General features: G+C 37.4%; 1 protein-coding gene across 1 annotated transcript; it reads right to left on the minus strand.

Moving 5' to 3' along the window:
* Window positions 1-94,078: 94,078 nt before the first annotated feature.
* On the minus strand, window positions 94,079-222,961 carry hs3st4 (heparan sulfate (glucosamine) 3-O-sulfotransferase 4). The gene is made up of 2 exons (XM_088612340.1): window positions 221,343-222,961; window positions 94,079-99,821 (listed from the first exon to the last, which is right to left on the minus strand). Exons 1-2 carry the CDS (start codon window positions 221,975-221,977, stop codon window positions 99,188-99,190), a joined length of 1,269 nt encoding a protein of 422 aa, XP_088468466.1. The 5' UTR covers window positions 221,978-222,961; the 3' UTR covers window positions 94,079-99,187.
* Window positions 222,962-288,358: the final 65,397 nt, after the last annotated feature.

Below are 288,358 nucleotides of genomic sequence, written 5' to 3' on the forward strand. Positions count from 1 at the left end.
TGCAAAATCACTTACCTCAGGAGGAATCAACAGATTAATTGTATGCCACTTGTCATTCATGTCAATGTTGACCCAAAAGCTAAAAACCTTAATTTCAGATGAGTTTCCATAACTTGGAAACATTAATGAAAATGTTATTGTTACTTGATTCATCTGCTCTAGCTTTCAAACACTTGCATCACATACAGTATATATATAAAAATCTGTTTATTTTAGTCTTCTCTGGCCATTGATCTCCTGTCTTGTGCTTTTGACCTGCAAGCAAGACAGTCAAACAATGGACAGAGAAGAGTAAAATTTATACCAAATTTAATTCCTATTAATTTTTCACAGAATGCTAAAAAGTTGAATTTTGTTAAACTGCCAATATCATCTTCACAACCTGGATCTTGTCTGGATCTTAGACTCTCTTGGGCAAAAAAAACAGCTATCAAACATATTAGCAAACTCTGTTTTTTATTGGTCAGAAAGAAGAGATTAAAGAAAATATAATAAAAAGAATACTGAAATACATAAATTACAATGAAGGCCTACTTTTTTGTTTAAATAAGGAAGCTGCTGCAAGATATGAAAAAAACATGATAAGAAAATAGAAGCCTCTGAACTGTCAGATTTATACAGTAAATCTGTATTTCGACAGTAGTACACATGAATCAAGAAATAGGTTTATTCCATGCTGAAGGCTCCCGAAGAAGGCTCCACAACTGAAACGTTGTTTTCTTTTGTCTCTTTTCAGCATGGAATAAACCTATTACTTGTTCCTTTGCAGTCTACGCATGCTAACGTAGTTACCTACCCGAACTACTTGTACATATTAATCTATCCATAGGAATAATTTTAAGCAATTTTAAGCTTTTTAATCTGAGTAAGTTTCTTAGCATTTTTTTCAAATGGACACTTTTACAGGCATCATTAGGGTAACCCATTCCATATTTCATACAATAAGATTGTCACAGAAGCTGGAGGCTAGCCACGGAGAGACCGGCAGAACAGGAAGACCCTATGCATATCGGTAGGAACTCCAAGATCGAGGTATTGGTTGGAGTCAGGTAAAAAAGATTATTTTTAACTCAATGTTTGTTGACCTTGTACATTACATGATATCACAGTTTATTCTATTCTCAGAAGCCAGATTTCAAACAATATATTAAACTAAAGACCTGGAGTATAAAGAGCTGAATAGAGCGAATCAGTTGGTCAGAGTAACACAGAAAGCATGACCCCCCCTGTATTGTACATGTTGGTAAGTGCATGCCTTAATACCTCTCAGTCTGTCATGTTAAGAAACTTTATAGTGTGGCTTGCTGAATGGCTCTGTTAATAAATGCTGAGCCTAGGTGATGACACTTCCTAGGGTCTGAATTCTGCTACATGTTTCCAACAAAGAGCTCCCTGAGTGTGGATGGAACTAGCTAACCAGGACACCCTTGATAATATACTGTACCAGCTTCTCAAGCTTTGCAAGCTTGTCATCTGTCAATGGGTGCATGGATTAGAGGAACTTCTCTGAATCTTCTCATTCTGCCTGTGCAAAGAATACACACTGTTGCACAAAATAAAAATAATGTTCAAATGAAAAAGCTTCAGAGATGCTGAATCAGGTGTACCCTTTCTTAATTCAACACACCTGTACACAGAGCTAGCTGCCTTGTGGCTGTGCAGCGTCTGTTCAGAGCTCCCCCAGTGTTTTGACATTTTGGGTGCTCTGAAAAATGCAGGTGCAGTAATTATATTTCAATTACCCTGCTGTTATGCTTGTGGTACATTATTCATTACATGCATTCACCACATAATTTTGTGATTGGGAGGTGAATTCATAATGGAAGTACTTGAAATTAACATGTAACACACCTACTCTTGCTACCACATATTTATCTGCAATAATCCAGGCATTGCTGAAAAAGTGAACTCAATCAGAATACACCTTTTCATGGCCACCTGTGAATCTGTGTTTTTTGAGAAAATGATAAATCTAAAAAATACAAATAAGAAAACAGTAGGAATATTTCATTCCCTTGCTTTTGACTGAAATAATGAAAAATCATGCATTATGAAGATGAGAATGATCAAGGCCAGAAAACTGTCAGTAACAGAAAAATACTGCTTTATGAAAATACAGCCTCAAGAAGCCTGCTTTTTTTTTAAAAAAAAGGAAAAAAAAGGTCAGAAACTGGCAATGCAAAAATAATGCTTGTTTTCAGCTGTTAGAGTGCTGTGAAGTGAAAACGAAGTAATAAAAAATTGTATTTTAATAAATTGTGGTCATTTAGAAAAGGCTTCTTATCCAGAGTAACTAACAGAAAATTGTCAGCATTTCTCTGTGCACTGTCACTGATGGACACATGAAGGAGAGGAAGCACACGACTTCCTGCAAGTTATGTTTTGTTAAATCGTTATTGATTTTGATTTGTTTAAACATTGGATTCCCCAGTGGGTAATCTGAATCCATGGTCAAAATTCTTAACATGTACCGAAAATTGTTTTGGGGCTGCTTTCTGTACATATGTCTAAGAGAAGAAACAAAACAGTGAATACAGAAGAAGAAATCTCTCGGCTTGTCTAGCACGTTTGGTTGCCAGTAATGAATTGACCTGAGGATCTGATCCATACTTTTCTGAAGGATCCCTGTGTATCGGCTATAAAATTTGTTGCAAGCTGTGAGAATCAAGAAAGGGTACACAGAAGTAACAAAGTAGGAGAATGAAAGGCCAACTACTGATGTCTGGTTCCGTGAATTACCACATACTTCTAATTGTATTGCGGAATCTAAGACATATAACATCCTTATAGAACAATATGTAACTCTCAAAAAAAAACTACTGTTTGATTTTGTGCAACCCAGTCACATTTAACAGTAACTTGTTTAACTCATTTAACATCCACTTACTGTTCTCACCGTTGCACAATTATATTTCTCATCTGCTAAAAATGTTCCACCTTCTTAGTGATACTGTAAGTGTGGATTAGCAAGAGAAGCCAAGTTTATTGACTAAATCGACTGGAAAATCAAAGGATGATGTTGAAAAATATTCTTAAAGGGGGTTCTAACATGTCTGTTAGAAGATATAAGGCATAGAAGAAATAAAACGAATCAGTATAAAACCCAATCACTGATGTGAGTTAATTCAAACAAAGAGTACACAGGCTTGCTTACTCACACCCTCTCTATCGAAGACCAGCATGTGACCTGGCTCTTCTGTTTGCATCCAATAATTCAATAGTTTGAGGACCTGCCAGCACAGTATCTAGTGATTGATCTGGAAATGTTTAACATTCATCAATCTACCAGAACCGGATATTCCCATGTTATTGGTGCTTCTATAGGTAACACCCTCCTTTCCAGAACAGCAAACAGACAGAAATTATTTTTTGGTAATTCCAGTCAGAACGAGATTAAACTGTGGTCTCAGAGGTGTTCCTCTGTATAAGTGGATCTATTTCCAAAGGCTGACAGACACCATGAGAGAGGAGACTACATAACTAGGGCTTATTGATTTAGGAAGGCTGTGTGTGAATAGCTCAGTACAATTCCATTTCTTCTTCTCTCACAGCCTGTTTGGAAACTGTCAGATGTACAGTTTTATTTGTGAAAGTTATGATAAAGCACTGTGCTTTAGGAAGGACATACAGTATAGATATGCAGTTTATTAAAAAAAATCACCTGAATATACTGTTTAAATTATTTTAACACATTTCCTTACACAATTCAGTCCTTAAGATAACCATAATTCATAAATTTGTATTCTCATCCAGTTTATACCAAGAATGTGTTTCATGCTGTCACAGTTTTCTGTTTTATTTACATTTTATCACAGAAAAACTTTCTAAGGGAGGTTATGTGGGCATTTTACTTTTTAATATTTGACATATTTCAGTCCAAATGATAATAGATTTCATTTTACCCTATGGTCATAAAACACAATTTAAAACGAGATCTAATTTATTTCTTAATGGTTTGCTCACTGTTATTTTACTCAGCTGTTGTTAGGGTGTGCTCCTGAGTTTGATTGGAGGTAATAGTCAAGGCCATGGAATGTTGCCAAATGTATGACATGATCCCATTTTCATATTGTGAGACAGCATTACATTCAAAACTGTTTTGTTGCTTGTGGGTATAATTATATAAACTGCAGAAATTACACTGATTGGGAACTATCACAGTAATAACTGCAGTTACTACGATTACTACTATCACTGTCTTCTGCATCTGAATCTGTTACCAGTGACCACTTCTACTATTGTACTATTGTTCTTACTGCTAGTACTGCAACTGTTATAATGTTTTAGTACAACAGCTTGTGCTATCTAGACAACACAACACAGACACTTCATACAGTATGTTGCATCTACTACTTACTGCTATTGCTTCTGCTACTACAAGTATTAATGGTACTACTGCTCCTATAGTACATATCTAACAGTATACTATATATACTAAAATATATATGCTTGTAAAAGATCAAAAACGTTCATTTCAGGGTCAATCAAATCCACTATATTTGTTGTTTAAACATGTCCCTTTAAGGATGTACCAGGTTATTATTTCTCCACTTCCTCTTCATTAACTGCCAATAACACAGCAGACGGCCTCTGTCATATTTTACTGGTTTTAATAATCACTTTCCTCTGAAGTTTTCAATGTACCAGGCAGAAAACACACACATCATACCCTGTCCTATTTTTTTTAATCTGTATTTTGAAGCTGCATCTCGCAACCAATTAGTTCCTCATTAAAACATGGTTTAAAACGAAGAGAATGATTAATGATCAAACGAAAAAGATTAAAGTGCTAGATTTAAATGAATAGGGACTGCAGAAATGCTAAAAAGATATTTAAAAGAACTAGTGGATAGAAAGGCAGGAGATTTTGCAGGTACATATGTGGACAACAGACAAAGAGGAAAAAAAAGGCAGGAAGTCACAGTGACCTGCTTAAGGTGGTGTTAGGAACATATTCATCTTGCTTTAGATGGTGGCCTGCCTGCCTTTTCTTCTGGAGATAAAAGAGTGAAGAACATTTTCAGGAAGAAGATTCTAAAATATAATACTTGACAACAAAATATGTCATAATGTTGTAAAGGCAGTAAAGAACATTTCACATTTTTATTCTGATGGATTTAAGAAAGTTTTTCTCTCCTGTGTCATTTGCTTATTAAAGAAAAGGATGAATCTCCCTGCTGACTTTAGGGAAACCCTCCTTGTCATGGCACTCACTGAATTGGATTATTAATGATGACAACAGCTGGTTTTGTTAAAGCTCTTCTCTGCTGTATGTCACTAACAGGTTACAAAGATCAACTGAGAGAGGCTGAGATGTGGAGATTTTCATCTGCTTTCAGTAGAGGTGGGGTGGTATTACATGGCTGTAGCATAAATCACTCAACCTCATACACCTTCTGTGACTACCAAAGTGAGAAAAGAAGGCCCTTGTTAAGATGTGGTGATGAGATGAAAAAAGCCCTTTCTGTGGGACAGGCTGAGAAATCTGTGTTCTAGGTAGCAGTGATGGCAATAGGAGAGGCAAGAGCTGAGGGATGCACTGTACAGGCTGACAAAGATAGCCAAATAGCGATTCGTTGTGCAACTGGGCTGATCTGACTGTGAAGGCTCAGTGCAGCTAAAGTTAGACAGAGCAAGATGGGGCAGCTGCCTGGCCAAGCAGGCCTAGAGGACACTGCACAATGCCTCTAGTCTGGCATATTGTGGAACTGGAGTAGTGAAAACAGGGCAGATGGAGGGCTGGCTGATAGTGAAATTCCATCTCAGGATCAGGCAGACAGGCTGAATAGGGCAGAGAAGTATTCATAGGACACACTAGTTGTATTGAGAACATCTCCTTAACTATCTACTGTTAAGAACCTCACTGACAGAGCGCTGGACCATTGGCAGATCAGATTCTAAGTTTCCTGGAGCTAATGGACTAATTACCCATTAAGTGGGGGCAGGTGGCTGGAATGAGTTCTCATGGTACCGATGTTCGACAAGTGCAAACAGTCAGTTACTGTGGAAACCGAGGGCAGCAAACACTGGCTTGCCCCAGCCCTTTCTGTACTAGCTACCCAACCATGTTGTTGAAGCTGATACCCTAGCTTCTTCCAGCTCAGCTTAATTGGCAATCAGCCACTTAATCGGGTTAGATTGGCCAAATGCCCGCTTCTTTTTGTATACTTTTTATATATTTATGTCCTCCATTATTATCCATGTTTTTAGTTTTTGTTTAATTGAAATAATGGTAGTGAAAAGCAAGAGGCACTTTGACTGATGGAATAGAGGGAATTGGCTACAATTTACAGGTACCTGTCAGATTATAACACACTTCTTAAGGCAGATTATTCCAGTACCTAATATTTGTTCAGTGGAGTCTTAATAACTTAATAATACTTAACCGGTGTCTAAAACCAGCTGGCAGTGCAACTCTGTTTGTGATCAAGAAGATACTTGGATAATAATACTGTAGAAACCAAGAAATTCGAGCCTGAATTGTTCCTTTGTCCAGCCAAGCTTTATTGTATGGATACAAGGAACCACAATAAGGACCATAATATTTATAGTACCTATAGTAGCTCAAAGGGAATATGGCTCTACACAGCTTTATATAAAGGTATATACAGCTCTACTGTATATACCTTTCTCCACACCCTCCCCCTCCTGTCTTTGATGTAACTCTAGGAAATAGAAACCTTCCTTTCTCATCGGAGTTTAGTGTAAACATTCACCATTTGGGTAAACATTCACCATTTGGGGGTAAGTACAAGGGGGGGAAGCATCTGTGCTCAAGCAAGCATAATGGTCACAGTTCAGCATGTAAAAGCTGCTAGCAGGCTCTATCAATACCAAAAGTGATTGTCATTAAATCAAAATCAATCATAACATTACATACCGTATGAAATGTACAACTGAAATGTACAGTAATGTTAGGAGGCCACTTCTTAGATCCTAACAATTTTTTAAGATAATACATTTGCTAAGCATTAATGAATTCATAATGGCCCTCATCTTTCTAGAAATATAGGTAACCAACATCAGTTGCAACAATTAACACTCTGTAATGGATTGAAAGGGACTCTGAGTGATTCCATCTATCCAAAAAAACAGATGCTAAATGAGGAAATACAGAAAGTCATTCTTGACTGTGTTAAGATGTCAATTTCAATTCAATTCAATTTATTTTTATATAGCACCTTTCACAACAAGGTTGCCCCAAGGCACTTAACAAAACTGTGTGAAAATACATGACATTACAATACAGAAAGAGAAAAAGAAAAAGACAGAAAACAACAGAGGAGATGAAACAAAAGCTCCTCTGTAAGGAGAAAACAAACCTCTAGGGGTCCAAGGTCAACTGGTTGCCCAAACCCTCTGGGCATGCTAACATTATACAATTCTAAAAAAGTACTAAATGTGGAGTATTAGGTCTTCCATCATGTCCTTCTGTCTGCCAGTACTCCATGCAGATATCTGTAGACCAGCAAATCCTCATAAACGATAACTGTTTTTGCGATGTCCCTCTTGTATTCTGGACATGTGGGGAGGAGAATAGGACAGTTTGGTCAGAACAGATGTATTTACCTAGAAGGCCAACACAGTGGCATGTACAGCAGCACCAGCAGCCATAGTTGCAACGAGCTATGATGTAAGGTGTGAGTAGGCTAGGCTGAAGTAATAGGTTTTCAGTCTGGATTTAGATCCTGAGATTGACTCGGCATCCAGTACGTAGGCTGGCAGACTATTACATTAACTAGGGGCCCTGTAGCTAAAGGCTTTACCACCAACTGTTTTTTTTAATTAATATGTGGAATAACACCTGCATTCTGTGATCTAAGTGGGCGACTTGGATTGTATACATTAATCAGCCTTACCTATGAAAAATTTTGAAGTCTGCCCTGAATCTACAGTAACAGGAAGGCAATGGAGAGAGCCAAGTATAGGTGTTATGTGGTCATACTTTCTACACCTGGTAACAATTCTAGCTGCCGCGTTTTGAATTCGCTTTAAAGTGTTGAAGGTGCGATAAGTGCTCCCTGATAGTAGGGCATTACAGTAATCTATTCTGCTGTATACAAAAGCATGTATTAGTTTCCCTGTGTCTTGAGTAGAAAGAAAATACTTTAGTTTTGCAATGTTTCTTAACTGTAGGAAGCACGCCTTTGATACTGCATCGAATGAGATAAATGAGAGCCTTGTGTCTAAGATAACACCTAAATGATGTGCTAAATCTTTGAGGCAAAATTTTACACCCCCCAGAGTTGAGTGCTGAGGTTATAGCGGTCCTATCTGCACTGTTGCCTCCAAACAACAGAACCTCAGTTTTATCAGAGTTGAGTGACAAAAAGTTTTCCCACATCCAAGACTTTACTTCATTAATGCAATTAGCTAAAGTGACAATCGACAAGTTGTCATTAGGTGTAAATGAAATGTATATTTGAGTGTCATCAGCATATGAATGAAAGTTAATATTATGCTTTCGTATTATCCTACCTAGTGGCAACATGTAGAGAGAGAACGATACTGGTCCAAGGACTGATCCCTGTGGTACCCCAAATTTGACTGGTGACAGTGATGAAGCAGTACAAATCTTAGATGTTTGAACATTTTGAAAACGGTTAGATAAATAGGAGGTAAACCACTTAAGGACAGTTCCGCATAGGCCAACCTCAGACTCAAGCCTGTCTAGCAAACTACAATGGTCAACTGTGTCAAAGGCAGCACTAAGATCTAGGAGCACAAGCACTGTTGCATTCCCTGTGTCAGTTGCTAACAGCATATCATTTACAACTCTTGTTAATGCAGTTTCAGTGCTGTGGCCTGGGTGGAAACCAGACTGAAATTTCTCAAGTATATTATTTGAATCCAGATAAGACTGAAGTTGGGCCACAACTATTCTCTCAAGAATTTAAGATAAAAATGGAACATTTGAGATAGGTCTGTAGTTAAGTATTTGTGGATCCAAATTTGGTTTCTTAAGCAGTGGTCTAACAACTGCTACCTTAAATTGGTCAGATACAACGCCTGATGAGAGGGACTTGTTCATCATACTAATTATAGGTACAGCCAGTACTTCAAGGGAATCTTTAACTAGCTGGGTGGGAATGGGATCTAGCGGACAGGTGGTTGATTTTGTCTTAATTAATTTCTTTAGTTCAAGTTCATTAACTAATAGCAGATGTGTAGCACATTAACAGATGTGACTCAGAATAATCAGATCAGCTCTTGGCCAATAAATGTGTCTGCTATTCAAGAAGTTAACAATGCCAGCTTCCTTCAAAAATTAAAACCTAAAAAGTTTCATGATGGGATTTGAACTTCATGCTTTATTGTGGCAGTAGTATAGAGAAATTATTATTCCAATCTATTATAATAATAGATAGGAGAACTGTCAAAAATATGTAATATTATAAAGTATACTGGGATTCTTGACTGCTAAACATTTCAGAAATGCTGACAGAATGATGTCCTAAAATAGACATGAAGATAATACTATTAGAAAACTGAACAATCACAACAAAAATGCTTCTGGCAAAGTAGTATAATTCTCAAACTACCTTTGAAGGAGAAAATACTAAAAACAATCTTTGTACTGTAATGGTGAAAATGGTGCTGAAAATCTACATGATATACTTTCATTTTGCATAAAACTATTGTATAAGTGAAGAGGAGTCTAGCAAGCGAAAGATAACTTGTGCAGTGCAATGATGTGCTTAATCAGCTTGGTATATTACAACTTAAGTTTAGAAACCGTAATGAAGCAGACATGCACTGTACCACTGTGTTTTGTTGTTTTGAAGGTGTTTTGTTTTGATTTGTTCATGAGGTTAACTTCAAATATGCGCCTGTCTTTACTTTGCTGTCAGACAACCCCTTCCATATACCTCAAACAAAGCAGTGTATTTCAGCTGGCAGGTTACAATGAGTGTTTTTTTATTTTAAAATGTTGACAAACATGCAGCAGTCAATTTAATTCTGTTCGAGCTCACCTTTTGTTCTGCTTCTGCAGCATGAAGGGCCTCTTTCTACTAACTACACAGATACAACAGCTGCAGGTGTCAGGTTTAATAACTAAGGCAAATTGCAAACACTGTGAAATTATGAATATGTGCCTGGAGTATGTGCTGTGTGTGCGCTGTGGTTCTTCCTGAAACCACAGGCAAGAAACTGAACAATACTGGGACAACTGTGCAGTAAAAAAGCTTGTTATTTGTTCTGTTGATGTGGGTTTTAATGCCCATTATACATATTTAGAAGATAAATCTTAAAGACGTTTTACAAACAATTCACTCGAAAATAGTCAAACTTTAAAACCTCTTTTAAGTGAAAAACTAATTATATTGATTAAGCATGGAAAATAATTTGGAAGGTTAAAGCTACTCTTTGCACATAACATCCAAGTACATTACCATATAAGAACAATAAAACTGAATATTGATCAGTGTACTTTTAGTTAAGAGGTGTTGCAGGGTCACTTAATAAATTAAAGTGATAGTTTAGGCATTCATTTTTTATGGGGGAAGACAGTCAACATAGAACATTCAAGCACATACAGTACGTTGTCTCACCACTAGATGTGTAACAGACACTTACACTAAACCTTAAGAGTTTTGCACAAATCACATCAGTTGAAATTATTAAATGTTACATGTAATCTACAAAATTGCTTATATTCAGAATGGAAAAAATATTCTGTTAAAAATAATCTATACATTATTTACCAAACACTGGTCTTTTAAAACACACATATTGCTTGGGTAAGAAATAAAAGTGAGAAACAAATCAGTGAATTACATTTTGTTGCATCAAAGTGTTGATATTGTAAATATGATTCAACAGTATACAGTATATATAGTATATCTAACTATACTCCAAATTGTAGAACTTAAATTCATAGAAATTATGCTAAAAACAGACACACACAAAATTTACTTTTGTATCTATCCAACAAATAATAATTCTGTGGTTTTTCCACATGATGAGACCAAATTTTGGAAAGAGAAAGAAGAAAAGCAGAGAGATACTTTTTACTTTTAACTAGTAACATTGCTAGCACATAAAGCATGAATTTTCCTTCCTCAGTACAAGTCTTTTTGAAGTCTGAGTCTACGTTTCACATCAGGGGCTTTAGTGAAAGACCTTGAAGCTATTTTTGCAAAAAAATGAAGGGAGAAAAGAAATAAGCTACTTACTGTGGCATGAACTACAGAGGCTTTCGTGTCATATGTATTAAAAGTGAGCATAATGCATTTGTGGTTATTGTCACATCCACACTTCACACTTAATGTGCTGTGCTAATCAAGGACAGTAGGAGCGTAATTAAAATTCTGTCATGTCTTTAAAAAATGTAGAAGGAGCACATCAAAATGCTTAAAACTTATGAGTGCTTGAATAATTCAGTATTCATACTGGAAACAAGAAAACTAATGAAAAGAATATTACTGACCATTTTCAAAGCAAATGTTAATCATTGGTGTAATTAAAAGAGATGAAAGATCAGTAAGAACATGATTAACAGTAGATCAGTGATGGGCTAAAAGGACCAAGGGGACTGACTTTTATGTAAAAAATATGTGGGTGATTGGCCCATATTTTAATGACCTCTGCAAATCTGGGGTCTGGCTTACCAAATAAGAACAGTATGATTTCCATTTTTAAACCTGTTAATGAATAAAAGATTGTAACATTTTACACCACTGCAATTCTACAGGGCACCAAATAAGACAGACATTCACCGTAGATGTGACACTGAAGTGGCACTATTTAAGTATGGATTCACTGAGGCATATCATCAATCAAAAACAGTGACTTTCAAGTGTCTAGTGAACGTCAATCTTTTTCAGAAAGAGAACTGACAGGGACATAAAATTCTTACCAAAATGTTTTTGCTATTGATTCAAATCATAATACAAAGACTCATTTAAAAAAAGGGTAAAATGTATTTTGCTGCATAAGAGCAACATAGTGCTTCAGTTTTATTATGAAAGGTCACATTAATACATTTTCCATAGTACTGTCAGTTTTTTAACTGTGCTTTTACTTTTACACTTTGGCAATGCAGTTCTTCTATGGTTTTAAGACACTTCCACTTTGCTTTACTGGACTGGTCTGAGGGAATACCATGATTTATCATTCTGTTGCTATGGCTAAAGTGGTAAGGCACAGTGAAAGGTAAATCACAGGAAACCATGGTGAAAATATATAAAACCTATGGCAAAATTGAAAAAAAAATACCATGGAAAATTTACCAAGGAAAACACATGAGGTTTTACATATACTATTCGATGTAACTCCAAATTTTCAGCATTCTGCTGAACTTCAAATTTATGCAGTGTATTGAGTTTAAACAATTTCATTTCGAACTTTTAAAAACTTTGACTCTGAGCAGCATGCAGGGGCAAAAACCCAATTGTTAATACAATAATTTCATCCTTTTTTGCTTGGACAGCACCCAGACTGATCTCTCTAACATCCAGACCATCCTTCTTGTCCAATTGTCCAACCATCATGTATGATTATATTCTTTGCCCTCTCTCAAACTCAAAACTATGATTGGAATTCAGCACAGCTCCATGTCTTGTATTGCACCAAAACAAAGTTTCTGCAACAGAGGAGCATTTATATTTCATGGAGTGAGTATGAATTATGCACAGTAACCATTGAACAGGATTTTAATGATGCCTTATTCACATTCCTAGTGCTTGGAATGAGCACAGTGGCTCCTGCTTATATCAAGGGGACCTCGGGAGTGATTTAAATAAACCTTGCCCTATTCATTCCTGCTTTATGTGAGTCAATGGAAAGACATTTCAAGTCTGGATTGCAAGCACCAAGTTGCAGTATTGATTAGTTTGTGCATTTCCTTCACCCTCTGTCATGATGTGTGGTTTGATACAGCCGTAAAGAGGAATAACAGAAAGCTGAAGTGGCTGAAGAGGAAGCTGTCAAAGAAGTATCTTTTAATTAAGACTTTGGAAACATTTTCTTGACCTTCCCTCACACCAAGCAGTCACTGCCGGGTAATTATCAGGTACCCATGTGGATTAATCCCAGAGATTTGGATCAGGCCCATTTAAAATGTGGCGAAGTGAGCTGATTATCAGTAAGTGTCGGTTGAGAAGACATGACTCAATATTCCCAAAAAATAAAGACGTAAAGCTGTTAATGGCTGACATTTAGTTTCCACAAATGCATGAAAGAGGATATTTTTAGACATACTATATACTGCTTGGAACCCATACCCAGTTTATCGATAGTTATAACAGATGATATACAACATATTTAGTTGTTAAATAAACCACAGAACACTCCAAAACTATTACCTCAAGAGATAAACAGAACATTTATTTTTTACTTTTCAGAGTGAAGCATACTAAAAGGCCTCAAGGTTAAAGAAAGCTATTCTGTGTTCGGAAATTATCATTTCAGCTGTTATGTGTCTTATTTTGATTAATTGCATCTATTTTCACACAAAGTGAGCTACCAACACAGAAGCACATATACACAATATATATGAATTTAAATTAACCACATTTTACACTGTATTGTATCAAATAAATCCTGATGTGTACATAAGAAAGGTTATAAGTGAAAGAAGAAAATTCAGCCCTTTTTGCTGGCTACTAGTAGCTAAAGGGACCAAGGATCTAATCAGGTTGATTTTTTAAAATCCAGCTTCACCAACATAGCTGGCCACCTCTCTCCAGACATATACCACTGTATGTAATTCTTCCAATTCATATGCTGTAAGCATGGGAATGATAAGAAGTTGTCCAAAGGTTTTAATAGGGACTTATAAATTGTTTATATAAAGGAACCATTCCTAGAGCGCTAAACAAAAGAGGAAAAAAAAGTTGATAGAATAGAGTTGATGACTTGAATTATTGCTGTTTTTCTAAATTGCATTGTCTAACACAATTAGCAGAACAATGTAAGGCACAAAAATTACAAGAAGACGTAAGCAGCCAAGAAGTAAAAAACAAAAACACGATTGCTTCCAACAAATAAAAATAGAAGCTTTGCTATATTTTCTCAAGTGCTATAGAAGAACTCCCAAAAAGCATGATCAGACAGCCAAGAATAGCTCTATTTCAATCAGTGTAGCTCTTTAGCCCCTGCCCTTTTCTTCTTACCTATAGAAGGAATTTTCTTTAAAATATCAATCACATATTCATGATTCTAGCCACCTTTGTCTTTCTTTTCCTCCTGTGGAATTACAAAAGCTTTCAAATATCCCAAATGCTTTTGAATACTTAAGTAACCTTGGAGTATGAGACACGTCTCCTGACCAGCTGTCAAAACTGAGGGTGCTGAGTTTCCAAACAGTTCATAAATGCATGAAAAAAGAGAGTTCAATGTGAGGTATTCCCTTTTAGATATACACATAAAAGATAATTACAAGAATGTTTCTGATGTTCATTCCTTTTTTAGATTTTTTTTAAATTCTGCATCTACAATGAAATATGAATTCATTCGGCTTTTTACAGGGTCATAGAGAAGTACTTAAAAGTATGTATAATTTAAGGTATTTAAAAAACTGATTTAATCCTGTCTCTATAAAGAGCAAGCAGGATTACTCTTTCAGAAAATCTAAGGTGGAAACCAGCTGTAACTGAAACATGAGGGCAGCATTTTTATTTATTATAACTTCAATACTCCTCAGCGGTTTTTCTCCTGTTTGGATAGTCAATGACAGATGCTTATTAAAACCAAACTTTTGTGATCCAAAATTTTGGATTTTACTAAATATAAAAGTACACATTGTGAGTAAACATACATATGCCTTGCACTTTACTGAACTATTCTATTTTGTTGTATCATATAATGTACAATGTACTGTATGCTATAATAGTATGCTATAATAGGTCTATAATGTATAATGTTTCTTTTCCCCAAAACATTTGTATTACTATAAACCAGACAAAAATTAATTTGATTCCTGTGAAAAAACAGGCAAGGTTATGGGTGATGCAGGGGTGCATACACCAACAAGCCAGTGTGCTATATCAGATTTGGGTTAAAGCTCAAATTGAACAGGGATATTGCTTACTCCTATCACAAAAGAAGGCAGAAGGAGTTGAATCTATAAAAGTGCATGGAAGTGATTACACCTGCTGGCTTGAACTCATCAGTTCTTGCACTATAGTTCTTAAATAAAATTTAACATAAAAATGGTACACAAATCTGTCATCATTTAAGTACAATAAATAAGTATTAAATGCATTAGAACCAAATCAGGACCTAACAATCACACTTTTAAAGTACTTTTTGCAAATCAATTACAGTATATACAACCATATTCTAACTGCTTTATCCAATACAGTCACGGGGGAGCTGGGGCTTATTCCAGCAAGTGACAAGGACAAGAAAGGATACACCCTGTACAGAACCCCAGTCCATTCCAGGGCAGATAAATTATAAATTATGCCAAGGTTTAATCTGGTGATCATTATTATAGAGATATCAGTTTTTGTGTTGAAAGGTCAAGTAATTAAGCAACTGGGTAAACAATTAATATTAATTAAAGAAAATATTATAAAGAGAAAACTTTCTTTTCCAATATCAGTAAACTGAATTTGTTGCTCAGTTTGGCCTTAGTTTAACAATTATTGATAATTGACTGATTGTTTTTTGGGCTAGGATTGGATGGTATAGAACAACTATGCTTCCAGGGACACAGGAAGAAAATTGTCTTGCCCTTTATCTTTTGTTATGAACTTCATTTAAAGGATGTTTTCACAGGTAATGAATTTTCATGCTCTTCTATATAAACACTGATCTAAACTGAGTGCTTTGTGAAAATGGTGTCTATTCCTAAATGTTTCTTTGGGACAAAGCACTACTAAGACAAGATTTAGTTTTGCCCGTTTGAGACATGTTTCATAGTAAAATATAGCAGGCTTTTCTTTCTGAAGACTAAAAACTAATTTGCTTCATACTGTGCCTCTTTTTCTGCACTGCTGCTTGTGTCTGAAAGCTCCTGTAATTTTCATGTGCCACCCCCTTATACCAACCTTCATTCTGGCATTTCTTTTGTACATTTTCTGGCATGGAAGGTTTCTGCTGATGGTAAGGGGATTGTTACCTGACAAGCATAACTGTTAGTGAGGCATTACTACAAAATTTGTGTTCTTATTATTTGCTGTGAGACAAGAGAATCTAATAACCACAAAGAAAAAATCTATATAGCATTTAGTAATAAATTATAATACAGTTATGTCTAGAAAAATGTTAAGATATCATGTAGTAAATGTACAGTATTGATGTATCTCTGGCACTGTGATTTCAATCTTTTGTGTGTGATTGATAAAAATTCTAGTGTTTGTGATCAGCATTAGACTTGATAATGTTTTTTACAAATTAGGAAGGAAATTTGCTTTGTAAGGAACAAGAGAATATAACATACACAAAGAAGGGAAGGGCTTGAGAATGGGTACTGCATTTACTTTGTATTGTAAGTGTCTTGGAAACTTGTTTTTGTATTCAGTAGGAATGGGCAGGCACAAAAATTAGAAACTGAATTGCAGGTCTTTCATTTAACAGTATCCAAAGGGGAAAAATAGAATTTTAAGAACAGCAGTTGTTTTGTGAGAATGTAAAGTGATATGCAGTGGCTGTTCAAAGGACAGCTTTTTACTGTGCATTGTGAATACACGACTGTGCAAGTGACAGAATTTAACTAAAGACTCTTAAAGGGAAAAAGGGACAGGTACTATAAAATAGAGTCGCACCTTTATTGTCTATTTTGTGTTCAGAACACTATCAGAGTTTGGCTAGATTTCTTATGCTTGAGTGATCTCTAATTAGAATTGAATTTTAATGCAGACTTGTAATCACGCTCACTTTATTGCTGTCGCATTTGTGACAGCGTGCAGGGAGAGAGGTTTGTGACAGAATTATTAGGTGTTACCATAGCTTCTTTGGTTGTAGTGGAAGTGTGGACAGGAAGGCAGCCTGCAAGTGTCACCCTTTTTTATCTCACAATTTGACACTGTAACGCCTTACTTAATGGCAGGTGTGTAGAAAGTACTCAAATATGTTACTTGAGTAAAACTATTGTTACTTCCAAAAATAAGCAATTCAGTAAAAGTTTCCATTTGAGAAAACTGCTCAAGTAAAAGTGAAAAAGTATCATCTCGGTATTCAAGTATTAGAAAGTAAAAAGTAGCCATCCTTTTTCATGTTATCATGACATTTAGCTACTTATTTTCACTAACTTTTCCAACCTATAATAATTAACAAAACTTATGTTACCAAACCAACAAATGAGACAGTATGTTAAGACACTTTCAATACATAACTTATAGAAAAGTGTGAAAATAGTTTTATCTTGAAATAACTGAGCTTCCCAAAAAAAAATTCTCTGTTGCCTCTTTTCATAAATGGTCTCACAGCACTTGTCACATATTAGGTTTGTGTCTATGAGTCCATTCCAAAGTAATTGTTGACAATTTCTACAGTTTGAAAATAGGTTCGAGGGTTGTTGCATTTTTCCTAAAATGTTCCTTTTCAAGACATTTAATTTCGAAGAGAACTCACTACACCACTTATTACAATTATTTAGAATGGGCCCAATGTTTTCTGGGTATTTTAATGAGCTGTGTTATAAACAGTCTTACTGAGATCTCTGTGTGTTTGCTTATAAGTGTACAAGTGTACATTGGGGGGAAAAAAACTCAGCCCTGTGGTGATCCAGTGGAAGTGTAGTGGATATCAGACCGGTTAAGACCTGTATGTTAATGTAAAAAGTCTAGGACCCATTTTATCAAATTATGGTTTAAATCAAAGTTCTTTGACAATTTCTGTGTAAACTGAGAGTTTTTGTGAGATGGTGGTTGTTAGTCTGGCAGTTTTTTATTTCTTCCACTGAAAGGGGATGATTTGTAAAATAAGGAAATCTTTAAATGCAAGTAAAAAATGTCACATAACAAGGTTGTAGGAACTCTTCCACACTTGTTGTCTGAACCTGTTCTTTGCCTTACATGAATTATCCTAAACTATCTATGCACCTCTACTGATCAGCTGAGATAGCTGTAGTTTTAATTCAAGATGCGTATAATTCAAAATGTGTATAGATGCAATTAACCAGTTAACTCAAGAACAGATTGTTTCTTTAAATTTGTAGGCTGAGACCTCCACCACTCACACTCAATTAAAAGGGGTGTGTTATGGACCATAGATGTAAATTCCCCAACTTTAATGTAACCACACCATGCAAAAGGGCAAAGTTCTAGTAAAATCACTGCTATGTATTATATACTGTAAAGGTATATATTATTACTGTATTTTGTAGTTGTATGTGTTTTAGATTTATATGTAATGTTTGCATTTTTCTATGCTGATTTTATGTCCTCTAAATGCAAAGCGCCCTAACAAAGTTCACAAATAGTTAGTACGTTAGTACGTAGTTAGTTAAAATAACTAATTTTATTCTATACAGTACAGGATTTCCCTGTTAATCATACGTGCAATATTTAATTCAATTTTATGTGGTACTACAGTAAATAAAATAAATTATAATGTATGTAAAACTTAAAAGTATTTTAATGTTGCTTTCACCTTCCATTGCACTACACATACGGGATACACATCAGCTAATTTAAAACGTAAATGTTTAAATGAATGTAATGTTAAAAATGCTGTCCATAGCAAAAAATGCACATAATTGTTAATTTTCAAACATTTCAAATAAGGTTAAATTACATTTAAGTGCTCAACTGAACTGTTTATTACAGCATTCTGTTTATACTGGTAAATGTGAAATTGCGTTGTCATGTCCTGGTCACTATTAATATGGAAATACTTTGATTCTTATGGAGAAATTTATCGCAAATAAGGCTCAGAGAAATATTTACATCCTCCCTGTGCCATTAATCCTATGTCCACTGTTTCTTTTGGGACATAACCCCTGCTTAACCTCCATGTTTTAGAGCACACCTTAAGGATGCTACATGTGGCCCCCGTATTCTTTTCTTGGGGTACTTAGTACAGTATGTTTTCTGAATGTCTATTTTGAACAGTGGTTGAACTTCAGAATAGTACACAGAATAGTTCTCAGAAGCACATGACACTTTGTGCATGCGCTTGCAGCCCTGTTTTACCCAATCAGAATCCTAGCCCGTGTAAACGTCACTATCACAGAGAGAACGAGGAACGAAGAGGCTTTTGGGAAATGTAGTGGAGCAAACGTACAGTTTTTTTTTCCCTAAACCATCATACTTGAGTAAAAGTCAAAGTATCCTGAAAAATAAACACTTTACTTTAAAGTACAGATCTTAAAAAAAATGTACTTAAGTACTGTAGCAAAGTAATCTTACTTCGTTACTTCCCACCCCTGCTTACTGGGAATCTACAAATGCTCCAAATAGGCTTCTGTATATTCAGAATATATTCCGTAGCTTTTGTGTTAAGTGAAACAGCTCTCCTTCACCAGCCTTTGGCTAAGATCAAGTTCTGGTGACCTGTCCTGAAGATCCTGAAGAGTACTTGAGCTGGTATTGCTCTAGGTTGAGCCCAGGGGGTTAAGGCCAAGCAGTAGCTCAGCAGGGTGGGAACCAGTGCTTTCCTTTCCTCTCTTTCCTCTCTCTCCCCCCTTGGCCTCTAGGCTGGGAGTAGGTGCTCGTGGCCTGCCTGTGGCACTTGCTTTCTCCTCAAGTCTTAGAAGCACTATCGGCTTCCTCCTCTCTCTGCCTCTACTGCATCTTGGCTGGGCCCGTGTGTGTGACTAGCCTGCAGCTCTCATCTCCTTCCTTGAGACCAGCAAATGCTTTCTCCTGCGCCTGCACCCTGTTGGGTTAAGCCCACAAGGACAAAGGCCAGGGCTCCCTGGCTGCTCTTTTAGCAACTAACACCTCTACTATTCCCCCACTTTGTTACCTCTCTTTGTTTCAGGAGCAGAGGTGGTGGAGAAAAGGAACCTTATCAAGTTCCACTGGAGGAAGGCAGGAGAAGAAATTCTGAACCGCCCTCTTTTTTTCATGACCTTCCTGTGTGCACTACTGCAGCTCGCAGCGAGTGACATTTTCTGCATCCAGGAAAACTGGGCAGAAAAGCACATAGAGGTCTACATGGACTCCGATGCCTGCTAATACAAGGCAACAAAGAAATGCAGGGAAATGGGTAACAAACCTGGTTTCTCTGATTTCAGGCCTAAACTGGCACCTGAATTCGACATTTGGATAGGCAAGTGCCAGTACCAAGTCCTCTTGAGGAAGGAATCTGATGGTGTTGAAGGATTCTAGCACCCACCGACTAGTTTTACCATCAGAGCAAACAGCAAACTGGGGTACCTCTCCTACCCCAGAATGCTGGATTTCTGCAAGAAATGCAGGAAGTCCGGCCATGAAGAGAAGACCTGTGACATCGTAAGGTGTCCCAGCTGCGAAAAGGATGGACAAACAGCTAAAGACTGCCAGGCAGCCCAGAGGTGCGATGGATGTGGCGCTGAGGGACATGTGCTCTGTCAGTGCAAGGTAAGCAAACAGTCCTTCGCACAGGTGGTGAAAGGTAGCCAGCCGAAACCAGCAGCGACACAAGAGGAAAAGGGTGAGAACAAAGAGCCCACCCCTCCCCCGCAGAGAATGGACAACTCAGAGCCCACACTGCCAGCCTCAATGACACCAGAGAACAGTCAGATGGAGGAAGGACCCTGGATAACCCCGACGAAGAAGGCAAAGAGGAAGGGGGAGAAGAGAAGTAGGGCTGACCCTCCGTCAGAAGGACACAAGAAGAAACCTGTCAGGGAGAATCATTTCAAGGTACTCCTGGAAATGGAATCACCCTCTTCTAAGACCCAGGAACAACCAGAGGAGGCAGATGTGCTCCTTAAAAAGGGCCAGCAGCCATATCACCTGGATGGGAGACCTCCTGTGAAAAACTAAGGTTGCTGGTGGAAGAGGTGTTAGTGGGGCCAGCAGGGGGCGCTCACCCTAATGCCCCAGTATAGTGACGGGGACGCTATACTGTAAACAGGTGCCGTCCTTCTGATGAGATGTAAAACCAAGGTCCTGACTCTCTGTGGTCATTAAAAATCGTTTCTCGAAAAGAGTAGGGGTTTAACCCCGGCATCCTGGCCAAATTTCCCATTGGCCATTACCAATCATGGGATCCTAATAATCCCCATCTATGAAATGGCTTTATTACTCTGCTTTCCTTCCCACTGATAGCTGATGTGTGGTGAGTGTTCTGGCGCACTATGGCTGCCGTCACATCATCTAGGTGGATGCTGCAAATTGGTGGTGGTGGAGGGGAGTTCCCATTACCTGTAAAGCGCTTTGAGTGGAGTGTCCAGAAAAGCGCTATATAAGTGTAAGCAATTATTATTATAATGATTATAAAAACAGAGCACTGTCCTCCGGAGCCCAGGAAGAACCAATAGAGGCAAGGGAGGTGCCACAGATGGAAAGTGAAGAGAAGAGCTTTCCCGAGGCGGTGACAGAAAGCATCCTCACCACAGATGAGGATGACTGCGGGACCAGCCTTGAGACGGAGATGATGGCAGGGCTGGAGCTTGAGGAAGCCCATTGTACTCTCCTCAGGCTCCAAATGATAGGAATTACATTTAGACATGACAGTGCCTAACATGTACATTTGCTATCAGGGTAAGTAGTAAAAGAGAGGAGTTAAACTTTCATCCGATCCACTATGACAGTGTAGCGGCAATGCTTGTTAATAAGACAAAATTAAGCATTGGTGTGCTTTCCTAAATGAGGCCCCATCTCACCCTCCATCTCTGTGGTGCAGCCACAGATGTTTTCTTTTGATAAGGGACAGCTCCCAAACGGGGATGCATTTAGCTAAGCCTGGCTATCATGATCAATGGTCATCCATTGGCGCCTATCTGTCTAGGGAGTGCCAGATGGACATCTGGACTGCATTCCTAAGTGTCCAGAGTAAGTGACTCATATCTCACCTTGATCAACCAATCAGGGACTGGCAGGGCGTGGTAATACCACGTGGGTCTCCAATGCCCGCCAAACTCTCAACCAATCAGCACACATCTGTGTCTTGGTCAAAAAGGGAGCGCAAGCTCAGCTCGGGGCTCTCCTTGGCCATTTTCGCGCATCCTCAGAGACAATCACGTGACAACTGCTGTTGTCTGCAAAGGGACTTGGACTTTGTTCTAAGCGCGAGGCCAAGGATCCCATACGTACTCAGAATTCTACCAACGTGAATGCTCCGCTTGATCAACGGCAGCCTACAGTTGGACCCTCGTCGACAACCTGAATAACTTATTCAGAAGCAGCGCTGGACCGGGAACGAACCAACTTCTTCCCGGGCAAAAGAGTGACTTGTGAGGACTCGCGGTCACACTCTGTGCATAGAGACTTTCTACTAGCCAGCCGGACTGCTGGTAGATCCCCTAGGAGCAACGACTGCCCTGCGCGCCGCAGTCAGATTCCTCCGCCCGTCCTACTGCACCTCGACTGGTTGGCCGGTAGTCAGATAACGCCGGGACAACGCCCATTCGACAACCGCTGGAACAGAGGCTGCAACAGAGCCTGTCAGCTGGTTTGGTGTTCGTGCCGGGAAATTCCAAATCCATACACAGTGGATAAGTAAACCCCATGTTCTACATTGCGTCTCGAGAATTCAATTGTACCTCAACACAAGTTGTTATCAATTTAATTCATGAGTAATGTATTTACTTCCGAGTTTAGAGTAACAGTGGGTAATAACACTGATTAGCGATTTGGTAACCGAACGATATATATTGACATATATTCTCTGTTGTGTATCTCTTTGTGTTCGCATCTCTTCGAGATTATATACCTTGTATATTGATAACCCTCACAGTAAGGTCTGCCGCTCATATCCAGGCAGACAAGTATATGTTTGGTGCACAATTTATATTAATAAATGTATCTCGTGTATTGAACCCGTGTGTGTGCGTTGTTAGTTGTTCTGACGATTGATTTTCTAAAAGCCACAACGAACAACCTCGTGATTACTGCTACAATTAATAATTGTCTCAGTAAACCCATCAAACCTCTACAACAGTGAAGTTTACCTTTCTTACCACTAATGTCAGGGGGCTGAGATACCCAGTGAAAAGACAGGCAGTCTTTCACTACTTGGCCTCCATACCATTTTCAGTGTCTTTCTTACAGGACGTCCAACCAGAGGTGTGGGGTGTGTAGCGGCGAGGCTTATTAATAAGACAGAATTAAGTGTTGCTGTGCTTTCCCAAATGAGGCCCCATCTCTCTTCATCTCTGTGGTGCAGCCACAGAGAAGCTATTCATGCAGGCTGATTTAAAGATGTTTTCTTTTGATAAGGGACAGCTCCCAAATGGGGATGCACTTAGCTAAGCCTGGCTATCATGATCAATGGTCATCCATTGGTGCCTATCTGTCTAGGGAGTGCCAGATGGACATCTGGACTGCATTCCTAAGTGTCAGGAGTAAGTGACTCATATCTCACCTTGATCAACCAATCAAGGACTGGTAGGGCCGAGTAACCCACGTGGGTCTGTTGAAAGCAGACATCCTGCCGGCTTTGGTTTACCTGGCGGTGGTGTTCCCGCTGCCGGCCAGACTCAGACGAGCTCTGCAAGGGATGGTCTTCAAGTTCGTCTGAGGAGGCAGGTACGAGTACATCACGAGGAACTGGATGTGCCAGCCAGCCAAAGATGAGGGAAGAGATGTGCTGCATTTCCCCCTGAAACTCGACTATCTTCTTCTGCAGACTCTGTCGGACACTGCGAGAGTCCATCAGCCACAAGTACCAGTACTTTGTCAGGCTGTGGTTCTCCAGCCCGATGAGGCACCTCGTCCAGTCGACAAACACTGGGCCCAAAGCAGGGAGGCGACAAGAGTTCTACACCCACGCTGTCAAGTGGAGTAGGAGGTACAAGGCCATGAGACAGCCAGAGCTCTTCACCAACCACAGAGCCTTGTAAAAGGAGGTGAGGGGACAACTGGTTACTGAAAGGCTGCGGGTTCCAGGACGAGTCTGGGAAAGGACCCAGCTGAAGGAATCGGACAACAAACTGTAGGACCTCAACTGGATGGCAGTGCAACAGAGGCTCGCAACCAGAGAGGTTCTTTACAGACTCTCACTCACCAGGAACCCGCATTGCCCCCGGAACATGTGTTTCGTCGAGGAGACTCAGGAGCACTTGTTCTGGAACTACCCCTGTGCCAGAACGGTGTGGGGGCAGAATGGATAAAATTATGCACTCCTGGGAGGGGGAACAGTGTTCAGTTATCAGTGCATCCTGCTGGGGCTGGCACCAACTGGATTGGATTGGACACAGTTCCACAAGGACTGTGTAACACGAGGAACACTCTCATCCGGCACAACACAGAGTGGGGAGTTACAGAGTTGGAGGAAAGGATCCTTGCGGACCTCAGAAGGAGGATAAAGCGTGATGTCACAGGGACAGGGACTAATGGACAAAAGCAAGTGGGAGGGCTTGGAGGGACTCTTTAATTGTGCAAATCTGGCCCCATCATACACTAGCATTGATTGAAAATGGGCAATCACCTCTTTTGGAAAGTTTTCTTATTGCAATGATAGTGTGAAAATTCGTTAGAATGTGTGAGAATGTTTTCTATTGTGAAATGTTGTTTTGGAAATAAAGATTATTTTGATAGACAAAAAATGCCTGTTCTCTGCAAATTACATTGTCTTCCTATGAACAGAATTTAGAGTGGACTGCACACCTATGAGGCACTGAACAGTCTGTGCTCTAAGGTTGTCTTAAGTGGAGTCCAACTCTTAATCCGAGATCTGATTCAGGCTTGATTTGTTAAAAACTAGGCTCCACTCAACGTGTGACAGAGCTTCTCTTGTTCAGCATCTGTGTGACGCTCAGTGCCCAGATCCATCTGGGACTCCACAACTGTCAACATTTCTAAATCACACTTAAGACCTATCTTTTGTCTAAAGCGTTTAATGAGGAACTTAGCTTTACTTTTGATTTAAGTAGGTTACTGAGCTCTTTCTTTCTTTTGCATTACTTGTTGTATTAAGCATATTGATGTATGTAAGCATTTTTGGACAACAATTTGAATGTGAAAGTGTTGATAGAAAACATATGTTAATATCGCTGTCGTTTAGTCTTTGACATCCCAGGGATGAAAGTAAGAAAATAAATGTAAAAAAGTAAGGATTTGATCAATGACTTTATTAGGGAAACAATGCAAGATTTAAATGTTTCCTTTCAAAATGCTATGCATAGTGGAACTTTGAGTAATTAAATTAAAGATCATGTCATATTACATAATGTTTGACTGTGAATTATCTAAATGTAATTTATGATTTTCTGACATGAAGAATGTGTTCTCCTTCCTATGTATTCTTGCTTCACTTTCCATCCAGAAATGAAATGAAACATTTCATGAAAGCATTTTTGTATTAAATCCTTGCAGCTCTCCTGGTCTGGCTTTAAATAATACACATCCTTTGTAACATGCAAGGAGGGTGTACAGTAGCTGCTCATTAGAGATTTATGAAAGAATAACAATAACAGAGCAGGGAAGTTAAAACCCTTTTAATGTTGACAATGATTAGTAAAGAAAATAAGGTGTCACAGGTGTACTTGAGAGCACTTAGAAAGAGTCAAGTCAGAGTGCAACTCCTTTGAATGAAGAGCATTTTTTATCTCATTTTTATTTAATCTTTTCTCATTCAGAGCAGACAGACTTAGCTTTATTTCTTTAGATTGTTGAAAAATATCCAAAAGTACAGTGCAATATTTCAGTCAAGGGAAAAATAACATTCCCTGCATGTACTATCAGACCAATACATATAGAACCCTGTAAGCCATCAGCCTCCTGAAACACTTATGTTTCCTCTTCCTTGCCTCTGTACAATGGCTTCCTGTTTTGGCTTGCATCGGATTCAAAGCCACGGTGCTGGCCTACAGGGATTCCAAAATACTACACCGGCATGCTACCAGACCACTGTCAGAACCACTGTCCCCACTAGAGCACTGAGGGAGGAGAGGGAGTTCCACAGGCTGACTGGCCCTGCTACTGGTAGCAGATTTTGGGAGGCAGATTACCATGTAGATTCTAATCGGTTTTGTATTTTAGTATCCCATACCACATTTTAATAAGATGCAGTTCCCCCTTATAATATTTATAGATATCGCAAATGGCTGCAGGTTCTGCTAGCCAAACTAGTCACCACAGCCAGTAGTGACCACATGAGGAAGAGTTTCTTTAAAAGTACAAAGTACTTTGATTTACATGAAAATGGGATAATGAATGCACTCACAATGAAAAATGGGATAATTACATATCCAGGTCATATTAAATACCTAGCTTCCTCTTAAGAGCCTTTGCTAAACATTTAAATCACAGTCCTATCAATGGCTGAATGGCTAATCCACTCAAAAGCCATAAACGAATGGAGTTCTTGGTTTTATCTTCACATACACTGCTGTTAGCTTTAATATGGTTGTTGCACAGATTCCATATCATTCATCTTTTATGCCTGCCCGGAATTAAGCAATTGTGTGTATTTGTTAGCCAAAACGCCACTACTTAACATGATCTCTCTCACCAAAAGACGATCCCATGTCTGCCACAACCTTTTACACCTACAGTGTGCCTTGATCAACTCTTGCAAACACAGTCAGTCATGATTTGTTCTGAATTTCATATCCTTGTGAGGGCTTCAGTTCTTATCCAATTACAGTACTAAACTACAAACAACAGAAACATATCCCTGAGAAGGTCACAGATGGTACACAGCCCTTGGCCACAAACAAACCCCTTCCATCATCTGTGCATGTCACTGCCGTCACATGAACTGTCTTTCCCTTTCATCCGCTGTTTTATAGTCCATTTTTGAAAACCACTGTCACAAAACAAATCTTAAAACTTTAATGAGGTGAAGACCAAAATAAGTCACTGAGTTATTTACAGTTAGCAGGCAGAATCTGAAATGGATGGGTTATCATGGGACAGTTATTGCTTGGAATCTGAGGTATTCCTCTTTCAGGGGCAACTGTTTTTTTTTTCTAGTGGAGTCTTATTGGCAACAGAAATGTATCTAAAAATACAAATTTTGAAATAAATAGGCATTTCATTAGCTCTGCAGCTCAACATGATCCCTTTGTTGTACACATTGTAATTGAGCATCTTTCAAAGATCAGACAGTCTTTGTGCTCTAAATAGGCTTAATTAATGCTTCTCTCTGGCTAACTCTTCTGTTTTCAAGCTGATCAACAACTTCATCACAGAGAGGTATGCATTTAAATTATAATTAGGTGTAATAAAGAGATGTTTTCATTTGTCTGCAGTTCCCATAATTAGGATGATTTTAAATGAATTAAGACTAGTACACTTTTCCAGAAACATGCCTGTAATTACAGAACTGAGAAATAAGTGTTGTTCCAGGGTGGATCCAGCACTGTGATTATGCATTCATCTACCCTCTGCTTGTGTAATTATAAGACTATATATCTTCTATCTTGGTGCATAGTTTGAAACATTGTTTGTAAACCTTGCTAAACGTTTTTGCCTTATTTGTTTCCTTGTGTAAAGGCACCTTCATAAACCGAATCTATTTGGATAGTATCATACATGTATCTATTTAGATAGTATTATACTGTATATATTCAAATACATATAATGAGAGGCTGATAAACTATCATTTTATCTAGGTTTTCTTTGATAGCAAACAAATATGAGTCAAGAATTTGAACTGTTTTTTTTTCATGCAAAAGCTTGAAGAGCAAAGAAGAAATCCAGAATCAACAACCACAGTACACTGAAGCAAATGAAAGTCACCATTCCGATTAAATACATTTCTGATATTTTTCCTCCATGAACAAGAAGCTGCTTCGTATAAAAGTCAAATATGCATTTTTAAAGCACTGGAGTCCCAGAAGTAACTGACATTCAATTGTGATTGTGCACATGGAGTACAACTTACAGTGGCAAAAGGCCATTGTGATTCCTGTTGAAGGAACAAAGAATAAAGTGTCTGTGTGAAAAGGGAGTTAACATTTAACATTTTTGTCAGAAACATGAATAACAGGTTTGTAAATACTGTAAAGTGTCAGCGGATTCTCTATAAAATTAAAAAAAGAAGATGTTTTCAATCCCTTATTCATGCTGTACATACTGTATATGGTAAAAGACCAAGTTGACCCCAATTCAGGAATTAAACAGGATCATCGGAATGTTTTAACATTAATCCAGTGACTGTGGATGATGTCTTCCATCAAATCTCAAACCACAGATTTATTTTAGGACTGGCAGGCACTTCTAAAGGATGGCAAAGTGAATATAATGGAAATATCAATCATTATAACTTAAAGCTAATATAAATGAAGTGTAACTCTGAAAAGTTAACTTGAATTATTTATTTGTGTAATGTTTGGAATAATACAGATATACTATATAAAAAAATATTGAAATACTTTTTTCAATATCTCAACATCTGAGATTTACTTAGTAATAATAAAAATCATGTACAGAGATGATACAAAGCGCAGAACACGGATCTTGTTCTTTAATAGAGAAACACAGTGTTTTTGCTGTAATAGGCTTTTAAGGTAATAATGTAATGCATAGGAACGTTTTAAGAGTTTTATTGGAAAATTAAATTACTGTAAATGCAGAAGCCTAAACAAGCCTGTGTCAAATTATCTTGTTAACTTTATTTTTTAGTTATAAAAACATAAAACACCCTTCATGCCTTAGCATTACTGAATACTATACATGATAGATTGAAATTGAAATGATGGCTTAAAATATTAGGGTACTGTTTTTATATATCAACAATTGTTATTTTGTGCACTGCATAAGGTGCAGGGTGAATGGCTTTCAGTCAGCTCATACTCCAGCCTCTTTAGCCATGAGGACATTTCTGCATTCCAAAAATCATTGTGGTGGAGGCTCGCTCTTTATATCACATTGTTAACCTTACAGACAAGCTCCAAAAGACTGCTTTACATAAGCGATAACTAACATGATTACATTATGTTCAATATTTTCAAAGATACAGTATTTGTTAAACTGGGAACGATACAAGAACAAATTTGCCAGAATCAATAATTTAATACTGAAAACAAAAACCAATGCAATCAATACAAAAAACAGATGTTAAAAGCAGCCTACAATGTTAATAACAATAAATGGCAAATGTAGCATGTGCTGTCAGACATTGCATTTAAACCACTTTGTTTCTTCAAGCACCTCTAAGATCCAGTCCCCACGCAACCAACAAATTCAGAAAACCAAGAGGCCAGTCTCCAGGTTCGAATGGTCTTGAGAGTTCATGGATGTAAAGTCACTGTAACAGTCTTAAATTATTCTTAAACATACTCTTGAACAGAAAATAAATACACTTATTGATTATTATCTCCTCACTGTGGACAAAAAGAACTAGACATCCCCATCCAGTTAGCTGTAAACTTACATTCAAGTTTATCTGATTAAAGAAAATAATACATTTTTGCTTTCTGCCCAATTACATTCTCTACAGCAAATTCCTTTAGAATTAACCAAGAAGACACCTATGTACTTTATCTTCTTTTTTCAAACAACAGGAAAAATCATGTGTAGAAGTTTTTCTGACTTCAATAGCAGCCTACAGTGATGGCTTTTAGTAACATTTTGGGAGTTATGCAATCTTAAACAGCTGTCACATCCAAACACTCACAGTAGAACAGATAGAAAAGGATTTGTATACGTGGGCAGCAGTCTGCATTTCAAATTAGTACAGGTGCAGGCCACCCACCCATAATACCAAATGACTTTTGGTTTAGAGGAGTTTTGGAGCAAATGTGTCATTATGCTCAAGATGACTCAAAAGCATGTTGGGGCCAAGCGACGAAGCATGAGCTTCAGAAGAAGTGCTCCTTCGTTATGCTGCTTGAGCCATGTGATTTTCTGCTGATAGCCTCATTTTAGTGAGTACCATTTCACCACAATCCAGCAATTTTCCACATTAATTTTGTTTGCATTTGTAGATTTCATAGGAAAGAAATGAAGGTTGCAAAAATGGGTATGCTATTTGATGCACTATGTACGTTTGGTTACTAGTAGCTTAATATCCAAGAATCCCTATCAGGATATTTCTTGAATGGTCCCATGGAAACACCTTTAACAGTATGACTTTGTAGAGAGACCTTCTCTGCCTCTAGTCTCAACTACTCCAAAACTTTTAACTTTGCTCCATTAGTCATCTCGGACAAATCCCCTGACTTGACTTTTTATCCTGTTAAAGACACAGGGGTGTGACATCTCTCTTAGTACAAGGTCGGGACAAATTGTCAAGACAAAAAATAACAGTCTGTATTAAGAATTAAACTGTGGGCACTGGGCATATTTAATATCTTTCAGGTTAGCCATTGTGTAATTATACTTTTTTTGTGAAGGCCATCTATGTTCCTGTTAGAAACACATAAAGAAGAAATGAAAAGAGTTTTCAGATTATATTTTCGGAAATAATCATCTTCATGCTAAAGCTGGACTGAAATATCATACTAGATTATTTTCAATGTGTAGAATCAATGCAATAGAAATTTTGGTTTATACAGTATGAGAATATATTACTAAAAAAGCAAATGCTGTTTGCAATGTACCTTAAAGGATTAAAGAAGGAATTATATACTAAAAAAACTGTTATTGAGCAAATATTCATACAATAATCCTGTTCAGTTTTTACACACAATATTATTATTATTATTATTAATAATAATAATAATCTAAAAAGGTAGACTTTTTCTAAATAACCAGCAAACCTATACAGAATTTTGCATTCTCAAAAATCTTTCTTTAAATTTCAATATCTTTTTAATATCTAGCAGAAATTCAATTATATAACTGGCAACATAATTACATTTTATCAGCTGCATGCAAATATGAAGCTTCAGCAAGCAAAAACACTCTTCACTGGATCCTATCCCTGATTCCATGTGTGTGCACATCTGCAGGCAGACGAGGGGTGTAGAGATATCACAGTAATAAATGCAGTTTTAAATCCAATAGTGAGTTTTCCTACATAATTGAAGAAAGAAGGAGGGAGGGAAAGAAGGACTAGGAAATAAAGTTGAGAAATGGGGGAGGTGGAAGGAAAGGACGTGGTGGAGCGAGAGAGAGAGGAAGAAGGAGAGAGGGAAAAAAGAAAGGAGAAAGCATGACAAAGAAACTGAAAGAGATGTGGAGAAAGAAAGTAGACAGCAGATCAATATTGGTATTTGCCGGTATCCTGTATATTTGACCTCTTTAATTGTAAGGATTAGCTGACATCCACACATTGTTATTGCACGTTATTAAGAGCCATGAGGCATTGATCACATGTGTAAATAACTCCAGACTGTCACCCAGATCAGCAATAATGCACACCTCATCTCTGTGCTGCTGGATAGGTTATAATTTGCTCCAAATCTGAGAACAGGAGCAAATCCACATCAATCTCTCCCACTTCCATCTTTTCTGGTTCACATACCCACACGCTGTCTTGCTGTGTTCAGTCATTTTAAAAACTCATCTTAATTTACCTAAGTTAATCAAACTTCAATTGGCTGTGGAAAGTTAAGATATACAGAATGGCATATAAACAATGGAAAAAAATATGGAGATTCAGAAATAATAATTGTGGTAAATAGTCTAACAATGTCCTGTTTCCAATCTCACATTGTGAAGAAATTATGTAATCCAAAATAGGTCCTGTTGAACAGACCTTTCAGAGGGTCAGTGTACAGAAATGTAAAAAATGTGTTTCATGAATAAGATTAAGGCTATGTATTATAAATATTAGAATTAAACTATTTTTTTTCTCTTGAAAAATTGGAACACCAAGAAATTGAATCGGTTTAGAAGCTCGGCATAAACAAGTTGAGTGCCTCTTCCTGTTTTACCCTTTGATGCTTTTAAAACTACTCTCTGCTTTTGATGTAGATTTAACTCAGACTGGACCAAAAATAATACAAGGATCAAACAGATTATAACACGTTCCCAGCACAAGAAACTCACATCTCCTAATGCCTTCATCATCTTCAATACATGTTAGTCTTTCTGGTCTCTATGATAACAAAAATACTCAAGCCCAAAAAACTAACTTAATTTTACTTATATCTCAATTAAATACCAATCTACAGCCACACATACATAAGAAAAATCTACTGCTTACTGCCTAGGCTCCCACCTTTTTAAAAAAAAATCTTTGGATAAGCGTACTGTAAGAAAATTAGATAAGTCTTCCCAGGCACACAGCAGTCCTTCATTGATAGGTCAGCTTGAGCTTGTGTTGCAACCACAGTTGTGCATTGATCTATCTCCCCAGGGACTTACAACAGATATAGGCAGTGCAGAAAGACAATGTCACACACTCTATTGTTTTTTTTTATTTCTGTATAGTTTAAGAGTGGTGAGCCATGGCCATGAATACTATTAAGGCAGCACAATAAATAGCACTAAACCCACTAGTTTTCTCCTATGTGTGACAAACTTCTCAAATAACAGCATTGTTCAAGCTTATTAATTTATCTTCTCAAACTAAAAGAATACAGAAGAAGGCGTAAGAAAACAAATATTCTTCACAGAATCATGGACTCTGATTCCAACCTTGCTATAATATATTTTGAGTATTAATCCATCTTTCAAATAAAGAAATATTAATTTCTCTTATTTTGGGAATTACAGGTAAGGATGTTCGAATTCTGAGATTTCATGTTTCTTTTTTCATCAGAGTTGAACACCACTCTTCCAGGAACTTAATGTCCATTAGAGTCACAATATTTTTAATATAAAGCACCAGAAATAAAAGATTGAACAAAAATTGGAAAGTGAAGATATAGTTCTTTTACTCAGACAGCAGAATATTGTGAAATGCAGCCAGTAGAAAAATTTCACTTTCACTCTTTACCAGGGATTTTATTAATATACTTCACAAGCAAGATATTTTCATTATTGGGTGATTTAAGGGTTACTAAAGATAGTTAATATTTAAAAGTAATATAAAAAATATCAGGGAAAACTTTGTAAACCTAAGACAGCCTTTTGCAATTTTACATGGCATCTGATATCTTGCTTGACTAATTCTTGAAACAGAGAAAGCATAGCCGGCAAATTCAGCTTGGCTTGATCTGCATAATTTCACATTTTGCAGTTCACAGCCAGTAAAACTCCAATGTGTATGAGGCTTTACTTTATTCATTTGCACTGGGGGAAAGCAAAGGAAACCATGTTATAATGAATTTGTTAAATTAGAAATTAAATAATAAAATTAAATATATGAATGAAAGAAAAACTGGCTTGGTGAAACACACGGTCTTCTGCGTCTTCAACACCCTAGCTAACCTCCACTGACTACCCAAAACCATACAAGACAAACCCAATGGGGAAGGGAGAACAATTGAAGGTCAGCAGTGTAGAACATAACAAAAACACACAGACCATACACTGGGACGTAACAATGATCAACAGTGTCCTCCCACATTAGGTTTCATTCAATAGTCCATATTGAAGTATTTTATTATCCAGGAACATACTTTAAGCAACGTTTACAAAGACCAAACTTAACCATGGTTTGATATTTTTAAAGACAATCCATTCATCTCCATTTTAAAGAGCAACACTTCATTGTTCCTGATGTTTGAATAAAATGGGAGTTTTGCTAACATTGATTAGGAACCACAGACGACTTCATTAAAATCAATATGCAGAAAAACAAACCCTGACATTTTGAAAAGCCTAGTGTGCTTATTTACATTTGAAGGGATTGAATAAATTAAACATGACTATTACAAACAGTATCACCTCAGGCAAGATAACATCATGTCAGCAATTACATTCTTGTGTCAAAAACACAGAGAAAAGGACATAGATGTTATCAGTACTGTTAAAAACCAAAAGCTGCCAAATGTCTCAACTACGAAAGCAGATAAAGAAAACTTATCCTCTTGTTGGTGTGACTTGTTAAAAAATCAATTAGCTTCACCTGTCATGGATTCAGCAGCAATCTGTTTGAAACAGCAGGGGGCGATTCCCAGCGATACCCATTTTCTTGAGAGCATCGTCTCACTCTAATACACGGGATCTACAATGGAATGGAATATTAATCTTACTGTTAATTATAATACTATTTTACCAATTTTTAACGTATCAGAAATGTACTATTTCAAATTACAGCCTTTTCAGTTACGGGCATTTTAATGAACCTATAAATACACCATGATCTTCCTGGTAAAACCCACATGTAGAGCAACACTTAATATGCCACCAGGCACAACAGCTACTATTTATCCACCACTTCAAGTGATTCAATCAGTAAACAACAGATACATAGCAATGTGTCAACTACTTTTCAAAGCCTATGACATGCTTTTTTCCCCAAACACAGACCAACAGTCCTCATTTGAAACCATATAATTCAGAGTGAAAGTTTCAAGCCAGTAACCTTAAAAAACATTATGAGGTTAACTATATATGGTTCCTTGGCAATACTACAATAAAATTTCACAGCATCTGCCCTATTAGTTATAGTTTATAACGTTTCCAGTTCTGCATATCAGATTTTACTTACTTCAGCTTGGAAGAATAGCATGCTACTACTGCACAATAAACTATGTTACATTCATTCAACCTTGGAGTTTTGGATTAGCAAAGTGTAGATGCTCAAGATCTTAGATCAAAGATTTGAGTGTTTTGATCAATTTGGCTGCTCCTGATTAGATCAAAAACTTGACAATTGTAAAGAGAATTCCAACATGTGAATGATCTGTGTTGACTTGATAGATGACTGCTGGAGAGCAAAATTGTGCCACACTGTAAAAGAAACAGGGATGTGGAGTAAGCACAATGGGCATTCTTGTATGTGCATTTCTACTGCATACTGTATGCTTTTTGAAGTATTGATCTGTAATATTTGAAAGAAAACACCTAATCATTATTCTTTGCTGGTGTTTGATATAATGGGACCCTTTGTTCTAGAATGTGTCTGGTCATAAAAAAACATGATCCTAATCCACATTCAATGTCTGTGGTCAGTTTTTCAATGGATACAGAAACAAAGTATAAACTTTGTTGTGAGTTGAATAACTTGTTGAAAATCAATCAGCAGCTGTGCTGCTGGTCTATTTTCATTTTGTTTGTACTAATTTTCCCATAACCGTTTTACATTCTGCCAAGTTATGTTTTAATGTTTTGTTTGCTCCCTTTCACTATGCCTTTTAAAAGTTGACATAACTCTCTAATGTTTTATAGGAACAAGTAATAGGTTTATTCCATGCTGAAAAGAGAAGAAAGAAAACACAACCAACTCTCTCTCAGCTTTTGTTCTCCTGCTACATTACCTTTGTTTACTGCCCTGTCTTTCTCACACCTGAAGAAGGCTCCATGGCTGAAAAGTTGTGTTTTCTTTCTTCTCTTTTCAGCATGGAATAAACCTACTACTTGTTCCTATAAAACATTAGTGCTCTATGAGTTTTGTTGCTCAGTATCTCTGCACTAGCCTTGAAGATTTTTATTTTGATATAAAACCTTGCTGTGTAATGTGTTATGAAATCAACAGGTTTTGCAAAGAAAACAAAATCATTGTACATTGATCTCTCTTTTTAACTTTTCAAGCTTACAATATTTACGAAGTGTTCATAAACATAATGCAAGTCAATTACAATACATAGAATGATTATGTTATTTTTCTGACCATTAGAATCAGAAACGCACAGAAATAAAGAAAAGGCATTTTTTCAGAGGTCAGTGCCCATGAATTAAACTCTACAGATGTTACTCAAGATGACAACAAACTCTGAATTCATGGAAATATGATATAGTTTATTGTGATTGGGAATCACGATGTCACTGCAAACCAATTTAATGAGACTTGTGGAGTTTTTGGTGCACTGGCTAAATACAGTAAAGTATGTCTTGCCTAGCTCATCAGCCTTAGAAGACTGGAAGTGTGCTTGATTAACAGAACGGTTCGCTGGCTGCTCATCAGAGCTCACTCCTGATAGATTGGAAGAAGCTCACAGTGTTGATAAGGAGTTGCTATAAGAGCTTTTGCCATTTTTCACAGCAATTTCACCTCGTCTCTAGTACTGTGAAAAATCAAATGGTTCTTGATAACTATGGCAGGTGACTTGACCATCTGTGTTGCCTGAGTTGAATCCATGTTCCTTGCACTTGTAAAACAGTATTCTAGGCTAATCTGTACGCCGTTAAGGTCACAACTGCAGTTTATTTAATTCTAACTCAATGAACAGTGAAGCTTATTAGGAAAAACCTCCATATGTATAAGACACATACAGTATGGATGTCTACAGTTCTTCAAGGTCAGTGTAGTGGAATGTGACACTTCAAATATCACCTGTCAATTTAAAACTGGAGGGAATTTGCAGACTTTATTTTTAGGGTGCAGTAAATTGCACTTCTGCCTCACAATTCTAACGTGTGAGTATTTCTTCAGACTTAGTCTTAAGAGATTCAAATGATGGGAAATGGGAAGAAGAGCATCATTACAGTCTTCTAATTCTACCTACCAAACGTCTGGTATCAAGGGGACCCCCTCAAAGTAATTTCCATGTATTTTCCTACATATGTACTGTAGCTCTTTCCATTTTCCCAAATTGGAATTAATCTGAAACAATCAATCCTGTTCTTTCATGGGATTAGTATTTAAAAGATTAAAGGAGCACAATTTAAGTGAACAAGAACCAATTGAGCAAATCATACAATTAAGGACAAACCAGCAAGAATCGTTATTGTATTTCAAAGAATTTTGAGCTTGATTAAAACAATTAGCATTAGTATTAGTTCAGCACCTTGCAATCCAGGACTTTTGCTAGGTATAATAAATATTAATATTATTGTACCATTAGTGTTGATAAAATATATATATAGTATAAAAAGGATTATGGCAATACAAGCTTAGAGAATAAAGGTCATTGTAGTGTTTCTAGTGTGTATGGCTAATCATTTTAATTGCCTTAAACACCTTTTACTAAAATGATGGACAATTGTTTTATTCTTCTTAAAAATCAATTCCTGTTTACAGTACTCTTATATTGGAAATTATAATTGTAGATTTGGATTTTTAGAAATGAGGTTCAGAAATAAAGCAAGAATTTATGTCTTTTAGGATTGAAAATAACCATACACTGGCAATCTTAAACAAAATATAAGAGATCAGGACTTTTAAATGAAGAACCGCCTTTGAGATTATATGAATGAGCAAGCATTAAAGGTAGAATTTTTATTAAACTTTTACAAAGACTAGCAGTATTGCTTTCTTGTTTCAAAATTAAAAAAATATATTGTTACAAATGAGGGGTTACGAAAATGGTGAAAATCAGAAATTAACTGGGTGGTTTAGTCAATAAGTGAAATAATTATTTATAACCCCAAACTTGTAAGTACTTTTACCAAAATATAGCCTAGCAGTTGGTATAAATAGAGGCAAGTGAATTCTTTGTTCTCTGGCACAGCTTTTGTGAGGAGTAATAATCCAGGCATACTTGGTTAAACAAATATTTATTAATGATCACACGACAGAAACTACACTACACAACAAAAACATACAACACACAAATTACTGTGTACAGTATTTACAAACAAGGTGTTTCAGAAGCTTAACATTCTGGTCACCCAGAAAACCCCAGACTGCTACTCTTAATGCCTACATTTTTAACTAAATGCAATGCAACCTGCAGTTAAATCTCTCTGCACCCCAGGTGCCACAAAATAAATGGGAGCCTATCTTCCAATCCATAAAAATGCACCCTAACCAGAAAAGACGTATCTGAGGTATCCTTTACACATGAAACCCAAGTTCCTTACAAACACAGGATAGCACACTCTTCTCTAGCAAGGATCAAATACTCTAGTCAGGTTTGGATGATCATGAAGTAGGGGCAAACTTCAAGTCCCAGCTCTTCTGGATTGTTGTCTCTCCTCTCCTTCTTCCCTGCTTTCTGTTTATTCCGCTGTACTCTTAATGTGATCTTATATTGTGTGTTTCTGTACAGCTCATTGATAATCATTAACCCAAAACTTACCTAGGTATACTTAGGTAAACTTTACAATTGTTTTTTGCTAAGGGACCCCCCCAAACTTCAGCAAACACCCTCTCTACTAAACATTTTCTCTGCCAAGTGCAGCAGACTTCATCTAAAATCCAAGAGACATTTCTCAGTCACCTAAAGCTGTAACAATATATTGCTACATTTAACTCCTATGGAGAATTGAAACCTAATTTTTACTTTCCTCCTATTTAAACAATGATTCAAAGTTTTTATGTCATCAGACTGGATTGTGTCTGGTCATGAAAACATAATGTTAATCCACATTCAATGTATGTGGTCAATTTTTCATTGGATGCTGAAACATAGCCTCTACATCCGTGGTTCTCAAATTTGGTATGCGTGGAGTGCCCCCAGGTGGTACGTCAGATGACCCGGGAAATTTGTTGTGTGCACTGAAAAAGTTTTTCTATTTTCTATTTTAATCAAATTAGTTTATGTGTTAAATACACAGCCTACGTACTTAGCTAACAATATAGCACACGCTAATACTTGAGTGGACACAAGAGCTACTATGTAATTCTATACCATTGTATAGGAATGTGTGCAATTGTATTAAAAGACATTTATCTTTAGCAACTAGGGAGGTAGGAGAATGTGCGTGATTTTGGAACACTGCCAATCTTGTAAACACAGGAAAGCGCAATAGATACAAATATTTAAGGACTGTTCTAGGTTAATTTGAGAAAAATACACCGAGCATCTCTGTTTTGCTCCCATGTGCATGAAATAAAAACTTTTTAACTTCTGAGACAGACTCCTGATTGTCTTTAAATGGAGTTTTTAATGAAAGTTCGGGAGGAATGAAGGCAGCCGCGCTCATTCGACACAGCTGCTGCAATTCTCACTAATCCTGACGCAAGCAACCGGTCTCCATAAATATCAAACGTCACCCTCTCCTCTTCCTCGTTCGTTTTCTGCATCCCTCCTCCACCCCCTCTCCACCTTTGCAGCTACCCAATTGGTCGGATGGGGGTCCTATCCTCCCTGTCCAACGGCCGGGAGGTTGGCCCTCAGCCAAGCGGGTTACGCCAAATCTCCACATCACAATAAACAATTCTAATTTCTCCCAAGCTTTCGGCTGCTGTCATTCCTCGTGAAAGGGGAAATGTGGAAAAATTTATCCAACAGCACCACATTCGCCAACAGAACAATTAATCTAAAATGAATACTTATAAAGTATTATGTCACAGCTGAAAGGAATAGAAGTCAAGAATACTAATCTTTCTGTTCTGTAAACGGCTACCAACAAAAACTACAGAAGAGAATGACATCGACTGGAATAAATACGTCGGTGCTAGAGCGATGACAAGCCATCACAGTGGTGTAGTTGTACGAATTAGAGAGGGTGCTCCAGAAATGAATGGACACACTGCGGCATCCACCACAAGGACTTGGCAGTCAACAAGTCAAGAAGTGACTGTGTTAGACTCTGTTGTCAAAAACGTGAATTGTATCAAGGCTCAACCAATGAATTCACATCTGTTTGAGGCTTCCGGTTAGGATGTGGACAGGAATGGCAGCGTAATACAAATCACCTCCCAACAATTTTGTAATAAAGCCAAACTGCACTCCATTGTCACCAAGGTCTTAAGCTACAAAACGGAAGAAATAGTATTAGGTAAAGTTTGGCAAAAGAAAGAACTTTTCTATAATAACAATTTTACATGGATCCCCCCAGCAGTACCCACAAAATGTATGGAATACTCTGAGGTAAAGAAGGTGCCCAAAAAATAAAAGACTCCATTTCCAGCGAGCCTATGGGTGTTCTACTGTATGAAGACGGCACCTATCTATACCATTCAGCAGCAGAGGCCACAAAGGACATGGCAGCGCCTACACTGGCAGAAGAAATCAAGCAACTGTTTACCTGGCAGAAGGCTGGCAGAGGGGGTGGCCCTGGGAAAGACCAGTCCTTGAAACAGCAAAACCAACATAATAGAAGTTCACTATAATTAGAACCATTGAAAAAAAAGAGTTTCAGAAAGATGACTATTTGAAAAGGAGTAGCTCAGCATCTCATCAGTGTGGTCCAGTGCTGTACCAGAGTAAAAGTTCAGTTATCTATAAAAAAGTCCTGTTGAAAGTCTTGTGTGAAAGTCAAACTATAACCTGATAAAATAATGGCTGCATCCTAATAATGTTGCCTTTAGCAAGTACTGAGCCCTGGGACTTGTGACTGTAACTGTTTTCAGTTGGTTGCGTTCTCCTCTGAGCAAGGAGATTTCTTGCCTCTATCCTACTCATAAACACGGCCAGGTTTTTCTGTGGCATTCATCTATAAATTCAATGTATATTAAACATGCTTTCAAAAGACAAAATTAACATTTTGTAACATGCAACTTGTTTTTTTTTTATTTCTGTTTGAAATAGAGCATGAAGCCTTTGTTAGATATCAAACCAAGGAAGGTGATTGGGGTCATGATGAGGAGAAGAATGCTTCATGGCTGTGAAATAGGACAAACAGAAATGCAGAAAAAGCAGAGATTCATAGATTTTTTGATGAAACAAAAAAGATGTCAGAAGATATCCCACTCAGAATCTGTGAAAAAAGCCTGTTGACACGGATGACCATAAGAATGAGTGCTGAGCAAAATTCCTGCAAATCAAAAAGGATTTTAGGAATAAAGAATTCTGCATTACCATCTTGTGACCGAGGAGCCTGTCATGAGGTACAGATAGCACGGGAAATATATATTCATACACCTTCCGTTGAGCCGTTGCCAGATAAGTTCCAGAGGGTGCACACTCAGGGCTTGACTTATAACTGCTATTACTTAATTTCATATACATTCACATACTTAAACACAGGTATGAGGGAGTACTGTGGTGTGAATGGAGAACGCTCTTAAAATGGATGATACTCACTGTTTGTTTGGTGTCAGTACTTCCAGGGTGGGTCAGCCTATGAAGGCCAAACCTAACCCCAGTTCTCAAGGCTTATTTAAGGAGATGGGAAAAACCATGCACTGAATTGGAGAAATGGTTTGTTCCAGAGGGGGAGGAGCTTACAAGCTATTTAAGATGGCTCCTCAGCCTAAGGTTGTATGACTGAAAACAGAGAGAAAGCAATAAGGAGGATTTATTTTCATTTGAAGAATTAGTTTTGTTTTCTGGTGTGGGGGACTGGGAGCACTGTAAATAAACTGCACTTATTTTACTTGAGTGTTTTTGCAGCGGAGCCATTCTGTTATAAAATTGACCTACTTTGGCCTTCCTCAGGCCATGGTGTGATACATCTCATGCTCTTTTTCTAATTATGCAGGGCATATGCACATGCTTGCATATGTGCTTAACATTTTTTGTCACTTATGACAAAATATGACAAAATGAAATTTAATGTAATTGGTTCTAATATACTCCACAACTTGATTTCCCAAGTGTTAATCTGTGGATCTCACCAGTATGATCAGCAGGGGGTAAAGAAGACAGTGGCTTGTACAACCCATTTTATAAACTCTAATCCCACATAAGAGTTAGCATTGATAACTGGAGGGAGAAGCAAAAAACACAACATGATCACATGTGTCCATTTGGTCTTCTGAACTTTGCTGCTCTTAGTCATAAGTGAGTGTGGAGTATCTCACTTACAAATATTAATGACACACAATAATCCAACAGTTTTAACAGTGGTGTCTTTAGGGTAAGACTTAACTTTTTAAGTGAATTGGATTGCACTTTGATGCACTCTATATACGTTATACAAGCATTTATGTCAAAGTCAGCACCTTAAAGGAATGTATTTCTGTATAAAGGAAAACAGTATGTAGGTACTAACCACTTGAGAAGCACCTTAAGGTAACTAATTCAAGGGACACTTTTTACCTTCTTTAAAAAGTAAATATACACAATTCAGTAGTACACATTGAAATGTAGGCACCAGGAAATCCCTGTGCAAAATAAGATGCAAGCAGCATCTGAGCTACAGCTGTTGATTCTTTATGTATTGTGACTACATAACAATTTGTATGAAAATGTAAGTATAATGAGTGAATGGAGATGTTTTTTTCACCAAGGTGATTGATAATCTGGGTAATGTAGCACACCATACAACAACAACAACAATAATAATAATTGCTTACAGTTATATAGTGCTTTTCTGTACACTCCACTCAAAGCGCTTTACAGGTAAAGGGGACTCCCCTCCACCACCACCAGTGTGCAGCTCCCACCTGGATGATGCAATAGCAGCAATAGTGCACCAGTACACTCACCACACATCAGCTATCAGTGGAGAGGAGAACAGAGTGATGAAGCCAGCTCAGAGATGAGGATTATTAGGAGGCCATGACTGGTAAAAGACAAAGAGAAATTTGGCCAGAACACCAGGGTAACATCCCTACTCTTTTTAAGAAATGCCCTGGGATTTTTAATGAACACAGTGAGTAAGGACCTTGGCTTTAGATCTCATCCAAAGAATGGTGACTCTTTACAATACAGTGTCCCTGTCACTATAGAGGGGCACTAGGACCCACACAGACTGCAGGGTGAGTACCCCCTACTGGGCCCACTAACACCTCTTTCAGCAACAACCGTAGTTTTTCCCTGGTGGTCTCCCATCCAGATACTAAACAAGCTCATACCTGCTTAGGTTCATTGGGCTGGCAGTTGTGAGTTGCAGGGTGATATGGCCACTGGCATAGACAAAGATACAGAGAACAGACAAACAACAGTTTTCAGGTGAAATTATTTAGATGTGACAGAATCCATATTGTTTCTAGTGCATATAATATTATGTATAAATAATTTTTATATTTTCAAATATAAACACAATTTTTTTAGTTTCCATGTTGCTTTCACTAAGACTCATTATAAAGTTAATTATATGTGCTTGGTACAACTGAATTAGAGGTATTTGGTTTTTTGTTATAAGCCATCCCTAAACAGTACTCTTCTGTAAATGCATTTGCAGACAATGTGGCAGGTGGTCGTTGTTTTAGCACTGCCAGCAGAGTTGGCCTAATTTTAAAATGTGATGCACATGGCTCTGATTTAATTACTCATTTTATTATAAGGTTTTAGAAATGCAGCTTGATGTACCACCTGTGAATGACTTGATTTATTAGGGTAGCTGAGGAAATCTAGCATCCAAAGCTCCTAGTGATAACATGGTTAAATCGATCTTTTAATCAACTGTTTTTCCATGGCAAGGCTCAAACAGCAATCTGGCAGCACTGTAACACGTTAGCAGTCATGTAAAGGGAGCACTGGGAAAGCCAGAGGGGAAACGATGGCTCATGGCCTGAAGTTACTTACTAAAAAACAGCTTGACGAACCTGAGGAATGTGTATGCCAGGCAGCTGCTTTCATTTCTTCCTTGTTTTTGTTTCATGACTGAAGCCTGTCTGTGTTATGAACCTTTCTGTGTTTTCAAGATTAATAACATTAGATTATCTAGATTATTTCCCACTGCATTTTCAAAAATTCTGTCAAAGCAGCAGTAATTTTTCTCAAACTGTAGTTACTATTGGAAATTTACAGTACATAAATTAACATGCACATTTTTAAATGAGATTTTATTATTTGCTACTTCAGCCTCAACCTCAGAACACTGTTTGTTAACATATCTTCAAATAGGCTTGCCGGAAGAACATTATCCAGTGGAGTGTGATGTTGAATAGCATGCTCCTGCTTGCATTTTATAATCCCACATTTTACCATGCCAACAGTTGTGCCAGTTCAGGCACTGCAAGGAGACAGTTGAGTGTCCAGAGACGCTGGCCAATTTGGCAGATAACCTGCAAAGAGTAGCCCCATGCAGCTGTCCAGTGTGAATGGTCTGTCTGAGTAGTCACAGTGGCATTCTATCATTTGCTCCAGAGGTGGAATATATTTGCATTAAAACTTTTTAGAGCAGCATGCTGTCCCTGCAAATTGTGTTCCAGTGTCATTAGCTTTCTCATCTTTAAAGTGTATTGTCATTATTGGATTCCATTCTTTACCAGTGTGCGAGATGCTAATATTTAAAAAAGGGTGTTAAATCTTTAAAAGCATCTCTCCAGTGTGAAATATTCAAATTTTCAAAAAGAAATAAACCCAACACATGAAAACAGCTTTGCATTTGCATTTCAACTCCCATTGCAATTCCTCTACTCTGTTTGTTAACTCCTGTGATGGGAATGTTTCAAGAAAGCAGGTTCAAGTTCACAATTTGCCCTTTTTATGATCTTTTACACAAAATGACGTCAAAATGCATAAGTTTGTAAATTGTTAGAGGGTAACAGGAAATTAGGGTACAGGCTCTTACATTCTAACAACCTGACTGACAAAAGGTCTGACATCACCCCTATGAATCTCTCATTGTTTCCTTACTGACTCTCTTTTACAGGGTTATCTTCTTCCTTTACACGGTGCAAGGACATTGAAGGAATATTCTCCCATTAACTTTGAAACAATAGTGGTGTATTGAGAAGAAATGATTCTGCATTATTTATTATAATGTATTATTTTATTTACAGTAATGCACAGGAGACCCAGCTACCAGTAATTCTCGGATTCACTTGCAGCTGTCACTGTAAATTACAACATTAGCAACACAATAAGCAACAAGAAAACAAAACAATAAAGCGACTACATTAAATTACACATTAGGTAACTGTCCTTAAATATCTTTAATTTATCTTCATAATATGCAACTGTTCATAATACAACCCTTTGCACAAATACACAAAGCAAGAATGAAATGTGTTTATGGTTTGTTGGCCTCTTTTCTGTTTAACCAGTATCAATAAGGCCAGCAAGGGGACCTAAGCTGTTAAATGTGGAGAACTCAGAAATGGACGTCAAGTTGCAAAAACAACTTGCACTAAGATTAAAAGAAAACCAGAGTTTTTGCTATTTTTGAGGCATTTAAAGACAATGAAACCGTGCTCACAAAACACTGTGCAAGCCAATGACGTCTCCCAAGGACTCCTGAATGAACAGAATAAGATGTTCCTATTACACTGGAGGGACTGACAGTAGCTGCTCCAGATGTGAAAGTGTGAATATACTGGATCAGATGGCATTCCCCTAGAGCTACTATTTACAGTGGGCCAATTAAATACTAAATACAGTATGATATAAAGGAACTACCTTTTGATTGTTCTATTATGCAATGGCTTTATAGAACTCGTTTATATATATGATTGGTACCCTATTCAATAAATAACCCCACAGCATATTTTCAGATTGTGACTGTGAAGTCTACTTAGTTTGTACCTGGTAGAGAGGACAGTATATTGGAAACCTGTTACTTATGATTAGAAGAACAGGAGCTATTCCCCTCCTGTGCATCCATTAAAACCCTGTTATTTATTTGGATAAAAAGACAAATCATTTCTTCCTTCTGTACTAAGTGGTTGCTAATAAAAAAGTATTTGCAAAGATGACAGCAACCTGGCCTTTAGTAATTGGAGCTGCTTGAATACACAGATTGATATTGTATGTACAGCTCCTGGAGAGACACTGTACAGCAGGGTTTACAAGTCACCCTTAAATTACCCATTTCTAAACACTTGGAAAAAAAATATTTTGATCACTAAAGCATGTGATTCTTTTTTCAAGAAGGGAGCTAAGAGAGTATTTGAAACAACACAAACACAGGCTTTTTTAGAACCACAGTAGGCCATTCCTAACATAATTGAAACAATCAACTTAAGCTGATTAAAACTCAAGTGTTCCAAAGCTTTCTAAACAGCAGATTTAAGGTTTGCCCCCCCTTTTCCTTCTTATTGTACGGATTTTGTATTATTGTTGTATTTTTGAAAATGTATTTAAAAACTACTGAAACATGAGACCCCACAGACCCCATGCAAATCCCTGATTGATAATTAATTATATAAACTACTTTTAATTCAGTGAATCAGTTAAAAACGTAAAAGTTAAAAACAGGAGTACAACTTTCATATTCAGCTGAAAAACTGAACTAAAAGACGATTAAATGAGTCATATACTCTTTACTTAGCACCAGGGGACTGCTTTATTCAATGTGTCAATTTAATAAATTGTACCCCAAGGCATTAAGCCAGCCTAAGTATTTTTAAAATCACACAGGAGTGGTGTTTTCAAAAGTTAGTAAACAGCAATAAAATGTCTCAAGACATAAAATGGCAGACAAAGCAAACATCAGCAGCCATATCACCCTGCAACTCACAACTGGTAACCCACTGAAGCTAAGCAGGTGTGAGCCTGGTCAGTACCTAGATGGGAGACCTCCTGGGAAAAACTAAGGTTGCTGCTGGAAGAGGTGTTAGTGGGGCCAGCAGGGGGCGCTCACCCTGCGGTCCATGTGGGTCCTAATGCCCCAGTATAGTGATGGGGACACTACACTGTAAACAGGCGCCGTCCTTCGGATGAGACGTAAAACCGAGGTCCTGACTCTCTGTGGTCATTAAAAATCCCAGGGTGCTTCTCGAAAAGAGTAGGGGTGTAACCCCGGTGTCCTGGCCTTACCAGGACCTTACCAATCATGGCCTCCTAATAATCCCTCTCTACGAATTGGCTACATTGCTCTGCTCTCCTCCCCACTGACAGCTGATGTGTGGTGAGCGTTCTGGCGCACTATGGCTGCCGTCGCATCATCCAGGTGGATGCTGCACATTGGTGGTGGTGGAGGGGAGTCCCCATTGCCTGTAAAGCGCTATATAAGTGTAAGCAATTATTATTATTATTATTTGTTTTGTGAGTGATTGAATAAGACTGCAGCTATGTAGCTCAATTAATTAGTTTTCAGTTCTTTGTGGTGCATATTATGTTTTTCTACAATGACCACAGTCTGTTGAACTATTTGTGAATAGTTCCATTAAAGGATGTTGTCCAAAAAATAATTCTATCAACATTTTATAGCTCTTTTATAGAAAGTACTTAAACTTTTTCTTTTATTTCTTAGTTCACTTCACTCTGTCAAAAAGACAAAACCACCTTTGAGATGCTGTAAACCATAGCTCTAAAATCATTGATGAACCCTGGCACAGCTGTATGCCCATCAGATACTGAGGAAGCTCTGTGCCATCATTAAAGACCCAGCTCATATCCTTCATCAGTCCTTTGAACTGTTGCCTTCAGGAAAGCGTTTTTGCTGTCCACAGTACAAGACTATTAAAAGAAAATTAGTTTTGTTCCAGAGGCCATCAGGCTTACAAACATTGAATGTAAAGATTTATTAATATGATGTTTATTGGATCGAGCCCCCTCTATAAATGTTCATGTACTTTAATACCTTCTTAAATATTACACATCTACTTTCAATCATTTTATGTCTTTTTCATGTCTGTATTGTCACGGATGTCCAAAGGGACTAACTGTGGGGAGCAGGAGAGCGGAAAAAGACCCATATGCGTAGCGGCGAGACGGGAAAAAGGCCCGGGCTCATTAGTGCAAAGAGTTCAGGAATGCCGTATAGAAACCTATGCCCTGGTGCTAGGCGGGTCTCAGGACTTCCGAACGTCAATGCTGAGCGAGGACAGAGTGCAAGACCCGGAAATATATAGCCCAAGGGGAAGAGAGGGACAGGAAGGACAGCAGACCAGAAACTAGGGACAGGACAGAGAAGGAGCGCCCTCTGGCTGCTGAGGGCGTGACAGTACCCCCCCCTTCATGGGCGGCTCCCGACGCCCATACAAATAAATGAGCTGCCCAGCACTGGGGGGAGGAAAAACCTCATTTAACTGAAAGGAAACCTCCGGGAGTCCACGGCTGAGAGCTACCCCCTCCTCCGGGGTATAAACCTTTATTGGAGGAAGGGGGGGGTCGAGTAGAGCTCCAGAGACTAAAAACAAAAAAGTACACAAGCACAAACCCAACAGACAAAAACCTGGGAAAGACCAGGGAGACAAACCACAAAAAACATAGGAACCACCAAAAACAGGTAGGAACCAAAGTTCCAACACACAGGGAGCAGGGGGGACCAAAAAGGAGGGGAAACCAGGAAGAAAAAAAATCAAAACAAAAGGCAAAAAAACACAAAAACCCCGGGGAAAAATACCGCAGACTGGACAAATAGCACGTTCACATTCTAACACTGATATTGGAGTGGACAACCTGAGGAAAGCCAGACCGAAGTCCACTCACAGACACAGATGCCCGGAGTGATATCCAGTGAAAAGAATGGAGGAACGGCAAATGGGCACGTTCACATTCTAACGCTGATATCGGAGTGGACAACCTGAGGAAAGCCAGACCGAAGTCCGCTCACAGACACAGATGCCCGGAGTGATAGCCAGCGAAAGGCATGGAGGAACGGCAGAAAGCTTACCATTCTATCACTGATATCGGAGAGAGCAAGACCAGGAAGAGCCAGGCAAGAGAACCCGCTCCAGACACAGAAGCTCGGAGTGATATCCAGTAATAAGAATAGGCAAGCCAGCTCAACATTCAATCAGTGATATAGGAGTGATGTACCTGAGGAAAACCAGGTGCAGGACCCGCTCACAGGCACGGAAGATCGGAGTGATATCCAGTGATTAGAATAGAGGAACTGAAAAAAAAAACAGCCCAGAGAACAAGAAAAAAAAACTGCGGCAAGACAAAAAGTGCCGCTCGCGGGGTCAATAAGTGGCTCAGCATTCTGTCACGGACGTCCAAAGGGACTAACCGTGGGGAGCAGGAGAGCGGAAAAAGACCCATATGCATAGTGGCGAGACGGGAAAAAGGCCCGGGCTCATTAGTGCAAAGAGTTCAGGAATGCCGTATAGAAACCTATGCCCTCAGGGAGCGGCCGTGGGGCGCCCTGGTGCTAGGCGGGTCTCAGGACATCCAAACGTCAATGCTGAGCGAGGACAGAGTGCAAGACCCGGAAATATATAGCCCAAGGGAAAGAGAGGGACAGGAAGGACAGCAGACCGGAAACTAGGGACAGGACAGAGAAGGAGCGCCCTCTGGCTGCAGAGAGCGTGACATGTATATATAGTAATCTTATTTTGTTATGTGTTGTACAGATGCAGCCATTCAAAATGCACGGTAAAATCCCTTACTGCGCAAAAATATCTGCAGTTTAGCACGTTATACCACAGTATGTGATTGGCTGGCCAAAACGAACGACAGGTGGCACTCGTGGTGCATTGGCTGTTAGTGAAACGATTGCTTTGTTTAATCTCTTTATTGTGAGTTTTTTAATCCGGTTAATATTGAATATTAATATGGAATTTTACAACTAAAGGGAAATTTTAGTAGCTGAGCATAAAAAGAAGAGGAGCATTATGTGTCTGAAGGTCATAAACGATATTAATTTAGGAATAGACACCTATTATGTAAACTGTATATGGCTGGTATTGGTAGTTTAAATAAAAAATACAGACCAGCATTCCACTTTCTTCATAAACATTTTAATCCTCAAAGTCTTTCATTCGGTTACATACTGTGGTTATTTTGGAAAAGTTTTTACGTGCTCCTTCTGACTATATTAAGTTTATATACTTCATAAAAAGTTAATGTTTTAACCTTTTCTATGAATACTTGTGCTCATTATTGCAGTAAAAAAACACATACTTTTTAGAATCCGCTAAATAGGGAATATAATATGGAATCACTTATTTAAAGAAATTAATAATAATATTAATTTAAGGATCTAAATATATGTATTTATATAGCTGGTAGTATTACTGTAATCCACTTTCTTTGTAAACGCGTATTATTTTTAACTTGACTCATTCACACGTGATTACTTTAGAAACATTTTTTAGCTGTTCTTCTCAGCAGTGTTTCCGAGCAACCAGTTGGTACAATGGGATTGCCACTAGGGGTTCTGTCTAGACGATCTGAGTTCAATACCCAGTTTGGGCAAATGTTTTTTTTCTAACAAAGACTTAAAAAAAAATAAAATAGTAAATATTTTTTTTTTTTAAATATGTTATAACATAGTCAGTGTTAAGTGTGTAAGATGACCAGGGGAAAGGTAATACAGGACAGGTACTTCAGGAACAACCTGCTCAATATACTCGACTTAGACCTGAGCAAGATGGCCGCCAAGAGAAACCAGCTGACCCGCAGATGGAAAGGGCGTTTTCCGAAAAACAATAAGACACAGGTGTGTCTCGTCAGGAAACAAAATATATATGGCCAGAAAACAGTGAACTAGTGTGGAAGTAAGTAGGTGAATGCATTTTGGAGGAGATAGTGGAATCAGGTTAGTGTTTGTGCGGATTGAAGAATAAAAGATTAACGGTAGAAATAAAGGATTACGATTTCCGTTTTGGTGATTTGGATATGAAGCAGATTTGTGGTACTTTACGAATTTTGGAACTCGGATTGAATAAGGATTGAGAGAACGGATTGTGGACTGGCATGGAAGACAAACGGACAGGAGAAATGGAGAAAATCTCCACGGAAATTAAAGAAGAGCAGTGTGGTGTGAGTATTTTAGTCTCGGTTACATAAACCTTTCCCCCGGAGACACCAAAAGTGATCAAATAAAAACATGAATGATACAGAGGCTGCAACCTACAGATTTAAATTGTGATCTGTGAAAAATTTCACAGTTTTATTTCAACAATATCTAGTACCTGGTTACATTTTTAGAAACCTTAGTTTGTATAAAGTGGATCCCAGGTGCAAGTGACTTCATAATGTGAGAAGGCATTATGCATCAGTTTTTTATGCATCAGTTTAAGCCTTCTGAAGTCTCTCAAAAACATAAAAATGTAACATAACATTGTGTGGCCCTATGGGCAACTGATTCTTTTAATTTTAAGGAAAATCAAAAATAGGTGTGGGCTTAAAATAGACATTGCATGGTTTTAAAACCCATAAGAATGGGTATAGTTAAAAACACGAAATCCACAAAAAACGGGTGATTTTTCTTCCTTGTGATCAGCTTGGAATCTTTATGTAAACTGTAAGTTTTTTTTTAACTTTTTAATTGAACATTTTAAACACACATTTCGTACAGATACAGTACAATAACATTCTCCTGTCTTCCCATGGTGTGAAGTAAATTAGCAGGTGGTTGAGAAAATAGCACACCGCCCACTGAGCTCAGTCAGAGAAGAGGCGGTGCCGTTCTGCAGCTTGTTTATGGTACTGAGTGCGTCCGCCTTTAAAACTTAATAATGGAATGTAAATCATTTATTTTAACTTTAAATCTTTTAATTATCATTAAACATAGCTTTCTCACCAGTTTTATATTTGAAACCATCGTTAAACAAAAGCAGGGGCTTATTGTACTTTCTAATGACATTACATATGGAAAGCTTATACATTTTAATCATTTTTAATTTTTTTAAAATACATTTTAGAAAAGTTTCATCTACACAAATATCACAGATTATGTTGTCACAGTTCAATATTTTATATACTGTACACCTAAATAATTAGTAATAAACTATTACTAAACATAAACCAGTAATTTAAACATAAAATAGTAATTTAGTAAATAAGTAATTTAGTATTAGTATTACATAAACTATTAGTCATCAGTAATTAGTATTAAAATTCACACTGATAAATTGTTGCACCTCCACATCTTGCAAAAACATTGATTTACATTACTGTGTTCAAACATACGTTAAATATCAAAAAACCAGGGTTTACTTTTTTTCTGTCTCTCCCTACTCTCTATCTCACCCGCTGCGATTTGGACACAGAATGGTTAAAAATGGGAACAGATCAGGCAGGCAGAGGGAAGGGGGAGGTGTCTTCCCACCTCTACGACTAAAATGCCAAAGAGAAATGGCTTGAGCAACATACAGAGCCAAAAGCATTTGGTGCTGTCTTCTCCGCTTTAAAGGTCCACTGCTTGTGGAAGAACTTTCACCTCGAACATTCACCCACCAGCTAACACAGAAGCAAACTGAATGCAAAATTTACTTGCAAGAATAGCGATTACAAACATTAAAAAAACATACTTGCTTTATACTGTTATACTGTACAGTGTATTAGAACTAACACTCTATGGTCACTACACTGTAAGTAACACTGCCCACTAAACCTCTTTCCCACAATTTCACGGGGGCAAGTCACGTAGCCGATTCACAGCTGGATACAATTTTATCTTGTCTCATGAAAGAAAAAATTCATATATTTGTCAACATATCTGCTAAAACTATCCGTCTCGGTAATCTCACTGTGTTAATCTCACTGTACGCCCCAGTGCTCACTCAATGTTCACACTCCCAGTAAAATAAAAAACCCATTTTCTGCATTATCACCTTGCACCAGGAGGGAAGGAAAAGTACCCGTGGTCATTATTTTCCACTGTCCATCACTCTGCCCAACCCCCCTAGACAGACAAAATTGATTAAAACTCATTCAAAAGGGTGTGGTGTGTTAACACAAACTCTGCTTAACAGAGCCACTTGTAAGAGAAAGGTGACTTTCTGCTCAATTAAATAAAGCCACAGTACAGACAGATTTTAAATTCTTCAAGCAAAATTAGCTGTTTCTCAAAATCAGCTACTTTGCAAGCAGTACACGACTTCTCAAAAAGTACCTTTTGTCTCTCGTGCAAACTCAACAAAGGTTTATTTTTTATAATTCCAAAATTTGAATGATATGCCTCAGGGACTCATTATAGTATTGTAGCGAATACGGTTCGTGAAGAAAAATCTAAATACCGCACCCCCTCCTGATCGGGTCTCGCCTCCCACTGTTCCAAACCAGTATGGTTTCAAAGTATGTGTGATATATCTTTTCTTACTCCAGTTATTAATCCAATCTATTTTTACTCATCTGGCTATGCAAAAAAATATATATAGCCCAAAGGATTGCTTTAAAAGTCAAATTCCAATTGAAAAGTCTAACTCTTCAGTTTACAGCTCGTCTATGGTCATTCATTATTAATTTTGTATCGAATGGCAGGCATACAGATGGTACAAGTCAGTTGCAGCATGGTCACAGTACAGCCTACTGTACTCCCCTACGCATAACAGGCATGTTGGCTACATACAGTAGACTGAGGAAGGGTCTTCTGTAGCTCAGCTGGCAAAACCTCTGTTGAGTGATGCAGGAGACCTGGGTTTGAGCCCATGTGGTGAAGGATAAACTAGGGCAGGAGCAGTGAGAGCACAAGCCCAAAAACTTGAACTTGTTATATTATTAATAATTTATTCTGTATTGCATTTAAATTGGAAGAGGCAATACACAATGTGTAAATATAACCCTTTTCCCTCCTTTAACTTAAAGAACTGCGTGAAGAAAACCTAAATTGTGAAACCATCACTTATAATAATTCATCCAGATACACACACTTGCACCATAGCCAACAACAATCTAGAATATGGACTATTTTTATATATTTGGCTATGTAAGAAACAAAGAAATACTCAGATCGGGCTTTGAACCGCCTGGATGCAGTGCACTGCATGACAGCCCATTACCTATTGCTACTATAAGGACAATAATATATATTTGTTTAAAAACAAACATCAAATGTCTCTTTGTGATATTTTAGCTGCTTAGTTACAAGACTCCATGTTAATATTGCTATCAAGAGGTATTCAATCTGTACAACTTTTATGAAATTCAAGTATTTTAAACGTTAAATTAAAAAGAAAAAAATCTTACAGCATACACAAAGATTCTAAGCTTATCACGAGGAAGAAAAATCACCTGTTTGTCGTGCATAAAAAGTGATTTATAACTATCTAAACCAGATTTTTACAGCTTTTAAAGTCATGCCATGTTTAAGTTAGGCAGGAACATGTCATTGTATCTTATTTTGGATTTCGTTTTTTAAAAATAAAAAAAATAATTTGCCGATCGTGTTGATAAGGTGTTCCCCGATTACTGGCAATTGTAAAAAATAATCCTTCCCCACTCCCTCCTTGAAGAAATCCTTAAACACAAAACTGTCACGTATAATAATTCATCCTTTTGGTTCCCTGTTGAATGACACTGATGGACCAGGTTCAATTCCAGGCGGTGTACTATATAGTACAGTTTAAACTTTTTTTAAAAAAATTCCAAGTTAAATTGTTTGCTGATTACTGGCTGCTGACATTTGGATTAAGACAAAATATAGATTTTCTCAATTCAGCTGTAAACCTTAAAGACACATCATGTTCACAATAAGCTTTAATAGTGAACTATTTTTATGCATTCGGCTCTATGAAAAACAAACCGAAAGTAATACTCTGATCGCGCTTTGATCCGACTGGGTGCAGCTCGCTACATTACAGTGCTCATTACCACTACAAGGACAATAGAAGTTTAATTTTTTTAAATTAACGAATGTCAAAATGTTTCCAAAACATCCACTTGTGATACTTTAGCTGCTTAGTTACACGATTCCATAGTAAGAACACCATATATTAATATGTATTCTTAGAAAAGGATAAAACATTATAACTTTTTATGAAGTACAGAATATAAGCTTAATAATGTTAGAACAAGCAAATTAAAACCAAAACCCACAATAGGTTACCAAGTTAAAGACTTTGATGCATAAAATATTTATGCATAATTAAATTAATTATGATGAAGGTGGAAGGTTGTGTACTTTTGTTCAACTGAGCAATCTTGCTTTTATAAAATATACCGACTTTTTAATGTTTAACATGCTGTAATACACAGTTTAAAATGATTAAAAGTCTTAAAAGTATACAACTTAAATTCTTAATTGGAAAAAGATTGTCCCTTAGCAGTGACCGGGATTCAAAACTGGGTGATTTCTGGAGACAGCTCAAATGCTGTACATGAGAAGTTAAGCTTTATTAGCTCCACCTGGCGGTTTTACAAGGTGCTTCCGGATACTATTATCATATTTCAATCAACATGCAGTATGATGCGGTAAAATGCGCCACGTCCCCCATGTTTAAACGCAGTGTACCTCGCTCATTTTGAATGGCTGGATCTGTATGTTTGTCCTTCCCCCCCGGAATGATTAAAGTATTTTGAATTGAAATCAGTGTCACCCTAACACATGCCCCTTCGAGTGGGCTGTCATTGCATTATGTGAATGGAGCACCATCTAGGCTCCAAGATGTACAGGTCCTTTCAGGGAAGCTTGCACAGTCCACTGTTTAGTTATTCATCCTTCAGAGCTTTAAGGAGCACACTCACATTAATTCTTCTTCCACTCCTCTGATGAAATCTTAAATCTTCAGGCAATCTCTGGAAGACAAGAACTGCTGAATTCCCCTCAACTACTTCATGTCTCTCCATTACATGAAACAAAGTTTTCCCTTTTCTACACAAACACACCCTGGTGTGCATAACTCTTGATGCCTTCCACCTTCACATCAATTAATACTCATCTTCCATAATGAGACATTGGAGTCTTAAAAACTTTGGAATGTTTTACCCAAGTGAATGAATACAAAAACTATGGGTCTTTCTATCAATCTTCTTAAGATCAGTCCTCACAAGTACTTAATTCACAGTCTCATTCCTATTAGACTTCCTGTTTCACAGGAGGCAAAAGACTATAGCTAATTAATCTCTCTACTTTTTATTCTGAGAATTTAGTCTCTTTACTGCAGAAACCAAAACACAGACCTTCTAGCCTTGACCTGACTGTTAATATACACCAGATTATTAATCCAGGGGAGTGGCCAATTACCTACAGAGCTAATCATATATGCACCCTTCCACCTGTTGAATTTCACATTCACTTGAAGCCAATTAATCAATTAAGTCAGGTGTATCTAACTTTCACTCCAATAGTTGGATTTAAACAAAGCCCAACATTTTTCATCACAGATGTGAAACACTAATACTGACTGCTTTGATTAATTAAATGTATGTTAAAACTGAAAATAATATATAGCTCAGTGTTAAGTGAACAGTAATTACTAGTGTAGCGGTGAGGCTTATTAATAAGGCAGAATTAAGTGTTTCTGAGCTTTCCCAAATTAGGCCTAATTTCTCTGTTCATCTCTGTGGTGCAGCCACAGAGAAAGAATTCATGCAAGCTGATTTAAGATGTTTTCTTGTGATAAGAAACCAGCTCCCAAAGGGGGATGCACTTAGCTAAGCCTGGCTATCATGATCAATGGTCATCCATTGGCGCCTATCTGTCTAGGGAGTGCGAGTTGGACATCTGGATTGCATTCCTAAGTGTCAGGAGTAAGTGACTCATATCTCACCTTGATCAACCAATCAGGGACTGGTAGGGCCGAGTAACCCACGTGGGACTCTGATGCCCATGGAACTTTCAGCCAATCAATGAGCTGAAGTTCCTCCAGGTAAAAACAGGCAACACAGAGATTCAGAAGGGAAGATTCAACAAAATTCAGAAGGGATTCTGGAGAGGATTCTGTGGACTGTTCTAAAGGGAATTCAAAGGAGAATTCCAGGGCAGGACGGCCCAGGAGCAGAAGGCTCCCAAGGGCAGGACATCCTCGCAGCGCGCCTCCTGACCATCCTGAGACTCAGCCCGGACAACCACGGAACGGCCAGTGTGTCCGAGTGCCAGAACTTTCCTTTGTTCTAAGAGTCTAGAGTGGAGGTTGCCAGAGAGTAACCAGCAGCAGGCCTCGTGAACAGGTCGGAACTGTGGACAGCTGAATCACTATTCAGAACTAGCTCTTCATTAGGAACGAACCGGTCCTCTTCCTGACTTGCTGGGACCCACAGTCATCTTTTCTCCTGTGCACAAACTTTGCTAGTTAAAGCCAACACTAACTAGCCGGTCAGTGAGCATCAGCAGCGCACCGTTGCAAGCCGCACAGCACAGCCTGGCACCGAGCCAGAGAGCGCGGATTGGACAGCAACAGCCTGCAACTGTTTCTTTGTGCCCGCAGGAGATCTGAATCCCCAAAGATTGGATGAGTATTCAACTTCAATGCATTACAGCTCAAGAATTCAATTGTTATCCCAACCAGTTGATATCAATTTAATTCCTAAGAGTTATGTACTTGTTTCGAGTATCTAATGTAGAAGTTATAACCAAGTTCATTTATGAAACGGTCTTAATGAATGATATACTTAACGTATGTCCTCTTGATATATGTAACACTTCGTAACTGATTGAATATATATCTTTTGTATTCTGATAACCCTCTCGATAAGATCTGTTAGTTTAAGGCATATTCTATGTATTAATAAATGTATCCTCGTGTATTAGTACCTGTGTGTGTGCGTTGTTTGAGTTATGTCGCATGGTTGGATTCTAAAGCCATCAAAAGAATCAACTTTGTGATTTACTGCTACAATTAATAATTGTCTCAGTAAATGCCCAAACCCTACAGAACTGGTGCCTTCAGAGAGCCAGTTTTCTTACATATTTGGCGTCCCTGAACGGCTATGAATCACTACATATTTGGCGTCCCTGAACGGCTATGAATCACTACACTAGAAACAACTAAAAAGACACCCTTCCCAGAAAAAGCTATTTATGTCTGGCCTCTGACTGCAGACTTGTAGCCTTTCCTAATTATTTAAAGCATACTGCCCAATTGTTTTGAAAACCATGCCTGCTCTTATTGAAGCTCCAAACAACATTTGATACTGATATTTTGTCAGGCAAATTTACTTCCTTATCCATTTGAAGTGATCATGGGAAGGTGAGAAATTACATTTACAGCCTGCTTCTAGGCACTTCAGAGGAGGAGTCTTAATGTTTAAGAACATAGGTCAAGTTTTAAAAACATTACTTGAAACACAAAATAGTGCTTTCTGATGTAGGTCTGAAAATATTTTTGACATGTAATTTTATCGGCTTTAAGTGCTGCTACACACACTGGCCAGAATGTTACAAACTCCTACTGAATAACAAGTAAGTCCTTTGTGAGCAGTAGGAACAGCTTGAACAAACCACGGCATGTACTAAAATATAAACAGCTCAATCTAATATTGTTCTTCTACAGGAAAGTCTGCCAGTTGAAGCTGTGATAAGGGTAATGCTGTGCAGGACGAAATGTTCCATCAATTTGAAGTAGAGATGTTTTTTTTCTGGCCAAGGAATAGGGTGGAAATCTGTCTCATGCTCCTGAAACCAACCACACGGTAACTGCCGCTGCATGACTTGGAGTTCCTAATATCTTGGCCAGTGTCTGCATAAATGGGCATGCTAAGGGTGATGCAACTCATCACCTTATAGTGGATATTACCAGCCCCTAGAAAGAACTAAAAAAATAGCCAGGAGAATGAACCACACATAAGAGACTGTGAGTCCATCTTATTCAAGTACTCAGAACTCTGACAGATATTGACAAAGTCAAACCAGTGGATTACATTAAGCCGAACAAATAAAAACAAGAACTGCAAAGACAGGGGAGTTCAAAGGAAGTGCATTCAGCATTGAAAACTTAAGTACTGCTTTTTACACAAAGGCATAGGTGCCTGTAGCTACTCAGTCTTGCTGTTTAAGCAGCCTTTTGGATTCACAGAAGACATAACACCTAAATGATCAAATTAAAAACCAATGACCATCTCTCCTGTGCAATCTTATTGCACTTCTTATGCAAAAGCAAACTGAAGAACATCACCGTTCTCCTATATCCCTATACTTTAATTGTGCAAAATGCATCAAAGGCAGGTTGTAGGTGCTGACACGAACCTTTCAGTACAGTGTATAAGATTCTATTGATTTTGTCATTCACAACATTAGGAGAAAACTAGTATCATCTGATTATTTATGATCACTATTTAGGCACATATAAAGGTTATAAAAATGACTAGTCTTTCATGGCAGAGCTCTAAAACACAAGTATGAAAATGTCTGTGGGTTCTTAAATCGGTATTAAAAAAGCAATAAAAATTAGGTTGCATGCACATTTATCTTGGTTTGTCATTCTTTGCTATGTTGCCCTTTTTCATTCTGCAATGGCAAGAAACAGATTTCCATGTGTAACTTAGTCTTCTGGGTCATGCCAGACATACAATACAATGCTTCAGGGAAGCCACCTGAAGCCAAAGAACTTGAACAAAATTTGTACATCAGGCCATGACAAGGACAAATTGAGTTTCTAGCATCCTTTCCTGCCATTGCTTAATCATATTTGTTACTTAAGGAGAGAAAAACACCTCACACCATCTCAGATAATGAAATACAAAACCAGGTTATGTACGGTACACTAAACATTAGAGATGCATCCATCGAGAACACTCAATATTTAAACAACCTGTCTAATGAATTCAGATTTTTCTCCATACTTTTGGTTCTGGTTTCATGAATGTTTTATGATAACTGCATGCTTGGCTGGAGTTTCTGACACCTCCGAGTGACTGCTGAAAGTCTTGGTATGAGAATAAACTTCTAAACGCCATGGAACAGTGAGCATCTGCTATTCTACTCATTATTTCAAACCCATCTTCAGTCTGTGCAATTAATTAGTTCAGTGTTATGTCGCTTACTAGATCTGATCTGACTTCAACATGACATTAATCCCTCATTTCTAGTTTGGAGGTAATATTAGCAAGAATGCCGTGTATCTAATATATCAATTTTCTCTGGCAAGAACTGAAAAGACAATCATATTTCAAAATAATGTTCCCAAACGAACATTCAAAATATCCTTTGTATACACAGTTTGATATCCAAATTCAAATTCAAACACTTGCCCAGTGAACATATTACAACAATTATAATATTCTGCTGAGACTCACGGGGTTTCTTAGATAAGCAGATCAAACTGATGGGTTCACTTTCTTGGTGTATTCCTCCAGTCGAAGGACTCAGGATAACTCATCAAGAATCAAGACTAGACTCAAGACCATCTATTTTCAATAGGCTTTGAGTTCAATGGAGGGTTGCATTGAAATTGACCCAAATCTGGCAGTCCATATGTGCAAGGAGGGATCTAACTGTTAGTAATAATAATTGCTTACACTTATATAGCGCTTTTCTGGACAGTCCAGTCAAAGCCCTTTACAGGTAATGGGGACTCCCCTCCACCACCACCAATTTGCAGCATCCACCTGGATGATGCAACAGCAGCCATAGTGCGCCAGAATGCTCACCACACATCAGCTATCAGTGGGGAGAAGAGCAGAGTAATGAAACCAATTCAGAGATGGGGATTATTAGGAGGCCATTATTGGAAAGGGCCAATGGGAAGTTTGGGTTACACCCCTACATTTTTCGAGAAACGCCCTGGAATTTTTAATGACCACAGATCGGTTTTACGTCTCATCTGAAGGATGGCGCCTGTTTACAGTATAGTGTCCCCGTCACCATACTGGGGCATTAGGACCCACATGGACCGCAGGGTGAGCGCCCCCTGCTGGGCCCACTAACACCTCTTCCAGCAGCAATCTTAGTTTTTCCCCAGGAGGTCTCCCATCCAGGTACTGACCAGGCTCATACCTGCTTAGCTTCAGTGGGTTACCAGTTGTGAGTTGCAGGGTGATATGGCTGCTGGCTTCAGAGACACACAAGCCTTAGGCTTTAGTTTCTATTGACAGCCAATAGAAACTCCATAGCATTTAAATAAAGGAATGGTACAGAGAGAGCAGCATGGTGGCACAGAACAGTGGAACGGAACAGTTAAAATTGTTGCTCTGCAGAGCTTGGGCCCTGGGTTCAATCTGAGTGAAGTTTGTATGTTTTCAGGAAAGAAAGAGGATGGAAAGCTGCTTTCAATGGCACAAATGCAGCATTAACGATTCAGACCAGTTTGGTTTTCCTGCGCCTCTGGGGATGAAAGCAGCTGGAGAGCTACTCTCAAACTTACAAACCAGGACAAACACAACACTAACAAATGAGAGTGGTTCAGCTCTCCTGCTCAGTTGTACTGTACAGTAGGAGGACTGAGTGACATCATACCCCTGAAAAATAAAGGCGCTCTATCTTGGAAACAAAAGCAGCACAAATGCTACTTTCAATGGCACAAACCAACACAAACAGAGCACTAATGAAGGTGGTGGGTTTCATTATATGTGCTTTTTGTAGGCAGGGCAACTTCACGGAGCTTTCACTTCTCCCCATGACCCTGTACTTGATAAAGAGAGTTTAAAAAAACGGATGAATGTTACAGAGAAGAAACAATGTGCTTGGAGGGAAACCACAGTTTTTAACAAGACCCAAAGACAAGGTCTGAGATACTATAAAATAACAGACATCCACTTGAGAAATGCAGGGGAAAGACAGTGCAAACCCATTTAAATCAAGGTTGCAGGTTTTTCTGCATGATTTGAGCTTCCACCAGATATACAGTAACACCACTCTTCAGTTTAGCCACAAAACAACAGAATGCAGTTTGTCACATTCTATTAGGGCTGCTTAGAGAAAACTGTCAGTCTGTTCTACACAATACTGGTGCAATCACAAATAAACACTAAAAGTGCCATTTATCCAATTGAGACTGATAGGAGGGCTGAAGATTCTAATGTTACTTACTGCCAAATGCTATATGTGTTGTATAGGCAGGAGTGGATGGAAACATGTTTATTTAAATTGTCGAGATAAATTTGCATTCCCTGGCTGAAGGACGGGTAGGATTTAGTGGACTTTATTCCAGACGAAGGTAAATAAAAATAAGTAAGAAAGTACGAAAAAGGCAAATTGAAAATGGGGATTTGGAAAAGTGATTTTTTTTCTTTAGTATTTATTATCTCTCTTAGTAATGAAAAAATGTTGACCTTCAAAATGGAGCCATCATTTACATAAAACTCATCACTATTTGTGGATCATTCCCCCCAAAATGCAAGAGGGTTGTTTTTTCCATCAGTTTAATAATTTGCTCTTCATGTGGTAATTGCATGTTCATTTAAAAAAAATGCCTAAAACAGCTTCAGGCAAGATTGGTTTTCATCAGATCATTTTTTTACTGCTGAAATTCTGCAAGCTTTAATCTTTTCCTGTGGCAATAAAAAAAAAAGTATCTTTGAATGCATGGGTGTGTGCATGCATCAGTCCTGTGAAGGTACTGAAGTGATAGCATTTCTATGAAACATGATCATTTTAGTGACACATTAAATAACCTACAAAAACTATACAAAACAAGATTTAATATTTTGCATTTTCACAAGTTGGTTTTGGTATCTATACATTGAGATGTCAAATGCTGTTTTAACCTTATGGTTGGAGTACTTTTGCAGGAGTTTCATACCAAATGACATATGAAAAGATTATACATCTGTCTGTCTAGACAAGTCTGTCTGCTTGAGTCCTCTTATTTTTCTCTCATTCAGGAGATAATTCGTACAGTCTCAATCATATTTACATTAGCACTTTGAAGTGACAGCTAAAGCATTTTCAGCATATCTGCTTTTACCTGCATTTTTAAATACCTTTTAACTAAATAACATGTTTTGGATCGCTGTAATCAACATAATCTTAACTCTCATAATGTTGTATAAATAATAAAAATATATTTTACACATACATTCTGGAAACTGCGCTCATAGCACTTCACAGGCAGTGGAGACTACCCTCTACCATCACCAGTGTGCAGTATCCCCCTTGATGTGACAGCAGCCAAAGTGGACCAGTATACTCACCAGCTATCACTGGGGGGGAAAACAGAGTGATGAAGCCAATTTATAGATGGGGATTTTTAGGAGGTCATGATTGGTAAATGACAGGGGGAAATTTGCTCCTGTTATTTCAGTTTATGAACCCTTTGTTACATGACACAAAATATTCACAAAACAGCATGAGCACTGCTGAATAGTGTATTTCCAGTTTGCATTCAGTAAGTTCCTAGAAAGGAGAAAACAAAAAGCACATGATCTTGTGAAAATTTATATGGGAGTCTTGTCCTTTGTATTGTGAGAAGATGACAATGGGTTGTGTTGACTATAGAAAAAATCCTACAAGAAGGATTGTTCTAAAGCAAGGGTTCTTAACCTTTTTGAGAGTGCAACCCTTTTTTGGGGTTAAACATATTTTGAACCCCACCCCGCACCCCTCCACACACACACAGGTTTAAAAATTGTCACATTCTATAAATTGTAAGCCTACTCAATAATAATAATAATTTTTCATTATATAGCACCTTCATACAATTTTTAAAACTTAAAGTGCTTGTTACAAAAAGTAAGTTAAAAAAACTTTTAGAAACTTAAAATTAGCAACAATAACAAATTAAAAGAACCATGCACAAACAATACAAATAGCACTGACATTATATAAGAAAAATCAAGTAAAAGCACCTCTCTAATATTTTTAGGAATACTATTCCACAGTTTGGGTGTGTAGTAGCAAAAGGCTGCCTCTCCAGTCATCCTATGCTTCATTTTTGGAATAATCTTTAAAAGTCGTGCACTTGTTGCACTGGCCTTGATGGAATTTACAGTACGAACAGCTTCATCCATTACTTATTATTTACTTTTGTGACTAGCCTACTGTGTTTGCCAGTCATAGCTCGTGCACCGTCTGAGCAGATTCCCACACACTTGTTCCAGTGAATTTCATGCTCACGTACATATGTGTCCAGCAAACCAAAAAGTTGATGGCCAGTGGCACCCTCGGGTAGAGAACGACAAAACAAAAAATCCTCGTTAATTTCTCCCTCATCAACAAATCTGGCATAAACAAGCATTTATGCATTTCCGGAGACATCAGTGGTCTCGTCAAGTCGTAAAGAAAAATACACACTAGATTTGATCTTGGCGATCACCTGCTGTTCCACATCTCTTGCCATACGCCTAATGCAGTTAGACACGGTATAATTTGAGACTGGTATAAATGCTAGCTGCTCTGCAGTGCTTTTCCCACACATGACTGAAACCGTTTCCTTAGCGCAAGGTAAGAAAAAAGTCTCACCTAATGTGTCTTGCATCCCAGTTTTGGCAATCCAGTTAGCTTTGACGAAAGACACCTGATGTTCCTTCTGGTTCACAGTGGTGGCTTTTTGGAGAGTAGATTGTTGGCCTCTTTGCTCTTGTTGCTTTCGTTAAAAAAACTTGTAGTATTTTCTTTTTTTTCTGTTCAGAGTTTTCTGATGTGTCCCGTTTACTGCCCTAGTGTGTGCGTTAACATTTGGTTGATTCTGTCTCTGATGCCTACTGCGCCACCCCCCTAGGACTACGCTGCGACCCCCAGGTTAAGAACCCCAGTTATACAGGATTTTTCCTGCATTTTTTACACATATCCCTTGCAATGCACTGTTTGTAGAGTTGATTTAGTGTCCAAAAACTGCTGCATTCTTCCTGTAATGGATAAGGAAACTGACGAAAGAGAGCTGAACTGAGGTGTTATTAGTAGCAAATGTCAAAATGATTGTCATTCATTTCAAATGCAACTGATACAAATTTCCATACAGTCTGACATCTTGCATACAAACAGAAACTGTCCATATGTGTGGGGACCCTCTATAGTCAAAACCTGCTGTTTGAAAGGCCATTAAAAGCAGAAGGTGGCAGTGTTATTGGTTACTGGTTGCATGCTGTACAGCCATAGCTTATTACGATTCTCTGTAAAAAAAATGATAATACTCCCCCTGGATAGGACACCAGTTCATCACAGATACTCTTTCTCCATTTGAACTTGCTGAAACAATCGGGGTAAAGCATCTTGCTCAAGGACACAGCAGCTATGTGATTCATGAACCTCTGGACCTCCAGACACAAATCCAAAGCCCTAGTGATTCCATGAACATAAAAACAAAATAAAAAGAAAACCAAGAATCAACATGAGAATTAAAACCATCTTTATGGCAGAAAGACTCAGCTCAGCTCTCCAATATTTTGGCAACAAAGAGGATGCTCCCTTTGGCACATAAACAAAGACCTTAGCTGAGCAGAGGCCTTGTTAGCAGTGAATGTCCTTGGTCATTGGTCACATAGAGACTATTTCACTGTACTCATACAATTGTTATCCTTTCTAATAGATTTTGAGTAGTATTTCCAAGATGTCCATGGCTGCAGTATTTATGTTTGCTAACTCATTCATGTTATTAATTTATTTATATTATTTTTAATATTTAACACACTGTGATATATAAAATAAAAATGTAAATATAGTGTCTGTTCTAGTCAGAGAAATTTAAATAAATGTATTAGAAATACATTTTAATTTAATAATTAATTTAATCTAATAAAAATAATTTTTACTTTATTTTCCTTGAGCAGGAATGAAATGTGGGACACCCTTGGTGATAAACGGGTGCTTAACCACTTTACCAAAGCATCACATGGTATAGTTAAAATGGACACGTCAAAATGTTTCCAAAATTGATGCTGCTGTTTATAATAAACTGGAATATTAAATGTAGACATTCATGACATTCAGCTACCAAAATGTCTTTAGTTACATTATTCCATATGGTTTCATATTAATATTCCCTATCAAGTGGATTTTAGTGGATCAAGTGGAAGTAATATAACTTTTTTTATAATAATGACAGCAAGTATTATTTGAAAAACTTTAAAAACATTATAGCATGTTATGAAGTATATAAACTTAATATTGTTAGAACAAGCACGTCAAAACCTTTACAAAAATAACCACAGTAAATGATCAAGTTAAAGACTTTGATATGGAAAATGTTAATGAAAAAGATGGAATACTGTTGTATACTGTTACAACTTTAGGTGACTGAGAAGTGTCTTAGATTTTAGCTAAAGTTCATGACACTCATGACGCAGAATAAGCACTTCTAGCTTCAAAGCAAAGAGGATGTTTGTTGAGATGTGGGGGGTCAGAAACAATTGTGAAGTTTATCTTGCTATACCTACAGCAGGTAAGTTGTTGCTTAATGATTGTTGATCAGAAACACACAATATAAGATCACAACAAGAAACAAGGACAGGACTAGAAGATGAAAGAGAGGAGAGACAAGAGTCTGGAAGACTTGGAACTTGAAGTTCGCGCCAGGCAAGAGCCCCTACTTCATAATCATCCAATCAAAACCTGACTGGAGCTACTGTAAGTATTTGAATCTTGCTAGAGAGAGATTGCTATTCTGTGTTTTTAGGGAACTTGGGTTTCCTGAGTAAAAGATATCTCTTTTAGAAACATCTTTCCTGTTTAGGGTACATTTCTAGGATAGGGAGATAGGATCCCATTTATTTTGTGGTATTTAGTGTGCTGACTGAGAGCGATTAACTGCAGGTTATATTGCATTCCTTTAGAAAGCCAGTTTATCTGTTATTTGGCCTCCGTAGGCATTAAGAGTTTCATGCTTAGTAGTAGTCTTGGGTTTTTTCTGTGTAATTAGGGCTCTGAAATGCCTTGTCTGTAAATACTACACATAGAGTAACTTGTGTGTTGTATGTTTTTGTTGTGTGTAGTGTAGTTTGAATTGTGTCATTGTAATAAATATCTGTTTAACCAAGTGTGCCTGGATCATTACTCTTTTCACCAAAGCTGTGCCAGAGAACAAACATACAGAAAAGAATATTAAAGTATTGGCTACACCTAAAAAACAGCGACCAAAATTCCTACCACCACAAAGCCCTGCTGAGCCAAGAGCTGAGCCCAAAACAGAGCCCCCTGAGCCAGCTGGTCCTGAGGCTCACTGACCTGAGCCACACTGACACTAACCAGCATTAGGACAGCACTGCTAGAGCACCACAACTCAGACTCAACCACATCACAGCACAAATCAAACAGCAATATCTCACACACTGGGACACACACACAAACACAACATAAACTGGAATGCTACAGAACCTACCAAGACAATACACACTACCCGAATATTTGACCAAGATAAGAAACAACAAACAGAAACAGACCCTGACAAAGTAAAAGGCTCAGTGACCACAGCCTGGCCATATAAACTGGGCGACACAGGCAGACCTGGCTGCCCAGAGAGGACAGGCTGTGCTCCCACTGCCAGCGGGGAGAAATAGAGACAGAGGTGCACTTCCTACTGCACTGTGACAGATACTCTGGGATTAGAGAAACATTCTTCCCTAAACTCAGATATCTAGTCCCAGAGTTCCCACACCTGCCAGAATCACAACGGGTCCCAATCCTACTGGGAGAGGGAGGAGGGAACAGCCGAAAAGTTGTGTTTTCTTTCTTCTTTTTTTCAGCATGGAATAAACCTATTATTTGTTCCTTTGCAGCCTACACATGCTGACGCAGCTACCCACCTGTATTTAGAAAGAGGTGTGTTACAAAGACATTATCCCCAGATGAGGAATCAAGTGCCAAAGAGCAAAAGAGATTAAAAAACAGCAATAAAAGCAGAAACTTGTCCAAAAAAAACTGACAACTAAAAGCAAAATCAAATACAAATACATGTGAAAACCTAAACTTGTTTACAAATGAAAGAGGACCATTTGGCTCATCTGGCGCCTTTGGATTAGAAATAGTGTTTCCTCTGACAATAAACTTGAATACTAAACAAAACACTTTTCATTCCAGGATTTTGTTAAATAAATGGGGAAGAGATTTTCAAGTTGAGTAGAAGTGTATTCTATAGAGGACCTTGAGACCATAAAAGTAATTGATGAGTCTCTCGCACTTTACCAGCTACAGTAGGGACTACATAAAAGTCATGTTCTAAATTGTTGTCATGTCTATAAAAAACACAATTGGGCACACACTAATATTAACTTTCTGAATGAGCAATGAAGTTGCTGTTTGTTACTGTTTCCAGTTGACACAATACAGATGTCAAAGTCCAGCTTGGCCCATTTTAGTTTATGCATGAAACTCTGGCTCACAAAAATGAAGAGACTCAATCACCCTCATTCTGAAACACTGTGCATCCTCTGGGAACAAAGAACAATGAGGTTCAACACCTACTTCTTAAATAATAGAATAAAACTTCTGTAAGAGCTGAATCAGCATAAAAAATGTCTCAGATTTGACCTTTTTTTTCAAGTTTACATGAGGTCATTGTAGGTCTTGTATAATTAAACTGGGCAGAAACTGTATTTTATTAGGTATTAGTGTTTAATAAATTATAGATAATATATTTTTTAGTTCAGTATGCCTCCTGATGTATAAAGAATTGAAAGTTTAAAAGTGCCAAAACTTAGAAAAACTATGACAGTTTATGAAGAACAATCTAAAAGCTGTTCTTTGCAACTAAAACAATGTTTTAGTTTTCAGACATCACCCCACATAATGTTCTGCATACTTCTGATCAAGTCAACCAGGTCCTGGGACTGTTTAATTATCCTCATCAAACTGAGTTACTTTCAGATATAAAATGATACATAAAAAAGGATGTCTATATTCTATGCTAACTAACTTTGCTTAAAGTTCAAAGTCTTCATCTTATTTCTAGTCTTCTCTTAACCACACCACAAGGCCAGCCTGCAGCTCTCTGGGATTAAACAATACACCATCAAATGTTTTGATTCATTAGACACCAGTTTAGGTGTATAACATAGTCAGAATTACAATTTCTACACAGAACTAAAGTCTTTAAATAAATTAGACTGATACTCTTAAAATAATGGATAAGATACCTTTGTTATCATGCTTCTGTTAATGTTTTATCGAGCAGAGCAAATACTATATTCTAAACAACATGGTTAAGACTGTGGAAAGAGAAGTCTAAAACCTGCCTGTTTCTTATAATTAAAAGCTTTATCTAGCCATCTAAAGACTATGACATCAGTTATTTCTCCTGACCAACAGCAGCCCTCACAAAAAGTAAAGTTAATAAAGCTGCAGGACACATTTTTAGCCATTGTGAAAATAAAGATCTATAATTCAAACAATAAAAGCAAAATATCTATTACATATAAAAAATACTATAAAAACATGGTCAAAAGGACAAATTTTATTATAGCCATAAAGCAAATTTATTATTAGTGCCACAGTTATGTGACATAGACCTAGATTGCACATTACATTTTCTGAATGTTCTCTGAAATTATAGTTGCTAGAATTACAGCATTATTACAATATTCAGACATACTGTATGTGCCATTGTTCCAAAGACAAATGCCTTTTATTGTGAACCAATTTGTATTAATTTGAAATTTTTGAAAACAGATCAAATAACAAAAAAAAAATAACATTTCCTCGTTTAATATGCAAAAAATAACACTTCTGTTTCCAAAACTGAAGTACATCTGGACACTCTCAAACTATTTGTAAAAAGGTGCCTACTGTCATGCCTGACATCCCTCCTTAGAGGGCGCTCCACTACTCCCATTATTGTTTCTGTGATTGTTGATAAGTTCCCCTGGTGTACCTTCTTAGGTGTATTATTTAAAGACTAGCTCCTCCAGTCCTCGGGGCTCAACATTAGGATAAGGATGTTGTGAGGCCCGCCTACCACCAGGAAACCCTACGTCTGTCTCCTGAGGGCATAGGCTTCATTCCCGACACCTCCCGCTTCCTGAGCCCAGGGTCTGGAGGATCTCACCCCATCACCCTTGGACCTTCATGTTTTGTCTGTTCGTGTTTTCCCCCTTCCCGGGGATATTAACCTTGTCTCATCCCAGGATGGATTACTTGCTGCTGGACTCCCGGACTGGGCCATGACCTGCCTTTGGACCTGTTTGGATTTGGATGCCATTCTTTGTCTCCCCCATTCACTGTCTCACGGACTATTATTTTGTGCATTATTAAACCCTTGTGTGTTTCCTTTTACCACGCCTTCTGTTTTCTCCCGCTCTTACAGCATCACATAGGTTCTACTACAAGACCTGACACGAATCTCAGTCTGTGGCCATAACACCCACAGTGCCTGTTGGACAGAATGTGCATGAGGCTTAACTTGGTTTCCAGTTCAATAAGATAAAATCCTTGCTGTTGAGAGGAAGATAGAGTTATTTTGTTTTTAATAAAACCTTTAACAGAATCCCATTAAATGCTGAGGTCATCAGCCGAGCCACACTTCAAATCAAGAAACTCCTCCAATATGGTATTAAACTACATCTGCAATTTTGTAATATAATGGTGTTAAAATACCATGGGGGGCATCTGAGAATTTATCCGTTAGTACAAATCTGCGTTAATTGTCTTGGTGATCTGATAACAACCTACAGTATGTAGTATATCAGAATTATGTATTCTAATGGAAAGAGCCTGAGAGTTACAAATACACATTCTAGTCAGTTGTGGAGTGTGATTTATTTCTAAGCAAAAAATAAATAAATCTTTGACTAAGAGGTTAAATATGCATCATATATCTACCCCACCCAGAGCAGACATACAATTTCTCTTAATGTAGACACCAGGATGTGGGCACTTGTTTCCTTTGATTTCAATCTGCCAATTACATGATTCATGACATACTGTAAATATAAACACCTTAACAAAGACAGACACTTCTTCTAAAGCACAAACAACAGTAAATGGGGTTGTTACATATACAGAATAACTGCAGTGACAGCCTTACTTCTGACAGGTATCAGAGCAAGTCTTATCTCTGATCTCTTATCTCTGTAGCCTCAGTGCCTTTTTTTAAAGAAAGGATGAAAGAAACAGAATAACAGAGACAAAAACAGTGTAAGTAGATGTATGAAATAATCCTTAAAAAATCTTTACCGGTGGATGCCCATCCTAACTCTTTAGTCACGGGTGTAGTAATTTTATATTGCTGACAAATGTTAAATGTAAGTTTTCTGAAACCTGGCATTATAGTCCATTTGAACTAACTGGCATGAGATATATACCTTTAACCATTAAAATACATTTCTAATGGAGCAAGCATGAAATTCATACTTCACCTTCTTCTACAGAAATGCTACCCTCTGCTGGGCCTCAACCTTTAATCAAAACACAAATACTTTATTTGCACACATACCCTACCGAAGGATTCCTGGTAGAAAAGACAATATTATTATATTAGCTTTTTGCCATGGTTTAGCTTGAAATACTAGTATATCCCTCTACCCATTCATTATCAATAAACCTCTTATTAATGTTCTGGGTCATGACAAATAGTAGCTTATTTGGGAAGTCTTGGGTGCAAAGCAGGACTATACTTTGGATGGGACAGCAATTGATCACAAAATCCAAATGATTCAATTTTACTTCTTTTTAGCTGTGATTAACAAATTCATTTTATGCCCTCACTTCTGCAACCACTTTAAAATCACCAAGAGTCAATGACTTTTGTACCAGAACACCGGGGACAAGCACTGCAAGCTCTTTCCTCTTAAATGGTCGCTCATCGGAGCCATTTGCTATTTTACTTTCTGTAAGTTCCACAAGGCACACAGGAGAGGCAACCTCAACACAAGCAGCTGTCAGTTCTGCTTTTAGAAACCACCAGTCACTCAGCTAAGACAGCCCTACAGTTTATAGAATCAGAAATATTAGGTTATGTATCAATTTTAATATATCTAGGTATCTTGCCAAGAAGCTTTTAAAAAATAATACTGATCTTTAAAACTGTTAATATTGCTGGTTTTAAATAGTGAACCAGTGAAAGTCCTTCTTTGAACTCCGTTCAGTTAAATACACACATTTTATGTGTCCTGGATATATGGATATTAGAATATCCTTCCAAATTTATCAGTTAATGAGTTTGAGATATGATACTGTATATACAGTAGCTATTTTTTTCCTTCCACAGTTGCATTCACACTAATCACATCTGAGCATATCCGGTTTAGGCAGCTCTTGTTAACTGAAGCACAGTTAGTTGATTGACGTTTTGCAAGTTGCAAGAATTTTAAGTCACCGCAGCTTGTTTACTGCCTGTGCAGATCATAATATCCCTCTGTTGAGCGACGATATGCATCCACTGCAAACATATAATCATCTCACACTTATTACAGATGGCTTTCAGCATAAAATTCTGAAAACTTCACATGCCTATCTGTTCTATACTCCTTGGATTCTCGGGTGGAAAAGCAGAAGTGGAGTAACTACTGCAGAAAGTGCTTATTTAAAGGCAGGTACCTTTTAATCCAAACTAGCCAGACAGCAAGGACATAGAAAGAGAAAATTTTGTATGGATACCAGTACTAACAAGACTTTAGTTTGGATTATTCTTCATGTACATATTGTAGAAAATTCCAGGCATACTTTTGCATAGACTGCTGGGTTCAAGAATAAGATTTAACACTTTAATTTTATGTTACCTTTAATATGCAGGCTGCATCCATATCCTTATTTGCATGCAGACCTACTATTTGATGCATATTTAACCAGTTAGTAATGTACTTTATGTTTTATGGTTTAATGAGTGTGTTTGCTCTGAGAATTACATTGAACATTCCTACATTAACTGTATAAAGGTAATACATTTCTTTACTAAAATACAGCAATGCTATTATAATATATACTGTATGTATATATATTAGTCCTATAAGGTGTGAGAGTGATTTCTTAAATATTTGTTAAGTAAATGTACAATGATATGTTTAAAATGATACACAAAAAGCAGAAGGACCCTATGATTTATTGGACTGGTAGAAAAAAATCTCAACAGAACAATAGTGGATTCTACCCTTTTCTTTATAGTTACCACCAGCATTCCCCTGGGTAACTTATCTGCCCACCAAACCACAGAAACATTTTTTTAAATAAGGGATGTGCTTCAGTAATGTCCTAAAGAATGCAGACATCCTATTTCTTTGAGTATTACCTTAAGTCTTTTCTGAAGCAAAAATATTCTTACACCCAGAGCACTTCATCTATGAATAACATTATAAATCTCCTTCTTAAAGCCATTTCCAATATCTTTGTCACATTATCTTTAGAAAATGCCCATGATAAATTTGATGAGAAGCACCACTTGTTTTCATTCATTTGATTGTAGAAAATGGCTCATTTTGATATTATTGGGATAGAACTTAAATTGCTCTGTCGACCAAGAGTTATTGAATTGAACTATTGTATTTCTTTCATGAAACTGAACTGAGGATGGAAGATTGCAGTTTTCCTCTATTACTTTCACAAAAAGCACTTGCTGGCATTTTTGAGAAGCCTGGATAAATGTATATCACATATGAATCTTTTAAACACTCTCTTTTTCTTTATTATCAGAAGTACAAAACATTTAATTCTGTTATCCAGCTTGAAAATGAAGTGCCTAAATTTCCAGAAGAAGATAAATTGCATCTGTTTAAAGGACAAAAAACACTAAGCGAGCAGAAAAAAAACAAAATGTTTAAAACTTTTAAACAGTAGTGTATAAATCCTACTTTGTAAGAATGAGCAATACATAATTTAATACTATCCTTTGCAAAATATATAAATCACAGATTGTAACTATTGACATCACACAGATGCTGTGATGCCTCAGTCATACTCTAAGGATACATTTTCTAAGATTGGAAACTGTGAAGTAAATTTAAATGTGTCCGAGTACAGCCTGTTAGCCTTTGCATGATCAGTTTTTGTTTTAAGTTCCATCATCAAAAGGGGGACAGGAAGATTATTTAATATTTTAGGGTTCATAAATCATTTTAAAAACATTATCTGTATGACAAAGGAGGAAGCATATATCATATTCCTCACAATAGCAGACTTTATCAAACCTGAGAGATGGTGTCACAGAGCTTTTTTGGAGCAGAAAGTTTGTTGTATGCCACATCTAATAGAGCGGCATTTTATCATGCTTACTATACACATATAACATCATATTTCTTGTCTATTGATTTGGGTTTGTAATGTTTTTCAAATTAGAAGGCATTAAAGAGATGCATGCAAGATTTTTTAATAGGCATCATTTGTCAAACATTATTTCATAGGACTTTGTGCTGGTAATAATATGCAGATTACAGCAAAATTAAATGGCTTGTGAGTTTGAAAAAAGCAGGATATTCTTTGCAATAGCCTTAACTGAGGGTGTGAGAGACAGGTGGACTAAGCCCCACTGGGCATAGATAACAGTAATTAATCTAGTTGGTAGAGCTTCTTCTAAGAAGCTCATAGTGTTTGACAAAAGGCAGAGCATTTGGTTGAATTTTAATCCACTGTTTGTGAATAGAATTTATTTTAATACGAATGTACTCATGCATTTGTAACACCCTCTAAAATCAGCTCAGCCAAGATATACTTTCTTTTGTTCATATTCATGCATAATTACACTGCAAGTCACTGTGAACATAAGCTTCATGCAGTATCCTTCCAGGCAAAAGTCATTACCTTCTGGGATGCCCACCTTCTCCTTCGAGTATGCTTAACTGTCATCCAAAACTCATCTTCCAGTCCCATCCCAGTTTTCCTACAAGGCTGGGTTGATCTGGGTTGATGTATGCCTTACTCCAGTCCGGACAGTATAGCTTTGCACTTCATTGATTTGCCTACTACTACTACTACTATTACTACTACTGTATCTCAATAGATCAACTGAAGACCCTCATGCTGAGGAGAGGTTTTGCCAGTCTCTTAAGTTGCTAGAGTAGGTTTCACTTCCCCCTTTCCTTTCTATTGTCCCTACTTTTTGCCTGTTGTAGGAAATCAATGGTGGAGGCAGCACCATTCACTGGATCCAAAGTTCCATGGATCTTAGAGAATCAGAGAAAAAAGGCTTAAGCTTTAGTAAGACAGGGCTTAAGTAGGATCTCTCCCTACAGGTCTGAATGGAGCCTTCAGCCTCAGTTCAGTCGTCTTAATGATTACCCATGGAAGGGAATACTACAGTAGGTTATCATCACAACATTTTAACCTTGTAAATAAATATAGTGACCTTCTGGGTCACTCAAAAATTGTCGACAGAAGGGTGCTTGTTTATCAGAAATGAAGATTAGGTGCCACTTCAATAGAGCTTCATTGGAGAATGTTTGAGGCTAGGAAAACAGTGTTGGACGACTTTGATATACAGTACATAATCATTGGAAGGTCAGGGAGTCTCAGCCAGTGTTTCTTCCCTGAGACATAATGACTGCATTTTTCTTCAGGAAAATGTAAGCTGAACAGTGATTACTGGCTGAGCAAGAATTTCATTGCAACCTTAAATATTTTACATAATAATAAGGATGATCAATCTGTTGAACCTTGATGCCCAATGTGTCTTCACGTTTATCTTTGGGTCTCTTTAAAACAGCAAAATTAGTCCATTTAAGCTAATAATGAGTTGAATACAAAGTCTTTAGAAACTCCAGTACCAGAATTGGACCACTTTATTTTCAATAAAATACAATTGAAATCACTTTTCTTTCTGAAAGACAAAATTGAATTTAAGATTACATGCAAGGGGAAAATGAATTAGACTTGAACATTTTCACATTCTTTAATGATCAACTCCTATCATTTATTTGTTCCAAGACCAGAACTAAGATTTGAAGTGCCATCATTAAATTGTCTATACAATTTATAGGAGTTAAATACTAAACATGCCCCGTTTTGCTAGCCTTTTTTTACTGTTTAGTACAAACTATCTTTCAGTAATTTAGAAACACAGTGTTTCTTAGATTTGGTATTGTACTATAGATATATTACTGAACCGATACATTTAAATAACAACTATATATGTTTTACTTTATTGTACTTACAGCATGTTGGGTATGTTGGGTACAGTATGTATACAACAGTACCATTTACTACGTTTACAGTAGATATCTCATCATAGGGAATAACAGAAGTGAAATAATTAAATGTATTGAAAATGTTTTAAGAGTGCTAAGCCCTAGTAAAATTTGACTCAGCTATCTTGGCTGAGTGAGGAGTGAACCAAGGAGCAGCTGCACAGGTGGAGATGCAGCATAGGAGGAATCCAGAAAGACAAATGCAAAGGATAAAAACTTTTAATTTATTTAGGAAATGACATCAGGAATGATAACTTGTTAGGGTAACTGAGATGAAAGTGAATTTGCCTGATGTCATCCATCCTGAACTTTTGTTGTAAACTCCATGAACAAACACAGCAAAGAGAAGAGATAAGGCAATTGTTTCACGGCCTTGTAATAGAGTTATACTCAAAACTTAATGTACACAGTATGCTTGCTGTTCCACAGGATATGTGAAATGAAATCTCAACACCTTTTGACTCAACGGCTAGTACACACATCAGTGTTATGCTTGCAGGGATGTTTAAATAAGGATTATCAGACACTGGTTATAACATATCACATGTTAGAGGTCTGAGGGACTTTCCATTTTTCCATTGTGATAATGTCTTATCAAAATACATAAAATGAGTCTTTCAAAAGCAGGATCGTACTGGCTGAAATATTAATAAAATCTTCTATTAACAATTCAAACTGCAGAAGACTGGATGTAAGGCACAAATTTGTCCTGCAGAGCTTAAAGATTGTCACAGTTGACATATTTTTTAAACATTTCTTTTATTTTTATTTCATTTCTTTACATTTATGGGCGGGGCGGTGGCTCTGTGGCTAACAATCCGTGCTTGTGGCTGGAAGGTTGCTGGTTCGTATCCTGTAGCCGGCAGAGGAATCCTACTGCGTTGAGCACCTAAGCAAAGCCCTTAACCCCAACTGCTCAAGGGGCACGATTTAAATGGCTGACCCTGCACTTTGACCCCAAACTTTTCTCCCTGTCTGTGTCTCTCATGGAGAGAAAGTTGGGGTACGCAAAAAGACAAATTCCTAATACAAGAAACTGTATATGACCAATAAAGTGATCTTATCTTACGTTAGGAAATCTCCTTAATGTAAGTGCTATTATTAATTTATAGATTAATGGCAATCTGTCAATTTCAAAACATCTTACACCTTGGCAATTAGTGAAAAATAGAAATGAATTTCAGTTCTAGCATGTTTTAAAGGTTTGTTTTGCAGTGATAGTGCAGACAGCTTAAAACACTATTTCTAAATTGTTCAAAATCACTGTGTTGAATGGCTAACTTGGACTGAGGGTCTAGCTGAGTTCAGAGTTGAAGTATGATGTTTTCATCAGTATTGAAAGTTTGTCACATGAGAGGCTGTTAACTACATTGCAGCAGCAGTCTCATCAGATGCGTGGGCTTCTCATTAACATGTTGTCCTTTGATCGAAAACTTCATGTGGGCTTTGTATTAGCCTTTCACAGAGCAAAAAGATCCCATGGGATACAGAGAGAATACAGGCAATAAATTAGGCTGCATAACAAATTTCAATGATGGTAAGCACATCCCTAAGACTACCTAGAAAGGGAAGGGGGGGCAATTCAGTTGTTCTTGCTTTAGTGCATGGTAAAATAATTCATTGACAATTCTGAGCTGAGAAATATGACTTCTTGAAGCACATTCATTGCCCCAAAAGGTCATACATGACTGGAGAGGGAGAATCAATAAATGTCTAAGTGACCACTTCAGAGAGAAGTTGAGAAATGGGCAGTTCAGGAGTAAGCAGGCATGTTTGATGTGAATGAAATCAGTAAGTGAAAGGACAAGAGTCCAGGAGGCATCTGGAGTACAAGCAAGTTTAATATTTAAGTTGGAGGTATTGTAAGACTGACTACTGCAGTGCCCCTCTTGTCACAGAGTATTCCACCAGACAATCAAGATGTGGAGAGGAGGCCAGGCTGTGGTCAAGTGGCTCATTTTTTCAAAATCCTTTTCAAAGACTATTGGATTCAGACTTGATTGTGGGTGATTGTACTTCACGTGTTGATATTAAATCACATTAAATGATAAATTATAGAACAATGAAAGGGGAAACAACTCCATTGACAAGTTCTATACACAGAAATTTATAATGACTGCACATTACATGCAGCTATGATACATTATTTTGAGAACTCATACCACTCTATTTTTAGATCAAAATTATACCTGCACATACAATACATTTTATTTACTGTTGTTGTTCTAAATTAATACAGAAGCCCTTATATTATATTATAATATATTCATCCATTTAATTCCCTCAAAACGCATCAAAAATAGTCAGCTCAGTTCGGTAAGGGCATAGAATAAGCAGCACCTTCCATCAATTTCAATTGACACTTAATGTGAGGTGCTTACACTTTCTATTAACCCCTTAAATAACTGTAACAGACATATGAATAGATAGATGCACTCATTTAAGAGGAGTATATCTGTTAATATTCTTAGTATTTGTTGCAACAGCCTTATCGTAGGAGAAGTCAGAGTGCTTAAAAGCTTTTAAGTTAGAAGATCCTGTAGCTCTCCTAAATTTTGTGACCCCGGTTTTATTGTGTATTATGATGTTATCACAAGTAAGAGCAGGTCTTTTTTACATGTACAGTATATTGTCACAATCACATGAAGCATTAGTGCTGTCCTATATTCAAAGTACTGTATTTATTGTACCTTTTAATTTTGGAGAATGTACTACTGTATATCAAAGAGTTAAAAAAGTGTAAAGTGTTTTCACTTATCTGAAATTAATTTCATTCTTATGTATGTAATTCTTTTGAAGTGGAAAATGTCACTAGTCTATTCTCTGGAATACTTTTTATTTGATCACCTTTAAGTTTGTGTTGTATTCAGTGCATCAGTATATCTTATTTTGTTTGTCACGTCTGACCTTCTCTGTTACAATCACTCCACTTCTGACTGGGACACACAAGTGCAGATTTGGCTGCAAATGCAATAGTGAATTAGTTATTCACTACAGGTAGGTTGGCTTCAGTAAGGGTTGAATTGTCCTTTCAGTTTGCAGTGGAGGTGTTTCTTGCCTTCCCTGAAGCTGGCAGTTAAAATATGCAAGGCCAGAATCTCATGCAAGCGCAACAGGGCATGCTTGGGATGCCAATTAAGGCAGCATCAATCTGAGCAGCAGAGATATATCAGCTTTTCTGGTCTGTGCTCAAGGGGCCAAGTGAATTTGAAGCAAAGGCTAGAAAGCTAAGCCTGTCTGTAGGAAGGTGGTAGGCTAGAGGTTCACATCTCAGCTTAAACATCTACATACAAGGCTACTGGTCCCCAGTACAAACACAAAAACCCCTCAGGAGATTTTAATTAACATATCATCATTATGCTTTCAATACAAGCATTAGACTGTTACTGGGAAATAAGGATTTTTTATCACCCATAAAACAAATTTTTATTTAACCATTTCTCGGTGTGCAAGTGCAGCCCTCAACTAACTGGAATTTTATCGCGGTCACTCAGGGGCAACTCCGGGATCAGAGTCACACAGCAGTCATACAGCTCCAATGGTTTGACACCAGATGTCCACCAGATGGGTACCAGTCTGTTTTCAAGACTTCTCAGTACCAATGAGTTCTATTACATACCCTCCTTTAAACTACATTTTCCACTGCACAGCAACCTCAACAACTAAAAGACACCAATGTCTGTGATTCCAGTCATGACACCAGAGTGATGACTGTACTTCTGCCCCCTTATCAGGATTAGAACACAACTGTTCAGAGGAATGTGAGCTTCTATGGCCACAGACCCACTTTCACCAGGTCTCTTCAGTGCTGTCCAGGTTCCAAGAGAGCGACATCACCTTGTGTAACAGGATCTGTACCAATGAGCCCTTTTACAGGTACAATTACAAAAAGAAAACAGCTAAGACATCCCATACATCCCATCAGGTAAATATTATTTTACTGTTCTTAAAATCATATGTCATGTGCAAATTATATATGCTAATTAAAAAAACAGGACAAATATTTCTTGTGCTAACAACTATCTAGCGCTTAATTCCCATGAAAATTCTCATTGCCTGTTCTCTCTCAGATACCCTAAGATATTAATTATTATTTACATATTCAAGTCCAGAGTATCTCGTTAGTGATGACAATCTTGAACCAGGAATGTTTAAAGATGCAGGCATTAAAAGAGTAAAATGTGTTAAAATACATTTTTGAGTGTGATTTGCTTTGTACTGTATGTAAATGGAGAAAATCTTTTTTGTGAAAATCTTATCTTTAGCCAATTAAAAACAATGTATGTAATGTGTTTGGTAAATTAGAATCACACAGCACATTTGATAGGTTTACACAATGGAATTAAATAAAATAAGGCTTTTCTACAACCAGGCAGCATTCTTCCATTAATCCTAATGAGAAAACCTGTGTAGCTGATGGAAAAGATATTTTGCAAAGCACATCTCTATGAAAGCTTCAGGTAGGTGATCCACATAAAACAGATACTTAGACAGGCTTTGGTTTTTCGAATTCGTAATGTTGATACTGTTGGTAGCAGTGGCAATACACAGAAGACATGTAATTGGCAAATTGGCTATGTGACAATGCCATGGTAACTAGGATTTTTTTTAATGAATTCATTTAAAAGTAAAAAAAATGCTTTGAAAATTTCATAATTTACAAACTGATGCCTTCCTTGCAGCTGACAGTAAGCATAGCAATTCTGTATAGCAATCAATTCTGAGACTGTATCAATGTGGATTACAACTGTTTGCAATGAAAATGTCATATTAAAACTGTATTTTTACTAGCCAGAAATGTTGTGACAGGCTTTTGTGCAAATGCATTTTATTCGACCAGCACAAAGGCATAAATGATGTACACAATGGATGGCACAGAGGCACGGTAGTTTGAATTGCTGCCTAGCAGCACTGGAGCCCTGGGTTGAATTCCATTCCATTTGCATGGAGAATGCATGTTTTTCCCCATGTTCACATTTGTTACCTCTGGATGACTGTGTGCGTGTTTGACTGTGTGTGTGCCCTGCTGTGGACTGCTGTGCCATCCAGGGTTTACCCCGCCTTGCGCCCACTGCTTGCTGGAATGTGCACCAGTTCTCCCATGGCCCTGTATTGGGTAAAGTGGTTAGAAAAAGGATGGATGGAAGTAATTTAAATGTAACAAAGAGCTCTTTCCTTTTAGGTATGCCTCTACATGCACAGTACATTTCCAAATAAACTCAAGACTTTTCATGGGAAACATGCTAATATGTTTTCTGTTTTACACTGGACATACTGAACAACACATCCAAATGTCCACTTCTGTCTTTTCAGTTGCTCTCAAAACAGCTCCCTCTCCAATAATGTTCCATTTTATGCAAGTTTCTGCATGTAAGATATGATATAATCGTGATAAATCAGTTCAACTTTTTGTTAGTTTTCTACTTTGTCAGCTACAGAGTATTCTTCAAATATCAGAATCAGAATGCATTTATTTACATAGTCATATGGATTCCTTGATCCAGGAGTTTGTAGTGCAAATGTAAAGATGTGTATTTTATAGTTAATGATGCCTTTGTACAAAGGCATACTCTGAAAGCAAGAACTCAAGCACACCCACATGTAGAAACACAAAAAAACCTTTTCAATCTCAAAATTGATAATTTCATCTTTATAAAAGGGTTTCTATAGAAACAAAGTATTTCAAGGTATCCTTAAACAATTTGCACCCCTGATTCTGTGAAAAAATGAAATGAAAAAAAATCAATTTTCTATTATAGCCCTTAGATTTCAGAGCCTCTCAAATACATTATATGAATTAACGGTTGTACAAATAGAGGCTGTCTGTTGATAACTGTTATCAGGGCTAACCATTTCTTTAGAAGGTCATTCTGAGAGGCACAAAAATATATTCTTCTCAAGAACAACCCTTGAGTATTGAATTATCCATCTGTCCTGATCTTGAAACAAACCCTACATGTACCAGATGGCTCTTAATTCACAGACACTGTATTACTGTAAATTGCATAGAATGGAAAGTGTCAGAGTCATGTAAATCAACTGATTTCCATGGCAGAACAGATGTGTAAGAATTCTGCACAATTAATTGGCATCATGGTCGTAAAGTAACTAAGTGTGATACAGCAAGCACTGAAGCCCACACACAAGTTCAAGAATTTTCCATGCTAAACAGATTTTAACACAGCACATACATACTGTATGAACATGAAGAAAATCCACAGAAAACACATACGCTGCAAACTAGATATAAATTCTGCTTGATTTAAGAAACACTTTTTACCTTCTTTGAATGTTTTGAAGATTAATCACAAACTATGAAAGTGCACACTATAGTTCAAATGAATGTTTCAACAATGGTCTACCACGAGATGTAACCAAACTATTTTAGGTCTCTGCATGAGAAAAATGTAATGTGTGTGAATATTGAAGAAAGATGTGAAGACAGGGGTTTAAATTAAATCCTTTCTGTATGAGGTGTAGACTTCTAAATCACAAGCTGGAGTTTTTGGCAGGAAAGGGGGTTAACTGATAAGGATTCCAGATGCAAGCTAGGAACCCCCCTGGGTGTAATCTTAAACGGACCATTTGGCCAGGATCTCTTAACTAGCCAAATACCATGACCCCCCTCTTTACCATCAGACCGAGTGACGTCAGAAACGGAAAAGAAAATACTATATAACCTAAAGGTTTGTACTGGCGCATTGAACAATACTTTGGTTTTGTTGTTTCTTGCGGGAAACAAGACTTCGGCTTTATTGTTCCTTGTATGCAATAAACTCATCTGTTTAACTTCATCTCAGGATCCAGAACCTTATTCTTTCTGTTACAACAATATCTTCAGCCACAGTGCCCTACTCTCAAAATTAAACAACATAAGGGTTACAAAACAGTAAACCTCCATCTCTTTATTATGCTGTTAAATGAGGAATATTTAACATGCAGAGCTATTTAGACGCTCAGGAAAAAGGCATCCAGAGAGACTGGGTACACTGTCATCCCTACATTCACAAATATCATTGCACCCCTGAGCTGATCTCCAAAGAAACCTGTGCTCCTGGAGTGTTCTGGAACATTTGCTTGATAAATCTGCTCAACATTACATTTGGTTTGACAGAATGACTGGGGAAATGTCATTGGTTCTTCTTCACTTTGATTCCTGAATTATTAATATCTCACCCCTGCAATGGCTTCACTTTTACTGGGAATTCTGTATATCCTGGAAGGAGTGTGTTTTGCTTCTTAAATAATCTTTTGGAACATACAGTATTTGAACATGCTTAAAATTTGAAATTAAACTTTTAAAACATTTACAAAAATGTAAAAAAAAAGGCAACTCTGACTTTAAATACCCCAAAGAATTAAACAGGCATGTAACCTAAACTGACATATTAGGAAACAAAAATGCTGTCCAGCTGTAAAGTTAAGAAAGGGTATTGTGCTGACATCATGCGTAGACCATCTTCAGGGTATCAAATAGATTTCCTGTTGACTTGGCAGACAAAAATTAAAACGCATAGCTCACAAAGAAAAGACCAGGGATTTCCAGTGGCTCCCAGCTAATGTAGTAAGCTACAGTATGTGACGGGCCCTGTTTTTATTCTGCTCTGCTCATGCATTTTAATTTTACCCCATTCCTTATTTTCTTGTCATTTGAATTTTTATTTTTTTCCCTTTTTTACTGCTTCGAATGGTGTCTTTTTATATTTCCTTTTTAGCATTACTGTATATAAGTCACCCCGGGTAATAATATCTGTTAAGCTAAGAAATAATTATTTATTAGCTCCTGACTTTCCTCTCTTTCTCACATCTGAAGAAGGCTCCACAGCCGAAACTTGTTTCTTTTCAGCTTGGAATAAACCTTTACTTGTTCCTTTGCAGCCTATGCATGCTGACACAGCTACTGTACCTACTTGAACTAAGAAATAATAATGCTTTCCACAATACTTCCTCAATTTACATTGACTGTTTGAAATATTAGAATACTATGTATTATTAAGGGAAAGTATGAGGTATTCACTTCAGAACACAAGTTCAGCAATTATACAAGTCAGACTTACTGTATATTAATTCAGGTATAAGGGAAAAGAAAATTTTGAGTCTCTGCTTTGATTCAGGTATTCCCTAGTTAGTTATCCAGTTTAGGAGATTTTACAGGTCAGTATCTATACTTAAAATGTCTCAGGAGTAACTTTTATCTTTCTTTGGATGGATGTCAACAGAAGAAGCTGTCAGATACCAGCAGAATACTACTGAAACTGGCAGATATATTTTTTTAAATAAAATTTTGTCTGCTGTTAAGTAACACAGTGCCTTATTACATGACTTTTGCTGTGAAATAAAGATAACTCTGTAAAAACAGAACAGTCGTTTTCATAATACTCCCTGCATTACATTAAGTCAAAAACAGTCCATTCAGACACTATGATGATCTCCTAAGTACAATCACATTTAGGACTTTAATAAACACATGGATAAAAGGTTAATATCCCCTATGTAATCACCTTAAAAAAACAAACCAGAGGTACTTATTACTAGCTATTACTGATAAAGAAATAAGTTGCTTTTAGAAGAAGGTTAATCATAGTTAAATGAAATTAACAAACAAAGTGTTTCTTTGTTCACTGCACTATTTTTCTGATAGCCTTACAAGGGTGCTTTCACATAATGCATATCCTCATTAAGTGAGATCTATATTCCCTGACTTCCCCAGGATAACAAACATGCTGCCTTACAATATAAACCTGTCTTGCAAACCAGCTTTCATGCTTTACAGGGTATAGTTCCTGGATGATGCACTGATGTAAGAAATTGCTCTTTGTTATTATAATGTTAAAGAACAATCTTTACCCTTTCCTTTTCCCTTCTAATGTGGTTTTACTTGTGCAAAGGTTCCAAGAGTAATATCGGCGTGTAATAGGAAGGTTGTGGGTTCCAATCCTGTGTATAACATAAGAATCAAAACAAAAGTTAACACTCACAAATAAACTAGTACAGAAATATGAACCAGGTAGCATGAATGGAAACTTTGCAGTAATGGCTTGAAAAATTAGAACAGGAGGCATTACTTTACCCACAAACCTGCAACTCACAAGAGGATAAATACCAGTAACAGTTAAAATGGGCACAGCATCCAGCAATTTTATTGTTTCTTTCGTAACATGTCTGGTAATAAAATACTTTGTTGTGTTAAAAAACTCATCACTGTATTTTGGTTTGTTGATTTTAGCACGAATAAATGTGTCTGTGTTTCCAATATGACATTTTTTGGTAGCTGTCAACACTTTCTCTTGCAAGTTAGCACCTCCCAAAGAACACATGGGACTTTGTGTTCTTGTATGAATACTGATGCAAAGCACAAGAAGAAGTGTTCTGAGAACAACTGAAAAGGCAGAGTGGACAAGTGGAAGGGGATGTGTTGTATGTCCAGTATGAAATAAAAAAAAAACATCACAGTATGTTTCCTCTAGAAAGTCTTGAGTTAATTTGGTAAATGAACTATATGTGGTTCATATAGAGATATACCTTAATTGAAAGAGCGCTTTGTTACATTCACATTACTTTCACCCAAACATTTTCTAACCTCTTTATCTAATACAGCGTCGTGGGGGAGCCAGGTACATAGGCAGTTACACATGCACACATTCATTGGGCAAATTTTCACAGAAGCTAATTAACACACCATGTCTTATGTCTAAGTACATGTATGTCTTAGAACCTGGGCCAAAGCCTGAGCACCAGGAGGAAACCCACTTGAAACTCAGGTAGAAAAGACAAACCACGCAGAAACTCCCAAGTCCAGAATTTAATCCAGGGCCACAGTGCGGAAAGACAGCAATGCTAACCACTGTGTCACCATGTTGCCCTTTTTACATTACTTACGGATGTTAAAAATTTTGCTAACGTTGCCCCTATGTCTAAAAAGAGGCTCCTTGATCTTTCTGATTTCTGATCTAAACATCGGATTTTTAGAATCTCATGCTGTTAGGCTGATTAATATGTTATTGATTTTTGCAGTGATACAGTATTACTGTAAAAACAGAACATTCCTTTTCATAATACTACATTATTATTACTACATACAGAACTAAGCCCTCAAGTACTATACATATAAACTGCTGTGAAGTTGTCTCTCAGTTTTACAAATTGGGAGATTTTAATTAATATTTTAGCCAAAACAGGTAATAAGTAATTGTACTATAAATATTTCCATTATCTATATTTTATCATTTATTTGTAAAGCCTACAGTACATGATTCAAAACAAGGAAGCTACAGTAATATCTTATAATAGGGATTTACATATTAGAAAAGGTGTTCAAAACACCAGCACTGCATACCTGATCAGGAGAAACATGAGGAACAGCCTCCAGGTAGAGACCAAAGTGATGTTCAAGGCTTGCAGTAATGTTTAAATTTCCATTCTGATATACTGACACTAATTGTGTGTGATGAGTTAATACTGTTGTCCCCTCCAAATAAAGGATAGCCTCAGTATCAGTTATTTCTGGGGACCTTGCTTCCCTTAAGCTGTTCCACAATGAGGGAAAAAGTGAATCCATTGGGAAAATAATACAAATAATAATGACTGTCTGTTGGAAAGCTTTTAAACAAGAGATCTATACAAACCTTCTTTAAACACAGTTTAAACAACAACCACAGACTAGTATATAAGAATGAACGAAAGACTGTGTGCAGATTAAAATGATGCAGAGCAGTAGATGTTTGGAAATTGTGGCTTTCATAGAACTGCATAATAAGAATAATTAATAATACTTTTTCCCCATTGTTCCTAATAACTACTTCTGGATTATAGAACATGTCGCAACTGCATTGCATGCAAAATTGAAAAAGCCCTTTGAGACAGCAGGGAAAACAAAGATAATTATAAAACAACTTTGTTTCTGTTACTCAGGCATTAAGCTAATGTATTAACAATTACTCCAGGTTGCTGTGAGCTACAGATTAGCACATTAAAATGACAGCCAGCTTTACAAAGATTAAGTACTCTTTACTGAAAACTATGCTCCTTTTGCTAGACTCTCAGACCTTATCTATTTCTGTTGTTGTTGCTTTTGGTTATATGTAATAAAATAATGTATTGATTTTAGAGGTTGTTGTGTTTGTTTAATGATATAGCAAATGAAAAATATTCCTTTTTCTACTGTGTAATGTAACTTTTTTTTTTAAATGTTAGCTAGGTCTGCAGTCCAGAGATGTGCCAATTGTCTATAAATTTATTATCACAAATTATGTTCATTCCTACATCATCCCAGTATGGGAACAACTACTCAGTCTGGCTTGCCATTGGTCCTGGAAAATTGAAAAATGACCACAGGGAGATTTACCAGGCACTGAAACAGCAATAATAATAATAACAATAATAATAATAATAATAATAATAATAATAATAATAATACTGATGATGATGATGATGATGATGTAACCTGAAGAAGGCTCTATACCTGAAACGTGTCTCTTTTCATTTCAGCATGGAATAAACCTTCAATTTCAATTCAATTCAATTTTTATATAGCACCTTTCACAACAAGGTTGCCCCAAGGCACTTAACAAAGCTGTGTAACAATACATGACGTTACAATACAGAAAGAGAAAAACCCAGAAGACAACTGAGGAGATGAATCAAAAACTCCTCAGTAAGGAGAAAAAAAAACCTCTAGGGGCCAAGGTCAACTGGCTGCTCAACTCCTCTGGGCATGCTAACATTATACGCTAAGTGTGGAGTATTAAGCCTTCCATCATGTCCTACTGTGTGCCAGTACTCCATGCAGATCTCTGTAGTCCAGCAAATCCTCCTAAATGATAGCTGTACTTGCAATGTCCCTCTTGATCCATGGCAGTAATGCAGCATCCAACTCAGATGGTGCCCAGCCTGGGCTCCATCCGGACATGTCAGGAGGAGAATAGGATAGGTTGGTCAGAACAGTTGTATCTACCTGGCAGGCCAACACAGAGACGCACAATGGCATGTACAGTACAGCAGCACCAGCAGCCATAGTTGCAACTGGCTGTGATGTAAGGTGTGAGTAGGCTAGGCTGAAGTAATAGGTTTTTAGTCTGGATTTATATCCTAAGGTTGACTCTGCATCCTGTGCATAGGCTGGCAGACTGTTCCATAAACTGGGGGCCCTGTAGCAAAAGGCTTTACTGCCAACTGTTTTTTATTAAAATGTGGAATAAGAAGTTCCATGTTCTATGATCTAAGTGGGCGACTTGGATTGTATACATTAATCAGCTCCAATAAATAATTAAAAGAATTTTGAAGTCTGCCTTGTACCTAACAGGAAGCCAATGAAGAGAGATAAGTATACAGATGAAACCATTCAAAATGCTCGGCAAAACCCCGTACTGTGGGAAACTATCTGAAGAATACCGCAGAATACCGCAATACGTGATTGGCTGGCCAAAATGACCGACAGGTGGCACTTGTGGTGCATTGGTTGTTAGTGAAACGAGTGCTTCATTTAATCCCTTTACTCTGCATGTTTAAATCTGCTTAATATTGAATATTAATATGGAATTTTACAACTCAGGGGAAATTTTGGTAGCTGAGCTTAAAAATAAGAGGAGCATAACATCTCTGAACATCATAAACAATATTAATTTAGGAATATAAATATATTATCAAACTGTATATGGCTGGTAGTTTAAACAAAAAATACCCAGCAGTATTCTACTTTCTTCATAAACATAAACATTTTAAGCATCAAATTCTTTCACTGGGTCACTTACTGTGGTTATTTTGGGAACGTTTTGATGTGCTCGTTCTGATTATTTTAAGTTTATATACTTTATAAAAAGCTATGAATACTCGTAATCACAGTAAAAAAACTGCATACTTTTTAGAATCTGCTTAATAGGGAATATAATATGGAATTGCGCATCTAAAGAAATTAATATTATTAATTTATGGATCTAAATATATTTATATAATAACTAATTGCTTACACTTATATAGCACTTTTCTGGACACTCCACTCAAAGCACCTTACAGGTAATGGGGATCCCCTCCACCACCACCAATGTGCAGCATCCACCTGGATGATGTGACGGCAGCCATAGTGTGCCAAAATGCTCAACACACACCACCTGTCACAGTCCACATCCCTCCTCGCTTCTACCTTTTTCTATTATTGATTTAGTTCTATTATCTCCTGGTGTGTCTTGTTTATATTTTGCTTTATAAGCCTAGAAGCTCAGCTTTGGAAAATGGACGTCCAACGGCCCACCTACCACCAGGCTTAGAGGTATCCTGAGGGCATAGGCCTTCACCCTGACATCCTGACCTCTGAGGCCAGGGCTCGTAGCGCCTGGTCCCATCGTGTTTTTATCTTTTTGTGTTCCTGGTCTTGGTTCCCCTTCCTGAGGATTTTAATCGTCTTTGTCCTGGATGGACCTCCTGGCTGCTGGTTTTCGGACTGTTCTTTGACTACCCCCTGTATTTGCCTGGACTTTGTTGTCTTTATTTATTCCCCTTTGCACTGGATCACAAGCTGTCACCGCTCACTGTCTGCACCAAATAAACCCTGCTCCTCCTCTCTCCCAGATTTTGTTCTCCTGCTACATTACCTTTGCTTACTGCCCTGTCTTTCTTACACCTGAAGAAGGCTCCACGGCCGAAATGTTGTATTTTCTTTCTTCTCTTTTCAGCATGGAATAAACCTACAGTATTACTTGTTGCTTTACACAGATATATGGCAGTGTGATATATACTGTATAAATATACTGTAAATACAGTATGAGACTATATAGTTTCAAAGCCACTACAATAATATAGTATGTGTGAAATATTTTTCTTAATCCAAATTAAAAGTTAAATTACTTGTTGCTGAAATTTATATTATAACAAAATATACTGTAGATGTTCTTAATGCGGATGTAAACCAGTGAAAGAGTCACATTGTGTTCACAACAAGCTATGATAGTGGGGTATTTTTATATATTCGGCAAGAAACAAACCGAAAGTAATGCTGGCTTTGAACAACCTGGGTGCAGCATGTGACTTTACTGTCCATGACTTTTCTGTCACACCCTCTACTTCTAGAGGGTGCTCCTTCTTTGTCCTGTTCCTAGTTTCCTTATGCTTTACTTGTTCTTCTAGTGCAGGAGTGGGGAACCTTTTTTCTGCCAAGGGCCATTTGGATATTTATAACATCATTCGCAGGCCATACAAAATTATCAATTTAAAAATTAGCCTGCTACAGTATATTTGGTCAAACATTTAATTAACTCACCCCTAATGTGATGGCTGGAACTGCCTCTCTTTGGTGACAGGTTTTCCCTTCACCTCCATGAACTGCTAGACTTCATCCCGCAGTTCGTAAAACACAGTGTGTTAACACTTTCGCAACGTGTACACTCCCAGCCTGCCTGGCACTGACTGCCCTCTGAGTCACCGCAATACAGGCAGACAGGCCACGGGCAGCCGGCGAGAAGCATGCGTGTCTGTCCCGTCATGTACTCGTATGTGTCCTGTCTATCCCGTAATGGACGTTCCTTGCTTGTCCCTCAAAATTAACGTTATTATTATGATTCACTTAAAATAAATTTATGTTGCTATGAAAAAAGCTCCTAGATTTATTGAATTTGGTACAGGCCAATGGGAAATTTGGCCAGGACACCGGGGTTACACCCCTACTCTTTTCGAGAAACGCCCTGGGATTTTTAATGACCACAGAGAGTCAGGACCTCAGTTTTACGTCTCATACGAAGGACGGCACATGTTTACAGTAAAGTGTCCCCGTCACCATACTGGGGCATTAGGACCCACATGGACCGCAGGGTGAGCGTCCCCTGCTGGCCCCACTAACTCCCAGGAGGTCTCCCATCCAGGTACTGACCAGGCTCACACCTGCTTAGCTTCAGTGGGTTGCCTGTTGTGAGTTGCAGGGTGATATGGCTGCTGGCTATGCATTCTAAACATTCTAAAATGTTTAGAGTGGACTGCAAATTACTGCAGCATCCCTCGTACATCCTGAATGGCTAGATCTGTAGGCCTCTCGTCTTGGATTGTTTGCCACCAGTGTACTTCCAGGATTTTGACCTACCTTACTCCTTTTGACCACGACCTTGCCTCTTGCTTCAGATTGTTTGCTCCAGTCGTGCTTCCTGGATCCTGAATCACCTTTTTCCTTTGGACCACGAACTCGCCTTACGTATTGGATTGTTCGCATGCCTTGTCATCTACCTACTCCGGCACTGGATCTGTATACCTTTTCATTGAGGATTCCTGAGACCTACTTGAACTTTTTCAACTCACTTCAGCTGCAACTCACTATGCCTTCCGCTAAATCTTTTTCTAGATCTCTTCATCATCCCTTCTCCTCCTCCCTCAGATACTTGCCCCCTTGTCTCACCCAACTGACATTCCATCTCTTCACAGCGATCTGTTCCAAGACCAGGTTTTCTAATCATCTCCTATTCCTTTACAGATGTTGTTGTTATAATATCATTCTAAAAGGATTTTGTCTGAAAAAACGTTCACTATATTTATATTGTACTTTTCTGGACATTCTACTCAAAGAGCTTGACAGGTAATGGGGACTCCCCACCACCACCACCAATGTGCTGCACCCACCTGGATGATGCAACAGCAGCTATAGTGTGCCAGCAACCTTAGTTTTTCCCAGGAGATCGTCTATCCAGGTAATGGCCAGGCTCACACCTCCTTAGTTTCAGTGGGTTGCCAGCTATGAGATGCAGGGTGACATGGCTGCTGATATAACTGCAGGGTTGCAGATGTCAAACAACTCCCAGACATCTCTTTCAGATGAGGAGATGCTGGCTCAACACATCACCTGTAAAAAGAGACACTACATTTATGGCTATAGAGCCTTCATCAGGTGGCACCTGTTGCTTTCCAGCCTTGTTATGCTGATGCAACTCCCTATTTGAATGACTTGTTAATGATGATAACATAATGCACCACTAGTTCATTCCCAATCACAATCAGTTCATGATTGAGCCCTCTCAAACCAGAGACTATAGTGCTAAATCTTGCTAAAACTATAGGCCTAAGCTGTTAAACAACCCTGGAGCCTTCTGAATTGTATGCAACTAAATGTTATAGAAATAAGAAAATCCTTTCCATCTGGCTATAATCTAAACTTCATGGGTTTCCACCCAATTCATTATTTTCATCCAATTGCTATGACCGGAGGATGGCCATCAATGTTCTCAGTTCTCCACATATGTTTCAATATACAGCTTCAATACGTTTTTTCACATTTCATTAAGCATATCCTATCTTGCATAACAAAAACACAAATCCTGCAAATAAACTCTGCAGATATTCCTTTTGCAACACTCCTTTAGGAATTCCACAGGAAAGTTCTTTCAGGGATCATTAAACAAGGAAATAAAAGATTCCTTAAGGACTCCTGTAGGTTACTTGCAGGAAACCATAAGGGCCTTATCCGTAATGTCCTGTTTGATTTCAAAATGTATCCTGCTGGCTTATTTGAAGGATTTGTGCAAGATTTTGGGGAATAATTACCACTGTAAAATTCATTTATCCAAGTAATTTTTAAAGAGAGATAATGTATTGTTTTACATTTGAAGAATGATCTACTGAATTTGACAATAAATTAATCAATTAAATAAATGTATTAATTATATTATGTATATAATAAATTATACAATTTGAGGCATTAATCAGCCAGTCAATTATTGTTCATAGCTCTTATCTGATTCTTTTCTGATTCTTGTGTAACAAAAATGCATACTATCCATGGTTATATTGGATTTGTATTATATAATATGTATTTATATGCATAGATTTTTGTGTCTCTTGTTTTCAGGGCACTTTTACAAGTGTTCCAATTTCCTTGTATTCACTGGAAGTGTAAGAATCTGTATACTGCTTCATTGTCAGTGGTATGTTAATCATCTACCAGACACTGGATAACCTTTTCAATGTTAAATTTAGATAATAAAACCATTTCATTCTTCACCATATTAATATTGATGGGTTCAGTTCTTAGAGCTTGTTTACAAAGTTCTATCGGAGGACAAATAAAAAATGTGTTTTGTTCTTGGTTATGTATAGCTTTCCCCTCTACTGGCTTCTTTGAATATCATGACAGTAATCCATGATTCAGAAAATTGAAGCTCCAGTTCACTGCATTATCATCCATAGTTGGAGGAGTAGTACAGATTGTATTCAAATGTTGCTGATTCCCTGATGCTCAAAAAATCTTTAGAAGTCTTTGTTTATAAAATATGGATTGGATATAAATCATTTTGTTGGCTGAAAAAGGAAAGGGAAGACACCAAACACCGGTTGTTTTATTTGATAAATCAATGTGCTGCATCACTACCATCCACTTTCCAGAGAGCTGGAGCATTACAGAGATTATCACAGTATTTTCAGAATGGTCTTTAGAAACTATGGATATTTTTCTTCAAGAACAGATTTAACATCAGTAATACTATAGTGGAAACTCATAATGCACTGTGTGTAACTTTGAAGGCTGTACCTGTTGTTAGGTATCTTTTTTTTTCTCCATTTTATACCTCAGGAGTCAGATACAAACATTTGAGACACATTTGGTATAGTGACCTTTAAGTGAAGCTTTTCTGTTGCTGTTTAGTCTAAGATTTATGGTGATTTATGAGTTAAAAAAAACTTTGTATAATCCAGTACGTCTGTAATTTAGCATTCTAAACTGTGTCTTCTTTAGTAGAAAGCCTACCATCCTTAAATAACTATGTTCAGGATAGAGAACTGTAAACCACGGCAACCATTGGCAAATTGTACACTTCAAGGATTTTTCACAATATTAGCAGCAGCACCTGTGGAACCCATCCTGCATTTCAAGTGAAAGCATTCACCAGAAGGCCCACATTTCTTAAGGCAATCAAATTTTTCCCCAAGCTTGGCACTTCCACACCCATTAAATTCATGAGGGCACTTATGATTTAGAAAGACTTTGGTGCACAGATGTAAAGGCCTTTGACCTACTATTTTCACTATATTGACCAAAAGCTGATCTTTCAGGTGACCAAGAAATTAGATGTACAGCACAATGCCCTGATGCACACAATTCATTTGTCAGTTGGGTCAGTGAATCCAAATCAGTTGCTCTGCTATTCTGAAAGAAAGGGTTATTATTATGTTCCACTTTACTGTAATTCTTGAGATGCTGTTTTTATATTATACATACCACCTGCTTGAAGTGCATTTATTTTAAGCATGTGAGTGCATTTAAACCTCATAAGCTTTTGTTATTCTACAATAATATAATTTTGTTAAAAAAACTCAAAGTGCTGTACAAAAGCAGACACGTAAAATGCTTCTGAAACTACAAAGGAAAAAAGAAGAGCTAATGGACTCAGTGAAACCAACCAAGAGTGAAATGAACTGTTACATTAAAAGTTTTGTGAAAAGATAGACAGTCACAGAGCTCCTGGCTTCAGACAATGAGATCCACTAAACTATCGTTGCCCATTAGTGGCTCAATCACCCACTGTGGGAAGGTACTGTAGGTCTTTTTGACCATGTTTCTCCATCTGAAATTGATAAATGATTCATAGGTGGTTTAAACTGCTTTACTGGGGGCATCTTTAAAACTTTTTCTTCTAATCTATGCAAAAAGAAACCCACAATAAATACAATTCTGCCATGTCTTCCAGCATAGTGTGGATAGACATCTGGCTACTCTTAAAAGAGAATTTTAAAACCTCACTAGCATTAAATCACTCTTAGTTACCTTCATTTGCAAAAACCTGATCTCATGGAAAGAAATACAGCTATTATATTTTGCTTATACTAAACCTGATGGGTATTGTCAGTTACCTTTTGTCATCTTCAGAGCTTGTTTAATTACCCTTCTTTTCCCAATTATTTTGTATGTGAGCTCCAACTCTTCATATAATTTTGATTATTTCTATTCCACTTTTAAAACTTAATAACAAAAATAAAATAAATAAAAGTACCACTACAAGATTCTGCTGCAAAGATGTTTTATTGAATAGTGCTGTAAAGTTTATCAGCGGAATTCCACACTCATATCAATTTCTTTTTGTTTTTAAGGTACATAATAGCAAAAAACTTTGAGCATTCCAGGAAAATTGACAGTCAAGCAGTTCTGGTTCAGAAGAGATGCACCCCACACTGTTCGGTCCAGAACACCAACACATAGGTCCTGCTTCTTTAAATACCTCATGGCAAAAAGATGCCATTGAATAAATTTGTGAAAGGGAGCAATGCCTCCCATGACAAGGAGACATGACCAACAGCATGACATTCAGGCTGACCCCATGAAGCCATTTCAGTGTGGCACATTGACAGAATAGGTGAGAGAAAAAAAATCGAGTACAGAATTTAGGATTCACCCAGTCACCTATTAAGGATTTCATGTTTCTGGGGAGTATCAAAAACAAAGCTATTTTAGGTTCATTATCATCATACTAAAATCTATTAATAAAATTGTTTTAATCAAATCACATCACTGACTTCTCATTAGTATTTTCAGAAGTAATGCTTGTGAAGTGTAGTTATAATCGTTATAATCATAACCGTGTAATGGCAAAACAGTATGGTTTATTGATAGTGAAGTCAAGGAAAATTGCTTGTTAATCGTTTGACACCATGTTGGTTTATCAAGGTCTTTATATCAAAGTGCAGTCTCTGCAACATTTCACAGAGTACCCAATGAAAAGATTACATATTCTAGATTGATGTAGAGGCAGTTAATTTGAGTGGACAGCTTTAAAGGAAAATAACACATTTATTTGAATTTGTTAGTTTTAATTTTATTCATGTACTGCTCTTAAGAAAAATGATGCAAACTGAAGTCCTGAATAACTATGTGCACTTGGAACCCTTGGCACTTAATGTCATCTAACTCAAAAGACCTTTATTAAACCATTGTGACTCAATATGGCTGTATTTCACACCCACGTTCACATTCACAAGCAACAAATCAGAAGATTGTCAATTGTGCAAAGGGAAAAGGCAAATGCAGACATAAAGATCTAGCCAGAGATGTGTAAACCTTCTTTCTGTATATTTCTAGTAATAAATATGAATAAATGTGCAAGCAAAATAGGCTAATGGAAGGATAACACATATACTGTATTATACTTCAAGCCAAGTGAATTACTGAAAAGTGATGCCTGAAGTCCTCAAAAGTTTAAATTGCAACACTTGTAGAATTTAACACAGGTGCTTTGGTCTGCCAAGCCTGACCCTGCCCTTCAAATGAAGGAGATTCTATAAGGACTCTGCGTTAAGGCCACTCATCAGATGGAATCATGTTGTAAGAAAGTAAATTGATAACTCAAGAAGCACACATTGATATATTGTTCTTCATCCATTATTAAAGTTAACAGAATCAAACTGCCATTGCTTTGTATTCCTGTCAACCTTCTGCAATTTATGGTAAATGAGCTTTAGTCCATACTGGTTGATAAACCTGGATAACCAAAGGGCTGTGCTGCACCAAGTATGAGCTAAGTTGTATGATTTAAATAAACACATTATCTGCACTAAAGAAATAAAATGTGAATTCAGTTACAAAATTGAAATCTGATTCAACACTTCCAATGCACTATCCTTAATAAGAAGACATTAAAATAAGATTAATAAAGCCTGGTTGAAAAACAGTTTACATAGTTTACAAGTGAGAGACATTAAAACACAAATGAATACAAGAGCTAATAGAATTTTTTGCATTTTAATGTCTCTTACTATATATGTGAATAATTGAAACTTTAATTTTTAAATTCAAGTGACAGAATTATAATGACAGACAATTATCTTGTCATCTTCTGATTATATCAGGAGACATAATGTTAAAATTAGAGATAGATGTGAGTTGAAGATCCTTTTTTAATGTTAATATACATTATGGTGTTTAAAATATATATATATTTTTATAAATGTTAGTTATTTTTCACTCCCAATTCTTGTAAAATGATCTTTTGTCCTCACTTCTCATTCTTTTGAATAATTATTATCAACACAGAAGCACCAAGGCTACAGAAAATAGAAAATACTGATGCACAAAAGCAATGTAATACCCAGGTATAATGGATTTAATCAAACATTTTCAATGTAGATGTTAAAACAAAATAAAATATATATAAACAAAACTATATGAAAGAATTTTGAGAATTTTTCCATTTTTAACAAGACATGCTGTCAAAATTAAAGCACTACATAGTACTGGGTACAACTTCACTGACCACTAACATAATCATGGCAGCATTAAAGCACAGTCATGATCAACCTCTGGATAGATCACTGTGGGATGTTCCACCACTCTTCGTTTGCTGTTGCAGCCATTTGATGAAGATTGGTTCATCACTGTTATCTACTGCCAGTGGTATGGGTTGGGTCACAGATGTTTTGTTGGACCATGGAGAGAAGAGGCCATGGCATCTGGCCATGGCAACATTTTAACAATGTTTTCCTCATGTCTTCCCATTGTAATTCTGGCATTGTGTGGTCTTGCATTGTTCTTCTGGAAAATTGACACTTCTGGTTTGGCTCAAAGACATTGTCAGTGTATAGCTGAGCAGTAAGGCAGCCATTAATCTGGGCCAAAGGCATTTTTGTGTTAATTGAGATTTATCCCCAAATAAACATAATTTAACCATCCCATCAGTTGACTCCAAGAACACACATTCTCTTCCTTGAAATCTAACTGGTGCAAAATGGATTTCATTAGTGAATAAAATACACCATCCCCAATTTCACTCCTGAAGGATCATTTTCATTAACAGTGCAAGCTAAAGCTGTTCTGTTGATATGCAGGTTATTTTTTTTCTGGAATGCTGAGTCATTGCAGAAAATGATTAGGCATATGCATCATATGGATGCCATGGTCCTGGGAAAATGCGGTGACCTTCCAGGACATTGAGTTTCTCTGGCGTACAGTGTTGACTGTTGATCGTAAATTGGAATTCTTTGGCAACACCTCTCACAAACAGGCCGCCATCAATCATACCAAAAGCAAATAGGCAACTGTCACTTCTCATTCTAAGCATGGTTGTACATTATCTTTTGCTGTAATTTAATTAAGATTGTGTATTTCTAAATGACTATACATTTCAGATTCTTCATCAAGTGATTTTAGTCATTTTAACTTAAAGGCTGAACTCTAAGCATATGGACATTTTATGAAATCAGATTATTTAAGATCACTCTTATTTATCTCATTAAGATATACTGTACATATCATGTGCCAAAGGACATAATGATCTAAAACCTAGACAGCTGCATTATCATTGTACATCAGTGTCTGTGGATATCAAGAAAATGCTTTTTGACCAATGTTAGAGAACAATTCCACTGTAAATATGAGACTTTGTAATCACAATGCTTTCTAGTTCCATTGCTCTATATCTACATTTAATTTAATAGAATTCATAGCATCTCATTTGCAGTCTTCAAATAACGTACCATAGTTTTCCAGCTGCTGAGTTACACGCTGTAATAAAACTAATGCAAAATATAACTAAAACCCAGCTTTACCAAGGGCAATAAAATCTGGTTTTATTTATAGTAGAAATAATAATTTCAGAAACATTAAGTTGCTTTATTTAGCCCTTTCATTAACCATCTGAGTTGGTAAGCTTTCAAAACATTGTTTCTTTTATATGAAAGAAAGTCTGGCAGTTGTTTGTATGAGGATTCTTACTTCTAACCATAGCATCCAAAAATGTCAAGCTTTTGTTTGGTTATCTACAATGCACAATGCACTAACCTTCATTTCTGCAGTGACAAATACTGTACAATGCATTCCTCTCCACCTAAATGAGTTCGTTCTGTACTGTATGTGGCAGGTGTGTTTTGCCTCTTCAGTTACTGGCTTAGTACAGGCTTTCTTCTTCTGAACCCAAGCTTTTCACTGTAACCATAGAAGTATTTAGTAATTAACTTGGCAAAGTAAATATTAGTTAGGGCAAACAAGCCTTGAACTCCAGAATCCTGATTAATTAAAATAATGTTTTCTGAATGAGCATCTGAGGGCTTAATAACAATGGACTCCTAAGAACCGTAACTGCCTTTAATTAGTCTGTCATTATCTCTCATCAGCCTGCAAAGGACTCCGGTTAGCTGTTTAAGAGCTCTTTGAACTACATGAGGAAAATATCTAGAATGTAGCAAGAGGTGTCCTAATGCAATTGTTTAATTCTATTTGTTTACTGTGGGTGCTTCATGGGTTGCCTAAAAATTACAATTGACCTAGACATTTTGTTTTTGGTGTATGGATCTCTCAAGGACAAAGCTTTGCAAAAGTTGACTGATACAATTACTCCCAAGTTCCATTTGCCTCTCTAGGGGAAAAACTTCCACAGGTGTACGGAATTGAACCACTCTTGCATGCCAAGTAAATATTCCCAGGAGAAAGAGGTGCACAGTGCTGGTATTATGGATTCTGCTAATAAATGCCTGTTAAAATGATTGTCTCAGTTCTAGGAATCTCAGAGACATGAATCAATGCTGCAAAATACTGAAAGATACACCAACATTCACTGACTGGTGACTTTCACTGATTTTATCCAGTGCTGCTTAGAGCTATTTCATAAAAAACATTGTCCAAAAATAACTGCGAGTAGTCATAGAATCTTTGATAAATTGGGTAGCTTAAATGTGTTCTTGTCATTGTGTTCTCACTGAGTGAGGCATACACAGTTTATGATGAAATTTAAATTACATTTGGATTATGGGAAACACTTATTAAGGACACTTTACTTGAATTGTTGCAGATAGTTTGCTTAGACTTCTATATATCCTCAGAATTTAAGAACAATAAAAAAATCATCTTCCATTTAAAAATAATAATATTAATATGACTTATATATATTTATCCATGTTCATAATGATTGCCACCATCATTACCATCACCACTTAAACAAGGATAAAAAAACATGATCTTGGATATGGATAACAGACAATTTACAAATAAAGCCATGATCAATTCATACATGTGGCCACTGAGCTCATTTGCACCTTTAAATTAATGGTAGTGTGATTTGATTCCCCATTTTTAAAATGTGAGCCATTTCATCCCACAGTTTTATGGGATGGAAAATTGTTTGCAAGTTACCGGTTTTCCTCCTGCTCCCACTGGAAGTTCTGGCCTGTCATTTGGTAAAACATCATATTGAAGGGTTTGTAAAATTTTCGGAGTCTGTGAATTACATCAGGATCTATTTTGGGATGAGTTCTACCTTTGGACTTGCCAAGGCATCTGGGAGCACTACTGTCTTCTGGCTTCTTTAAGCAGGGAAATCCCTTGGTTTTATTGAAATAGAAATGTTTATCTGTCACAATTCTTTTGAGTCCAAGAAAGTCCTGCACTTTTCCCATTTCACCAGCTGGATCAACAATAAGCCTCTCCCCACTGACAAAATGCATCTGGGAGAGTGGAAAGTACTGCAACCAGCTTTCCAAGTGGAGAGCATAAATCCCTATTCGAAGAGCGCTCCATGATGCATCAATCAGCCCCAGTGTCCTGTTTTTAAAAGCCAGCACCTCAAAAGTGGGAATCTCTGGTTTCTTAGACAGAGTCTGTGTGTAATCGGAAATAGCTCTGGTCACAGGGTTCCTCACCACCACAATCAACTTTGTGTCTCTTGCCATGGAATGAATGCGCTTTGGAGCATCATTGGTCACAAAGTAGCTGGGCGTTTTCTCCATAGTAATCTGGCCTTCCAACGTCGAGGGCATCAGATCCCTGCCGACAAAAGCACAAAATATAAATTCTGAGTTTAGAAAATCACATTTAAACCATTTAATAGCCAAAGTATTCTTAAAATTTATAACATTTGTTCAGTTGCTGTTATTAGTAATATTTGTAGTATAAACAAAGCACCAGGCACACAGGTCTTTCATTGCTAAAATAATCTGAGTCAGTGAACAAAAACAAACAGCACAATCTGAATTGACCCAAATCACTCTTTTGTTCAACTGACTTGTCTTTATCATGTCAAGCAAACATTCAAATATAAAGTGTCACAAATTTCTACTGAGGTGTCTCTTTTCAAACTTTTAAAATGGTGTTAAGTTATTAACTGCTGGTACTGTACATACAAAAGAACAAAATGTATTTTTTGTTAACTCATTTTCAGGATCTGTCTATGACCTAAGAGTATTGCTAAAAGATATTTTACATTAGAGAAACCCTTAAAAGATGTGTTATAAAAATCTCAACAGACCTGAATTCACATCAGCATCAGAAGCTGAAGTTTTTTTTTCAACAATTTCATTTTTATCTAATGTAATACATATTGAAAAAAACATCCACTAAATAACTTGACTGTGTCACATGTGACTTCAAGGGCTGTAGAATTTTAAATGTTAAAGCAAATCTACAATGGCCACATGTGCTATTGTACCTTCATGAACTCCACACATTCCCCATTGACTCAATAATCGCAGATTTCATTATATGAATACCTTTCAGTTTGTACCCAATGCCTGTCGTATCAGGAACAGTCTATTGCTCTTTTGTCAGGCAGGCATTTAAGGAATTTGCTGTTTATCAAGAATATTCTTTGTGATCATTAGCATGATAAAGCAACTCCCCTCCATGCAGAAAAGTATAAAGTAAAATAAATTTTGTAATTGTAGTATCTATAATTCTTTTTCCCTGGAGCCCAGGTGTATTACTGTATTAGCATGTTAACTGTAATATCTGCAAATGAGAGAGACCTCTCCACTGGCAGTATCTTACCTGCCTCTCCCCGATAGATCCCTATCATTATTATGTTTAAACAATCTGATGTAGCTGCACAGATTAAGTCTCCTGCTTCAAAATAAAGGATTTCTTTAAGCAAATCCAATCAGCAAATACATTTGGGAATTTGCAACAGAAGTCCCCACTGACAGCTGCTAATTTCGTGATTATATTCACACATATCAATAAAAAAGCAAAAGTCAAGTGATATCATCAAGGTGAAAGGATCCAAATATGTCTCTAGGTTCTTTCAATTCAGCTTCTTCCAACAGATAGTACTGTGTTCAGGTATTGACCGTCTTTTTCACAAACAGAACACAGTGCGACAATGCAGGGGTCACATTGAGAAGACAACTAGAAAAATAATTTAAAAATAAGAAAAATAACAACTAGACAATAAATAATTGATTAATTGATTTTCATTGGATCTGGTTTGCAGTGATTTAGTAATTCCTATGAAACAGCCCTGATTGACCCTTCCTGCAGATTTGACTGGCTTTACATATGTGAAAGTGGACAGTGTTTTAGTTCCAACAAGATGATAATATACAGTAATACATACTGTATCTGTAGCTCACATTAGAACTGGAAAAGCTTAGTCTTCATTATGTTCCTTCTGTTGTCAGTGAAATAACTGCAGATTTTTTTCACATTTCAAGGTCTAACACATTTAGCTTTTTAAAGATAGTTTCCAAACATGCATCGTGGTTGTGAAGTGGAGTTTAGGTGTTAAATGGGATAACAGGTGCAAATGAGACTTTAACTTAATAGCACCCATTTCAAATTTCAGCCACTTTATTCAGAGTCCAAAATTAAAACTTTTGCTTTGTGCCTGAGAGTTGGGGGGTGGCATAGAAGACTGTGCAAATCAAGAAACAAGAGAGCAATTTAAAAATAATTCATTTCAATTTCTTGTCTTTATTGGTTTTGCTTCACAGGAAACCCAGACCAGAGACTGTGCAGGAGGGCCATGTGTGGCATAAAATAGATGGGTTAGATTTTTAGTGATTTGGAAAGGAGCAGATTCTGGAGAACCCATGAGGTCTCAGTTTGTCACAGATGTGTGGTAGGAAATTAGCAATGACAAGAGTGTGAGCCTCCTTGGCAAGGTGTGATGTTTCAGATCTGGAAGAGCTCCGGTGCTGCTGTGTCAAGTGCAAAATATAGATAATCAAAATATTTGTGCGGTAGTTGTTTTAGTCCTCTTTAGCATCACATTTTAAGCATCACTGAGCTCTATTCTTGTGTATTAAAGAAATTTGAAATAAAGCAACACAGACATTTATTATGACGTTCAGCTTACATCCTACAAAAGACATGTACTCAAGGTTTTGAAAGTCCAGATAAATCATTCCTGTGTATCCTGTGTACAACCCAGCAGCATTTTTCTGTGGGCAAACAGAGGCCTAGGGTTGTTCCACATGACAAAATTAATGCATCCCAGTGCTGGGGCTACCTGTAGTATTCCTCCCTGCTTTCAAGGCACAAATAAAGGTACAAATCTCTCTATAAGTACAAAACATTTTGAAAATGGATTATGTATGTAGTTATTATAAAAAGAATTATATAAAAAAAAGTTCTTTTTTATTTTGGTTGCATGTTATCTGTGTTGATAGAGAAATAAAAAAACTGCTATTGTTCCAAAAATGTTCCACTTCAGGAAAAATAAACTTTTTGCTCTGGATTTTTTGAGTCATCTCAGGCCTTTTTTAATAAAAAGAATGATAAAAACACTATCATCTTAATCAGAAGCAATCTTACTCATTATGCATGTGTGATTACAAAAACAGGTAGAATATACATTAGTCATTTCTGCATTGATTGAGGTCAAACTCATTATTTCAGCTGTGAATCAAATCAGCCATGGATCTCTAAACATACATTTTGAAAATGTCAGGAAGCAGACAGTAGAAAAGAAAAATGGAATTTTGAGCTATTGAAAAAACAAACCCATGTGATCTCTGCTGTGAGTGACTTTTATGATCCTTCACACAAGTGGTTTTGTTATAAACAAACTACTCTGCTGTAAACAAGTGCAGATGGATAAAGTGAACTTCTCAAACATCACCTATTTGTCTAATCAGGGGTCACTCCGGAGTTGTTAAATGCACTGCAGACTACTTAAAAAAAGCAGCACACCATCTGTTTCTGTTTACTTAATTAGGCTTCACTGCAGAGCCCATAGAACAGCTCTTTGTATGGGCTATACAGTACCTTCAGATAATATTTTCAAACAGATTCTTTTACACATTTTGCATCTTGATTCTAAGTTATAGCATTGTCCAAGCCTTCATCACATCTACTGTATGTAATGCACCCAGGGAACTATTTATATACAGTGTGTATTTTATGTATAAACAAGTATGTAGCAAAAAATATACAAAAGCACAAGAAAAAATGACCTCCTGTAGTACAGTATGGATATCCTCCGATATTTGTCAGCATCCTTCACTAACTTCATGATGATATGCATGCAGTAATCTTTACTAATAGATCCGTTACTGAGCACTTTGAAGCCTGGAGAGGAGTCAAACAAGGGCCCTAACTCTATTTTCAATATTTGAGTATCATCCCCAGTTGATTAAAGACAAATTTGATACCAAAAAGACCTGCTGCACAGCACATCTGTCTGTTATTAAAGACAGACTTGAAAACTCAGGCTGCAGGTAACTGTTACGATCCCTGTCCCCCGGCAACGAAAGAGGCAGAAGAAGGCGTAGCCTTAGTTCATTAGTCCACCTATTAGTGTACGCTTTCACCACCATACCTCCGTCTCATCTGGTATTTAAGCATTAGTCTTTCCCTACCTCCTTGCTCAGTATTGGTTTTCCTTTCGAGCTACTTAGTTGTGCTACACCTTCTACCTCTTCGTACTGTTCTGGTTCCGACTTTGGTTTCTCCCCTTTTACTACGTCTTTTGGATTACGGCTCGGCTTCGGTTGCTCTCTCCTAGTTTGGTTCTCTGGCTTCCCCTGGACTCTCGGCTCTCTCCTTCGTCTACGGTTTTGGATTACGGTCTGGCTTTGGCTACTCTCTCCCTGTTTGGATCACTGGCTTCCCCTGGACTCTCGGCTCTCTCGTTCGGCTACGGTATTTGGATCACGACTTGTCTCTATCGGCTCCTGCAAGTGGGTTCATTACTTGGTTTCGGTTTCACTGGCCGAATCCGTAACAGTAACTTACAGGTGACCTGCAAGTCACCTGTAATTTATTAGATTTATTCTGAGTTCATGTAGTACACTTTTAGAGATATGAAATTAAACTGAAAAGACCCTGATACATTTTGCTTCCAGTATTAATGAGTCAGCTCTAGGAATGTACATATTAAAGTGCTTGGCAAGCATGATGTTCATCTGGTGTGCACTGAAAAAAAAATATAGTTTTGATTTATCTAAAACATTCTCAGGTTCCAAGTAAGATAATTGCAAGTTGCCAGCAAGAACAACAAGAAAAGAATAGATTGTGTTTACACTGATTATTTCTCATAATTCTCTCAAAATTCTAGAAATACTGTAAATTCCTTTTACTCTTTTTAAGCAGTTTTATTTTGATTCTTCTTGCTAAAGAAAGGACATGAGGAATCTATATCCATCACCAATGGATACTACAGTAACTTTCTTTCAGGAACCAGAATAAAGGAAAGAATAAAGATCGCTTATTTATAATGGTATAATGGTCATATTGGTAGAACAATACTGCCATACCATTTTTTCTAACATTGATTGTGCAGAATCCACGTAACAGTATTCACTAGCCTTAATGGCTTTTGAGTCGACATCTAGCACTTTTTTGGAGTATTTGCTACAATCTAACTACCTGTTTTCCTGACAGTTATTTCAAAACCATAAAGGGGCAATCACCCACAGGAGGAATTATGAGATGACTGAACCTGTTAACTCACATCACAGTTTTTCACAAGACAGAGCTGCTGCAGGCAGCTTGGCAACCAAGTTTTTGACAGGATAGATCATTTTTGCATAAACATGGGCTGTGTAATAAATGTCATTTCTCCTTGCTTCTTGGCACAGTTACTGGGGACCTTTGAAAACACATCAGGCAGATACTGAACTTTAAGCTCTTTGTTTCACCCCCCCAATATTAACTGAATGAGTTAAACCTTTCATCTCGTGAGACCACAGTTTCATTTACAGTAGGTCTTCATAGAAAAATTAGGTAAATTACACAAAAACACCTAAAAGTCATTCATATCCTATTTTCTGAGATAAACTGTCATGTAAAAGGTTAATTAAATAAAGTGCCATCTAAAAATAAAAGTAGTTAATTGAGCTGAATCTGGCATTCTGGACATCAACCAGGAGCACAGTTTAAGCAAAAAAAAACTACAGGAATGCTGTAATATGTCATGATATATATCTACCATTTTCATCATAATACTTTCAAATCTGGTATGCAGTCCTAAAATGTTGGATGCTTATGTGATATAGTAATCAAGTGAATGGATATTATGGATATGAAATGTGTTACATTCCTTCCAGCACAGACTTAATTCAGTGAAAAATAATAGAAAGTAGTTATTATAAATCAGTCTGCAATATTCATGCAAGACATTAGCATCAAGCAAAATGTTTGAGTACAGCTGGATCTGATTGTAGATTGATTGGGTTTCTTGTTTTCCCTCAAGATGCTGTTATTTCTAACTGGAGACCTGAAGATTCATGTCTGGTACCTGATGGACCCCAAGGGGTAAACTCTTTCCCATTTAAATACTGCAATCCAAGTCCAAACCTTCAAGGTTGTGATAAACCATATGGGTTTCATGAAATTGCAGCCAGATCTCTAAGGCTAGTAATGCTAATAGAAACTGACATTTATTTTTTACAATATAATAATCACAGAGCATATGTTGACTTAAAACAGGCCACTGAAAAGGATAATGCAATATACTGTAATTACATCATAGAGTTTATATCAGTTATGCAGAAAAGGGAAAAAAATGCTGTGGGAGATTAAAGAAGCCTTCCAGTAGGCTGACAAGTATTATTTTTTACTTTGACATGCAAAATGAAACAAAAATGCCCCAAAATATAATTTGTAATCACAATGAGCTGTTACACTCCACCCTTGATCACATGTGGTTCAGTTTGCTTGCTCTGGTTGTGATTGGCTACAGAAAATAACTGTCATTTAAAAATATAATAAAATAGAGTTATATGTTTCGGATTTCACCATATATTTCAGTGTATCAAGAATTCCTGAATTTGGATGTGTCCCTAAGTTATTAATATTGTATAAATCTGCATCACTGCTGCCTCACCTAAAAGTCCAAAGACCAGATTATCTGAACTTCTTTTTAGAATCACACCGTCAGAGGTATAGTAAAGTGCATGTCTGCAACTTTTTCAATTTGCTTTCAATGATAAATCAAAAGGTATACTGTATAGGGAATGTACAGTTCTAGCAGGTGGGATTCTCCAATGAAACTGAATCTCTAATGACACCATTGGAAACATGTTCTCACTAATAACAGTATACTCCAGAGTGGAATCACATCACAACATGCAAGCGATCATAGGCACAAATGGCGAAAACACTGAAGTGATACACCTTCTTCTGTTTCATGCTAGTGTTGCCTGTGGGTGTGTTCTGTATGGTCCTATTTGTACAAGCAACAGATTCATTGTCCAAAATACAACTAATGTTATTAAGCACAGTGGTTCTGAAAATGGCAACATGCACTTTTTGAGTCTTACTAACTTTACATAGGAAACTTGCTGTCCCAGTTTTAGAGAGCTAGTGTTCCCCAAGGAATAAATTAAGCTGGCCCAACTGTACTGAGCTAGCATTACCTGAGGACCATAAGGACTGGAACACACCCCAAGTATGCTAACAGACAACTGTTGATTATACATAAAGTGTATCTATTTTGGTACCTTAGTGGTTACAGCCTAAGAAATCACATATTTAGATCCTTTTTGATAAGTTCTTATACAACAATGTGTCTGGCAAGTTTACAACAAACACTCTCATCTCCTCTTCCAAACAGTGACATTTAAATTTAACTGAAAACCCAATTTTGTGTAAGAAGCTGTAATCTTCCAGAAGTAGGTTGCTGAATAACTTTTTTATCCTATTGTAGAGACAAAAGTCCAGTAAAAAAGGCAAGCCACCACAGTTGTCACCTTGAGGTAACTTGTTCTGTTCTGTAAATGGGAAATTATCAGCATAAAAACTGCATGCTGTAAGCACTAGCCACAGCTGAATGCACTGGAAGCAAGGGCTCAAATTGTTATGTGCAGAATTTTAGCGGCTCTGCCGCAACTGAGCAAAACTGATTAATATGACAGAGCAGGAGAGATAGATTCCAAAAGAAGTGAAAACAGCTAAAAGCACTCATCCTACCACTTAGGAGCTTGTGCTGCTGTCCATGCATGAATGTGCCAAAGCAGTTTTCTAAAGTCCTTTGCATGTGTGACAGTGTCAATGCAGAGGAACCATCCATTAGTGCGCAGTTAACTACATGGACGCACTTGTCAAATGTGTAAGCCGTGGGAAAAAATAAAATAAAACACCTTGTTCAAGGTCAAGGTGAATGAAACATCTATCCGATTTAACTTTTTATATTCTCTGTGCTCTAGCTATGTATAAAGTTCATGAAATTAACTGTAGTGGAAACTATAAACAACATTTTATTGGTTAGGATTTTGTCATATACAATATGTACAATATATTGTATACAACAAAATCCTAACTGGAAAAATGTTAAAGTGTTTTTGGTCAGCAAATAAGAGCAAAACAAGTAAAAAAGTTATTTGAATCTAATATGAAGGCCCATTCTTGCACATAATGATTGTTGGATATTTTATCTGAGTGAATCTGTTTTTCAAAAGAGCGCCATTTACAGAAAAGTAAAAATTCTGCTAAAATAAATCTTAATAAAAATTCTTGGGATGACTCTTACAATGTGGGAATGAATATTCATCATGTTGAAAGATCACAGGATCGCACAGAATTTAGTGCTGCTGTAGCAGTATGAGGATTACAGTTTATACAATAAGTAGAAAAGGGTACAGTGAAGTGAGATTAGTATTGACAAGAACAAGCAAACTTTTACAGATAGTGACTCCCACTTTGTCGTTAAAACGTGTGTCCCTTAAATACACAAAACTCTCTCAATCTTTTGTAGTTTCTTCTCTATGCATATGCTCACCGATCATCAAATATGTTTACTGGAATTAATCAGATAGCTGCCAGTGTTCCCAGTTTCATCCCTGTTGATGTATAAACTGGAGTCTTGCAGCCCAGTGATGCAGAACAACGACTTTGCCAATGTACAGTAAGTAGGTGTCCTGTGGGGATTTCTATAGGGATTGCTGGCTTTTTCAGTTTATCAGTGTTCCATTATTTGTATTAAAAATGTTAGGTACAAATACCCTCTTTGGAAATTTAAATTGAAAAATAAACTTTTATATTGTGGTGATATTTTATGCTGTTTTTGTAAAATGTGCCAAGACCTTTGGGTATTCTGTTGTCTTTTATGCTAGGATTTATGGGCCTCGAAACTGTTTAAAATAGTCAGTTCATAAACCAAATTATTCAATTTCATGGTGGTGTATGATTGTATTTCTTGAATAACTACTCGATTAAATGGTACACTCAGGAAAAAGACTCTTAATGTACTGTCACGTTGGCAGGTTCTGGGCATAACCATTTCTTGCGTGCTGCTCCATCTTACGTCAACACTGCTTTGGGTGGGGTGAGAGGTGGCAGTTACTCCCATCTTTACTGTCATAACCAGTCTATCATCATTTACAGAGCCAAGCCCTGCCAGTGCCTGGATGCAGGTTAAATGTTCACAACAGGCTGAGTTGTTGCTTAGCATATTCATGCAGTTTTCCTAGCAAAATCATACTCTGCTGAAAATCATTGGACCTTAAATATAGACATAGACAGCATGGTGGACTGTGTCATTGACTACATTAACTTCTGCATTGACAACACCATCCTCACCAAAGATGTACACTGCTTTCCCAATAACGAACCCTGGATCACCAGCAACCTTAAGGCTCTTCTGAATGACAAGAAGAGAGTCTTTAGGAGGGGGGATAAGGAAGAGGTCAAGCATGTACAGAGGGAACTAAAGCAGAAGTTAAGAGAGAGCAAGGACGCCTACAGGAGGAAGGTAGAGAACAAGCTGCAAAGGAATGGGGTGAGCGATGTAGGGGGGAGAAGCATGAGAGGGCTGGGGGTGCAACAGAGGGGAACCTGGAGATGGCCAACAAGTTGAACCAGTTCTTTAACAGGTTTGATTCAGGGCCCTCCGTGGCTCAACACCCATCCCCCCAAAGCCACACGCTCCCTAAGCCTTCACAGCTGCGACTGCCCAACACGTCCTCCATCCCCCACAATCATGGCCGCCTACAGCTACAGCCCCCAACAGCTACTCACCCCACATCCCCCACAGCTGCCACTCTCCAACACCTCTGTCATTAACACCTGCAGCACTGACACCATCGCCCAGGCTAGGCTAACCATCACGGCTGACCAGGTGAAGAGGGAGCTGAAGAGGCTGCACCAGAGTAAGGCCACAGGACCAGATAACGTTTGTCTAAGAGTTCTGAGGGCTTGTGCTCCAGCGACTGTTCAACTTGAGCCTGCGCTTGGAGAGAGTCCCTGTGCTCTGGAAGACATCATGCCTGGTCCCGGTACCAAAGAAAGGGCACCCTCTGTCCTCAGTGACTACAGACCAGTTGTGCTGACTTCTCACGTCATGAAGACACTGGAGAGGCTGGTCTTGTCCCACTTGAGACCCCTGGTCAGTTCATCACTGGACACCCTACAGTTTGCCTACCAGCCCAGTGTTGGTGTGGAGGATGCAATCATCTACATGTTGCAAAGGGCCTACTCACACCTGGATAAGGCTGGCAACACTGTAAGGATTATGTTTTTCGACTTCTCCAATGCCTTCAATACTATCCAGCCTTTACTTCTAAAGAGGAAGCTGGAGGAGATGCAAGTCGGTGCCTCCATGATCTTGTGGATCACTGACTATCTGACAGGCAGACCACAGTCTGTGAGACTTCAGAACTGTGTGTCTGAACAGGTAGTAAGTAACACAGGGGCTTCTCAGGGGACAGTTCTTTCTCCATTCCTCTTCACCCTCTATACTTCGGACTTTAAATACAACTCAAAGTCGTGCCACCTGCAGAAGTTCTCAGATGACTCTGCAATTGTGGGATGTATCAAGGGTGGGTGGGAGGAGGAGTACAGGGGACTGGTCAGCAGCTTTGTGGAGTGGTGTGGGGAGAACCACCTGCAATGGAATTTAACTGAGACGAAGGAACTGGTGGTAGATTTAAGAAGGAAAAGGGGCAAAACCTACTCCTGTCTATATCCATGGGAGTGTCATGGAGATGGTGGACTCGTACAAGTACCTGGGGGTGCACATCGACGATAGACTGAAATGGTCTAAGAACATCAAGGCCATTTACAAGAAGGGTCAAAGTCAACTTTACTTCTTGAGGAGTCTCAGGTCCTTCAATGTATGTAGTAAGATGCTACATATGTTCTATCAGTCAGTTGTGGCGAGCGCCATTTTCCACGCGGTGGTATGCTGGGGCTCTGGGATTAGAGCAGTGGATTCTAACAGGCTGAACAAGCTCATCAGATGAGCAAGCTCAGCCATTGGATCTGGCCTGGACCCCCTGGAGGTAGTGGCTGAGAGGAGAATGGTGTCCAAACTAGAGGCCATCATGGACAACGTCTCCCATCCCCTCTATGACATGCTTGTAGAAATGAAGAGCACGTGGCTGAGTAGTGGCTGAGAGGAGAATGGTGTCCAAACTAGAGGCCATCATGGACAACGTCTCCCATCCCCTCTATGACATGCTTGTAGAAATGAAGAGCACGTTCAGCAATAGACTGATCCATCTACGGTGTGACAGGGAGCGCTACAGGAGGTCATTCTTGCATTCTGCCATAAGACTGTACAAAGCATCCACTTTGCGTCTGGGCAGAGGCAACATTGACATTGGCCCATTTCTGGACTGAACAGTAAACTACTACAGCTGTTCTTTTTCTTTTTCCGGTTTACAACCGTTTTTATGCAATATATATATATGCTAGGGACTTAATACATTTATATTTATATTTATATTTATATTGTGCAATACAATTTTTTTGTGTACTGTTCTGTTCTGGTTTGTTCTTTGTGTGTTCTGGACTGAGAGTAACTCTTCTTAGTGCACTTCTCACTGTACTGATTGTATTGTATGTATTGTATTATTGTTATTGTATCATTCGTTGTTGTCAATTATTGTCTGTGTTAAGCTGCTGTTACACTGCAATTTTCCCCATGAGATCAATAAAGTATCTATCTATCAAATGGCACCCTTGATTAATACCAGAGGTGTTTTAAGCAGTTAATTATCAATTTATCCTAAGAAAATACTGATAACACAAATGATACTGGTAACAGTTTTTGCATCATGAAGACTTAACTGATCCTTTTACAAAGGAACTTGGATTAACAAAAAAAATTAGTTGAATCTAAAGGTGCTAGGAGATAGAGTGTAATGACTGGCACCCACCTGAAGTTGTTTAAAGATCATAGTCTTCTACGGTTTTCTGAGATTCATCTAAATAATTTTTATTTATTTAGATGAACTGCTTTATCAAGGGCAGGTTCTCAGGGGACTCCAGAGCCTAAGCCTAAGCCAGTAAGTAATACAGTAGGATCAAGGCAGGATGCACCCTGGACACGATGCCAGTTCATCACAGGGCACACACTCAAGCCAGTGCCTATTTTTTCCAGAAGCCATTTAACCAACCTGTATGTCTTGAACTGTGGGAAGAAACCAGAGCACACAGCACAAAATGATGCAAACATTGGGAGAACATACAAACTCCACGCAGCTGCAAGACAGGAATGCTAACCACTCCGTCACCATGCCAGCCGCTGTTAGAAATGTTTCACAAAAAATGCACTCTGGCATTGTGTTCTTTTGCCTTTGCTACTCCTCAAACTATATAAAAGTAATTCTTATATCCACACATTTTCAAAACCATGGGTTAGTTTTCATTTCTCTTGAAGGTAATGCATTCCATGATCACTAACGTTGCAAGTAATTTACCTGAATTGGATGTTGACTTGACTGAGTGACTGTTGGGAGGGAGTTAGGGTGTGAATGCCAAAGAATCTTTTTTGGTCTTTTTTGATTGCAGAGCACAAGAAACTCAGACTTTCAGGAATGCTGCCATAAGCCATGTACATAATCTTTCTCATATAGAAATGTACACTCCTCATATTTTCCAACACCTTCCTCTGGCATGAGTATATGTTAAAATTCAGTACATATTTTTTATAGTCAGCAGCAATAAAAGCTAGACAATTGAACAAGAAAATAATATGATAATGATTAAATTGCATCCTTGAAATATAAAACCCATGCTGTGCTCTTGATAATTATCAAATGTGTGGACATGAAGCATTAATTACTGTACAGAGAAGTGGAACATATCAATGTAATTAACAGAAAGCTAACATAAAACATTAAGTGGATCTATTCCGTTTGTATTTCAATGTTCTGAGTGTCATATTTAGTGTACACCAAGAGCAGCAGAATCTGAAAAGCCAAATTAACTTGCTCTGTCAACGTCTGGGAAAAACATTAAAAAGGAAAAGACATTTATTTTTTATTTTTTCTCCCTCAAAGATAAATTGAGCCTAGAGAAAGGGTTTCTTTTATGTGAGGAGGTGGTTAATGAAGTATGAGAGGGAAGGTGTGATGTGGCCTTTAAGAGCTGAGAGCGTGTAGTTACTGATGGTGCTGACTAAACAATGAAGCTCCATAGCCTCTTTTAGAGACCAGGTCAAGGTGCTTTGGGTAACTCTGCATCACAATTTCATGAATTCTGTATTCATAGAAACTATTTCTAAATTTTATGCTTGGACACATTCAACATTATCCATTCCAGCCAGTGTGAGTGGAGTTCCTTTGGAGAGATGGTATGTAACTGAGGAGGTGAAAAGTATGACTCTTTTACATTTTACAATTGTTTCATCAACAGAAGCCAAAAAAGAATAAAAGGCTGATAAATGGGCTTCCAAGTAATCCTGTCCCCAGAAATGTTGCAGTTGATGCTCATAGCTGACCTGTATCTGCATTTCCTACATACATACTGTATGACAAAGAATGATCCATATACAGTAGTTAAGCCATAATGGCATCACAATGCTACCAAATGCCACACTGCCAGTCTGCCAGTTTACTTGTATGTGGTTAAATTAATCAAAAGGAAGGCAGGCAATAAACTTCTCATTACACTTGTCCAGGACAAACAGTTCAATTGATGAACAGATTTCCTAGGGTTTCATTGAAGAGCAAATTACACTGTTTGTATTCTGTGTTCTGAGTGTGATTAACACTTTCCTTATACCATACAGTATAGTCTGATGCATTAGTGCAGCACAGAAGTTAAATCTTTATCAAAGGTGAAAGGAAATGTAAACTAATTTTGAAACATTGTAACTCAAGTGAGAATATTGAGAATTATGAAAATTGAGCATTTTCTCTCACTTTTGATCACCTAAGCTTTCCAAATGTCAAGAAGTCTGTATTCAATCTAACATTTATGAACAGAAATTACAGCAGTCATAAAATAACATATACTGTATGTAATATACTATATGTGTAGAATTTCTATAAATGGCATTAGTGTACAAGAAAGCATTTCAAATTGTGTAGAGACTGGGTATCATAAAATCAGCACCTAAATATCTTCAGACAAAAGAAGACTTTTTAACTGAACAAAATCAGTTACTTTTACCCAAAGAGGTCCGGGCGGAACATTGCCTGATCAGGTCACCTTTAAAAAGGCCTTAATTCAAAGCTTAGGTCACTGCAAGAAAAGGGCCACACTTAGTCAGTTTTCTGTGCATTCCATAATGCCTTGAATGTCACCAGAATGTCACCAAAAGCAAGGGAGAGGGCCATTGGCATGCTGCAGGCAGGCATGTCATATGCCAGCGTTGCCAGATACTATGGAGTAAGCTGTTCCACTGTGTCCTGACTGCAGAGAATGTTTCAGCAGACTGGCAGGACAGATGACCACTCAAGATCTGGTCACCCTCGAGTGACCACACCAGAACAGGACCGACACATCAGACTGTTCCATCTGAGAGATCAGCTCAGATCAGCCACCGATACTGCTGCTGAAACTGCCAGCAGACACAACGCCTGCATCAGTGATAGGACAGTGAGGCTCCATGCTGCTGGCCTTAGAGCAAGACACCTCCTAGATGTCACCCCTTTTGGGCCAAACAGAGATTGTGATGGACTCGTCAGTAGTGGCATCAGATCGTATTCATGGATCAGTCACTCTTCAGCATGTTCCACGCAGACAGGAGGGGCTGAGTGTGGAGAGGAGGTGTTACGTTTCTTTTTTCCATCAGTGCTTTACCAAAACAAGCAGAAGACAAAGCAGACAATCTCAATGAGCTCAGCTTTAAGTAAAATGGATAATATGGTGCAGTGAAAGTCAGACGCCAAGGCAGAGTAAAATGTCAAAGTAAAATAATTATACAGTATAGAAGAAACAGGAAGGTAATCACAGGAAATGCAACTCAGCCCTGAGTAAACCAAATATTTATATTATTTTATATTACTCTCTATCCAGGCTTATACACTGAATATTTTTTTTAAGTTAAACTTAAAATATTATTCTACAAAACAAATGCTAGTTCGTAATCATTACTTGAAACTTAGTTAAACTGTGTAGAAGACCTGTAGATCCCTTCTTAAATCTTACAGATATAGGTAAAGACCTGTAAAAGATTATTTCTGAATGTCACTTGATCTGTGCTTGCATCATACCATCCTGACAAAGCAGAGCGCAACATGGGGACAAATATTGGAAGATGGACTATACAGATGGGATGCTTTGACGCTAATCGTCTCAGACTGATATATGGGTGCTTCCAATAAAAATGCAGTACTGCTCTTCTGTGACTCTTCGAGGCAGACATCAGCTCTTATTGAATGGTGCCTTAGATTAGGAGAGAGCTAGCTTGACAGTAGGAAAAAAATCAATCAGTCTAAAGAAAGAAATCTGTGGATGTTTATGTCACAGAAGCAGAGACCCAAATATTTAATTTAACCAAACAGAAAATAAAAAAGTTGGAGTACAAGACACTTTACACCAGACAGACTCTGAATTGTTGGGTCTATCATATTGTTCCCATAAGTACAAGCATAAGAAAGGTTACATACAAGTGGCTATCTTGCCAATTTGGCTCATTAGATAGTAGTTTTCTGACAATCAGGGGTTAACTAACCTTTTTCACTGTTTCAACACATCCCCCAAAATTAAGCGGATATTTAAATTGCAGTTATTATTTACTATAAGTTATTCTAATGGAAGAACTGTACCTCTGCTCACACGCTCAAAATCTTCTAACAGTATTATTTATTAAGTTAGGTTCTGCAACTCAGATTTTGGTTCACTACATACTTTTAGAACTTCTGTGTTTATTACTGCTTGTTTTCTTTTTCAGGTATGCAGTATTTCTGTATAAGAACACATATAGTATATAAAGCCATTAAACTAGCTTTTGTTAGTCTGTTACAAGGACGGACAAACAAACCACCATGTATTATAGAAAGGCAATAAATTAATATTTAACATAAGGACTTCAGCTTCTATAAACATTGCAAATATATCCACTAAAGCAGCACTGACCATGTGGTAGGGCCACAGGGTTCTGACATTTAATTTGATCTGGGATCCATTCAGACAAGGTAGTTATTTTTGCCACTACTATGCAAATAAACATTTCAGTGTAGAACATGCTGTTGTTCTGCCATCTCTTTATAAAAATGACATTTCACTGTTGCTCACAGAACACTTTTTATACAGCACTTCATCTCTACATTATGTGTTCCAGCTCAGTCATTATACAAAATACTGTGCCGTGTCAGCAATGTGTGATTTCAGATGCGTAAAGGTTAACAAAACACATCAAACAATGTACAGGGTGACAGATTGATTTGAAGCCTATACACCATTTAGCTGGAGAGTTTTACAAACCTTGCCTTTTCTCCTGCATAAGATTATTTGAGGGTTTTGTGATATATTGAGATCTCTGCGTTGTCTCACCTGTGTTTATTTTGAGCTCTTTCCAGATGGCAGACTCTTTACATATAACTGAGCTGAGTGTTGTTTGTTGAAGAAAAAAAATGCTGCAAGGAACCTGTGAGGCCCCTTGGACTTTCAATGGATTTTCATTACATTAATTTTTTATTTTATTTCCTTCACTACCAAATTTATAATGTCACCTGTTTTCCTGTAGAAAGAAAAAAATCTAAATTAAGTAAACACAGTGCCTCACAAAAGTATTCAGAACCCAAATTACTGCTTATGTGGCTTCATTGTCAGGTGTCATTGTCAGTCAGACCAGAATAAGCCAAATATAATTTTGTTACAGATGGTAAAGGGAATAAAGAAAAATATGTTAAAAATGCCCTAGAATGCAATAAGTTGTCAGAAGGTTTGAAACTGAATTTGCAATAAAAATATTGATTGGAAAAAGTGTAAGTATCATTTGTAATCCAGCAACATTTGAAAAAAATGAAAGGGTCTGAATACTATTGCAAGGTACTGTAAGTACGGCACATATTTTAAATAGAACACTGAAAAAATCATGGCATAGATGATTTTGTTGAGAAATGGGCTCCAAAAAACAATGTTTTGTGTAGTTTTGTGGGAGTCAACATGCAAGTGTCTATTTTTCTGCTGTTTTACATCTACTTACTTGCTAAACTCCAAACTACTGCTCACGTGGCTTCATTACCAGGTGTCATTGTCAGGCAGAGTAGAATAAACCAAATATAATCTTGTAACAGATGGTTAATGGAATTAAGAAAAATAAGTTAAAAATGTCCTAGAATGCAATACTTTTTCAGAAGGCTTCATTTTTCTTGCTACTTAATAGTTTAAAAAATGTTTTTTCTACCCTGCACTGTAAAGGACAGAAAATGTAGTATCATGAAAAAAGTGATATTTGGACAATATATAATAATACAAACGTGGCCTTATGCCTTCCATATCAGTCGCAACAACAGCAAATCTCCTGCCCATGTTTTTCCAAAGTTATAAATCATTTTCCCAAAACTGTTCAGACAGTTCCTAGATTCAATTTATTTCTCATCTATTACAAGAACATCAACAGACAAAGCTGGAAATCCAAGAATTGTTGCGACAATGTATTCCCAGGATTACTCAAAACTTTTTCTTGAGGGTGTAAAGGAATTGATTTTTAATTGAGGGACATTATAGAATATGCCCAACTGTAAAAAAATTAACATATTAAAAAAATAAAACATACATGATTCCACCACAGCAATGAATCATGCACCATGGTCTAAATTATTACAAGTATCAAGGCCTTTTCCATTCCCATTACAAAACTCAAGTGTGATGATTAAATGGAAAGCATAAGTCTTGCACAAAATGCAATCGGGTTTGGAAATTGATTCATGGGAAGTTTCCTTCTTTAATTAACTCGCTGATAGTTACATTCTAAAAACTATCCAAGAACACTAAAAAAGTGTTTTTTTCCTTAAGGAAACTGATTTTCTTCCCTGAGAAGTGATTTCACAGTTTTTATTTTCATCTTCATACATATGGGAGATGGCGGGCTTGCCTTGCTGTTATTTAATAAGGGAGCATCTGTGACATTTTTAGAAATATGGAGTCCAAGTGTTCAAAGGTTATCTGTGTTGCTATTTTCTTTTGCTCAAAAAGTCCTTTGCTCAAACTTAAAATGCAATATGCTGTATCATTTTAGACTTGGACTGAAATTGTTATTTGTTCATCACTGTTCTGTGGCATCCACCCACCTTCATATAAATGAACCAGTAATGTTTAAAATTTAGTCCATGTAGTAAATAGCGTGGGTGTAATGAAACCAGGGCAGCAGTGGATTAATGGACAGATCTGTTACCTCCACTCGCATTAATTTGTTTTGCAGTCTGAGTTCAAATTTAAATTGAGTTGGTCTATCTTGGTCTCCAGTGCACTACAATAAGCACCGCAGGGCATTAGCAGGGCTCAAGGGTTAAGACAGCAATGGGCATGAGGCACGACCTTGGTAAAGCTAGAGATCAAAATTGATCCTAAGGAAACATTGCCATGTATGCTGAGCTCTGTCCATTAAAAAGCAGAGTTTGTTGGTAAACATTTACAATGGCAGCACAGAAAATATTTCTGCCTAACCTTAATGTGGATTTTAATCTGGAATTTTGACAGTCTTGTTACCAGAACTCAGTTCAGATGGTGTGCCAATGTTTACATCTGCAGCTTCTCATTAACTTTATTTTTACACCTGGAGTTGTTACTTCCTCCTGCTTAAGTCAATGTTCAAACTTAGAATTACTACCAGCAAATTTACCAGTACAGTTTAATGAAGTGAACTTCATTGTTTCCAATAAAGCCTTTGTATGCATTTCAAAGAGAGAAGTAGGGGTTAGTAAAGTACAGAAATGTAGCACCCGGACTGTCCTGGGAACCAAATGGTCATAACCTGTGGTCCTAATGGGTTGGCTGGCTAGACAAACTCTGGGGCATGAAAACATAAACACCCCTGATTTGCTGAGAGTTGCCTGAGAGATGCTGCCTCTCGACTGGGCTAGGCCTTCAAGGAGATAGAGCCCTTGACTCGCTGAGTTGCTTTGAGGGCAGCAGAGGTGGCTGCTTGGTTACAACTAATAAAAACAGAGTTTTCCTGATAGAAACAAAGGAGCAGAGGTGTAAAAGTTTGAAGAGTCAAGTACTTGGAAAGGGCAGAATAAAGGTACAGTAGAGAGGGAAGCTTGGATAGCTGGATGAAATATCCTCGGTGAAGGGGATCAGTTTTAGAAGAATGTAGAAAAAGTGGGAGATGGGAGTCTGGGATACAAGACAAGTCACAGTCAAAAATCAGATTCTGGAAAATGAGATACAGTGGAACTGGTAAATGCTCTTGTTCTTAAGAAACCGAAAAAAACAGTCAGACATATTGCATCCATAAGCGCATCTTAATAGGGGGTAAAAAAACCGAGTCTCAGGATGGAAGATAAAATAAGGAGGATATCAGAGGAAATAGGCTTCCTGGAAGGGACAATTGGAGGTGCTTTCTTTTGTATTCCACAAAGAGAGGGTCAGATTGCTGGAATAGAAAGCAGGTTAGGACAGAGAATAGACTGGAGCCTGAGGTGGAACTGAATCTCAGAGAGGTAACATCTTATAGAATTTTGAGATGAAGAGTATCTCTAGCATAAGCAATAAAGGCGATAAGAATAATGATGTTGAATGAAGTTGAAGCCAGCCAGTGGAATGCACAGATGGTTCCGTACTCTGTCCAGGCAGAAGAATAGGTTGCATGGATAAAATGGAACTGAGACAGCAGACATGTGGTAACATGCTGATTGAAGCTGGGTGGAAAGAGTCGATGCTATTCGAATAGAAGATTGTGGATCTCCGGAGCTTGAAGAGGGGAAGGTGCTGCAGTGGGCATCAGGCTGTGGAATTTGGGTATCTGCAAATTAGAAAAAGCATCAGCTGCAGCATTAGAAAGTCCAGGGAGGTGTTGAGCTCTGATGAAGGCGTTATAAGTAACAGAAATCCAGGTGAGACAAAGGAGGCTTGAAATCAGGGCAGAAGAGGACAGTCCTGTATTGGTAATGAAAACGGTGACATTTTTATCACAATGGAATAGAACTGATTTTCCCTTCCAATGGTGTCCCCATAGGTGGGCAGCAACAGTTGGGTAGAGTTCCAGAAGGGCACAAGATCGTACATGGGGAGAGGGCCAGGAACTACAAAACCATTGTCTATTGAAAATACCTGCAAACCAGCATACCAGTGAAGAGAGACAGATCATGCTGAGCAGAACACCAACTGATGTAAAACAAGGGGAGGCCATTGCTGTGGCAGAGTAAAAGACTCCATATCCTGACATCCTTCTGACCATCAGCTGATATAACAATGTGGGTGTTGAGATACCTGACAGTTGTAGAAAGAGTGAGAAGTTGAGAGAAAAGATTTGCCTTGAGGTATAAGGCAGATAGCATAATTTAAATGTCCTGGCAAGGAAAGCAAGTTGCGTTTAGTGATAGAATTTGAATTCTGTAACTTAGAGATGAGGGAACAAATATGAGACAGCTTGGAAGGAGGAAGGAGGGCTTTAAGTGTATTAGACTTTAGAATTTAATTGTACCCAAGTTGATGCTAAAAAAATCCAGAGTGGTGAGAGGACCTACAGTATAGTTTTCTGGGGACACAAAGGAACACCAAGTGAAGATAACAAAGTAGTGAGACAAGTTAGAGTGAGTGCAGGAGATGGCAGAAAGATGAGAAGAAAGTCATCAAGGAGGTGAAGGAGAAATGGTACTTGGGTAAGGGGTACTGCAACCACCAAAGGTGAGCTTAGAAGCAAAATAATATTTATTGTCCCTGTGTATACCAAAGAGATGATGAAGAAATGGGTGGATAGGCCGGAGCTTGAAAGTATCTGAAATATCCGCCTTAGCTAGCCAGGTGCTACTGCATGCTAATTTGATGCGATGGATGGCTTCCTGGACAGTAATGTAGTGGAGAGAGAACTGATTGCGTGGGATGAGAGAGCTAATACTACTACTACTACTACTACTACTACTAATAATAATAATAATAATAATTCCTTACACTTATCTAGGACTTTTCTAAACACTCCACTTAAAGCGCCTTACAGGTAATGGGGACTTCCCTCCACCACAACTGATGTGTAGCCCCCACCTGGATGATGTGACGGCAGCCATAGTGCGCCAGTACTCTCACCACACATCAGTTATCAGTGGGAGAATGAGAAAAGGAGAGGTGAAGTGGGCTGTAGAAATACTGATCCTGCAGGTGTGGCCTCTGAGCTCACTAAAATTTAGTGGAAAAGTATTGTGAGAGGACCAGTCAACAATATGATTATCTGCAGTTTAAGCTGAAAGGGCTTTGTGGTATTCATAAAATAAAGAACCAGCATAATGAACAAAAAGATCAGCAATACATGAATTGGTCCAGTTCTTGGCACCTGAGAGGGTAGACAGAACAGATGACACCTCTGAAAATAGAGAAAGACAAAATAAATTTGCCAAGGGTTAAGATCTCGAGAAGACGAGGATTGCAGGATTTTAGATTTACAGCAAGATCGCCTCAGTCTTATCACACTGTGGAGAGAGAGGGTATGATGATGGACTGTAGATAAAGCCTGGAGAGCCTGAGACAGTAGCTGTGTTAAAGGTGAAATCTAACTTGGGGGCAGTTTGAGGGAGACTGGAGACAGGCGAGGCAGAAGAGGGACACGGAGCTGAATGGAGGGAGTTTTCAAGCTTGAGCAGATGGGAATCAAAAGTTGGCTACAGAACGAGAAAGGGGTTCGAGAATCGAAGAAACTTGCTGAGAAATCTGATGAGAAATGTTATTAAGTAGAAAGCACGGTGGTAGCAAGAGGAGAAGGCAGAATCGGAGAGCTGGGAGAAGGAGGGAGAGCTGTCCGTTTTGCAGAATGCTGAGATGAAGAAACTGTAGTGGAGAGAGAAGGAGGGAGAAGTGATTCAGCTGAGATGGAATTGCATAAAAGTAGAAAAAGATCTAACAGCAGAGAAGTAACACTGAGGAGAATCTTCAAGGTCCCGAGGAAGCCAAAGGCCATCCGGATGATGGGAGAGCTAAGCATGTGAGCCAGTAGAGGTCTGTCCCTTAGAGCTCAAGAGACTTGAACATAAAACTTTAAACTTGAGCATCTAAACTGGGAATCACTGCACTAGGATTTAGTATAATCTTTTCTGTAATGTTGTGAAGATTCTTCAATTGTTGCCATAGGTCCTGTGCATGTTTGCCCTAAGAAATCTTCTCACTGTGCTGTAATCCTGGGTACAATACAGAGTTTATTCATTTACACCTACATCTACCAAAAATATGTAAAAATATAACAAATATAATACATACTCCAGAGCATTACCTCTTGTCCATGCGTTCTGTAATATTAGTGCAAAAAAAACTATTGGATCGTCTGCAAAGGAATAGTGGAATCCTAAAACCTACTTTTACCACTAAAATGCACCAACGTAGCTTCTTTCAACTTTCTGTTTCTTATTTCTTATCACACATGACACACTGGCTGTAACTGGAACTCTCACCTGTGAACTATTAGAAACTCACTCATCCAAGCAATTTGTGTGAAAAAATGTTGATAAAGTTTGAAATTACTCATTAGAAACAAAACTCCTTGCTTTTAGCACCCAGTCAGCTAGATTAGTTAATACAAATTAATTGGACATCTTCCTGTGCCATGCAGTATAAAATAGCCAAGCTAGAGTACGTACACACTCTAGCAAAACCTGTGAAGCTGGAAGCACAATACAAGTGGTAAGTTCCCATTACATTTTAAGCAAAAATTATTTTACAAATATGCATGCCCCTATTACCATAAAAACAAACAAAACATTCTCAAGTAGAACGAGAAGCTTTAAATGATTCTGTGCAGAGCTAGTATAACAATATGATTGGAAACAAGCAATTTTCTCAAATGCAACACTTTTTTCCTCTACTACATTAATATTTACAATGGTGAAATGGAAAACAAATTAAACACTTTCTACTCTAGCACCTGGCCTTACAGAATAAAAAAAACAAAACAAATACAACCTGATTTTATTTGGGACCATCTGGCTGCTACAAAATAGGCTGCTAAGAATGTTATAATCATGCACAGGAGGCATAAGCTGGTCCATTAAGGACTTAGCTGAGCTAGCTGTAGAACCCATACTAATCCTGTAGGACTTTATCAGCACACATTGAGCACTTTATCCTGCAGCACTTGAAGCACACTGACATACTGTAATGCACCTGTCTCTCACATCTTCACAAATTCGGACTCATTACTTTAACTTTTTTTCTAGAAGAGGGGGTGCAGTCTGGTTTGTGAGTGTCATTTAGTGAAAACATAAATTGCTGTTGTGTAGGACGTAAAATAAAACTTCCCTGTTTCTGAAGAATAAACTTTAGAAGTCAACCAATGGTTGCTAAAATTGCATGAGGTATAAAGCAGTCCTTGCAGAACCCAGTGTTCTCTTTTAAATTTAGAAAGACTATGTAGCATAGACAAAGTAGCAGAAAGTTGCTGCTCTTTTCCATTATGTAAATAATTAAAAACAATCTTTCTTCAGCTCCTTTTTAGAAATTAATGTATTTCCTGCACTGACATATTTACTGGGTAAATGAAATTTTCACTTGGCATTTTATGAGTTAAGGAATTTTGTAGTTTCATTTTTGGTGTTATCATTGTACTGTTCTTTAATTTTAGAAAAACAATGTTTCTCTTAAAGGTCCTTGTCTTCATGTCATACAAAGCCAGATCAACAGTAGTCCACGTGGTTAGGGCCACAGCAATGAAGAAGCAATGGAAAGTTTGGAGAAGTGGCTTGTGTTTCTTGGAAAAAGGTCCAAGAGGTTAACTGTTCTGTCAAAGCACAACCATGGAGAAAAATGGGCTCCAGTGGCAGCTTTGTGAGACAGAACTGGATGTCACTTCATTAAATGTCTCTCTTCATCATAGTTTGGGTTCGCTGAACAGAAACTTTTTTTTCAATTTTCATTTATATTTGTTGATCCTTAAGATCACAGCACAGAATGTGACAACTCAATTTCGTTGAACTGAAAAGTACAAATCTTGAGTGTGCTAAAAATGAGAAGTAAAAATGAGAAATGGTTAAACATTTTGAAGAAACTCATTGCAGACAGCAGTGTAGGCACCTCCTCTACCACATAAAACAGCTCATATCTTCAAGCAGCAAACTGCAGAATCTCTATAATGAATTTCTCACAATTGAGAGTGGCCAGAAAAATGAACCTTAGAACATGTGTTAATCTGGCCACCAAGAGCATTTTATTTACTTTATGAGCTAAAGGCCAAATTTTATCATACTTAAATTCACACAATCCTAGAATTGTAGAATGCAGAAATGGAGAGACATGAATAGTTAATCTTCCTTTTATAGCATTTTTTCTATAAAAGATCAATCTAACAATGAATGCTAATTAATCAAATACATTCATTCACTTTTGGTTTTCTACAGTCAAAGTTAATTATTTAATAAAAGGGAAATCAGTATTTGTTTACATATCTAAACAAATGGATGTGTTTCAATGATTACAGAAAAAAAAAGCTGATTAGAGTGCCTTCCAATTCTGTTTTCAAGATGTGTTTTGCCTTAGCGCTGCAGTGCAGTCTTAGTAATCTATTGGAAATTTTGTCTTCCTCCATCTGCCACTTTGCATCTCCAGAAGGTAGTCCTTCACTATGACCAAATGTAGTATAAACACATTTAGCAAATGCTGGATAATGTATTACAGATATACAGATTAACCAAAATAATCCTCACTGCTAAAGAGTAGGTTGTGAAAAAGTGTCAACATTGGGCTAAAAAACAGTAAGTGTTTAACTCTCCACCTCTTTTAGGATTATTATATCTAGAGTTTTTCCCGCTCAGCACACTGATCCTAAATGTATGACCTGTGTAGAACTGATCCCTGAAACAACCACAACCAGCCATACCCTGACACTTCCTTAATGTCATGGTGCACTTTGTGGCCTCATGCTCATTCATTATTGATGTCCTGAGTTTGCATCGTTATAACTGTATAAGCAAAATAAATAAAGCTAAAAGTGCTGGCTTTGTCTCATTTAAAGCTGTTATATTTTCAAAAATTGACACCATAATTAATAACTGAAGAATGACAATTAAGCTTGATGGAGTCCAGTGTGGGAAAAACACTTTACATGTGATCTGTAGCAAATGATTAACTTCATGACATGAAGCAAACTCTCCTTCTAGAACTGACCGCTGCTTCTTGGTCCACAGAGGTTAAGCTAACATTATGGCCTCAACAAACGTAAGACACTCACTTTGTTTTTAACTATGCACATTGCATCACATAAATCATTAAACACAATTTCAATCTAAGATTAAACATGAGGCTTTGTGGGTAGATTTTATTCCTGTAAATTCTTTTATATTTATATTCCTAATATATCTACTACTGTAGATTAAGTAAGATGAAGTCAAATAAAATAATGTACATGTGAAAATGGTGGATTTTTAGTTTTCCAAAAGTTCATAGACATGAAATTAAAGTATTGTATAAACATAAAATATTGTATAAACTCTCACAGCCACAGATTATAATAAAATGTACATTTCTGTCTTTGGTGAGCAATTCATGCTCTTATTCCCCTGATACACATGAGTGCACGACTGAAAGCCCTTTCAATGCCATCACTCAGCACAAGGGCTATATTTTCGAGGTTAAAACACCTATGTAGGATGCTTCATGTATTTTTCAGTCTGAACTAAAACGACCCTTTTAATTCCAGATTTCACCAAGGCTGGGAAAATGCAGAAGAAAAAGCTTTAGTTAATCTGTCCTAATTCACTGGAGATGCTTTTAAAATCCAGCCTGTGTTTTCTTTTCATGGAAGCTTCCACATTGGATGAAAGTTTCATGGCAAGAAAGAATATCAACCAAGAGCAGCTAGTTTTTTTTCCAAAAGTGGGGTTTCAGCCTCCTTGCCTTTCTTAAAAATAGCTTTTGTAGCAAATCCACAGCACTGACTCTTGTGTCTAGAGCTGCCCTGGTTCAACCCAATGTGTGCATTTCATGTGTTACCTCCCCAGCCAGTCTGATTCTGGCTGCGTCAGCTGAGAGAAGCTCTGGAACGAGATTTTGCAGAATGAAAGAGCTGTGCTATCATGAAGCATTTCCTGGCTGGAAATGAGATATATTTACAAGCACTGATGGATGATCCTGTCCTTCTTCAGTCCCATGCTGCACATCCAACCTTGAGAAAGCTTAATTTAGTCGGCAGACGAAGGGAGTGAAAAATTATATTCTTAAGCAATGTTGCCACAAGCACCTTGCACATGTAAACAAACCTCAGAAGTCATTTTGGGGACTGAAAAGACTTTGCAATAGACAACCTTTTTCAAGAATCTGGGCTTACATCAATTGTATATTATCTTACTTTCAGTATGTATTTGCTATGAGATTAAGCCTTTTTTTCTGAGGGACAGGATTTTTTTTCCTTCACAGGTGCAACATGATGTCCAGCTGAAGACTGTGCCAAAGAGATTCATGAGTGTCAGACTTTAAACACAGAGATATTCTTCTCAGGACCCAGCAGACAAAGCCATTCCTTTCACCTTACTATGCAGATTTATGATATGATTATTAGGGCTCCTGAACAACTGTTTGGTATTTCAGTAGATACTGAGAGACAAATATAAATTCAGTTGCTTGGTCAAATTCAAAGAAAGATGAAATGAGATGTCGAATGTATCTTGCTTATTGAATTTTCTTCTGGTCTAAACCTTTTCTGCCTCTCTAACTGGTTCAATTTCTTTCACAGTCTCTTATATTTTTCTTGTTGGTGTGCTACTAGTACATTCTTTTCAATTTGTCCCTGCACTGGAAGCTTCTCAAATGACAAATATTCACTCAAAAGTTCTATTTCCTCAATTTCTTCAAGAGACAAAGAAAGAAAGTGACAACTGCATGGTAGAAACTACTCACATCAGACTGAATACACAAACAAAAAAGATGTAAATTCAGGCTTTGTTTCACAACGACATGAAAGGTGGTTGGTATTCTACTTGAAAAAAAAGGTCCCCTTGTTCCTAATTACATGGTGTGACTAGCTTGCCACAGATCTTCAGTTTCAGTTTTTTGGGGCAGTACCAGCATTAGTCTTAACATGAAACATGTTCCCTGCATTCACAAGATTCACCACTGCACTGCTGCTTTCTCCAGCAAAGAAAATAACGTTTCACCAGATAAATACCGTGGGGATTTAACTTAAGATCTCTGAAGTTGCTCTTAAGTTCCTTCTGAGCAGTGGTAAAAATAAGAAGTCTCCAAAATTATAAATGAACTTTTTTTTTCTACAAATACACCATAAATAAACCAGATTTAATGTTAAAAATGAACCTATTTTTCATAATACATGACAATTAAATAATTGATGTTGGCATCCTGTAACTTAGGTGTGAAACTTGTATTTTTATGTGACTTATTAATTCAATCTAATTTTAGTTTATCTATGTTTATATTTGGCCCATTACACCCCCCCAGACAACCATTTTATGACCCACTTTTGGTATCTTTGAATGCAAAAAGGCAGCACTCTATTAATGTAAAATCCTACACTGTGTAATCAACCCCAATTTCTGTATTTCAATGTTCTGAGTGGTGTCCATGAAATTGATACAGAATAATGGACTTCGAATTCAGCTTTTTTAGAAAAAGGCTACCGCTTTTAGTGTCTGTAAGGGTTGAGAATGTGGTTATAATATCTTATGTTGTCTCTAACAATGTATTAAGCAGACTACATTAATTCAAAAGCTATGTGTAGTCTGCATAATATTACCACAATTGTGTAGAACAGGTGCAGAGAAAATAGAAAGCTATTTTATAGGTCTTTTCATACGCCAGTCTAATTGTTTTCTTCCCCACCATCATACCCAAGATTTTTAATGAAACACAGAATGGAATCTTTATAACATAAGATGGCTAGTTGCCTGGCTTGAAAATGTGAAACAAATTGAAAAGAATTGAGAGAACACCAGCTTTCTGAAGGTTTGTATGTTACTCCTTTGACAAGTGAAAAGATGCAACCCAGCAGGTACATGATTTGGTGGGTCATCCATCCATAGTTCTCTTTCTGCCACTACTGTGTATCTCCTTGACTTTCCTAAAGGCCTCTCCTGCATTCTGCTTTAGAAATCAGGGTCACCACCAGTTAAGTTTTCCAATGCCATCTTCATTCAGCAAGCAAGAAAGAAAGCACTACTACTACTAACACATCTGAAGAAGGCTCCACGGCAGAAACATTGTGTTTTCTTTCTTCTCTATTCAGGATGGAATAAACCTATTACTTGTTCCTTTGCAGCCTATGCATGCTGACGCAGCTACCCACCTGAACTACTACTACTACTACTACTACTACTACTACTAACTACTGACAGAGAAGGACAATGTTATAAGAATGTCTAGGCAAGCAGTTTGAACATTTATATTTTTTGCTTTATAGAAAATACCTAAGTAAGTAAACTTTTATTCATTTATACCTGAATAAAACATAAAAACATCATTATTTCTACCTTATGTCAGTCTTTATTCACTTAGACATGAAAAATATTGTTACACCTTTAGGTGACTGAGAAGTGTCTCTTACATTTTAGATAAACTTTGTGACACTTGGAGCAGTAAACACTTTTAGCTTCAAAGGAGGGAGGATGTTTGAAGAGGTCTGGGGATCCTTTGAGCAGAAACAATTGTAAAGTTAACTTTAGTATACCTACTGTAGGTTAAGTTGTGGATTAATGATTGTTGAGGAGCAGTACAGACACACACTGTTAATGTATAAGATCACATTAAAAGCACAGAGAAAGGAGGAGAGGCAGGACAAGAAGCAGGGAACAAGGAGAAGAGATGAGGAGTCCAGAGAAGTTGAGACTTGAAGCTTGCGCCTGGCGAGAGCCGCTACTTCATGATCATCCAAACCAAACCTGACTGGAGCTAAGTATTTCTTAGAGAAAATGTGATATTCTGGGTTTTTACGGAACCTGGGTTTCCTGGATAAAAGACACCTCAGGTAGACACGTCTTTCCTGCTTTCCTGCTTCTATGGATAGGACTATAGGCTCCCATTTATTTTATGGCATCCGGGGTGCAGAGAGAGAGATTTACTGTAACTCCAGGGTGCATTGTATTTAGTTTGATGGCAGCTAATCTGTTATGTGGTCTCTGTACGCATTAAGAGTTTAATACTTATTAGCAGTCTGGAGTTTTCTGGGTGACCAGAATGTTAGTCCTCTGAAACGACTTGTTTGTGAATATTGTACATAGAGTACTTGTACTCTTGTGTGTGTTTTGTTCTGTGTGGTGTAGTTTGTGTCTTGTGTCATTGTAATAAATATTTGTGTAACGAAGTGTTCCTGGGTTATTACTCCTCTCAACAAAGTTGTGCCAGAGAACAAAGAATTCATGTGCCTCTAATTATACCAGCCACTCTGGTGTATTGCTAGAAATCACTTACAAGTTGGGGGTTATGAAAAATTATTTCGCTTATCATAACCCCCATTTGTAACAATATATACATGCATATATGCTCAGAAAATTAAGACTTTGTGATCTCATTTTTTCTTCCTCCCTACTGTATTAAAAAGCTCTTCCATTTTAATTCTAACTTGATAAGTTATTACATTAAATGGATAAGAACACCACCTTCTGCCCAGATAGATACATTTATAAATTTTGACAACATTTGCCCTCTGTCTACTGTTACCTCACCTGACGCTTACTAATCAACCCACACAATCTTTTTTTTAGTCATATGACATTACATCATTACTACTTTTGGCCTCCCCCAGAACCCAAGCTCTCACTTGTCCCCCTTCTGGGGAAGACTAAGCAGACCCCTTCTTCTGTCTTCCCTTCTTGCTCTTCTTTCTTCACATGGCACTAGAGTTTTGAATCTTCTTACTCTGTAGCACCCAACTTGCTTAAAGTTCCTTAAAATCTTAACTAACGCCTACTTCATTAGTACTTTTAACTACTACTTCTTTCAACAGCTTTCAAAATTCTCTTTATCTCTGATTTACTAAGCTCTACCACTCTCTCCCTCCCAACTGATCCTGTTTGGTTATGTTTAATGTTTCATAGGCCATGGGAACATCTGGTTTGATATTCCTACCCTCTGGAATCAGAATACAGACTAAGCCTCTTTCCTTAGACTGCTCTGTTATAAGCCTCCTAATTTACACCTGGTCTTCCATAAAGACCCTATCCTGACCTTTCCTTTTTTGCCTCTTGTTGAAATACATTCAGTCTGAGTACTTATTCTCATTAAGGTCTGGTGGGTCTAATTCTGCAGCTTTTTTGCACAACTGACCAGCATTCTTGTCTCAAGAATCCCTCAATGACCAAAATGATGGCTTCACAAGGTTCATTTTTCAGCCCAACATGCAGGTGCTTAACAGCATGATTAACTTTAATAGCTTTTGTGTGTAACAAAAATATAAACAAAAGCAATAACCAAGCATGGATATATCATTTTAAGACTTGGGTGAAAGGTAAAAAGCTTCAGCTGCTGAAGGTGGAGGTGTATAAAACACAATAATATGCATATTGTCGTCCAATTATTTCCATTTACTCATGATTATTTTAATTAACCAATTTCTGAAAAGGTTTAGTATTATTGATGGTAATAAGTAACATTTATTTTTTAAACAAAAGTAATGATCTATATGTGGAATTTACTTTATAAACCCTTATTTTCCTTTGTTTCCAGAAGCATATTCCAGAAGCAGATTATTTCAAGAGATGTAGTGAAGATGAATGATTTTTTACAATATTTAAATAAAAGATAAAGCCATCATTGCCTTTGAGATGCTACTATAACAATGTTTGAGTGACTTAACTTTTATAAAATAATACAAAAAAATGAACCACTCAGAGAGATCTAGGGTAAGACATGTTGATGAACAGAACAGCTGGTTCCCCTGTGGGTCTTTCTTTACAAGACACCAGAGGAGCTTAAATCACACCTGTAAGGTCAAAAACTAGCAACTAGCAAAAATACATTTCAGGGTAATTAAAAGTTGTATATAATTTGGGTTGTCTCTTAATCTTAACTGAAGTGAATTTTCACTGAGGAAAGAACAATGAAATAAAAATTATTCAGCATGTTTAGCACATCAATTATGAGGTTTTGACAGATGCTTACTCTATAAATGTAAAAAGCATTGTACAAAATGCAGGATAGAGTAAACAGGTGGACCAGGAAAGGGAAAAGGTGTCAGAGATTTTTCTAAGGCACCTTACTGTGAAATTGTATTCACATCGACTAAATTGGTGATGTGTGGTGAGGTTGTCAACAGGAAGCAATCAACACTACCTGGTGTTAAGTCAACATTGAATTAGAGCTGCTGATGACTAGACACAGTAAGCTGCAGTCTGAAATTCCAGGTGTTTCCTCTGCAGGGAGGGATTTAAACAGATACTGTATATCAAAGAAGAGATTTTTACATGAAAACGCACATGTGGCCATGCAGGTATTTATCATGATCAATATAGGGAATAGCGAAAATTTTTCAAGAGTCCGAGAGAGTTTGGAATAGAAAATAAGTTAGAGTCCATGGAAAGGTTCATATAAATATAACAATACAAATGTGTGTGTAGGGGATATCTTATTCCACTGGCCAACTGCTAACTCTCAAAATGGTGTTGTGAAACCTTGTCCCTTCCCTACAGACACTAAGAGAACATTTGATCTGGTATCATGGCACGTATGATTGAAAAGACATCATGGCAAGAGATATCTTGTTATTTTGCCTATAAAATATGGGAACAGAATCATCTAAGTTCATGTAATATATGTGGCCTTGCAAAATGTGGCCTTGATAATAAAGCATATGGAAAAACTTCTTTGAGGCCATCATGTGCTTCAAAATGTTTCTGGACAAAATTATTTATTTTATGAAATGACATAAAATAAGGAAAATGTACAATTTGTTCTGAGCCTTCCTTCAGCCAGAAACAATACTAAAAATGTTTTTGTAACATATCTTCAAGAACCGTATGACTGTCAAGAAACAAAACCAAATAGGAATGCACAGAATTCTATTTGTCTCTGTGCCTGGTTTAGTTCTTTTCCCATTGTCAGATACTGATATTCTGTTAAAAGCGCTGAGTTTTTCACCCAGAGCATGTCTGTTGAGTTCCAGAGATGATTTGTTTTAGGTTTTAAAGCAGTGCTTGTCTCACCGTCAGCTGTATTTCCTGAACAATGGCCCTCCAGGTTTCACCAGTACTGAAATCTAGCTCCATCAGTAGTGGAGAATAACTTACTGTGTGCAAAAGAAAACACTTCATACTGTCTATGACAAGCCCACACTCAGAAATCTCACAAACTGCAAATTTAAACATTTTATTTTTGTTAGGAAAAGAAAAATGCTTGTTCAAAATTTGTTCCCCCTTAGAAAAAAGAAATAAATTTGTATGTTTCCATCCACAAATGTTATTGTATTTATTATGATTTCAATGTTAATCCTCTCTCTGCTGTTTTACCAGCTCATGGTCTGCCTGAGGCAACTGACTTGTAATTGCCATTGAAAACAAATGTCTCTGGAGACACTTGATATTATTAGATTACATGTACAGGGTTATTTGTGGTCAGTTTAATAATGGTGCAGCCTAGTTAAAAGCCTGTAGAAAAAGTGTTCCCATATACAGTAGCTCATTCACAGCCTGTGATGGGTTGCCAGGACATTATAGTAAATTAAAACAAAGGTCTTTACAAAAGCATGAGGACATAATTCAGGTTTTCCTATCTATACATAAATGACAAAGGATTTATGTATAGACATTATGAATAAATGAGCATTTTATTCAATCACAGAGTCTCCCAAATACTTTCCAACTTGACTCAATGACTATGCATGTGGTTCAGAATGGGATTGTAACCTAAACTGTTTTTATTAATTTAACAGGCGTTTTGTACCACCTGGAGGCAATTATCCACCTTGCCCAGCTCATGTGGTTCAAGACTACTTTAGCCATGATTTGACAGTGCTCGGATACTCTGTGATAGAGTTTGCCATGTTTCAAACTTTACCCCAAGTTCCTGAGTTCTTGCTGTGTTTGCTTCCTGGTTTCCCAACCCTGCTGATGTGTCGCTGCTGGAGATAAGTAAGTAGCAACACGTTTTCATGAAATAAATTTGATAAATTCATTGGATCAATTAGCTACTGTCAATAATTTAATGAATCTGCTTTTTGTAAAACAATATATCAATGCAAAGAAATGCAGGTATACCTTAAAAATGGTATGTTGTAAAAACAGTATGGTAGAGTAGACAATCCCATTCTTTTTATTTTAAATAATTATATTAATAATTTAAATTTTCACTATTGATAAGAAATTTTGCTCTAGGTTTTTTTTAATAGTACAAAATGTAAATACTGTCAGATAACAGGGAAAGAGAAATTAAAGAGTAATGATGCCCAAAAACAAGACATACAGAGAATGAGTAATAATCTGCCACTAAAATGTTATCAATACTTGTATTGTGCTATATGTTTGAGTGTCAGACATTTTGAAAGAAAATGCAAGTAACCTTACACATCAGTGCAGTTTGTCATCTGTGTGCTGCACCCTGGGAAAGGAGATTCTTGCTGTTCTAAACCAATGCTGTTGTAATCATGTCTGCTTAGTCATTTCCATCCACTGAGCAAAGAAAGGGTTTTGAAAAACACACAAAGCAGTTAAAAGTTTGCAAATTCTACACTTACCAACATTTAAACTCTATTTTTTTATATTTCATTCTGACAAAAGGAAATATAAACATGTGCCATTCTTTATCTTAATGTACATTACATTGTTACAGAAGAAAGTGCATGAAAACTGACATCAGCTCCTCAGCGTATTGTAAAAATATCTCCAGTGTGACTTGGATAGCTGCACAGTACACAGTACATGGTTAAGACTATTTACATTATCAGGGTGACTAAGTGGTCACTCTGCAAGCCCACAGACCATCCCCCGGCTACAGCTCCCAGCCTGCTCTCCGGTGTGCCCGGCGAGGGCGCTACATTAATTTCTATTGGGTGGGCCACGATTGCATTTATATTTGTAATATTTGTTTCTTTCACGCAAGGTAGATGTAATTAGCCTAGCAATGAAGCGTTTTTAATAGGTGGCACTAGAAAAGTGAGAGCTAAAGCTAATGTGGAGAAATGCACAGCAGAATACTGAACAGAAAAAACAAAGAAAATGAGAAAATACGAAAAGTTTTTTTATTGAAAGCTACAGCAGCTAAGAGGCAAACAATCTACCCTCCAAAAAGCCACCATTGTGAACCAGAAGGCACCAGGCGTCTTTCATCATAGCTAACTGGATTGTCAAAACTGGGAAGCCACACACATTTAGGTGAGACTTTTTTCTTACCATGCACTAAGGAAATAGTTTCAATCATGTATCGTAAAAGAGCTGCAGAGCTAGCATCGATACCAGTGTCAAATTATACCGCCTAACTGCACTGGGCGTATGGCAAGAGACGTGGAAGAGCAGGTGATCGCTAAAATAAAATCTAGTTTGGATTTTTCTTTACAACTTGACGAGACCACTGATGTCTCCAGACATGCACAAATGCTTGTTTTCACCAGATTTGTTGAAGAGGGAGAAATTAAAGAGGATTTTTGTTCTGTCGTCCTCTTCCCGAGCATGCCATTGGCGATCAACTTTTCGTTTTGCTGGACACATATGTTCGTGAGCATGAAATTGACTGGAACAAGTGTGTGGGAATCTGCTCAGATGGTGCACGAGCTATGACTGGCAAACACAGTGGGCTAGTCACAAAAGTACAGGCTGTTGCTTCGTTAGCTTTGTGGATGCATTGAATGATTCATAGACAAGCCCTCGAGGCTAAGAAAATGCCCCCTGAACTAAATGGATGAAGCTGTTCGTACTGTAAATTCAATCAAGGCAAGTGCAACAAGCACACGACTTTTAAAGATTATTCCAAAAATTAAGCATATGATGACTGGAGAGGCAGCCTTTTGCTACCATGCAGCCAAACTGTGGAATAGTATTCCTAAAAATATTAGAGAGGCTGGCTCTGTGGATATTTTTAAACGGCAGCTCAAAACATATTTTATTACTCTTGCTTTTACTTGATTTTTCTTATGTAATTTCAGTGCTATTTGTATTGTTTGTACAGGGTTCTTTTAATTTGTTATTGTTGCTAATTTTAAGTTGCTTAAATTAACTTAATTGTTTTGTAACAAGCACTTTTAAGTTGGAAATAATTGTATGAAAAGTGCCATATAAATACAGCTTATTATTATTATAATTAAGTGAGTAGGCTTTCAATTTATGCAACATAACTATTTTTAAATCTGTGTGTGTGTGTGGGAGGGTCACAAAATATTTTTAACACCAAAAAAGGATTGCACTCTCAAAGGTTAAGAACCCCTGCTCTACAATATTAGTCGCTTATACTTCCCCTTTTTTCCCCAGGTGAGCAATGTTTTAATTTTCTAAAACAAATATTTCCCACCAGAAGATTACAAACCTAAAGGAAACTTAAATTAACCCCCCCAACCCACTTTTACTGGCACAAGATAAGAGTTATTCATAAACATACAGGTAAGAGTAGGTTTGAGTATTTGTCTACGAATCACCTTCAGCTGAGGAAAAAAGAAATTCTGGCAATTCCCTTCCTTAAACAGATGTGTCTGACTCTTCAGGTTTCTGTAAAACCAATACCCAAAAAATATATAATATACAATACATAGGTATGTGGGAAATGAGGAATGAACATTGATGGAAAAGATCTCACAAGAGTTTTGGCGGCTGGTGCATGTCTGTTGTATTACTGAAGGCAGCAGCAGACCTGGCTAATATACATGATCATTTCAAATAGCCTCAAGAATTTACAGGAAAACGTTGGCAGGTGAAATAAAGAAACCTAAATGAAGCATGACTCAAGATGCCATTGAACAAAAAAGTAATTGAGAGAAGACCTCAGTGTGGTTCACAGGCATCTCCAAATGTCCATCTATGAACATTTTACAAAATCACAGCCATAATACAGCTGTACTTACCACTGGCTTGATGTTTATAATACAGACAATAGTGACGTATATATTTATGTACTGTATAAACCCGAAGATGCTATGTATGAACCATAAAAAATGAAAATGAAGTGAAACAACAAAAGAAAAAAAAAGTATTATGAAACAAAATGTATAAAGGTAGTATGCCAATACTGCTTAAAGTGTATTTGGATAACAGTTGCTACTATAGCAAACCCTTGTGTCTCCCTGCTCCTGATATGATTAATGTTCCCATAGCTTAACAGTGAGGTTAAATCTAGCCATATGTCAATAAATTCAGTGCTTAATTTTCCTTATTGCGTACTGATGCATTCTTGAAAGTGGAGTTGCTCTTATAAATAACCATCTATATTAATAGCTGTGTAAATAAATAAATTCCCACCACCAAGTACATTGTATCTCTGAAATGATTAAATTGACTGTGCACCCTCAGCAATCATAAGCAGTTAATTAAAGATCCTTCCAGGAACATTTATATTTCAATGTTTTCTCATTAATAAAGGTGGTAATATAATTTCATAAAACCAGAGCTAAAATCTGTAGAAAACAGATCTGCAAAATCTGTAGACATGCTAAGAAATAATGCTCAAACAAGGAAAGACAATAATAAATAAAACAATATCAAAGACACCTTCATTTAGTGTCCTGCTTACCTACAGGTGTAACTGTTGTATAGAGCCTGTAGGTAGTTTCCAAATGCTTTGATTTGTATTTATTATGAATTTGGTGGTAAAACATTTACCAAACAGAAAGACTATGGCTACAAGTGCTAGTGGTTTATAATGATTCAGATCTAAATCATTTGTTAATTATGTAAATGAATTCTATCCAAACTGACAGAGATGAACAGAACAATTTTTCTAACACATTGAGCAACAATAATTTTGTTTCTTTGTTTAAAGAGATGCCTTCATTCCAGTACAATGGATTATCAGACAATTTCAAGGAAATTATCTTATTTATGGAAGTAATCCATGTTTTAAGAATGTGGCACTTTCATTTAGTCTGAATCTCTGCATGATTTTATTACACTAAACATTACCAAAGGGTCCAAATAACATAATCTTTGCCAGCTTTGAAATTAAATAGGGCTAACTGTTATACTTATATTCCTTATTTGAGATTATCTGAACCATTTGCTTCCCTGTAGAAAAACACTTCAAGTCAATAAAATAAAATCCATAGTTTTTTGATGCTATCAAAAACATTATCATGACCAGTAAGATGTAAGCGCAACAGGGAGCCTGAATATTTCTTTTATCATAAAAGTAATACAAACAGTCAGAGACTAAGAATCCAGATGAACAATTCAAGATGTGCATGGGCTACTAAGAGCCATCTACTGTACTAACTTACTTAATGCTCTGTAAAACCTTAACATACGGGAACTGCTCGTATCAAACGCTTGTGAAATGCACTAATAACTAAACATGCCTGGTTTACTTTTTCTTCCAGCACTAATGCATATACTGTACAGAAAGAGACAAATATCAGAAAAACAGAAAAATGTATAAATAAAAGATATAGGTTTACATAATGGTGAAAAACTGTTGAGGGTCATTTTCAATTAACTGGAGATGGTCTCCAGTTAATTGAAAATGACCCTCAACAGCACAGGAATGTGAGAGGAGAACGAATGCATTCTGGTAGAAAAAATTTAGGCTTTTGTGAGCAAATGCATAGGAAACAGTTTTTTTTACATTGATTCTATAATCAATGAATGCTTTTTTATTAATCTGTATGTGTTCTTCAGCATACACCATTTAAACTATCCTCTGCCAGAGAAAGAGGTTGTTTGATTTAATCACATAGATACATTGTGGATACAAATATGATAATATCACACATGTGATATGGAGAAATGCGTGCTATACAAAACACGAGCATGGTTACATAATTTGATGTCTATTTTTTTTAATGCATTACATGTTTAAAACCTGAAGTATACAAAACATTGTAACGTCTCCTTAACCCAAAACACCCACCAGCTTTAGCTTTGCTTTAACAAAAAAATGTTTCAAATGAAACACAGGGTGTTATTCTATTACAATCACCATCAGAAGAATTATCTATATTAGGGAAAGGGTGTTTGAAAAAGCTTCTGGTTTTAGTTACATCTTTATATTGACCTAACGGGACCTTTCCATCTTGGAAAAAGGTGATTGATTGCCTGAATGAAATGATAAAGTCAAACCACCAGCTGAGTTGAATTTTGTGATGTGATTTAATCTCTGGCAAGACTCAGATGGTGGGGGTTTGAAGCATGGGGGGTAACATACAGGTGAAATGAAAAAAAAATTTCCCAGAGTATCTTGGCCGGGTCCTGAACCCAGGGGTCAGGGCTGAAAACAACTGAAAAGACCCCCTTTGAGATTTATTCTCCACCACCATCTGCTTAAAAATTAAAGAGGGCCTTATCATTAAAGTGGGAGCTACTCCTGAAGTAGTCTAAAAATGGTTCATGAATTCGATGAATATATCGAAGAGATATATCAGGGCTCTTCAGCTCACAGCTCTTCTAGTCCACTTCATTGCAGTACACTGGTGCAACTAGGTCCTCAGTTCTTTAATTGAGAATTAGCAAAATCAATACAACAATTGAAGTGCCAACTGATCTGAAGAACTGCAACTAGCGTGGAAGGGTCAGTGTTTGAGGACTTCTGTATTACAGCCTGAAAACAGGCTCATGGCAGCAGATTTTACACAGTTCTCTTCAATTGTTCGTGTTAGAAAAAACAAATGGTACTGTCACTCTTAATTTCACGTTCCCCATCCACATGACTTGTAGGACATGTGGAATGAGTTGTAATGCAAAGAACAGAGAACCATACAGCAAGAGAGCTTCAAGAGCCTTAGAGCCCCTCATGTCCAGGCATGCATACATCTTCTGTATCACAGATTACAGTATTGCTAGTATGTGAGTGATAAAATGTCCACCAAAGTCTGCCTTAATACATCTCTATGTTAAACAATCAAGCCTCATCTTTGGTTTAATTCAGGTGAAGTAGGACTATTGCTGCATGCATGAGCACAGCAATTCACCAGACGTAATGGGAAATGTACATCAATACCATGAAACTAAGACAGAAACATATTTTTCTAGGTTAACAGGATGTTTAGAAGATCTTGGGAGATGCCATAGATAGATAACTGACAATACAATGGAAATGTAAATTCTAAAGCATTACTTGCCACTGTTGCATATACTGTATATTGCTTCAGTAAAGGCCATATAGCATCAGAATTGCCACTTGGTACAAGGGGAACTTCATTGATTTGCTTTTATCATTGTAACCTTGGTGCCATGTTTTTTTTGCCTAATGTCAGTCACAAATGACTGCGGCACGCTCCAAAGCACAGGCATTTCTGGTGATCATAAAATACACCATTATTCATAGAAGCCGTGTTTTGATGGTTTTGTTTGTTTTTCCAAGGCAGATGTAAAAACATATTGCACAAGAAAGCAAATGAGTGCAAATGCAGGGCCACAGAATGTCAACAAAAATAAGAGACTGGAAAGAAGACCCAAAATAGAGTGGAAAAACCAATCTTTCCAAATTAAAGTGAAATTCAGTCTGTACTGACGTGAGAAGGTTTAGTAGAGAAGCACATCTGCCTGTCTGGGATGCCTGGTATCAGATGAATTGATGATTTATAATTAGAACTGACTAATGATAACAGTCAGTTATACAGAATTGTCATAGTCTTCAGGTTAGACTGATGAAAACTAATTTTTTTATGCATTTTAATTACAATGTGTCCTAGTAGCATCATGTGATTAGTATAACTTAAAAATGTTAAAAAGTCATTATAATATATTTTCAGATGACATGGAGTGGTTTCACTCAGCCTTTTGTATGTCTGCTTTTGGCTATCTTTTTTTCAAAAATTTTTCCTACTACTTTTTTGGGGTATTTTTCATTTTATATCCACTGAATTCAGAATCACCAAATGTTTCCTTCTGTTATGCCGGCGTCAATAACATGACTCAAGATGACTTCTAGTCAGAGAGCATGTCAAATTTAACGACTGTGGTTGTTGAATCTCGCTGCCTTTTCTGTCTTAGAGGGTGTCAAATTATACGACTAGGAATTGCAGGGGGTTACTAATTACACGATTCCTGTACTGTGAGAGCGTTTCGTTTTGGCAGCCAATCAATGTGGAGCACACCGGAATATGAAGAAGAGCACTGCAGGAAAGTAAACAAACAAGATGGAGAACAAGCAGGTAGTTGTTGCCTTCACTGTAGCCTGTGCTCTCCTTTGTCACGAGGAAAAAAAAGAAGAGGATACGCCCAAAAACTTGGATTAGACCACATTTGTTTTGTCATGGACAACATGATTTGACCACCACTGTTCTTGACTTTTTTGGGCATTGTATGCATTGCACTTCCAGTTGAGCGCTCATTGGTTGATGACTGTCACAGACACTAGAGTCCACCCCTACAACTTGTGACAATACAAGACAATCAAACCAGTTTGATTTTTTGTAGTGAGTCACAGAGTGTCGTGGGGGCTGTTAAGAGCGCAATGACTAAGTTGTAGGGGGTGTCACACTACACAACTGATGGTAACGGGTGCACGCTGCGACTCTACAACTTGCTGGGATTTTCTTACGATTATGTAAATGATGACTGAAAATCCTAGGAAGTCGTGTAGTGTGACGCCGGCATTAGGATCATACTGCCTCATAGAAGACAATAGCTGAAGGTACCACAATTCTCACGGACGTTACCCGTTTCCTACAGGGAAGTTGGAGGATTCCTTGTTTTGTCAAGAGCAGGGAATCCCATTGACTGTTACCAGGTGTCAACAGCCTATCTTTCCACTGAATCTCAACCACCATGCAACCACACAAAAAAGTAGAACAGAATGCCTGGTCACTAAAAAACATGAAAAAAAAACTAGTTGACCTTTTAAAAAGATACCTGCTATGAGTTATACCATGTTACAAATTTACGCATACTTTAAATTGTATTTATTTTTGCCTCAATTTCTGTCCCACACCATTTCAATATCTTTGGCTGTGTGAAGACCACCAAGAATCACACAAAAAACAAAGAACATCAAATATTGATGATTTTCTTTTCTTCTCAAAGAAAGCACTTATGCAAGTAAAAAAAAAATGAAATGATATTTCTGCATTTCTGAATAACAGTGTTTCATCCAAATTCTTTCCAGGTTATCATCTACATTTCCTTCAAAATGAAACAGATCAATCTTTCAAAAATGTTTCGCAATTGAAAATATATGATATATGATAAAAATATATCAACTTTTGGCTATGCTTACGTCACTATACGGCATTTGCTGCGTCGTTCAGCCAAAAGTGTCTTTATTTTCCCTGAGGGCACATTGTGGGCAAGCTTCCTACCCTATAGCAAACAAGTTAGACAATTTGCCCAAAATTTGCCTGCAGGGAAACCTGAGATCAGCGCATTTCCTAACAATGTGAAATTGAGGCATTTTAGCTAAATAAAATTATCTATTTATAGGGATGAAGCTGAAACTCTTCAGTAATGTGTTTTTACATCTGCAAAAAAGCATCAGCTCACACAAGTCAGATGAAAGGCAGCAGGTCCTGGATAACGTAACTTTGATATGAGAATTCTTTCTTCATTTTTGGGGAATTGAGACAGTCAATGTGACAAGAATGCAAAATAGTTTTACAGCCAAGGGGGTAAATTTGGAATGCAAAAAATCCTTTTTTAATAGCTCCTAATTTCCATCTGCTTCTGGGAGTATGTGAAACAGCCATACTTTACATCACCCAACCTTTCTCGCAAAGCACTTCACAAGTAAAGACTATAAAAGATTTCAATTTTAAACCGTAAATAACCACAGTCTGGGCAGCATGTCAAGATGCATATAGAACAGTGTTTTTTGCAAGTGTAGGGGACTTACAGTAAAAAGTCATTATTTTCCATGTCTATTAAATTGTTGGATTACTTTAACATTATTAATCTTGAGCTGCACTATTGATGGATCTGCTGTGGACAGACTTTTTTTTTCTTCTAAGCATTTCAGCCTTTCTGATGATTTTCTGTATGAAGGCCTTGGCATTTATTAAAGATGCCAAGCTTTCTTGTCATCACCTTTCCACCATTTTATCAATGTGTTTTGAAACATTCGGTTTCGTAAATAAGACTTAATATGGACAATGGCACCAAACTACATTGTCTCTATTTTGAACTATGCAAAGGATCAAAAGACAGCAACCCACTTCGCTTTTCCTCAGATAAAACAAGGTCAGCAAGCATAAGCACAATTCAGTTCTGCCTTCTTTGTTTTATGTCCCACGATATTTTGTACATAATGTTTAGGGTAAGGTGAGCAACATATTCCAAGATTTTAGGAAGAGTAAGAATGATAGAATTCCTTTTTTAACAATCTACAGAAGACTCTGTTGCACTTTGCATTTGTTTTGTTAAAAGGCATCGTGGGAGATGGCAGTAGTGTTCAGGAGTGAAACAAGCCAAAGAAGAAGAGCTGAGCAGACCTGGCTCATGACCTACAACCTTTGAAAAGAGCACATTGGGGATGGAGACCACACCTTTCCATAACACTATAAAGAACGAGATCTATGGCTTAGAAAATATTATTCAAATACACTCAACAGAAGGCTTCAAGGTGATTACTTTCTGTGCCAATACATGCGAATTGCAAATGAAGGCATAGCAGAATGGATATCTAATAAGCCACTACTCCATTGTAAAGCATTAGATACTGTACTACTGAAGCATCTTTTAACATGCTTATCAAAAGGTTTTGCTGTCCTCTGTCTACTGTTATTGTTTCAGTACTCAGTATCACTGAGAATATGGCAGGCACAAATACTCCACATTTTAGAGTTTAATAAGGAGCTATAAGACTTTTGTAAAATTAATACAGTTAAGTTAATTTAGTCCTGGTTATAATCAAAACCCATACACCCAGAAAGATAAATAAGATTACCAGTACTTGATAATGGGTCTGTGACACAGAGAAATATTCCTAATGGTAACCCACAATTAATTTCTAGCTTTGACTTACTGTATATGGTGGATGATGCAATGGTGTAGTTTATTGCAAACCTGAGATAAGCAACAGTAGAAGAGTGAGTACTATATTAGACGCTCTTTCAGGAAACCTACCTGTATGACCACAAGTGTCTAGGGGTAAAGGGGTGTAACATTTAGGATAATTCTTGGATGCAGGTGGGTTCTGGTGAGGGACTTAGGAAGCATGATAACAAGGGTCGGTGAAAAAGTGATGATTTTAAGGTGAATAAGTGACTGGTACAAAATAGGACAAAATAACACACAGAGTAAGGGAACTAGAGTGGTGCCAAAGAAAAGAAAATAACAAAATGGAGCTGGCTAAGAAAGTGAGGGAAAGCTGACCTAACTACAAAAGAAAACCCGAAACACACGGTCTACAGCGTCTTCAAACACCCTAGCTAACCTTCACTTCTTCCTCATCCTAGCGTTAATCCCACATCAGCAGGGTCCGCTTGTCGGCACGCCCATCTCCATTTGGTGGTTTGAACCAAATCTTTGAGCTGACATTGCCATTAAATGCGACCGAGAATACTCCAACCGGCTCGTCGCTCTGCCTGCAATCAGAGACCTTCACCGTTAGTTCCAACGAATCGTTGTATCCAGCTGGCACTGCGAGTAGGTGGAGATAGGATTTTGCCGGTTCTAGCTAACATTCACTGACTACCCAAAACCATACAAGACAAACACCACTCACCAGTACTAAACTAGTGTGACTAATACAGAAAATCAACTATGTGTGCAGAATTGTAACCAACAACCTAAACTAACCCTATACACAAAAGTTCACACAAATACACAAGTGAACTAGGAATACAAATAAGGTCAAATGAGAGTAGTCAACAGGAACAGGGCACAAAAGAACACAAAAGTTGAACATCTAACACATTAGGGCAAGGTAAAGGCAAAACAAGGATAAACACACAAACGAAAGTACAAGGAGACGAACAGAAACCAACAAAAGCCGAAGGTATACAAAAATACACACACACACACACACACACACACACACACACACACACACACACACACACACACACACACACACAAAGCAAAACAACAAACTGCCGAAGTCGAAGTCAAACAAAAGCCTCTTCCCTCTGAAAACCTCCATGTTATTTACTAAATAAGATGAGTTCTGATTGGTAGAGAAACTGATTAAAGATGATGTCACAGAAACAATGATATAATGATGGGCCAATGGGGGAGGGAGAACAATCAAGGTCAGGAAGTGTGGAACAGCAACAAAACACATATAGACTACACACTGAGATGTAACACTACCCATTTTCAGAAAATGAAAAAAACTAAATGTTTGTAAGAACACTTTGTGGGATTTACAATCACAGGAATAGGAATTGAGTTTCACTACTTGAGACAATGAGATGTAAAATATTCTAGTTGGCAGAGCACACATCTGCAGCCAGTCTTTACTGAGACAATTAAGTGGAACATCTTGCAAATCACTTGCAAAGAGCCTAGACAAAACTTATCTACCACTTCACAATTCTCAGCAAAGCTGGATAAGTATATAGTCAATTCCACTATGAAATCTTACAGAAGAGAAAAAACATTTTTATTTGTTTGTTTTCCCTGTGAATGGTTAAAGCCATTGATCAAAATGGACCTACTGCAAATAAAATTGTGACCCCTTTAGAGATCACAAGGGGATGAAGAATATTTTAAAATAACTGTATGTCTACTATACAGTATGTATATTTTTTTCAGTTTGTGCTCCCGGTGGGCATTTGCAGTTTTATACTAAATTTAATTTCTTTGTAAACTTCCAAAAAATTGAAACAGTAGAGAGTGCAGTTACTTATAATTCATGTTGTGCTACAGAGACATTGGAATCGTCTGTGGACAATACAGCTATGCGAATAAGTCAGTGTTTATCTCCAGCTCCCTGCGTTTTTGATGTGCATATATCAAGTGCATTTATGCACATCTATAAAAAACATGTAGACTGACACATCTGGTTATAAGTATTAGGTAGAGGCACAGCAGTGACACCGCATATTAGGCAGCTCAACAGCCATGTCTGGTGGTGATTAAACCATGAGAGGATGCAAGCAAAGCAAGCTGAACTGTAACAAGATACCAAATTATTTTTCTACACACACAACTTCACATCCATGACTGCTCAATCATTCTTCACCCTAACAAACAAGCTGGTTGCTTTTACCTAGAGACACGAAAATTAAAATTGGCTGAAGGTGTAAAATACTTCTGAGAGATTTTACATAAATTGGGTATGTGGTTCAGTGAACAGAAGATCTTTCCCTGCAGTTCACAGGCAAAATTAATACATGTATTCATAAATACAATTAGCAAACCAGGCCCTGGAAGATAACGCAGAATTTTTACAATTTAATTATCACCTTACAAATATTGATATTTTATTTATAGTTTAATTTTAGTGAAGTAGTGCATTTGAAGGAATATTCATATATTAAGCAATGCAGTATCCCATGACAAAGGAGAGAAATAAACCCATATTCTAAACCACGTAGAAATGGAAACAGCTACTGATGAATGTCATACCTTTTAGGCACCTAAAAACAATAACAAGACACTTCATAAAGGAATACATTCAAAATATCTCACAGTGGAAGGTTACTGGCTAATGCTTGGAACCATTCAATCTTGTTTTTGTTTCTTTTTTTAAGGAAATGACACTGTGTTCAATATGTCTCAAAATACCACCTTCATTACCCTGTCTTATTTTCTTCAAATTATTGTGACTAATTTTCGAAGCCAGCAAAAGGCTCTAAGCAGAACAAAGACTATCCTTTGAAACAGCACTAACAAGTTAAAATGCATCAGCTTCAAAGGCAACACTGAGTCAACTCACTGCATCTTTTTAGCAGTTTTACCGCTGCAGTGACAGGAGCCTGTGACAGTGGTTTCATGTGCAGGATGAATGACATGCATTTCTTCTATCTGGAAACTGGTACAGCAAAGCACATAATGTTTATACATCAGAGCTAAAGTACCAAAAATAGGCTTGGTATCACATCAAGAAATGAGATTAAGGAAAGTAAACTGCTAAATGAATTTAATAAACAGGTATTGAACAATATGGTATCTAATAGGTACACACGTAACAGTGGTTTGTAATATGTAACTGTGAATAACGTAATGAATATTTTTAGATTCGAGTCAGAGCTGTCCTTTCATGAAAAAAAGGGTTCAGACTATATTTGCCATTCTCAGAACTGGTTCAATGTATTTTATTCTTAATTGCAAAACAACAGAATATCCTTTGTTATATATTTTGAGTCTCATCATTTCTTTCATGTTGGGTAGCAATCATGTGACCTAAGAAAATACAGTAAATGGGAGGAGACCAAGGCTGCTCATTTCTAGTTGTTCAGCGATCCATCCATTCGGTTCTTAAAGGATTTCACAGAGTCAACTTCAACCATGTGACAAGGGTGCTGGTTTCAGACTCCCACTACGCTTTGATGTGTCTCCTTCTTTCTGGCTGTCATAGAAGCCAGGGGCTAGCCTTGGAGAGAGACTGGCGAGACGGAAGGACCCTATGCGTAGCGGCAGGAATGGAGCAAACGAGAGGGTTCGGTCCGGGCTGAAGGTATCGGGTGGAGTTGGAGCGAGACATAAGCCCAGGAAGCAGAAGTGGGGCAACCTGTTGAGGCGAGCCTCTCAACAACCGATCCCAATGCCGAGCGAGGAGGATAGGGAGACCCGGAAATATAAAGCCCCAGACAATAAGACAAACCGGAAGAACAAGTAAAGCACAAGGAAACTAGGAACAGGACAGAAGGAGAACCCTCTGGATGTGGAGGGCATGACAGTGTCTTTCTAAACCTTGCCTGGATTCTTGTACTGCTGCAGATCTTGAAGAAGTCCCCAGTTCTCTTTAGGTGCTGTAAATTGCATTTGGTCCTACATACCTAATTATAACTTGTCATTTAGTAGAAAGATTCATGATATCCCATAGGACATGGCATTTCAGAAATTCATCATAAATTCCTTATGGGTAATTTCACTTTTTTTTGCAGAGAAGCGAAGTGATACACATTCTACGAGATATTTATATTGAGGATGCTCTTTGTCCATTTTAGAACATGCATTCTCAATACAATTTCAAGAAATGGGGTAAATGGAACTGCCAGTGATTGTAATATATTATTTATTATTTTCACCATCATCATGTTTTTAGGGTGCCCTCTTTCTCTTCTCAAGTTTCAATCTATCTTTTGTATTCTGTTCCTTATGTAGCTCTTCAAGCCAAAGGTTCAATCCTATGTATGTCTTATCATCGAACCTGCTAATCTGTAGGACATTTCAAAGAGCACTCAATAACAACTGCATAACTAAAATATTCATTATTAATTTGGATTGAGCAAAAAACAGATAGTTTTTAAAACAAAAAGGACAGTAACATGGAAACAGGAGTTTTAAAAAATATACAGTAAGTGGACATACAAAGTAAAAGCAATTGGTTTAGCAAAAATAATACAAAGTATGTGTGTCCTTAGAGATGGTAGATAACTATAATACAATGCTGTATATACATAACATCTTTCCTAATATGTCTTATCAACCTGGCAGACAGAGTAGAAGATTTTCTTTCAAAACTTTCATCTCTTCTACGTGGTAACCTAGGTTACAATCCAGGAGATTGACATCAGAGCAGATACTGCATAGAAAATAGCAAAGAAACAGCAAGAAATTGGTGCAACTCAATAAAGGAGGCTCACATCCCACTTGTGATTGCAGAACCATAAAAAGAGGTCCACTGTTTATTTTGGTATATCAATCATTCATTCTCAATCAAATTGTTTTTCTGTGGAACCTCGTGCATGTGTGATAGTGAAATTATCTACTCTAGGTTTACAAAGCAAAACAACATCTCTGATTTAATTTCTAATGTGACTCCAACAGTCTTTTCAGAAAAATAATCTCTGTCTTTCTAAATATATTTTTCTAAAATTTAGTTTTTCTCAGAACTTGCATCAGACAATGTTAACCTTCGTTTTTGCCGAGCCACAACAAACAAAATGGTGCATTCGTAAAATATATTCTGTATCTGTTGTCAGAGTACATTTGAAGGATCACCTTGATTGATTATATAATTCTTCGACTTGCAACGGACTTCAGCCAGGAGATCTTTACAGATACACAGCTAACCTGAGAAATCTTGCATTTTCAGAAGAACAATACTCAGATTGTGAGTTTGTAAAACTGATAAATAAGATACAGAATAACTATGAAACTGAAACAAAGGGATGTTGCCAAAGTCAGTGATGTACAACACTAACTAATAAATACCGGTTAAAAACACAGCATCTTTCTTGACAAACAGTTATTATGGACTTATGCAGCAGAACACATCACTCAGTTTTTGCAGACAATGTTCACTTTATTAAAATACAATCACCAAAGCTCAAAATGGCCTCAATGTCCTGTGTTTCCTCATTAGTGCAGAAATGCAAACCACAAGCCAATTAATGCACTGTAAGTCTACTTATCTGTTGTCAGTTGTGCTGAGCCAATGCCTGGCACTAAATACACACATTGATTTTGCCATTAAATAAAGAAAACTCCAAAACAGAACTCATTACAATATTGAACTAACTGGTCACAGCAGAGCTAGAACTATATTTAAGTAGCTGTGCGTTTTTAATTGGGTAAACAACCAGTCTCTTGACATTGCTACAACATAGGGACATTGGCATTGCATTTGTCATCTCAGTACTAATTGCAGTGGGCATCTGAAATTATTGACTTACTGTGTTCTGGCACTATTCTGACACTCATCTCTACAACTGTAATTGATTTGTTGTTGGATAAAACAAAGCTTAAAAAGCAAGTATTTCAAAATATATTTTCAAATAACCTCCTGTTTGGTGCATTGCTATTTTATTTTACTTTATTTACTTTGGGAAGTTACTAAATTCCCAAACAAAAAATGTATATTCGCAAATGAATACAAATAATGATAATTATATTAAAACTGTCTCAACAAAGAAGTTCTAATTATTAAATTATTTGGTACCTCCACTCCTCTAGATCTATAGGGTACGCAAAAAAAAGGGTAAAAAAAGGTTACCAGGCCTCGGGTTATCTTCAATCTAATATTCATTTATGTTGCAATTAAAATATGATGTGCTTGAATCTAGAACTTCTAGTACAAGAAAGATACTGAATTACATTTTCTCTAATCATTAAGGATATCTGACAGATTAGTGACTAGTTATGGTTTAATCTAGTGAAAATGTTAGTTTAACCATTGCTAAAAATGTTGATTAGAGGATTTGAAGTGCAGCCAATGGGTTATTCCTTGAGAACACTGACATTTGGGCAAGAGATACTTGAAAAATATTGAAAATTGGGAAAAAACAGTTTTTATAAAATCTTCACTACTGACTTTGGACATTGTCATTATTGTCGGGGTTTCAATTTTGATTTTAAATGGACAGCAAATGCAATGAGCCACAAAGCTGAAAGAGTGGTTTATTTTTTTAAATTTAAAAAAATATCTAATCTAAATTCCCTTACGCCTGCATCAGTGTTTCCACTACTTTTTCTGTACCATTTACAGTTTTAACAAGTTTGGTAACGACACTGAAATCTCAAACATTAATATACTGTAGATCGGGAGCAACAGACTATTTATTAAACATGAGTAGGCATGTGTAACAGGGCTCATTTGATAGGATAAACTTGTTACAGTGTTGTAAAACTCTGTATCTTGAAGAAAACTCAATGACTGGTCTTTTAGCTCAGTAGATTTGTTCACTTGCCTTTGCAAGCAGGCAGCTTTGGAGGCAGGGAGATGTCTGAGAGATGGTGGATCGAATGCTGACTGTGGATAATTTAGAGGAAGAGAGTGTAGGACACCTCATGGCAATATAAAGCTCTTACAGTGACATAATCCCTTCGTTCTCCAAATGGATTTCTGAATGAATTCTCTTGTGTTAAAAAGCCACCCTTTTGATATAGCAATTAAATAGCCCCTTTAGAGGGCACTGCATAGCTTGGTGCCAGAAGCACACCTCAAAGATGATGAGTCCCAGCACAGCCACATGTGTAAGTTCCTAAAATGTGCAAACAGATGATTCAGTCAGTCTTAGTTGGAACACAATACAAAAAAAAGGAATATGACACAAAAAGTCTTGAGCCACACTGTTCTTCTCAGCAATCACTGCTCATTAATGAGCAAAATGACACTAATGTTAGTTTAATTGATCAATTCCCGAGCATCCAGGGAATGCACAGAAAGAAAAGCAATGTATTTTATTTATTTCTTCCTTTGGAGGAGACGGGGAGGTAGGGAGTTAGATGTTTATTTAATAACAATACACCTGTCTTTAAAACTATTTGACAGCTCATTAATCTGCATTAGACAGCAATCTAGTCCACTTAGTGTTCAGAATTTTACTTCAGCTCAGAACAGCTATTTTTCAGGAGAAAGAAAGCAACAGAAACAAAATACTTCCATTTAACACAGTAATTGTCTAGAAAAAGATTGTCCTAGTTACCATATGTCTGTGATAGGATTGTTGTCTGATGACTTTTCTGTATGGGGCAAATGCAATGGTATACTGTATGTAAGAAAATAGTGAAAGCTTTGAGCCACAATACAATATTTACCGTTTTAAAATACTTAATCCTAAAAAGTTCATGAGACACAGTTTGCAAAATGTGCTTCATCCAGGGAACCATCATCAGAAACTACAAGTTGTAGTATGGAAAAATTAAAGTAGTTATGCAGTAGGCTGTATGGTAATGAGATTTTAATGGATTCTTTTGAAGTCCCAATGGCTACCTGTACTAATCAAATGAGAAATTTAATTACTAATTATTTTTTTTGAAAAATCTGAATAAATACAAAACAGGCTTCCCACAAAAAATAAAAACATAAGTCATAAATCATTAGTATAGCAATCAAAATAATGCAATTTTGCTGCTCTGCTGTTGTTGGTTCAGAGGCAAATGAGAGCCTAATTTTTTTCTCCTTTAAATATTACTATTTTTCAGTATTTACTGAAATATGAAAGAAGCAGTCTGAATGTGGTGTAGTCCTCATAAGATACAGAGACTGCAGTAGTGAAGTAATAAAATAAATACAAGGGGTCTGTCAGAATCATGGAGACATATATTGTGGCAAAAATGCCACAGTAGGATATTATGTCATTTCTCTTGGTGATCATAAACTAAGATAAGTTAACTCAGGGGGACTAGAGGAATCATTGAATTATTTTTTGTCTTTGATATTCTTATGCCTCTCTTGTACAAACTATTTGAATTGGCCAATAAAGCCAACATGCACTCTTTTATGTTTGATAAGAATCTTCTTATTCATTTTCTCTTGTTCCTTTCATCCTTGGCCCACAGTAGAAGGATATTACCAACAGTGTGTTGATTTTACAACAGGAAAGGAGGGGGGATTATTCTCTTCAGCATCCAAATTAAATCTTTTTGGCCTTCTGGATTATTTTGTAGAATGGAGCTACTTTAAAATGAAGCCTGTGCTTAACTGAAAAGGCTAATTTACTGATTTGTGGGTAAACAACATGGAACGATTATGATGGAGAATAACATAAAAAAAGCTTAACAAATCTTAATGCCAAATGAAGTATGATGTCATTAATTAATCATTATTCATACTGGTTGGAATAACAGCATGATACTACTTAAGTGGTGTGGAAAAGTGGTTATGGCTCCAGAAGAGGGAGTTGCAAATCCTAGATAGGACACTGATGCTGTACCCTTGAGCAAAGTTAAAGGGTAAACTCACACCAGATCTCCAGCAGCCCATTGAGCCAGATCTCATCATGATTTCTGTAATGTTAAGCATTATAGAGAGCATGTGGCTCCTCCTCTGGATGGGACACCAGTCCTTTGCAGAGAATACCTGGGTTTTTTGGGTTGTGGGAAAGTGGAACAAGCTATCCAGTTTTATTTTAAAAAATGGCTCGGGTTAGATCCTTGGAGCAATTAACTACTAACTACCAAATGGGCTACAGTATGAGTCAAATGGACTCGTTTGTAAACACACTGACACAGAGACTTAAAAAAACAGGTTATATATGAATGAGAATGAAATGTGGATTATTATTTGGTTGCTGGAAACAACATTTGGGGGTGTACACCGCTTTGTGTCCATATAACAAACAGAAGAAGCTACAGCTGAGAGCACAAAGTAGCACAGGTACTATTATTTTTCAGTGGGAAATATTTTTGCTTTAAGCACAGTTATTTTCTCTCCCGTTTCTACAGGACAATTAATTAAATTTTATGTTTCTTTTCGGATCTGGTCCTTTGTTTCATTTTTCCCATCTACAAAGGTTACCACACATCGGTCCCTCGTTGACATCACAACATTCAGTCTTCTAACATGACATGGTGTCTGAAGTTCTTAAATCGTGCGTGACCTTCTACTTAGAAAGTAAAAAAAAAATCAGTGGCAAAATTTTACCCACCTCTGAACTTTTCTTCTGACAAACCAACAGAATGGTTGAATTGAAGCAGTGTTTTGTGACATTCAGGACTACTATCTAACTCAACAAGGATGAGGAAGATATGCAGGTCAGTTGCCTAATCTATCTGATCTATTCACTGAGGAGAGTGGGAAAGGGGACTACTGAAGGGGAATACTGAAATTTGACAAGTACATTTGTCCAAAATAAAACACAATCCATGAAATCACCTGCTTTCATTAGAGTGCAATGGCCTGGCAAGAAGGCAGTTTTATTAGAGCCCTTTATAAATTGTTGGAGCACTGTGACATTGGGGATGAGAATATCCATGATCGCATTGTAGCGGGAATTTTGGATACAGAGCTTTCTTGCAGATTACAATTAATGGCAGGTATGATATTGACACAAATGTTACAGACAGTTTGGCAGTCAGAGGAGGTTGCATATTAAGTTAGTCTGCAAGATGAGGTTTTGGGTGCCATGCATGAACTTGCACAGTGACATGAAAGAACAGTAAAATGGCCTGCAAGGCCAAAGGATAACAAAATTACAACAGGAATCAAATGAAATGAAAGGAAATGTGGCAAATGTAGAACAACACAGAAAGGAGGAAAGGCTCTCGGCAATAAGGTGCACCTGCAACAAGTGTCATGAAATTGGGCACTGGGCTAGAGTGTGTCACAGCTAAACAGTGAGTGAAGTCACAGATCATTGTAGTGTGCTCTCTGAAGGCACCAGTTCTGTAGGGTTTGGGCATTTACTGGGACAATTATTAATTGTAGCAGTAAATCACAAAATGATTCTTTTGATGGCCTTAGAATCCAACCATGCGATATAACTCAAACAACGCACACACACAGGTACTAATACACGAGGATACATTTATTAATACATAGAATATGCATATAAACCTAACAGATCTTATCGAGAGGGTTATCAGAATACAAAAGGTATATATTCAGTCAGTTACAAAGAGTTACATATATCAAGAGGACATACGTTCAGTATATCATTCAGTATATCATTCGTTTCGTGAATGAACTTGGTTATAACTTCTACATTAGATATTCAAAACAAGTACATAACTCTTAGGAATTAAATTGATATCAACTGGTTGGGATAACAATTGAATTCTCGAGCAGTAATCCAGTAAAGTTGAATACTCATCCAATCTCTGGGGATTCAGATCTCCTGCGGGCACAAAGAAACAGTTTCAGGCTGTTGCTGTCCAATCCGCGCTCTCTGGCTCGGTGCCAGGCTGTGCTGTGCAGCTTGCGACGGTGCGCTGCTGATGCTCACTGACCGGCTAGTTAGTGTTGGCTTTAACTAGCAAAGTTTGCGCACAGGAGAAAAGATGACTGTGGGTCCCAGCAAGTCAGGAAGAGGACCGGTTCGTTCCTGATGAAGAGCTAGTTCTGAATAGTGATTCAGCTGTCCACAGTTCTGACTTGTTCACGAGGCCTGCTGCTGGTGCTAACCTCGGGTGGATCCTCTGGTTACTCTCTGGCAACCTCTAGACTCTTAGAACAAAGGAAAGTTCTGGCAGTCGGACACACTGGCCGTTCCGTGGTTGTCCGGGCTGAGTCTCAGGATGGTCAGGAGGCACGCTGCGAGAATGTCCTGCCCTTGGGAGCCTTCTGCTCCTGGGCCGTCCTGCCCTGGAATTCTCCTTTGAATTCCCTTTAGAAAAGACCACAGAATTCTCCTGGAGCTCTGTGTTGCCTGTTTTTACCTGGAGGAACTTCAGCTCAATGATTGGCTGAAAGTTCCATGGGCATCAGAGTCCCATGTGGGTTACTCGGCCCTACCAGTCCCTGATTGGTTGATCAAGGTGAGATATGAGTCACTTACTCCTGACACTTAGGAATGCAGTCCAGATGTCCATCTGGCACTCCCTAGACAGATAGGCGCCAATGGATGACCATTGATCATGATAGCCAGGCTTAGCTAAGTGCATCCCCCTTTGGGAGCTGTCCCTTATCAAAAGAAAACATCTTTAAATCAGCCTGCATGAAAAGGTCCTCTGTGGCTGCACCACAGAGATGAAGAGAGAGATGGGGCCTCATTTGGGAAAGCACCGCAACACTTAATTCTGTCTTATTAACAAGCATTGCCGCTATATCATGTAGAATAGATTACATACTTCCTGGGGTCAGTGTGCAATTCAAACTGGAGAGAAGAGAGATGGACAGTGCAGCTTCTCATTGGTGCCACTTCAGTAAGATTTAAGATTAACACAGGTGCTGATGCTAGCATAATGATTGAAGAGACTTTCAACAACCCATTCCAGAGAGAACTCTGCAGCAGTCTGGCATCTCACTGTGCAAGCCCTAAAGATTGCTTAAGGACATTGCAGGGCAGCATGCAGTTCAAAACTAATCATTACTCCTTCCCAGGTTATGATATTCGGTGAAACAGCATGAACAACTTACTCAGCTCATCTGCAGCAGCTGAAATGGGCCTTGTGAAAAGGATAATAATAATAATGACAATGTTGCTTTATTAGCCCTATACAATTTCTTGCATTAGGAATTCATCTTTTTGCATAACCCAGCTTGCCCTCCATGAGACACAGACACATAGACAGGGAGCGAAGCTTGGGGTCAGAGCGCAGGGTCAGCCATTGTAAAGCAACCCCTGGAGCAGTTGGGGTTAAGGGCCTTGCTCAGGGGCCCAACAGAATAGGATTCCTCTGCTGGTTGCAGGATTTAAACCGGAAACCTTCCAGTCAGAGGCACCGATCCTTAGCCACAGAGCCACCGCTCCGCTCCAAGGATTATAGACGTCCACAATGGATTTGGAGTACATGGCACACTCAAAACAGAGCCATTGAAAATTAGTTTAAAAGAGTAGTTTAAAACTCTATGCAGTACACACAGTGCAAAGATTTCCTTACCCATGATGCAAAAGGTTAAGTAGGAACTCTGCAGAATGGAGCACAATGGCATTATTGGATAAGTACCACGGCCAATGGATTAGTGTGCATCTATAGTGCCCATTCTATAGAAAACTGGGAATGTGCAAATGTGCATAGACTTTAAAAATTTAAAAGAAGCTGTAAAAGAGGGAAAGATTCATTCTTCCCACTGCAGAGATTATTTCAAAACTGAGTAGAGCTATTGTACTCTCTTCATTGGATGCTGCAAGTGGTTACTGGAAAATATCCCTGCAACCTGAGTAGTAAGCTGACCACATTTATTACTCCATTTTCCGAGTACTGTTTCCAGAGGTTGCCATTTGGAATATTAAGTGCCTCAGAAATCTTTCAAAGAAAAATGACTGAGACACTGCAAGGTGTGGATGGAACTGCAGTGTTCATGTACGACATTCTGATGTACGGGAGAACCATGGAGGAGCACAACATACGTCTGAAAAGGTTCCTGCAAAAGACTGACTCAACTGGCTTAAAGCTAAAGTAGGAAAAGTGCTTTCTCCAACAGAGACAACTATGCTTCCTGGGTCACATGACTGACCAGTCATGAGTGAGACCAGATCCAGACAAAGTGGTCATGATAAAGCAGCTATTCCCCACCTGAGAACCTCCAAGAGCTGAAGAGAGTTTAAGGTATGGTGAATTACCAGGGAAAGTATATCCTTAACCTCCCCACAGTGGGCCAGCCACTGTCCTAGCTCCTGAAGAACAAACCTGCATGGACATGGACACAGAAGGCAGCATTCAAGCACCTCAAAGAGCTGTTGATGGTGGCACCAGTTCTTGCCTATTATGATATCAATAGGGTCACAGTAGTTTCAGCAGACACCAGCAGCTATGGGATTAGGAGTGTTACTTCAACTCCATGGATGAGAATGGAAGCAGGTGGCATACTGCTCCAGGTGCCTCACAGAGGTAATAACCCAATATGCACAGATAGAAAAGGAATGTCTGACACTTGAGAAATTTGAGAAATACCTCTGTGGCCTGGAAGGTTTCAAGCTGATGACGGACCATAAACCATTAGTCTTATCAATGGCACAGACCTAGATAACTTCCCGCTGTGCTGCCAGAGATGTGGCTCATGAGATGTAAGCCAACAGCAGAGTATGAAACTGGAAAAACACTCTTAGCACACATGTCACAGAGCCCTCAGAGTAGCACTGCCAAAGATGCCGACACAAACAGATGTGGAGTGCTATGTTGCAATGGTAGTGTAGAACATGCCTGCAACTCCACAGAAAATGGATGGTGGTATCAGAGCAGCCACAGCAGCCACAGCAGCAGATGACAAGCTACAGGGTGTGATTCAGTTAATCAGGTCTGGATGGCCAGAGCACATGAGTAAAACACCACTTGCAGTCAGAGAGCTTCCCGATGACAGCTGAGTTGGCAGAGAACAAACGCATAGTCACCAAGGGAAACAGAATACTTGTACCACAAACCTTGAGCAGATATTTTAGAAAGGATTCATGATGGGCACCAAAACCTAAGTGCAGAGAAAGGGCCAATGCCTCAGTATGGTGGCTGGGGATCTCATCAGAGATCAAGTACAAGTGATGTCATGTCAGTCATGTTGTGAGCTAAAAAAGGCACAACAAAATGAGTCTTTAATCTCCACTCAACTCCCTGACAAACTCTGGAAGAGAATTGCAGTGGATTTCTGTGGACATAACAAACAGAACTACCTAGTTAATTCAAATTATTACTCAGTGTTCATTAAGATATTACACCTACCCTCAACCTTAAGCACACAAGTTGCCTTTAAGCTGAAACCAACTTTTGCTGGGTTTGAAATTCCAGAAGAAGTTGCAAGCAAAAATGGACCCTAGTTCTACAGCACTGAATTTAAGTAACTGGTGAGACAGCGGGACTTCAAGCATATTACATCCAGCCCTCACAATCCTCAAGGTAATGGTCAAGAAAAGAGGGCAGTGTAGACAGCAAAGAGGATCCTTAAACAGGAAGACCCTCTACTTGCCTTCATGTGTTATAGGTCAACAACATGTCACACTACGCCCAGCTGAGCTCCTCATGGGTAGAAATCACACGAAGAATGCAACAGGAAAAGAAAAACAAGCCTACTAATATAACTGGCATCAGGGTGAGGAACCTGCCTAAGCTGTGTTTGCGCGACACTGGCCTCCTCACTAAGCTGGACCATGAGAAGGTCTGGGCTACTCCAGCAGTGGTCACATGTGAAAGTGTTACACTGAAGTCTTACCTCATTGAAACACAGCAAGGAGCAGCACTATGATGCAACCAGTGACACCTTCAGGCAGTCTCTCCCTCTCAGCTGCTCAAGGAACCATTACCTATTTCCTCCAAAAGCAAGCAAAATAATGCACTCTGAGTCAGTAAACTGGTTGCGAGACTGAATCTCTAAATTTGGAAATAAAGGAGGGGGGGGGGGACATAGCGAAGGAAATAAGTACTGCTTAAAAGTGACAGATTTGTACTGTATGTAACATTATATATGTTGTCTAGATATGTTTGATTATTAAATTGAATCTTATTTAATCCTGGGAAAGGAAAAGCAATAGTGAAGTTACACTGAAAGTTAAAAAAGTTACTACAGTAAGCTTTGAAAAAAGGGGGGAGATGTCATATAATGATACAACAGTATTATTGTTCTATGGGTGCACCATGATTTACAGTAACAACCAACCAAATAGTAACCAAGGGTACCTAACAGTTATTATAGTAACAGATGCTTGAGGCCAACATTTTGTTATTCCCTTTGTATGGTTCAATAAAATTAACTTTAAGTTTTCTTTATCCCACCAGGCATTCAGTCTTTTAACATGACAATACCCACTCATACAGCTGGGTAGCCTGGAGCAGCAGGGATAAAGTACCTCACTGAATGCACTACAATACTGTCTGCAGTGGGTATTTGAACCTACAACCTGTCAGTTATGAACCTATTGCCCTATCTGCTATGCTATGCTCCGCCTCTAAGCACACTTTTGAATTCAAATTGCTGCAGCAGATTTTCTGCTCTAGATGGATCTTCAGGTTATCATTGTAATGGAGATTGTGGTCTCAATTGACTTAACTTTTAAAATAAAGGAATAAATAGATATTCCAAACAGTTGTTTACAATATCAATACATGTGAAACATATAATTACAACTGGAAGGCAGATAAGCTTTAGAGCCTGTCTATACACAAAACAGTAGCTGCTTCAGACATAAGAATTTAGACTATATGCTATACAATTTTGTAACAGTAAAGTCTGATCATTGTAAATGTTTTATTACAGGACTGACAGCCATGATCATGAACAGAAAAACTATCCCAGTCTAGTAACAAAGAAATGACCAATATCCAATATATTACCACTTTCAGCATTAACAGGGCAGCAAGAACTACCCATTTGGTAACGGCAAATGGAGTTGTTGGACCAGTTTCTTATTGTTTTAAAGTGCAAGTAGCAGCACTCTCAAAAACATAGCATAATTATTCGTAATTTGTTTCTGCAATGGTTTGCCACATACATGTAATTTTTGCTTTTCTAGTTCTGGCAACTTTTTTCTTGCATATGATCAATGCAAATAGTACGCTCTCTGATTATTCTTGCTCACATCCATGTTGGCAATCATGACCCACAATGTCTAGGGAAAAAGACTATCCAGAACACGTTTTCTATAAAGGGTCAAAGCACACATCAGAGGTGGTCTAAAATATAGATTTACACTATAAGCTCCACACCGAACACAGAGACAAGGAATCTTTAAAGCAAAATGACATACATTTTTTTCAGGACTTTTTACCCATATGTACTAATGAAATGTAGGGAATTTTAATTTATAAGAATTTAAAGATTTTTTGAGTGCAGAACAATTCTCCAATACATAGTGATCAGTTGACTGAGATGGCACTTCATTGGCCTACAGTTATCAGTACACTCCTCAAGCATTTATCAGTAGGAGGCACCAATAAATTTGCAAGAATGAGAATACCAAGTAGGCTCCATCTGTATATTCTTTCACAGCAGCCTTACAGCCTTGTAGTTTGACCTTGTCAGATTTAACAATCTAAGCAAAGCTGGGCCTCAACAATACTAGCACTAGAGACCTCTAAGGAAAACCAGTTTTTGCTGTAAGTGGGCAAAAAATAGGTCCTATTCATCACCCACTAGGTGACAAATAGGAATTTCTCTCTAGATATTCTAGATCTAGAATAGATCCTTTACTCTGGATCATGCTGTAGCGGCCAGGCTTATTAAAGTACAGGAATTAAGTTTTCTGCTCCCTTGCCAGTCCCTCTCTCCTTCACCTCAGTTGTGCTTTTTACAGAGAGGCCATTCCATGTGGTTCACAATTAAGGTGTTTTTCTACCTGATAGAGTGTCCTGATAAGGAACAACTCCCAAGGCTAAAACACATCAACCACCCTAACAAATGGTCATCTCTGGCGCCTTAGAGTCTGGGATTCCAAGGGAAAGTCTTATTCAAAGTTGTTTACAACTCTAAGGTCAGAGTGCATTGTTACTCATCATCAGCCAATCAGGACCTGGTAGGGCAGGTTAACCCCACGTGGGTCTTGAAAGCCCATGAAACTTTCAACCAATGAATGGTCCTCCAGGTAAAATAGGCAGCACAGAGCCCCTCGGGCGCCTCCTGGACATTTCTCAGACATAGAGCTCCTCCTGAACATCCTCAGACTCAGCTCGGACCACCACTTACCGGCCAGTGTGTCCGAGTGCAGGACTTTTCCTTTGTTCTAAGAGTCGAGAACGGAGGTTGCCAGCGCGTAACCAAAGGATCCACCCGCGATGAACCCACCGCAAACACTCAACTGATCAACAAGTGAACTACGTTCGGAACTGTGGACAGCTGAATCTAAGTATTCAGAACTTGCGCTTCATCAAGAACGAACCGGTCTTCTTCCTGACCTGCTGGGACCCGCAGTCACTTTTCTCCTGCGCACAAACTCTGCTAGTTTCAGCCAGAACTAACTAGCCGGTCTTCAGAGAGCATCAGCAGCGCATCGCAGCAGAAACCTCTCCCACCACCGATTGGACAGCAACAAGCCTGCCACTGCTTCTTTGTGTCTGGAGGAGATCTGAATCCACACAGATTGGATGAGTATTCAACATTCTGCATTACAGCTCAAGAATGCAATTGTTACCTCAACACCAGCTGATATCAATTTAATTCCTATGAGTGATGTACTTGCTTTTGAGTATCTAGTGTAGAAGTTGTAATCCAAGTTCATTTACGAAACGGTCTAAATGAATGATATACTGAACGTATGTCCCTCTTGGTATTTGTAACTCTTCGTGATTGAATATATACCTTTTGTATTCTGCTAACCCTCACGATAAGATATGTTATGTTTATATGCAGATTTTATGTATTAATAAATGTATTTTCGTGGATTAGTACCCGTGTGTGTGCATTGTTTGAGTTATTCCGTAAGGTTGATTCTAATAGCCATCAGAAGAATTATTTTGACTTGCTGCTACAATTAATAATTGTCCCAGTTAAGCACAAAACCCCTACATTTACTGGTGCCTCGTGAGAGGATGTCTACAATGCTCTTTCAAATGGAACTGAGGTCTGAGGTCAAGACTACGTGATCAAAAAAGATACTCTTTGTAAGAGAATAGGTGCTAACCCCAGTGTCCTGGCTAAATTCAATTTTAGGCTGGAGTGATACAGTTCAGTGGTGAATTAAGATAGTCCTCTCTGATACAGTGTGTAAAACACTTAGGGATAGAAAGTGTTATACAATTTCAAGCTATTATTAATTTTATGTATATCTTCTTCTTGTGAAAATCATCTTCAACTCTTTTGAGCTTCTTCACCATCACAATTCAACATGCAGGCTGTCTTGAGTTAATAGTTAAGTCTTGTGTATATAAAGAAAATTGATAGGAACTACAGCTCGTTCTTAATGCAAATTCAATCTCTCTGAGGCAGTCAACACCTTCCTTCCAAATGATGCATTTTATTCATTAAAAAGCCTTACCACTTGGCTACTGCTGAGAATCAAATCTGTTTTATTTATTTCCATAAATTATAGAAGATAGCCCTCTGAGACACCACATTTTGTACAGAGATGAGCTCCACTGGCAAATAACACCAGAAAGTGACTGAGGTTAAACAACCATTCCTTTGCAGTCCTCAAGAAATAAAATGCAATGCTTTTTTGGGGAAATGGGATAGAGGGTGATTAACAGAATTTGGTGTTCTGTATCTGCTTTACTGCATTCTTTTTACCTCTCGGGATATTATGTAATTACTCTAAACAAAGCAAATGACACCTCAGAAACTAAGCTCTGTGTTTTTCTAAAACACATATACTGTAGGTCTCTGTGATCTCTGAGATATTGGGATGGTGAAATGCTGTCAATTGAAGTGTCATGCCCACCCTAATCATTGGTTCTGACCTCGCAGGGAAAAGGAAATTACTCAGGGCAAAGCATACCGACTGAATACATCTATGAAGCACTGACCCGAGCAAGCAATAAAAAAACACTACGCAAGATGAACATAAACTATCTCCAGAATCTAAATTACTTTAGACAGTAATATAACACTTTTTTATGTTGGGTGGACCTTTTTTAATTAACTTTTTCTCTCTTTTAAGAACTTGCACACTTAGTGGCACTAAAATGCATTCTCCTTGGAAACGCACAAGTTGTCAGCTGAGAAGATTAAAGCCTTTGAAAGCAGAGCTTGTCTTCCCCCCCCTTATACATTTTGACAGCTGAAACTACTCACTTGCTACGGGTTTATTTCTGCCAGAGAGAGTGAAGGCCATTTTCTATTATGCCTCCTTAAAAGTATGTTTATGTATATAGAATTTAGGAGAAATAAGGCCTGTAATTTGAGCCAATTGTATTTAATTAGAGGAATCTTTGCTGTAAGCTTTTCACAGTATCATTATTGCTGACTTTTACAAACAGAAAGGTCCTGACTTTGCCAGCTCTAGCACTTTTGATAAAAATCTGCAATCAGATGTTACTTCCAACGGAGAAATTTTCTTCTTTGCCATAAAAAGTGCATAAGAATTCCAATTGCTGCATTGATTAAAACCAGCTATGGAGCTGACACTAAAGAGGATGAAAAGGTTACTCCTTGCATTCATGGGTTTCAAAAACTGTATCTATTTCACACAGATGTTCCCTGGTGGTTCAGCTGCTAATGACTTTGGCACAGAGCATGGTTGGTTCACATTTGGCTTATGTCATTTGCTTACATGACCAGGATAACCCAGGTGGTGGCTCAAAACTAGTTGGACAACACAAAGCACTTTCAGTCAGTTAGATCAGCTCTCATTCTGATATTTAGAGAGCAGGGTTACTTCTTGGTCTCAACCAAGATGATGAAACTGCACTTCTGAAAGAAATAAGGAACGTGCACAACTATGCCTACATTCGATTTTATCAAAGAATCAGATTGTAAGTGTAGTTTCAAGTGTTGTTAATCCTCTGTGTGACTTCTCTTGGGGAGTCTCTTTCCTTTGTTCTGGGAAAGAGAGATTGTTTTGTGATGTCTCAGTGTTCTGCCTAATGAACGGCACTGGCCCCTTGCTACCCTGAGGTATTTGGGCACAGTCAACGGTTCCTTAATGTCAACAGCCCCAGGTTTAGAGAACTAACATTCTAGGGACCTTTTAGCCGGTTACAGGCCTCAGTGATTAAGGAAATGAACAAATCCGACATATTTAATTGTACCACCCTTTCCACTCTTGGGACTTCACAATAAAAAAAACTGTGTGTATTTCTTTCTTTCCATGCTCTTGGTAGGCATTCATTTTTGTAAATGTTTAACAAAGCAAGCAGTGCATATAATTTAGCTTTTGCTCAGAAACTGCTAAAAGCAGTGAAATTAAATTAATAAAACAATATAGCTTGTTACAGTCAGACCATCCATTCACTTTCTAATGTACTGTATTTATCGTAAGTGGATGGTGCACATTGGTGGCGGTGGAGGGGAGTCCCCATTGCCTGTAAAGCGCTTTGAGTGGAGTGTTCAGAAAAGCGCTATATAAGTGTAACCAATTATTATTATTATTATTATTATTATTATTATTATTATTATTATTATTATCTGACTATATACTTTTATATTTCTTTAGATATTTTAACCCTTCCCTTTGTCCAATACCTGCACAATTGACCTGAATAAATAACCATCTGAATTTGCACACCTCTATGATTTATACAGTGCAGAGAGTGGGATGTCCAGACTGGAAGATTAAGAAATCCAATGGAAATTAAGCAGGAAGTTAATTCGGGAAAGGGAAAATGTGTAAAAAGTGTTGTGATTGTCTGGAATAAAGTGTTGAAGTTGTTCCTTCAAGATATAGTTGGATGAGATCTTCAAATGATCACACTACTGGCCACCATATGAGCCACTTATGTTTGTACTATAAAAAGTTCAGATGAGGAGAAGCTAATGTTATTCTAAAATCAAATATACTTTCTATGGTATGATTTCGGTGTGAGATCAAAAGTGAGTGCTGTACTGTTTATGAAATGTACACCTCCCAATTTAAAATTAATATATGACACTCAGTTTTATTCCTTCTCCATTAGACATATTGGCATTATTCTCTATATGTCTGTGCACATCTGTGAATTTCTTAAAGCTTTTGTGTTTTAGTTGTGTTAAGCTACTCTAAGATAGGATTTATTGCAGTAACAATGTCTAGTTAGTATCTACCTTATATTTGTATAATGTTTCTTTGGGTAACATCTAATGGTGTATTTGAAGAAAACTGTGGGACTAAAGTTATACTTTATTTTATATGCTACTACTTTTATATTTACTATCCAGAATTACACAATAACCTGTAAATCAATCCGAAATTCCTTTCTAGCATAGTGGCATAAAAACATGACCTTTTTATCAGTTTATTGAAACTTCCTCATGTTTCAGATGTTACATAGTGAAACACTCTGTCATGTTATGCCAAATTGGCATCAGAAAAATACATTTTTTGTCACTTCCAAAGCGATGTGCTTTCTTCCCATTGTAAGCAGCTTTTCCTTCTTTAACACTGTGCCCCCCATCACTGTGCGGTAAATTAGATTAAACTAGTCCTGTTGAGAACTGGCTCACTGACCCTGCTGGATTTGTTGTGTCGACCTTGAAGTGAGGAAACTTTCCAAAGAATAGAACAATACATCGTCAAATACAACTGAAACAAAAATAGTGGAAGAAGCTGACCTTGCAGTTTTATAAAAGTGAAGCACAAATTGTACAAATTTAAGTGTTACTGCTAATGAAAGTCCAGTGGACCTTTGGAATGTTTTCAATTTCTCTGGATGTCTATCATTTTCTTCTTTTAATTATCTCTATGAGTAGCAGACCCAACATTTCTTTAATATCCTTACTGAAGAATTTGAAAAGAAATAACCTTTTTAAGAAATACAGGTTACACCTTTGAAAAATTGCTTGTAGCAAATGGATTTCTCTATAATCGGAGTGGGACAAGAATGCCTAATAGAAGTAATACATTGTGGACTGAAACAAACTAAAGCTTACATTTGCATTCTGCATGAATCTTCCCAAATTGCTGCAATCAGTGCAGTGAATGCAGGGCTGTCTCTGACATCAAGGTGTTGTTTTATCCAGCTCCGCATTGCATCTTGGCTTAGATATTTTGTCACCTCTCTTAACACCTTCCTGGCGAAATAATCTATTTGGCATCATTTTAGCACATCCAAAGCCCCACATTGACTTTTCTACCCAGCCTGTCAGTAGCAGTCCAGTTTAACCTAAGCTTTAAGAAGTCTCATTCTCCTCTCTTGAGATCCTCTGTTGTGTCTTCAGGGCTCTCTTATTTTTCTACACTTATGACTAAAGTTGACACGGCCTTCATCTCCTAGAATTACTCTACTTCTGAAAACTTCATTATTAAATAACACCTCTTTTTGCATCGGTGTGGACATTACGAACTGGTGATGACTCTCGAGTATGCCAAGATGCCTGGAGGGAGTAAAAAGACCTTTATCCTGCTACTCCTTTTTAACTGAAAAGAAAAACTTTTTTTAGAATCTAAAGATCACAAAGTGGTGCTTCAAAGAGCACATGAAATAGAACCTGGCACCACTGGTCACGCTGAAGCATTCTTACATTCATGCTTGTTCCAATCATGTAAGCAATGTGCCTTAGGTAAGGAAAAGCTCAAAGTTGGATAGTGTCTTAACTCAAGAAACCACCTAATGAAATAATAAAAAAACATACAGGGAATTATATATTTGTTTAAGGTTTTTTTTTTTTTTGGAATATTAAGGATTTGATCAGATATTTAAAACTGCTTACGGTTGTCCAAAGACAGAAGGGGGGGATGCAACCAAGGAGAGAAAGAGCTGACCATATCTGTCAGACAAGCTGCTAAATGTAAATGCAGCTACCAAATGAGAATTAAAAAGAAAGAAGAAGAGCAAGCAGATGGAGACTAACCATTTTAAAACTTGCCTTTTGGTTGTGAAGCCTCCCTCTGCTCTACAAGCATGTATTCTGGAGCCAGGAGGCAGAAAGTCAGCTAAACTCTAACACAGGTATCATAACATGAAGTACAGAAGTAATTCTTCTTTTCTTTTCATTCTTCACAGTTTTGGAATTTAAATATTTTATGAAACAGTAAACATTCCATTATTTTCTATTTTATATAAAACAGTTATAATAATAATAAACTTTATTTTATATAGCGCCTTTAAAGGTGGCTTCTCAAAGCTCTTTACAGGATGACAATAACAATAAAATAACAAGTTAAATGTTTATCTGCAAAGCTTTATGGCTACAAACTATCTATTGCACATTGAGGTCCTTCTGAGTCCTCAGTCACAGTGTCTTTGTCAGGGTTAGGTTAGCACGATTTTCAACAAGCTCTGTAGCGTCTAAGGACAGGTAGCACTGAGGACCATACTTCTCAATGACATCATTATGAGCTCACAAGTGCTTAGTTGATCACAGGAGCCACTCTTTCTGTAAAAGCAAATGGGTCCCTGACTGATTAAAGCTCACCAAATGTCCACTGCACTAGACCAATTGCATACTGTTGGCTAGACCAGTGTCAGTTGACAAATGGCATTGAATAGGCATGAACCAGCAACATCTGGACTGTTGGGATCCACCTGCACTTTGAACCAATGCTTCTACAGTTTTAGCCACAGAGGAGCCTTCAGTTCCTAAGCATGTCAGCCATCTCCTACAGTTCTTGTAATTTCACAGGGGAGGAAGATCATACAGCACATATCCTCCAAAACATCAGGCAGTCCATCCTAGTCATATTGTGAGCTCCACAGCACCACAACATTAGACAGAAAAAGAGTATCTAAGGTACTGTAGGTAGATGCAGCTTTCACAGACAACAATGCAAGCTCACAAGCCCTTGTCTGAATTTGCCGCTGTACAGCAATCTAATGAGATCCTGGCCAACTCTAGCTGACTTAGCTGCAGCAGGGGGATCCCAATCACATACAGGTAGGCCAGGTTATAACTAGCGGTGTGTGGACTGTAAGCCCAAATTTGAGTTTCAACACTCAGGGGGCCATACAGTATCATTTTTTGTAAATACTTTTATAACAATTTGAACACATGTGTGGTTCAAATGGACAACACATTGTTCACTTAATTTGACAAATAGATTTAAAAGGAAAACAGATCGATAAACAAACAAAAAAATACCTAGCGCTTCAGTTAGTTTTTCAGACAATTTTGGTCTCTGCATTTTGCACAGATTTTCCTGTAAACATTAAACACCAGAAGGGGGACGCTTCACATTTCTTCACTTCTTCACAGGTGTCCAAAACAATGCTGAAACCTGAGGGGTAATTACTGGCTGCAGGCTTTGAAACAACTTTGACTTTACTTTGATCAACCTAAGGCCATGGCAAGGGGAGACATAGTGCTAATGATAATAAAATACAGGGGAATGGCTAGTGACAGCACTTCAGAAAGAAATAATATGAGAGAAACTAGGTGCAGTATTAAAGAAATACTGTAAATCAACAATAACATACATGACTTAAATGTGTGATTTTACAAGTGTTAAAATAAACTATTTTACAGATGCAGCCATTCAAAGTGCGCGGTACAGACACGTACCGGAGGTAATTGACTACGGCCTCGCGTAAAATACCGCGGCACGTGATTGGTTGACCGACAGGTCGTAGAAAGATTTAAATGTCTTTACTGTGCCCGTTTTAGTATTGAATATTTATATGGAATTTTACCACTGAAGGGAAATCTTAGAAGCTGAGCATAAAAAGAATAGGAGCATACTGTAACGCGTGTGAAGGCCATAAACGATATTGATTTTGGAACATAAACATACAGTACTGTATATGGCTGGTCTCGGTACTTTAAAGAAAAAATACACACCAGTATTCAATTTCTCCCTAAACATTTTAAGCATCGAAGTCTTTAACTAACGTGATACCGGAGTCAACAAGCATACTTTTAGAATTTGATTAAAAGGGAATATAATATGGAATCGCGTATCTAAAGAAATTAATAACGATATAATTATATTCATGTACCGCAACACAAGAATAGTACACGCTGTATGATGTCTGCTGATAATGTCTGTAGGGCTTTTTCAACACTCCTCACATGACCTTGCCGGTAGCGCTGTGGGTTAGGTTCCTGACTCCTACATCACATGTTGCGTGTTTGAATCCAGCTGAAGCCATGACTTTTTTTAAACAAACATTTCTTTGAAAAAATAAAATGTTTCCCTGGGTCAGAGATTAAATAAAACTTCACTCGCACCAAACAAATTTATATTTCTAAATATAACAACATGATCGAATTTAAGTCATTTAAATAACAATGAACACTCACCTATGCGTTACAATATATACATTTATATTGATTTAAATCGCGTTTAAATCGCCTTTATTTAAAACCCATAAATAAAGCTGATACTGTTTAGACTTTTAATTATTTAAAACTGTATTACAACAGCACAATGAACAATGCAACGTAAATCGCTATCTTTGTCTTCTGCATAATAATGTTAACCTCTCTGTCCAGCAAATTAGCAATAGTAATAATAATGAACTTTATTGTATATGGCGCCTTTAAAGGTGGCTCCTCAAAGCGCTTTACAGGATAAAAACAATAACAACAATACTGTTAGGCTGGGCAAACGATTTTTTTTTTAAAGAAATACAAAATGAGATATAATGATGTGTTCCGGCTTAGACATTAACGAAGAGCATAACACGGGGGCGGCGTAGTGGTCGGCTCTGGCTTTCCCATCTATACCGATGCACTGCAAGTACAACCCCCCTCTCTGCGGGAGTGCTGGCTGTGACGAATTAAACCGGTTTCACAGGTATTTTCAAAGTAGAAGGGGGCGGGATTTCCAGTGAAAGACACCTCCCCCCCCCAAAACCCAGTAAGTACAGTACTTACTAGTTAAGAAAGCTAGGCTCCTCAATGAAATCGCTTTAACATGCTAATGCATTGGTGTAACAGTTCGGGCGTGGCAAGCTTCTAATGTCTCCTGACTACGGCGAAAGGAACCCTTCTTTCATTGGAAGACAATGAACATATTCTAGCCCCAAATGAATTAATAGCAAACATGGTTTACATAAAATACATTTTTCCAAGAAAGTTTAGCCTTTGTCACTAACTAACTGGGATGGGAGGAGGGATTGGTTTTGCATAAGGGGCGGGATTATGAAAATTGGAAGAATTTGAGAGAGTTTGCGGGCTGTTTTTGGTTTGTATTTTGAATAATTCGTGCAAGATATTGAGATTTGTTGAAAATTGGAGGACGGCTTTGCTTTAATGGTTTGATATATTTGATTTTGTATTGTGGTTGTTATCTATGTTTTTGGGTGGTATTATGTTTATATGGTTGTTTTTGTTGGTTGGTCGTTATTATGTTTATTGTTTCATTTTTGATTATTGGATGTAATAATCAAAAGAGAGAGAGAGAGAGCGCCTTCTTTTTACTTTTGTAGCCAAAGGGCCTTGCAGATCAGATTCCCTTCCCCCTACGGAAAGACAGACATATGTTTTCACAGTTTAGAAGTCGCTCTTCAGACGCAGGCGAGCAATCCCTAGATAAAACATCAACTTTATTTAAACTCCAACGAAAGTATTAATGGTTTTTAATTACCGTACTCTTATGGAACATGCCACCAGCCATCTGCATTGAACGATTAAAAATAAAAACGATTACGATTGGCACTCCTGTAGCTTTTTCACGAAACCTCCTTTTTCACAAAACTTCCAACAGAGCTGTTCAACCGTTTTTTATCGGGCACCTCTTATGTCAGGAGTAAGCGATAAATATACAGTATTTAGCTGAAAAGCTGTACAACGCAAGACATTTCGTTACTCTAGGAGGTTATGTGAAAAAGCACATTGTGCTGCTGTAATAGTTTTTTAAAAAGTCTAAACAGTATCAGATTATTTATGGGTTGTAATTTTTAAAAAAAAGTCCAAAACCGCATTCAAAATGCAATTTAGTGCTTTCTGGCAAGAGGAGACCCCCAAATTCATAATGTAACATGCTACTGTTTGTGCATGAACATAGTTACTGTATACTGTTATTTCTTTAGATACGCAATTCCATGTTATTTTTTAATCCCTGGCAGGACCGGGAGTCCATAAGAATCGAGTAATAAGTTTCATTGCGCTTTGACAGATCGTCTTTAAATCAATTGTTGATTTAAAGGTTGACAGTAAATGTTTATATTGTAATGCATACTGTACAGCCTCTATTTCTCTATCAAAATCTAAAAGATCGTTTGCGCAGCCTAAGAGGGGGGCGAATGCACTACATTAGCATACTGTAGAGGAAAACAGTACAGGCATCGTTGATATGAGGACTTTTGAAACCAAATTTCCCAAATTTAATATGTGCTTTTATATATTTTTTGTCAATTGATTGTCCATAACATTGCTATTCTAAGCAAGGAGCGCTTCACCCTGCCTGCTGTGGGAAGAGTTGGCTTTGTGATACTTTGAGCTCTCGTTGAATGATAAAAGTGTCGCAGTTTAAATAATTTACATTGTTAGAAATTATGAAACGCTCTGTTAAAAGCAAGGGAGTTTTTATATCTGTTATAGTAAAAGAAAATGCCTGATGAACTAGGGATTGAAAAGTTTTTCAGTGCTTGTACAATCGATGGAAATGTTCAAATAAATGTGCAAAAGAAATAAACAAAAAAGTTATTCCTTTATCATATTGGCTAGCTAATGTCCCATCCTTGTTAGTTAGATCAACGGAATGCTGTGGTGGGTGTTACTCTTTGTCGATGAAAAAATAAAGTCATTACAAATAGTGTGGACCAGCGTAATACTTTGAGTTTTACTGGTGGAGCTCATACAGCTGTGTCTGGATATCTTGGTCAAATATTCGGCTAGTGTGTATTGTCTGTTTGGGGTTCTGTAGCATTCCACACGGCTGGGCAGCTTGTTCCCCCCTCCCACTGTTTAGGGAGAAATTGAGTATTGGTGTGTATTTTTTCTTTAAAATACCAATAACAGCAACATACAGTTTACATAATATGTTTAAATTCCTAAATTCATATTGTTTATGAGCTTTATGACCTTAGTTATGCTCCTCTGCGTTTTATGCTTAGCTACTAAAATTTCCCTTTTTTGACTGGGGCGGGGGACATTCGGGAATGTGAGTCTGATTAAGAATGAATAAAAGTCATTTTATTAAAAACGCGTTTGCATTTGTCTGGGTGCTGACAAAGTAAAAAACAATTACTTTTTGACAATGAAAAACTGTGTGTGTGTCTCTCTCCGCTGGCCTTTGTAATCGTTTTTATTTTTAAATACATTTTAGCAAAGTCATGTACCATAAAAGTATGGTAATTAAAAACCATTAATACTTTCGCTGGAGTTTAAATAGAGTCAATGTTTTCTCTTTTTGGCTAGACTTGACTATTTAGCCATGAGATAAACAATACTTTGTCATTAAACAACCTTATCATAAGGCGCATTTATGAGCAATCTTATTTCTTATTTCTGAACATTATTACGCAGAAGACAAAGGTAGCGATTTACGTTGCATTGTGCATTGTGCTGCTGTAATACAGTTTAAAATAATTAAAAGTCTAAACAGTATCAGCTTATGTATGGGTTGTAATTTTTAAAGTAAAAAACCGCACTCAAAATGCAATTTAGCGCTTTCTGGCAAGAGGAGACACCCAAATTAATAATGTAACATGCTACTGTTTGTGCATGAACATAGCTACTGTATACTGTTATTTCTTTAGATCCGCGATTCCATGTTTTTCTTTAATCCCTGGCGGGACCGGGCGGCCGTAAGAATCAAGTTATAGGTTTCATTGCGCTTTGACAGAAACCAAATTATATCGTTATTAATTTCTTTAGATACGCGATTCCACATTATATTCCCTATTAATCAAATTCTAAAAGTATGCTTGTTAACTCCGGTATCGAGCGTATTCGCAGAAAAGCTTAAAACTACCACTTTGTATACACGTTATTTCACGTTAAAGACTGCGATGCTTAAAATGTTTAGGGAGAAATGGAATACTGGTGTGTATTTTTTCTTTAAAGTACCGAGACCAGCCATATACAGTTTACATACTGTATGTTTATGTTCCAAAACTAATATCGTTTATGGATTTCACACACATTATGGTAAAATTCCATATAAATATTCAATACTTAAACGGGCACAGTAAAGACATTAAATATACATATACATACTGTATACAGTACAGTATACATGTTCCTAAATCAATATCTTCTATGAGCATGTGAAAGGCATGGTGAATCAGAGATTCTCAAAAATTACTGTACTTTGCATGATTGGAAACAAATGCGTGATTGGATCAACGGAATGCTGTGGTGTTACTTTTACAAAGGTGAATGAAAAAAAGAATGTGGACCAGGGCAATACTTTGAGTTTACAGTTTGTCCAAGGTCATTCATTATACTGTAAATACTATTAGTAATATCTACGGTAAAGACTTTGATGGCGACAGCTCAAACATGAGAGGTTGAGCTTTATTAGCTCCACCTTGCGGAAATTCAGGATACTATTATTTTACTTGCGGTACTATACGAGAATTTACGGTAACTCGTGGTAGACCGCGTAAAGCGCACCGCAAAATAATGCGGTATCGCCCGCTTGTTTTGAATGGCTGCATCTGTAAGATCTTGCTTGGCTCGCTGGCACTAAAAGGACTTTTGTCTTGGTAAGAGATTACACATGGATTTTTTCTTAAAATCAAAGATCTGAACAGATAAGAAAGATGTTCTCCCGCCACACCTTTATTTATCTGTTGCAAGGGAATAGATTAGATGCCAATTGTGCAGCAGTTTGATCCCATCCAAGTTTTTTTCAGTAGCAGACACGTTTGCATAATATAATTGAACTTTTTGTATGTGCTTGAACAAATGTACTCAATTAATGGTCCCTGGAATATCTCCTGCGCTGTTTTTTGTTTTGCAGTTAAAAAAGCATTAAATAGATCAAAACTGATATGTATTGGAAGTCTGACCTGTTTTTGTACAACACCTAGTGCTTTCTTTTCTTAGAACTAAGGTTTAATAGGGAAGTGAAAAACTATCATTTAAAGAGAATAAACTGTTAGGACAGTCCATTGTGATACAGAATTTTGTGCTAGTGGAATGAAACACAATTTGATAGAAATAAGGAATTTTCAATATTTCTCCTTATTTATTGTCAGATCCATTTCATTGTCTAATGTTAATAATTCACTCATGGGATTTCTCCAGGACTCTAATCTGCAGAGCAAACACACACGTTACACACTCCCGCTTCTTATATGAATTTCAATTCTTGCAGATAGTAATGATAAATACGAAAAAATTACCAAAAACTATTTGTTCTTCAAAGCAGACAATTTTCTTGTGAAGTGCTGGTAAAAAATGTGCTGGTCATAAATGCTTTATGAAAAGCAAATAATGATTACAGTCATTTAGATACTGCTATCACAAAGTTTAAATTCAAAGGCTTTTTGTCAGACTTCATGACTTCGGTGCTTAAGTACTATAATAATTGGAGTATCTATTGCACATGCATGCATGTAAATCTAGCTATTATGTGAATGTGAATATTAATTAACCCTCACTCTCACAACACTGAAATGTCTTACTTTTAAAATAGACTTTTAATTACAAATGTGATTCACACCAAAACTCAGCAAGGCTGTGACACAACCACATATAAACTGTAGTAACATATGCATACATATTATACTGAAAACAGCATCTATATTATAGAAGGTGCTGGGCCTCTGTGAGCTGCAGAAACAGCTGAACGGGATATGGCGTGCATTGCACAAGGTCCTAAAACATTGCAGCCCCAATGCCCACCCTGATCACATTATTTTAGCTAGATCACCTTCAGTTGACGTAATGGGAGTTTGGGATTGAGCTACACATTCCAACTGTTCCACCAATGCTCAACAGGATTGAGATTTGAAGATCATTCTGGCCAGGGAAGGTGATGGGGGGTGTATCTTGTGCTCCTCAAGCCAGCCATGCAGTTCCTGCCAATAAAAGAATCTGTTTATTTCATTGGGCCATCCCAATATTTTGACCAGTGCAACAAATAAGCAAGTAACCCACACCCTTTCAAAATACAGTTCATACCGTAACATGTACTGTATATGGTGTATATACTGTATATATATAAACATATAGATATATACTGTACATGCATGTACTGTACATAGAGACATTCCACAATGATCTTTACTTTCAAATTAATCACTACAGATCATTGAATTGAATTTGTTTGTTTTTTTAAGTAGGGCTTTTTTGTGGGAGTACAGTATGCCACACACATCACACTTGCTAAACTGTGACAGTAATTGTCTGTCAAAGCATGTTTCGCAACAGTCAATTAGTGCAGTGTTCAGACACAGTCTAAATAGTTAGATAGGATCCTGTATGTTTTAATTTCACTGTAGTCCCCATATGGGCTTAAAGGTCACTTTACCTTTAAGTAGACCATCTCTAGCAATCAAATCAATAACATATTCTTTCAAGGAACCTGAAATGGGAGCACTACTGCACCACTGATTTTAAGACCTTTTCTTCTGTAAAAGGGACCCCGTTAGGGTCAAGGAACAAGGTGTGCACTTTGGATATGCTAGGCTCCAATTGCAGCTGGGACTTGGTTGAGGTACCTCATATTGGACAGTTTATATGCAGCGTGTTTTCATTCCAAAAACAGAAAATCTGTTTGCTAAGGCAAAGAAAAATACATACATAAAAAATAAAAAGCCAGCCATGCATTTTATGAGCAGAGTAAATAGCTTCAGCACATTGAGAAAACTCCTGTCGTGCTCCCAGCATACCGTGCATGGAAGAGTGTAGCTTGACTGAGGTACACGATCGGGTCTGTTTTTATTTAAGTTGAGTCAGAGGCTGAATCGATGCAGCCTGACAGGTGATGCACTCCAACTATACCTACTCAGAATGGCCCCAGGGCACTGCCGAATATTTGAAGTGCCGAGGCTCCTGTGAAGTGAATACAAAGGCTTCTGAACCTGCCAGTTCTCTTGGGAACCTTCTTCTACATGAGAAAACCTGCTTTTTTGTGTGCACTGGGCCTTTTTGTGCAAAGAGAAATTACTGAAATGTCAACAATTGGATACAATATGAAATCTGCCAGCTGGATATCAAAAGGAGAAAAGAGAAAAAAAACTACCAACAGGCAGGTCTCAGTTCAAGATTTTTGCACTGTACTCTGTTTTTTTTTAATATGTTGCTCTGACTTGACGAAGGATACAAAGACTGACTCATTTACGGGCTCTGTGATAATGAAGGCAGTTCAGAGGTTTCAGGATACAGCACACTACTGTAGATCATTTAGGAACCCAGGTAGAACAGTCATTAGTCTAATTATTCCTTGCAGAAACTACCTTACCAAGCAATTTACCATATTTCCACCCTAATTTAACTAAAAGAAGGACCGATAAAGATTGTTCAAGGAAGCTGTTGAGTTACTATGCTTGGCACTGAGGTGCAATTAAGCACATTCCCCAGTCTTCAAAATCACTAAACTGGGTCAGTTCCATTATTAGAAGATATTGTATTTTTCTGAAGTTTTCAGTGTTTTCAAATACATTTATTGAACAGGGATAAAACAGCCTTCTTTAAAGAACCTTTTGGGGTCGTGTCAGCAATTTTCTTGTTAATTTGTTTTTTAAAGTGGGCATATTGACAGAAAATGCAGTAAATGTCAACCTTTTAGTCCAACTGGAAAGTGATAAAGCAGGAAGAGGAACTCCCATGACCTCTGGAGTAGTATTTGCCTATGAGAGCTCTTGTCATATAGCTTGTTAGTCAAAATGTTAATAGGAAATGACAATTTGCCTATCCATGATAAAATACCACCTGGTGTTGTCTAAAATCTGCTGTCTGAGAGCAGGTTGGGGAACAGACTTAAAATTCATTTGAGGGGCTTTGTGGTTCTGCATGAATCCATTGCTAAAAGCAATCACAATTGCTTTTTTGCTTTCAGTTCACTTTGTTAAAATAACAAATATTGTAAGGAATATTTCTGTGCTTCACTGTGTATCAAAAGCTGACCTTAAGGCCAGATGGCATTCAAAATCCCAAACCTATAACCTCCAAATAAAGGTAAATCTGGTAGCAGCTATAATTAGCAAGGCTTTGTGCTTTACACATCAAACCAGCAACCTTATAATGGTTTCCCTGAGAACTTAGTGCATTAGTAGTGGACAACTAATCTGCTTTCAACAGAAGTCTTGAACAACAGATAACATAACAAGAATGGTTTTACTTTAATTATATCAGAAAACTAATGAAAGCTGTCTTAATTTTTTTAATTAACTAGAAGATTTAATTATCTTGGTTTGGGGCGTAGTTTGAATCTGTCCTTGTTTTTAAAGAATTGGTAGTATCAGATTACTATCTTGTATATCCACCGATTGTTCCAGACAGGATAATTCAAGAAAAAGGGAATTCAGGTGAGATTGTGATACAGCTGGGTACATGTAAATATCTATTGCATTACTTCAAGACAAATGACATGACAGTATGTTGTATGAATCTTATAATAAAATAATGTCAGCACATTCTATAACTGCTACCTAATCAATTATACTGTATGTTTACTTAAATGTTGCAATGCAGAAAGGAAAAAAGCTGAGTGTCATGAAGCAGTGATGCTGGTAGCTGTGACTTTCGATGCCACTTTTTTATGGGAGAGAAGTCTTTACAAGCAGCTCCACATGCCCCAGTTACACAACAGCTAAGAAGGCAACTACAAAGGTGTTTTCCGTTTTTTTTCTAGTGAGTGAAGTGAGGTGCAAAGCAGGGCTAATAGATTTGAAGCTCAGACACTGTCTACATGCAGATATAATTGCCTTGTTAATATTCACAAACACTAATTACCGCACCAAAGAAAATAATATGTTTAGCTAGGTAGATGCTTTTCTAAATATAAACTTTTTCCCAGTCTACTTAGTTCCATTTTTCTGCACCAGAAGCCTTCAGCTGGAACAAAATAAAGGTGTTTAAGAAAAACAAACCCAAATGTTTCTTCTCTTTCTCTTCCTCTGTTATTACTGCTTTATTAACACTCTAGTGCCGTTGTGTATATCCCAGTCCTGTGGAGCCAGTGTCTCTGCAGGTTAACAGTCCTGTTAAACTCTAAATGACCTAAACTGAACCATTACTGAGACAAGCTATGCAACAGCATTGAGTAGGAGTTTGGGCTTTAGATTGGTAGGTGGTTGTGCGTGGGATGTTTCTTTTATTATTGAAATAAAGCAATAAAAAGATAACTTAAAATGCTTAATGGGGCCTTGAAAACCCACACAACTCACCAGCTCTCCAAGTTGAGGACTGAACACCACTAGCCTTATAGGTGAAGTGTAGAAAAAAAAAAAGCTGGAGTTATTTTCCCCATCAAGAAAACTCATATGGAATCGACAAAGCAGTGCTACTTTAGTAAAGAAACACGATATTTGTAAGTAAAACAAGCTGTTGTAATATGCAATACTGCAATCATTGTAGTTAACCACCTGTAAATACAATTAGTGCTGAACATTTCTTTTTTTTTCAAATGAGAAATAATTTCTTTTGAATGTATGGTAGTAAGCTCACTGGTCACTGTTCAGTCCTCATTAGAAGGCAGTTTTTGAAAAGCTGTACTTGCAAACCATCTTCAGTTGTGATTGTGATGAGGGCAATGGTAGGTGTGATATGCAAGATTCACACTGCAACTAACAAGCTAGAGACTCCAATACTAAGCAAGGTGTTGTTGGAACTGAGGGTTTAAATGGTGATGGGAACAGGTGAGTAGAATTAATGAGGTAATGAAGTGCAATTAGTGACAGGTGCAGTGCGTGGTCGTAACATTAAGCTAGTAATGCATTGCATGTTACACTACTGTGACTTAAACATCCAAACATTTTGGCCCATCAGTATGTTTGCTATGGGGTTACAAATAATCTGGGTATTTTCTACCAAATTTATTTTTTCAGAAGCTATCAGTTTATCATTAATAAAGACTATGGTAAGCTTTTCTTGTATTCCAGCAGGTCGGTTTTGGAAAGGTGAGACAATGTTATAAATCCAGCCTTAGGCTTCTCTTCACAAATCCTGTACATGTGCCAGTTTGTGTTCAGCAGGGAGAAAACCTGCATGTTTGGAAAAAATGGTGCTGATGAGAAATCTGGACTTTAAATATTATTGCTTGCAAAACCCCAAGATTTGGAAAGGCTTCTACCTATCTGTCTGACAAGTTTATATAATTTGGATGTCATTAAACTGTTAAAAATGTCTCCATTGGGGAAAATCATGATGGGAACACGTCCGTAAATGCAGGCTTAGGCCCTTATTTCATGTGATGTCTAAAATTTAATACTGAAAATGCAACTGTCTTCTTCTACATGTATAATAAAACTAACATTTAAACAGCAGATCACTGTGTTTGCAAGTCTACCAGTTTCCCCTGACATGTGGGTCAATACAAAGTCCGGTACAGGATTCTAGCCTCTGGATGCTACCTTCTTTCCTGGCACTGAATCGGAGTTTCAGGGAAGGCTAGATTGATTGCACTTCCTGCCAATCTTCCTGAGAGCTGCCAATACTGCTACTAAGAGCCAGACAAGGAAAGTACTGCCAGAATATAGCATCGTATTTGTGTGAGAAACCAGACCCCCTCTTCTGCACGGCCCTCTGGGCTCCTATGAAAAGAGCAGAGGAAGCCAGTGAAGGAGACATGAGCAGAGGAGTTGAGCGAGGTAGCTGAATGACAGTAGATAAGTGACGTCTTTCTGAACCTCAGATGCTCAGTGTTCCACTGATATGTTAAATATATAATTAAGTTCAGGCGATTAGCGTCATCAACAACTCAGTAGCGCCTTCTGCTAACTAAAAGGAGAGGCGAGATAATCAAGAAAAGTGACCGACTGATAAAGCATTCTCCATAAAATATGCTGAAGGAAACTCTGTTCATGCTGGAAAAGGAATTTGAAAATGACAGAAAACAGACAATTGTCCAGATCTCTGTGATGCATATGGAGAGAAATGTAATGCTTTAACAGAATCTAAACCAAAAAAGGAACTTAAAATATTCAAGCACAAAATTTATAATATACTTAGAAATGCAATGGAAAAATGATCCACCCATTATAAACATTATTGAGATGTATTTGCATAGTTGTTTTTTTATACTTTTTATATTTTATATGATATTAGTGTATATCATAATTCTGCTTTGCCTTTCCAAACTTCAGCATGGGACTGAACTGCAAATTACTGCATTTTATACTGCTTTTACCACAGGGTAAGTGGCAGCACTTACTGCAGCAATGGTTTGGCTTCTGACAATTTTCCTTAAAGGTGGTAGGTCCAGCTCTGCACAGCGGATCCCTGAGCAAAGTATCCTGCCTACTCCAGTCTAGCCAGCTATGCAGTTCAAATACAGCTTCAATTCAAATACAACAACAGCTTTTACAGATTCATTGGTTTGCACATATGATGCTGTTTTAGGCATGTCTCTGTATAAAACAGAGTTCCACAGAAATAATTTATTGAAAGAGAAAAAACATTTTCATATACTTTCTTAAAAGTACATTTGTCCAATTCAGATTTAAATTTTACAGAGATAAATCCTGTGTCATGTTTTGTGGCAAAGGATTTGGAGAAATACTGTTATTCTCGAGTAACAAATCTCAAAGAGATTATTTTAGAACTTTGTTTCCTGGATTTCTAACTAAATTAAAAAGACTGTCATTTATATACATTTTCTCTTATTTACATACAAAAGATCTAGAAATCTGTGAGAACTTCTCATTAAAGCTGATTCATCTGTACTACAACAAGAGTTTTTTGTTTCAAATTCCGTCACCAAATTTTCCCTGTTAAACTGTAACTGCAGAAATTGTAAAATATAAATTGCATTTAACTATTTAACCCATGTAACTCATCTACATTCTGGTAAGAACCACAAAATGAAAGGATGTTTACTTGCATGACTGAATTTGTTTCTTTATTGAAGTGACTGTGTGTTGTGTTATGGAAGTAAAAGAATCAGAAAATGTACTGTATGAACATGAGAGTGCGATATGAAAGAATGATGAAATGGTCACCAGTTGCAAGACACTACAATGCAAATAATCAAGAGGTTTACTGTCTTTGATTTCAAGGTTTTAAAATTGTAATTGTTTTGTAGAAGAGGAGGAGATTGATCTAAATTGTTAATATAAACAGAAAGTGAAATTTGTATAGTAGATTAAGAATTTATCAGTGCTTTGGGAAATCAGTTTCTCTTTAAAGAACACTATTATAGATATTTATTTGAATCCAAAACCAGAAAATTTTAAATACTGAGTTGCTAGTTGATAAGATCTTTAAGTCACTGCATTGTAAATTTTGTGCATTGTTTGATATTTATGAAATTCATTTTGTGTAAAAACTAAAATGGGACAACAGATCCCTAAAATGGAACAATAGATCCCTCTTTTTTTCAAATGAATATCTATAATATTTAAATTAAATTTTATTAGATTCTTGAGTTCTAAACTCAAGGTAATATCCTGCTACATTACTGTAACTAACTTTACAATAACTGATCAAGGCATGGTGGCCACATTGTATCTGATTTTACTTTATCATGGTTCACTGTACCTTTGCAAATTTATAAGAGATTGCATGAGTTGCCTACCATAGATTTCAAGAGTAAACATTGTGAATCATGTGCAACCCATTACATTAATTAGTGTTTTGCTGAGATTCTGAGACAGTTCCTCCACATTAAAAAGTAATTAAGTTGCATGTAATGAATCCAAATTCGTAATCCAGTATGCTATTCCCCTATGAAAACACAGTGTAAAATTGCAAATTGCACATATAATATTAAATGAACCAGGAACTGATGGGGTATGATATCTAAACTATGTGTGATACACAAACATGTACTATTCTGAGGTGCTTGGCATCACAAATTTCCTTTCCAGAAAGATTTTCTGGAAGATTTTCTAAGAAAAATGTGAATATTTCCTTTACTCTAGTAAAGCATATTTAAAATTATATTATAGACTCACAGCTTCAGATACAGTTTTCAACAAAACCTGCACACATTAACAATAAGCACAGTAGATGGTACACATAGGTTACTTTCTTTTGTTGCCTTTTTGATTGACATTGTATTTCATTTATGAAACCCATAATCTACAAGAAAATCACAATCCCACAAAAGAAAGGGTTTTGAATTAAAATTTGCATGGAGAGGACTTCCCTTTTTCATATTTTAATACAATTACATTGGAAGCGTTTAAGATCACAGTGAATAAATTGCTATATAATTACATGGTAAAAGTTAGGCAATTATGGACGTCCCCTCTACTTGCGTAGTGACTGCTGTGTAATTGCATGTAAATGAGTCAGGAAACAGTAATCTTCTACCTATTGGAGTGGCATTGTACAATCACAGTTGAAAGCCATTTGAAGCTTATCCCATTCTTATTTCACTGCTACTTACCATGAAAGACCAGACAGAAATGGTAAGCCATAAACTTAACATGGTACTCTATTCATGCCTGGTAATAAGAAGTGGTTCCCTAGAGGCAAACCGTTAGCAAATTGTCAGGCTCAGAATCCTGTCTTTCATGCTGATACATATAAATGAATACATATTCTTCATAATATTCCTGCTTGTAATAACAAAGAAATGCATTTGGTCTTATTACATATATTACATATCACAAGCATCTTGTAGCAGCTTCTGTAATTTCCTGTGCTGCTGCCTGGCACAATGTTCCCTTTAGAGAACTTGTAATATTCAAAAAAACAATATATATGTAGCTCTACAGCACCCATTCCATGCATGAATGCAGAGGCGCAGACCAGCACTTCTGTGAAGCTGGATTTACATTCAACCATCAAAGGGTTATATCTGAGAGTGCAAGAAAACAAAGTCATCAGAAGGCCACAGAAGTGGAGGTGTTGGAAAAAAGAGGAAGCGTATTCCATATGCTTCATAGATCAGCAGTGTTAATAGGGTCAGAGAAAGCATGGTGACATGATAAAAAATGTAGGCTCACAATGCCCTCGCTGCAAGACAGAGGCAGGTCATTGCTGGAGAGAGAGCACATTCTCCCACTCTGTAAGCTGGAAGCTAGCAGTGAATGCTTCTCATTAGGCAAATCAGTTTAGTCATTGACTTTCTGTGCCTTTTGTGCTCATTAGGTTTAGTTCTGACAATGATGGAAGATCAGGTCTGTGCTAAATACTGGCATCAAGGTTACAGCTGGTGTATGCCAAGGGGCTTGAGCCTCCCATGCATCAGATGAGACTAGAGAAAATAACCAAAACAGAGAAAGCAACTGTTACACTTATTATTCTGCAATGCAGCAATCCATGCAAGAGCTGGTGGAATCAAAAGGTATGTGACAGTCCAATGATCTACAAAAAACAGAAAGACAGAAAATGAAGCAACAAGAAATCCATTTCAAAATCCCCACATCTCCTGTATAGATAAGAAAAGTAGCCTGGAAGACAAGAAAGCACAGAATCCTTTCAAAAGAAAAATAGGCAGATTTAAAACAGATTCTGGAGTCTTTTAATGTATAAGATTATTAGGTCATTATTTGTTTTGGTTTTTATATATTCTAGTTCATACGAGAGCTATAAAAATAGGATTTGCATAGTTTCATAACCAGGGAAGTCCAAAGTCTAGATTACCTACAGTTATAGGAATATACTACATTATTAAAAAATTATAAAAAAGAGCTGCAGGTCACAATACCCTGCATACAGAAACTAATTTGAAAAATGAGGTTCTCTTTCACAGGTCATTTGGATTTTGAAGCATATACAATTAGATACAAACACCACTTACTCCCTAGGACGAGACTTTGTTTCTACATCTGAAGCACTTCACTGACTCACTCACACCGGGCTGCCAAGTGAACATGGTGGGCATGTACTCCTCTGGTGAGTGGTTACCAGGAGGAGCCCAGTCCAAATTCTGGCTCTGTCACTGACATGCTGTGTGCTACACTGAGCAAGTTACTTCATTTTCCCATGCAGTTTGCTTTGAAACAGATGAAAAGCCAAGGCATTATTTGTAGCACTTGTTGAAGCACTGTTCACCCCGTAGTCTGTAAGCTCCTGTGAACATACTGTAAGTATATGTTTAATGTCTTATGTGATTGTATGATTCCACAAACACTGTTGCATGCAAACTTCCTGCATGCTGTGGGAGTGACTAATTTCATACAGTTAGTCCAAAGCAAATCTTTATAAGAAGTGTGGAAAATCAGAAATCAAAATACAAATGTGTCACAAATTAATTTAGTCATCCAAAATAAATCTGGGCACAAATCTATAATCATGATGTACAGTTTTTAATTGATTAGGCTTTTCAACATTTTGTCAATTATTACTTATGTAGACAAAGAGCAGCATTCATACCAGTGGTCAGCTCCTTAATAAATCTTGGGTCTTTGTTCATGTGTGATTAAAGGAGGAACTCTAATTCTGATTAGTGAATCTTCTGTCTTCATTAAGATGAGGAATGAAACTGCATAAGAATAGACTTTATCCAGAATAGCCAATTCCTGCTATACAGCATGCTTTTGCTCTAAGAATACTGCTAACCTTGTGGTGCTTTTCTAAAGGAATAAAGAATCAACTGTTTTCTTGGTTCACTTGGTATCAAAAAGGATAACTAAGATAAATGACAATCTATTGGCCATCTGTTAATCAATTCTAAGAAACATGTACATACACTTATGTGCATACACCTGCTTAATCTGTGCACACAAAGAAGGCAGATTAGTCTCCACTGGAATTTTTACAGGTTTGCAGCTGTTTCTACCATTTATCCATTGCAATTGTTTGATTGTGGCTCAGCATTCAGGATAGCTTTTCTGCATGGGATTTACTAAACCATGAATTGAAAAACATGCAGATGTTGTCTATCTTATGATGCCAAGTGGCACATTTTAAACAACAGTGTTTTTAATAAGTTGCTTCCATTTTTTGTCTTCCCATTAGTCATTTTCAGTCCGATCATTAACTTGTATGCACACTTAAGGATGGGTTACATGCCTAGATATACTAGTAGAGAAATAAAATACCATCTCTGTTGTAAGGCTCATCACACATACAGTACTATATATCACTGGTAAATGTATAGTCAGAACAGTTATAAACAGTAAGTTATAAACTAATATGAGATTCACTTATTAAAGTAAAGATCACATGTGATCATATATTTATATTGCATTCATTATTTAAAGTTATTTTGGTTCTCTTTAATGAAAAAACAGTATGATGAAAACTAAAAAAAAAATGTATTACTAAGCATTATCTACAATGTTTATGTAATAGAAAATCCATGACTCTAAAAAATGAATTTTACAAATCTACCTTGTATCCTTGGATTATTACAATTTAACTTCAATTTATAAGCCATAACTTTTTTTTTTCTTTTGAATGTTACAGAAAGCCAGGGATTGGTTAACATGTGCATCTCAAAGGTGTATAAAAGCTACAGAAAGAAAATTCATTTTCCAGCAACTGGAGCCAGTCCTTTTGGATTCTGTAATTTTATCTATAGTTTTATGCAGGTGCTACTCAGCATGATAGTGATCATGACATGCCTTGTTACAGATGCAAATACAGCACATACTGTATGCAGCTTACTCTTCTAGTATTCCACATGAATGTCATAAGTACTCACTTGTAAGACACTTTAAACCAGATACTACAATTCCTTCTCTGTATGGAACTCATTTTCAGTCACTGACATGTAATAAACTAAACCTTGAGAAGAATATCTAAATGCTGTCCCATCTTTACGTACAATTTGTAGATAGCAGGCTGCTCAAACCCACTGTGCTTAGTCTTATGTATTGGAAGGTCTTCCAAGATCACCTCTGTGATGAATCAGTTCAAAGCACTTTGGGATTGAACTACTTCCTGCTACTCAGGAGCAGAGACCTTACTAATAAAAGCTTGGAAATAAATGGGAGACTGTGAAGGTTAACATAACTCCATAGGCCTGGTGCAATAATCACCATCTCTCTTCTGCTGAACTTCCAATGAACTTGTAGTGTTCATACTTGATTAACTAGCAAGATCAAATGCACCTACAGTATATATACTGTATATACTTACTGTAGAACTACTACATATCAGTATATACATGTACTGATGCTCAAAAGAAATAAAACTCAGGACTAATTGATATAATCATATCTTAAAACGCTGATACAAAATAAGAAAGTGAACAAAAATATCAATCAAATAGGTTTTTAACTTTAAACATGAACTTGAACATATTACAAAGATAGTGTGGGGTACAACCATTATAACAATCCTGGCAGAGTATACCTGTTCAGTTGGTAGATTAACCATTGTGCAACATTCTACCACTCCTCCTTTGCAGATGCAGCCAGTAGGCAAAGGCTGACTCCTTTTGATGAAAGCTGGATTTAAACCAGGAGAAAATAAGACTTTGACATGAAGTTGTGCTACTGTACAGTAATCCTAGTGCTGTGAGGTCTTGCAATATCCCTATGGAAACTAAATACTTTCAGATTGGTTTGTAGCAGTGTTTAAACTTGCAGGAGCAGAAAGGTCTTAGTCTGCACCAAGGGCATGTTTGTATTAAATGAGCTTCCTCCACACATCGTCACACTTCCACTACCCAGTGGCTGGCTTGAACTGTGCAAATGCTAGTGTGACCAATAATGTACATACTCACAAATGTTGCATTCCATCCCATCTGTAAAGAAAAACACTACCCCATCCTCTCTGCGAGATGTTTTCAGAACATGACGATTTTAACTTAACTGTCAACATTACCCATGAATGCATACAGGTTTAATGTAGACAACAAGCTACAAACAATTATTTCTTCCTGGAATTTCTTGTGCTGTAATCACTGCAGTCAGAAAATAATAAGGTTGATGCATCACCTGTAACTCACAGACTTGGCTTCCTGGTCTACCTGAGAGGGAATAGATTCTGGTTTTAACTCAAGACTTACTCCTCCGTATATGTCAGAACCTGAACCACCATGTTAATCCAATCCAAATCAAATGCAAGTATTATTCAATGTACAAGAGAATGCATAACTTCCGTCAAAAGGTCCTTTATCTGTATCAGTGGACCACTTAGCTCAAAGGCAACTACTGTAAATGTATGATATACAGTAAGCATCTTTTTAGCCGAGAAGCCTGTATTGTTTGTATACAGTTGCACCTGCACGTTTAAAAAAAAATTCCCTTGCAATGCCACCACAAAAACACTCTGCAATACAGTAGGTTCCAGAGCGTGAGGGCAAAAAGTCAAAGAGAGCAGACAAAGTGAAGACAGTGTTGGGGGGAGAGATAATGCTCTAATTCAAGCTTGTTATTCCTTTCATATGTGGGTAGTGCAACTAATTTCTTATTTTAAACAAGGAAGTGTGAATTCTGTAGAACAGTTTGATTCACCCACACAGGATGCTAAAAAATATGACTGGACAAGAGGAGGAGGGGAGCCTTAAGGGACTGTCATTGCAGGGGAGCCTGTGGATTCTCATTCAGTTAATTTTTGCGGTGGATGGAACACCATTCCATAGCATGCACACACAGACAGGCACACACTCACTCCTAAGGCCAGTTTTCACAGAAGCCAATTAACCCATCAGTATGTCTTTAGACTGTAGGAAGAAATCAGAGCACCAGGAGAAAATCCACGCTAACAAGGGAAATACATACAAACTCCATGCAGACAGCACTGCAGGTCTGGAATTGATCCCAGGAACCCAGTGCTATGAGGTAGCAATGCTAACCACTACTCCACTGTGCCACCCAATCTGTAAATATTAGTATTTAACAAAATATTTAAAAAAGTCTAGGCGAAATGACAGCAAACTAGTTCTTCACTTCGACTACTCAAATTTACAATTCTCCATGACATCACTTCCCGAGAAACTATTAATACCCTAGTCAGCCCTTCTCCTTGCATTTGTCTTTCTGCAACCCTTCACTATCCTATTTCCACTGTTGCAGCTACTCCTTGGTTAACTCCTCTCTGTTTAAGGGAGTCCTAACTGCCTCATCCTACGGTCAGGTGGTAAACCTTCTGTCATGTAGCACCAGGCAATGGAAGATAGGACCCTGTGCGTGGCTATACTGGTAATCCCTTGTGGTTCGGTGCCAAATCGAGGGACGAAGTCGTGGTCTTGGTCTTGGTCAAAAGCCAGGAAGCTTCCGAGGGGGCGAAATACCAAAATACCATGGCGAAGTTGTAGTCGAGGATGAGAGCTAAGAGTCGAATGCCGGGAGAGTAGGAATCTTGAGGAAAAAAGGCTGGGAAAGTACAAGTACTGAGCTAAGGGAGGAAACCTCAATAGTGAGCAAGGAAAAAGAGACGTGTGAGGGTTTAAGCAGTGAGGAGTTAATTGGTGTGTGGGCGTTTAGGGAGAGTAGAGCTCGTTGAAATGCGGGAGCGCTTGCATGCCTGCGTGTGGTTCGTGACACTTTCAAGTGGGTTAAGTTAAAGCTTCGTATGCCTAACATTAATAAACATTCCTAAATGTATATGTTTTTGTTTGTCATCATTCCTGAAAGGCGCCAGGAAATTAAGAAGTTCTCCACTCTGGTACAATGGATGCAGAACCCAGGTTGCAGGCTTTTAGGCGTCTTTAAATTATCTGTATCTTGAAACTTTGGGTAAAGGATAGATATGTGCCAAGCAAGCTCAGTTCCATCTAACCCTTCCTTGCACAAGGAAACTCAGATTATGACCAATATTTTGTAAACACTGCATTCTTGAACCATTAAAAATCATAACCCACAAAAGTAAACTTATTCAGAAGAACAAAAGGTTTCACTTCTGGCTCTGTACAGCAGGTCATGCATATGTATGTACCAGTTTAAAAATAAACACATAACCCGCTGCCAGGTCATGAAAGACATATGACCATCATTGTGTGCCCATCTGGAATTAAACTGTCTGCACCTCATACCAACCATTGCACTTTTCTGCTCTACCACAGCTGCTAGCTCAACACTTGAAAATCTGGTGTGGTCTGGTGGGATTCACATTGCAAAATCCGTATCACAAAAAAAAATTAAAAAGATGTTGTATTGCTGCTGCCAGCATTTAAGATAGAATAGCAGGTATAGCTTTCAGTTTAGAGAGGCTCTGACGTGTGCTGCTGTGAGATTAAAATTCAAATTGCAAAAAATTACAACAAACTCAAGATATTCAAACTTTATACATTCACTTCCCCAAACAGAAGGAACCCCCAGTCAAATGAATAGAAGTTATAAGGTTCAGTGTGCTTGTTTGGCACAAATGGAGGAAAAGCTGGTAATTGATTATCATATAATTAATGCTTTGATTATTCAATGCCTATTTTTTAGAACATCATCTCCATAAATGAAGTTTCAGCTCACTGTCAGTAGTCTTTCCCCTGTTAAGAATATGAGTATATGTCAATTTCACTTCTGTCTTCAATTGTCTCCTATAAACAAGAAAAAATATAAACCATATACTGTCTACTGTCACATACAATACCCTAAACAGATCAAATATGCACATTAAACACAGATGTTATTCAAAAGATAAACTATACGTTCCTCTCCATAAGAATCCACATTTAATTGTGAGAAAGAGTATCTGAAAACTCTGTGTTCCATAAGGAAGTGTAAGCAGAAAGAAAATCTACTGTATATGTAATAGAAACGTAATACTTGTTCAGAATATTTGTTAACCACATTGCCTTGCATAGGGGCCTGACTACCTAACAACTGCAATTACAAAATACTAGACAGACAATTAAATATTAGTACTATGGAAAAAGGCCTTTAATGCATAAGTCATGGTTTGGCTTTACTTTCTCAAAAGGTTAAAAGTAAACAATTATATGAACTAGACAGATGAAAACGTATGAAAACAATCTTTGCAAAGAACAATCTTTCATTTGAGAGTTTATGTAGTAAGTTTGTGCTGTAGCACATTCAAAATGTATGTACCACGAAGGAATCAGTACACAGGTCATTGTTAATTAAGGAAGGCCATATAGCCTGGAGCTAACCTGTCAAATACATATCTGTCCTTTTCTAACACTGAGGATCAGGAGAGGGATGGACATGAAAGGATCCCCAAACTGACTCCTGCATCAAAAGTGAGAGGCCACCCACTTTAATCCTGATTTCCTGCTGAGGATCCATAACGCCACACAAAGCATGGTGGACTAAAGTTGGCTGTTTGATAACTTTGATCCCTGTAAAAACTTTAAGAGGGACAACGTAGAATTTTGATATTTCAGATCTTTTTTGTTTAAATCTTCACAAACATTTTCAGACTTTGAATACCAATAACAAAACTGCAAAGCATAAAATGAGTATTTTCCCTTCCTAATTTACTTTTCCATGACCTTCATCTGTAATAATAACTTGATGAAAACAGACGTAGGGATGGATTTTACCTTTACATCAATGAATAGAAACAACAAATTTCAAGGAACCTCAGATCCCATTATATTAGAGGGCAGGACAGAGCAATGGACACAGTAGTAACTCATGTTAACTCTACCTTGAAATCTCCTATGTGTCCTTTATGGTTATTTGGCAAAAACCCAGTCCTTGTTAATGGTTTAATATTTCTTATTTCCGATACACTGTATGTTGGTAAAGAATAAACAGAAACATAATTTTGGAATAAGTTCGGCTTACGTTTTCTGTTGTACATCAATGCCAATAGATGGAAAACATTTAAATTAACAAAAGTTTATTTTACATGTAAAAATATAAATTTTTACATGTAATGTAAAAAACAATGCATATGTTATAGTCCTGAAAAAAGTAGTGTAGGCTAAGATATGATGGAAATGTATCATTTGTTCATTAGATTAAATGAGCTTCTGCTTATTATAATGATCCAATAAGACTTCTTATTAAAATAGTTTGAAAAGCTGAACAAAAAAAATAATAAAACAACACAAGCCAGAGGCTTCCCTATAGTTGAAGACAAACTCTTGACTTTCCATCTCTGTCTTCTTCTGTTGTGTTTTGCAGGCAATGTGAGACAGATTATGGATTTACTATAAGAGCTGAATGTATCCCTAAAATGCATATTCCATTCTTACAAACTGTACAGGATTTCTAAATAATGATGAGCAAATGGAGATGAGTGGGCAGACTAGCTTCCTCAGCTACAATGCCTTGTCAATGGTAGTTTGTATCCGTTGTACCTGATTACATGCATCTATAGCACTGAGTTTTGAGTGTGTTAAAAGGGAAGGGGTATAAAAACCTGGGAAATATGTTGAACCATAAATTAAAATACATCCCACCTTAATCTCACCCGCAGGAGGCTCCACAGTCAAAATGTCTCTTTTCTTATCTTTTCTTTTCAGCATGGAATTAACCATTACCTGTTCATTTGCAACTAAAATACACTTATTGTTTCCCTTAGTAAAAGCAGTACCCTTATTTTAATAATTTGTTCTTCAAATAACCCTACAAATGTGGTCAAATTAAAATAAGAATTATTTTGTTTTTTTTATTCTAAAAAAATCAAAGTGACACATTGAAACAACAGTAAACAAAAATGTCAATTACTATGCATGATGAGAAATTGTCATGTTTACTATTTATTGCTATATCCTGAACAGTAGCAGTGGAAGGATATTAAGCCATGTAAGCATCTGTCAATAAATTTAGAATTTTTCTTCACCATATGTTTCCTTTCGCAAAAACTTTAAACATCTACATTTAAAAAGCAACTGTTCTAACAATAAGGACTCCAGGTGCATACAGTATACAGTAGCTCCTCCTTAACTGCTTTAAAAAATGAGGTAGCCCTTGAATAATTAAGAAGGCCATTTAAAAATATTGAGTAAGAATAGACAAATTCATTATGAACTTGTTCTTAAGGCAAGAGTAATTATGTGTAAAAACAGCTTGACAAATAGCTTGGGAAACTCCAAATGATAACTTTGTGCAGCATTTTACAGAAATCACAACCCAATAAAAACTGAAGAGCATCAGCTTCTTATGATAAAATGACTGAATGACAGAGCATGCTTCCTATAAATGAAAACACTAAATTGAAAGTACCGTTTGTGATGTACATACTTTAAAACAAAAGACTGAAACAATCTAATTTTTTTCCACTAATTCTCCTAGTACTTTCACATACTGATTAGCAACTGAAACCAAGCAGAGCTTATTTCAAACTAAAATGAATGACAACCCTTCCAAAGTTACTTTATCTACCAGTTAGCCTCGAAGCAACATTGAAGTCTTAAAAGTGTTTTGTTCAGGTAAATAGCTTTAGGATTCATGGATTAAAGCATTAAAGCCCTGGTTGGCCCATACTTTAACTTCATCAAGAGCCTGAGCTTCTTTTGCATTCACAAAACTTACACAGCAATCAATAGACTTCAAAACGTCCCGAGGAGCTCCTGCCACACTCCCTGATCACATTTGAGGCCCTGTGGCCTGATTCAAGTCAGTTTGGAGCTTCCACAGAGCTCATTACTTGTGTGCACCAGCTCTGTGTCTCTGTTCATCAAGGTCTTGTGGGATGTTATATTGTCTGGATTCAACCAGGACTGGGTTGAACTACAAAACCCAAAATTTACTCCTTTACCTAAATCCATATAAAAAAGACAAACAGAAATCTCAGGACAACAGTCTGTAAGGAGTGCAGCAAATGCTCACATGAATGATTTTTTGAAAGATTTGACCACCTCCTTCCTTGTTTTACTGCTGCATATGATTCAGTAAGAAGCTTCCTTCTAAGAAAATGCATGATTTGTGTCTCCAGTGCTGAGCCAAAAAGATGCTGCGGGTGCTCTGAAAGGCCAATATGCAGTATGCTTACTGCACCTGCACTTGCGTTTTTACTGTGTGGTCCCCCTGGTTGATCTCCATTACCCAAGAAGAGAGTGCCATAGTATCTGGCAGCGATTTTGCTGTGCTGCAATAAATATAATGGTGAGCTGACAGTTGTACAACCTAGCAAGTCAGTCCCTGTATGCTTTGGCATAAAGCTCAGTTTAGGGGAGTGATGATGCACTTCCCAAGAGATAATGATTACACTTCTTTTTAGGGAATCGGGATTATGATAAATAACCCAATTTTTCTCTTGCAATACATACAATTTTGCTCAATTAGGCAGATGAAGGTCTGCTCTATGGCAGAGACATACACTTCAAACAAGCAAAGATTTCACTTCCATTCCCTAGCAGTGGACAAGTTGTCAAAACAAGCTGTCAGTTTGAGGAATCGTTCTTCATTGCTATGCCAATGCACAAGATGAATTGATTAGCACAGCTGGAGTTATGTAAAGAGTAAAGGGAAGTGACAGAAATGCTAATCAAGCATCAAAATTGACACTGTTTTCGCTGATATACATCAGGCCTTCAGTGATTTATTAGGTAAAGCAAAAAAATGAGTCAGGTTTCTGAACACCTTGCGGGTAAACACAGCTTTCCCCAGGGCATTGCATTTAACTGTTTTCACCTCCCATTCAATTGCTGTGTACACATTATTTTGAAGGCACAAGTAAAAGGTGCTCACTCTGTTTTCTTTTCAGTGACAGTTCAGCACTTCCCTCAATGAACTGATGGATCCCAATACTCCAACCATAGAGAGAATAAAGTCTTGACAAGTAATTTTGATCAGAAGAGATAGAATAAAACCTTTCAGCATCATTATTTTTTTTGCTACTGTATACGATTTCATGGAATAAAAGAACTCCAACTCTGTCACCAGAAAAATATATATTTTCAGTCACACAAAAAATGGAAAATAATTTTCCATGCTAGAGTCTGCAGTGTTTGTTGGCATGCTCTCATCCATATGTATCTTTTTGATCACATCAATTATTTATCTTTAACATATTTAATATAACATTAAATAACATTTGAAACGTTAAAGTGATGTTCCATTGAGAGGTAGAGGTAAATGGGCAAATTAATTCAATTATTGGCTTCAGAAACAAATGCAGAAATATTCTGAGAAGATAAATATGTAAGACTATTGTGATTAAAACACAGCTTTTATTCACTAAATCAGACTGCAGGTGAACATCTTTCTAGATTCAGCAAAAACCTGGCTAAAGTTAGACATATCAGCATCCTTTCTGTGCATGTGCCACGACCCAGCATCAAAAGAGCCTCTTGTGCTGAATCAGCCTTAAAATCTCTCCATTCTGCAGTTTCAGTCCTCCTGATCTCAAAGCTGAGACTGTGAAATATGGGTGCTAATTAACAGAATGTGTTGGAGCACCTGAGTGAGAAACCTTCAAAACCTCGACAATCAGGAAGAATCCGACAGGAACTAACAGCTCAACCACCAAACCAAGGCTCGAAAAGTGTTGGAACCCAGCACTCTCAGTTTTGCTTTAATCAGGGCAGCACTGAGTGCTGGGAAGCTGGTGTTCAAAGGCTAAATACTATGTAAGTCAATGGAATTTTTACAAATCCACATGAAGGGAAAAACAGAAGTCTCTATATTTTAAACTGAATATACAGTACTGAGTGAAACTCATCATACCTTCAGAATATATATTACATTAATTATACTGTATATATTACATTAATTTTCTTTTCATTAGTTTTAATTTCTATTCTATTCTAATTGCCTACACATTTCTCAGTAGTGTATGAAATCACACTAAAATGAACTTTTGGTGAAAATGAAGTTTCAGTTTAAAGTTACAAGTAACAGCTATGACTCCTATTAAATAGAAAGTTGCAATAGGATCAATTTCGTGTTTGGGTCTTATTCAAGGCCAACATCCAGTACTGGATTATTCAGAATCCTACATAAAGAAATGCTTAATTAATCTAATACATGTTATTGGTGTTTTTGTTCCAATAACTGCTTTGTTGTACAGAAACTCAAATTTCCAGGAAATCATTAAAATGGATCAAACTGCAAGGAAAGATAGGACTTACTTCCCCACATTTGGGATTAAAGCTGTCATGGCTGAAGCAAGAATGAGCCAAAGTGAAGGAGTTTTGAGATTTAGCAGAGTGACCCCGTTTTTAGGTCCCAAAATTCCCACAACCCCATTAATGAGAGCAGGGCTATTCAATTAAACTAACAAATGGGCCAAATGGGAAAATCTCTGGGGTTTGCGGGCCGAGCCAGAATACTTAGTCAACAAAAGGCTACTATAGATAACAGTTCTATATTATACCATAACAGACTTGTTATTACATGTATAAAAGCATGTTTATCCCTTTCCTTTTATTTTAATTGTGTCCTGAATTCCACATAAGTAGCCACATCACACACAAAACACAGGTAAGGTAGAGCTCACAAACCATGACATATATTTACCAAACCAACCAAACACAGTGCTTTTAAACCTTATCCATAAATGTGTAATAGAGAGAAAATATTAAAAACATTTTTACGATAGCATTATGCAGGTATACATTAATCAGGTTATTTAGCTCTATATCTTTCAAACATCTGCTGTCAATATGCAAATACCATGTCAATTGCTGCTGGCAGAATCACAGTCTCAGCAATGGTACAGTATGTGACTTCATAGCTTTAGCAATGCGGTAAATAACTACAAAAGAAGCTCTCAAAACCCTCTCGTTAACTGTCATGGTTATTCTAAACTGCATATGCTGCCTATTCAACTCATCATATTTTCTTTCAAAAAAGATTTTGGCTTGCCCAAGTATTCCTTGTGAGTGGTCTCGAAGTGTCTTTTGAGTTTAGGTTCATACACTCTGTGGAGAGTATATTACCACACAGCAAACGTTTAGGTCTTTCCTCGTTGTTTTCCCGGAAACTCGTAAATCCGTACTGAAAAAATGATTCGGCATTTTTGCTTGTTTACACTTCAGGATCTCAGGTTCAACATCGGTTTCACTGGCCGATGTCGGTGTCGAGGTGGAGGCGACCGGATAAAGAAATTAAATTTCTTCATTTTGCTGGCTTATTAACTAAAACGCGTAACGCTAGCTACCATAGGACACGGAATAGTGGGTAACGTTGGTTTGACAGGCTGCATTTGGGTTACGAGCGGTCGTGCAAGTTGTCATGGTTACTTTCAGAGCACAGGGCACACACTTTCTATTTTCATGAGCATTAGGGGAGCTCCAAATCAAATATATTGAAATTATGGTATGTTTCAAAACCAATTAGAACTTTTTTTTTTAATGTACTGAACTTCAAATTTCCCTGCCTAGAACTTCGGTGGGATCCATAATAACAGTTCATAGAAGTCTCCCGCGACCCCATCTGCACATCAGGCGACCCCACATGAGGCTGCAACCCCAAGGCTGAGGAACACTGAGCTAACCCCTTCACATACTGTATGTGTCCTAACACCTGTTGATTGTATTTTACATTTTTGATTTGGTACAGTACAACTATTGTTTACGAGAGTGTTTTGGTACAGCCCAAGGGATTTCTTTTTCCAAGGAACTAACAGTTACAGTTACATGTTTCCACTTTTATACACAGTAGCACCCAGTAGCTCGGTGAGAATTAAAGAATAATATGTAAGAAATATTAGGAGCCTCTTTTCCTGACATGTTTTAAAAATATTCATAAAGTCTGAGGATAGATCTGAAGTTATATTATATAATAAATATTAGAATAGACAGGTTTGCATAATTCACATGGCTTATAGCTAAAAAATTACCCCCCCAATGCATGCACACACCTCCCCCACAATCTGTGGTTTCATAGGCCACCACAAATCAGCTTTCATCTGGAGTCTCCAGCGATGTGCTGCAGACTTAGCAGCAGAGTTAAATTTTAATTGTAAGGGAAGATAAACAGAATCCATAATGAGGCTCTTCCGATCAGGATAGACCAGCCATCCATTCTCCACCCAGGGGGAAAACTGCAAGTCTCAGGAGACCTGCAGGCTTCCCTTTCTCCTCAAAATGACTTCTGCTTACTCCACACAAAACAATCCCTTATTCTCCAAGGATAATGCTGAGATCTGCCCTCTCTTTCATGTTGATTATCAGCAGAAATCATTACTTAATCCACCATTAAGTCTTGTTCTCACCTTCTTTCTGTTTTTTTTTCAGTTGAATACAAAAAAAATCAGCTTCTGCAGATATACCAAAGTAAAACTTTAAATAATCTCTATTAAATTTAAACCAATGCATACAGCTATTCCTCTTAAAGAAATAGTGAAGAAATACAGGACCTCTGTACAGGTTTGGCTTCACCAGTTCTATAGTTTTTCACTGATGCAGTGATTCAACCAATCTCTTCCATTTGCTTGAAAACAGCAGCTATTTTTTATACCTTTCTTCCCAGAATGAAAGAAAAAATAGGTGCCACAGTTTCTATAATTTCCTTTACCATCTCTCTAGTGGCTTATTCTCCTTACGAGAGGGACTAAATGTTAAAATTCCTGTTGTATCACAGGGTGGTATAAATTTGAATTTCACATGTTTGGTGCTTTTTGCACCAAGTTATTTGGTATGAGTTCCTCATTTTAATGTTTCTACTTCATATTCTTGAGTGTATGTTCTAAATTTTTAGGCAAATTCTTTGTAATACTCCATAATCGTATTCATTTGAGTTTTTTCTGAAAACATTACTTCAGCTTAGTATTCCCTTTGAAAAATGAAGTTTGTTTTCTGGTAGATATTGTACCTCTCTGGTCCAATGTGGCACTCAGGATTCAACACACTTAGCTGGTGCTTAATTCATGCTATGTTAAACAGCAGGTGGGCTTGAACTGCAAAGCACAATCATGCATTCAGCTGTATCACTGCTGTGATGAAAGACTTTTCTTCACAACGTTTTTTTTTTCCATTTACTCATTTACCTATAAATTTTGACAAATGATGCAGTTACTTTCCTTTTTCCTCAGAGGGGACTACAGAAAATACAAGAAGACCTTGCACTGTCACAATAATTGTCATACAGTAGCAATTTTGATTATCTATATGGGTCCTATGTAATCATTTTGATTTCTAGGGCTCAACTAGATTTAAAGAACACAACTAATCAACATGTTAGTAAAATGTAAGGGACAGCTTCCCCATTCAACATTTTAGAGGTGACCTGTGATATTTAGTAAAATTAATATATATAGTTGATAAAACTTCCAGGCTTTCCATTATTACACCCTAAAAAACAAAAGCAATGAAACTGATTTACAATATTGAACATTACAATCTGATTTCTTCACTGTAGCTAAAAACACACATTCTGTGAAAACCCACTAAGCAAAGCCCATTCAGTGCTGCATTTACTTATTTAAATGCTTATTTTAACTAGATGGCTTAGGAGCTCAAATAACAAAATCAAAGTATTAATTCCGATTGTTGAATGTGAATTGAGAACTAATAAAAAGTACATGAAAACATAGAAACCACTTGCCAGAAATATCTAATGTACCAATTAAATATACAGGACTGTATGTGATAATCACAAGTAAACAGTAACAAGGCAGTATAATATTTGATTTATTTTACATTGCTCATTTAAAAAATATATTCATTAGGGAATATTAATAATTGAAAAATAAGGCCATTAGTGCATTTAAACAGCCTTCATATGATACTATGTGAACAGTTTAAATTAACCCTTATTATAAGTTTTTATTAACAATGTGTCTTCCATTGTATTAATTTAGAATTTTCTCTCATCTTTGAGCTAAAAGCTAAAAGCCTTCAGGCCCAGAAATCTGATAAAATATCTTTGTTGCTCTGCCCTTCTATTTTGCTTTCACACAAAAAGAGTCAATATTTATAGAACTTGTATGTACAGTATGTAGAACTTCCAAAAATATGAATGTGTTAACTTGCTGGTGAAAAGTTATTTTTTACAAAGAAAAAAATACTCATATTACTAATACAAATCCTACCCCTGGATGAATTCCAAAAGAGATTGGATTTAAAAATCCGTAGTAGGTCAAGCTGGGATGTAAATAGATGGCAACAAAACCATCTCAATAGTGTGCTGTGTAAGATATAGTAGTTCTAAACTAGTATAAAGGCTAAAAAATTCTGGCTAAAATCTCAAACACTACTATACATCCAACCATCACAACCGTGATTCTGAAACAGACTAAAAAATATCAATCTTCTTTTTAGACTGATTCAGAAAGACATAATACTGAAAGACAGAGATACTGTATTTAGCAAATCTGATTCCTTTCATGCAAAGAATTGGGTAAACTCCTCCTGTGTTTCCATTATGTCATATTAATCTATTGCTGTTTTCTGTTTTTGTGTTTAATTGATAGTAACCGTCGAAAATAAGCAATCCTGTCTTTTAAAATTGATAACAATTTCTAATATCGCTATTTCAAAGGATAAAAAGACTAGGTTCTACTTACAAGAAAAGAAAAAGGGAGATAAAATGTTTAGGGGCTGTCTAGAAAATCAAAGGAACTAATTACTGATGTATAAAGCAAACTGCATTTTCACATATCTTATAGCACATTCCAGTAGTTTACTGTCAAGCAGGGGAAGGAAGCCCTTTATAAAAATAATGACATGAGCCACATGCTTATAAGACGTTAAGAATGTGACTTCTATCACTGTGAGTGCAATATCTCTTCTTTCTTATAAAACTGTCTACATTTCACACCAGGATAGCTCTAATATCTTGCTGTGAGAATTTACAGCTCATCACAGATTTATTTGCTATTATTTATGGGACAGTGAGGGAGGAAACATGTTTGGTGCCTGCCTGCACAATATCTGACCTCTGAGAGAACTTAATTCTTTGCTTGATCTTAAATCAGAGTATTATGGCACAGCTAATATAGAGAACTGGCATAGTGCCATTCCAGTATGTTCTTGATAATAACAAACAGGATAAATCCCATACTGTATGTTCATTACCGATTGTTAATTTATCTTTGTGTATCTGAACCTCTCCAATTTCTGTCACCCTGTATCATCACTCCACTTCTAATGAGATTCATTTTTAGGTAGGTTATAAATCTTCGCTTTCAACATGACAAACTTTTTGTATTTGACTCTAACATACAGTTTGGTACATAACCTCTGGTATATGCCCCTAAAGAGTTATGTTATTGTAACATTATGACATTGTGAATCACCACAGGTAGTTAATGTGTTCTAACTAATTTTTTTACCTCCAACATGATTCATGTCTATTGTGTTCACTGAGCCTAATAAGGATGGATATCACACCATTATAACTCCATATCGCTTTTCAAAATGACTTCAAGAGAGAAAAAAGTCTAGTTCTACACTCATTCTTTCGAAGCACAGGTTTCAGGGAAAGAAGAAATGTCAAAGCATGAAAAGATTCCCAACAAGAATTTCTACAAAGCCAGTCTGTATGTGTTAAAAAAACCCAATGGAACATTAATACTTTTTTTCATAGGAGAAATTGCATATCTGAGAACAGGTCACAGTGGGAAGTCATTCATTCACAGGCTCTCATTGACCTTAATAAACCAGGAGTATGATGCCTTCTGATGACAATGCAGCTCCCTTCAGTGAGTTCCTTTGTTACAGTTCTCTCACAGGTATCCATTATTCCGTTTGTAACTTCCACAGCTGTCCAACACAGCTCAGAAACCAGTAGGAGAAGCAGCAGCCAAGCTGTTGCCTCATTTTCAAATGATCAGCTTGATACAGAGTCAAAACTCATTTGCATTTTCATTTTTAAACTCTAATGTTCAATAGAATTTCCCGCATGTGCATAATGTATTGAACAATTAATGAGAACAAAGAAAAACAATAAGCAGTATGGCTGCTATTATTTACTCCTGGGCAAAAAAATACATAAATGCATTTCAAAATCTGCTTAATAGAACCTGTGCACAAATCATGAACTAAAACCAGTTCTGTTTTCTGTTTCATGTACCAAAAAAAGATACATTATAAAAACCCTAGCTACACATCTGCTTGATATTCCTTTATTTTAAACCTGTAAAAGCTGAATGGTGATCTCCTCAGCGGTCATAGCAGCAAAGCCAGTTGGAATCATGGATGAATCCCATAATCCAGACATCACCTGTTTAAATCTGGGCTATACTATTAGAACACTGGGATTAACCCAGCAGTGATGTGCAGTAACCAGTTGTCTCTGTGGTTGTGCTGGCCAGGATATTCCCTACTTGCAACACAATGGCAGCCTCTGTCTCCTGTTAAAGGTTTGTGAGATTGCAGTGCTGTCAATACAAGCTGCATCACTCCTAACTAACACTAACATTCCTGCAGGGCAACGTAGGACATGGAGTGTGTAAAAGTGCACATTTCAAAGGAAGGCAGGCATTGCCTTCATGCCTGCTGTGCTTGTACGATGCTTCTGGCTGTTAGCTGAGCTGATAGGCAGGCAACAGAATTTGGGAGAGGATAAAGAGAAAAATAATTGGCAATTCAAAATTGAAAAAAAAAAACACCATATAGGCAGGAATGTTTGAATTGGGTGTTTATTTATCCTGGTATAGTTGCTGTCAACTGATTTTTTTTCTTTTAACCATGTCAAAAAAGTAAACAAAAGATTACGAAGACAGAAATGCTCAAAGAAGACGATTTCTTTCTGTAAAAGCTGCAACTTTGTTTTAATGACCTTTTCATGAGCTGTGCTTATTAAAAATGCATCACCCCCAGAGAAAACAGAGCTGCCACACTGTCTCTCTGATATATGTGTATCAGAAAATATGAACGTTGCTCCTTTTCTCTTCTGACTTTATCGAGATTTAAAAAAATATCCCTAATTTCTTTATGTCTAAAAAACATAATTAAAGCAGCAGTTTAAGAATAACTTGTATCTGACATTTCAGTATAATCATATATTAAATGTCAGGTGATAATTGTAAATTATTGCTTTTGAAGATGAGACATCTGTTTTGACTGATTCAGACAGAGTGTTCTTATAAAATAATTGCTGAAAGAAAACGCCACCTGCACTAGAAGCAGCATTATCAAAGACATAAATCCCAGGATTTTTTTGTCACAGGTCCTCATGATAACCAACAGACCCTAGTACCATCTAAAGAGAGTCAGAAAAAAAATCAAAGAAGTCTGTTTTATTTTGGCCCAGCTCCAAGGCTATCACCAACAAATCTTTTTTTATCTAATATTGCAACAGTGTAAAACTAAATCACAACAAAAGAAAGCATCTACTTGAAATGAAAGCCTGATTGTTTCTGGAGATCAATCTGTGATAGTGGAAGGCTGTTGATGGGCAGGTGAGATCTGTACTGTTGAAACAAGTCAGCTGCTCTTCAAAGAACAGCAGCCAACGGTAAAACAAACAGAAGTACAAGAAAATCAAAGAACTAAGAACCTGATTGCACAGGTGAAAATGTGTTTGGACAGAAAACAGGCACAAGCAATTGATAGAAAGGAACAGAACTGTTTCAAACCAGGATAATCTAAAAATGAATACTACTGTACATGTTTCAAAATATAGAAGCAGTGCTCATTGTAGTAGCAAACAAAAGCTTTCATATCAATGGCATATCAACCTTTTCTAAAAAAAGGGTCATTTGTCCTTTATACATTTCACTGAAGTGGCTGAAAAGATCGGAGTTAAGACATGCTTCTAAATTCATATACAGTATGTGTCCTACCCGACATTGAACCACACAAAATCATTCTTCAGTTATTTGTTTTCTGTGTTGGTAGAACATAAAAAGGTTTGATTGAGGGAGAACATGCACATTGATCTTATTTTGTATTATTTGCCATTTCAAATATAACTGATTACGAGGTTGAAATTTTGTCTGGACTAGAAATGTTCCTGTTTTTGAGGTAAATCATGTGCTTATACTGTATATTTCAGGTCGATAGATCAGTGATAAGTTACACACATAGAGATAATGAGTACAAAGAGGAGCAAATGTAACACATTCCATGCCATGAAAATAATGGAGAAAATTTCCTGGCACACAGCTTTATGAGCAAACAAAGAACCATGCTTCTCTAGAACTTCTGGACAGAGGTTAGCAGATCCTATTTGGTGTCTCAGAACTTGCAATAGTTTTGTGCATATGACAAATTCATTATGCCTGAGATATCTGGCCTTTTTGCATTAGTAATGCTCAAGAAATGTTTTGAACTAGTCAGCCCATAACTTATGTCAAAGACTGAAAATATACATCATCCAGGGAATGGCCATCCAGAACCAACTGGCCAGCAGCCATATCACCCTGCAACTCACAACTGGCAACCCACTGAAGCCATTCCCATTGGCCCTTACCAGTCATGGTCTCCTAATAATCCCCCTCTATGAATTGGCTTTATTACTCTGCTCTCCTCCCCACTGATAGCTGGTGTGTGGTGAGTGTTCTGGTGCACTATGGCTGCCGTCGCATCATCCGGGTGGATGCTGGACATTGGTGGTGGTGGAGGGGATCCCCATTACCTGTAAGGCGCTTTCAGTGGAGTGGCCAGAAAAGCGCTCTATAAGTGTAAGGAATTATTATTATTATTATTATTATTATTATTATTATTATTATTATTATTATTATTATTATTATTATTATTCTCATTATCAGACCTTTGCTCTTTAGAGCCCCCAGCAGATAATATCTCTCAGCTGTGAATTCCTCAATTCCTCTGCCAAAGTAGATATGACTCCAAAGATGTGACCTAATCTCTTTATATTTTTGTGAGAGTGAAAGGGCTTCTAAGCACTTCATTTCATTGAGCCAAGTGTAATAACAATGATTATTGCATTTTTATATATTGCATATTCTTTCACCAATGATGCATGGAAGTGAAAAATAGAGAGTTAATTAAAAACATGTTTCATGGCTCATTAGGCCTAGCAGATAAGACTTGAAATCATGAATATATGCAAGAAAAACACATTCTCCTCCCTGGCCAGACATAACAGTGATAAATACAATCTCTAACAGCAGTTCTCATATTTTTAAATCTAAATGATCTCAGTCAATTTCATTCTAATACAAATAAATTAATTTAAAATATTCTAGCTTATTGTTCTTAGGCATTTCCATTCAAAACACACAGTAGATGGTTCATGCAGCTGTAACTTGAATTGAAAAGCATTTAATAGGTCAGCTGATGGGAGAAGTATCTCTGCACACTATAGATGCTACTTAATATCAAAGACAATTGTTAAAAATTACCATGGTAAAGTGGTTTAATACTGCATATTTTGTGGTTATATCATTATCCCACCCTTTCATTCCGTCATTCTTTCATTGTGATTTTACTGCGGTGTACTATATTTTTGGTTGTTTGTATTATTTTGTATGTATATACAATACATCACTGCATAGGTTCAAGTAGGTATCTGCATGAGCATGAATAGGCTGCAAAGGAGTAAGTAGAGGTTTATTTCACACTGAAAGGAAAAGAAAAGAGATGCAACATTTCAGCTGTGGAGCCTTCTTCAGGCTCCTGAAGACTTGACACCTGGCACCTGAAGAAGGCTCCGCAGTTGCATCTCTTTTCTTTTCCTTTGAAATAAACCTTTACTGTATATTATGTAAATTAATTACATACTGTATATAAGAGATTTAATATGTCAAGGGTAAAAGGACCAATTAAAGTAATTAATGTAAGTCGCAGACTACTATCTATAAGGTCAAGGTAAGGTATTGGGTAAGTCTTGGTGCAATGGAACACTTGTACTACGGGTAAGGGTTACTCTACATTTCCTCCACTGGACATAGTTAAGTGCTGTTGATTATAGCTAATTGCTAAACATCTAAATCAGTTCTTAAGCTGGGGTGCACATACTCCCTGGGGGTGCAAGATAACTTTTCTGGGGGTGCAATAAATGCCAAATGTTTTTAGAAGGTACAATACTGAAAACACAAATTAAGCACTTGTGTATACATCTTTTTTTTCAGAACTAGGTGTTTAAATGTTTAAAAAGTATGTTTTTCATGTATTCTTATTTTACAACAAAACTAAATTAAATATACAATGCTATCTCTTTCATTCTATAGTTTTGATATTGTTTAAAGAACTGACCTACTTCAATGATTTTTGATAAGAGGTGTGATAACATATTTTGAGAACCAAAGGGGTGCTGGCTGCAGTAACCACTGATCTAAATCATCCTGTGTTGCTTCTGTTATAACTTGTTTTAATGAGTTAAACCACCTTAAAGTGTATAAATATTCTGTAAAACATTTTACCACATATCAAACTAACAATAATCACTTAAAATTTGAAGGAACCTTGTAAAATCCCTGCTTTATCCTTCATTGTTGTTCTATACATTAATTTCAGTACAACACCAGTCACTGGAAGAGGAAAATCATTAGAGCATTAAGAAAAACTCTTTACAATTACTTATTTTTTATTTTAATTTCATTATTACATTTTGCAATGAGCAAGACTGTGAAAATGAGAGCAATAAAATGAAGGTATAATTAGCACATTTCAAATAAGATGGTTAAAAGCAAGCAGTAAGAGCAGGTTTTCTTTGCGTGTACAGTAAAGTGACTACAGAATTACCACGATAATAAAATTGCCATCAAATTAAAAACACAAGCTAACAGACTGCCAGAGAACAGTGCAGCAGTAAGGGCTAATAAAAAAAACTTTATATCTCTCTTTCTCATTCATATTTTATTTGCTTCTCAGCCATCATTGTGACTCATTACTTTTCATATGATGTCCCTCATTTCTCTGGTATTTTCTCCATCCAGCATCTCACCTGTGCTAATTTGGGAGTGAGCACTCCTCTCTGTACTCATAACATCCTCCTAAACTGAAATCAATTAACCAACTAGTTTTTTAGCAATCTAAATCCGCATCCATCCATCTATTTTCTAAAGGCTTCTTCCAATACAGGGCTGCAGGGCAGCCAGACCCAATACAGAAAATGACAGGCGTAAGGCAAGGATCACCTTTGATGGGACCCCAGTCCATCACAGGGCCGACACAAAGACCAAAAACACACACCAGGGTCAGTTTTCCCAGAAGCCAATTAACACACCAGTATGTCTCTGGACTGTGGGAGGAAGCCAGGGCACCAGGAGGAAACTCACATGAGCACAGAAAGAACATACAGATACCAGCCCAGATCCAGATTTGAACTTAGGGCCCTAGTGATGCAATGCTGTTATGAGGTCAATGCTAACTACGGTGCCACCACCATGCCATATACAAAAATAAATGTAAAATATAAAAATGTACAGTACATGATAAAATTAAGTAAAACAAATGAGTGAAAAAACACAGATACAATATACTACATAATGAGCAGCTTCTTTAAGGCTGTATAACCAGTATAAAATATCACATATGATCAGGAAAGAAACAAATCTATAAAAATGTACTTTCACTTAAGGATTCAGACTGTCATACTGATAGAAGTCCAGTGATCTGCAATTGCTACTAAAGCAATGATTAGACTGGAAATGAAGGAGAAGACAGGAGATGTCACATTGCAGCTTACAAGGTTTTAGTAGGTTGTCTTAATTTATTAATTAATAACTGACATATCACAGTACTTAACAAAATGTTAATAACTGAAAACCATGTTGTACCTTGTGAACTGACTCTAACCGAGTTATGTATTATATTTTGAGTCTTTTAGAAGACTTGTGGACTTTGCATGTACTACTTTTATTACTTTATCCCTGCTACTAGAGTTCAATGCACCTACTGTACGTAGACAGTAAAAAGTACATGGATTCATTAGAAAGACAAAAGCACCAGAAAGAACCACAATCACATTTTTATGTGAGGCTGTGGATTAAGTAGTAAACCAGAAAACCACTGCAAAGTACCGTTGCAATGAAAGAATGAATGAATGAAATACAAAGTACCTTTGCAATGAATCCTCATCCTCAAAGATCAAGGACAGCTCTAAAACAAAACTTGTCACAATCAAAACTTTTCCTTTAAAGAGTATAAAACAAAAGCTAATCTCTGACACAATATAAAACCTACTTCTTCAACATACACCAACAAAAAATAATTTCTATTTTAAAATTACTTTACTGAATGACAATAATGTGTGCAAAGATGTGTCACTTCTTCTCGAATATGTCTATATCTGTTTGCCATGCTCATCTAATTACCACAGTACTGTTTAATATAAAAATATATAATGCTTTAGTTCAGGTCTCTCTTTTTTTACATTGTTTGGTTTAGGATCACATAAAAAATCAGTTGTAGATCAGAATTACCACAGAAAAATTAGAGCTACTACTGTATATACATAATCAATGCTCTGCAGTACTACACATATAACCCACACAATATATGTATAGTAGCCAGCTCTAAATTCATGATCACTGTGGTATGTTCTCATCATTGAGTATCTTATATCCAGGATTCAATTGCCTTCTCCCAGGCATACTCCCAGCTTCAAGACAATGCCACCTCCAAAAAAGCAACGAGGTCAGGTTTTTAGAAATGTATCCTTCTGATACATCAATCTGTGACAGAAATACTATTTCTGTGTCCTTGTTACTTTAGTTGGTTAATTAATATGCCAGTTTCATGCTAAAGCCTTGAGGTTTTCCTTAGTTTATCCCAGGTAAACATTCAGAACAACAGAAAGAGAACTCACTGCCAACTAGATTTAAGAGGAGGCTTAAAGAATGGCTACAGAGACACACAGCCAAAGGCTACAGGTAATACCTAATTTACATTTGGCAAATAGCAGAAGAATATCAAAATAATTTTTCTTGATTTAATTGTGTCTCCTGCAAAAAGCACAGAAACTGAAAAATGTACAGAGAATCCTTAAGTTTTGAATGCAAAATTTACATTGTATAACTTGTCCCTTTGTGGAATCTATGCATTTTAAACAATATGGACATTCTCAAAGTGAACTACCTTCCCATTCCAAAACTTTTAAAAGCATTCAAAAGCCCAGTGAAACAAATAGAGGAAATACAAAGCACATGAACTATTTCTGTACCCCACATGTGAATCAGTCATATTTTTTTGTAAACAGAAACAACATAACAGTTCAAATCCCATATCAAACTCAAATGCTAAATGCCTAAGAGATCACAGAAATCAGTTTTCCTGATTTGTCATTTAGCAGAATATTAATGAACTGAAGAGAGCAGATCACAAGTGGTTGCAGCACAACCTGGAAAAGCTGGAGAGGTTCAGCTTGATGGAGTGGTTGTTTATCCTTCACGAGAGGTTTAAGAGATTTCAAACAGCTTACAGAAAATACATTCTTGAAGAATATCAAAGCTAATGGAGGGTTCATGACATACAGATTGCTGGGGTATGATTAAATTGACATCAAGCACTTTGAATTAAGATAATTATTTTTGACAATATTTTACATACACAATATTGAAAGTCATTCCTGTCTGTAGTATCCAATTTGTTTGTATTGAGAAATAATGTATTGTCATAAAAATCCAGGTTTCCTTTCAAATCAGCTTTCAGTTTAAAATCCCCAAGAACTTGACTACATTTTGAGGTAACTGTATTTCTAATGACTCTAGAATTATTGTTAAACATATGCCTCATCCAGAGTCTTTCTCCCAGACTAATTAAGTTTTCTATGGACCTGTGCAATGGAAAACCTTACAGATGTCATGGGAGAAAGTGCAAAGTAGGAGCTATCTACGAAAGTCAAAATCATTCAAAATCAAATTTCACCTGTGGGTATAGTTTACAGCTGTCATCAGTAACACTGCCATATGACAGGCCCTGGACAAGCCACAGATGTCGCTGTTACACTGTTACGCTATCGCACAGCAAGCTGGGGACACCCTGACTGACTCAAAACCAGCTGGCCTAGAGACAGCAAAACAACTGGCTTTTGCACCTTAGAGATTCATGACAGTTAATGGCTCAAACCACTGATGTCTGTACTACTGGCCCAATCTGCACTGTCTGTAAGTACAGACAGTATTGGTTCTGTTCCACCTTCAATGCATGGTAGGTCCTTCCTTCTCCTTTTTCTAAGGAACACTGCAGTGCTGAGATGCTTAGAAATACTGTAATTCTGTGTTGTGCTGGTTATAAAAAGGATGAATGCATTTTAAGTGTATCTCTCTTCAGTTTAAAGGATGTGTGTAGCCCTTCTCAAAGACAAGATTGACAGTTTGAGAAAAAAATACTCAATCATATTTCTCTATCAAATATTCCTCCAACAGTGTAGTAAATGAAATGAAATGAATCTATTATTTACAGTACATAGAAAATTTCATCTTTTCTATGATAAACTTTCAAGGCTCAGTGGTCCCTTTAAGTAAGTGAAGGGCTTCAGATTGAAATGGCAGTTGCACAGTGACCTTGAATTACCAGAAGCAAGGCCTACCTTCATTATTTATCAGCAAGATCAATTAAAATACTTTGTTTGCAGCACAACGCAACCTAATATGTACTGCCAGTGCTAAGAGCTAAATATATGCTTATTTAAAAATCAATTCATTCTTAAGATTCTCTTTGCTAGTCTGGTGAAATAAAACAAAGCCGAGGTTGATCATCACAGTGGAGGACATCATTATGGGGTTTATCGTGAACATGATTAAAATTCATGCTATGACTGGCCCAGCTGGGATCGCAAATCAGAGGCAAAACAGCCTATAGTGCTTTGTCCACTTCAGACATCAGCCTATAAAGCCACAGAATGAAAAAGATACTGAGCAGACTAACTGTCGTTTTGACATTCATTAGGTTCTGTGATATATCATTGTTCTCTCACTCGTCAATTTTCACAGTGATGGGAATTAGATTTGCTTAGACAGGAAGCTACAACTTGTCGCTCCTTTAGTTCATTGTGTTATGGGAGATAGCTATAAAAAATTCAGTTTTAAAGGTCTCTCTCTGCAACTCCTGAATGGCACCTTCAGCTCTGCAGAGTGCCCTCTGAGCTCACCAGCAAGCTACAATTAAAAATAAAACCAACCTCATGTCTTCTCCAGCTAACAAACCCAATTCAATGGACTACTGCATGATGAACATTGCAACAAAGACATGGGGATATACGTGGGAATCAAGAGCTAAGACCAAGAACTGGAAGCAGTTCTTTACATTAAAGGTGGCTGGTGGCTGTCACACGCAGTCCACATTATGTTGCTGAAGCAGACTAAATTGGATTTATCACATAACAGTTGGATAAGACACTTGAATCACTTAACGTCTAGCAGCCAAACAAGCAAGATGGGCCAAAATCTCATTTGGAACCTTTGTTGCATTCTTAATTCTGCTAATCAAACCCACAAGTCTTTCTGACAGCAATGAAAATACTGGGCGGGTTAGTAAATGTGGATATGCAGTATTAAGTTTCCCAGAAACTCACTTTAAAGTCACAATTTGGCAACAAACAATGAGAAAAAAGAATAAATGGAAATAGAAAAGTTTTCCCACAACTCTGCCAACACCCCTCCCCCATGTATTATACATTGCAACAATTTACTCTTCTTCTGTTGCTGATTGCTACTGTATAAATGGTAAACTATTTAGAAGCATCAAAACGCAACACATGATAATAGGAAGCAAAAATGTTGTGTTTTAAAGCCTCCTTGTGTTATCAGATGTATTCTATAATAAATTGCAGTACAAGAAATTAAACTATAAGTAAATTGGATGGGCTCCCAATTTAAAGTAAAACAGTACAGCATTTACATTTAGCAGAGAAGAAACAGAGAAATAGAGGAGGAAGCAGAGCTCTAGAATCTTGTTGGAGGTAGCTGTGAGACACAAAACGCACCTTCTTATTTGAGTGTGAATAATCCCATCAAAGTGGCAAAGTACATTGATTGTGTCCTAATCCTTTGTTAATGGCACTTATCCAAACTATGCAATAAAATATTATCACCTCAAGCTACATCTATTAGCATAATTCCACAAAGCTTCAGATTGTATCCTACAGATTTAGCCTTGGCCTCTGAGGAGATGCGCTAAAGCTCACGTTTTATCAAACACAGAAGCAGTTTCTTCTGCAATTTCGGAACACTGTACATCAGCGTGAGGTAAAAAAAGGTTGTCCGTTAACCCTGAGGGTACATACAGTAGTGCTGTACGGACTCTACTTTAGCTCTTCTTTCAAGCATAGCAGTCCAGATCCTGGAGAACTCCTCCTGCCCTGATCATGTCTCCTTGTTCAAACCCCTTTACAGCTCTGTCTGATCTTCATGTAAACAGCATGTTGACTGCAGCTCATGCATTTAAAGCATTACTCATTTATTGTTTCACACAGAGCTACAATCATTGAAATGCTGCACCTTATTGGAACTGGCCTTGAAATGAAATACCCCATAGTGTTTTTTTTTTGAAAAAATAAAATAAAGCATAGAATAACAATGAAACAAACAGCATAATCGCAACAAACAAGCTTCTCCACACCAGCTACCGCATTAAGCGTCTAATGATTTTTTTTCTTGTGTCAGGGTGACTCAGTGGTGTAAACCAAAGCTTTAATTCACACCTCTGGAGACATGCAACAGTATAAGTCCAATGTTATAATTGAATTAAACCTGGTGGCTTGTGTTAAGCACATCTAAAAAAAGAAGACAGACAGAAGCTGATTCCAGAGGCAAGACTGAGCTCATTAATACGGAAGTGTCTCCTAGTGATCAGTGTAAAGAAAATTAAAACATATCAAAAGGCTGTCTAGTCCTTTTTCAATTCAATTCAATTTATTTTTATATAGCGCCTTTCACAACAAGGTTGCCCCAAGGCGCTTAACAATGCAAGTGACCATATATTTTGTCAATATGGAACTGTTACGATCCCTGCCTCCCTGCAACGTAAGAGGCAGAAGAAGGCGTAATCTCACCTCATTAGTCTACCTATCAGTTTACATATTCACAACCACACCCCCGTCTCATCTTGTACTTAAAACACCAGTCTTTTCCTACCTCCTTGCTCAGTATCGGTTTTCCTTTCGAGCTTCCTAGTTGCGCTACACCTTCTTCCTCTTTGTGTTTCTCTTGGTTTTCGGACTACGGTTTTTCCCATTTGACTACGGTTTTTCGGATCACGGCTTGGCTTTGGTACTCACTCCCTGTTTGGATCTCTGGCTTCCCCTAGGACTCTCGGCTTGTTTCTTCGACTACTGTTTTCTTTGGATCACGGCTAGGGTTTATCAGCTCCTGCAAGTGGGTTCATTAATTGGTTCTGGTTTCTCTTACCGAATCCCTTACAAGAACAGAAGACCAGAAGACAACGGAGGAGAGGAACCAAAAACTCCTTAGTAAGAAGAAAAAAAACCTCTAGGGGTCCAAGGTCAACAGGTTGCCCAACCCCTTTGGGCATGCTATCATTATATAATTAATAAAAGGAAATAAATGAATGAGGGTATTAATCCATCCATCATGTCTTCTGTGTGTTAGCACTCCATGCAGATCTCTGTAGACCAGTAAATTCCTCCTAAATTTCACACTCACAGCACCGCATACCATTGCACTAATCTTAGTAATTGCCTTGATATTCATTAAGTAAAGCTGCTTTCAAGTCTACCTAGCCTGGTTTGAAATACAGAAAATTTGCTCCTTGTCCCAGGCAAATTCATAAATGAATGACCTTTGTCTGACCCAGAGGATTCATGATTCACAGATTTTTCAGGTCTGAGACAAATGACAAATCTTTTCTACTTTATCCTCAAGTACCACCATTAAAGAAATGGAAATATGCAGGAGAAATCCATGCTAAGCTGGTTCCATTGTTTCTGTTGCTATACCCATCTGGATATGATTGAATTTTTGCTTTTATTTATTTGGTCTAGTTTTGAAACAAACAACTGCACTGTTCTTTGTTCCCAGAGAGGTGACTGCCTGGCAATGGATAGAATTCAGAATTCTGACAGGTGTGAGTGACAAGCTTATTTTTACCTGGTAAACATTTATTTCAGATGATTTGAAGTGAGTCTGTATTTCATAAAAAAGAACCCCCAGCCCAAATCAAATTTTGAAACCTGTTCCTGTTAAGTAATCCTTACATGACATGACTAATTCCTAGTTTGAAGGCTGTGTTCTACTTGGACAGATTAGGGGAACTGAATCTTTTTGGTCTGGAACAGAGAAAAGTATGTGGGCACTCGATCCAAGTACTCGATCCAAGTACTAAAAATCCTCAAAGACACTGCAGAAATCGGAAACAGGGGATTTCTTTAATGTTGAAAATGGCAACCCAGGGACATAAGAGGGAATTAAGTTCAGGGCTTTTCAAGACAAAGAACAGGAGACAAAGGTAACGTGGGAGCCCAGAACATGGGTCTTAACATTGTGGATTCCTTAACCCATGATGGGAATGTGATTCAGACTATTATTAAAGAAATGAGAAAGATGGAACAAATGGCCTCCCAGCGTTTGTAACATTGCTTGTTCTTGATATACTTTCATATTCAGCTGGGTATAGGTAGGATAGATTTAGTGTCACAGTACTGTATGTTTGTAGAAAAAGATTCAATGACTAGGACTTAATGGTTAAAGGTTTGTGGTACCATGCAACTCATGTTTCAAGTATCGAGATATCTGAAAAATCTAGAAACATTCTTTAAAAAGTTGCTCAATAAATGTTTAAGTACCATGACTACAATATCTCTTTACATTGTTCACATCTTCAAAGTGAGTGCAGCGGACTTACAACCAATTAAAAATTTGTCAAGCTGTGAATCACAAACTAAAGAATTACATGTAGTACTTTAGCAGCAGCACATGATGGTGCATTTAGCTCATTCATGATGCTATTTGTCAATGCTGGCAAGAAAATGATACCAATTTTAATTGGGTGATTTTCAGTATAAACAACGTTTTTTTTAGGATGTGAATGACAGTCAAGCTCGGAATAGGGATATAAAGTTCCAGCAACAGACGGGTTCACAGCCTGTGTGTGGAAACATGGGAAATGATTTGGAAAGGATGTAAAAAGTGGGAAGAAACAAGACAACTGTCAAAAACAATTACTTTTACTTTTTACTTCACCTTACTACCAGACAGGAACAAGAAGAGGGAAAGAGATATTTTCCTCAATCTGGAAAGCACGTACTTCAAAGAAAAACTCAGATTAACCCCAGTTCTTCTCGAGTGGAATAAAATCAACATTCAAATCCAAATTAATCCTTCTCTAACTACACACCACACCAAGCTCCACCTCTCTCTTTCAAGTAAAGCAGCCTAGGCAGGAAAGTGTCTAAGTCAATTACATGTCTAAGATATTTTTGCTCAGGTCCACGAAAAGTCACAAGCCACTGGGTTTCATGCATATTCCAGCTGTCTAGTTAACTGTCCTTTGGTAAATGACATGTTTATTCAACCATGTTCAGCAAGTCTGGCATTCCATGTCTACTCCCAAGCAGATGTCCAGAATTGAGTTTCCATTCACGGCCTTGCAATTAGAGGAAACCCACTGTTTCTCTCTGTTCATCAGTGGTTTTTGCTCAGCACCTTCAGAAACTAGCCATTAGTTGGTGGGCAGCCAGCAGAAGGTGTTGATGATGTATCAACATTTACTCTTTAATTTGTTTTCCTTTCTGCACAATCAAGTGGTTTTCTGCTTTTCTGTTTTATCTTTGGGTGCTATGTAGGGCTGGGCAATATGGCCAAACACATTATCACGATAAAAATTTTCATATCAGTCGATATCGATAATTATCACGATAAATGTCAAATCATTATTTCTTTCAACTTTAAAGGCAGATTTTTTCTCCTGAGTGAAAGTTGAAGAAACCAGACAGTTAATTGGTAAATTAAACAACTCTTTATTTTAAGAACACAACAAACACTTGCCAAACAGCAGAAACATTAAACAAATCTGAGGTAGAGAGTATTCAAGTCTTTTTATGTCAAAATATGCATGAGTAAAATTTACAAAATAAATATCTTAATAGAAAAATTAAATACTGCAGTGTAATAAAACACACATAGAAGATGGCTCAGACAGACTGCAAAGTTTAAAGTGCTCTGTTTTATGTTTGATCGTAAAAAGCCAAAATATCTCCAAATTACCGAAGTTGAATGACCTTTTCTGTCGACGATGTCATCGTCCTTCGAGCTGGTCGTTGGCAGCACTACATTTGGTTTAGTGTCGCTCATTTCTCCACTCTAACTACAATCCTGTCAGCCACCACCGTGTGGGTAAACAACACCACGTTAGCTGCCCGGTCTGCAACACGCACGCGCACTGCGCAGTATTTCGTGTGCATGTGCATATCATGCGCAAAGCATAAACTTATATATCGAACATTTATCGAACTTTTGTTAAAATTATATCGAGGAAAATTATATCGCGATAATTATCGTTATCGAATTATCGCCCAGCCCTAGTGCTATGTTTTAATTCTGGTTTACTGCCAAGATAGTGACATGTTAAAACAATGGGAAAAGTTTGAAGTACAGTAGCTGCTTTCAATGCTTAGAAAGCCTTTAATTGGCTTTTTGGTGCTTACAAATATAACAATCTGGAAATCTTTCCAGAGGTGTCCTGAGACCAACTATAACTAGCAAAGCCCTAAGCACGAGATTCAGTCCTGATTTTTTTTAAAAAAGGCCCAGGAATATTACAGACACAATGCTGATGAAAAGGACCTCGAGGCACATCTACACACGCTGTGATTGTGTCTAATCTAGCACATGCAGATATGTTGTCGACGCTGGAAAGGAGAGGAAAGTGCGACACAGTGCAATAGAATGATACTGTACTCTCCCCTCCTGCTAGGAAAGCACAGACTGAGGCAAATCCTCTTTGCTCCGATTTTCGGTCATGGAGAGATATGACACTCAAGTCAATCAACAGAGGTATGAAACACAGTGTTTATGCTTCTCGCTTTTAATTAACCATTGGATTGAACAGCATACAGGGGATTCATGTACAGTAGGCTGAGCTTATTTTTTCTGTGTATTTAAAACAAACTGTAGGACAGATACTGTACTCAACCACAAACTTGAAATGTACTGTAAAGGTGACTATGCTTGAGTTGTACTGTATAATGCAAGTTAAATAAGATACACATTCGATATTACTTTCTACACTGCAAGCAAATAACCCTGCTGGTGGAAAGCAATGCAGTACTGAGCAGATTACCACATTATGTACAGCTTTGTGTGGAATTAATTTTAATTAATTCAAGTTCGCAATGTGCATTTCAATGTGACAAGAATGCAGGCTGGGTGTTGGTCAAGAGGCACCAAAGGAACATACAGGCAGAACTAGAAAACAAAGCCTTTGTACTAATTACAGTATGAGCCCTAACAAAAGCTGCTGAATAAGTGCAAGAAATAACTGATGGTGACAAGTCCTTCTTTATTTTCCCTTGCTGTGCATGAATACTATTTACGGTTAATTGTTGAGCTGTACCAGCTTCCACTGAGTAGGTGGGGGAAAAGTGAGTAGGAATCATTTCATCACTCAGAAAGCAGTGTGTTCAAAGTTTCAGTGACATCCTTTAAGAGCTGTCATTGTTCTGGGAGCCAATTAAAATTTGGGGAATAAGTAATCCCAGTTGTGCTTAAGAAATGATTTTTAATTTGTAATTATTTTCCTTTTATGATAGGACAACACTAAGCACTATGAAGAAATCTTTGTAGGTGTTTGCAAAAAAAAGTTTACATCTCATAAGCCATCTGTAATTTGACACTACTATGTGTTAGCCTATGACGCTGACAGAGTTTTCAAGAAAGATTTATTGCTACAGAGCTAGGTAGTTTGTTGTTTGCAGACAGCATGAAGAGTCTTGCAAAATACAAGACCTTGATATCATAAGGGGTTATCTCAAATGGATACACTAAATGATAAAACCATGAACACAAACCATGTAAATACAAGATGTATTATAAATGTTTAAATTCCAAACAAATTAGGTAAATCCATCATTTTTTCAACACCTGATACTTCCTGCTTTATTTGTTTTACACTACTTATCAAAGATGGAGTCTTCACAATACTAATGCAATTTTGTCTGACATTCATTAAACCACAATCATCTGTCAACAAAAAATTATAGCTTCCCAACAAAAAATATCAGCTTCTGGTGAGTTTAGAAAGGATTTTAAAACAGGCAAGTTGCAAGGCTTTCTTCAACACTTTATGATCTGTTGCACTTCCAAAGCAGACAGAAAGAATGATTCATTATGTTACAGAAAGTACAGCACCAAAGAAGGTATAATTACTGTCTACAAAAAGGACATGGTTTTATTTTTAAGGACGTGATTTTAAAATAGGCTGAACAAACAAAGGGCATCCTAGTTTTACAATTATATAGGAAAATATTTAAATATTTAAAATATAGCAATATGCATGATGATCTACTAAATATTCTTAACAGCAAATAATGTAAAAAATGGTTTGAAAGGGTTACATAATATGACTATAAAGAGATGCTCTTTCAAAAAATGCATTCCTATAGATAGAACCTTTTCCAGGATTTCAATTCAGTTCTGATAGCAATCTTGACAATGGTTAAACAAATTGTGCATCGTGTTCCGGCTACAAGAAAAAAAAGTGATTGCAAACCCCCAACTGATTCTGTGCATCTGATGAGATTTCTGAGTTAGTGCTGAACGGAACATCAGATGCTATAAAACAAGCTTACCCTGTATCAATCACAAGGCCATAAATTGAATGACATTGCATTACGTAAATAGTTTTCTCCATGTGAATAATAAAATAGCGGAATGCTACAAAACAGACATGCTAGTATAGCAGTTAGTCCCTTAGATGCAGCTGATACTGCAGCAAGCCCTTAACCCTTATTTTTATGTAGAATTATTATGCACTTGAGCTTACTGGTAAAACAGATTTATAGGATTTGATATTGTTCCCATATGCTAAGCCATGTGAAACATTTCTGCAGTACATCATCCAGAGGAAGTCATGTAATAGATGATTATGGAAAAAAAACTGCTTAAAGGATTTTGCTGATTCTAAGGGACTTAAAACACATCAATATTCTGCAGTATTATTATTGTAAGCCAGCCATAATGAATATCCAAATGACTTGCATTAACATCAAGCATAAACTGATATGGTACCTGCGGCCTATGATGTTCTCAGTCTTATCTTATGTACAGTATCATAACCCTTCTGAAAATTACCCATAATAAACAGTACGTTCTTACATTCTGCAGTGCTTGTGCCATGCATTGTCTTGGCTTTCCGTTGATTTCCTACTGCTTATATTAAGATTAAATATATCTTTCTGTACTTTATAATGCTTTCAATATTCAGATACACTTTACTGTGATTTTAGCACAATTCACCTGTCTAAATGTTCATTAAGACAAAGCACAGATTCCATGAAAACATCAAACTGCCCTGCAAATCACAATTTGCAAACAGTACTGTGTCTGATTGTTGGTATTCATGGATTTGATATAACACAATTTTGGAAAACACGTGAAGCTATTAAGTGCTTAAAAGTGCAATTGGCAGAGTAAATTTAAATTTAATCTGGACCAAGGCTGAACAACACTTTTAGTAAAGTTTGAGAAGTTGTGGGTGAATCATACTACAGGCATAATCATTGCATGTTTTTTTTTTCCAGAGTACATCTGACCTGGGGAAGTTGGTTAGTGTCAGACTAGTTGCCGCTCAGTTTAATTTTCATTTCAAGTGGTTTTCTTCTGCCTCATAATCACGGAGCACTGATCTGTGCAGTTTTTAATTTCCTGTGAAAAACTGCTCATGCTTAAACAGTGTTAAGAGCTGTCAAGATTCTCATTAATTAGCAAGCAAGATAGATTGAATCTGTGAAAAAGACACCTTAACCTTATTCCTTTTATTCACAAAAAGGGTCTGATAAGGTGTGAATAAAATTAAAAATGGTTTAATTTGACCCAGCTATTCTAACAGAATCCTATTTAAAATGTTTTATTTAAACTGCATAATTTTACTGAAACTATGGTTTGAATATTAAATATCTTCCACACTTGCTGCATAACATTTTTGGAACCCCCCACCAAAGAGTATTAAGCTTGTGCAGATAGCAGGAACACTTTGAACAACTGTAAGCACATGCATTAAATAAAAATATAGAATATTATCTGACAGAACAGTTCTTAAAACAGCAGAAAAAAAGACACTACAGTTAAAATGATTTTTAAATTTATATTTATACATTTTAAGCAGGAAAATCAGACTCCCACTGCACAGCATAGCAGATTGAAGCTTTCTGGATTTTATAAACTGCAAGATCATGTATATGAACCAACAACAGATGCTGGATATTTCATGTTTGTTACATAATTGTGTGCAATCCAACTTAAGTAAGAAATTAAAAATGCATTTTCTGTCTCATCAGTACATTTTATACAAGAGTCGGCAGATCCTAATACCTCAGTGGAACTGCAAACAAAACCTTTTCTTTACATGCATTGATTTTACTAAAATATAAAATAATCAGGTGAATATTACTACAGCTATAACACAAACCTGCAAGTGAAAGAGGGACGGAGCCACTGATATACAAAATAGACATCTGAATATGTGCACTGGAAAGACCTTGTCTACTTCCTTGGTTTAATAATAAATTCATAGTGACACTTTGTTTATAATAGGGGGTAGTTTTTAAGCTTCAGTATAGAAATAACCACTGAGTTTCATACCCTACCAATGTGCAAAAATCTTTCAGCTACGATGTTCAGTGAACATTGTTGGTAATGTTGATGTTTAAATTTAATGTTCGTCAATCAGCATCCATAGGTATTGTATAACTTGTATAAGCTTCTCTCTCACTCACGCACTATGTGTGTTCATAGATGCTTATGTATATTGTAATTATGATTTGTGTATTATTTATAATAATACATGTTTTAACTACACATAAAGTTGCATGCAAGATTTGGTCAGCACGTCAACATACAGTATGCTTCTTTGCTGTAATCTATTGGTGACAATGGCAATAGTTTAGTTTTTAAGTTTATCACTAGTTTATTTGGGTGTCATTATTTGCACCTATTTTTACAGCACGGATATTTTACGGAAGCTATTCAGGTGTACAACAACAGTGCCAGATGCTGGGCAGTAATTTTTTCTTCCATATCACACAATGATCAAAGACCCCTATCCCCACTGCTCCAGATGTATACAGAGAAATAGTGGTAGACACCTTATTCCAGGGTGGTCTAACTTCAGTCCCTGGGAGGTGATGTGTCTGCAGGCTTTTATTCTAACTTAGTTCTTAATTACCTACATCAGCTCATTATTGGTTTAACTGGACCAATTTACAGTCTTCCTCAAACTTTCTACCTGCTGTTGCTTTGAAAAGACCTAGATAATGTGAAGACACAACAACCCTACAGGATCACAGCTGGACAGTGCTGCCACAGACTGTGTACAAACAGTAAATATACACATCTACTGTATATATGCCTGAGAAATCAATTACATTAGAAATTACTTAATTTACAGATTAATATAGATGAAGTCCGAGACATTTTCAGCTTTGTAAAATAACCATAGCAAATGCAAATTTCTTATTGAATATTAATTTGCACCTCTCGTATTTTGTGTGCATACTGTCCAAGTTGGAAGGGAAAGAAACTTTATTTTTTCTTAGAAAAAAATGACAACTACTTTAGATAGACAGATATATAAGCATCTCGACAGACAGATTCTAAATGATTAATTTGCCAATAAAAACAGACATGCCTGTACTTCATTAGCAAAACAGTTTAGAGGCCAAGAGACATTAGAGAGCCAGTCTCAACTGTATTTAAATATATCGAGATGGAGAATCACAGAATTATTAATAAACAAATAGCCGAACTGCCAAACCCTGTAAAACCCTGTATAAAGTATGGCAAATAATGTATTCCCAATTACTTTCAAAGCATCCTTCGTTTCCATCGGTATTGTACTGTATGTTCTCAACGGGTTTCAGCTTCTAATCGGAAACCATACGCGCAAGCTGAATATATATTGTCATATTTCCCCTTCCATATTAGAAGACACTCCAAACTAAACTCACTTGAGAGAAATTGCCTGCGATTATCCCTGTAACAGTGGTGAGGAATGTCCCTCCCAAACCCCTTTAGACTCTAAACAATACAATTTCTGCTACAGAGATGATAAACCAGAGAAGGGATAAATCCTCATGACAACATCTGTAAAAATTAATTCAGGGGAGAATCCCCCCACCACAACTGAGTGCTGAGAAAAAAAGGTCACATAAAAACATAAACTTTTCTGACGACGCCGCTATACTTACAACAAGCAATTCGCCAGTATTTTCCAACAGTACACAGGCCGCTGTCCATGCCTTCTTTTGTAATAAAAGAGGTTATGGAACATTATTTATTGTTCGGTTGTTAAAAACGCTTTATAAAAGAAAGCAAAATGTCTTAAAGCATCCTCTGTAATGTTATAATTTTCTGTTTGCTTTGAGTTACAAGCCTTAAAACTTTTCCTCAATCAACCAATCGCAACGGTCGATGTGCAGTTGAACTGCAAATATTTTCTGTCCCTGAAAGGTAAATTGAATTAATTAATCAATTTTTGTAGTTGTGAAGTAATTTCAGGATTTCACTAAACAGATATTTCGGCATTAAATTCGTGGAACTCTTATTTATTGCAAAGTTTCTATTTAAAATATTCAGTATTGTTGATAGTGTGTGCGCACAAGCTGCAGGCATTAACAACACTCCCAACTTCAATTTTTTCCATATAAAGAAGCAGTAGATTCATATGTACTGTATGTTAAATGAGTTTAAATTAGGCGTTATAAATATTTCAAGTTAAGGAAGAGAACAGATGTAAAGAAAGAGTGCAGTCACATATATGGCAGAGAACATGGTTTGATTACTAGCCCTCCAACAGAAGTGTAAAGAGTTTTTACTTAATCAGGAATCAGTAAATTACTTATAATTAGATAATTGTTTTCTACTGTAAAAGGTGCTATCAAATCCCCTCAAATTGCCATATTCTAAAATGTAAAATGATTTTAACATGAAAACCTTTTACGTTCACCATCAATTTGATTTATGTGTTAGGAATCTAAATGATATTTTTGCTTTATACAGATAGAGGTAATTGTGAAATGCGGCACACTAGTTACACATGAAATATCTGAAAATAAGATCAAGGGTAAAAATAATCAGTCAGTACACTGCTGTCTGATTTTTAGAAGAATCAGAAATAGACTAAATCAAATCTCTGTTTTGATTTCCAAGTTCCTTTTCTTATTGTTTACAAAATAAACTGCTAGAGCAAACCAATAAACTAATATATAAATAAATCCGACATTATTTTTAACCCTGAAGTTAAATCTTGCCGATACTTAAATGTACCTGTCGATTTGCAGGTTTTTATTTATTTTTTTATTTAATGATTTTCTCACCGTACTCTCTGCCACTGAAAGCTTCGCAATAGCGAAGTTCGTAAGCCTTCCACAGGTGTATCTCGAGCTGCGAGGCGTCCTTATTACTGTCTGTTCATCTTTTTCCAGTGACACTGGCACGTATTGACTGAAAGTTCAGTTCTACACCCTCGAGTCCTCAGTGGTGTCAGGAAAGTACGACATCCACAGATCTATTATCCAGTTAGAAAACAGTGACAAGTCACTTTACACTTACCTGCAAAAAGCAGATACTTAATGGCTTTGTAAGGATGAACCTTACAAAGACCCCTTCTGACAGCACTAATTATCTTGCAGTCACCAACACTGAGTTTTTAGAAGTATAGAAGTATCTCACAACGTATTCAACGTTTATAACGATTTTATGTAACATTATCTCAACCTCAGCAGCTTTCACTTTAGCAGCAGTACTATAATAAAAATATAAAACCTGTTTAGAAAAACATAAGTTTTCTTCACTCGTAGTGCTTTTCAGTGATGTTACAGGGGGTGGGAGGTGGGGGGATTTTATTTGCGAGAACCTCTTCTGATGTAGACCGGATCATGAAAACAAACACCCTTCCGATTAAACCTTTCCATTGTGCTGTTTTTCACCGCCACCCATCGAAACTCACAACTAAGATATTATTAAACGAGTACACCTTTAATGTGTAAACCTCAGGCTACAAATACACAGGCAGCGTTTCGTGTGTTGGCATTGATAACTGGCAAACTAATACGGAGAAGCACGACCCCGTTAAAGGCAAAAAAATTGGAAAGCAAAAGGGCGCACCTGTACCAGTCGAGTCCTTTCTCGTAGTTCCTGTCAAAGAAATGAGGCTCAACCCCGACTGCCCTTACGTCAGGATGCACCCTTAAAGCTTCCAAAAGAGCTCTGGTACCTCCTTTCTTCACCCCAATTATGATGGCTTGGGGTAATTTTTTTTCTCCATAATCCGGGGTGCTATTCCCCGATCTGATGAGCTCCTCGTCCGTAGTGCTGGATTCTTGGTGCTCTTTCTCGAAAACGGCATGCTGGCCCCGGGAGCTCATTTCAGTAGGAGCAAGCTGAGTCCTGACCCACTCGGTTGCGCTTTGTTCGATTCCAGCATCACCCGTCCGGTCCGAAGCGTAGAAGGCATCGCCTGCCGGGGTCTGTTCGGTCGCCGTTCTTCCCGTCACATCACCTCCAAGATAGCCCCGTGATGTGGTGGAGTAAAGTTTCTCTCTTAATGCCGTGAAAGTTGTTTCCTCAGTCACCAGCCTCCCTTGGTACAAGTAGTTTTCCTGCAAGGGGAACTGCAGCGAGTTGTAGCAGCTCATCAAGCTGTAGAACAGGTAGGTGACAGAGAGGGAGAGAGTGAACATGAACAGTATCTTCCGAGGCACTTTAGAGGAAAAAACTGAAGTACTGGACCAAAATGCCATCTCTGACAGCAGTGATCCTCACAGAGAGATGGCCAGACATGTTTTCACCTCCAGTCTCGCATGGACCCTCAACAATAATAATCTGTCACTATCAGCACTATAACTGCTGAAACTGCAAGTACCTGGACCGCTCACCTAAAAAAACACCAAGACGCACATCGGGCCAGATTGGACAAAAGATCGTTAAGATTCTAAAAGAATATCGCCACTCATTCTTGAATATCGATTTACTTCAATGCTGCCAGCCTTTGTCACAATTTACAGGGCTGGACCTTTAGATCGGAAAGGCTGTGATCTTTCCTTCCTCCAAATGAGCAGCTCGGAGTGCAGCGAGCAGAGCGTGATGGACGAAGTCTTGACATTTTTGAAGAGAAAATACCAGCAATTGCACAAAGTCTTGGAAGTAGTGCGAGAGGGACGTCTTCATTCGCCGCACGTCCCCAGAGCTGCTGTCGGTCTGCCCCTTGTTACGCACAGAAACTGCTCACAAAATGACCAAGCAAGAATCCAGAGTCTTAATGAAAATTTGATGGTGGAATTTCCATGAACCCAGGTCCGTTTGATAGCCGTAGTTCCTTTGATAATCTGCTAACTTTGTGCAGAGGAAAGTGTGCTGCTTCCATATAAATATTCATTGAGTGTCTCCACTAGTTGGGAGTGTTGCCTGCTGTCCTGACGCCCGTAGTTGATTGGTAGACAGGATACGCGCATCAGCAGTGCGAGCTCGTCAGAACACAACCGAATCAGTTCTAACACAGCGTTTTCGCTACGGGTTTCACTAGCTAGAGACGGAGTTCAGTTACCTTTTTCTGTCACATCTACAGATACAAATGTACTTTGATTAACTCCGAAGATGGTAACTGTGATTTTTCCAAACGAGAAATTCTTAATTCTTTGCTTTTCACAAGCTAGCTCGAGTGGGAAGAAATAGGAATAAGGAGCACAGTACCTCATGGTTTGGAATACTGAGCGCACAAGATTTTTATCAACTAGCTCAAATGCTGTGTAGCATTTATTTTCTGGAGTCCTGCAGCGCGTCTGAAGCTGGGCGCCTTTCCAAACGTTCAACTAATGACGCTGGTCTTCTATACTTATATTTAATAGAGTATACACCTGCCATTTGAAATTCGACATCAAAAGTGATTTGATGCTGTTGTGAATGTCTGCATACAAGCGAGGAACATGAGGACCACAGCTACTTCTAGTGGTTTGTGCACCTCGTAAAACCTCATTCCTCCTACAGTAGGTCCGTTAACATTGTGGATTGCAGGTGAACAGCAACGTTGATCTCTTAGATCAATAATAAAGATGAAGGGTTCAATTTGCGTAACAAAGCTGACGAGTTTAACTCCAGGAGCAAAAGTGTTAGAATATGATCATTTTAAAACGTCTAAAATACAGCAGCAACCAACACACAACCACCACCACAACAGCAACAACAACAATAATAATAATAATAATAATAATAATAATTCGACTTAAGGAGCTGTCTGTATTTTCAAACTTCTGAAAAGTTGAATACGTTGATGAATGCAGCTCACTGCTGCACTCTGCTGACCATATTTTAACAGGAAAGTGATACCTTTCCATGATATGGGCTATATTTAAACAAATATTTTTTGTTTGCGTTTCAGCAAATGTTGGAGAAAGGACAATGATTTTATTTTTTCCATACACTTTGTATACGAAAAAAACTCAAATAATTATTTAACAGTGAAACGTTTTTATTTACAGTATAATGATGTCAGCCTGAATAACATGTTATGTCAAGGATATCAGGTTTAGGTCAAAGTCATTTTTCATCCATTTAATTAGCTCCATGACGAGCAAGCTCCACACCTGCTAACATGTTAATGCGATTAGATCATTATAATACATGTTATAATAGAAAATTTCTGTAGTGAACAAGAAATTACACCATTAATTAGAATGCAACGACACATACAGCCTGCATTCAAAATTCAAATGTTCACACTGCATAGGAAAATGCTCGTTTCCCACAGATCCTCTACAGACATCACCAGTCTCCACAAGCATGTGCATCATGCTCCACATGACACTTGAGTCTAAACTATTGATGTCTTTCTGATTCTTTCTTCACTAATTATGTTGCAAAGACTGTGTATTTAATGGCTTATTTACTCATGCTAGTGTCATACAAAACATCAATGAACATATTAGTCTTTGCAGTATAAAAGGAAAGCAGGTTGTGGGAAATTTTAGTGAAAACATACATAAGAACATAAGATGTAACAAACAAGAGGTCATTCAGCCCATCTACTCCACTTCTAACTCATCTTGTGTAAATGAAGTCATTAAAATGATTTCAGCTTTCACCTACTATTAAAGGGCTTGCTGACATGCAGAAGAACAGAGCAAAGCTCAAAAATGAGGTGGGTTGAATTTCACCCACCTTGTTCCTCTGTTTACTAGTGTCTTAATTATCTGAGAACACCACCGAGGCATTTTTAAATTTTAAATTTTAAAATCACCTGACAGAAACCATGCTATAGTAGAAGAATAGGAGATAATTGGATTAAAAATATTTCAGATCCTTGTATAAGGCATAGTATGTCCTCTTCGAGCCCTCTTTGGTGCAGGTTCTTAATATTTTGACCAGTGACAGTATGAATTATTTTCTTTTGCATTATTATTTAATGATCCATTCTGTTGGATAAAGCTTCTTCTGCAGCATTAATGACAAGCTCTTACCTTCAGTTCAAAATTTAACTGATTAAAACTGCTTCCTCTTAAAGTTTAATTGCCAAAGCTAAAAAAGACTAATAGTATTAATTTCTCAGATTTGCCTACAGAGAGCCATCTATGGCAAATCTAGCTAGGGTATTATTCAGCTTTTGAAAAATAAAACTCTTAACACCACAGGCTTGGATGATGATCTAACACCTTGATTTAATTTACTTGATGTTTGTGCAAAATAAAAATGTTTTTGTTTAAAGTAAAGCAAGTTCAAAGGCATTATGAGTACTAATAATGCAAAAATGAAACCTCATATTGTCCAACCACTAGCAATCTATGAATAAATTAGATTCAATAGCATCACTAGAAGGTATAAATTTTATAAGAACTCTTTACAGGGGTTGTAAATAAATGCATTGAAGTTGTTTATTCACTTTGGAGTCATTTATAATCACCTTTTTCATGTCTGCGTTACATGTATCTGTGATAATGAAATACCATGCACGAATGCTTAAGAGCTCATTTTCACTGTTGAGCCTTTAGTCCTAATACCTACTATTTTTCATGTATTTTTTTGCAAATGGAATAATCATTTAAAGCAAATGAATTGCTCAGGTGAAAATGAAAAATTAGCTGGTCAAAATCAATCCTGGTAGATGAAATAGCCACCTTTACTGATCTCATGAAGAAGTTAGAAAATAGGTTTTTGATGGCTGTACAACATGATCTAAGCAAATGGCTCTTAATACATTCAAATGTGCTGGCGGCACTGAATTTCTGTCTGTTTCATGTTTGATTAAAACCCTCCTCATTGCATCTATTGTCACTGAAAGCCCCGAAATGAAATCTCCTTAAGGGATTTTATTTATTAAAATGATATTCCAACATCTTTTGGAGCGATACTAGTAAGAAATCAGGAATCCTTCATTGACAAATCTGACCTTGCTTCACCTCTAACTGCTGGCAGAGCTGTCTCCTTCTAGTGCACACTCAACACCTTTCCAGGACGTTTGTTTTCAAATTCCTGCAAATCAGTTCTGAAACATATTACTGTGAATGACACTGAAGTTAATATCTGTAGGTGATCAAGCTGTAAAACTGACTAGGCAAAGGAAGCTCTACAGGTGTCATCATTCTGAATTGCCCTGCACCAGAATAACTAGTCACTGAGATCACTGGCTTGCCTACAGGTATGTCCAGGAACAAATCACAGGCACATGTCTTTTACAGATTAACTGTGCTTTATATGAAAAGACAAAAATGTCAGGTTTAATGATGACTTACAATTAAAATTAATCCCTTTTATCACATATAATTGATTATTACATTCAACCAGAAATGCACACACATTTCTCTTACTGCACAGGAGAGTTTGTAAAGCATACAAAAACATGGCCAATTTAATTAAGGAACACAAACATGGAGAACCTAAGACAAAGACATGAAAGTCAAAGATAGGATGCTGGGTTTTAATCATATTTAATGTCTATTTCTCATCCTGCTGTGGGTATTAGAAATGAAGAAAGTCCTTTCATGGATAAAGCTGCTTTTGTTGAACGGGCAAAAATAATTCTTCTAGAGCAGATCTTCACAAAATCCTGCATGAGCACAGTTATATTTTCCACACAGGAATATAATACCACTTTGTCTACTATTCTCTTAAATCCCAAAGAGCAATTCTCTGCTTTTTATTAACATAGCTACCTGCTTAGATCATCCAGTTGTCATCATCGCGACTCCACAGCCAGCTGTTCAGTGAGGGGTGATTTGGGAAAATGAACTGAATTAAGCAGAAGCCATGTTCATTCCCCAGCTCTTGGGATAATAAATATACTTTTCTTTCTGCATTTAGGTAGCTGAAATTGAGCTGGACACATCTTAAATATGTTTCAGTAGATCACCAGATAATGTTTGCAATGGATTTAAGAAATTGCTGTTTGTTTATCCATGTCAGACTGCTTGCAATTTTCTGGTTTTAAAACATTGCTTTCTAAATGTCACACTGCTATGAAACTATATTTTCCAAAATAATACATTGTTTTCAAAATATAAGCATATATCTTTGTTGGTTTAAAAAACAGTAAAGATATGTGTTAACAAATGCAAGCAGTTTTGATAAGGAAATATTCTCCCTTTATTGTCTTAACTTCAGTTCAAACTTTAGGCAAACCACATCATGAAACAGAGGCTGCCTACAACAATCCCTTGAAAGAAACAATCACAATATTATATATTATTACATTATTATATTATTGTAAACTGAAACCTTACTTGGTACAGTTATATATGCAACATTGGGGGGTCTCTCGAAGGGCTCACAATTTGTGTGAGAGACAAATATGCAGGAGCTGAGGCAGATATCCTCTGGGGCCTTTGCTTATGTTGCTGAACTCTGATCCTAGCAGACAAAGCAGATGAAGTTTCTAATTTTCTGTTCTCTGTCAACCTGGGGCTTGATTGAAACAGCTGGCGAAAGAAATGTAAAAAATGTCCAGCTGAAAGTGAATAAAGGGAATCAAAACCTTCCTCCTCATTATCTTGTGTTCTTTCCTTGAGGATTTTCAGACTTCATTAGTGGGTTTGGACTCCCATTAGCAGGAAATGGCAAGATGCTAACAGCTGGCTATCCCAGTCTTAGAAGCCTATTTTTCTACTTACTTTAATTCTGACTGAAACTCTCTTGTTAGTGGTACAAAATTCATTCCCGTGCATGCACAAAATAACTTTTTTTCTAAGGAAGATAATGTTACTGCTGTAATTAAGTGGGACAGATAAGCAACACTGGCCTTCAATGAGCACAATACTGGCTTTGCTCCAATAAAAGGAAATACACAAACCAGAAGTGACAAAGGCATGCAGTGGGTTCTTGTTTCATAGCACATTAATGCAATCCCCACTTGAATGCTTAATAGATCCTCTGGGGTTAATGTGATGGGCCAACAAGATCATCCACTTCAGTGGGTTTGACCGTGGAGCTTGTCTGTAAAGTTTTTTGTGTCTCAACAGTTTTGCAACATGACAGAAAGGAGCTGCTATCACAAGGCTAGTTCTCTGTGTTCCTACTGTTAAAATGGATCAGAGGGCTGAATGCTTTCCAAGGGACTGACCTACCAGAAGTGAGCAAAGACCAGGCTTTGCACTACTTGACATTCAAGCATACCTGAGCTGTATATTTCAGTGCCACTGTGACACCCCAAAGCCAGAATACAGACAATATTCCCCTGATGTCAGATGAAGAGAGCTCTATAGCATTTGCTTCTTTTCTTGGGATTATTGATAATCTGTTTGTAAACAGTCACAAAGAGGGGAAGGGTAGCATACTTGATATGGATAAATCTATTGAATCATGACTATAGTAGGTTCAAGTTCCTGCTTTTGCTCCTTGAGTAACTTTACCCAAGTTGCTCCAGTCTATCCCCAAATAGGGCCCAGCATGGGGACACTGACCTCCTATCCAGTGAGAAGAGACACATGCTCTCTGTTTGCTTATGCCATGGAAACCAGGATAAGCGACAGCACAATGAGCCCTTGTGTGGTTCGAATACAATCTACAGTATATTCCTAAATAGTCACTGTTACGTCCCCAAGTGTCTAGAAGTAAAGGGGTGTAACATTTAGGATACTTTTTAGGATGCAGGTGGGTTCTGGTGGGGGACTTGACAAACAAGCGTGACAAACAAGGGTTGGTGCAAAAATGATTATTTTAAGGTGATTAAATGACTGGTACATAATAAGACACAATAACACACAGTGAAGAGGAACTATGAATTGGCTTCATTACTCTGCTCTCCTCCCCCCGATAGCTGATGTGTGGTGAGCGTTCTGGAGCACTATGGCTGCCGTCGCATCATCCAGGTGGATGCTGTACATTGGTGGTGGTGGAGGGGAGTCCCCATTACATGTAAAAGCGCTTTGAGTGGAGTGTCTTATTAGTATTAGAGTGGTGCCAAAGAAAAGAAAATAAACAAAAATGGAGCTGGCTAAGAAAGTGAGGGAAAGCTGACCCAACTACAAAAGAAAACCCGAAACATACAGTCTTCGGCATCTTCAAACACCCTAGCTAACCTTCACTGACTACCTAAAACCATACAAGACAAATGGCACTCACCCATACTAAACTAGTGTGACTAATACAAAACTCTATATGTGTAGAATGTACCCAACAACCTAAACTAACCCTATACACAAAAGTTCACACAAATACACAAGTGAACTACGAATACCAAAGGGAAAACGAGAGTGGACACTAGTAACAGGGTACAAAAAAAAACCAGAGGTTGATACAATACGCCTGGGCAAGGTAACGGTGAAACAAGGATAAACACACATACAAATGAAAGTACAAAGGAGACGAACACAAATCAACAAAACAACAAAGCCGAAGCTAAACGAAAACACACACGAACAAAACGAAGCCGAAGCAAAATCCAAAAGTGAAACAAAACCGAAGTTAAACCAAGCGGGACTGAAGTCAAACAAAAGGCCCCTTCATTTTGAAAACCTCCAAGTTATTTTCTAAATAAGCTGAGTTCTGATTGGCCGAGAAGCTGATTGATGATGATGTCACACAGAAACAATGATGTAATGATGGACCAATGGGAGAGGGAGAACAATCAAGGTCAGCAAGTGTGGAACACAGCAACAAAACACACATGGAGCACACACTGGGACGTAACAGTCCCTAAAACCATTAAAAGTGCCAGTGATAAATACATGTCACACTCACTAATGCTGAAGTGCTGCAGTGCAAGCTAGCATTACCGTTGCAACTGGCCCTGCCTATTCTCCCTGTCTGTTTTGCCGGTTGCTATGGATTTGTAATCAGACAATGATCTGTATCAACTGGGGCAATTTACAACAACACCTGCCTCAGGTGGTTCAGGTTACTTAAAGTCTGCTTGGAGTAAGCCCAGTGCTCTGGTATTTAATAATAATAATTGCTTACACTTATATAGCGCTTTTCTGGACACTCTTTTTGAAAAACACCCTGGGATTTTTAATGACCACAGACGTCGGTTTTATGTCTCATCTAAAGGATGGCGCCTGTTTACAGTATAGTGTCCCCATCCCTATACTGGGGCATTAGGACCCACATGGACCACTAACCCCTGCTGGCCCCACTAACACCTCTTCCAGCAGCAACCTTAGTTTTTCCCAGGAGGTCTCCCATCCAGGTACTGATCAGGCTCACACCTGCTTAGCTTCAGTGGGTTGCCAGTTGGGAGTTGCAGGATGATATGGCTGCTGGACGGATTTTTGGATATTTGGATTTAACTTGGATTTAATTTAATTTGGAATTTGGATATTTGGATTTAACTCAGTGCCTTTCTGCTTTGTTTAATTCCAATTATGAACCTTGCTTTGCTCCCGACTTCACCCTTGGTCTGTATTTGTCTGCCTGTGTACTTTGCTCACCAGGTGCCTTGCTTTGGACCTTGTGCAGCTTGCTCATGTCAGCTTGCTTAGTTCCTGATGTTTTGCTTCATTTCATGCCTGCTCCTGGGTTTACTACTCAAACTTCATAGCATTTTGTTTCAATTAAAATTTGGACTGCTTTGAAAATAACACTTTATTTTAATTTAACATTTATTTTAATTTAACATTTATTTTAAATTTAACAACATTTATTTTAAAAGCCCAAACAGTTGTCCATTCAAGAAAATACAAAAGCATGTATTAGCTATTCTACATCTGACTGGGAAAAACAGGAGCAGAGATGATCAATGTTACAGAGTCAAAGAAACCTGATTAGCATTACAAATATGCTCTGCAAAAGAAAAAAAATAGGATAAAAAATAACACCAAGATTATTTACCTCTGTACTTCACCGAATCCCATTACCATGAATGAAGTTAGAATGTCTGTATATTGGTCTTTTCAGGATTCATTTGTTAAAAAAGTGCATTGAAATTCTGATATCATCCAGATAGAGACTGTGGTGTAATTGAAAATCTGATGTTGTTGGTTGAAAAATCTAACCCACTGGCAACAGATTCGGAACAAAACTGGTATCAGGACTGATCCTTGAGGAACACATACAGTATAAGACTGTTTTTTTGAAGATGAACAAAAAGCTCAATTTATTTAAATGGCTTTCTTTAAAGCAAATAGAAACGATATCCCGTAACACCTACAACACTTCCATTTGCTTAGCAAACAGAGGATGATCAATAGTGTAGAAGATGGAACTGAGTAAATTCAATAAATTATTGACCACCCTGATGAGTTGTCTCTTTACTGTAGATAACTCTGAACCTGAATAAAAGGGTTGTTAGCAAATAAATTACTTTGTAGCTTAAGTAGAACAGGATGTTCCTGCAACTTTGCCACAAATTGTAGTTTTGAAACATATAATTAAAGGGCAAGATAGGATCTATGTTATGTTTTTTAACAAGGTAGTAGTGGCAGTACATTGAAATGCTGCAGGTGCAATACCAGAATAAAGTGACTTGTTAACAATGTGAGTTAATTTTCATGAAGACTGCAGCTACTTTGTTACTTTGGATGCTTTTGATACTAGAAATCCAGATGGATTTAACAGGCTGTGTCCTTATTTATATATTCTGTCAAGTTGCTACCTATACAAGCCAACACCAAATTAATTGTACCTCAGAGTGAAATAAAAATCAAACAAAAAATCAAATTAGCAACAAAACTACAACAAATGGAAAATCCAAAAAGCAAGGTACCAGTGAATTTTTTTCATCTTGAAGGCAGAGTATGCTTCAGATTGTTGTAATTTTCTGTATTACACAGTCTGTATCAGTTTTAAATTATTTTAAAAATTTTGCAATGGGACAGGCAAATATTCATTCTATGATAAAAGGTAACTCAAACGTTAACAATATTTTTTCCTTTGATTTGGCAATTTCATACAAACTATTTGACTGTTAAAAAGACAGCTCATATGAGACAGATTTTTTTTCTTTTCAGCATCACCTCGGAGTTCTCTAAGAGGATTATATGTGATCTCCCTCCTACTTTAACGGAAATCTCCAAAGTAAAACCGTACACATTTTATCTTCAGTTTTCCTTTCTTATACCTTGAGAGAAATACCATTCTATTTTCTTTATATTGCATAGATACACTTGTTCAACAGTGTCAGAAAATAGGATTGTCTATTTATTCACCATGGATAATGCTTACAGACAGCAAAGATGACAAAGGTGCCAGTAATACTAGTTTATTTTTTATCCTCATAGAATTTCTCACATTTTGGAGAGTTAGAGATGGAGGAAAGGAGGGCAATGCCAGTCTCTGAGATTTCAGATGTTGCAGTAAGGTTAGCTTGATGGCTTAGACCTTCCAATAGCAAGAATAATCAGATCTGGGATAGTTCATGAACACAGAAAAAAAAAAGTGTTCTGTTGCATGCCATCATCAGTGTATTTTTTTTTGTTTACAGTATATGCTAAACTGAGAATGACACTTGCTCCATCATGTGTAGATACAGTTGTTATCATTTTTACACAAATGCAATTTGTGTAGCTGTAGTGTGAATACTACTAGTATCTATTCCTGAGAACCTATTGAATAAGTAATATGGCCATATTGTGACATACTATTATAAGGACATTAAAGATTAAAGCTTCACCATTACTGTTTTATGTATTTTACTATATGTTACATTGGAATTTGTTTTTATTTGGATTAGTTAGGATGATATTTTTATTCTGATATTTTATGTTTGAGCAATCAACTTTTGGCCACTTTGATGAAACTTATGTGCTATCCCTTTTCTGTGTGCAACCAGCTCTTGCAGTGATGACAGTGCGGAAACAAGCTCCTCCTTCAGGTGGTAGGAACCCTCCTGTGAAGTACTGAGGTCCTGTGATTCTGCAGAATGTCAGATGATGAATGTCTCAGTGGGCGGACAGGTTAACTCTCATTCTCCCTCATGCAGAACAGGAGATATTACTGTGAGCAGCAGAAAAATAACTTGGATATTGTTTTTAAAATGTTCCAAAGTGTGTTATACTGATTTTGCCAGTTAAGTAGAAATAATTTTAAATATACAAGTCATTGTGGTAACATGTCTTTCTTGGACAATGCATTGAAATGAAATGCATCCCTTTTCTTTTCCAATTATTCTCTTCATCAAACAATATTGTTAGAAAAAGAGCATTACACATCACTGCTGCTCAGAGAGGTGGTGGCACCTGTTATTTACTAAATTATATTCTAAAGGTTCACATAGGTCCTTTAAGGAAATAAAAGGCAGAAACAAATACCATTGAATAGGCATTCACTTGCATTACATTATTTAATCCATCACATCTCAAATATAAGAAAAAGTAATATCATTGCAAACCTCTCACATAATATAATTAGGAATGCATTCTTAATTTCTTCTTGTAAAATAATGATGGTTTAAATTTATCAGTTGACAAGCGATGGTCAATTGTATAAAACTGTTCAAAGGTATGCAGATGAGGGTAACTCAGTTTATTATAATCAGAGAACACAAAGGTAAGATTCCAATATCTTTGCTTTTTATTATTCTCCATATAATGATCTTAAAACACAATTATGGTGTGTTATTTTCAGGAAGATGGACCGTAATTGCAAAGCACTAAAGCGGAAAGTGAGATTTAAAGTTAATGTTAATGTATTTGTCTAATGCATCCTTTCCCTTTCTATTCTCTCTGACAAAAGGAACAAAAATGAAGATTACATTATAAAACAACAAAAAGCAATCTTTTAAATTAAAAAAAATAAGAGGGAATTTCTTTCACAAAGTTTATAGTCATTTTATGTTATTATTTTTACATCACTTTTAAACACACAATACCATTGTTTCATACTTTTTTATCTTAAACCACTGTACTCAATGAATCATTTCTTTATGCTGACCCTTTAAATATCTCAGCACATTTCTATTCAGTGCAAACCACGACTTCATCTCCCACAATATGTAAATAGGCTGCATCATTTTATTGCAATATTGATCACTACATAGAATATTGGATAGTTGTCTTTAAAATGCAATGTGTAATAACCAACAAATCACAGCTTACTATACATAGAGACAGCTGTTTCTTGAAAAGAAATCAGAGGTCTTAGCATGACTCATGGCACCTTTTAATAGTTTTCTACTATGTAATAAAACACTTTACAATCCCATTGATTTAAATGAAGCTCATGTGGTATCACTTCATCTCCTCTTTTATCCTGGTTGACTAGTACATGATAAAATAAAAAATGTTATAAATGAGAGGAGGCCATTCATCCTATCTAGCAAATTTTGTTACAAGTAGCTAGTATGAGCCAACAGTTTCTTGAAAGAGGCCAGGTTAGTGGCTCCAGTAATGTGGCTGAGTAGCTTGTTCCAGAACACCATAATGTTTTTTTGAAAAAAATATTCTACCTGTTCTCACTTCTAAGCAGTTTTCACTTGAGTATGTTTACTCAAATGTTTACTGAGTAAACACCTTAAATGATTTTGATCACTTCATAATTTTCTCTGTTCAAAAGGTTTGACTCCTTTAACCTGGCATGGTAGGATAATCACACGAATGTATCTAGTGCCTTTTCTCTGGACTGATTCCTTTTTTTAAAGTGGTTACCACAATTGAACTCATTATTGCAAATTAGATCTTATTAGTGTATTGTACAAATTTAACATAACAATCCTTGATTTAAATTCAGCACTTTAACTACACCCTACCACCCTTTTTGCCTTTTACTTGTTTCCCTACATTGTCTGGAAAGTGTAAATGATTTCTCAATGTTACATCCCGAAGTGTCTAGGGGTAAAGGGGTGTAGCATTTAGGAAAATTTTTGGAAGCAGGTGGGTTCTGGTGAGGGACTAGGAAGCGCGATAACAAGGGTTGGTGCAAAAGTGATGATTTTAAGTTGAATAAGTGACTGGTATGAAATAAGACAATAACACACAGGGTAAGGGAACTAGAGTGGTGCCAAAGAAAAGAAAATAAACAAAATGGAGCTGGCTAAGAAAGTGAGGGAAAGCTAACCTGACTACAAAAGAAAACCCGAAACACACGGTCTTCTGCGTCTTCAACACCCTAGCTAACCTCCACTGACTACCAAAAACCATACAAGACAAATGGCACTCACCCATACTAAACTAGTGTAACTAATACAAGAAAAATCAACTACGTGTGCAAAATGTACCCAACAACCTAAACTAACCCTATACACAAAAGTTCACACAAATACACAAGTGAACTACGAATACCAACGAGAGTAGACAAGTAACAGTGTACAAAAGAACACAGGGGTTGATACAATAAGTTTGGGCAAGGTAATGGCAAAATAAGGATAACACGAACAAAAGAAAGTACAAAGAGATTAAACAAACAAAACAGCAAAGCCGAAGTTATACGAAAATGCACACACAAAGCGAAAAGCGAAAAGCGAAAAGCGAAAAGCGAAAAGCGAAAAGCGAAAAGCGAAAAGCGAAAAGCGAAAAGCGAAAAGCGAAAAGCGAAATGAAGCAAAGCAAAACCAAGCAGGACCAAAGTCAAACAAAAGGCCTCTTCCTTCTGAAAACCTCCATGTTATATAGTGAATAAGATGAGTTCTGATTGGCCGAGAAGCTGATTGATGATGACATCATACTGAAACAATAGTGTAATGATGGACCAATAGGGGAGGGAGAACAATCAAAGTCAGACGTGTGGAACATAACAACAAAAATACACACAGACCACACAGTGGGATGTAAGACTCAATATAAACACATTATTTTCTATAAGTAGCTTCTTCCAGGAAGAAGGAAGTCTACAACATACAGTATGTGAATTTTGTAATAAAATACTATATCCTTCATTTAGAAGGTGACAGTTTCTGTTATTTGTGGTTACAGGATTTACAAATGTCTGTGTTACAATGGAATCTTTAGTAATGTGAGTAATAGATTTGATTATTCCTGGCATTTGTTCTGAGTGCTCTATACAGGGAAAGTTCTCTACAGGTTTGACGGAGTAAAAATGTAACTTTCCAGTCCTTTATGCAAGCTTCCTTCATTGCAATGCATTGATTTTATCCAGGCTGTCTAATTTCTTAGAATTGTTAGTGATCTTACAGCTACTGCTGAGATACAAGGAAAGACAGGCTAATCCTGCCTATTTGAAAGTATTCTTCCATAGCTCTGACAGGTGCTGTAGCTTCACCACACAAAAAATTGTCAGGACACTCAAATAAAAAAAAAATCTAATCACTGCTCCTGATATGAAAATATAAGAAAGGACAGTTGCTTGTTCAAGCAGATATAGTAATATAGTGTATTTCTGACTACAGACTACAGGTACTCTGCTTGCAACCAATATTGATGATATATAAAATGCTTTTAAGACTGACTTTCACTGCATGAAATATGTAAACACGATAGAAAAATTGCTTTGTTTTGGGTCATTACATTTTACACCACTGTGGTAGCCATGTACATGCAAATTGTTTGCATTGAGCATGAAAGATCATTTTTTTATATGATCAAAGGAGGGTATATCAACTACTTACTGCAGTATTTTCTCTTGCAGAATTCTTTTCTAGCACAGGAGAAACTAAGTCACAGCAATTGCACATTCTTTATCCGGGGCCTTGTAAAAAGCTTGTGGAAACATCCCAAACTCCAATAGTAAGGTTTCTTTTTCTAAAAGAAGGTGATACATAGAAAACAAATAAAGACATATAACATATGTCTTTAACATATATCAGAATGTTGGCTGTCTGTCCCAAGTGAATCAATCCCATTGCAACACTCTTAATCTATGACTAATTGAGTGCATTTCTCAGCTCAGCTCCTCTGGCTGTCTGGATTTATTGCGGCATGACTAGGAAAGAGCTTGAGAACCACAGACATGTCTCTAGTAGAGGCAGCAATTTCCCAACTGTGGAAATGCAAAAACACAAATACCTGTTTCAATTTCTGTGTTAAACATTGTTTATTTTCATATTCTTAACAACAGGGGTAGAGTTAGGCTTTTGGCACTTAAAAACGAACAACATTTACGTGCTACAGAAGCCAGGTTTCTCACTGAGATTTGGGATAATCATTCTTAATTTATCCATTTCGCTGAAACTCAGAGTAACATGCCTGGATGATCATATTTTTGATGCAACATCCATAACATCATAGTTATGCCATGGACAAGCTAGAGTCCATAGATGGAGTCCTAATTAGTTACTTAATAATGAATTTTAAGAATTACAAAATGTAAAAAGAAAATATAGGACTTGTATGGAATTTAAGGCACACAAATACTAAAGACAAATTCTAAATATTAACATTTAAATAACTGAATGTACTGATGGTGAAATATACATATATTGCAATAGGCTAAAAAATGTAAAAATGTAATCTTTGAACATATAATTGTTGGTCATTTCCTTTCCAGTAGCAACTGAAGGAAAATAAGTCATGGCATGAGTTCCACTAGAGGTTCACAGACATCCTCGTAGAGATGAACTACAGAGTCAGTATCGACTGGCGTACGACTGAATAGAAAGAGGGTTTCAGTTAAACACACATTTAAATTCCTGTTGGTGTTTCTACTGCTTTTAAACTCTCAAAGCTGACTGAATTGCCACATTAGCCAGGTCTGCTGTGGCTGAGGTACCGGAGGCATATTATACACTCCTGAGGTACTGTATGTCGAGAGACATACCTGTACCAGGGAGCACAACATTCCCACTGCTTTGAAAATAATTGTTCACTCCTGTAGAACAAAATATGCTCTGACTTTTTGTTTGCATTGAGCATGTATTGCATTGCATTGCATTGCATTGGGAATGTCAGTTTTTATCTATAAAGAACATTTATTTCACATACAGTACATTATTATTTGAATTAAAGCATGCTGTTTGACCTACAACAAATGCAAAAACATCTCGGCTTTCAGGATCTCCTTGTTTAATTTCATTTCAGTTGAGCTGTAAATGGTCTAATTTTTGTTTCAAGAAGTGCATACTAACTTAACATACTCAAAAACCCTTCTTCATATATGGATCACTTTGCTTGAGATATATAATGAAGAAGTAAGCCACTGCTGAATCATATAAGGCTAGCAAACAGCAGCAATGAATCCCTCTGGATTGAATCACTCATTTAATTTTAGATGTATTCCCAGCCTTCTATTCTCCAGGGCTTTACCAAGCATTAGTACAATCCACAGCAGGAACAGGCTGATAACTCCATCACTTATCTTCCTCCAGGATGATCATCACAGCAGCCCTTTACTTTAACAGAACATAGCTCAATGAAACATAATTAGCCTTTAATTATAAAATTAAAGATGAATTTTCAGCTAAAATAAGGTTTTTGTGGTGTGATGTACAGCATTTCAATGGGAAAATTAAGTACTGTAAGCTGAAGAGTGCATTTAAACTACTTAGGAGTGCAGTTAAAACTAAGAAAATGAGGCATTTCTTCACCTAAAGGGCTTTGGGACTAAGGGATGAGCTACCCAGCCATATTGTTGATGCTGATACTTTGCCTTCTATCAAGAAAATGCTGGATGAGATCCTTGGATCCATTAAGCACTAACCACCAAACAGTCGAGATGGGTTGAATAGGGTCATGTCTGTAACCTTTCTTAAAGTCTTATGTACCCTGCAGATGTGGTTCTTGTGAATATGTGTTTGTGCAGAAGGCACAGCCTTGTTATGCTGTTTCTTCTCTGTCTCAACACTGCTTTTGCAAGAGCAGCTGCAAAGCTTGCATGTTAGGTACGAGGAAACATCAGACCTCCAGAGGAATACCAAGGAATCAATTGAGCACTAACAGTCTGTAGTCTCTGGTTATCTACCATGAGGGCTGGCTGCAGTCATGTCTGCTGGAATGATGGCTGGCACAGACTGCACCAGTATGGTAATACACAGGTTAGCATGGCTGCCTCACTGTTCTAGGGCCCTGGGTCCAATTCTTGGCTTTCTGCATAAAAATTGTAGGTTCTACCAGTGTTCATGTGGGTTGCCACTGGGTGCCAAAGACAAGCTAGTAGGTTAATTGGCTTTTGGGAAAAATTGGTTGCGATGTGAGTGTGCGCATATTTGTATCTGTGTGTGCCCTGTGATTGGCTGGCATCCTGTCCAGGGTGTGTCCCGCCTTGCTCCCTTTGCTTGCCAGGATGGGCTTTGGTTCCCCTTCAACGTTCCCTGTATTGGATAAGGCTGTTAGAAAATGGATGGATGGTTAAGTGTTGAAAATTCAGATTATGTAGTTTCTAAAACAGATGTCAGAATTATAGTTTGAAAATAATTCTGGCTATTTTAGAGAGAAAGAGTGACATCCAAAAAGAACACTTACAAAATTTTACTGGGCTCTGGTGAGAGACCAATAACTACATTTTTTTATTGCTCATACTGTACACATTATAAATTCTTGGGTGATCAGATTGTTTCCTAAGCTTTCCTGGGTCTTTATAGCATTACAACAGATTTTCATATCTCTAATATTCAGCTGGTTGATGATATACAAAGAGATGCAAATATTTTTTATGGAAAGATAGCTATTAAGCAGACAGAACTATTAGCTTTAATTACATAAATTAGAATAATAAAACTGTGAATCAGAAATGAACAAAGCCCGGAGACACTGAAAACAATGGAAAGACTTCACTGAGAATTCCCCCTGCATATGCTGTTGCATTCAAATAAATGCAAATTAGAGTTTTTTGACAAAATTGTTATTTATGACTCAGTGCCTCTTGTTTCTTGTTTAAAATGTTTTTTTTTTGCATTCTAAACTTTAGCAAACACTCTAAAATTATACAGCATAAAATTGAGATACTCTAGGGTTGACACGCTTAGTGCCTCACAACTCTTTGGGTTTTGGGTGGAGTTTGTATGGTTTCCCTGTGTCTGGGCTTTTGCCAGATCCTCAGATTTCAAGGAGTCTCTAGATTATCTCTGTATGTACACAGAGACCATTTGAGGTCCAGTCCAGCCTTGCACTCGATACATCCCTTTGTAGTCCCATACCTTTACCAAGAACAAGTGATTTTCAAATCATGGATAGAAGAGGCAATCTTTTGGAATAATAAAGATAGCATTCCAGATACCACAGGGAAATGACCAATACAATTCTTTGAGTGTACCCATTAAATAATACAAGAACATTTTGAAGATGCTAATGTATTATAAGAGCACAGCATCATTCATTGTGTTCTTGACCCATTCCATAAATAATATATAACTTCCAAAGAGAGGCAAGAAATTCAATTTCAAATTCTAACTCCAGTTAACATTTCATACTGTGAGTTTACATTCACCTCTTCCTGCCCAGGCTTTGTCTAAAGATGACATGACTGACCCATCAACTTTAGGGGTATTCTGCATCACTAAATAACTATGATACCACCAGAGCCTAATACCAAAAACCAAATATTGCCATGTGTAGCATTGGGAAAACAAACTTAAAAAGGAACACTGCAATTTGCAAAATTTTATTCCCATACATAACTGAACCACATTTAAGAAATTGTGAACAGCAGGAGTCAATCTGATTTAGAGATTTGGCTTTTTAAAACCCGCTGTTATAACACTGAGATGTATCATTTATTGATTTTTCTTTCAGGCATTTTAAGGGTGCTGGCCTGTGCTTTGAGCAGTATCAAAGCCTGCAGTTATTTTTTGCCTGAATGTCTAATTCATCCCTCTGAAGAGGTATAACAGTGTAAAAGGTTTGTACTTGTGTGTTTCAGATAAAACTATATTCAGTTGAAGAATAGAAAAAAATCCCAAATTGACGTTAACACTTTGAAGTCTGAAAATAATTGCACACATACTGTAGAAACACAAAAAAATGTGTTCTTACACATCAAATCTCTCGCACAATTCTACACCTCTCATTCAAGGCGCAGTCTCTTTGATCCTGAACCAATTCTAATCACCGCAAATGAATCCACATGAACATATTATGGAGTTTTAAAAAAAGTCTGCAGTCCAACTATTTCAAGAATGCATTACTTCAGATGAGATGCTTTAAAGATTTGACAACAAATGGCCATGAAATTATTAAAAAAAGATTAATTTCTGTAATTACTTACTGTTTATTACATTTTAATCCAGATAACATTCAAATGCATTAAGTTTGGTTTAAATGTTCAGCATCTTTATATATTATGTGCTATATGTGTTCATTAAATATGTATTACATTTACCACTATTAAGAAGAGGTAGTACAGCTCCTTATTTTTCAGCCACCTTCTTCAGCCACCTGAAGAAGGCTCCACGGCCGAAACGTTGTGTTCTCTTTCTTCTTTTTTTCAGCATGGAATAAACCTATTACCTGTTCCTTTGCAGCCTACGCATGCTGACGCAGCTACCCACCTGAACTACAGCTCCTTATTATATTTCTAGATCTTATGTTTAAAACTCACAGATATGATAATACTGCACTGCAGTGTGTTGTAAATGAAAATGTGCAATGTGCTCAATTGCTGTATAGTAAAAGCTTTGTACCTCTCTAAAAGCTCACATAATGAAATGAGACACAGGGGCCTTTCACTACTACTTGAGTACTACTCAAGTGAAGCTTGTATACATTAAATTCTGGGACAGCATTTAAAAAATCATACATACTGTATCTGCAATCAATATAAGAAATAAAGTACTATCACATGAATATTATATTGACAGGATAGTCAGATCATGTCAGCTGCTAAACATTACAAAACAAGATACAATTAAGAGACAGTGGGTTCCTTTTCATTATGTCCTGTGTATCAGAAAGAATAACACCACTTGGTCTCCATTTAAAAATAACTGTAATTCTTTCCTTTAACATAAATAAGTTGATGTATAGGTAACAAAGTCCAATTCACAACTTCTGCTCATCCAGCTGTTTGTCTTAAAATCCTAAAATAAAACAACTTATTGTAGATGATTTATGTATGAGAAAAAAACAGTTTGCTCCCACTACTTAATAAAGCCCTCACGAAAAATACAAACACTAATTGCTGCCAATTTAGCTCAGAATATAATTTAATTAATACACATGCTCATGTAGAAGAGAAGTTGGATTTTTTGTCCCAAAACGTCCCCTAACATGTCCGAATTAACAAAATAATGTTGACTGAAGCTTGTTTTTTTCTTTAAAATGTGGTTAACTTTGTATTCAGATAATAAAAAAACTTCCATCCATTTTCTAACCACTTTATCCAATACAATGTCGCAGGGGTGCTGGAGCCTGACAAGGAACATGCACAAGGCAGGATACACCCTGGACATGATGCCAGCCCATTGCAGGGCACACAGACACAAATATGCACACATTGACATCAGGGACAATTGCCCCAGAAGCCAGTCTTCGAACTGTGAGAGGAAACTGTGGCACCTAGAGGAAACCTTCTCGAGCTTGGTGTGTCCCAGGAATTAAACCCAGGGCCCCAAAGCTGCAAGGCAGCAATGATAAACACTGCAGCAAAATATGTGGAATTAACAATTCGTTCATGATGTTACACTATACCTTCAGCCTCTAAAAATTTGTTGACAGCATGGGTCTTCTCTTAAAAAAAAAAGATAAAAATAAGCTTAGAGAAATCTATCCTGTGTTAGTAAAGTAGTCAAGATTCTATGCACCATCTTAACAAAATCCTCGTATACAGAAAAAAGTCCTGTATAGATCATGATTTGCAGTAGCCTTAATGAGAGGCCTCTGCTTGAGTCAAGAGGGAATATCAGAATCTGCTCTGTACCTTGATTCCCTCTGCATTATGAAGAAACATGGGCACCAGCACCACAATCTAATGCATTTCAAGGTTGCATTAACAGTGGCTGCTGTAGTGGCAAAGTCCACCAGCAGGATTTAAAGATGAGCTTGCAGATTTCAAATAATTCACTCATTTACGCAAACAAGAATGGTGTTATTTTCCTTGAGGATGGTGTCTGATAAAGCATTTTTAGTGCATTCTGTCCCATGCCTTTTATTTAAGTGAGCCTTAGGCTGTTTTGCAGAATTGAAACTGCAAAATGCTTATACAGCGAGCCTGCTAAATAAATAGCCTTTTTGTGGATTGGATTTAGTTTTTAAATTTAATAAAACAAAATAAAAATAAAACATTTTGTTCTGTGATGCAAGCCTGACCATTTTGAAAATTGTGCATGTAATCAAATTACCATGTAATTGGTGAAACTGTTGACCTACTTAAAAGCTTGTGTTCTCAGTATTATACTGGGCAGATTTTAAAGCCCACATTTGAGTCTAAAATTAAACTACAAAAGGATGGGGACAAAAATACAAACAGAAAATGAAATTGTAATATTTGTTTGTTCCAATTTACTAATATATCTTCTTTAAATCATATTCTGAATAAATAAAATGTTGTACTTGAAAAATGCCATTAGTGTCTTTATTTTATTGGCATTGAAATTAGTTTTAAATTCCGTTTGAGTTGAAGTTCTCTGAGCTAAATAGAGCTAATGTGCTTCATTTGTCCTTTGATTTCTTTCAAGTACAAACAATTATCATGCTGTTAAAATACTTAATTATCGTGTTCTATAATGTCTCCTGATTAGTCAGGCAGAATTACCCAAAACAACAAAATTATAAGAAATTAAAGATATCAAAGATGACTAAGGGAGAAATTGCATAAATGCAGGACAGAAAATAAGGACAGATTTTAGTTTCTAAAAATGAAAAGATTTTACAAGACATATAACTTTGACTTATGACTTTTATATTAAATCATATATAACTTGCCGTATTTTTCAGTAGGTCCTTGCTATTACATCTTTTAAAATATGTACTGTAGTTTTATACACAAATGTGTTACCCATGTTCCTATTTATGTGGTGGTCCATGGTGCAGTTTCATGACATGAGCATGTGAATAGGCAAGCTAATGTAAAAGGCTCCCTTTGTCCCTTTGTATATAATCATGTATAAAGGATATGTGACATGCATCACGACTGGAACTAAAACAAATGAAAAAAAAATGATGAGTATACTTAAGCTAAATCTCACATAGTAGTTAGCATACCTTACTAGGAACCATGTCATGTAGCTTTGGGTGTATTTCTTTAATCCTTTATATAACTGATTGACACTGACAACCTGAATACCCATTTATACAGCAAGGCTTTTACTGAAGCATTTTGAATTAAGTATCTTGCTAAAGGGGAAGGCAGCTGTGTCCCTCCCTGGCTTTGAACACATGGCCCTCTGGTCTAAAGCCCAATACACTACTCCGCATGCTGGCCTGTTGCAAGCTACAGTATGTGGTGCATAGTGCTGATAAGTGAGACATGCGTTTTAGTTCTGGTGTCAGTGGACCAGAGTGGAGCCAAGCAAGAAAGGAGAGAGCTTTTATTAATGTTGAAGTTAGGAAACAGATCAGCGTCTGTTCTATGCATTTGAAATTGTCTCCTTGAGTTAATGGCTTTATTGTACCTTGCTCACTTCACATACTGTATATAAAGAATACACAAACCTTATTGCATCTTTTGATTCTGTAACTCTACCATTTCACTAGGGACAACAACATCCAAGGATTGAATGCTTTGTGAATGTTTGGAATGTGAGATACTCAATACTGTCCTTGGTAAGCAAGAAGACTTTACAATAGACCTCTGCACCTATCACAGTAATAAGCATGCAAAGGCCCAAGGACCATGTTTGTGTGTACAGAATCCATTTTCTTACCCACAGCTTAAATGCTGAACATGGCTTTCATCGACCATTGCCCTTTGATAATTAATTATTGTTTAATGTAAGTTTCCATAATAAATTCTGATTTCATAATAATAGTATACCCAAACCCCCTGTGTATTCTCCTAAAGCTTTGCTTTGTACATGAGTATTTTTCTTCATAAACACTGGATAACCTTGGAACCACTGTGTTTTAACACAAATTCATTTTGTACCTGGGCTTAGTGATAGCTAAGTTAACCTTATTTAATTTTCACCACAGGGAGAATCCATCTTATCTTTTTAAGGTGTGTAGTAAGAATTTATAAACTTCCTTTCCTATTAACAAAAATAAAATGGGAACTCTTTCTAACAGTCTGGCATGCTAATTAGACAAGTGGTGCCAGAACTGTCTGACAGCTGAAGGCAGGTTTCACTTGTGACAGCAGCACAGCAGTGCCGCTAACACTCTCACTGGTTATCAAAGCCATTTGAAAATTCAAGGTCTTGACCTGTTTCCAGTCTGTGAAAACAAGAATTTTCCTCATTGCCTGGGTCACTTCCTGCTGCCCTGAATGCTTATATTCTCTTGCTTGGGCTCATTTCAGTAAACAAACATAGAATTTCTTCCTGGGCATCATTATCGTGCTGATCCTTGAATGTTATTTAATCATGCCCACCCCAAGCATGATGAAACTTCTTGAGTCCAATCCAGAGACAGTGAAGTGCTGCTACACTCCTTTGTTAACATTCAATAACTCCAAAATATGAAATTTAAATGCAAAAAGTGCTCAGAGTTAGCAGCCATGGACAGACATTTGCTCTTTTTTGGGTTCATCAGCATGCCAAAGCTAACTTTTATCATCTGTCACATTAAATATAAATACAACATAACCAAGTTGTTGAAAATTTACTTCTTTTATTGTGTGCTCCAGCTGACATTCATTAACTGTCTCCTACCAGTTGTTTTCCCACAATCTTTTTTATAGGTCTGTGATACAATACAAGCACTGAGTGCTATTGCACTTTTACAATATACCACATCATCTCCACCAGCACTAAATTATACCGATTTGTAATAACACAAGCACGTAACTTAGTTTGACACCTTGATAATACTAACAACAAAACAGACACGCTGAACAAAACACAATTTTGATATCAACACTCTTCAATCAATCTTTTAGGAACTTTAATAACTCTACCGGACCTTCTTACAGTGAGAATTTGAACATCCTGGTCAGGGCAAGTTTGTTCACGATCAACCAGACGTTCATTTGTTTGATTCCGTGTTGCATTGGTGTCGGTCTCTGTACCTGTCTTTGTTTGTTGTTTCCACAGCTTCTGGCTCAGGTGCTTGCAATAGATTTTTTCAATTCTTCCTAAGGATCACACCTTCATTTATAATTGCCTCATAGGAACGAGCGGCTACATTTTCAACCACTTTGAATAATAATAATTAATAATTGCTTACACTTATATAGCGTTTTTCTGGACACTCCACTCAAAGCGCTTTACAGGTAATGGGGACTCCCCTCCACCACCACCAGTGTGCAGCCCCACCTGGATGATCTGATGGCAGCCATAGTGCTCACCACACATCAGCTACCAGTGGGGAGGAGAGCAGAGTAATGAAAACAATTAATAGATGGGGATTATTAGGAGGCCATGATTGATAAGAGCCAATGGGAATTTTGGCCAGGGCGGCAGGGTTACACCCCTACTCTTTTCGAGAAACACCCTGGGATTCTTAATGACCACAGAGAGTCAGGACCTCAGTTTTACGTCTCATCCGAAGGACAGCACCTTTTTACAGTATAGTGCTCTCCGTCACTATACTGGGGCATTAGGACCCACTTGGCCCGCAGGGTAAGCGCCTCCTGCTGGCCCCACTAACACCTCTTCCAGCAGCAACCTTAGATTTTCCCAGGAGGTCTCCCATCCAGGTACTGGCCAGGCTCACACCTGCTAAGCTTCAGGGGGTTGCCAGTTATGAGTTGCAGAGTGATATGGCTGCTGGCAACAGTACATTGAATTTAGGGATTTTGCCAAAAGATATGAATTCAGACATGTTACCTCCAGTCCACAATATCATCAGTCCAATGACCTTGTAGAGAACGGTGTCAGGATTGTGAAGCTGGTGATAAAAAAGGCAATGGATTGCAAGACTGACCCATACATTGCATTTCTAAATTACAGAGGGGGAGTAATTTGGAGTGTTTGCTAAACCCTTCTTTGCTACTATCACTTAAGATTTGTGATCAGTCTCAACCCTTACTGGTTTCCCATATACTTTTTGTACACATGAAACTTTTCACACCCATAGGCAAGGGCCAAAGCCGTTTTTTTATCTGGGCATAGTTGTGTTCATAGCTGGTTAAAGCCCTAGAGGCATATGCTACAGGTCTCCACCTTGTACCATACTGTTGTAGGAGCACTGCCCATATGCCTACTTGAGAGGCATCTCAGAGATCTTGGTGCTCCTATTCTAATCATGTAATTTCAGTACTGGTGCTTGAATGATGAGAGCTTTCAGATCCTCAAATTCTTTTTGATGATTTGCATTCCAGTTCCAGATGAACAGTGCATTCAGTTGTTTTGCAAAGCAGACTTCTTAATTGAGTGGTGTGTGTTGCTAAATTAGGTACAAATTTGCCTACATAATTCACCATGCCTAGAAATCTCTGTACACCTTCTTTGTCTGTAGGTGCTGGCATGTTCTTTATTACCGTTACTTTACTCTGATCTATCTGCACACCCTCCTGTGTGAGTTTTTCACCTCTGGCATCATGTTCCTCAATTGTTTCTCCCCACACCAGAACGTCATCAATGTACACTTTCGTTCCAGGCACGCAAATCGAAAACTTGCTGCACCGTCCTGTGAAAGACCTTGGGTGCAGAGTATAATCCAAATGGCAACCTTTTAAAACAGTACCTCCTGAAAGGCGTGTTGAATGTGCACAGCCGTGCACTGACCTTATCAAGAGCGACCTGCCAGAATCCTGCAGATGCTTCTAATTTAGAGAAATACTAGCGCATGCTATGTCCCCTAAGATCTCTCCCCTTGCGGGCAAATGAAAGCGTTCCCTTTTAACATATTTGTTCAGCTTTTAGGATCTATACACAACCTTAATGAGCCGTCTTTTTCCTCCACTATCGCTAGCAAGTGCACCCATTCAGTTGGCTCTTCTACCTTCTCAATTATATCTACGGTTTCTAACCTTTTAAGCTAATCTCTCAGCCTGTCTCTCAATGCAATCGGTACTATTCTTGGTGCATGTATTACTGGCTTGTTTGAGTTTTCTAACTCAATTCTATTCTGTAGCTTCAGCTTTCCGATGCCATTAAATACATCAACGTATGCATCCTCAACATTCATTACTGTGTCAGTTACGTCATCTACCGTTTTACCAAAACCTAACGTATTACACGTTTTCAAGCTTTATCTCTTACAATCACAAATGGCACCATGTGTGTTTCTCCCTCAATGTTTAGCCTTAACATACAAGTACCAACAGTGGGAATCACTTCACCGCTATAAGCCCTGTTTCACCTTTTCTTTTGTATTTACGATAGGTTTTACCTATAGTCATGACAGTTCAGTGTCCGGTATGATATTGACTTAAGCCCCCGTGTCCAGTTTGAATGCGATGTCAGTCCTATTGACCTAAATAGCAGTCCAATCTTCCTTTTACCCTGCGGTGTCAACTGTTCCTACGAACAAGTCCCCTGCCACGTTGCTGGAGTCGATTTCTGCGTTGACACTGCATATCTTCCTAGGACTTCTGCAGACTCTTTGAAGTGATTTTTCCCCCCACAGTTCCTGCAGTCCTTCCCAAAGGGTGGGCACTGGCGTGGCCTGTGTCCCCTGCCACACCTGTGGCATGCATGCTTCTGCTCGCCGGTCGCAGAGTCTTGGCCATCACTGTGGGCTGGTTTCTGTAGATTTCTAGCCTTTCTTCCCTCCTTTTCTGTTTTATTTCTCTCTTTGTTGTACGCCGTCTCATTGGGCCGGTTCCTGTCCATGGACTTTTATTCTGGTCTGGGTCACTTCTCTGGCCTGGCACACCTGAATTTCCTTGTCAAGGGTCAGCTCTAGGGAAGAGCTGAGGAGCTTTTCTCTCAGCCCTCTGTCTCTCACTCCCATAATGATTCTGTCATGTATCAATGAGTCAGCTAGAGTCCCAAAGTTACAGGTCTGGCTTTTTAGTTTCAAGTCCATGATAAACTCCTCTATCGGCTCAGTTTTGCTTTGTACTCTGCTGTTGAAAACATATCTCTCGAATGTCTCATTATTTTTGGGAGTACAAAAGGACTGAAACTTCTCTAAGACCAGTTCGTAATTATTCTGTTCTTCCTCTGTCAGCTGTAAGCTGTTGAACACATCTATGGCGTCTGACCCTGCGACAGTTAAAAAGTATTTTTCATTTGCTCCAACAGCTGTTAAGTAGAGGGTAAAGTGCTGTTTGAAATGTTACCATTGCTCCTCTACATTGCCCGTTAACTTTAATTCAGTTCACGGTTTTAGCTGCTCCATTTTGACTGTATCTCGCGCACACGTTTTGTCTTTTTTTTTCTTTTCCAGTATCACAGTACAGTGTACTACCACACAAGTTTCTCTTCTGTTACCACGTGTTATATATAATATCCCACAGCTTTAACAATGACAGAGGCTCTGACATGGGTTAGTTTGTTCATCACTCTGAAAAATGTTCCATGTGAGATACATACTGTATATAGGCCAAAGTTAATTCCACACAGCTGCCTGTGGATGCTTGCTTTGACTTTATGCATGCAAAGAGGAATAATATGTCTATTTAGATGGTTCTACTTTCCAGTGATCTGAAACATCCAGAGCTAGTTAACAGTCACATTTCCTTGATAAAGACAAACATGTTAACAAGATATTTCCAACATGCATACTCTGGACTTATGTTCTAACCCACCATATTTTAGCATTATTGTATCTGTAGATGTGAGGGATTGGATCCTCTTCCGTATAACATTGTGTGTAGTATTTTCTGGGACAGTACCTCCTGAGCCCACAATAAATATGCATGGCAATGATTCAGTTATTACCCAGTTCACCTTAAGTTTGCTTACTCCCTCAAACATTTTTTTATATTTTTTCCTGGAAATTCATTATTACATAAAAAACAGAAAGATTCCCTTTAAGAAACCCACTGTCTTATGTGCAGTACCACCTCTATAATCAGACATAACCACATGGCCAAAATCCCCAACATTTTGAGCAAAATTAATTCAAGACTGTGCTTCTCCACATCTCCTAAGCTGTAACTCATTGTTGCTAGGCAACACCAAAGAATCTCTGAGTCACTCTAACACACTGAAAGAACAATTCCCTTGCGTACATACCCATACGCACAGCCTGAATGCATCACTGAGCTGCACTCTAGAGGAGAGTTACTCAAACTGTAGCCCCTAAAATACACTCCTTTGCTGAAAACATGTAGCTTATTTGTTGTGTTTACCCTGCTACTAATAATAAATGAAATAATTATAAGGCTGGTTGGAAAAACATTGCAACAGAGTGGGTTGCCAGGGACAACATTTTGGTAACTTTGGAGTCACACAGGCCTAGTGTATGTGAATCAAACCAAAACATTATGCTCAATTATTATCTTATTAGACATTGAAACACTGGCATATGCTGTAAATACCCTGTTTTCTCTCTCTGGATAGATTTAATTATTAGGCTATTCATTATTTAGAACAGCCTTGAAGATATCTCAGTGTGCTCCCCTGAGTAAAAGATAGCTTACCATCCACATAAAAACCTGGTCATGCATACTGGAGGCTGTAGTGTTATGCGTAGAAATAATAATCCAGAGGCATATAGACGTTTAACTGGCTTTAATAAAGTAAATGTATAACATAACACCAATCGCTAAATGGACTAAACAACAGAGAGACGCAGACCGCTCTACACTCTTTCTCTCCTGACCTCTGACCCCAGAACCCAGTCGTATATAGTAATCCTGCTAATAAAATAGTGCCATCACAACACATCTTCCCCTCTTTTAAGACATGTGCAGTCAATCACAACAACTCATATGAATTATAATAGACCATTTCCAGACAAAATTGTTAACCTTTTACCACAGATGTTGTTCATTTTAACATATCCTAGATAACTTGCCTTGTTACACATTAAGATCCAAATAACCCTTTTTAGAAATAACATTGAAACATTAAGGTACTGTATTAACTGTAGAAGAAACATTTCACATTTGTTTTACATTGGTCATTCCAACAGAACAATTCTGGACAATCTCTATTCCTTGCAAGAGACCATATTTCAACATGAACAGATTATAACTAAGGTGAACTGGGTAGACTGCCAGTCACTGTCATAGCTGCAGTGGATTATTCTGCCACATACTGCAAGCTATGTCCTATTTCTATATGATCTCTCCATATTTGTCGGGGGTTTTCACAGTTCTGCTGCTGCGTGTCATGTGCGTAGGAGTCTTTGGTGTAGTGACAATTGGTATAACAGGAAGTTGACCTGCGTCTGACCAGGTACTGTAAGTGCATCCCTTTGTCACTCTTTGTGTTGTACCTCTCCACCCTTTTGTGGAGTCTCAAGGGCACTATGAAGAAGTTTAAGGTGGTGGCGATCTGAGCGCAGCTCTCCTTTGTCTGTCTGGACCATGTACTGTATGACTGTGGTGTATTGAACCTTTGCAGGACTGTAGTTGTCTTTGTCCAGCCTTGTTAGTTGTCCAGTTTCACTGCAACTCTGGCTCCTGGTTGGAGTTCTGGTAGGTGTCTGACTTTTAACTTATTATTGTATACCCATTTGTAGTTTTGCTCGGCTTTCTCATCTGACCTTCACACTTGCTGAAGGTCATGCCATGCAGGCTGTAGGTTGGCTTTTAGGGTGGGAACTGTAGTACGGATCTGTCGACTTAGCATAAGCTGTGATGGACTCACACCTGTGGCTTGCAATGGAGTTGCTCTGTAGGTCATGAGTACTAAGAAAGGATGAGTTTGTTTTAAGATCTGCTTAGCCGTATGGATAGCTCTCTCAGCCTCACCATTGGCTTGAGGGTAGTGAGGACTGGTTGTGATTGTGATATGTTTGAAATCATATTTTGGAAAATTGCTTGAATGCTCTTCCCAAGAATCGAGGGCCATTGTCTGTAACTAGCTCATTTGGGCATCCCCATCTAACAAAGATGTTCTTTAGCTTGACTATTGCAGTGTTAAATGACATGTCATTAAGGTATGCTATTTCAATGTACCTGGAAAAGTAGTCCACAACTACCAAGAGGTTTTCTTTGTTCAGTTAACAGATATCAGCTGCGACCCTCTCCCATGGGCGACTAGGAAGTGGTGTAGTGATCAGGGGCTTTCTTTTCTGGGTAGGCATGGACACTTGGCACTCTCTGCACATGCTGACTATTTCTTTAATGATACTGCTAATTCAAGGCTACCACACGCTGCACCTAGCTCTCTCATGGCACTTCACAATACCTTGGTGACCATCTTGTATGTGCTGTAATATCTCTGCTCTCATGCTCCATGGCACCACTATCCTGTCGTCATATAACACTAGCCTTTGTGAAGTTGTGAGGTGGTGTATGGATGAGTAGTAGACTTTTATCTTGAGCGGCACATCTGCACAGTACTTGGGCCATCCACCGGACATGAAACATTGGCCCATCTGGAGTTCTGCATCCTGCAGTGACTCCTGCTTAACTATGTCAAGCTTGGCGGGTGTGATGGGCCATGCCTCACGTACTGCTTCCTCGTAGGCATCTAGCTCGCTGGTCAGCTCTGCGACTTCCTACATTACAGTATTCTGAGGATGACTTGACAGGGTATCCGTTATAACAAGCTGCTTCCCTGGCATATATTCAGCTGTAGGGTTATAGCACATCATACACAACAACAGACTCTGACATCTCTTTGGCACAGAGTCTAGGTCTTTACTGTTTATTAACGGAATGAGTGGTTTATGGTCACTGTGTAGCAAGAATGAATCCAGAACATAAGGGTATCTAGAAAATGTTTCAAATGCCCAGACTGCTGCAAGACATTCCTTCTCAATCTGTGCATAGCTCTTTTCTGCATCTGTGAGCACGCTAGAACAATAAGCAAATGGTTTTAGTTGTCCATCATGTTTCTGCACATAGTCCATAACTACTGGCATCCACACTGACAATGGTAGGCTTCATCACATCATAAAATGCTAGTACAGGTGCCTCAGTGATCAGCTGTTTTACCTTCTTAAACGCCTTCTCGTGTGTTGCACTCCAAGTCCACATTACATCACACTTGAGGAGGTCATTGAGAGGTTTAGTGAACTCAGACAGGTGCAGGAGGTATCTGCCTAGGTAATGGATCATACCCAGCATGCTCCTCAGCTCTGTCACATTGCTCGGTGGCTCTAACTGAGTAATACCCTGGACCTTAGTTTCATCTGGGCGGATTACATGCCCATCAATACAATGTCCCAGGTAGTCAAGCCGTCACTGACGTAGGAGACACTTGTCATGGTTTAGTTTCAGTCCTGCTTTCTCCAGTGTGTGCAGAGTGTTCTGGAGTCTCTCCTCATGCTGTTCAGGGGTGTATGAGTAGACTAGGATATCATCCATGTATATAACTATGCCCTCCTGGTCCTTTAGAAGCTCCGCCAACTCACGCTGGAAGATTTCCAGACCACTAGTGAATCTAAATGGGAGTCTATTGAAGACGTATCTTCCAAATGGCATAATGAATGTTGTGAGTTTGGCATTCTCTGGATCTAATGGTATCTGCCAAAACCCACGAGCAGGGTCTAACAGAGAAAATACTAATACTTAGCAAGCTTGGGTAAAATGTCATCTATAGTGGACAGTATGTATTTCTCTCTCTTGACTGCCTTGTTCAACCTCTTAAGGTCAACACATATTCTTAGTTGGTCCTTGTTTTTCTTTGGCACTGGGACCATTGGGGCACACCACTCAATAGGCTATTTGATTTCTTTAATCACACCACTGGCTACCATTCGGTCTCCTGTTTTACTTTTGAGGGCACGGACACTGACACGCGCCTGGCTGTAGATACGCTATATGGTACTGCATCTTCCTTTAGCGTTATCTTGACTGGTTTTATTTTTAATAGGCCTACCTCTGCTTGATATGAACTTTCAAGCTGCTCTGGGCTTCTGATTTCTTCTATGCGCTTGACTAGGCCCATTGCAACAGCTACATTGCGGGCTAGAAGGTGAAGACTATCTTGGCCTCAGATCACATTTTACTTTGAATCTAAACTACTGCCTTTTCCAGCCTGTGGTGGTTATGAAGTAGCCCATATTCAATTTATCCCCAGGACTGTCTAGCTTAGTTGTAGCCTTCCTCAGATTCTTAAATGCTATCTCTATATTTTGTATAAGCAATTTCACTGTCCATGCATTGTTTGAGTCATCCACCTCTATGATTTCTCCAAGGAAATTACTGTCATCTCCTCCCTTTGAAGGTGCAGTGACCTCATTCACTTCACGGGAATGGCACACCACAGCAAAATGTCCAGTTTTCTTACAGTTGTGACATTCAGCATTCCTTGCTGGACATCTATACCCTTTTGTGTGTACTTTGTCGCACCTGAAACATTTGCCACTGTTCCTGATGCAGTGCTGTTCTTGCTTTACATTGCCCCCGTTTCTTTGTCCTTTACTGTGTCCCTGCCTCTCAGTGTGCATTGCGCGCTTAGAAGGTACCGCATTTAGCTGCGCATTAACATTAGCCCCTAGATCGCTAATGTGCCCTTTTACCTGCTCTGACTGCCTTACAAGCTCTACTGCTTTGTCAAGTGTTAAGTCAGTTAAGTCTATTATCCCAATGACTAACCCGTCACGGATATTTTCATTTTTGACATCGGCAAACGTGCACATATCCCCCAGCTCGTGCAGACTTCTAATATATTTCTCCATGGTCTCCCCAGGCTTTTGAACGCGCAGGTGGAAGCGGGATTTCTCATGAATGACGTTAAGTTAAGGTACAAAGTAGTTGTCCAGTTTAGCTAATACAGTCTCATAATCATTCTCATCCCCCTCTCATCAACAAGTTTTGAAAACTTGTTTCTTTCCTCAGAAAATATAGCAACATACAGACATCTCCTTCTTCTTTGTTCAGCTTCTTGGCTATCCTGTACCATTGAAACCGCTGGTGCCATTCTGGCCACAGCTCTGAGCGAGAGAAATCAAAGTTTTCTGGAGGAGGAAACTTGGCCATTGTCCTCGAACTTCTGACACCTAGTGTGTTATGCATAGAAATGATAATCCGGCTTTAATAAGATAAATGTATAACATAACACCAATCGCTAAATGGACTGAACAACATACAGACATGTACTGTGTTCTAATAAAATAGTGCCATCAAAACACAGAGGCCACACTGCTATCCAATATTCAACAAAATGTCCAAATATGGTATCTCACACCAGTTTGCTACCTAAAAGCTATGAAATCAGGGAGGAACTAAGGTGGCAGCTTCAAACAGAAGGATCTTTTCATTTATGCTTGATGAAACACATCATTAATGACACTTTCATTAAGGAACTGCACCTCCATGAAAAGAGTTTTGGCATAACACTGTCTCTTTATATTGACTAGGAACCAGCAACAATTTGGTTTAGACATTGGTATATTAATACTGCATATGCCTAATAGCCCTAAATGCTTACTGATTATGGCACCTAGGCTTTAGGTCTATTGACAACTTTTGCAAAGCCTATGCATTCCTTGACAAAAGGCAAAGGATAGATTTTCCAGAAAATCTTAAAAATGCAGAATTCAATTCTCCTCCATGCATCTCTAAACGCAGCCAGATGGATTTAGCTGGTATTACCCTCTGATGAAACTCTTTAAAGGCTTCCTATCCTTTTTAAATGCTGGCCTTTGCTGTCTTTAAATAGTACCCGTTTCGTTAACGTACAGAAAGCCGACAGTAATGCAGTATTTAATCGTGACCATGTCAACCACACTGAAAGAAAACAGAGCCAGTCAAAGTAATGAAAAGATCTGTGAAAAAGGTTGTTTAGTTTCATGCCAACTTACACAGGGTGTTTTGACTTTAATTACATTAAAAGCTTCTCAGAAGGCTTCTCAGAAAGTAATTGCTTTTTTTAGATACCATGATACACAGAGGTATTTTGGTTATTATTTGGATAGAATGTAACTGAGACAAGCATAGGGACAGCCCAAAAAATAAGCTCAAATATGCAATATATGTAAAATGAACACTGATGAAATTGTACCAAGGGCACTTTGAACTGTATTTTTCTGTTCTTACATTGTTTTGCCATTCTGTTACCAAGTATTACCTATCCCTTGACCTCCATGGCTAACATTTGTTATACTTTAATTTTACAGATAATGAGATTTCACTGTCATTTACTATATTGGAATAGCAGTTTTTTGTCAGCCTTGACATATCACAGTAAGTTTTATAATGGGAGAGCTGTCTGTTTTCTTTCAAAATTAAGTTTACTTCTCAAGAAACATTTTTGTGATGAAGTGACTCATCTTGAGTCTTTCGTGTTTTTTCATCAACCATCAAGCAATGCAGTGAAAATAAAATAAAGTGCAGCCCCACCCATTTCTTTGTTTAATACAGAAGTTGTTGCTAGTGAACTAAATGAAAGTAGTCTCCTGCTTTAATAAAATAAAAGCACTGCCTGTTGTGCTAAATGTGAGTATTAATGCAAGCAATCAAACATAAAGGTTTTTGCAATATGGTTGCTTGGTGAAGAAAATGGTAAATCTATGAGTAATTTAATATAAAAAGTCTTCTAAACCCAATCTCAATATTTAGAAAAATCCTTATTTATGCTGTGCTGTACAAAGCAAAAACTTTTGAAATACTTTAAATGTCTGATTCTAAACTGCTGTCATAGGGTGTCTTCATCTTTTATTGCTCCTGGTGCAGGACACTAATTTATTTTAGTACCGTTTAACATTTTAGACAAGGTGCCTTTTTTCCATCATGTCACACAGTCTCAAAATGTAAAGGTATGTTTTCTAAAACAAATCACTGAACATGTTGCTGATTCTATAAACTATAAACTGCAGTGAAAGGGGGCTGTCAATGTATGAGTGAAATGATAGATACCAATTTAATATCTAATCAATACTCCAGCTTCAGCCAGTGTTGATCAGTCTGCCATTCTGCAGACTAATTAGATGATAAAATGTGATGAATGTGTATTAAATTCAGCTTGCCTGTACTCACTCCTTGGGGCATTCTACCATTTTCCTGCTGACCTTTCAGATCACCTCTTTATTGTATGTGAATGCAATTAAACCAATTTGTCAGATATTTGTATCACAGCAGTTGGCTTAAAATTCAATTAATCAGTGTGGTTTTCACTAAGCCTGTATGGTTTAGATTATGTATCAAACAAAGATTTATGCTTGTTAAATATAATCTACATGTAAATTAAACTTGGTGTGTTGACTGCCTTTTCTGTAGTAAATTGACCTTTTGATTGTTTTCTCTCTTTATATTGCTTAAAGAGAACAAAGCTAGAATTCCATGAAAATAGTCTTTAAATCGTGCACTGTAAACATTCACTCTTTATCAGCTTTTGATTACCTACTATTGCAATGTGTCATACAAAATCAAATTGTGCTGCTTAATGACTAGTGTTCTAAAGAAAAGTGCCATCAGGTAAAAAACGCAGTGTCTGAAGCTTTAAAAACAGAGTAGCCTTCTCTCACGAACAACAGAGAATGACACCAAAATATGTCAATTGCTAATAATGTCTATATGTTACAACTGTCTATATGTTAGAACTGAACAACACTGGCTTGTTAGCCTTTTTGAAATTCTTAGGTAGAGATCAGTGCAAGATCCTGTGACTGTGTGATGCTTCTGTATTTCATGCTTGAAGCTATCCATAGCTTCCAAAATAAAATTGCAGATGCTGAATCTTATATGAACAAGGGGCCAAGTAAAGAAAATAGTCTGCAGGGTTTATTAGAAATGAAATTGTGGATTGGTCAAAAAGAGAAAGGTACAAAGCAATGTCTTTGGACAGGAACATCTGTCAATCTGTACAGAACATTTGTTGGTGATTTCATTCATAGTTGATGCACAAGGTTTTAAACAAAAGTTTTGGGGGAGATCAAATTCTAATCTTGCACTTCTGCTTACACACACAGATAAGCTCCCAGATGGCTGCAGATGCATCTTTTCTAGCACTATGTGTTTTGCTTTATTGCATACATTGCACTCGGTGTTGTTTGGACTTCCTCGCGTTCATCTCTTACAAGCAAGGGTTTGAGTCACTTTCTCGCCTATTCAATTTCAACACTTCACCAAAAATGAGCAGTTCTGCTATGACCATACGGTTTGTGCTTTTCTTTCAGTTCGGATGTCATCAACATTTCCAGAAAGTCAAAATAACTGTGGCAGTTTTGACTCCCCTTTTTCCTTTCCTTCCTCTCTCTTCCTGATTCCATTGTCTCTGCTCTCCCTCCTTTCCCATTTTTGTTCCTATTTCTGGTCGAGTGTCAAACCCACTACATCTACAGCCCCATCCTATAGTACATCTGTTGTTTCGTCTCTCTCCTCTCCCCAGTCCTGCTTTTCTCTGTCCCTACAGGAGCTCAAGGCCATTGGGAGACCCCAAAACAAAGTAAATGAAGGACACAGCTACACTGATTCAGTTACATGCCTCAAAGGTAAAAACAGACACAATTCATGAGTGCAGCAGCAACTTGGGTTTATTATCAACTGATTGCAAAAGGTAAAATGTAGTTAAAGATGAAAAAATGTAGTCTAAAAAAATGTAGTCTAAATTTAAAAGAAGTGTTGAGCCGGAAGTGGAAATAAAACTAGTTGTGGATCCTGCAAATAGTTATGTTCACCCAGATTACAATGATTAAATGCAAGAAAAAAAGGCAAATGTTTTGCAGAATAAATACCATTGTCCCTGAACCAAGTTAAAAACACAGCAGCTCCAAAAGAAAGACAATGACTAGAATGAAAGATGGTTGCTATACACTCAATTCCTTTTCAAGCCTTATACACTTTATAATTATACATTTGGATGACAAAGCGTTGAAAAATTACCAATGCTGGCTTTACTGTCACATCCTGTGCTTGTGGAATAATTGCTTTTCAAAATTCTAATAAGCACAAGAACTATGTGGTTAATTTCGTGAGCAACATTGCTACATTGCTGTGGTAAAAGACCCCTTCCTGGTGGGTCAATCCCAGAAAACTAGAACTAGAAAATATTTCACATTCTAGGCCCTTCTGTGAAAGATTCAGAAAACTTCAGACACTGTTTCCTTTACAGTGAAAAGAAAAAGCAATAGACCTTGAAGTACTGTACCATTCTGGCAACAGAATGAATAGGCTCCTGTGAGAATCCTGTGAGAAGTAGTTTAATAACATTTACTTCTATTGTTTCAGTTATTTTCTAATCAATTATGACATGCTTTTAATAGCTGCTGTGCATGTTCTTAATATCTAGAATTTTTGTTTTTGACTGGAAAACAACAAGGATTCACATTTCCTTCCCAAGGGTGAGGCTTGAGGATATATGGAACACCGTAGCCTGGCTTTTCCAGTGGAATCCAAGCATTGTCTTTCACAGTGATCCACCAGTGTAGATCGTCATTAAGTCTTCTGTGTCTAGGAAATGAAGAGCTCCCTTTTGGGGCCAGCAATTTCTGAACATACAGTAATTGGTACAAATTCTGTCAAGCCGGCTTCACTGAAGGCATTTATCCAAAGGCACACTGTAAAGATTAATCTGCTCTCATGGCCACAGTAAAATGGATTGCTGCTACTTCCTGCGATCATTAACAGTGGTCTGTGTGCAACTTTAAAGGGCCCCACTGAGATTCGAAGCTTTGCATACTAAGTGCACAGTTAAGCATCACATAATTAAGAATTATTTAAGGCACTTATGAGGTGCCCCAGATACAGGAGAGAGCAGTGGCTTGGATGGGGTACTTTGGAGGGCCCAGTAGGTACAGTATGTCCCACACCCTGTAATACCAACAGCAGCAATGACTGCTAATTGTACTTACTGTATATGCAGTAGTGGCTAACATGGAAATGTGAGCAGCTAGTAGCTTGTAAGTTGCAGAGGTTTTCATACTTTGAATGCAGTTTTTAATCTTTGGGCCCATGTGGATTTTAACTAGAGTATTATAAGACTATGTAGGCCTGTATTTCACAGAGAAGTTTCATTCACCTAAGGCTATGCCAGCTTTCTCCCCCTGCTTCCATTAAACCAGATTTATCTCATCAATACAATCACCATGAAACAAAATGTGCTTTATTCAGACCAATTTATATCTTCTGATAAAAAAACAAGCTCAATATGTGAATTACTGGGATTCAGTTTCAAGTAATTGCATAATGGAGAAATAATGTTTTACCTCTGGAATTCTCTTGGTTATTTAATCTGAAATTAGAGAACACACTTTACTGATTTAAAAATTAAGTTAATCATTTAATCCGTTGTTCTGCAGGCACCATGGGGTGCATTAATTTATTTCATTTCCAATATCAATTATTGTCCTAAGATATATATTATTCTTCCATCTATCCATCATCACAAAGCTGCTTATTAAGAGTTGTGGCAACCCAGAGCCCATCCTGACAATACAGCTAACAGGGAAAGACTACACCCTGGATGAGATGCCCATCCATCAAAGAGCACATGCACAGAAGTTCACATCTGCATGCACAAGCAAGGGCTTTTAGGCAGTCAAGCAAACCACCAAAATACACCTTATGTTATGAAGTGTGTTTAAAGAAACAAAATGTAAGCAAATGCATTTCAAAGCCAGTACCCTGATATTTTAAAATGTGACAGGACGTGGATGATACTTGGATGATAAGTGACTCTTACACAGTAATTTGAAAACAAAACATTCAAAATATCTAAACTAACAATGAATTATTTTTCTGAAGTGCTTTATTCAAAATTTGATGTATTATTTTTTGAGGGACAGATGTATTTCTATGATGTATTGGGGAAGTGGAATACAATTTCCAGGAGAGTTTGGGCTCTATAGAAGTGCTTTTGTTGCACTTTGATTAATGAAGGCACCTTTCACAGCAGTGAAGGTAATTCACAGTAAGAAAGGTCATTCCATTGTTTAGCATAAAAGGTAAATCTTGTTCTTCAGCAATTAAGGAAATCAAGGAAATGCCGACGCACCATGCTCTGAAACAAACGTTGTCATTGGCCAAGTCACATGGGTGGGTTTTGTTCTGAGACTTATTAATGCCACAATATGTATTTCTGCAGTACCAGTGTATGTCTGCTTCTGTCTGTCAGGAACCAAGATAGATAATCCCTCCGAAACTTTAGATGAAAGTACAAAAATTTCAAAAGAAAGATTAAAAGATGATCTGCCTGAGGGTATGTGTGAAGTTGAACATGCTGAGAATTGGAGGTGCCAGGGGAAACCAGAGCATCAGCATGCCCTAAACACTGAGGAAAGAATAATATCTTTCAGTCCTCATCCCTACCATACCCACCCCCTGCCTTGGCTTGGATCCCGATAAGAGCACGGAAAGCTCGAGGCCTAGACACATGAATCCTTCTCCCTCATCAACCCAAAAAAATATACACACACAGAAACCACACTTCTGGTGTAACAGATATTACAATGTGTGAAAGGAGCACATTTGCCACTAAATATCCTTTTAAAATAATATACTGCAAGTATAAATATTTCAAGCTCTATTTATCACCTGTATAGGCTCTTAGAATGTTTTCTGAGAACTTTCTCAAGAATTGCGTTACAAAGTTTCTTTTTTGTTGATCCTGTTTCTTTCATGTTATACTGAGAATGGCAGGGAATGATTGTTAACTGACACTCATTGTTTTCCACTTTAATTTGATTCAAAAGAGATTGTATGTCAGGACTTTGCTCCTCTTGTTTGTAGTTATTATCTGTTTAATAGCTGTTTAATAAGTTACTTTATTAAGTTATTATCTGTAGGAATTACCTATTGTACACCCCCATCCAGAGCATAAGGAAATATGGAAGCACATTAACCAGGTATTATTCCAGGTATTACATTTAAATCCTGGAATACATGCTCAAATCTTTTGGAAACTACCGAAAGACAAAATAGAAACAGTACCACCAACCTATCAATACCTTTACCTGGAAGGGGTTGAAGGAAATTGAACAAGTAAATTCCTCAGGGTGGAACCCAGGCAGGTACGAAATGGCAGCTTCGAGTCTGCACTATATCCTTTATTGAGTTTACAAACTCTCCAGGTGGCAGCACACAGTTGGCGCTGCATCACTGTTGAGTGGTTTCAAACCTGATAACTAACAGATAGTTTCTTATATGGGTGTACACCATATTTAACAGTAGTATGTGAAAAGACGCTAGTCAATAATACAATGCTTTTGATATTTTTCTTTTTTGTTGGACAATAAGATTTAAATAATGAATTAAGCTGTTTTTAAACATGTTTTCATACTGTTCTGTCTGTATTTATTCAATCATTTCTACTTCACCTTGCATGGTGATTTTGTGGAACTTTTATTTCCCTTTTAGTTATATTGTTAATTTGTTTTAGCTGTATTGATCTAATCTACATACATGATTAAGTGATTTAATCTGCTGTGCTGCATTCTTTTCTTGTGTGTGTTTTTTTGTATATTTTACTTTCTACTCCTGTTGGAAATATTTTAAAAAATATTTGAGAAATATTGTATATCAAAATGTATATTTCATCATAATCTATTATTCTACTGTTGTATGTATTCAGTTCCAGAATTTGGATATTTACCCAAGAAACAAAGTTCGGATTGTATATCGTGATCCTGATGAAAGATTATGCCCTGTGAGATATTGTACTAATACATTTTTTTTAATCATTGGGTGTTCTGAATTTTAAATGAATATTCATTAAAAAAATTGTGAATATTTTTTTAATAGATAACATTGTTTAGACAAAGAACTTTGCCCTTTTCAGAAACATTTCTGCTAGGCATTTTGAAATGCAAAAGTTTTATGAAAACACTTTAATATCTACAGTATTTGCACAGTATGGCTTCAAGCTGTTTTTGACTGTAATCTACCTTGAACTCTTCACAAAACCTAAAATAGTTTATTTTCATGTAACCTCTGTCCCCTTCAAGTGGAAAAATGCAAGCCGAGACATTTTTATGTCACTTCTGTTCAGGATTGAAACAGCTGCTGTCAATGCCATTTACAGAAGTCTCAACGTACTTCTCTTTAGCCAGGTTTGTTCCAAGACATTTTAAACATGTGGACAATGCTCAAGCCACTTAGAGGCAGAGCAATGGTTACAGCAATAAATAAATGGACAAGCAGACAGACTAACAGAAAGGGCTTACAGGCAGTCCATTCAGTAAACAAAAAGGCAAAACTTGGCTGAAAGACAAAAGGGTAACAAATGATACACAACATGGACTTGAAAAGCACTTTGGAAAGTTTGTGCACACAGAAGAAGTAACTGATCGATAATGTAGAGTATATGACTACTCTGTGCTAGGCATTAGTTTGCAGACCAGGTTTGCAGGAGTGACAACACTCATAGAATAAGTGACTGTTACACATAATATGAGACTCCTACAGTGATGCCCTTCCTCGGGTCTTTCGGGTCTTTAAGGAGTATTTGAACTCTCCATAGCAAAGGATCAATCATTTCGGCATACGATGTCTTGCGCTCATTTGAGGTTTGCAGATTGGGTGTTCAGTGGTGTGTCTAAAATAGTTATAATGCAAGATGCAAACACACACATCACACAAGTGGAACATTTTCTTCTTCTCTAGACCTCCAGATAACTGTCAGCCAACTTCAATACTCCTAATTTATTCACAATTAACCTACAGTAGATCACCTCTCCTTTGATTCAGAATTGAAAAAGGGAATACAGTACTGTAATAACATTCACTCATACACCTTCACTTACCCCCTAAATAATGTACACTACACATACAATACCCACTTACCATACTGTATGCAACCAAGAAGCTAGACTGCAATTGTTGAGTTCCAGTTCCAGTTGTTTCCTGAAGGCTCTATTCCCAAATACAAGTTACGCAAGAATAACATCTTGCACTTTACTTCCACTTGCTCTCCTACACATAAATATTCTCTGGCTGCCCACGCCTCTGTTCACATCTTTTCTAACTCCCCTCCCTGCACCCCCCTTGCACTTGCCTCTCTAGCTCATTCCTGTGAAAGCCACAGCTGTCATTTCCTCAGCCAGGTGAGTTAACACCAAACTATTTGTCATAATTAGAATTTGACCGAACTACTAAAATCCCAGTTTTTTATGAGGCTGACTAAGGATTACTATTGGTGAGAGGAGGTGTTTTTCCAAAAACATAATTAATCCGTCCAGATTGCTTCTTAATCTGGTCCAACCAGTTTTAACTGAGACAAAACACATATAACAGTATTTAAATGCCACTGAAATATCATACAGCGCTACAATATGCTATATTAATGTGTATTTTATCAATGGTACCATGCTAGTGTTAAAATGCAGAACATTTTCAAATGATTTTAAATAAAAATAATTTTGGATTAGATCTAAAGAGACCCATAGCCAGTGCTGGGAATAAGAAAAAATCAAAGTAGAATTCTATAGTTAAAAGTCCATTGTCCTTGCTAAATTCCATAGATAAGACAAAGCTAAACATTGGACAAGATAAATAATTAAATCACAGTATATGATTGCTCAGGTTAGCTAAATGCACTGAGAACAACTGCAGATATCGTTTAACATCACCTTTTTTAGAAACAATATGACCTCCATATTCCATAGAGGGAATTCAAGCTTTGAAATGATGGAGTAACTAAATGAAAAATACAGTTGCTAAAATATAGGTATAGTACTGCATCTTTCATGTCAGGTATTCTGACTGGTTATCATCACACAAAAAAAGGATTATTTCCTATACTGTACTGTATAAACCATGACAGCAATTGGAAACAATGTTCTTTTCTTTATGTCATGAGTCTTCTGAGTTTCCTGAAAATGCTAGATTTTAATTAGGCCAGAGAGAATGGTAATCTCTTAATGGGACTCTGATGGGCAAATAGTGAACCCTCAGGAATGTTTTAAAACTGTTTCAAAGTGAGACTTAGCAATTTTCTCTTCTTTCTCTTATTGTTGTATTACAACCAGCTGGTGAAAAATGTTTCCTGTAGGGCAAACTTCATAATCTTGCAAGGCCCAGTGAATTGGCAGCTAAGATTATAGAGTTTATCATTGTCTACAGGTGATAACTTGTTCCTCGACTTGAACTCGTTTTTAAAAGAGTGTATTTCAGACACCAAAAGATACTAGGAAATGATTGCCCAATCCAGCAATGAAAACATTATCCATTTACCTTCAGTATCACTCCTTCTAGAACTCCTTCATTTTTTTCCTCTACAAGGGTAACAGATTTGCACATTAGCATCTCTTATGGACACCTGAGTTGATAGTTTGTAATCTAAAATGAAAAGAGCAGACCAATACACAAAGTCATCCTGTCATGCTTTGTATTATTGCTTTATTTATAAAATCCCAATTTTGCATTTTTCAAATTAAATTTGATTTGATTTTAAAAGTAAGATAAAACACAGAGTTGTAAAGATGTTCAGGTCTCAATATTTTCTAAAAGGAAATCATTGTCTTGTATCTTCAGAAAAACATAGAAACAATTTTAATCAGTACTGCCATGATTCCATTTGCAATAAAATACACTGTAATTAAGGAGAGCTCACAGTTATTGTACCTGAAATAAATGTATTTTACAAATATCCAAAAACAGCAACACTGACCCTACACATTAGCTGATATTGGTCTCACAATGCACATTTTTTTAACTGATATTGTTATTATCAGTATTGTTATTTTTTAAAACAGAATTTATTTCAGTCTTTGTTTAGTGTTATTTTTGTTTGATAAAAAGGTAAAAATATATGTGTTAAATTAAAATTTTAAATACAGTACAGTAAACAAAAAATAAAATTGTATTAAAATATAAAATGAATGGAGTTGTAACTAACGTTTGGGAGGGATGAGGGCAGCCACACTTATTAAGCTCAGTCGCTGCAACCCACAACCAATCCTGATGCAATTTCACAGATTCCCATATATTGTATAACACACATCACTCTCTCTTTTGTCTTACTCACTTTATACTGTATAAGCACTAAAACGTGTAGTTCTACTAAGACTGTTTGCACTTTTCTTTCAATTCTCCTGATGTTGTCAAGCCTTCCAAAAACTCTACACAGCTGCAGCAGTTTTGTTTCCCATTTTCCTTTCCTTTTCTCTCTCCTCCTAAACCCGCTTGCTCTGCTCTCCCTGCTTCCCCCCTTTTCACTCCGTTTCTGTTTGATCCAATCCACTGCATCTATGGCTCTAGCCTATGTACTGTATATGTATGTCATTTCACCTCCTCCCTCTCCCCAGTCCTTCTTTTCACTGTACCTGTAGGAGCCCCCAGTCACTGGCTCCCACTCTGTCCCTTGTGTGCGAATGCATAGTGTCTGTCCATACTGGATGTGCCTTCCTTGTTCACCTCCATGCTGATACTAGTGCCTAGGCAGCACTAGTTTTGCATCCTAGGCTGCAATAGCAATGGTTTCTCCCTGTCTGTTAACCCCTTCCTCTGTTGGTGTCCAACTAATGCAGTATCGGCCCTCAACTCTCCCCCCTACCACAGATTCCAGCTGCATATGTAGCTGATATTTGTTCTTCATTTGGGCGTTATGTCCAGAATATGTTCTCATCTGTTCAGTCTAGTAAACTTCAGCAAGTGGTAGCTCTCTTCCTTCTTTTATATCAAGCCACTCTTCTAGGTTGCAGCAGCATCTAGTGCTGCCACATGTTCACTGACTCTCATTCTCTCTGGTCACTCTGTCACCTTATGTGCTTTTCTTTTCCTTCCTTCATCACCTGTGTTCCTCAAAAACATTGCATGTCCAAAACTACTTGATCAAAAAAGTTCAAACCTGCATCATACATACCTCTCATTCATTGTTTAATCAAATCTACTCAATCAATCAAAATCAAGCTTCTGTTATAAATGCTAACTATTCATTCCATGCTACATGCACATTTCTGTGAGACTGCAGCTGAACCAATCTACTCTTGGTTCACTCCTGTAGCTCAGTGTTCGAAACTGCATCAAATACTTTGCAGATTCTTTTGAGGGGATGTGACAGTGTTGATCTCCTACTAGCATTGTCATTTCCTCAGCCAGGCGAGATAAAGCCAAAATCTTAAATCTGCTATCCCTTCATATTTGTTGACTCCTTTTGTCATCGGAATTTGATTGAGCTACCGAAAAATGTTTTTTTATATATTTAAACAGAAGTTTAGGAGGCAGTGAAATTCTAAGCTTGAATTTCCTACAAATACATGCTTCCTGGATGCAGACAGCTCATCTTTTTTGCAAACCTCCTTCCGCCCCAACCTCATCATTGCATTTTCTCCATGGCACATCCTTTAGAAGTGAGGAGGCTGTAACACTGTGGCACTATCATTTTCTCAGCCTGGTGAGTTGATGATGAAGTACAGTATAACTCCCTTCATATTTGTTAGCTTGTTTCATCATTAGAATTTGACTAAACTATTGAAAGAATGTGTACCCTAAAAGGTCCTGATTTTCTAAAGGTTCTTAATTGTTTTGTAAAAAGTCAGATCATTTACGATACTTATTGCTATTCAGATTACAAAGACCTGTATTTAACTATAAATTTTAAGATAATCTATAAATTGTAAGATAATCTCTTTGTCTTTAACTACTGATTGTCCTTGCAAATTCTGACTGAAACACATGTACAAAGAAAGAATAAAAAATATCTTATTTTCAGAGGAGCTACTGGTGACAGCAATGAACCTTTTTCAAAACACGTCTGTCACAGGTTTCTGAAATAGATAATACACATATTGATAGAAACCTTCCCACAGAGCACATTTTCAAGATTTAATTTATAAATTGTATTTTAGTCCAAATATAATAATAAATTCTATTTTAAAGACCATGGATATCTGAAAGTATGCATGGTTTCCCCCACTTTTTCCTTGTCAGCAACAAACAAATAATATAACTCAGCTGTGTTCTTGTTCTAAAGTGTGAGATGAATTATGTGTCCAGGGTAGGGGTTTGAACTCACTGTGTCAGAGGAAGAAAGATAAACCTCTCAAAGTATTCCTTCTAAGATTTTGTAGAGATAATAAATGGCAAACAAATAATTCAGTTTCTTGTTTCAGATACTTACAAAACTATAATGCTTTTGTATGACAATTTGATTACAATGCAACACAGTCAGAATGCAGAGCTGGAATTCATGTAGTCTACGTCACTAGTATATACTGACACCAGTAAATATTTATACCAATATACCTGGTGTAAAAAATGCTCACTGAAGAATAGGAAGCCATGAAGTTTAAAAGTGCATACAAAGAATGTCAATATAAACTAAAACCATTCTATAGCTTGAAAAAAACTTTGCACATTTGATATTGTGGTGTTCAAATTTCTATGTGAAATCCACAGTTTTCAAGAGTTTATATTTTTTCTATTTTTGACTTCTTCTTTATTGTACAATGTCTGTCAGGTCCATTGCAAGGTGATAAAAGAAACCGTTTATATAGCATTTGTCTAGGTAATATGGCTTAATAAATATGTTTAACTCAAAGCTGAAGTTTGACTTTGTGGTTGGAATTTCATTTCTGTATGAGTGTGATTAAAATAATAATTATTATGATTTTTGCATGTTATATTGTACATTGCAACTAAAACATAAATGTTTTAAAACCTAGCTTTAACGTAGTTACAACCATAGCGTGCCTGCCAACATGTACAGTACATAATACCCAGCAAAATATATTAGCTAATGAAAAGGAGTGATTGCTTTTATCACATATTTTGCTTTAAACTGTTTGTCAGCATCCACCCACACAAATGCTACATAATTGCAAGGTAGTGATTGTTTACAAATAGGGCAATGAATGCAGGTCATTGGTTCAAGGCTAACAGGTTTTCCATGTACTGTGAAAGGTTGAACTCATAAAAAGTGAAAGACCTGTAATTCTATTCTACAAATTCTATTTTATTATTTTACACCAGAATCGAATAAGTCTCTGGGACTCGTGATATTTATCATTGCATTTTGAAGCAAACATTAACATTTTCCCCCTGAAATAAAATGAGAAAATCTATTGCCACACAGTGTTACATTCTTGTATGCATCATACAATCCTTCAAACTGCAAACTTCCTACAATACCTTCCCCTTTTTGGATAGGTTAGAAAATTGCTTAAAGTGATGGAACTCATGACGCTTGATGTGTGATTACTTTCTGCAATATTAAGTAGTGTTTTATTAATTCCACTCATGTGTAATACCTTCTCAAGAGATCACTTTGAAGGAATAAAATATTTTATCCTTTGCCACATTTGGACATGACGGGCAGTCAGTATAAGCTAACTAGTACAGGACATTGGTCTATAAATTAAATGCAATTTGTTTATGTTTAGAGTAGAGTTCTAAATGCAGCATCAAGTTTACTTTTCATTCAGCATTTACAACCTTCTCCATAGTACCTGTGAACAGGACTTCAGAGGGGATTTCATTGTTGCTTAATGGTTTTCACATTTGTAATACATTCTACCAATATGTAGTCCATAACAACCTTACTTTTATATTTGTATTCTGCCTGTAATGAAGCCACTGAAGGGCAGGCCTTCAACAACAATATCAACAATATCAACAACACTACAAGAACTCTGAGACATAAGTGGAAATGAGCAATGTTACATTGCGAAAGGCATCTTTTGACAATCATAAACTTAATAAACCCCACACACATATTATTTTTTGCTGCATACATTATGCAGTGATAGATGTGACTTACAGTACTATTATTAAAAAGACAGAAGAAGTAATGTTAGGGATTTTCTATGCACCTACTTCTCCAATCAATTCTTACTCCTTTGCAAAGCAATGTGAGTCTTGGGGAATGAAAAATGCAAAAGACTGTGATAGGAGATCAATCTGTTGTTCTTCACCCACTATGCTAGGCTCAGCTTTATGCCTGTAATTTCAAACTTGACTAAGGCTTGGCAAACTGGGGGTGTGTTAAAAACAAATATGTCATAAATAAATAAAATAATTTGTAAATACATGTTCTGGACAATTGGCTTTAATGTACTGATGTCTGCAATTTTTACAGGTTGATTGATTCTCAAGGTAAATCACTCTTACATAAGTCCTCTGCAAAAAGCTCAACCTTTGCAAACTGACAGCCGTCAGTTCTGTGAATTCTGTCAAAGATTCACACTAGTTGGAAAAGACAACCTTAAAAAACAAAACAGGACAAAGAAAGACAAATGATCTGAGTCTGCAAGGAAACTAATGTCACTGAATGTCTCCTGTGGCTTCTTGTCGGTTAATTCAAAGTTCCTCAATTTACCTGAGAATGGCTAGAAGACACTATGAACATTGGTGCAGATTTAAATTTTTTACTTGGTAAGTGTAAAGCAATTGTAACTTATACTGTATATAGCACCTCTTAAAACAAGTATGGGTTCAAAAGCCCTTCACCATAAGATAAGTCTGTAGTGGAAGCCAATGCAGAGAATTTAAATATCTCTTAAAAGGGTAGATAACATACTGAATAAATTTTGCGTACCTGATACAAATGGAAAAATATTTGTTTCTTGATGTTATGGGTGTATTTATAACATGTATGGTCACTTGCTTTGTTAAGCACCTTGGGGCAACCTTGTTGTGAAAAATAAATTGAATTGAATTGAATTGAATTGAATTATACAAAGCAGCTGAACACATTAAAATTATTACATTATTAAATTGGAAAATAAGCCATGTCTAATGCATTATTTACACAATGTAATAATTAGTTTAATCCAAATGACCTCAGATACCTAATCATTTCTAATCTGGGATTTATCCATTTCACTTCTTATGGGTGGAGTTGTTGCTGGAAATCAGCCCAGCGATAGCTTCCTGTTCAAATAAACTAGAACAGGTACAAATGGACAAATAACAAATTTCTTTAATTCATTCATTTGCTACATGCAGTATTTGGCACATTTCACAGTATTTACCATTACATTTTTTATTGTATAAAAAGGCACAAAATAAAAATTACCTTAAATCCTTCAGAATCACTCACCAGGTGAACTTCACAGTCCTCAATGAGACTACCGTGAATATATTCAATCAAAGTGTGTGCTTGAATGTGTAGTATAAAATATATAATATTCCTTGCACTTCAGACATGCAAGAACATAAAAATCAGAGATTGATCCCATAGAAGTTAGAAATGCTGATTAACTTAAATGTGTGAATGAATCCAAAAGCATGTTTAGAATATTTTAACTCAATTAAATAAAATGTGAAAATTCATTCACATATACTGAGGCATGTACTGTATATAATTCATGTAGCATTAATGTAACATAAAGAGGAGAGACAAAGCCATAAAATAAAATACATTGTACATCATGAAGTTTGAGAAAGGGAATGACACGTGCTCTCTGAAGCCTGACCTATCAGCCATTCATTCTAATAAGTCTCCATAGCAGAGTATGTGTTGGGAGCACAGATGAATCACCAAGAGGTGGGCTTATCTCATTTAAGCGAGTCACATTTCTCAAACTCTCACATGGAAATCACTAAATTGGCTGCACCTGGAAACTGTGGAGGATTAGAGAGAGAGAAAGAAAGAAAATAGGCTAGTATTTTCCTCCCAGAAAAGGTTTAAAACCAAGGGAATAATAGATTTTGAGTTTGGAGCACAGTTGAGTTTAAGCTGAGCTTTTGTTGGAAGTTTGTGTAACGGCCATGGCGTCCAGCAGGGTCAGCATTGCCGTTACTTTTGCTCACGAATGGTCTTGAAGGGTGTGGACAGTCCCGCGCACTGGGGTGATATCTCTCGGCTAGACTTCTCAAGGAAGGTCTTGCAGAATGAGTTAGGTTTAAGGTTTAAGGCTTAAGGCTTAAGGCTTAAGGCTTAAGGCTTAAGGCTTAAGGCTTAAGGCTTTGGTCGTGAATTGTCTGATTACGTTACTTAAAGGACTTGGGTTTGACATTAGCTTTAAGTTATTGGAAGAATTCTGGGTTAGAAGCGAAGAAGTAGAAGTGAAAAAGAATGAGAGTTTAATTAGAAAATTCAAATGGCAGAAACTGACATATCTAATAGAGTTGTGGTTATCCAGATGTTTAACGAGATGGTGATGAAGAAAGACATTGTGACTTGGTTGTCTACATTATGCTTGGTCAAAGGGGATCCTATGAAAGTCCTGGACAATGATGACATCTGGACTTGTGCATAGAGAATCCCCGTTTCGCTACATGAGGACAGAAATGGGTATGGTGCATTCAAACACACCCCTTCACTCATTGTTTTGGGTAAGAATAGAGGCTTTGTATTCTACCAAGGGCTGCCCAAACTGTGTAGGAGGTGTGGTGAATTAGGTCACTCACTGGAAGCTTGCACAAAAGTAGTGTGTAGTAGATGTAGAGAAATTGGCCATATGTACTCTGAATGCACAATTAAAAAATATATCTTATGCAGGAGTGAAGACCACTTGATAGAACAGGAAACAGTTGAGAATGATGATAGTGAGAACAGTGAGAAGGATGAAAGGGCGGAACGTAGTTAAGGGGAAGAACAGGGCGAGGAACAGGAAGATAGTGAAAAAGACAGTGAAACAGACTCGGACTTAATCGTGACTCCTAGAGTAGTGGGAGAAAATCTAATGGAATTCACGGAACAGGATGCAGTCCAAAAGAGCAGCCGAAACATCAGATACTGTATAGACAAAGATCTAACTCCTAGCAGGAAAGTGAGAGAAGATAACTAACAGAGTAACCCAAGTCTATGAGGGGTAGATCTCCTCATAGGGTCCGCAGATGCTCAGGGGGGTAGTTCTAACAATCAGACTCTAGACCCAGAAATTGAAGATGAGAAGACAGAGAGCCATATTTTAGTGGACAGAGAGAAAGGAAAGGAAAAAAGAGAAAGCCCTGAAAAGAAGGGGTTATTAATAACATGAGGACCATACTATCAGTCTTGGGTAAATTAGATGCTGACATTGTATTACAAGAATGCGGGTTACTGTCACGACCGTAAGTCCCTCCTCTTAAGGGCGCTCTGGCCCTTCCCTTTAAAAGCCAGGCACTCCTACCAGTCTGGGCTCAGCTTTGAAACATGGACGCCTGAAAGCCTGCCTACCAGGGAGTCCGGGAGTGGCACAACGTCGTAAGCATCGCAATGGCGTCCTGACCATCTGGGTCCGGGGCTTGAAGCGCCTGACCCCGTTACCCCTTTTTATTTTCTGTGACCCTTCACCAGATCCTGCTCCAGTTTTTAACTTTTGTCTCGTCTGTCTTGGATGGAATACCCAGCTCTGGACTTTCTCCCACTCTGGATTTCCCTACGGACTCCCTTAGGACTGTCTCATGGACCACGCCCCCCCCCCCCAAAGAACCAGTGCACCTTTGACATGCCCCCCTGTTCTTCTACCAGCCCCGATCCTAGTCTTTTTTCCCCGTGTTTGTTGCACTCCCTTCTGGATTCTGCCATCTGCGTAGGGTCCTGATAAATGCTGTGTGACAGCTACCCTTTAAAAATAGCTACAAAGACATGGAAGAACTATGGAAATTTGATCCATCAATCTGGAGTGGATCAAATGAAAGCAGAAATCAGACAATGTGGCTGTTTTAATTAAACACAAAAAGTGGTGATAAATTATTACTTTGTAGTAAAACCCAGAAGAGCATTGGTAGTGTATCTGTCTCTCATGAATGTCACTTTAAAACTTTTAAACGTATTGCCCAAACAATAAACATGAGAGATATATTTTAATTCAAGATCTGAGGGAGACCTTATTAGGAAGAGATCCATAGTTTTAGCTGGGGATTTCAATTGTCCTCTAGGGAAAGAAGAAAGGAAGAATATAGGGAAGAACAAAAAAATTGATAAGTCATCAACTCTGTTAAAGACCATTTTCAAGGATTTTAAATTAAAAGATGTTTTTAAAGACATAGCAGGCTTCTCATGGTATAGCTCTAATGGAACACAAGCCTCATGTATAGATTTTGTGTTTATCTATGACTGCGCTTGCTCGAATGCAAAGCTAAACTGTTTTTTTCTCTGATCATTGTGTTTTGTCATGTAAGCTTTCGATCCCAACAGCTGTTACTGTACGGAAAGGCATATGGAAGCTGAATACCTCACTTCTAGAAGATGAAGAAGTAACAAGCAGGTTCAGGGAAAGAAACTGTATAGAGGATGGCAATCTTTGTAGGGCTTTTTTAACACAAGAGCACAGTGGTGGGAGGAGGTGAAGGAACACATAGCCTTTTTTATAAAGGTTTGGAGAGAAAAAAGGGAGAAGACACAGAGGATTGAGAAAGGTTGCAAAAAAGACTAAAGAGATATTTTAAATTAAGGGTATGAAGGGTGGGATTTAAGTAAGGAAATTAAAGAGGTTAAAAATGAATTGTTTAAAATCTCAATAGAGAACACTAAAAAAATATTATTCCAGAGCAGAGTGAAAGAGTTAGAAGAAGGAGAAAAATGCAAGATCCTTTTTTAAGAAAATCATTAAACAAGAGGGTATAATGGTGAGGTCAGGGTGGCATTTTGAAAACGTCATCTGAGGACATGTTAACAATAACTGAGGACTTTTATAGGGAAATGTTTGAAAAGAAACAAATCTCGAATTAAGTCCTGGAAAAATATGTAAATGTCATCTCAAAAGGCATAAAAGACATTACAATCTTGTTGAAAGACCTTTCGACAGAAGAATTAACAAAAAGTTTGAAGACTGCTAAATCAAGTAAGACACCGGGACTGGACGGTCTACCCTTCGAGTTTTATAAAACTTTCTGGGATATTTAAGCAGTGATCTTTTAACTGTGTTTAAAGAATTTGAGTTTTTAGAGGAACTACTAGAGAGTTTTAAGAAAAGGGTCATGATTTTATTATTGTTTAAAAAACGACCGGACTGATCTGGCAAATTGGCGACCCATAATCCTCTTGAAAAGTGATCTCAAACTGTTTTCCAAATGTCTAACTCTGAGATTAATCAGTTCCAGGAGATATTGTTCTTCCAAATCAGGCCTGTGGGGTAGCAGGGAGAAAGATCAGGGGTTTTTATATTGGGAGCTTGTTTTACTGTAAATTCAGTGTTAATCTATACAATGCATGGCATTCCTGCTCAGCACTCAGATCACGATTTGTGTAAATCAATAGTATTGTGGGATGGTACATGATTTGTGTAAATCAATAGTTTTGTGGGAGGCTAAGCACTAACCTATCGGTGTACAATGACTCTGTCCTATCATCTTCTTCAATTGTGATGTAGAACTTGGTATTTAAATGGCAAGAAAGAAGAATTAACTGTCTTCTAAAGGATACAGATGGCATCTTGTTTCTGTCATTCTCAGCGTATTCTCTGCTTTCCTCAAAGTAAGAAGACAAAAGATTTATAGTATTCAATGCCTTTCACTAACCTCTTCATGGGACTGACTCATGCATCGCCACTGAAAAACAATCAAGCTGTGCAACTACTGTACATCACTTGAAAATGTTGCCTGTTTTTCCCAATATTTTGAACATAACATTTTTCCATTTTAAAATGACCAAATATTTGTGCTTTTGGGGTGTAGTCTGTATTTACTCATTGCTTTAAAAACATGCAACCATTTTGTAATGTGCTCTTTACTTAGTGATATTCATTTCAGTAAGACAATCTCCTGATCCAATAAAATGCATATGTGAACTCATATGCTTTGCCATATAAGATGAGCCCTGAGATAAAAAAAGTAAGGCATTGGCCCGAAATAAGTAAGTCATTACCCCCAAAATATTTTATGTCATTCTCCCAAGATTATAAGTCGTACACCAAAGTGATTGTAAGTGTAAATCTTTCCCCTGAGTTGGCAAGTCATTTACTTGAGATCAGTGATTTCCAATCCAGGTCCTGGTGACCCACCTGTTGGTTTTTGTTCCAGTCGAACCCTCAGTTACACAATCAAACCCTTCGTTGACTAAATAACAAGATTAATTTGAATGGTTTGTTCCCAGCTTTTAAACATGTTGGAGCTTTAACCATTGTATTTTTGTCAGTGAAATAAAATCCCAAACTTGTAATTAGAAAAAAAATGCAAATATTCCAATGAAGCAACTTCAACTTTGATTAAGGCTTCAACTGTCTAAACAAGGTGGGATGGAAAACCAGCAGGTGTGTGAGTCACCAGGTCCAAGATTAGGAACCACTGGTCTAAATCATACATCTTGCCAATGTACTAAATATTTACTAGTTTGATTAGATTCTAAAAAAGTGATAAGGAGACTAATATGTATAACACATTACAGTACATACATAGGCAAGTGGAGGTGTGCGAGATTAGAATCTTACCTTCCTCCTGGACCTCTGTTAACTCCATAACTGTAAAAGGGTTTTGATAAGAAAAATGCTTTGAAATATAATATGATTCCTTTTAATGTAATTAACTACTTATGTATTACCTAACTCAATGTATTTAACATTTTTGTTTTTTTGTACTAAGTAATAACTGGTTGCTGCAAACTGTTTGCAAATAACATGTAAACATATTAAAGTACTTTTTTCCTTTTTTAAAGACTTTCAATGTCCTGATAATTGTTTGAGAACATTACTTAGGTAAATTACATCCAGACATACAGAAACATGTTAAATCGTTAAATGCTTTTGAATGCTGCCATATACTGTTTATACAGGAGATCTTTAGTCTGCACCATATTAAATAACATAAAACACATGAATCTGATGTTCCATTTGTATCTGTGTTTTAATAGGAAAAATGGCTAAATAAAGTGAAATGGTGTTTAAAGCAAAATTCCAATAAACTTAGCTTATTAATATAATTGATTTATTATCTCATGAATTTCATTGCAAGGATGTTGTGGCTTATTTCTGTAACCTTTTGGGTATAAGTGACAGTTCTGACACCTTTCATGACACTTCCTGTCTGAGTAAACAGCAGAGGTCCTCCTCTGATGAGCCAGTCCGCCCTGAATTCATCAACATGTCACCCTCTTCAGTCTTCCCCTTAAATCTTCAAGGACAGATATGAAACACTCTGGCACGCACTATGTTAAAGTAAGCACATTCCTTTCTGAATATAAAGGGCTCTAGAGGTAGTCAGTAAATCATGTGCTGTTAGCGCTGTCACCCATGATGAAATTGTCTATAAACACAGCTGATTGGTGGCCTTTGGTTAATCAGCATCCAAGTTCTATTCATGATGAGCCATAAAGATGCTACTCCATGGGTCCAGGGATACAGCACCGCTGTTAATGAATAATTTCACTTAAAGTAGGTATTTGCATAAGTTGTAAAGGTCAGGTCATTGATTTATTTTATACCTGATAACATTTACAAAGGACTTGTTGTAGAAAACAGTCAAAAATTCTTTGTCTTTCTTCTTATTACCCTCGTCAATCAGATAATAAATTTCACAAACAATTGCAATTGGTCTTTCAATACAAAAGCTCACTCTGCAAGATTTGAACTCAGTAGATTTGGATGTGTTTAAAACAAGGTGAAAGCATTTTGTGAAAAGACATTGAAGTGTTTAGTCATAATAATGTGTTAAGCATCTTCTTCCAGCTAAGTAGTCAGTACTGCTGCAAGAATTAAGATGCTTCAATATGGAAGACATTTCAAATGCCTATAGCTTCAGGAGAAGGAGGAAACACACAAAAGGGGAATTCAGGTTACAGCTAGGAAAAGCAACTCTTGTTCACTATTCTATAAGATTCTTACTTGTTATTATTCACCTATTTCTAATCACAGACTCCTGTGAACCCAGCACTTAAACCCCAATCAGTTTCCCTTTGGTAAAATGAACTGGAAAATATGTGTATATAAATAAGCATTGTGCCTCTTGATATTTTTCCACTCCATAATTTAATTCTGTATTTCAGCTACCTTCAGAATTGCTTGTTAAAAGCCGCACACAAGCGTGTATTAGGCAAAACTTTAATACCTTTCCCATAAAAATAAATGAGATGGGGACTCTGTCTACAGCAGTCTCTTTTCCCTGGAGCTACAGTACTAGTACAAACTGCTTACGATGAATAATTTGTATTTTTTCTTTGATCCCTTCCCTGGTAGAAATGATTTCTGTCTCTTCTCTCCACCTTGGGTTAAAAAATTACCTTCTCTTTCCTAAAAAGCAGCAGACCTTTCTTATCTGGTGAATTAACACATTAATTAAATTGCTTTCCATCTCACCATGCTGCTGTCCCATTCCTTTGGCAAAAAAAACAGAAGACGTGAGGCTTTGAGAGCCTGAAGGACGTATCTGAATCGCATTTTCTGTGGGAGGATTATTAACAGAAAAATATTCTTCGTCTTCTGAGTTACACAAGAGAACTGCTTTCGCATAATGACACGCAAGCTGCTCTGGATTTTCCCACTTCCTCTCAGCACTCTAGGGGGAAAAATTATCCTTCACATAAGTCAAGTAGCTGTATTCTAGGGGCTGGTAATATGAAGCTAAATGACATTTAGAATGAAACACATGCAATGAAACACATGCAATTCTCATAACAGCACGCTCTACTGTTTTCCACACTGGAAGGATGTAAAACTATATTGAAATACTCTTTCACCACAGCCAAATTATTTATTTTTGTTTATTTTATATTTAATATCATAACTATCAACACACAATTTCAGGTTCTTTTGTAGCTGTTCTTGATCTCTCTTGTACATTATTCTTTAACTCCCATGGCTTCGACTCTAGTCTGTGAGATGATTCAGAACACTGTACCAAGAAAAGGCTACAACTAAATAAGAATAAATTAAACATACTGTACTAAAGCAAATCAAAGACTAGATTAAATGTAACAAATGATTATTAAAAGCTTCCTAAATGAATGGGAGTAGGGTTCAATATCTTTTTTCAATGTTTTTTATTTGTCAGGGAAGTTCTGTATGACGCTGGCTGCAGTTTTGGTCCTCACATAGCCCATTGCCCCAAGACACTTCAGTTCAAGTTAGACATAGTTTCAAGGACATTTCTTCCTGGTGTTCTGAACTTTTCACTTTCTACTTAAAAAACAAAGGCCCTGTTTTCTGTTTTTGACCATTAATATTTTCAACTGTAAGCACTTCTGACAGCTAGGAGCCAAACAGCAACACAGAGAATGTTCTGAGCTGCCTTTAACCAGAAAACCAGGGTGTAGTGTGATGAATCAATAATTTATTTTGTTTACATCAACTTTTCACTGGGAGAGCAGTTCCACAGTGCTTTACAATAAGGTACATTATAGCAGGGAAAATTAAGCTCTATTCACAATCAGCCCTTTGGCTAACATTTAGGAAAACAAGTGGATATTTTTGGGAGAAAAAAACAGCTAATGTTTGAAAGAGATAATTATAGGTCTGTTTATACTGAGGTCTCTTCTGTTTGTCTTTGTTTAAGTATAATCATCTGCCTTCCATTTAAGCAGATATTGAGAGTCCCTCAGCCAAGGTAAACGGAAACCGCAGGCTTTGCAAAAATGATTATTGACACTCCATTACACAGCTAATTGAGGATAATGATTACAATGTAGCCCCCGGCTTCCTGTATGGCTGTCTTTGGCATGTCCTCAGAATAATCACAGCACATTAGAGACAGGCACTGACAACAGGCCACAGACTGACCAGGCTTCTGCCTACCGGCTGGCACACAGATGGCAGAGGAGGACAGCATCACATGCTCCCACAGCCAGCGTTGTGCTTGTGATCTTTATATCTTTCAAAGTTGACTTCTGCTGACACAAGCATAATGGAGGTGAACAAACCTTTATGTCCAAATAGAATAGTGGGATTACTGCTCAAACAAGGGCAAGGTTCGATTCCTAGAACCCTCTGTTATATTAACCATCTTTGTATTAATAGAAGCCCTAAGCCTGTTTCCATTCCGGCTGTGCTTCTGCTTGGTTCTTCCTTGAGCACGATATAAAGGGACAAGGAGTCAATCCGGTCAAGTGACTGCTCTCACAGCAGTGAGTCACAGTCTGATGTTTTTCAGCACAAAGCCCTACACTCAATTCACCAGTTTACCAGGATCCTGTGACTTGATGATCTCCACATTCTTTACTTAAACACAAACATCACCAGTTATTTCAGTTATTTGAGAACATGTCTGGGTATAAGGCAAACCCAGGTAAGAGCAGATCTCAACTTGAAGGAGACACAAGGGGAAAAATCCTTCCTAGAAGATTCAGCTTTTATGTCTTTTATATTAATTTTGAATTTTGTTTTTTACAATCTCCTAATGGAATCAAATAACAGGGGATGAGATCGGCTTTCACTTTGTTTTGTCGTGTGTTTATCACAGTCTTCCTTCTCCTTGCAAGTCTACAGCACACTGTAGTCCATAGGAGAGCAAGTGCCAGTTCTGAATTGACAGGTCTCACTAACTGAACTGTAAGATCGCTGGTAACTCACATGGGTCACTGTGACATTTCATGGAACTCCTGGTAGATAATGGCAAAAAGTTTCCAGTAATGCAGAGCAGACCTCCATATTCAAAATCTGATAGAGGCACACAAAATTAAACATGGGGCTAAACAGACTGAAAGGCATTGAGACAATCTTTTTGCCTCAATGACTCATTTTTCAATACAATTTTGGAATTTACATTTGGAATAAAGAATATTCTGAACATGTTTCAAATTAATACCCCTGTAATAAGTGCTGAAAGACAAAGATACAGTTTTGAATGGCATAGTGAAATTGTCATAAGGTACAAATTGCCATGATGTGGAGGTGGCTAATTCTACATCTACTAGCTATAAATGCAAACACATCACACAGCTTTACTGAGAGATGACCCCCATGAGATTTGGCGTTAATCCTAAATTTGTGTCATTTATGTTCACAGCAAGCTGGCTGATTTGATCCCCCTTTTACAAGGGGATTTCTGTACCCCAATTAGTGAAGATAGCATCGCTTAAACAGCATGAGTGACAGTACCCTTTAATTGGTGTGACTTGTAGGGCTTTCATATTGGAACGGTTTCCAAATTATATATTAAAACACACATTGTAAACTGAGTTTTAAGATGTGCTGCATGATCTCCAATTCACTTGCTCACAGCCCTCCAGATGGCAGTGTGTTCTTAAATGTCAAGACAATAAAGCGGCTGTGGGTAATTTTTTATAAAAGCTAAATACGTCAGCAAGCACTGACAGAGGACAGTGCTTTTATTGGATACAAGAAGAAGATCAGATTAAATGCTTTTAAAGAATCATAAATTAGGAATACATTTTGTCATAATGCTGATACTATGCCCTCCAATTTACTGGCATCCCACCCAGGGTGTATCCTGCCTTGTGCCCGCTGCTTGCCAGGATAGGCTCTGGCTCCCCTGTGACCCTGTATTTACCCACTGTATTGGATAAAGTGGTTAGAAAATAGATGAATAGATGCTGGACTTGCGGGGGAGTATTGTCCTAGAAAGCACAGGGAGCGTGCACCTCTTTCTTTTAATGTGAAAAGACGTTTTTTTATGGTCTTATCTTCTGAGGAATAAAGAACAACTCCAGACGAGGATGAGAATGCCATTTTTAGGAAAACAAAGCTGCTTCAGAACATGAAGGGAGTGGACAGAAGTCAGAGATCAGAGCAATTTCTGAGGATCATTAAACAACAGCTGGAATGCATTATGGTGTTATTTATTAAATCTCTTGTAAGACAAAAGCACAAGGTTCAAACATTTTGTCCTTTCTCTTTTTACAGTTATCTATTATTCCCCTTGGCAGAGCAGATTGCAATCTGGGAACATTTTTTATGACTGCTTCATATAAAAAAACTATGAATATGCATACAGTATTTGGATCACATAATTGGCTCTGTGTCTCAGGGGCACAGGTTATAAGCTACTCTGAACCTGTACCTTTTAAAGGGATATATTATAATTAGAAAAATGTTTAAAAATGGCAGATCAGCATTCTCTCTTTATTTACATGCTTGGGGAAAACTCATCATGAAAGAAGGAGCAGATGCCTCTGAATAATTAGATAAATTTAACAGGTTCATCTATTGGTTTACATTAACCACAGCTCAACCAATAAAAGAGAAGCAACACATTAGTGATACGCTGTGTGTTTGATGATCTCGTATTGTCTATTGTGGAATTTCGCCAGCCTGCAGCACAGTTTAATATTGCATTAACAGAGCAATACTGTGATACATGCTCGTGCTCCTTCATTTCAAACATTTTATTCCAGTAGCATCTCCAGATTAGCCTTCCTGACACAGTCAAAATAACCACATACATTCATGAACCTAACTATAGGCCCTCCATCTCTGATAATGAAATTCACTCTGTATCTTGCCTTGTGTCTATTTTCTCCCTGATTAGGGTCAAGTTCAGCTTGTCTAACCCTCTATTGAATTGCATTACATTAGTTATTGAACATTGATGGATAAAGTATAAATATACTTTTTAAACGTGATTTAGAGAATGTGAATATATATTTCTGCAGTTATACAGGAATGTAAAATAGCATTGCAGGGGATGGTGGGTGACAATGATTATATCTGCAAAATGTATATCGTAGACATTTTTGCTGCAAACATAGTGAAGGCAAAATGCTATAACATAAATGATCCATCATAATCGCTTAAAGCAGGATTTCAGGACTCATGTGGACCAGATAATGGAATGTTCTACCAACTGAATAAGAATTTCCTTGCAAACCTTTTCCCTGTGTCACTGTCATTTCTAATACACTGTGTTTTGTGCAAAATACATTGAAATGACAAATAAAAAGTGTTAAGGAGCAGGCATGACTGCTCTTTCAACAATACTTCTCCAGTTTTTGGAGTTCCAGTAAACTGGACTTGTCAGCTCAGAAGCTTCTCCCAAATGCCTAATTTCAAGTTTTTGAATTAAGAAATGCTCTTGCTGAACTGCTTCCACTTGTAAGACTACATCTATTAAAAGCAGTCAGTGCATAATGACTAATTTTATGCAATATTATACAATGGTGTTTACAAACCACAGTACAGGTTTATAACCAATGATGATAAATTATCACTATAAATAATGATTAGATTGTGTTTTTAATTTTTACAGTTTACACAAACTTTTAAGGTCTTACAACTATTACCGTACTGTCGTATTACTGATCGTGTTTCCTTAAAGATCTATTTTGCCTAAAATATTATATCTACCATTTTAGTTGTATGGGCACCTAAGCATCCTCCCAGCATGAAAAAAAAACATTCTACAGTGGAAATATTAATACACAAAGCTCACACCACATACTGTACAGTAATAGCACCATATTGCAGAATGCTTAAATTGTATGATGTGGCTACAAGCTTATATAATCTGTTTTGGGAAGAATAGTGTGATCTTCATTAATTTCCAGTAGTAAAAACCTACACTTACAATCAATGACCCCATGCTGCCTCAGGCTGTCTGCTTTTGTGGTATCAGGAACTGAGCAAGACACAGACCATTACAGCTAAATGTCAACATGTAAGAATATATCTTAATTGGAGCTCTTTGCCAAATAAAGCATTCTCCCATTGACTTCTGAGGCTCTTTAAGCAAAGATGTTACTAGCATATCAAAATGTAAGCTGTTGCACTGATCCCACATTTAAGAGAAAGGCAAAAACAGCAAAGAACAATCTCCCCACTCAATCAAAAATAATTTAAACACAGTTTAATAGCTATTTTAAGTATGTTTTAAGTATGCCAAATTGCAGTCAGTGGGACAAACTCCTTGAAGAAGACATACATTTGCTCTTTACATGAAATAGAAAGAAGCACTTGTTCTATCTGCATTTACTTTTTATAAAGATAAATGTTATCATGACAGGCCAACCAGCATTTCAGCTAGTCCTTCCATTCCAGTTTCCTTTTGTGATAACATGCTTTATTAGTCAGGATGGCATGCAGGTATTTAAAGAGGTTTTCAGTCATTCAATGCATTTTCATACTTTAAATACTATGCAAAAGTTTTAAAAAACTTTTTAATAGCAAATTCCAACTGTCTTCATTTTGCCTTTGTTTAGTATTTTTACACTAGACTCTTTTAATGCAGAGTCAAAAATAATTTATTTTTGGAAATTTCACAATATCATAATGTTACGACCCAAGTGCCTAGGGGTAAAGGGGTGTTACATTTAGGATACTTTTTGGAAGCAGGTGGGTTCTGATGAGGGACTAGGAAGCACGATAACAAGGGTTGGTGCAAAAGTGATGTTTTAAGTTGAATAAGTGACTGGTATGAAATAAGACAATAACACACAGGGTAAGGGAACTAGAGTGGTGCCAAAGAAAAGAAAATAAATAAAATGGAGCTGGCTAAGAAAGTGAGGGAAAGCTAACCTGACTACAAAAGAAAACCCGAAACACACAGTCTTCGACGTCTTCAACACTCTAGCTAACCTCCACTGACTACCCCAAACCATACAAGACAAACGGCACTCACCCGTATTAAACTGGTGTGACTAATACAAGAATCAACTACGCGTGTGCAAAATGTACCCAACAACCTGAACTAACTCTATACACAAGTGAACTACAAATACAAACGAGAGTAGACAAGTAACAGGGTACAAAAGAACACAGAGATACAATAACAAGTTTGGGCAAGGTAATGGCAAAATAAGGATAACACTGTAGCGGCAAGGCTTATTAAAATACAGGAATTAAGTTTTCTGTTCCCTTGCCAGTCCCTCTCTCCTTCATCTCAGTGGTGCTTGATACCGAGAGAGGCCATTCCATTTGGTTCACATTGAGGTGTTTTTCTAGCTGATAGAGTGTCCTGATAAGGAGCAACTCCCAAAAGCTGGTACACATCAACCACCCTAACAAATGGAATTTCTGGCACCTAAAAGTCTGAGATTCCAAGGGAAAGTGTTATCCAAAGCTGGTTTACAACCCTAAGGTCAGAGTGCATGGTTACTCATCATCAGCCAATCAGGCAGGTTAACCCCACGTGGTTCTCAGAAGCCCATGAAACTTTCAACCAATGAACGACCTGCAGTTCCTCCAGGTAAAAACAAGCAACACAGAGCACCTGTAGAACAGTTCCCGAGCGCAGAACAGTTCCCAAGGGAACACAGTTCCCAAGCGCAGGACATTCTCCCAGCGCGCCTGCTGGACATTCAGCCTCAGGGCTCCTCTTGAACATCCTCAGACTCAGCCCGGACCACCACGTAACGGCCAGGGTGTCCGAGTGTAGGACTTAACTTTTGTTCTAAGAGTCGAGAACGGAGGTTGGCAGCGCGTAACCAAAGGATCCACCCGAGGTTAGCCCAAGCTTTGTGAACAGGTCGGAACTGTGGACAGCTGAATCAGTATTCAGGACTAGCACTTCATCAGGAACGAACCAGTCTTCTTCCTGACCTGCTTGGACCCGCAGTCACTTTTCTCCTGCACACAAACTTTGCTAGTAAGCCAGAACTAACTAGCCAGTCTTCAGAGAGCCCACTGCTAGAGCATCACAGTAGAAATCTCTCTCGCCACGTCGCAAGCAGCACCACTGCCTGGCACCGAGCCAGAGAGCGCCGATTGGACAGCAACAAGTTGCCACTGCTTCTTTGTGTCTGCAGGAGATCTGAATCCCTAGAGATTGGATGAGTATTCAACATTTTGCATTACTGTTCGAGAATTCAATTGTTACCTCAACCCCAGTTGTTATCAATTTAATTCCTAAGAGTGATGTACTTGTTTTGAGTATCTAGTGTATAAGTTGTAACCAAGTAATTTACTAAACGGTCTAAATGAATGAAAAGTTCTTAGTGTAATTAATTATATTATGTAATCAATACCAGAGATCCTTATTCCCCGAAATACAACACAGGGTCCTTTTCTACAAATGAGCTCTTAAACCATTCCATAAATAACACAAAATAGGAGGCACACTAGGTTTCATACTTTCCTCGCAAACAGCTACTGTAGGTGTAACTTAAAAACAAAGTTTAATCTCACTTGTGGTTTGGAATTCTGTTTAGCTGAGACCTTTTTGTAAATGTATTACTTTTTGCACTTCCTATGTTTCTGTTAAATATATTTTTTTACTGTTGACTTATCTTTTAACAAATATTTTAATGTATATTAATATTGCAATATTTATATTAATATGGAACAAGTAATAGGTTTATTCCTATTAGGTTTAGCAGCCATATCACCCTGCAACTCACAACTGGCAACCCACTGAAGCTAAGCAGGTGTGAGCCTGGTCAGTACCTGGATGAGAGACCTCCTGGGAAAAACTAAGGTTGCTGCTGGAAGAGGTGTTAGTGGGGCCAGCAGGGGGCGCTCACCCTGCGGTCCATGTGGGTCCTAATGCCCCAGTATAGTGACGGGGACACTATACTGTAAACAGGCGCCGTCCTTCGGATGAGACGTAAAACCGAGGTCCTGACTCTCTGTGGTCATTAAAAATCCCAGGGCGCTTCTCGAAAAGAGTAGGGGTGTAACCCCGGTGTCCTGGCCAAATTTCCCCCCTGGCCTTTACCCCATCATGGCCTCCTAATAATCCCCCTCTATGAATTGGCTACATTACTCTGCTCTCCTCCCCACTGATAGCTGATGTGTGGTGAGTGTTCTGGCGCACTATGGCTGCCGTCGCATCATCCAGGTGGATGCTGCACATTGGTGGTGGTGGAGGGGAGTTCCCATTACCTGTAAAGCGCTTTGAGTGGAGTGTCCAGAAAAGCGCTATATAAGTGTAAGCAATTATTATTATTATTATTATTCCATGCTGAAAAAAAGAAGAAAGAGAACACGTTTCGGCCGTGGAGCCTTCTTCAGGTGTCATGAATGAATGATATACTGAATGTATATCCCTCTTGGTTTTTGTAACTCTTCGTGATTGAATATATGCCTTTGGTATTCTGCTAACCCTCACGATAAGATCTGTTATGTTTATATGCACATTTTATGTATTAATAAATGTATAGTCGTGTATTAGTGCCTGTGTGTGTGCGTTGTTTGAGTTATCCCGCAAGGTTGGATTCTAATACCATCAAAAGAATCATTTTGTGACTTACTACCACAATTAATAATTGTCCCAGTTAAGCACAAACCCCTACATTTACTAGTGTCTCATGAGAGGATACTACAACACAAACAAACGAAAGTACAAAGAGACTAACAGAAAGAACAAAACAACAAAGCCAAAGCTATACGGAAACACACACACACACACCAAAGCTAAGTGGGACCAAAGTTAAACGAAAGGCCCCTTCCTTCTGAAAGCCTCCATATTTTATAGTGAATAAGATGAGTTGTGATTGGTCGAGAAGCTAACCTGTTTGCCCGGATTGTGGTCACTGGTGACCACGCCTGTCTCCCCAGATTACACTTTTTATTTTTAAGATAAACACAAGATAAACAACATTTTTTGAACTGTTCCACAAATTTTCTCACATGCATGTATTCTCCAATATCATCACAACAAAACCATAAAATTTGTTTCCACAGATGTGACACTATTATGCAATAAACCAATAAATTAATGAACTAGCAGAATCCCAATAAAAACACCCGGCCACCCAGCCAGCACAGCATGTCAATATCATACATTTTTACCAACAAAACCGCAAAAGCAAAAACCAGCAAATATATACATTCCATGTTTTTACCTTATTCTGAAGCATGATATATATCCAAAATAACCCAGACTAGTTTATCTCCAAACCTGGAGACTATTGAACGCTATTGACTTCGTAGTAAATGTTTGAAGAACGACTGCTAGAAATAAGGCGATTTGATTGGTAAAAACCGCTGTCATTCATTGTATTTTCAGCCATTCAGAGCCCTTAGGGCTCTAGAAGCTTCAAGAGGCATTCCGCCTGCCTTTTAGCTGTCAATCATTGACTCAGAAGGAGTAATCAATCAATTTTTTATCAGTTTCTTATCAGTGCTCCTTTTTTCACACAAGAAGGGAACTCTGAGGTTTTTTTTCATTGGATAACAGCAGATAAAGGCCCCCTAGCAGTGTCTAAAGGTTTCTATAGCAATTGCAATGGTTATTATTCTTATTTTCAATATTTTTATGATTTTTTACTATAGGCGTGAAATTTCATTCCAGGTTCAGTCTTCACAAAACATGATGTAGAATTTTTTCTAATCGATCAATTTGTCCCAGATTTTTATCCAAGCTAGTAGTCACCTAGAACAAGGTTTTCAAATCATTCCCAGGCCCTTGACATGCGTATAGTTGAAAAATCTGACAAAAAAAAACATTTTCGCCTGCTGTTTTTTTTTCATATGTTTGTCTGCTGAGTGGACACATTAAGAAATATAAGAAATCTGACTGTTCACACTCAAATCCAAGGAGGTTACCTTCAATTTAAGACCTGAACCAGGCTCCTGCTATGTTCTGCTGCAGAGATATAACAAATGTTTAAGGAGGAGGAAATTCCAGGCGGAGATTGGTTAAATGTGTCAATGTTAATAACAGGCTAACTGAAGATGATGTCATACGGAAACAGTGGTGTGATGATGGACCAATGGGGGAGGGAGAACAATCAGAAGTCAGAAGTCAGAAGTGTGGAACATAACAACAAAAACACACATAGACCACACACTGGGATGTAACAGTAATATCATGCAATGGATAATAATTTAATAACACAACATTTAATAACACAACATTCAAATGCTTCAAAAACAAAGGCCCCCCAGTACAATGGCCTTAACCATAAACGCGATGAGTTTCAATTGGGAAAAAAAACATATTTATTTTTTAGCCCTTGGCCTCAGACTTGTCTTTGATTACATGCAACTTCAGCACTCCCTTTAAACTAAATTGCCTCACAAAATGACAAATCACATGAAAATAGGGTTGGTAACCAGCAATAATGAAAGAAATCATTCACCCTGATATCAGCTGACATTTTATATTAATGTAACTCTTCACTCTGAATAGCTGTGAGAGCCCACTGCAATTTCCATGTACTTAGCTGCACAAAACATGCAACCACAGAAGCCAATGGTCCTGTCAGTTTGTGCATTTAATATCATCTCCACATTGGCTATCAGACAAAAAAAACCTATATAACAGAT

The sequence above is a fragment of the Lepisosteus platostomus genome, chromosome 19 (genome assembly GCF_059453375.1).
Source record: "Lepisosteus platostomus isolate fLepPlt1 chromosome 19, fLepPlt1.hap1, whole genome shotgun sequence".
NCBI classification, from domain to species: Eukaryota; Metazoa; Chordata; class Actinopteri; order Semionotiformes; family Lepisosteidae; genus Lepisosteus; species Lepisosteus platostomus.

Coding starts and splice junctions, on each gene's coding strand:
- hs3st4 (XM_088612340.1), bottom strand. CDS start 221,977: ATGGCATTTTGGTCCAGTACTTCAGTTTTTTCCTCTAAAGTGCCTCGG. Junction 99,822..221,342: donor AAAGGACTCGACTGGTACAG/GTGCGCCCTTTT, acceptor TTTTGTCGGCAG/GGATCTGATGCCCTCGACGT.